A 249,176-nucleotide genomic window follows, 5' to 3' on the forward strand; every position below is an offset into this window, starting at 1 on the left:
ATGGTGTGCACCAAAGGTGCTGTGACAATTTGAAAAAAAAACATGTACTGCACTCCAAAAATAATTTTTATTTGAATTTTACGACCGGTACTTGCATTACCTAAGTCGATTTTCAGCTTCATTAAAATATGTACTGATGGTTATACTGCACTTTGAATATAAATCTATTAAAGAGATGGTATCTTACTTTTATCCGGAGACTGCAGCAGGCTACAGACCAGAACCAACCTTCTCTAAAAAGCATGTTGCATTGTCTTCAGTGGCAAACATCACCCCCCCCACTCCCCATTTTCTTTCTATACCTTTATTGTTAAACAATACAATTGATAAACAATGTATGATGACACCCACAACCAGCAATCCAATAACAGCAATAGATTAAAGTAAATCCTTCTGACAACATCTGTATGCAGGTGTCATAAAGGGCATCGTGGTCACAAGATAGCTTTAACTTAATCTGACTTGTAAATTTGATTTCATCAAATTACCTGAATTCATTGAAAATCTGCATTCCCTTTTAGCCTTACTGCATTACAGTTGTGACAGCTGGTGCTAAGAAAGTGAAATACTAAACTGCAATGAGGTCAAGGTCTCATAAACCAGAGGTTAAAGAGCATAAAATAAACAACAGAAAGTTAGTGAAGTTCCAGTTCATCCAGATTTCAGTTTTCTCACCCTATTCTCAGCAGCGCACTTTTACTGATCCAGTAGTTACTATTGTCCAATGACAAAAAATTAATGGAAGCGGTGAGGCTCTGCAAGCATCAAGACAGATGTTAGGAAAATATTCCATTGGTGCAGTTTCTATATATTAAATGATGCATGTCTGTAGTGGCACAAATCTGAACTGCTCTTGCACTAAGATATGGTGCAAAAGACTACTGAAACTAGGCAATTTCTTTCTGCCAAAAATATACCAAAGATCTAACGTACACAACATTTAGGTTGAAGTCGAAAGAATTACAATTTCTAAATATTATTTGTAACGTCAAGCATATCCTAAATTGAGCATTAATAACAAATAAAACTCTTCACTGCAATTGAGGGCCCTGGTCGTCTGGTCTAGTTTTGATATGATTTTTGAGTTTCTCACCCCAAAGCAATATCTTACCACCCCCTGTTAAATCAGAAATTGACCCAGAAACAAGTTACAAGTTATTGAGAACCACATCAAGCAAATGAGACAAATAGCTGATTCAGCACATGTTCAATGTTTATAAAAAGCATTCAGCACCAAGAGGGGTGGAAATTTCCAAACAGGGCAGAAGTTATTCAGACTTTGCTCAGTTTAAAAATCAAACTTCTGTCCCCCCCCCCCCCTAGTATCCCATTACCCAATTAAAACTTTCTTAATTAGATTCAATCGCAAACATCTTTTTGATGCATACTTCTTTAAATTTGCGTCACAGTTACTTCATTAACAAGCTATTTCAAATGGGTTGCAGATGTAAGAAATCAATAATTGTAACAAGGAACAATCCAATTGAAGAAAAACTTTATCCAACTTTCAAATTATCCTCACCATCTAGAAAGTCAGACACATCAGCTTGGCTCATTTGGTAAAACTCTTGTCCAAGTCAGAAGGTTATGGGTTCAAACCCAACTCCAGGTCTAGGCCAATACTTAGTACAGTGCTGGTTTATTGGAAATATCGTCTTTCCAATGAGACATTTTGTCTGCTCCGATGGTTCCGACGAATGTTAACAAACTAATGCCACTATTCAAAGGGAGTTCTCCAAGTATCCTAGTCAACCCTCAAGCACCAACTCAAATAAATTAATTTATCATACTGCTATTTGTAGGATCTTGTGGCACGTGAACAGGAGCCAAATTTGCCTACATAACAACAGTCATTGCATTTCCAACTAATTCATCTCATGTGAATCACTTGAGATATTTCTGAGAAAATGCACTATGTAAATTCAAATCTTCCTTTTTGTCAAAATGAACAATGGCAGTGCCAGGAAATGGAGTACTTCCCATATTTGGCACCCAGGTCAGCATCAAGCGCTCGCAAGTACAACGGAATCAAGCTTCCATTGGCTACACCATCACAATATACATTAACCATTAGAAGGCCACCTAACTGCCGTACCAATGTAATCTTTCCATTATTTGCTCTAACCACTCAGCCTCTTGGAGGAAGAATGCAGTGCCAATTAGTGCTAAGTATTGGACAGTTTTATATGATATCACTAAGAATGGGGCCAAGACTCCCAAAAGTCATTAAGACCCTTAAAGTCAAGAGGAGGCAGCTTTTACCTCATCAGTCTCAAATAGATTCAAGCCCAAGTCCCTGAAGTGAGACAGCAGTGTTATAACTCACTGTGCGACCATTCACCATTACTATTTAAACTCAATTATCTTTTTGTAAAACCCAATGAATCTCATTTTCAATACTGCCTTTGGAGCAGACGGAAAAAAAATTATTAAAATTATTTTGGCATTTTCAAAAGATATCACATCATAGAACCATAGAAAATTTACAGCACAGAAGGAGGCCGTTCAGCCCATGTGGCCGCACCGGCCTAATCCCACTTTCCAGCACTTCATCCGTAGCCATGTAGGTTACGGCACTTCAGGTGGACGTCCAGGTACTTTTTTTTAAATGAGTTGAGGGTTTCTGCCTCTACCACCCTTTCAGGCAATGAGTTCCAGACTCCCACCACCCTCTGGGTGAAAAATGTTTTCGTCATCTCCCGTCTAATCTTTCTTCCAATCACTTTAAATCTATGCCCCCTGGTTATTGACCTCTCTGCTAAGGGAAATAGGTCCTTCGAATCCACTGTATCTGGGCCCCTCATATTTTGTACATCTCAATTAACTCACTCCTCAGCCTCCTCTGTTCCAAGGAAAGCAACCCCAGCCTATCCAATCTTTTCTCATAGCTAATAGTCTCCAGTCCTGGCAACATCCTCGTAAATCTCCTCTGTACCCTCTCTCGTGCAATTACATCCTTCCTGTAATGTGGTGACCAGAACTGTACACAGTACTCAAGCTGTGACCTAACCAATGTTTTATACAGTTCCAGCGTAACCTCCCTCTTATATTCTATGCCTCAGCTAATAAAGGAAAGTATTCCATATGCCTTTTTAACCACTTTATCGACCTGTCCTGCTACCTTCAGGGATCTGTGGACATGCACTCCAAAAGGTCCCTCACTTCCTCTGCACATCTCAGTATCCTCCCATTTATTGTGTATTCCCTTGCCTTGTTTGCCCTCCCCAAATGCATAACCTCACATTTCTCTAGATTGAATTCTATTTGCCACTTTTCTGCCCAACTGACTAGTCCATTGATATCTTCCTGCAGTCTACAGCTTTCCTCCTCACTATCAGCCACACGGCCAATTTTTGTATCATCTGCAAACCTCATCATGCCCACCCACATTCAAGTCCAAATCATTAATACATAACCACAAAAAGCAAGGGACCTAGTACTGAGCACTGCGGAATCCCACTGGAAACATTCTTCCAGTCACAAAAATACCCGTTGACCATTACCCTTTGCTTCTTGCCAATGAGCCAATTTTGGATACAACTTGCCATTTTCCCTTGGATCCCATGGGCTTGTACTTTTTTGACCAGTCTGCCATGTGGGTCCTTGCCAAAAGCCTTGCTAAAATCCATGTCGACTACATCAAATGCACTACCCTCATCTACCCTCCTTGTTACCGCCTCAAAAAATTCAATCAAGTTAGTCAGATATGATCTTCCCTTACCAAATCCATGCTCACTGTCCGATCACTTCGTGCCTTTCTAAGTGACGATTTATCCTATCCCTCAGAATTGATTCCAATAATTTGCCCACCACTGACTGGCCTGTAATTACTCGGTCTATCCCTCGTTCCCTTTTTAAACAATGGTACAACATTAGCAGTTCTCCATTCCTCTGGCACCGCGCCTGTAGCCAGGGAGGATTGGAAAATGATGCTGTTGTGGGAAAAAATCACCACTCGGAGTCAGACTTAAAGATTCAACATGCAGTTTATTGGACAAAGCTTTGGGAGAAGGCTGGGCATTATATCAGTTCGTTATGAAATGTCCATTGTATTCTCAGACTGCAAGCCAGTTCTGGAATGTACAAACTCAACACTTTTAACTGTCTTTCCCACAGTCATAGAATCCATTTTATTTAATAGTGTCCCTTTGTTAATAGAATCCATTTTGTTTTAATAGTGTCCATTTTATTAGTAGTCAAGCGTTATATTTAAGCCTTTAATTAAGGTTAGTCTAATCTACACAAAGCGCATTTCAATGTGGTTTTAGGGTAAATACCACTGTCATGTACCCCTTAGTCACTTCATCGTTGCCTTTAATTCAACAGTCCAAAATCCACGCTAACAATGCTCAGAGCTTCAGCTATTTCCTCCCTTGCTTCTTTCAACAGCCTGGGATACATTTCATCCGGCCCTGGTGATCTATCTACTATCAAAGATGCTAAATCCCATAATACTTCCTCTCTCACTAATTTTATCCCATCCAATATTTCACACTCCTCCTCTTTAACTACAATGTCTGCGTAGTCCCTCTCTTTTGTGAAGACAGACGCAAAGTATTCATTAAGAACCATACCAACATCTGCCGCCTCCACATATTGGTTACCTTTTTGGTCTCCAATAGGCCATAGAAACAGAAAGGCAGAGTTTTATTAAAATGGTGATAGATAGGGAAATGTTGATGTACGAAGGGACCTGGGTGTCCTTGTACACCAGTCATTGAAAGCAAACATGCAGGTGCAACAAGCAGTTAGGAAGGCATATGGTATGTTGGCCTTCATTACAAGAGGATTTGAGTACAGGAGCAAGGATGTCTTACTGCAGTTATACAGGGCCTTGGTGAAACCACACCTGGAGTATTGTATAGAATCATAGAAGTTTACAACATGGAAACAGGCCCTTCGGCCCAACATGTCCATGTCGCCCAGTTGATACCACTAAGCTAGTCCCAATTGCCTGCACTTGGCCCATATCCCTCTATGCCCATCTTACCCATGTAACTGTCCAAATGCTTTTTAAAAGACAAAATTGTAGCCGCCTCTACTACTGCCTCTGGCAGCTCATTCCGGACACTCACCACCCTTTGAGTGAAAAAATTGCCCCTCTGGACCCTTTTGTATCTCTCTCCTCTCACCTTAAATCTATGCCCCCTCGTTATAGACTCCCCTACCTTTGGGAAAAGATTTTGACTATCTACCTTATCTATGCCCCTCATTATTTTATAGACTTCTATAAGATCACCCCTAAACCTCCTACTCTCCAGGGAAAAAAGTCTCAGTCTATCCAACCTCTCCCTATAAGTCAAACCATCAAGTCCCGGTAGCATCCTAGTAAATCTTTTCTGCACTCTTTCTAGTTTAATAATATCCTTTCTATAATAGGGTGACCAGAACTGTACACAGTATTCCAAGTGTGGCCTTACTAATGTCCTGTACAACTTCAACAAGACATCCCAACTCCTGTATTCAATGTTCTGACCAATGAAACCAAGCATGCTGAATGCCTTCTTCACCACCCTATCCACCTGTGACTCCACTTTCAAGGAGCTATGAACCTGTACTCCTAGATCTCTTTGTTCTATAACTCTCCCCAACGCCCTACCATTAACGGAGTAGGTCCTGGCCCGATTCAATCTACCAAAATGCATCACCTCTATTGTGTGCAATTTTGGTCTCCTTACCCAAGAAAGGATATACTTGCCATAGAGGGAGCGCAGCAAAGGTTCACCAGACTGTTTCCTGGGATGGCCGGACTGTCGTATGAGGAGAGATTGGGTCAACTCGGCCGTAGAAACATAGAAAATAGGAGCAGGAATAGGCCATTCAGCCCTTCGAGCCTGCTCCGCCATTCAATATGATCATGGCTGATCCTCTATCTCAATACCATATTCCCGCTCTATCCCCATAGCCCTTGATGCCTTTTGTGTCTAGAAATCTATCTAGCTCCTTCTTAAATATATTCAGTGACTTGGCCTCCACAGCCTTCTGTGGTAGAGAATTCCACAGGTTCGCCACCCTCTGAGTGAAGAAATTTCTCCTCATCTCAGTCCTAAATGTCCTACCCTGTATACTGAGACTGTGACCTCTCGTTCTGGTCCCCCATCCAGGGGAAACATCCTCCCTGCATCCAGTCTGACTCGCCCTGTCAGAATTTTATATGTTTCAATGAGATCCCCTCTCATTCTTCCAAACTCGAGTGAATACAGGCGGAGTCGACCCAATCTCTCCTCATAAGACAGTCCTGCCATCCCAGAATCAGTCTGGTGAACCTTTGCTGCACTCCCTCTATGGCAAGTATATCCTTTCTTAGGTAAGGAGACCAAAATTGCACACAATACTTCAGGTGTGGTTTCACCAAGGCCCTGTATAACTGCAGTAAGACATCCTTGCTCCTGTACTCAAATCCTCTTGCAATGAAGGCCAACATACCATATGCCTTCCTAACTGCTTGTTGAACCTGCATGTTTGCTTTCAATGACTGGTGTACAAGGACACCCAAGTCCCTTTGTACATCAACATTTCCCTATCTATCACCATTTTAATAATACTCTGCCTTTCTGTTTTTCCTTCCGAAGAGGGTAACTTCACATTTATCCATGTTATACTACATCTGCCATGTATTTACCCACACACTCAATCTATCTAAATCGCCTTGAAGCCTCTTTGCATCCCGCTCACAACTCATGCTCCCACCTAGTTTTGTTGTCAGCAAACTTGGAAATGTTACATTTGGTCCCTCATCCAAATCGTTGATATATATTGTGACTAGCTGGGGCCCCAAGCACTGATCCCTGCTGTACCCCACTAGTCACTGACTGTCACCCCAAAAAAAGACCCATTTATTCCTACTCTCCATTTCCTGTCTTAACAAATTTTCAATCCATACCAGTATATTACCCCCAATCCCATGTGCTTTAATTTCACACATTAACCTCTTAAGTGAGACTTTATCAAAGGCCTTCTGAAAATCCAAATAAACCACATCCACTGGTTCTCCCTTATCTATTCTACCAGTTACATCCTCAAAAAACTCCAGTAGGTTTGTCAAACAGGATTTCCCTTTCATAGATCCATGTTGACTTTGTCTAATCCCGTTGCTATTTTCTAAGTGTCCTGTTATCACATCCTTTATAATAGACTCTAGCATTTTCCCTGCTACTGATGTTAGGCTAACTGGTCTGTAGTTCCCTGTTTTCTCTCTCCCTCCTTTTTTAAATAGTGGGGTTACATTTGTCACCCTCCAATCTGCAAGAACTGTTCCATAATCTATAGAATTTTGGAAGATGACAACTAATGCATCCACTATTTCCATGGCTACCTCTTTAATACTCCGGGATGCAGATTATCAGGCCCTGGGGATTTATCGGCTTTTAGTCCCATTAATTTCTCCAGCCCTATTTCTTTACTAATGCTAATTCCCTTTAATTCCTCCTTCTCACTGATCCCTTGGTTCCCTAGCATTTCTGGAAGTTATTAGTGTCCTCTTCCATGAAGACAGAACCGAAGTATTTGTTTAATTGCTCTGCCATTTCCTTGTACCCCATTATAAATTCTCCTGTTTCTGACTAAGGGACCTACATTTGTCTTCACTAATCTTATTCTTTTTACACACTTGTAGAAGCTTTTACAGTCCACTTTAATGTTCCTTGCAAGCTTACTCTCATACTCTATTTTTCACCTCTTAATCAATCTCTTGGTCCTTTTTTGTTGAATTCTAAACTGCTCCCAATCCTCAGGTTTGCTACTTTTTCTGGCAATTTTATATGACTCCTCCTTGGATCTAATATTATCCTTAATTTCTTTTGTTAGCCATGATTGGTCTGCTTTTCCTTTAGCGTTTTTGCACCAGAAAGGAATGTATAATTGTTGCAATTCATGCATTTGTTTCTTAAATGTTAGCCATTGCCTATACACCATCATGCCTTTTAATGAAGCTTCCCAATCTATCATAGCCAACGCACTCCTCATATCTTCGTAGTTTCCTTTGTTTAGATTTAGGACCCTAGTTTCGGATTGGACTACTTCACTTTCCATCTTAATGAAGAATCCTATCATGTTATGGTCACTCTTCTCTAAAAGGACCCCACACAACAAGATTATTAATTAACCCCTTCTCATTGCATAATACCCAATCTAGGATAGCCTGTTCCATGGTTGGCTTCTCAGCATACTGGTCTAAAAAACTATCTCATACACACTCCAGGAATTCATCCTCCACAGTATTATTGCTAATTTGGTTTGGCCAGTCTATATGTAGATTAAAGTCACCCATGATTACTGTAGTACCCTTGTTACATGCATCTCTAATTTCCTGTTTGATGTCATCCCCTACATTACCACTAATGTTTGGAGGCCTATAGACAACTCCCTTCAATGTTTTCTGCCCCTTGATGGCCATCCTTAATTATCCTCTTGCTCTTCATGTATTTATAACACATCTTTGGGTTTTCCTTGATTTTACTTGTGAATATTTTTTCATGCATGCTCTTTGCTTTCCTAATTTCCTTTTTAATTTCACCCCTACACTTTCTATACTCCAAGGCTTTCTGCAGTACTGAGTTCTCAATGTCTGACATAAGCTTTCATTTTTTGCCTTATCCTACCCTGTATGCTCCTTGACATCCAGGGGGCTCTAGAATTGGTAGTGCTACCCTTTTTCTATGTGGGAACATGTTTACTCTGAACCCCATGAATCTCCCCCTTGAAAACCTCCCACTGCTCTGACACTGATTTACCTTCAAGTAGCTGTTTCCAATTCATTTTTGCTAAAATCACTTCTCAGCCTAGTAAAACTGGCCTTTCCCCAATTGAGAACTTTAACTCCTGTTCTATCTTTGTCCCTTTCCATAACTATGCTAGAACTGTAAACAATTTTACAACACCAAGTTATAGTCCAGCAATTTTATTTTAAATTCACAAGCTCCGAAAGCTTGTGAATTTAAAATAAAATTGCTGGACTATAACTTGGTGTTGTAAAATTGTTTACAATTGTCAACCCCAGTCCATCACCGGCATCTCCACATTATGCTAGAACTAACTGAATTATGACTACTGCCACCAAAATGCTCTCCCGCTGATACTCATTCCACCTGCCCAGCTTCATTTCCTAAAACTAAATCCAGAACTGCCCCCTCTCTTGTTGGGCTTGCTACATACTGGCTAAAAAAAAAGTTCTCCTGAATGCAATTTAAGAATTTTGTGCCCTCTACACCTTTCACACTGTTTGTATCCCAGTTAATATTAGGGTAGTTGAAATTCCCTATTACTGCCCTATTGTTCTTGCACTTCTCACAAATTTGCCTACATATTTGCTCTTCTATCACCCTCTGACTGTTTGGAGGGGGGCGGGGCGGTCTATAACTCACTCCCAGCAATGTTTCTGCCCCTTTTTTGTTCTTTAGCTCAACCCATATGGCCTCATTTGATGATCCTTCTAACATATCATCCCTCCTCACAGCTGTAATTGTTTCTTTAACCTAAATTGCCACCCCCCTCCTTTTTTACCCTCCTCTCTATCTCGTCTGAAAACCCTGTAACCAGGAATGTTGAGCTACCATTCCTGCCCCTCTAAGCCATGTTTCTGTAGTAGCTAAGAGATCATACTGCCACATGTCTATCTGTGCCCTCAGCTCATCTGCCTTATTCACTATACTCCTTGCATTGAGGTATATACCTTTAAGCACCGCCAAACTCCCCTGCTGTTTATTTTCTTACCTTTGTTTCCTCTGCTTTCCAAACTCACTTACTAATTTTCTGCCTTCCATCTCCAGTTGTGATTCTGTCCCATCTGGATCTACACTCAGGTTTTCATCCCCCTGCCAAACTAGCAAACCTCCCCGCAAGAATATTGGTCCCAGCCCTGTTGAGGTGCAACCCGTCCAGCTTGTATAGGTCCCACCTCCCCCAGAAGCAGTCCCATTGCCCCAGGAATCTAAAGCCCTCCCTCCTGCAACATCTATCCAGCCACGCATTCATCGGCCCTATCCTCCTATTTCTATACTCACTAGCCATGATGTGGAGATGCCGGTGATGGACTGGGGTGGACAAATGTAAGGACTTGCACAACACCAGATTATAGTCCAACAGTTTTATTTTAAATCACAAGCTTTCGGAGCTTACCTCACTCACCTGACGAAGGAGGTAAGCTCCGAAAGCTTGTGATTTAAAATTAAACTGTTGGACTATAACCTGGTGTTGTGCAAGTCCTTACATTTATACTCACTGGCGCATAGCACTGGGAGTAAACTGGAGATTACTACCTTTGAGGTCCTGCTTGTTAATCTCTTTAGTAACTCCTTAAAATCTGCCTGCAGATTCAAAATTTATTGATGAATTTGCCTTCCAGATGCACCTGGAGCAAGTCCACTGCAGCAATCAGATTATACAGAATGACATGATTACTTAAAACAATTATTGTCTATCAGAATCAGTCCCATCAGTTTCGCAATACCGTAACTATTCCAGCTTCTACAGATATTTTTGCTCATATATAGCACACAGGTACAATTCCATGGCTCCTATGAACTGAAATATGACTATATGCAAAAATTTGGGGGGTAGCACACCTAGAGAAAATAAACCTCATGCCGCTGATAAGCTGAGTGAATCTAGCGAGAGCCGTCTTGCTCTATCTGGATCACTTCAATAAATGGATAAACAAAATGGCAGACCCGTATATCTCCGACTATAAGCTATGAATTGGGATTAAATAAAATTTGCAGAAACAAGGGCAAACACAGCAGATTTCACAAGTTTGAATTCACAGTTTGCATCAAAACATTTTTTTTTAAATTTAAAAACTCAAAGTCCTTGAGGTTCTTCATAATGACACTAAGCTTGGACTAATTTTATGATGCAAAGTTTAAATGCAAAATCACATTCATGGACGATCACAAGAGCACCTGTCAATGGCCTTATATAGAAATCCACCAGAGCATCAATAAAGGCAACATTTAGTCCTACTTTGATTTGGAATTTGAATGGAGGCAAAGACATATCAAAAGTGTTTTTCACAGTTGAATACAGCTGTCAGTCACAATAGGGTTCATAAAAATCAGACTGTTTTCTCAGAAACCTGTCTTCAGCCTCCGCTCCTTGCAAGGATGAGGCCAAAGCCAAGTCAAGCTGTGAGAGCCTCACTTGCAGGACCATTAAAAGAACAATCACAACTGATTACCCAGCAGAGAGGAGATAGCTAAACAATATCAAATATTTCAGTCACTTATGTGGACTTGGCAATTGACTCTCGTTAAGTCATATCAAGACAGAGATGATTTATCCCTCCCTAGGAAGTGACATTAACTCATGCAGTAAAGTGTGTTCAGTTTTCATCCAGTCAGTTCCCAGCTAGCATTATACAAATTAGAGTGGGCACCATAATTACACAGAATTACATGGACTGTACAGCACAGAAACAGTCTATTTGGCCCAACAGCTCCATACTAGTGTTTATGCTCCATATGGGCCTCCTCCCTCCCTACTTCATCTAACCCTATCAGCATATCCTTCTATTCCTTTCTCCCTCGTGTTTATCTAGCTTCCCCTTAAATGCATCTGCGCTAGTCACTTCAACTACTCCTTGCGGTAGCAAATTCCACATTCTAACCACTCTCTGGGTAAAGAAATTTCTCCTGAATTCCCTATTGGATTTATTATTCACTCTTATATTTATGGCCCCAGTTCTGGTCTCCCCCGCAAATGGAAACATTTACTCCACATCTACCCTATCAAATGCTTTAATAATCTTAAAGATCTCTATCAGGTCACCCCTCAGTCTTCTCTTTTCTAGAGAAAAGAACCCCAGGCACTTCAATCTTTCCTGATGGTATATCTCTCAGTTCTGGTATTATCCCTAGTAAATCTTTTTTGCACTTTCTCCAGTGCCTCTATATCCTTTATAATATGGACACCAGAACGGTGCACACTACTCCAAGTGTGGCCTAACCAAGGTTCTACACAAGTTCAACATAACTTTTCTGCTTTTCAATTCTATCCCTCTAGAAATGATCCCCACTGCTTGGTTTGCTTTTTTAAAAATGGCCTCATTAACCTGCATCACTACTTTTAGTGATTTGTGTATTTGTGCCCCCAGATCCCTCTGTTCCTCTACCCCATTTAGACGCTTATTATCCAAGCAGTATGTGACCCCCTTGGTGAGGTATTATATTTTGGTATTCTTCCTACCAAAATATAATACCTCACACTTGTCTATACTGAAATTCATTTACCAATTACACACCCATTCTGCAAGTTTATTAATATCTTCCTGTATTTTGTCACCGTCCTCCTCGGTATTAACTATACCCCCCAATTTGATGTCGTCTGCAAATTTTGAGATTGTACCTCAGATTCCGGAGTCCAAATCGTTGATGTAAATGGTGAAAAATGGTCTGAGCACCAATCCTTGTGGATCACCACTTCCCACCTTTTGCCAGTCTGAGTAACTACCCTTGACCCCTACCCTGTTTTCTGTTTTGTAGCCAGTTTGCTATTCATTCTGCTACTTGTCCCTTGAATCTACATGCTCTAGGTTAGGTCAATGGGCAAAACTGTGGCAAATGGAATTCAATGTAGACAAATCCACTTTGGATCAAAAAAGGATAGAACAGGGTACTTTCTAAATGGTAAAAAGTTAAAAACAGTGGATGTCCAAAGGGACTATGGGGTTCAGGTACATAGATCATTGAAGTGTCATGAACAGGTGCAGAAAATAATCAATAAGGCTAATGGAATGCTGGCCTTTATATCTAGAGGACTGGAGTACAAGGGAGCAGAGGTTATGCTGCAGCTATACAAAGCCCTGGTTAGACTGCACCTGAAGTACTGAGAGCAGCTCTGGGCACTGCACCTTCGGAAGGACATATTGGCCTTGGAGGGAACGCAGCGTAGGTTTACTAGAATGATGCTTGGACTTCAAGGGTTAAGTTACGAGAAGAGTTTACACAAATTGGGTTGTGTTCTCTGGAGCTTAGAAGGCTAAGGGGTGATCTGATTGAAGTTTATAAGATATTAAGGGGAACAGATAGGGTGGATAGAGAGAAACTATTTCTGCTGGTTGGGGATTTTAGGAGTAGGGGGCACAGTCTAAAAATTAGAGCCAGACCTTTCAGGAGCGAGATTAGAAAACATTTCTACACACAAAGGGTGGTAGAAGTTTGGAACTCTCTTCTGCAAACGGCAATTGATGCTAGCTCAATTGTTAATTTTAAATCTGAGATAGATAGCTTTTTGGCAATCGAAGGTATTAAGGGATATGGGCCAAAGGCAGATATATGGAGTTAGATCACAGATCAGCCATGATCTTATCAAATGGCAGAGCGGGCTCGAGGGGCTGAATGGCCTACTCCTGTTCCTATGTTCTGACCTTAGTCATGAGTCTACTATGCAGTACCTTATCAAAGGCCTTTTGAAAATTCAAATATATTAAATATACTACATTATGCTTGTCTACCCTTTCTGTTACTTCTTCAAAGAATTCAATAAGGTTGGTCAAGCTCGACATAGGAACAAGAGTAGGCCATTTTGCCCTACGAGCCTGTTCTACCATTCAATGAGATCATGGTTGATCTGTGACCTAACTCCATATGCCTTAATACCTATGGTTAACAAAATTCTATCAATCTCAGATTTAAAATTAATTGAACTAGCATCAACTGCCGTTTGCAAAAGAGTTCCAAATTTCCCTTTTAAAATCCATGCTGACTATTCTCTATGATTACAGGCAAGACAGTTCTCTGATCGATCACAGATATATTAAAAATTCTTCTCTTTCAAACTTGTGTTTCAAACTCCAGCTAATGTTAACAGAATAGCAATGGATTATCAAGATTGGTTAGTTGCTCAGTAACAAGAACAGATTTTATTTCAAATGAATTACAAGTAGCTGACAAAGTCAAACTTCAATACATGAATGGCAAACACTAATAAAACCTCATTAGTTTCCAACCCATAGAACCTATTAAGGTTCCAGTTTTTGTTGCATCAGAAACAGGTTTTTTTTTATTCTTCAGGCAAACTATACTAGCTCCACAATTTTTTTAAATTTACGGGTGCATATGTGAATCATTCCAGGATGCATCACTTAAAAGGAATCCTGCAGAATCCAGCCTAGATAATTGTACTGCACTTATAGAATAGCATTTCGGACCAATTTCATTCATATGGGACCCAAAGATAGAATTTAATTGGATTTACACGTCAGCCTCAGGATGTCCCTACCTCTGCTTTTTTTCCCTCCTCTTTGGACTCATGCCGAACACAGTTCCATGGGTGCTTGCAGGCAACCTGTGTGTTGCACCCTTACCACCTTCTTTGCTGAGTTAGCTTGTTTTGCCAAAGACCAGGAATCAAATGTGGGACTTTCCTGGTCTGCATTTATCCACTGAGACAGGGGGAACTGCTTTTTAAAAAAAAGCTTTACAAAATAATCCCAAATAAGCCTTATTCCAACTGGAGTGGCAGTTCAAGGAGACCTTCTTGGCTGTAGGCTGCTTATCACTGAAGTTAAGATGATTGAATCAAGAGAATATACTTGGCCTAATTCATGCTGTTGCATCTGTTCCACTCAAATATAAATTACAAAAAAAAAGGAGAAATCCTTCAATAAGATTTCTAAATTGATTTAAAATCTCACTCCTGGCCATAATCTCAGCCCTTGCTGGCAAGTGCATGTGCGGACACCAAAGACAGGATCAACTACATTGCCTTCCAAGGATGAACAGTCCACTAATGCACACCATCTAACCTCATACAAGAGGAATAGCCATTTGTGTGAATTACAAAAGGGCTGTTGGCGCCCATGAAATCCTACACCTAGAGGATCACTGTTTTTGTGAGATGAGAAGGGAAGAAAAAAAAAGCACTAAACTGCGACACTCATCTAGGGAAAGGAATTCCCCCTACATTAAGAGCGCATCTAAACACCATTATTAACCAAATGCACTGGTATTTTTCATAAGAATAATATTATGAAAGGCAATTTATTATTCATGATATATCCAATTACACCAGAAAGGAAGCAATTACTCTTAATACCTTTCGGACTGGGTTAAACTAGTTAATCACATTTTGACAGCAAAAATTGCACTAACTAAATGAAGGACAAATCAATGACTGGGAACCCATGTATTTTAGCATTTAAAAAAGGTTAGAACCCACAAAGATTATTCGCAGCGAAAGTCAAACAATCATAGATGTCATTTAACAGTAAGTTCCAGCACCATCTTCAACATCAATTAAAGTGATTACGTGAACCCATTAATTGCAGATTGAATTTCCAGCACTTACAAAGATAATTAGTCTCAAGCTATTATCAGGGGCCAAATTCTGAAAAGCAGGTGCAAGCACCTCATTAATTTGGATGAAAGCGATTTCATTTGACCCTGTTGATGATATAATTCCACGTGCATTTCATCAAACAGTACCTCAAATTGTAAAAGATGGTGAAAGAAATATTAAAACTGCAGACAGAGTATGGAACTAGTCTATAGGATTGGTCATTACATGGATAGGCATAAAGAACCAAGAATCCATGAAGCACAATAGTGCCTGTGCTGCTGGAGCAAAGACATTTCGTGAAAGGCTGGAAGCCAGGGTTGAATAGTGGAGATGTGGGGGTTGCTAAATGTTCCGGAATTTTGCTCAATTGTAAATACTTCCTGATCCCCAATGGCAAAGAACTTTCCCTCAGGAGCTTAAATGTATGGGGTGGAATTCGTGAAAGGGTAGTCTGTAAGTTATGGAAGGAGCAAACCTGATTGGCAGAACGGCCTTTTTTTGTTCATGCCTTATGTTCATACCAAAAAGAATTCACATTAATTATCAACTTAAGTAGCTTGTTAGTTGCAATAATGACAAGAGTACAAGCTGCTGGATATTAAAAACTACTAAATTTATAATCAGTAGAATAATGTAAAGTCACATGAAGATATTTACTTATCTTCCTTTTTTGGTGAATGAAATATTAAAAACCCATCAATGGTTTATTATGGTTTTGTTTCAAATGATTTGTGACTTACACTGCCCCAACTTAGGTAGCACTGGGAACAGGTGCTGTGCAGGAATAAAACTGTTGGCTATTTGCTTAATGACATTAGACATTGATTTGTCAGAGTATGCAAGAATGTGTAACTACTATATTTCTTCAACTAATAAGCAGAATCTGAATGGCTTTCACTTGTACCTATAGTAAAGTACAGGAGCATTAACATTTCTGACAGCTCAATAAGTTTATCCAGTGAGCAGTTGAGACATACTGACCTGCAAATAACAGGGTCGATCTCCAGTCTGTGCTGAGACAGCTGATCTCAGCCAGGGCAGTGGTTGAAAAGCTTACAATGGGTCTCAGTGTTCCTGGGTTAGGAAGGAGGTAAAAGTCAGCCCTAGTTACTGCTCCTGATTGTTTTCCAACAATCTCTACTGAAAGTGAATATGTGGACATTAGCTGGGAATAAGACAGTGCTTGGCTGTGATGCCCCTTGCAGTTGAATACTTTGTCAAAGCTCACATGAAAAATTGCCATTTCAGGTAAGTACCAGAGAGTGACTGGTGCCCATGGAACCATAACCAGCAAGAGGTAAATGCCTTCAGAAGGGAGGAAATTGGCAGAAAAAGTTGATTAGAAAAATCACAAACCACAGGGAGGAAATTAACCAACTGGGAAAATCAGCTTGATATTGGACTTAATTTTAAAAAGTATTGTACAAATAAATTTGCATGAATAATGACAGCCAAGACAAACGTACAAACAAAAGTTCAAAATTAATTCCTAAATATTTACTAAATAATCTGGATACTGTGATTGAGACAATGGGATTTTTATTATGTAAGCAGCCAGAAGGTATACCAGGCTTTTCAGATTCTTGCAAGTGAAAATGACTTTTATGCAGTCCTCTTCTAACCAACAAATGTATGGAGAAACAAAACAGGATGAAGATCTTTTAACTGCAAAGATGTTATCTCCTATTTCCAGACAACATAAATAAGTATTTCATTTTGATTTGTACTAACTGAATCGAAGCTACATTTATCACTAACAAAGAAACGTGCTAAATCACTGAAGCCCTTCTTCATTGGCTGTAAAGCATTTTGGGATGTCCGGAGGTTGTGAAAGGTGCCACATAAATGCAAGTCTTTCTTTCTTTTCATGTGTTTGTCATCTCCAAATTCAATCATTTAAATGCTCTCCTTGCTAGCCTTCTATCCTTTGTAAACTCCAACTTGTCCAAAACGTAACTACCAAGATCCTGTCCTGCACTAAGTCCTTCTTACCCATTACCACATCGTCGCTGGCCTACTACCTCAGCCCTTCTCTCTGGACCTCCTTCCTGAAAACCCTCCACCTTACGACTTCTCACTCCATCTTCGAAAATCTCACAACCCAGATTTTTGACCAAGGTCACTCATCCTAATTTCTCCGTCTGGTATTTTCCTTACTTTTCTATTTTTGTACCATCTCCCTTGTGTTTCATGTGGACTTTTTCAAACACAGAAGATCTGATCTACTTGGGACAATAAAGTGGTTTTTCAGGAGTTATTCAGCTCAGTCTGCACAAATGGCTCAACAGTGGAAGTCAAGGGGGATCTTCTGCCAAATTATTCAACAAGCGTTTGCTGGTATGATTCAATCAGTGCGAACCACAAGAATTAGAGAATGAAGAACTGGTGGTTGAAATGATAGAACCAGATACAGAAAGACTGGGAAACAATATCTAATAAATAGCCAGCTGAGTGAAAAGCAGAAGCTTTTAGAAAATGCTAAAAAAAAGCCTATGTAACAAGAATATATTAACACAATCTTAAATGTAATAACTTAACTCAAAAGTATGTGTTCAACTGTATATGTAATATTTGTAGCAGAAAGCAGATAACAGCAGCAACTTTTAAAGTACTCAATTTGCCTAACTTTATCCAAAGCAGGAACAATGTGACGTAGGGAAAGTAGAATTTCCACTAAAATTTTTTGCATTTCAAGAAAATCGATCTGTATCTTTTGCATTTATCACAGCGCACAGGTATGATCACTATCTTAATAGCAATTTTACATGAAAATAACATGACTAGAACACAACACATGGAATATTGAAATTGCTAAAAGACATTCCTAGAATTTGCATATAGATTATAAATAAGTTATCTTTAAAATGCAACATCCCTTTTTGTGTGGATGTAAAAGTCTTTGGCAGTTGAGTATTCTAAATGCTGAGTTCAATCTAGATAATGAAACAGGTTTTAACTTTCCAATACAATCAATGATTATACATAATCAAGAAGAAAATGTTATCATGCTATTTTAATGAATTAATAGCCTATTATATCCATTAAATTAACATGCAATTAAAAGAGCCTCCCGTACAAAGTTGAAAAATCTCATTACAGCAACGCTTGCACTGGTATGTTCCATCTTTCCCCAGGTTACCTATGGAATGCATACATGTACACCAAATTCTACCAGAAAGTGAGCTTTAAATTGAAATTATTTTTAAATCATTAATATTACAAGCTAGTGTATGCAATACAAAAAAGAGCTCCCTTTCTACAACAAGCCTCATTAGTTTGCAGATTTAAAACAAAAAGGTGCGAGAATTGCGATATTACTCAAATCTTATTTGAAATTTATTTTTGGAACTCCTGATACCAAGCCATACAGACCAGAAGGTCTCAGGTTTGATTCCTAGTCTTTGCTGAATTAGTTGATCTCAGCCAACAGAACAATGCGACACCACAGCTAGTCTCACTCCTCTAGAAGGGGGTAAACAGTCAAGATTCTGCTCCTAATTGTTACCCAGTGATGGCTACTGGAAAGGTGTGTGCATATCAGATGAGATCAGGATCAAGCTTGGCTCCAGTACTCTCCATAGTCGAATCGCCTACTAAGATCTACTATCCGGTTGCAGACATTAAGAATGGCTACTTGCTCTACAAGCTGTTCCCGGGGACGCACACAGAGACGGACATCAACTGCTGCTGGAAGACCATCAACTCGATGAAAGACTCCCTTTGGTCTGCCCGAAACTTGCTGGTCTTCCAGTGCAAGGAGCTGTCCCCGACCGAGTGTTGCAGACTGGCACATTCCAAGGTCCAGGACTATGTGCTCAGGGACGCACTGAAGCTGGATGCGGCCGCCGCAAAGGCTCTGTGGGGAAAGGCAACCATTTAGAGCCTTCCCGCCATTGTATACAGAGGGGCTGCAATCAGGAAAAAACCCCCTCGGGCAGAATGTAAAATTCAAATTGATGTATTGATATAATGTACCTGTAATGAATCTGTAATCAATAATCTGTATTGACTGTGATGCAATGAGGCACCCTAGAGTGCCATGAACTGTAATTATGTACAATGTGTTTGTTGACCTTCACTTGATGTAACCTGCAAATTGTATAATCTGTATTGTGTACATTTGGAATGTGATATGACAACTGTATTGTATGTATTGCTTCAAATTTTATGAATAAAGTATATTTTTTGAAAAAAATGGCTACTTGGGTAAACTACTGGAGGGCTGCTGACACCCATGGAACTGTGCCCCAGCATCAGTGATTGCCTTCAGGAAGAGACAGAAGGGGGAAAAAGGGAAGAAAATTGAAAAAAAAGTTTGTATTTAGTTTTTAAACCCAATGAATTGTTCTATTTCTCAACTCCGTTAAGGACAAAATAAACCCAGTAAATCAACTCTTACAGCAATTTAAATGTAGCTACAGCTTTGACAGATTTATAGAAAGCCTATATGGTAGATACTCTCATGAAAACAAAGCTAAATACCAACCAGGAACATAAAAATCATCCTGAGGATGGTGGCTGTGGTTGGAAATCTGGCTGAAATACACACATCAAGTTAGCTTTCCAAACTACACCTTGGAAAAGTACATTTCGTGACTATGTTGAACCCTGAAAATAAATCTTTTAAGAAAGGAATTTTAAAATAAAAAGATAGCACAAGTATGCATATAAATATTTCATGCTTAGATTTTTCAGGAGCTACAAAATTAAATATAACCAAGATAGGTGATAATGCAGTTTTAACAGGTCACAGCAATTTTTTTTTTAAAAATCAAATGCCTGATCTCAATTTTTCAAGAAGCATCACTGCACTGTCAAAGTGCCAGGGGGGAAAAAAAGTATTTGATACAGATTCTCATTTTTTAGGACTCTTATTTTGGTTGGAAACAAGTGAGAAATAACCTAAATGCTTTTCAGATTTTCAATACTAACGACAAAGATTTAGTCTGTGGGTTTTCTGTACCTTAGCCCCTCTCCTGATTTCCCACCCTCTGACCTCCATCACACCAGTGTACACTGTGGCAGTAATTCCCCCTTTTCACCTGCTTTCTCTCGTTCTCCAGCAAAATATGACGAGAGGGATTATGCCAACATACATAATAATGGCAAAAACCTTCACTGAAATTATATGGCCTGCAGCTAAATGGGCTGTGGGAGCGATAAAGGGGAAGCAAAATTAAACAAGAGAGAAAAAGATGCAATAAGGAAAGGAATTGCAAAGAAAAATACAAAAAGGGAAAGAGAAAAAAAGATCAAAAGGCGATTAAAACCAACAGAGAAGGGCAAAACAGAAAAAATACATCTTAATGCCATATTTATGTTGCACTGGAAAATACAGTATTAGCTTTACTTTTACAGTGTCACAAGTGGGAGCCCATGTTTTCAATGTCTGCTCACATCACTGTAAGGCTTGGAGGGCAGGGCTCTATATGTAGTATTCAAATCAGGGTGATCACAAGTAAGTGGAACAAAGCTAGTGTCCCTGGCGACCATGTGTGCAGGAAGTGTGTCCAGCTGCAGCTACTGGCTAACCGTCTTTCGGAGCTGGAGCTGCGGGTGGATTCACTGTGGAGCATCCGCGATGCTGAGACTATCGTGGATAGCACGTTCAGTGAAGTGGTCAAACCGCAGGTAAAGATTACGCAGGCAGAAAGGAAATGGGTGACCGCCAGGCAGAGTAAAAGGACTAGGCAGGTAGAGCAGGAGTCCCCTGGGGCCATCTCCCTCTCAAACAGATATTCTGCTTTAGATACTGTTGGGGGGAGATGGCTTATCAGGGGAAAGCAGCAAGAGCCAGGTTTCGGGGCACCACGGGTGGCTCTGATGCACAGGAGGGGAGGAAGAAGAATGGCAGGGCTATAGTGATAGGGGATTCAATTGTAAGGGGAACAGATAGGCGTTCCTGCGGCCGCAAACGTGACTCCAGGATGATATGTTGCCTCCCTGGTGCTAGGGTCAATGATGTCACGGAGCGGCTGCAGGGCATTCTGGAGGGGGAGGATGAATAGCCAGTAGTCGTAGTCCATATTGGTATCAAAGACATCGGTAAAAAAAGGGATGAGGTCCTGCAAGGTGAATTTAAGGAGTTAGGAGATAAATTACAAAGCAGGACTTCAAAGGTAGTGATCTCAGGATTACTACCGGTGCCACGTGCTAGTGAGTATAGGAACAGGAGAATAGACAGGATGAATGCGTGGCTGCAGGGATGGTGTAGGAGGGAGGGATTTAGATTCCTGGGACATTGGGATTCTGGGGAAGGTGGGACCTGTACAAGCAGGACGGGTTACACCCGAGCAGGACCGGGACCAATATCCTCGCAGGGGTGTTTGCTAGTGCTGTTGAGGAAGGTTTAAACTAGAGTGGCAGGGGAATGGGAACCTGAGCGGGGAGTCAGAAGGGAGTAAAGTTGAGAGCAGCAAGAGAGGGGAAGACCCAGGGGAAATCTACAATACAAATAGTACAAACAGTTGTTCAAGAACAAGTGAAAGGGAAAAGCGTAGAGCAGCGGAAAGAAAGTGTACTTTAGGCACGACAGATAAAATAAAAACTAGAAGGCGTAAGGTGGTTAACCCAGCATCAAAGCTGTGGCAGGGGGTTGGGAACCTGAGCAGGGAGACAGAGGAAAGCGGGTCAGGAAGGGACAGAAGGTATGGAGTAAAAGGTAAAGTGTTAAAAAAGGAAAAAGCAGGAACTAAGTGTCACAAAACATATTTGAAAGTTCTTTATCTGAACGCACGTAGCATTCGTAACAAAATGGACGAGTTAACGGCACAAATAACTACGTATGGGTATGATCTTGTGGCCATGACAGAAACATGGCTGCAGGGTGACAACGACTGTTAAATACCCTGGCATATTTAATTCCCAATCAGGAAGGACAGGCAGGAAGGAAGGGGAGGTGGGGTGGCTATGTTAATAAAGGAAGGAATCACTAATAGAGAAATGATATTGGGACAAAGGATCAGGATAATGAAACAGTTTGGGTAGAGATAAGGAATAATAAGGGGAAAAAAACACTAGTGGGCATAGTATATAGGCCTCCTAATAGTTGCAACTCTGCTGGAAGAAGTATTAATCAGGAAATAGTCGGGGCATGTAATAAGGGAACAGCTATAATTATGGGGGATTTTAACTATCATATTAACTGGACAAATCAAATTGGACAGGGCAGCTTTGAGGAAGAGTTCATTGAGTGTATTAGGGATGGATTTCTTGAGCAGTATGTAACTGATCCTACAAGGGGGCAAGCAACCTTGGACCTGGTCCTGTGTAATGAGCCAGGATTAATTAATAATGTCCTAGTTAAGGATCCCCTTGGAATGAGTGACCATAACATGGTTACATTCCATATCCAATTAGAGGGTGAGAAGGTTGGTTCTGAAAAAAGCGTACTGAGCTTGAATAAAGGAGACTATGATGGTATGAGAGCGGAATTGATTAAAGTGGACTGGGAAAATAGATTAAAGGGTAAGACGGTACATGAGCATGGTGTTCATTCAAGGAGTTATTTTACAACGTTCAAAAAAATATATTCCACTGAGGAAAAAAGGGTGTAAAAGAAATGACAGCCATCCGTGGCTAAGTAAAGAAATTAAGGACAGTATCCGACTAAAAACAAGGACATATAAGGTAGCCAAACTTAGTGGGAGGATAGAAGATTGGGAAGTCTTCAAAAGACAGCAAAAAGTAACTAAAGGATTGATTAAGAAAGGGAAGATAGATTATGAAAATAAATTAGCAAAAAATATAAAAAAAGACAGCAAGAGTTTCTATAGTTATATAAAAAGAAAAAGGGTGGCTAAGGCAAACGTAGGTCCCTTAGGGGATGAGGCTGGGAAATTAATGGTGGGAAACCTGGAGATGGCAAAAATGCTGAACAAATATTTTGTTTCAGTCTTTATGGTAGAGGACACTAAGAATATCCCAACACTGGACAAACAGGGGGGGGGGGGGGGGGGGGAAAGAGGAGCTAAATACGATTAAAATCACTAAGGAATTGGTACTCAGTAAATTAATGGGACTCAAGGCGGATAAATCCCCTGGACCTGATGGCTTACATCCTAGGGTCTTGAGGGAAGTGGCAGTAGGGATTGTGGACGCTTTGGTAATAATTTTCCAAAATTCTCTGGACTCGGCAAAGGTCCCGGCAGATTGGAAAACTGCTAATGTAACACCCTTATTTAAAAAGGGTAGTAGGCAGAAGGCTGGAAATTATAGACCAGTTAGCCTAACATCTGTGGTGGGTAAAATTTGGGAGTCTATTATTAAGGAGACAGTAGCGGAACATTTGGATAAACATAATTTAATAGGACAAAGTCAGAATGGCTTTACGAAGGGGAAGTCATGTCTGACAAATTTGCTTGAGTTCTTTGAGGACATAACATACAGGGTGGATAAAGGGGATCCAGTGGACGTAGTTTATTTAGACTTCCAGAAGGCATTCGACAAGGTGCCACATAAAAGATTATTGCTCAAGATAAAGAATCACTGGATTGGGGGTAATATTCTGGCATGGGTGGAGGATTGGTTATCTAACAGGAAGCAGAGAGTTGGGATAAATGGTTCATTCTCGGGCTGGCAACCAGTGGCCAGTGGTGTTCCGCAGGGGTCGGTGCTGGGTCCCCAACTCTTTACAATCTTGTTTAACGATTTGGAGGAGGGGATTGAGTGTAACATATCAAAGTTTGCAGATGATACAAAGATGGGAGGGAAAGTGGAGAGTGAGGAGGACATAAAAAACCTACAAGGGGATATAGACAGGCTGGGTGAGTGGGCGGAGATTTGGCAGATGCAATACAATATTGGAAAATGTGAGGTTATGCACTTTGGCAGGAAAAAAAATCAGAGAGCAAGTTATTATCTTAATGGCGAGAAACTGGAAAGTACTGCAGTACAAAGGGATCTGGGGGTCCTCGTGCAAGAAAATCAAAAGGTTAGTATGCAGGTGCAGCAGGTGATCAAGAAGGCCAACGGAATGTTGGCTTTTATTGCTAGGGGGATAGAATATAAAAACAGGGAGGTATTGCTGCAGTTATATAGGTATTGGTGAGACTGCACCTGGAATACTGCATACAGTTTTAGTCTCCATACTTAAGAAAAGACATACTTGCTCTCGAGGCAGTACAAAGAAAGTTCACTTGGTTAATCCCGGGGATGAGGGGACGGACATATGAGGAGAGGTTGAGTAGATTGGGACTCTACTCATTGGAGTTCAGAAGAATGAGAGGCGATCTTATTGAAACATAAGATTGTGAAGGGGCTTGATCGGGTGGATGCGGTAAGGATGTTCCCAAAGATGGGTGAAACTAGAACTAGGGGGCATAATCTTAGAATAAGGGGCTGCTCTTTCAAAACTGAGATGAGGAGAAACTTCTTCACTCAGAGGGTAGTAGGTCTGTGGAATTTGACGCCCCAGGAAGCTGTGGAAGCTACATCATTAAATAAATTTAAAACAGAAATAGACCGTTTCCTAGAAGTAAAGGGAATTAGGGGTTACGGGGAGCGGGCAGGAAACGGGACATGAATTTAGATTTGAGGTTAGGATCAGATCAGCCATGATCTTATTGAATGGCGGAGCAGGCTCGAGAGGCCGATTGGCCTACTCCTGCTCCTATTTCTTATGTTCTTATGTTCACCACTTTCCAAGTATATTGTGAGCAAGCAAAACTGCACTGAATAGAAAGTCTAATAACATATATATATAAAAAAGTATTCTAAGCATGTTTCAGAACAGTACTTCTATACCACTAACTGCAACAGAAACTCAAATTGCTGGTGCTGATGAATACTTCAAGGAATGCTGATTTTATATTATTTTTGACATTGAATCACCACAAATGTATTAAACCAGTGAACTATACAACTTATGATAAATTCAACAAACCAAAGTACATCAGACTAAAGAGAGCCAGGCAGAAATATTAAATTTAACCACATCAAAAAAAATTTGAAGAAACATTTGCAATATCTCATGTAACTTCATCCACATTGCATTGCCAATTGAAAGGTACATTTTTAGATATTTAATGTCTGCACTGGTACTTAACAAAGACAGTTTCCACTTTACTGAAAAAATTCTTTCCACTTTATTGAACACACGTCTCATATCTATGAGATTCTCGAGAACCCGATGATCATACGGCTACCTCAGTCTCTGGACCAATCGGACGTGTTGTTACATTGTTGCAATAACATATCTGTAAATATGCAACATATTGTCTGAAGTTAAATATTTTGGAAGATTTCTTAAGTATTCAAAATAGTAGTTGGTTTTCTTCGCAACAAGAATAGCACAAATATTATAATCTAACATTGCTAACTATTGCATACTGTTCAAAAAAACAAATATCACAATTATACAATGAATACAAGATTTTTAGCAGAGTAAAAGTAAGAACGGCACCTGGAATTATTAGTTGACATAAGTTATTTTATGCTTACCTTGATTGTGGTAGCCCCTTTTTATAAAGATCTGCTCGGACACGCTCTCCTACATGTTTGTATATTGCTACTAAACTATTTATTGCTGCATCTCGGACCTGATGAGTAAAAAACAATTAAAATAAAAAAAAGTTAGAAAAGTACTAAGATCCTATTCCCTCTTTTTGTATAATCCCAGATTTGACAACCATTAAAAATTTTGATTTATCTCAACACAAATGTTAAGAACACGCATTAGAAAAATGTGTTCAAAAGCTTGATACAAAGTTCTGCTACAGCACTTGCCACCACAAGAGGGCAGTGTGTATATATAAAAACGTAAATTTCTGCATGATTAGTTATAATCAAGTTTTCCATGTCTTTAATTGGGTAGCAATTTTGAGGAAAATCATTCTAGGGTCATGTAGTAGTCTGGCATTTGCTACAACTGTTGCACTCATGGTTCAAACAAAAAAGTCAAGAGTCTGACTGTTCTGGAAATCAGATTTTACTGAATTTCAAATATATTCATCTCGTTAATCAATGCACACAATATCAGAAGAATTAGCAACTTTAATTACATTCAATGTTCATAGATAGCTGGCCTTGTTAAAATGATTGAACTTGTTCAACATTTTCTGGATTAGTTAAATGGATCAAATCTATGAAGACTATAAAATATTATTTATACTAGGACAATAGATGGACAGCAGTGAATTACGATGCTGTGGTTTGAACACAGTATCTGATGAGGAAATAAACTGACAAACAGCAGTATATTAACTCAAGCATTAAACTGTACTTTAAACAGGTGGGAGAAAAAGGCACTTATTATAATTAAAAGAAAGAAAATGAGGCAGTGGTGCAATTGATGAGCAATGGTAACCAGAGGACTGCATCTGTAGCTGCAGAGAAGACACCATGCAGAAACATGCAGCTTCCCAGAAAAGGGTTTAAAAAAAAGCGTGGACAAGTCACCTCCATGTCCACCTCTCGGTCGACAGACACAGAAAACTAGCAATATTGACGAGATTCTGAGCAAGTAATTTGTCCACCCTTTTTTGGTAAGGAATACTCCATGGTATTGGGAAGGGGCCTCAAGGAGACCCAAAAAAGGCTCTCAGTTATTACAGGACTTGTGCACTGAATAGAAAGGTGATTTAAGGTGTCAGTAAATAAAGTTGACAAGACACATAAAAAGGTACTATAATATTTAAAATTAAGTTGCAACAGTAAACAAATCTGAAATAAAACAGAAAATGCTGGAAAAGCCCAGCAAATGAGGCAGCATCTATGGAGAAAGAAACAAGAGTTAACATTTCAGGTTTAAGACCTTTCGTCAGAACTGAAAGATGTTAAAAAGTTAAAGTTTTTAAGCAAGTACAGAGCCAGGGGAAAGGTGGCAGGGGGAGGGAGGAAAGAACAAAAGGGAAGGTCTGTGATAGGATACCAGGCAAGAGTGATTAAATGACAAAAGGGATGATGGTGCAAGGCAAGGAGGGTGGTAATGGAATAAGTAAAGAAACAGAAGATTGGTCTAAAGTAGCTGTAAATGGCAACGGCAGAACCATTATCAGCACCTGCTGTCCGAAAAAAATGAGAGCAGCGATTATGAAATCAATGTAGAGTCCAGAAGGTTGTAAAGTGCCTAAACAAAAGATGAGGTGCAGTTCCTTGAGCTGATGTTGAGCTTCATTAGAACAGTGTAAGAGGCCGAGGGCAGAGGTGGGAGTGGGACGGGGAATTAAAATAGCAAGCGGCCAGGTCAGGGTCACGCTTGTGGACAGAGCAGAGGTGTTCAGCAAAGCAGTCACCCAACCTGCGTTTGGTCTCCGCAATGTAGAGGAGACCGCATTGTGAGCACTGAATAGAGAATACTAAATTGAAAGAAGTACAAGTAAACCGCTGTTTCACCTGGAAGGAGTGTTTGGGGCCATGGACGGTGGGGAAAAAAAGACATGGTTGCAAGGTGACCAAGGTTGGGAGTTAAATATTCAAGGTTATTTAACATTTCAGAAGGATAGGAAAAAAGGTTAAGGTAGTGGGGTTGCTATGTTAATAAAGGATGAAATTGGTATAATAGTGAGAAATGATCTTGGCTCAGAAGATCAAGATGTCGAATCAATTTGGGTGGAGGTAAGAAATAACAAGGAAAAGAAATCACTGGTGGGAGTTGTCTACAGGCCCCTTAACAGTACCTACACTGTAGGGCAAAATATAAATCAGGAAATAAGGAGGGCTTGTAAAAAAGGTGATGTAATAATCATGAGCAATTTTAACTTTCACATTGATTGGACAAATCAAATTGGCAAAAATAGCCCTGAGGAGGAGTTCATAGAGTGTATTAGGGACTGTTTTTTAGACCAATACGTCGGGGAACCAACCAGGGAACAGCCCATTTTGGATCTAGTAATGGGTAACGAAACATGAATTTGTTAATGATCTCAAAGTAAAGGATCCCGTGGGAAGCAGTGATCATAACATGATGAATTTCACATCCAATTTGACAGCGAGGATCTTGGGTCTGAAACTACTGTATTAAACTTAAATAAGGGCAACTATAAAGGAATAAGGGCAGAATTGGCTAAACTGGACAGGGTAAACAGATTAGATGGTATGATGATGGATAAGCAGTGGCAAACATTTAAAAATATATTTTACAACTCGCAACAAAAATATATCCCTGTGAGGAGGAAAGACTCCACAAAAAGGGTGAACCAACCATGGCTAACTAAGGAAGTAAAGGATGGTATCAGGTTAAAAGAAAAAGCATACAACATGGCAAAGATTACTGGTAAGCCCGAAGATTGGGAAAACTTTAAAAAACAGCAAAGGATGACTAAAAGAATAATAAAGAGGGAGAAAATAAATTATGAGAGTAAACTAGCAAGAAATAAAAAAACTAACAGTAAAAGCTTCCATAAGTATATAAAAATGAAGAGGGTAGCTAAAGTAAACAATGGTCCCTTAGAGGATGAGACTGGGGGAATAATAATGGAAAACAAGGAAATGGCAGAGGAATTGAACAGATATTTTGTATCTGTCTTCACAGTAGAAGACACTAATAACATAGCAATAATAGTAGAAAATCAAGGGGCAAAGGGGAGGGAGGAACTAAAAACAATCACTATCACTAGAGAAAAAGTACGAGGTAAACTAATGGGTCGAAAGGCTGACAAGTCCCCTGGACCTGATGGCTTGCATCCAAGGGTCCTAAAGGAAGTGGCTGCAGAGATAGTGGATGCATTGGTTGTAATCTTCCAGAATTCACTGGATTCTGGAAAGGTCCCAGTAACACCCCTATTCAAGAAGGGAGTGAGACAGAAAGCAGGTAACTATAGACCAGTTAGCCTAACATCTGTCATTGGGAAAATGCTAGAATCCATTATTAAGGAAGTAGTAGCAGGACATTTGGAGACTCATAATACAATCAAGGAGAGTCAACATGGTTTTATGAAGGGGAAATCATGTCTGACAAATTTATTAGAGTTCTTTGAGGAAGTAACAGGCAGGGCGGATAAAGGGGAACCAATGGATGCAGTATATTTGGATTTCCAAAAGGCATTCGATAAGGTGCCACATAAAAGATTACTGCACAAGATAAGAGCTCATGGTGTTGGAGGTAATATACTGACATGGATAGAGGATTGGCTAACTAACAGAAAAAAAAGTCGGGGTAAAAGGGTCATTTTCAAAATGGCAATCTGTCGCTAGTGGGGTGCCGGAGGGATCAGTGCTGGGGCCTCTACTATTTACAATATATATCAATGACTTGGATGAAGGAACAGAATGTCTTGTGGCCAAATTTGCTGATGATACAAAAATAGGTGGAAAAGCAAGTTGCGATGAGGACACAGTGTCTGCAAAGGGATATTGACACGTTAAGCGAATGGGTAAAAATTTGGCAGATGGAATATAGTGTGGGAAAATGTGAAGTCATCCACTTTGGGAGGAAAAATAAAAAAGCAAAATATGTGAATGGAGAAATACTACAAAACGCTGCGGTACGGAGGGATCTGGGTGCCCTCGTACATGAAACACAAAAAGTCAACATACAGGTGCAGCAGGTAATCCAGAAGGCAAACGGAATATTGGCCTTTATTTCTAGGGGGATGGAATATGAAAGCAGGGAAGTCATGCTACAACTGTACAGGGGGCTGGTGAGACCACACCTAGAGTACTGCATACAATTCTGGTGCCCTTATTTAAGGAAGGACATATTTGCATTGGAGGCAGTTCAGACAAGGTTCACTAGGTCACTAGGTTGATTCCGGGTATGGAAGGGTTGTCTTATGAGGAAAGATTGAACAGGTTGTGTCTGTACTCATTGGAGTTTAGAAGAATGAGAGGAGATCTTATTGAAACATACAAGATTCTGAGGGGACTCGATAGGGTAGATGCTGAGAGGATGCTCCCCCTCATGGGGGAATCTAAAACTAGGGGGCATAGTCTCAGAATAAGGGGTCGCCCGTTTAAGATGGAAACTAGGAGGAATTTCTTCCCCCAGAGGGTCGTGAATCTTTCGAATTCTTTACCCCAAAAAGCTGTGGAGGCTGAGTCATTGAATACATTCAAGGCTGAGTTAGACATATTTTGATTAGCAAGGGAGTCAAAAGGATATGGGGAAAGGGCAGGAAAGTGGAGTTGAGGTAAAAATCAGATCAGCCATGATCTCATTAAATGGCAGAGCAGGCTCGAGGGGCCGAATGGCCTACTCCTATCTCTTACGGTCTTATGGAAATCAAGGTTCTGCAGCACATAACAAAAGCTAATCTATCGGATTTAAATGTTTTGCTTATATAGGATTTTTTGTCACCAACTGAAATAGTTTACCAACCAAGGAAAATAGAAATGTAATGTTTTGCAGTTTGTTAATCGGGCAGTAGATTTGCCAAAAATGACAGTACACCACAGTAACTACAGCAAGATCCAAAGAGCATTGCAAATGTGTAATTATTCTATCATCCTACAGATGGCACCATGCTATACTTGCAGTATTGCGATTAACCAACAGATGGCTCTATCAAAACAAGCAGTTTAAAATCACAGAAATAAAATAGGCCCTTGAACAAAATCAGCACAGAAGAAAGCAAAAATGACTCAGCATACAATTTGTGAAGAATCTCAATACTGAATTGCTACTGTATCTGTCCAATAACATGCTCAAAGCATAAAGATGGATTACGAAGATTTTTTTCAAAATGCCCAGCAACTATACATGGTCAAAAATGGACAAAACATGTAGAACAGGAACCTAGCTATCTCCCTACATAATGAACCAACATCTAAAATCAAGTAACTAAGATTTATTTTTTTACTGATCAGCATTGACTTAAGTGCAATTCACACCATAGAATCATAGAATGATACAGCACACAAGGCAGCTACTCGGCCCGTTGGGCCTGTGCTGGCTCTTTGAAAGAGCTATCCAATTAGTCCCACTCTCCTGGCTCTTTCCCAATAGCCTTACAAATTTTTCCCCTTCAAGTATTTATTCAATTCCCTTTTGAAAGTTATTATTGAATCTGCTTCCACCACTCTTTCAAGCAGTGCATTCCAGATCATAACTTGCTGCATTAAAAAAAAAATCTAATCTCACCTCTGGTTCTTTTACCAATTCCCTTAAATCGGTGTTCTCTGTTTACCAACCCTTCTGCCACTGGAAACAATTTCTCCTTATTTCCTCTATCAAAACCCTTCATGATTTTGAACACCTCTATTAAATCTCCCCATAAATGCCCATGCTATTTTATTTTGCCTGACCTAATATTCAACCATTCAAAAATATAACACATATATTCATTAACAGCTGGTTTTTGTAATTCACGGAACTGTAACCACACACCAGATACTTAAGTCGGACACATATGAGGCAAAGATAGCACTGTGGAGAATCATTTTGTATTTTTTTTTGAAGAAGTTGACTGCTTACCTGACTGTTTGGATCTCCTAATAAATTACAGATATGGGGTACAATTTTGCTTAGAGTTAAACAGTGAGCTCCGTAACTGGAAGAAAAAAAAAACAAGAATTTAAAATTTTGTATGTACATTATACTAAACTGTAAAACAAAAAAATTTAGGAAAAGCTCGACAACCAGTTTTTTTTTAAACTTACGTATTTAATGTGCTAATAAGGCAAAGGCAAATCCCTTCTCTGGTTCGAAAATTCTTGTGTTTAAATCCTCCCAGCATTCGTTCCCAGACATACTGCAGAAAATGGATAATAATTTTCAATTTTTAGAGAAACAATTCTTTACAACATCTGTACATTCAACATCTGTTTTTTGCTAAGATAAACAATTATGGATGTTATAAAATTAACTTTATTCTACTCAAATTAAGATTAATATCTACTTTAGAAATTGGATCAAGTTTTGAAAAAAATAGGGAGCTAGTCATCTAAATTGACATTGATTTAACATGTTAAAGGGAGATAGCTAGACAAATGGAGATAGTCTAGAACACCTGCAGAAGCCCAAAACACAAACACCCAAAATGTGTTGTATCCATTTTAAGCACAATAATGGTTTTATATTTACCCACCCCAGCCACTAGGACTGTTTTCTTCAATGCATCTCTGTTCAAAGAAATCTATGCCATACAATTAATGCTTTATCCAATTAGAATCATTTAATTCCCTTAATTTTAAACTACAAGTACATCAACAACTTGCATTTATATAGCTCCTTTAACGTACTTCACAGGCGCATTATCAGACAAAATTTGACACCGGGCCACGTAAGAGATATTAGGACAGATGACCAAAAGCTGTGTCGAAGAGGTAGCTTTTAAGGAGCGAATTAAAAGGAGGAGGAGGAGAGAGAGGTAGAGGGGTAGAGATGTTTAGGGAGGGAAATCCAGAGCTTAGGGCCTAGGCAGCTGAAGGCACGGCCGCCAATGGCGGTGCAAAGGAAATCGGGAACGCACAAGAGGTCAGAATTGGAAGAATGCAGAGATGTCAGAGGGTTGTAGGAGGTTACAGAGATAGGGAATGGCGAGGCCATGGAGGGACTTCAACATAAGGGTGAGAATTTTAAAAGCGAGGTGTTCCCGGACTGGGAGCCAATGTAGATCAGCAAGTATAGGAGTGATGGGTGAACAGGACTTGGTGTGAGTTAGGATACCGGCAGCAGAGTTTTGGATGAGCTCAAGTTTACGGAGGGTGGTAGGTGGGAGGGAGGCCGGCCAGGAGAGCATCGAGTCTGGAGTTAACAAAAGGCACGGATGAGGGTTTCGGCAACAGATGGGCCGAGGCAGGGGCGGAGGCAGGCAACGTTACGGTGGAAGTAGGCAGTCTTGGTGAAGAAGAGGATATGGGGGCGGAAGCTCAGCTCAGGGTCAAATAGGATGCCAAGGTTGCGAACAGTCTGATTCAACCTCAGACAGTGGCCAGGGAGGGAGATGGAGTCGGTTTGTGGTGGGAACCGAAGATAATGGCTTCAATATGAAATAGATTCAATATTGGTAGGTTCTATTAGCTATTAACAGTTTTTTTTTAAATGTTCTATCACAAATATGGTAGCATCAATGTATTACAGCGGGGAAAAAAACAGATTTCCTGTTCTTAACTGTGTACCTGTGGAGTAGCAGATTGCTCCATGATCTTTAGCAGGAGGCTCTGATCTTGTTCTCGCACTTGATCCTTAGCATCCCCAAGTCTGTCTATTAGACTGGGTAAGACTGCAGAAAATTATAAACAAATAATTTGAAGGATTAAAATAATCAACACCAATATATATTAAGTAGATTACAAAAATTCAAACACAGGTCAGATGGAGGTGTTTATTTTATGCTGAAGTTACAGCAAAGTGTTTCTGCCTCCTAGTTCTGTGAGAAACAATTGTACAGCTCTACACACTATAATTAAAAGTATTTTCGCTGTTTGCTGAACATCTTACCAATAAACATCACAATCCACTTTCACCATACTACAAAGTGCATTCATATTAAGAAACACGTACAAATTATCTCATACTGCAAAGAAGGAACTTACATTAATATAGCATCTTTCACCACCTCAGGACATACCAAAGCGCTTTACAGCCAATTAAGTACTTTTTTGAAGTGTAATCATTATTGCAATATAGAGGAAACACGGCAGCCAATTTGCACACAGCAAGGTCCCACAAACGGCAATGACAGCATGACCAAATAATCTGTCTTAGCAATGTTAGCTGGATGGATAAATATATTGGCCAGGACACCAGGGAGAAATGCCTTACTCGGCTGGACGTAAAAGATCCCATGGCACTATTCGAAGAGCAGCGTGTACATGGGGCCTCAGTTTAACATCTCATCCGAAAGATGGTACCTCTGATAGTGCAGCACTTAAATGGCTCACAAAATAGTACACAACAAACATTTCCCATTCCAGCTTTAATATTCAATGGAATCAGAAGGTATAATGAAATAATTCAGGACAACACAGGTTTGCGTTGCTTGGTACTTTAGCTGAATAGAAAAGTACAATAGCATAGATTTCAATTATTTTTTGTTAGTCAGCTTCATAGTTGAAACGGATAAAACTGGAAGCCTTACAGATGACCTCAGTGTAACCAACACCTCAGCAGGATTATGACACCATAGCAATCGCATTAAAATTAATTACAAGTACAATTTTTAATCCCATGACCAGGTCATTTCAGGCCTTCTGTTAATAAATGTGTACCATGGTCAGTGAGCTGTGCTGTAGTAGTGCTAGACCTGAACCGCAACTTTGGCACTTCAGCATAATCACAGTTTGAAAGATCAAAAAACTCCCTGCTAAGAAGTTTGCTTAATGGCACTAGTCAAGTCATGAGGGTCCAAGGACTAACTCCAGTCAGAAGTAGTAGGGATAACTGAAACATGGTTACATAAAGAACAGGACTGGCAGTTAAATATTGCAGGATATAACATTTAGAAAGGCTAGGAAAGGAAAGGTTGGGGGTGGGGGGGGGGGGTAAGAGTAGCTGTACTAATTAGTGACAACATAATAGCAATAGAAAAAAGTGACATAACTAATATTAAGATAGAAGCAGAATCCATATGGATTGAGACAAAGGACAAGAAGGGATCAATCACATTAATAGTCATATTCTACAGAGCACCTAATGGTGGAAGGGACGCGGAAGAAATGTGGGCAAATCTATGAAATGAGTAAAAAAAAAATCAAATAATCATAGGAGATTTCAACTACCCCCAAATAAACTGGAAAAAAGAGGTAGAGGAGGGGAAAGGAGAATGGAGCTTTTAAAAACAGTGCGCACATGACTCCTTTCTTCCTGAGCACGAGAAACCAGAGAGAGGAATCACTGCTGGATCTAGCAATGGGAAATGAACCTGAGCAGGTAAGAGAAGGAAGCGTAGGGTAGCATAAGGTTTAAAATAATGACTGAAAAATAATTAAGTAAAACAAAGACCAAAGTATCAGATTGGAAAAAAGCAAATTTTGAAGGGATGAGAATGGAACTGGCAAAGGTAAACGGGGAAATTTTTTTTGACAGAGATAGAACAGCAGTAGGAAATATTTTTTAAAAAGTGATAGAGTTCAGGAGAAATATATTCCTCTAAAAAACAAGAACAACCTAGCCAATAATGAAACACCATGGATGGAGAGAGATAACAGTAAAATTGAAACTGAAAAAGGCATACACTGAGTATATAGGCAATGAAAAGAATGAAAAACAGGAATATGAAGAGGTTAGGAAGGATGTCAAAAAACAAAAAGAAAAGCAAAGAGGAACTAAAAAATTAAATTATCAAGGAATATAAAAATAAAATATTCGACAGACACAAATAACAGAAGAAAAATCAGGACAGGGATAGGGCCACTAAGGAATGCACAAGATAAACTCACAGGTAATGACAGCAAAATGGCAGAAATGTTGACTAGTTAGTTACTTTGCCTCAGTATTTAACAGGGAGACTAAGAAAGTGGGTATGACATTAGAAGAGGGGATCAAAAAAGGTATGAAGACATTTAAGATAGGAAGGGGGGAGATAATTGATAAACTAATCAAACTAAGGATAAAACCCCTGGTCCAAGATGGATTCCATCAACGCATATTAAAAAAGTTAAGGAGGAAACAGCAGAGGCACTATTACATACATATAGAAACTCATTAGAAAAAGGAATAGTGCCAGAGGAGTGGCGGACAGCTAATGTTGTTCTATCTCTCTTTTTAAATATAGGAATAAGTCCAGGGAACTATAGACCAGATAGCTTAATGTCAGTGGTAGGAAAGACAATAGAATCTTTATTCAAACATGTAATAGAAAAACATCTAGAAAACAAAGAAAAAAAAAATAGTCAGCATGGATTTCAGAAGGGAAAGTCATGCATGATCAACCTTATTGAATTATTTGAAGAAGTAACAAAATAGTAGACAAGGGCAATGCAGTAGATGTAATATATTTGGATTTTCAAATGGCCTTTGATAAGGTACTGCATAGTAGACTCAATTAAGGTCAGAGCATGTGGAGTCAGGGGGCAGGTAGCAGAATGGATAGCAAGCTGGCTACAAAACAGAAAACAGGGTGTAGGGGTTAAGGGTAGCTACTCAGACTGGCAGAAGGTGGGAAATGGTTTCCACAGGGATCGGTGCTGGGACCACTGTTGTTCACAATTTACATCAATGATTTGGACTTAGGAATCGGAAGTACAATTTCAAAATTTGAGGATGACACAAAATTGGGGGGGTTGTAGTTAATATAAAAAGGAAGAATGTGTTAAAATGCAAGACATTAGTAAACTTGCAGGGTATACGTGTAATTGGCAAATTAATTTCAATATAGATAAGTGTGAGGTGCATTTTGGTAGGGAGAATAAAGGGGCCACATATTGCTTGGATAATAAAAGAGTCTAAATGGGATAGAGGAGCAAAGGGATCTCAGGGCACAGATACACAAATCACTAAAAAGTAGCCGACAGGTTAATAAGGCCAAAAAAAGGCAAACCAAGCACTGGGGTTCATTTCTGGAGGAAAAGAACTGAAAAGCAGAGAAGTTATGTTAAATTTGTATAGGACTTTGGTTAGACAACACTTGGAGTATTGTGAACAGTTCTGGTCTCCAGGTTATAAAAAGGATATATAGGAGGCATTGGAGAAGAGGTAAAGAAAAAAAGATTCACAAGGATAATACTAGAACTGAGGACATACTTATCAGTAAAGACTAAACAGGCTGGGGCTCTTTTCTCTAGAAAAGAGAAGCTATGGGGTGACTGACAGAGGTCTTTAAGATAACGAAAGGGTTTGATAGGGTAGACGTAGACAAATGTTTCCACTTGTAGGGGAGTCCAAAACTAGAGGTCATCAATACAAAATAGTGACTAATAAATCCAATCGGGAATTCAGGAGAAACTTCTTTACCCAGAGTGGTAAGAATGTGGAATGCGCTACCACAAGGAATAGTTGAGGCAAATAGCATAGATGCATTTAAGGGGAAGCTAGATAAGCACAAGAGGGAGAAAGGAATAGAAAGATATGCTGATCGGGTTAGATGAAGGGAGGGAAGAGGCTCATGTGGAGAATAAACGCCGGCATAGATCAGTTGGGCTGAATGGCCTGTTTCTGTGCTGTAGACTCAATGTAACAATGTAAGTGATGTAGACATTGGCATGTTCTAAGTTATAAAGCTTCAAGTATGACATGACCTAAATAATTAGTAACATTTTCAAATAGAGGGAAATAAGCTGTTATTGCAATCTACAAATATTAATGTTTTAAAGTACAGATCAATGATACTGTAATTTGAACTTTTTTTTTAAAAAGTTGTTAATGCACAACCTTGTATGGAACTAAAGAAATAAAAAACTTTCATTTATTTGGCACCTTTCATGACCTCCGGATGTCCCAAAGCGCTTTACGGCCAATGAAGTACTTTTGAAATGTAGTCAGTGTTGTAATGTAGGAAATGCGGCAGCCAATTTGCACACCGCAAGGTCCCACAAACAGCAATAAGATAATGACCGGATAATCTGTTTATCAGTGGTTGAGGGATAAATATTGGCCAGGATATTGGGGAGAAGGCCCTTGCTCCTCTTTGTAAAAAAAAGTGTCATGGGATCTTTTACATCCACCTGAGAGGGCAGGTTTAACATCTCATCTGAAAGACGTCACCTTCGACAGAAATACAGCTGAAAACTAAATAATTTTGATAAGCAGTGACCATGCTGTAACCTTTCATCAATTCACAAACAACTGAAATTAACCAAAAATAAAAGTAACATACCTGTACCAATATACGTTTTAAAGTGATCCTGAAGACGTGAAATGAGGGTTGATAGAATTTCTATACCAAATAAAGCAACCTGTAAAAACAAATTATGAAATTAATGTACAGTTAAAGCTTCTAAACATAAACAGAATAATAAGCAGCAGAAATGAAAGGATATCAATATTTAGTGTCTTTAATAAGGACCGTCACAAGGCACTTCAAAATAGGGGTAATGAAAACAGGCACTGAACCAGGATGGATAAGATGGCGTGACCAAAGGCTTGGTCAAAGACTACACATGCCTAAAAGTATCCAAGTGTGAATTCACGTATAATGGAAGGGGATGGGGAAATAGGGAAAATAGAACAAAATAAAGTTACGGCACCAACGCATTTCACCAGAAAAAGTAATTACAGGACTATCATGTTTTTTTGTTTGAAAAAAAAACAAAAAAACGTGCCATACTGAAATGATGGCACAATACACTGATGTTGCACTGTGTACTGAGAAGCAGGTTTGTGGCCACAATTCACAGCAAATTCAAATATTTCCTGCATTGGCACAGGTAGGGACACAAGAAAATGTTATGGGTGAGAGACAGTCATATAATCCAAATCAAAGTTCATCCCTCTGGTACCCTAACTCCCCATCGGCACTATCTGGCATATCATTCTGAACATTAAGCTTTCAGATAAGAAAGCTCCTCCTGACAACGGTTTTAAATTTACCCTTCACTGGTTCAAATTTTACATCCTTTGGTCCTACTTTACTGGCTTACTTGGTAGTACAGTAATATAAGTTGAACATATTCAACTGATTTCGTCTTGGACGGTAGAGCTATAATTTTTTTTTCATAACTCACTCCCTTACACAAGAATCTTCAAACTCTTCTCTGTACCATCTTCAATACTTGGGTTGAGAAATGATATATGAAGCTGGAAAGGAGTAGGGCGTAAGAGAAGGGGGAGAGAGAGAGAGATTTAAGTATTATTGGAAAGGGACACAGGAGAAGTGCCAAGGCAGATGCAAATGTTTTGAATTGTTTTTCCTCAATGTTCTAATTGATCCATGGCATATTGTTAGGATGGACGAAGACACGATTAACCTGCTACCTATGGGGCATCACAAGCCAAGTAGAAATAATAGGGTCATTACAATCATTCATATTAGAGACAAGAACAAGATTTTTTAATATATAGATGCATTGCGATGCAATAATTAGCAACCTCAAAAATATTGTAATTCCTATACATTGCAGCTGGTGGCAGTGCAGAGGATTGTGGGTAATTACAATTACTACCTTAACAATCATTAATATACCTTCACCGAGAGGTAATCAGCATAAAACTGCTTATATTGTAATTAACAAATATGGTTACAACTCTAAAGACAGTTCATGCAAAAGATAGAAAAATGCTCACCATAAGTTACAAGTGTTACTGTTTAGCCTACACTCCCTTTACAACAAATTATCAGTAACTATCCTTATCTTGGGGTTGCGTGGCTGTTCAATGAACGTTTGGTGAGAACAGCACTGCTAACACCATTACAACACCTTCGCATCACCTGGGCATATGTTCAGGATATGGTGCAATTTTTGGAATCCTGTCATTATTTGGGACTAATTTTTAGAAATTTGTGACTTATCATTGCATATTGAAGTTTAATGATTGTCTCTAAACAGAAGTATATTTGATGTGTACACAAAAACTGTCTCCCCAAATTCAACTATTTTTAAAAAATATATAATCTTAAAATGTGTCACAATCCTAACTTTTGATCCCACTCCAATGCTCTCACACAAATTACTCAACCCCATTCTCCTAAATATACCAGTTTAAATTCAGAACTACAGTCCAACTGATTGTTGATGCCAGAGCAGCGCCAGTTTGATTCAGATAAAGTTTATCTCTCCTGTACAGCCACTTCCTATTCCAAAATGTGTACCACCTTTATCCTCCACCCCCCACACTACTCTTTCAACAACGCATTCAGCTGCATAATCTTTCTCTGCCTATCTAGCTTAGTTATAAACAATTTTACAACACCAAGTTATAGTCCAGCAATTTTATTTTAAATTCACAAGCTTTCGGAGGCTACCTCCTTCCTCAGGTGAACGATGTGGAACGATATCTAGCTTAGCACATGGCACCACTGTTAGTATTCCTGAGAATAGTAGCCTTGAGGTCTTCCTTTTTAGCTTTCATGCTAGCTTCATATTCTTTATGCAGGACTCTTTCAGTTCTACCAACATTGTTTTTTGTCACAAGGACTGCTATTACTGGCTGCTCTCCCAACCCTCCCAGTACATCTGCATGTTCCATGGTGTTTAACATGGGATCAAAGAGGTAACAGTTCTGGACACAGTCATGCTCACTGACATAGCCATCTGTTGTACTATTTGTATCAGTGATGGGAAGATTGCAGGTTTCTTTTCCCCTCACTGAGGAACAAACTCCCAGAGAAGATCTGGGGTCAATTGACACCTTCTAACAAAGATGGATTGAGATCAGTCAAGAAAAGGGATTGAGGGTCGTAGAGATATTAGTTAGATTGCTTCTTTTTTCAGGGGTGATTGGGAAAGAATTTAATTTTCACTGAGTTTAAGTGATTAACAGATATTGGTAGGGTAAGGCCATGGGCAGAGCCCATGATACAAAAGAATCATAAATGAACTTTTCTTATTCAGAAACCAAGGTTGAAAGACAAGATAAACTGGGAAGTAAAGATTGGGTGGACCAAAGTTTGGATCGTAAATGGCTATAGATTGAAAGAGGAAGGGAAGATTGAGGGAAGCAGCACCACAGTTTTGAGTTATAGGAAAGAATGAGCCTTCATTTCAACACAATGAAGAGAGTTGCTGATAAGGAAGCATGTAGACAGTGTTTAAATGTTAGTCGGAACAAGTCAGGAATGTTCGGAGGACTAGTGATTGGTTTGCTTTATCAAAACTCTATCATGAGGTGTCATTAATTCAAAATTATTACTAAGAGAGCAGAGGGAGGTTATGAGAATTTTCTTTACTCCAAGTTGCTGGAGTACAGAATGCTTTGCCACAGAAGCAGCTTAAATAGAGACCACTGCATCTTTTCAAGGAAAGGTGGATAAGTATTTGAAACAGTGAAAAATATAGAGCTGTAGGGAGAGAGCCGGAAGATGCAGGGCGATGGGGAGAGTGGGGGGCAGTGGGATAGTTTTGGACTAAGAGCCAGCATAGACACAATGGGCTGAATGGCTTCCTTCTGTGTGGCAAACTTCTATACCCTTCATCATGGAGTCCCCTACTAACATGTCTCCTTTGCTCACTGGCCCCACAGTCAGCACCATGCTCCATGGGGCTTCGGTCCAGTGTTCACCAACCCTTGTTTCTTTCAGATACAGCCTCTTCACATTGATCCTCAACCAACATTTCACATTCTAGACAGAAGAGATTGGCTAATTTTAGGCCTAGTGGGCTCCCAACCCAACTGCTGTGCCTCCTGATTGTACCTGGCTCATCGCCCTTAGGCAAATGAGCAATTAAGCAACCTGCTCCCAGACCACTAGCAATGCTGTACTGAAAAAAGCAGTTAGAAGATGTGGGGAACTGGCACTAGATGACTACCTCCAAGTTTCCTTCTTGAGCGAAGCACCTAACCGCAGTTAGATGATTAGTAACTTAAGCTATAACATAAGAAATAGGAGTAGGCCATACAGAACAATCAGATCATGGCTGATCTTCGACCTCAACTCCACTTTCCCACCCGATCCCCATATTCCTTGATTCCCCTAGAGACGGAAAATCTATCTATCTCAGCCTTGAATATAGTCAATGATTCAGCATCCATCCACAGCCCTCTGGGGTAGAGAATTCCAAAGATTCGCAACCATTTGCGTGAAGAAATTCCTCCTCATCTCAGTCTTGAATGGCTGACCCCTTATCCTGCAACTATGCCCCCTGGTTCTAGACTCTCTAGCCAGGGGAAACAATCTCTCAACATCCACCCTGTCAAGCCTCCTAATAATCTTATATATTTCAGTGAGATCACCACTCATTCTTCTAAATTCCAGAGAGCATAGGCCTATGCTACTCAACCTCTCCTCACGGGACAACCCTCTCATCCCAGGAACTAAATCGAGTAATCTTTCGTTGTACTGCCTCCAAGGCAAGTGCATCCTTCCTTAGATAAGGAGACCAGAACTGTACGCCGTACTCTAGGTGAAGTCTCACTAAAGCCCTGTACAACTGTAGTAAGACTTCCTTACTCTTGTACTCCGACCCGCTTGCAATAAAGGCCAACATGCCATTTTCTTTTCTAATTGCCTTCTGTACCTGCATACTAACTTTTTGTGTTTCTTGTACAAGGACACCCAGTCACCATTTAAAAAGTATTCTGTTTTGCTATTCTTCCTACCAAAGTGAATAACCTCACATTTCCCCACATTATATTCCATCTGCCACCTTCTTGCCCACTCACTTAACCTGTCTATATCCCTTTGCAGACTATGTGTCCTCCTCACAGCTTACTTTCCCACCTAACTTTGTATCATCAGCAAACTTGGATAACTTACACTCAGTCTCTTCATCTAAGTCATTAATATAGATTATAAATAACTGAGGCCCAAGTACCGATCCTTGAGGAACCCTACTAGTTACAGCCTGCCAACCTGAGAATGACCCATTTATCCCTACTCTGTTTTCTGTCCTTTACCCAATCCTCTATCCATGCTAATATATTACCCCCTTGAGCCCTTACCTTGTGTAACAACCTTTTATGTGGCACTTTATCAAATGCCTTTTGAAAATCCAAATATATTACATCCACTGGTTCCCCTTTATCTACCCTGCTAGTTACAGCCTCAAAAAACTCTAATAACTTTGTCAAACTCAATTATCCCTTTCATAAAACCATGTTGACTCTGCCTAATCATATTATGATTTTCTAAGTGCCCTGTTACCACTTCCTTAATAATGGATTCCAGCATCTTCCCAACGACCGATGTCAGGCTAACTGGCCTGTAGTTTCCTGTTTTCTCTCTCCCTCCCTTCTTGAATAGCTTCCAGGCCACTGCGACCATTCCAGAATCTAGAGAATTTTGGAAGATCATAACCAATGCATCCACTATCTCTGCAGCCACCTATTTTAGAACCCTAGGTTGTAGGCCATCAGGTCCAGGGGATTTGTCAGCTTTTAGTGCCATTAGTTTGTCCAGTACTTTTTCCTCTAGTGATATTAATTGTTTTAAGTTCCTCACTCATTTACCCCTTGGTTCCCCACTATTTTTGGTATGCTTTTTGTGTCTTCCAATGTGAAGACATACAAAATATTTGTTTAACGCATCTGCCATTTCCTGATTCTCCATTATAATTTCTCCTGTCTCAGCTTCTAAGGGAACCAATGTTTACTTTTGCTATTCTCTTCCTTTTTACATACTTGTAGAAGCTCTTACAATCGGTTTTTATATTTCTTGCTAGTTTACTTTCATATTCTATTTTCTCCCTTATCAATTTTTTGATCGTCCTTTGCTGGTTTCTAAAACTCTCCCAATCCTCAGGCTTATTAACCTTCATGGCAACATTATAGGCCTCTTCTTTCAATCTAATACTCTCCTTAACTTCTTTAGTCAGTCACGGGTGGATCACTTTTCCCGTGGAGTCTTTATTTCTCAATGGAATGTATACATTTAAAAAAATTTCAATATTCTCAATGTTTGCCATTACTTTTCAACTGTCAAACCCTTTAATTTAATTTCCCAAGCTACCTTTGACAACTTGCCCCTCTAGCTTTACTTAAGCTTAAGACTCCAGTTTCTGACTTAACTACGTTACTTTCAAAGTGAATGTGAAATTCTATCATATTATGATCACTCTTCCCCAGAGGTTCTTTTACTGCAAGATTACTAATTAACCCTATCTCGTTACATAATACAAGATCTAAAATAGTTTGTTCCCTGGTTGGTTCCATGACGTATTGCTCTAGGAAACCATCTCGAATACATTCCATGAACTCATCTTCCAAACTACCTTTGCCAATTTGATTTGCCCAGTCTATGTGCAGATTAAAGTCCCCCTTTTGTTACAAGTTCCCATTATTTCATGATTAATATTCTGTCCAACGGTATTGCTACTATTATGGGGCCTATAAATTACTCCCATCAGTGTTTTCTGGCCCTGGTTATTTCTAATTTCCACCCATATCGATTCTACTTCCTGATCTTCCGAGCCACGATCCTTTCTCACCACTGTCCCCTTATGTCATCCTTTATTATTAGAGCTACACCCCTCCCTTTCCATTCTGCCTGTCTTTTCTAAATGTCATATACCCTGGAATATTTAGTTCCCAACCTTGGACATTTTGCAACCATCTCTCTGTAATGGCTATTAGGTCAAACCCATTTATTTCTATTTGTGCAAATAATTCATCTATCTTGTTACGAATGCTCCGTGCATTCAGATAAAGAGCCTTTAATTTTGACTTTTTAAACCATTTTTTCCTGCTTTGACCTTACTTGTTGTTGCACTATTATTGGTAAACTCTCTGTCCCTTCCTGCCACGCTCTGCTTATCTTTACCCAAATCACTACACTGTTCTATTATCTTAACTTTTCTCATTAGATTTCTAAATATCCCCTCACCTGACCCCCTCCCCCCCCCCCACCTTTAGTTTAAAGCCCTATCTACAGCCCTAGTTATTCGATTCGCCAGGACGCTGGTCCCAGCCCGGTTGAAGTGGAGCCAGTCCTGTTGGAACAACTCCCTCTTTCCCCAGTACTGGTGCCAGTGCCCCATGAGTCGAAGGAGTCATGGGGCACTCGCTCATGAAGGTTGAAAAGTCTAGGCTGGATATGAATCCAGGTCCTAGAAAATTGCTAATCTGCAGTGCTGCCCAGCACCAACCTCAGTCTATAGCACAGTAACAGAATTAAATAAACTAGTTATAATCTGATATTTCATGGTGAAAGGTTCCAACCATTCAATAATTCATAGAAAATTAGTATCAAGGTTACTACATAGCCCTTGTTAGCTACGATGAGCTACTATTGTAGTTGAGTTAAAAATTTAAGTCAAAAAGATGTATTCTTTAATGGTAACATTTGCCAGTTTGCTGAAATATACAGAAAATGCTTACAAGAATCAAAAGATAGTTAAGTTATCCATTTTTTGTTTCACTGTTGCTAAGTCAGCGCATAAGTCAAACATCTGCATGACGGTAGTCCAGGTTGCTGATGTCGAACATCTTTTAGAAACAGGGAGTAATCAGTCAGCCCCTCGTGCCTGATCTGCCACTCAATTCGATCATGGCTGATCTGTACCTCAACTCCAGTTGCCCGCCTTTGATCAATTTCCCTTAATACCCTTATCTAATAAAAATCTGTCAACCGGAGTCTTGAAAATTTCAATTGTCCTAGCATGTTCAGCCTTTTGGGGCGGGGGAAAGTGTCACATTTCCACTACCCTTTGTATGAAAAAGTGCTTTCTGATTTTACTCCTAAATGAGTTAGCTCTAAGATGCTGTCCCCTTATTCTGGATTCCATCACCAGTGGAAATAGCTTCTCTGTACCTTCCCTATGAATCTTTTTATCATTTTAAACACTTCAAAAAGATCACCCCTTAAATTCAAGAGAGTACAAGCCTTCCAAGGCCAATATATCCTTCCTCAGGTGCGATGCCCAAAACTGACTGCAGTACTCCAGAAGGATTCTGACCAAGGTTTTGTACAACTGAAGCTCCACTGTCTTCCTCCACTTTGTCTTCCAGTCCCCTTGAGATAAGGACCAACATTTCATTAACATTTTTGATTACATTCATTTTTTAAAAAAAGGTATAAAAGTAATGAACCTGGACAACCAAATCCCTTTGCTCCTCCACAGTTCCTAGTCTCTCGCCATTAAGAAAATATTCCGATTTGTCTTTCTTGGTTCCAAAGTTGATGACCAGACTTCCCCCACACCGAATGCCATCTGCGACAGTTTTGCCCATTCGCTTCAATTCCATGCACTCTCATTTTCCCTTTGCAAATTTTTGTAAAATTTTCTCAAATAATAATTCTTCAAAAGCAGTAAGTTACAAACAAGAGAATACATTACCTTATTCAACTGTACTATATACAGTATACATTGGTGCACAGAACCAATGTGACACCGGAACAGGAGTAGGTCATTCAGCCCCTCAAACCATTCAATTAGACCATGGCTAATTTGTACCCTTACCAACAAACATCTATCAATCTCAGTCTTACAAATACAAGTACTTTTGGCAGGCTTTACACAAATGCATATTAAAAGCAAACACTTTCTAGCATCTGGTCATCTGCGAAATTACAATCTACTTATGAACCACTTCAAGAAGCCATTCTGCAGAAGTTCCAGATACTGTAGAAATTGCCCTATTAATATACAGGGCTGCTTCTACAGCAACTAAGGAAAGCTCACAGTACAGCAAGCTCAAGGTTGCTTCACTGGTCTGACAAATGGGCTAAACAACTTAGCCTAAGAGCAACAAAACAGGCTGACTCCATATCCAATCATGCAGTTGGTGGCTCCCTCTTCTGGTGGTTTTCAAGCCTTTCAGCGGCATCATATTTACCTTCAATCTGCTGTCATAGAATTCTAGAAGTTTACAACATGGAAACAGGCCCTTCGGCCCAACATGTCCATGTCGCCCAGTTTATGCCACTAAGCTAGTCCCAATTGCCTGCACTTGGCCCATATCCCTCTATACCCATCTTACCCATGTAACTGTCCAAATGCTTTTTAAAAGACAAAATTGTACCTGCCTCTACTACTACCTCTGGCAGCTCGTTCCAGACACTCACCACGCTTTGAGTGAAAAAATTGCCCCTCTGGACCCTTTTGTATCTCTCCCCTCTCACCTTAAATCTATGCCCCCTCGTTATAGACTCCCCTACCTTTGGGAAAATATTTTGACTATCTACCTTATCTATGCCCCTCATTATTTTATAGACTTCTATAAGATCACCCCTTAATCTCCTACTCTCCAGGGAAAAAAGTCTCAGTCTGTCCAACCTCTCCCTATAAGTCAAACCATCAAGTCCCGGTAGCATCCTAGTAAATCTTTTCTGCACTCTTTCTAGTTTAATAATATCCTTTCTATAATAGGGTGACCAGAACTGTACACAGTATTCCAAGTGGCCTTACTAATGTCTTGTACAACTTCAACAAGACATCCCAACTCCTGTATTCAATGTTCTGACCAATGAAACCAAGCATGCTGAATGCCTTCTTCACCACCCTATCTGCTGTCAGTAGCACTTCAATATAGCAAACGTGCTTAAAATAAAAGTGCTTTTGAAGTTTTATCTATTTTCAACATAAAAGACACATAACAATAGGATATTGTAATGAATGGCTTGGAGATGTCAACATATTCCTTCCATTATCTACAACAACAAGAGTCTGTCAAAATTGTTTTGATTATAGAAATTGCTATCAGTTATTTTAATTTGTATCAAATAATAAAAAGTCAGGCTATGTGGAGGAAGAAAACAGTAGAGTCTGCCTAAAGTTATACAGACAAAATTATAACATTATACATACTACAACAATAGGTTTACTTTCCTTTTAAACTCTTGCAAGCACTTCCAGGCTGCATTGAAGGTATTTACATTTTCAAGGACAAGAAAAAAGGGTTTTTTTTTAAATCATTTATTTTGGACTGTTTTATCTTCGAAATTGAATCTTGAGTGATTAATTTTAGCCAGACTAGCCAGATTTTTGAATGGCACAAATTGCTAGATGAGCAATGCATATAATAACAAATGTCAAAGAGCACCGAGACAGGGTGAGAGAGTCGGAGAATCAGGAGCAACATTACCATCTCTGAAATTCTCACTAATTTCATTATTTAATTCAAGCTTAGGGTTGGTTCAAAGCTTCGATGGAGATTCGAGTGATCAAACAAAGTCATCAACTGCGATATAGTCAGACTGAAGAACATCAGCAGGGATGAGTACTGATTGCTGAAGTTGCTCCCTTATGCTCTGCAGCTCAGGGTCAGCTTCAATTTCTTCAAGGTCCACCAAATTTTCCTTCTCTTTACTGACTGTACCTGCATGCAAAAGCTGTTTGCAATAATCCTTCTGGGTCACAAGATCCCAATTTCTAACAAGGTTCATAGAATCCAGGAAAGTGATTGAGAATTCAGTGTTGGCTTCGTAAGCAGTCAGCCTTTTTCTAGCAAGAACTTCCAATAGTGACCTTTGAAAAGTAACTCCAGTGTCCCTAAGCTGATGTTTAGAAGTGGTATTCTTTTGAAGACAGACAAGTTCCACATTCATTTGGCCAGAAATATCACAATGCACAAGGCAGTGATCAAAATGATTTACATGCTTCTACCCTGAGCTCCAAATATTCTGTCCAGAGAACGAATATACTCCTCACAAATCATAGAAGTCATCCAAGATTGCCAAATGAAATGGTAAATGATGCCTCCAGGAAAGCTTCAAACAGTTTTGAAACATCTTGGCTGCTTCTACCGTCTCAGGTCCATCCATATCGGTGCCAAGAGTCACAGGCTCCTTGCTCGGTTTCCCACCAATGCTCTTCCTGTTGTAAAATGTGCAAGATTCTATGGCAGAAGCTTAAGGAAATGCCGTGCTTCATCAAAGTTGATCACATCACAATGCTGGCCCTTTTGAAGTAATCAGGTAACCTTGATATAAGCCATTCTTTTGTCGTTTCAGAAGTCACTTAATTAGCTTCTCCAACCATTTTCTTATGAGTTATGGCATGAATGTTTTTTTCATCTCTTGATCCATCCCAAGTTGACTTTGAGAGATCACTAAGCAGAGTTTCTTCTACAATTTTGACTGCTTTGTCCAATAAAATTTGTTCTGCCGTTCCGGGGAGATTATTGCATGCTACCTTGACCATTCATGTAGTTGTTCTCCAACGGCATCAATTTTAGAAATGCACATGTCACTTCTTACCCATTTCAGGAGAAAATCCTGATGTTCTGTGTTAATTTTGCTGATGGTTGCCCGAGTGACATCATAGTCTTTTGCTAATTCAGTGTGACTTTGACTGTGTCCAGATTAGTGCTAATTTCACACTTCTGGCACAAACTGCAGATCAGTGCGCTTTCTTTGCTATTTGATTCCACTTTCACGAAATAACAGCCACTGTGGGTGCTAAAACACTCTACTGTAACAGGCTCTCCTAACTCAGAGACAGAGACAAGCATTTGATGTCAGGATGTTAAAATTATATTTATCTTTTTTAATTTACTTTAACTGGGTAAATGGGAAAAACATTTCAAAAACCCAAATCAGCTGTGTCTGGTACGATTAAAAGAAACAGTGGCCACTAAATTTTAAAATGCTATTTGCCATCTACAAGGCTACTCTGTTATGCTTACTTCAAAACAGAACTACAGCTTCGTTTCTTTCTTGAGTCTTAGCCAAGGCTTGACATGGTTCCAAGCAGACCACAGCCATTTCAGTTATTCTGTCATCGGCACTATCCAACCAGTTGAGACGATAGAGTGAATCTACCTCATTATTTATTTTCTGCATGCTCCATCAATTTCATCCAACAGCTGGGTGCTGGCACAGGGTTCCACTGAAAGCACTACCAGTTCATAGCAGATTCTTCCCACCAAAGATTAACTAACACAGATGCAAATGTATATTTTTCCATTATTTCAAGCTTATTAAATACAACACAAGAGAATGGATTATTAATTTAAATTGCTGAAATATGCTCAATTTTTTGACAAAGGGTAGGTTAACGCAGGATGCTATCAACAGTTGTCATTATGATGGGCAAAACCTTATACATGCATACTATAAAAGTATAAAGTGTGGCAATTCTAGTACAACTATAGTGCAAATCCCAGCAGGCTTCAGGGTAAGCAACTCAAGTCAGCTCAAAGTCTTCCACTTCAGAACACTGCCTGTGTATAGCATTTGTTCAGATTCAAAATACTGTAATTTTCTTAGAATACAAATTTTACAATCCTCCCTGGCTACAGGCGTGGTGCTAGAGGATTGGAGGACTGCTATCGTTGTACAGTTGTTTAAAAAAGAAGAGAGATAGACCGAGTAATTATAGGCCAATCAGTCTAACTTCGGTGGTGAGCAAATTATTGGAATCAATTGAGGGACAGCATAAGTCGCATATAGAAAGGCACAGGTTAATCAAGGACAGTCAGCATGGATTTGTTAAGGGAAAGTTGTGTCTGACTAACTTGATTGAATTTTTTGAGGAAGTAACAAGGAGGGTCGATGAGGATAGTGCATTTGATGTAGTCGACGTGGATTTCAGCAAGGCTTTTGACAAGGTCCCACATGGCAGACTGGTCAAAAAAGTAAAAGCACATGGGATCCAAGGGAAAGTGGCTAGTTGGATCCAAAATCGGCTCAGTGGCAGGAAGCAAAGGGTAACGGTTGACTGATGTTTTTGTGACTGGAAGGCTGTTTCCAATGGGGTCCCGCAAGGCTCAGTACTAGGTCCTTTGCTTTTTGTGGTATATATTAATGATTTGGACTCGAACGTGGGGGGTTTGATCAAGAAATGTGCAGATGATACTAAAATTGGCTATGTGGTTGATAGTGAGGAGGAAAGCTGTATACTGCAGGAAGGTATCAATGGACTGGTCAGGTGGGAAGAAAAGTGGCAAATGGAATTCAATCCAGAGATGTGTGAGGTAATGTATCTGGGGAGGGCAAACAAGGCAAGGGAGTACACAATAAATGGGAGGATACTGAGAGGTGTAGAGGAATAAATGGACCTTGGAGTGCATGTCCACAGATCCCTGAAGGTAGCGGGACAGGTAGATAAGTTGGTTAAAAAGGCATATGGGATACTTTCCTATATTCTTTGCCTCAGCTAATAAAAGAGCAGGCAGGTTATGCTAGAACTGTATAAAACATTGGTTAGGCCACAGCTCGAGTACTGCATACAATTCTGGTCACCACATTATAGGAAAGATATGATTGCACTAGAGAGGGTACAGGAGGAGACTTACAAGGATGTTGCCAGGACTGGAGAATTGTAGCTATGAGAAAAGATTGGATAGGCTGGGGTTGTTTTCCTTGGAACAAAGGAAGCTGAGAGGAGATTTAATTGAGGTATATAAAATTATGACGGGACTAGATAGGGAGGACCTATTTCCCTTAGCAGAGAGGTCAATAACCAGGGAGCATAGGTTTAAAGTAATTGGTAGAAGGATTAGAGGGGAGCTGAGAAGAATTTTTTTTCACCGAGAGGGTGCTGGGGGTCTGGAACTCACTGCCTGAAATGGGTGGTAGAGCAGACACCCTCAACTCATTTAAAAAGTACTTGGATGCGCACATGAAGTGCCGTAACCTACAGGGATACGGACCAAGTGCTGGAAAGTGGGATTAAGCTAGATAGCTCTTTTTCGGCCAGCATGGACACAATGGGCCAAACGGCCTCCTTCTGTGCCGTAACTTTCTATGATTCTATGATACCTGATTACCGCTCTTATCAGACAATGAGTACTTAAGTACATATTATACAAAATACATGAACTACTATAATAAAACCCTAATATAAGGGAATAGTTATTGAGTTTCATTTTGTTCTACCAGAGTCAGTACACTAAACCCACTTGGGTACAAGTCCAATTTACCAAACAAGAACTGCGTACAACAAAAAGGGACCTCTAATCCTTTCCCCAGGCCAGCTGGCTGCCAACAAGGCCATAACCATCATGGAGATAAACCAAGCAGTCGCTTTGGCAACTTTTTTCTATTGAAAGTTGTAGGGAGGATTGTACACAAATACTGTAAATGTGCAAAAAGTTGAATATAAAACAAAATTAAAGACAACTATAAAAGCAACTTGCTTAAAATACACAAGATATTACAGTCCAATAACACTGCGAGAGGCCAAAATTTAGATTCTACCTGGGGTCCCAATTACTGGTGCAGGGATTTGCGACTGCTCTTTCTCCCCCTCATTCGCCAACAAGAGGAAGAGAAAATGCCTCCGAGTATTTTGGGATTGTAGTGCAATAGTTCTCCCCCCCCAGACTGCCAACACTGCTCAACAAATTTCACAGTACAACTCTAGATACAAAAATTTCTTCTGACCACAGGCAAATGCTGTCATCCAAATAACAGATAAAATGCTCTAACTATACATTTGTCCTGTAGTCAGCTGAAAATAAAACAGCAAATGGACATTGGAAGGCTTTTATTTTATACAAAGTGTGACTTCGTTATATAGCCACCTACATTTTTCTACCATTTCAAGCTTTATTAAACACTGCACGAGAATAGATTACTAATTAAAATAGCGGGAATCACATGGAACCCAGAATATGCTCATAGGGTGTCATTATGACAGGCAAAATTTCTCACACACTTGCTACGAAATGCAAAATGTACCAGGATTGCTGCCCATCACCTTCCATTCCCATGATGCTTTTTACCAATAGTTTAAAAGCACATGACAAGAGGACAATTATACGCATTGAGATATTCCCTTTACAACATTAAGATTAACACTTTCTTTAGGGGGAAAACACAACTATGCTGAAACGATATTTAGAACCATTCAGAAAGCAGCAATTGGGGTGGGGGGGGGGCAACTGTTCTTTAAAAAAAATCCGTGCTTCTAGAATTTCTCAAAATCAAGTCTCACGTGCATCAATAGTTGGCACAAACTAGAAACAGATTCCAATGTACAGAAGGATTCTCCTGTCTTCAGTCACTCGTGTACCTGCTGCACAATAAATGAATGTGAACAAGGCTATGAGAAGCCTCTAAGTGAAGGCTTTTAGATGAAGAAAAAAAAACCACAACAATGTTCTGGTTAAGTACTTATCCACAGAGTAATACTCGACCCTGAAACTCACATTAAAAGGAGAAAAATAATTTTTTTTTTAAATCAGGGAATTTTTTTTTTAAATCCAGGAAGGAAAAGTTAGACAATGTTTTCATTAATACTATCCAGTCCCATGGCAACTCAATTTTCCCAGCTGTACTTTGTATGGTAATTATCTAATCCCTATAAACACAAAACTCACTACCGGAAATAGCACTTCCCCACTTCAGTTTATACAGACATTTTGAATAGGACCTTATTATTCAGAAACCAACTTGAAGCATCAAGGCCCCTAGTATAGGGCACCATGATAATTGAAAATAAAGCTTGGGTATTAAAAACTGGAAGATTTGTAAAAGGAAGTTTAAAAAAAAGCTAAGGAGTACCAAGTCTGAGGTCCTGGGAAACAATTATAAAATAGGAGACTGTGCACCAAGTCTCAATTTGAATACAGTGGGGATGTGGAAAGGAGGAAGAACATGTAGGATGGTGTTCCTGAAGCTTTCAAACAGGAGAAAATTCAGAATTACTCATCATACCATATTACTAGCGATAAAAGAAGTTAGAAGCTAGAAGTGCCGGGGGGGGGGGGGGGGGGTGAAGAATGACAAGCTCATAGGAAGAAACAGCGTATTGTCCTAATCAGGAGTGTGATGGAGGCACCAAGTAAGGCTCACAAATATGGGAGCGGCACTCAAATCTTAAACAGACTTCATATAGAGAGTGATCAGTTTATAAGGGGAAAATAAATGTTTGATATGAAAGGGGTAACTGAGCTTTCTGAAGGTAGCTTTAACAAATGCAGCAAATGTGGGAATTCCACTTGAAGTCAGAAGCAATAGAGCCACCAAAAATGAATTATGGGGAAGAACAACTAAAAAAGGTGCAGCTAAAAAGATAACAGGTAGTAATCGCTAAGGATCAGGCTTAAAAAGTGACACAAAGAATTGAAGAGAGTTTCACAGCACCATTAAAGAGCATGGGAGAGATCAAGATGCAATGATCAAGAACTGCACTTTGAAAGGCCTCAGTGTGATGTGAAGGAAGTTGATGAATGTTAAGTGGAACTATCAGCAAAAGATTACAATAGTGTAAGAGGACAGAATATGGAGACCCCAAATTAAATGTAAAAAAATATTGGGCCCGCCAACTAGATTTAAGGGGAAACTAGCTAGTCATGAATGTAACTTTGGTGGGAGGCTGCACAAGGGTAATACTGTACAGTCAAAGGTACATAGGATCAGGCCCGGTCAAAGATTTGGGAGATGTCTGGGACAATGACAGACGATTTACCTAGTGTTCAAAAGGAGTTCCAAACAGATGCAACACAGGCAACAATAGTAATGGAAAAGCTGCCAACAAGCATACAGACAATAATGCGATTAGGTCGGGACTTTTAATGATCATCATCAACAGCAGCAGCTTCCATAACTTGAAAGTACTAATAATAAGCACAAAAGGGCAGTGGATAAAAGGGTACAGGAGGGGGACATCAGTGTTTTTAGGGATAGGATGAAAAAGATCAAATTTACAAGGAAAGGGGAAAAAAGTAGACTAGGAATAAGAGATTACAGGGTATGTGGTAAATTCAGAGGTACCCATCTCAAGGAGGATGGAAGGAATGGATACATTCAGGATCTTATCAGAAGCCAGAACAGAGGATCTAACAAACCTGGGGGAATAAAACTTAATGCCGACCAAAATAGTTCAACAGAATGGAGCAACTGAAGGAAGTTCTTAACCAGGACAGGAGGAATAAAATATCAGCCTTCTCTGCTAGCAGCTAGCTGTAACACCAGGATGGAATAGGCAAAGGAAGGAAGGTTCACAGTTACAAGACGACAACTTTGGCAAGACACATGAAGAAGCAGCTGCCTAAGACACAGGAATGATGTGGAGATGCCGGTGATGGACTGGGGTGGACAAATGTAAGGAATCTTACAACACCAGGATATAGTCCAACAATTTTATTTTAAAATAAAATTGTTGGACTATAACCTGGTGTTGTAAGATTCCTTACATTAAGACACAGGAAGACATCAGTTGATACCTTTTTTCAATCAACTCAAATTTAGTAACTTTTAGTGAATTTGCCAAAGTTACAAACAGATAACATTGACTCAGTGCTTCAGATCCACCGAGTTTCCTGTTGCAATAAGCTGAATTTTTAATCAGGTGAATGGAAGGCATTGTGCAACCAAGCTGTACTACTAGATATGATTGAAAAGGAGCAGATATACCAGACTACTTGTACCAACCAGAATATCAATTACTTGACTGGCACAGATAAAAAGGTCACAAAAGCAGCAACTGGATTTAAGAAAGGCAACACAGAATCCTCAAATGCCACCCCTTTTGGCTGACATAATGCCAAACAAGACTGGCTGTCTTTTTTAACCGTGGAGGTTGTTGCACAGCATCCTGCAGTAAGATACATGAGCCAGTAATCAGAATAACCTCTACCTTGAAGACAGTTATATATTTGAAATTGTTATAGAGTTACATTTCTACCTGGCCCAACTAGTGAGCCAAAATGTGATTCAATTATTTTGCTGTCATTTTATTATAAAATCAATTTCACACATGTACATTTCTACTGAAATGTAGTTTAGACAGGATTTTCAACTTTGAAGTTCTAATTTTGGATTCAAACAGCTGATGGGATAAATATTAATTAGAACCAAGAGCACAGTACGAGTCAGGGGAAGCTGAAATGGGCATGGTTCTGAAGTACAAAGTCCAGAAGGGTCCACTATTTAATTTGGCTTTGATGCTGCTACATCTAGTTTGTGACCTGCCCCTGCTTTAGTTCTTTCTATCCCTCCATATCTGAATAAATAAGCAAAAGTTTTGGTGTCTTGTGTTCAATGGTTCTGAACTCTCCCAAAATTGGGTGCATGATCAATAGACTTTAATATCTTCAAATCTCAGCATGCAGAAAAGCTCCAAAATTTTGATCCAGTCTATTATACATTGCAATATCTTTTTAGATGCAATGATTTAATGGATTTTTTTTAAAAGTTTCTGAAATACTCAAAAGACTGAAGGATTTTTAAAAATTCGTTCATGGGATGTGGGCGTTGCTGGCGAGGCCGGCATTTATTGCCCATCCCTAATTACCTTTGAGAAGGTGATGGTGAGCCGCCTTCTTGAACCGCTGCAGTCCGTCTGGTGAAGGTTCTCCCACAGTGCTATTAGGAAGGGAGTTCCAGGATTTTGACCCAGCGACGATATATTTCCAAGGCGGGATGGTGTGTGACTTGGAGGGGAACGTGCAGGTGGTGTTGTTCCCACGTACCTGCTGCTCTTATCCTTCTAGGTGGTAGAGGTCGTGGGTTTGGGAGGTGCTGTCGAAGAAGCCTTCGCAAGTTGCTGAAGTGCATGCTGTGGATGGTACACACTGCAGCCACGGTGCGCCGGTGATGAAGGGAGTGAATGTTTAGGGTGGTGGATGGGGTGCCAATCAAGCGGGCTGCTTTGTCCTGGATGGTGTTGAGCTTCTTGAGTGTTGTTGGAGCTGCACTCATCCAGGCAAGTGGAGAGTATTCTATCACACGCCTGACTTGCGCCTTGTAGATGGTGGAAAGGCTTTGGGGAGACAGGAGGTGAGTCACTCGCCGCAGAATACCCAGCCTCTGAACTGTTCTTGCACCCACAGTATTTATGTGGCTGGTCCAGTTAAGTTTCTGGTCAATGGTGACCCCCAGGATGTTGATGGTGGGGGATTTGGCGATGGTAATGCCATTGAATGTCAAGGGGAGGTGGTTAGACTCTCTCTTGTTGGAGATGGTCATTGCCTGGCACTTGTCTGGAGTGAATGTTACTTGCCACTTATCAGCCCAAGCCTGGATGTTGTCCAGGTCTTGCTGCATGCGGGCTCAGACTGCTTCATTATTTGAGGGGTTGCGAATGAAACTGAACACTGTGCAATCATCAGCGAACATCCCCATTTCTGACCTTATGATGGAGGGAAGGTCATTGATGAAGCAGCTGAAGATGGTTGGGTCTAGGACACTGCCCTGAGGAACTCCTGCAGCAATGTCCTGGGGCTGAGGTGATTGGCCACCAACAACCACTACCATCTTCCTTTGTGCTAGGTATGACTCCAGCCACTGCCGAGTTTGCCCCCTGATTCCCATTGACTTCAATTTTACTAGGGCTCCTTGGTGCCACACTCGGTCAAATGCTGCCTTGATATCAAGGGCAGTCACTCTCACCTCACCTCTGGAATTCAGCTCTTTTGTCCATGTTTGGACCAAGGCTGTAACGAGGTCCGAAGCCGAGTGGTTCAGGCGGAACCCAAACTGAGCATCGGTAAGCAGGTTATTGGTGAGTAAGTGTTGCTTGATAGCACTGTCAACGACACCTTCCATCACTTTGCTGATGATTGAGAGCAGACTGACGGGGCGGTAATTGGCCGGATTGGATTTGTCCTGCTTTTTGAGGACAGGACATACCTGGGCAATTTTCCACATTGTCGGGTAGATGCCAGTGTTGTAGCTGTACTGGAACAGCTTAGCTAGAGGTGCAGCTAGTTCTGGAGCACGAGTCTTCAGCACTACAGCCGGGACGTTATCGGGGCCCCATAGCCTTTGCTGTATCCAGTGCACTCAGCCGTTTCTTGATATCACATGGAGTGAATCAAATTGGCTGAAGACTGGCTTCTGTGATGGTGGGGATATCGGGAGGAGGCCGAGATAGATCATCCACTCGGCACTTCCGGCTGAAGATGGTTGCAAACGCTTCAGCCTTGTCTTTTGCACTCACGTGCTGGACTCCGCCATCATTGAGGATGAGGATGTTTGCAAAGCCTCCTCCTCCCGTTAGTTGTTTAATTGTCCACCACCATTCATGACTGGATGTGGCAGGACAGCAGAGCTTTGATCTGATCCGTTGGTTGTGGAATCGCTTAGCTCTGTCTATAGCATGTTGCTTCCGCTGTTTAGCATGCATGTAGTCCTGAGTTGTAGCTTCACCAGGTTGGCATCTCATTTTTAGGTACGCCTGGTGCTTCTCCTGGCATGCTCTTCTACACTCCTTATTGAACCAGGGATGATCCCCTGGCTTGTTGGTAATGGTAGAGTGGGGAATATGCCGGGCCATGAGGTTACAGATTGTGCTGGAACACAGTTCTGCTGCTGCTGCCCCAAATCACCTCATGGATGCTCAGTTTTGAACTGCTAGGTCTGTTCTGAATCTATCCCATTTAGCACGGTGGTAGTGCCACACAACACGTTGGATGGTGTCCTCAGTGCGAAGACGGGACTTTATCTCCACAAGGACTGTGCAGTGGTCACTCCTACCAATACTGTCATGGACAGATGCATCTGCGATAGGTAGATTGGTGAGGACGAGGTCAAGTAAGTTTTTCCCCTCGTGTTGGTTCGCTCACCACCTGCCGCAGGCCCAGTCTGGCAGCTATATCCTTCAGGACTCAGCCAGCTCGGTCAGTAGTGGTGCTACTGAGCCACTCTTGGTGATAGACATTGAAGTCCCCCACCCAGAGTACATTCTGTGCCCTTGCTACCCTCAGTGCTTCCTCCAAGTGGTGTTCAACATGGAGGAGGCCTGATTCATCAGCTGAGGGAGGGCGGTAGGTGGTAATCAGTAGGAGGTTTGTTGCCCATGTTTGACCTGATGCCATGAGATTGCATGGGGTCCAGAGTCAATGTTGAGGATTCCCAGGGCCACTCCCTCCTGACTGTGTATCACTGTACCGCCACCTCTGGTCGGTCTGTCCTGACGGTGGGACAGGACATACCCAGGGATGGTGATGGAAGAGTCTGGGACGTTGGCTGAAAGGTACGATTCTGTGAGTATGGATATGTCAAGCTGTTGCTTGACCGTCTGTGGGATAGCTCTCCCAATTTTGGCACAAGTCCCCAGATGTTAGTGAGGAGGACTTTGCAGGGTCAACTGGGCTTGGTTTGCCTTTGTCGTGTCTGGTGCCTAGTGGTCCGATGTCAGGTGGTCTTTCCGGTTTTATTCTTATTGTGACTTTTTTTTAAAAGTGAGATTTTACAACTGAGTGGCTTGCTGGGCCATTTCAGAGGGCAATTAAGAATCAACCACATTGCTGTGGGTCTGGAGTCACATTTCGGCCAGACCGGGTAAGGACGGCAGGTTTCCTTTCCCTAAAAGACATTAGTGAACCAGATGGGTTTTTACGACAATCCGGTAGTTTCATGGCCACCATTACGGATACTAGCATTTTAATTCCAGATTTATTTAATTAATTTAATTTAAATTCCCCAGCTGCCGTGTCGGGATTTGAACTCACGACTCCGGATTATTAGTCCAGGCCTCTGGATTACTAGTCCAGTAACATAACCACTATGCTACTGTACCCCTATATGACCTAATAGGAGGTTTTCTGATTACGATGGGTTATGTTATGGTAAATAAGTAGTGATAGAATGTTTTTAACGGCTAACCGGGCAGTAACAAGGCAGCACAAACTTAAGACACTCAAAAAGAATTAAACAGAAAGTTAAGAGAAAATGTCTTCACCCAAAAGGTGGAGTTCTCTGCTATAAATCAGTGTTGAAACTAAGTCCTTAAATCCTTTTTTAAAAAGGGAATTAGATGCTTGAAAATATTTTTTAAAAAGGGTCTAGCAAACATTAAAAGGATATGGGAAGTGAAGAGAAAGTAGGTGCCTCTTATGAGGAAAAAAATACTTAATTGTTCAAATGTTTTTCTGCTGTGTTGTAATTTTCATAGAATCATTGGATGGTTACAGCACAGGAGGCGGCCATTTGGCCCATTCAAGCCCGTGCCAGACCCGATATAATATTGCATTATACAGTGATATAAGCCAAGTTTTAGTCTTGAAGTTTGAAGCGAAGTGTCAAATTCAGGAATAACCTAGTGAGATACACAGACAATATCAGAAAAAAATCTCTTTACCAACTCTGGCAGCTAGAAACTAAACCCAAATGTATGAATTAAAGTCAGCACTTGAAAAATAACATTCACAGAACAAGTGCATTAAATTAGAAGCATCCAAACCTTCAACATTATAGACTGACTACTATAATTCCAAATCAGTTTCTGCAGGTTTCATGAGATTAGTATATAAAGTTACATTTCATTATTCCAGGAGAAAACAAAAAAGTGACGGCAGATGGAGTTCAATGTGGAAAAGTGTGAGGTCATCCACTTTGGACCCAAGAAAGATAGGTCAGAGTATTTTCTAAATGGCAAGAAGCTAGGAACTATGGATGAACAGAGAGATTTAGGGGTCCAAGTATAGAAATCACTAAAAGCTAATGGACAGGTACAAAAAAATTTTTTTAAAGGCTAATAGAATGTTGGCTTTTGTCTCAAGAGGGCTGGAAGTTATGTTACAGCTGTACAGAGCTCTGGTTAGACCCCAATGGGAGTACTGCATTCAGTTCTGGGCACCACACCTCAGGAAGGATATACTGAACTTGGTGCGGGTGCAGCTCAGATTCACCAGAACGATACCGAGGCTAAAGTGCTAAATTCTGAGGACAAGTTGCAAAATCTTAGCTTCTATTCCCTTGAATATAGAAGATTGAGGTGTTTAAGATGATCAAAGGAGTGATAAGTAGATAAGAGAGAAACTATTTCCTTTGGTGGGGAGTCCAGAACAAGAGGGCATAACCTTAAAATTAGAGCTAGGCCATTCAGGGGTGGTGTCAGAAAGCACTTCACACAAAGGGTAGTGGAAATTTAGAAATGTTTTCTCTTCTCCTCCCCTCCCAAAAAGCTGTTAAGGCCAGGGGTCAATTGAAAATTTCAAAACAGATTGATAGATTTTTGTTAGGCAAGGGTATTAAGGGTTACGGAACTAAGGCAGGTAGATAGAGTTAAGATACAGATCAGCCATGATCTAACTGAATGGCGGAACAGGCTCAAGGGGCTGAATGGCCTACTCCTGTTCCTATGTTCCAATAACTTTATTTTCAATAAAAATAAAAAGTGAGTTTGTTGGTGAGCACCTATGAATTAGGCCTTATGGAGTCTGCCTTACAAGGCACTTTTGGAAAATGATATAACCCCTTTAGTAAGAGACAGCTACTACTATTAAATTGCCGTCCGTCAGCTCAGCAGCGACGATGGGGCCTAATGAGTTCACTCCACTGTTGTCAGCTCTGGACTTGCCTGGCCACTTCAGTCATTTATATCCCTTTCTGTGCTGTTTCCATAGAATTTACTTCAGAATCTTTATTTCCAGAATTTTAACCCATTATTTATTTTTCACTAAGATACAGCACTGCTCACTATCATACAGATGTTACTTTCATTATGTCTTAATAACATTTATCCAGTCTTTCAAAAATAATTGAAGTGCACAGTAGTTTGTTTGTGATGTAAATAAAGCTTCCTACACACAAGCAAAACATTTGCCTTCCACACATTTTACTTCTCCCAAATAGCTGTTTGAACACGTCAAGGAGATTAAAATATTTTCAAAGAAATAAATTGTGGGGCACGTCAGAATTGAGTTATTGTCTCCCCCTTCCTTGATTCATCAGGAAGGAGACAAAACAAATGAAAAAAAAATCAAAGAGTTGCAACACAAAATTCAATTCTACTGCTGCAAAACAACAGGTTAGAGGGTGCAAAACATGAAAAATATTCAAAGTGAGCAATTGGTCTTGCATACATTTAACCAAGATAATAAAGATGAACCCCGAGTACTGAAGGTAATTTGCAGCTTCTGGAACTTGTCCTGTTTTTGGTCATACCATCTGCCAAAAAAATAATTCCTGCAAATACAATGCCATTGTCAAAACTCACTGCTAGGATGTGTGCCAGAGCAGCCCTGAATAAGTTGCCAGGTGATTTTCACTCCCTCCATGGGAGCCTCTAATTGTAAGCTCGCTTTGTAGGGAATCACAAATGTAAACAAATATCTTAGTACTACACTAAGTCATTGCCCTGATTTATACATTACTGCAGGTTGGTAATTTTAGGTTTTTTTTGCAACACAGATAAGTGAAAACACATTTAGTAGAAAGATAGAGCTAAAAGTGGTTCTGTACTTTGCAAATGACACTCAAAATAGGAATGTGAAAGTCAGCTAAAATTTTAAACATTTCAGACTTAAGTATATCAACATGGAATGAAAACATGCCAGTACCTAGTCCAGTGACTGGTTAGGTCATATTCTGGTACAAGTTCTTCTCACACCACCTTGGAATTCAGTTAAAAATGCTTTGATGATGGGTGCAAAAACAGACTGCGATAAAAAAGCGTTGCAGCCAGGATAAGACAAATCTAAGCTACAAGTTATAAAATTTGCTACAGCCCAATTCTAACACTAATAGAAATTAGTTTATCTTAACTTCAAAGTTGAAGGTAAATCTAAGGGGACAATGAAATGAGTACTTTGGATATGTCAGAGAAAAAAATATATATTTATCAAAATCTAGTGTGACAATTTCCATAGATCCATATGCAAGATTCAGACCTGGTAAAAATGGCATCCCATTAGCAGCTATTTGTCATAAGCATCTATTTTATTTTAGGGTAACAGCTTACAAGTATAAAACTCAACAAGTTTACTGATCATTTTCAAAATTGTAAAAAAGTGAGCTTAACCAAAGAATCCATTTTGCCAGCCCCACCTCAGATCAACCTTCCTGCTCACACCATACCTCCAGGCTCCTGTTTCTACTGGCTCTGCATTTCCAAGTTGTTTGTGCAGATCTATACACTGGATCATAATTTGCTATGATCATCTATAATGTTGCAATACTTCTAATACAGTCAATTAAAAAACCAAAATGTTGTATTGGTGATTCTGCAGAACATGTGCAAAAAATTAAAAACTTGGTATCGTAAAATTACTTCTTCTAATAAGTGTTAGTTTCAATATGAAATAGATACAATGCAACTAAGGCTTTGTTATAACCAAACAGTGGCCAAACCTTGGAGACCAGTGGAGTAATCAGTTCAAAAAGAAAACAGCAAGAAGGTGGCACTGCACATGGGTGCATCATGCAGCACCTTAGCACTGGAGACAGGTTCAATTCCTCACTGTAACAAGTTCACAATGTCAACGACGCCAGCATCTCAGTGGGGCAGGGGCTGGAAAGACAGGGAAGAAGTGCACAAAATGCTATAGTTTAGCAAATGTGCACAGTAATGAAAGATGCAGGAATGAATTAGGACTTCACTAAGTGGAAACCATAGGAAAGTCACCTGCTTACAGTAAAACAAAATGGCAGATTTTAAGTTGTTCTGAGAACATATGAAATAATGCACCATTTTAACCAGGTAGGCCTTGAACAGTGCTCTAATATTAGATCAAGCAATTGTACGTTTCACCTGCTGCGCTATGGTTGAGCAAAATGTGCAATTGCAATGCAACTGAATACTAAAACATTTAGATTTCTTGCTAAATGTTCAAGCCTACAATATAAAACACTTACACATCCAAAGTTTAACCACTGTATTAGGGTGTAACAAACCTCTGTTTATTCCATAGCTGAAAATACAACTTTAAAAATTCCAATTTAACCTATTTACAATTTTCAGTTTATACTGAGTTCCCCAAATCATAATTTTATACATCCAGCTATCACCCTACCTCATTTGCCATTAGCATTACATAAAGACCTTTGAAGCATTGCTTGTATCCAATTAAGTCTCTACGACCTCAAAATACCAGCTCTGTTACAACTCTAGTTTACATATTTAATAAAAAAACAGGAGTACCATTAACTTAAGTACAAGGATTTTGGGAACTGCTCAACAAGTTTTACTTCTGTTTCTACCCACATTAATAACAAGTGGACAATATGATTTGTTACTTTCTCCCTGTGCTTTTTAAAGTTGTGGGCTGTTCCAGCACCATCTAAAGTTGGAATACATGTACCTAGGTGGCATTATCAGTTTACAGTACTTCCTCCCCCACAGATTTACTGGGAGCATTAAAGCATGTGGAAGTCTGAACAAATGAGGGATCAACTGAAGAAGCAACCATAAACAGTTACAGATTTTTAAAATCTAAAGTTTTTAAATCCCCTTTATGTTCACCCTCTTCAGCACCAATCCCCCAGCATGGAAGAAGACAAGTGATCTCCTTGCCTATTCCAAGACTCAAGACAGCTCAAGTTGGTTAATGAGACTTCTGGATGAATTTCTCTCCCTCTCTGAAGGGAAACATATAGCTCACACATAATAGCTCCTAAATGCCTACCTAGTTTCTGTACACCAAAAAGCCACTTTGGGAAGATTTCTAAGCTTTGTGGAGAAAAGAAAAAGAAAAAAAAAAATCAGCCCAACACCACTAAAGCAGATTAAGTTAACATTTCTTGTTTTTTGTGTGATCTGCTGTATGCAAATTGACTGCTGCACTTGTTATGCAGCAGCACTTCAAAAAAGTCATTCACTGGCTGTGAAGAGGACCAAGGGCATGAAAAGCACAAAATAAATGCTAATTCTCACTTTCTTTCCTTCTTTTTTTGCCCAGCGCATTGTCAAATTATCCACCACCATAGCACAAAAAAACTACTGTAAGAAAAGCAAAATACTGCAGATGCTGGAAATCTGAAATAAAAACAGAAAATGCTGGAAATACTCAGCAAGTCAGGCAGCATCTGTGGAGAAACAGAGCTACTGTCTCAGGTCAATGATCTTTCATAGAAAGAACTACTGTAATCCCAGCTCTAGAAAATAGGCACAATAGGCAAAATGTTGTTGTTAAAACACTATCCCTCCAAAACATTTCAATGACTTCAAATGGGTAATAAAGCAACTGATGTAACTAGCCAAATACACATTGCAAAATGACAAGATGAGGACAGGCAGGGGATTCAGAAAGGTTTGTAAAACAGACTTCACTAAGCCTAAAATCTACATGCAACAAAAAACAACTAAGACAAGTATAAAGCAAACTTGACCTATCTAAGACTAATTGGCTAAGTTGTCACACTTTAGCACTTGCTCACCTGGGATACATGATTCAGACATTCTTTAATGGCAAGTATGTTTGTAGAAGTTAACAGATATCTTTATGCAGCAGTGTCACTTTTTGGCAACAAGCATTTTATGCATCAAACATTCTCATCAGTGAACATGAGAGGTCTGCTGCATTTTCCTTGGTTTTTGAAGTGTTTGACAGAGATTGGCGTTAACACTTTTACATATAACATACAGCACAGAAACAGGCCATCTGGCCCAACAGGTCCATGCTGGTGTTAATTCTCCACATGAGCACAAACTGAGGAGATTTATTATGTTTTGATGACCTTAGTGAATTAACAACAGCACAAAGAGGGCACACATTCTGTGCAGAATGGAAAGAACGAACAAATTTATATAGAATCTGTCACAACCTCAGGACATCTCAAAGCGCCTCACAATCAATTAAGTACTTTTGAAATGCAGTCACTGTTATAATGAATGGAAATGTAAAATTTCAATCTTATGCCTCTTTATGCTCTTTGCCTTGCCCACTATGACTTTTTGAAATGGACATTTAGAGGCCACGTGGTTAGTCGATGGTTGTTGTCTTATGACCGTAACAGAACACTGTTTACTCCTGAGTTTGTCGACAGGCTGTAAACAGAGGAATATATTATTCATGTCTTAATAAGAACATTGTTTTTATTGATATTTGTTAATGAGGATTGCTGGCCAGTGGCAGCAGATTGGTTCCCAGGAAAACACAGACTGGCCATGAGAAAGACAGTGACTTTAAACTATTCTAACCCACTCTTAAGGAGAAACCGAAGGCTTTTCCAAATTCTTCGACAGGTGTGACAAAGAGAAGTTAAACACAACCTTTTTAAGCTCGGGAAAAACAAATTGGCACAATGGCACAGCGTCTTGGGCTTTATGCTAGACTATGTTAAACACATAGGTCATGACTATATTTGTGTGTGCACTAAACACATGACTTCCCCAGAATTAACAAGCTAGGCTTTACTACTGTGATGTATGGAGAATGCTTAAATAAAAGATGAACAACAAGTACCACTCACATTTTAAATGTACCGCAACTCTGAAACTAGAGGATTAGTATCTGAAAAGTCTTTAAGCTCACAATATACAACAGTGGTCCACCAGTGCCCCAGAAATTAAATGTTGCTATTACACTGCACCAGTTTGTGGAAGCATAATATATACTCAATTATATTGCTGGGTTTGTTATACCATTCCTATAGGCATTGTACTAAAATTTCACATGCCCATTATACTTCACTGAAATCGAAGGGAAGTAAATAACTATACTGTAACCATGTGAAAAAGTCAAATATCCAAAACATTTTACTGCAATTCCACTAATGTGGAGTTTCAAATGTCTATCAGAGTCGCCACACCTCAAAATAACAGCTGCTAAACTAACTGGCTTAGTATAGCAGACAGTTTTAATATCAAGCTCTAACCAAGATGTACCACCCAATTAGAAAGATGTACATTGGCCCCCAGTGCCACACCACCTCAAATATAAAATTTTCACACAGGTGTTTAAATTCCTCCATGGTCTCAACCTTTTCTGTAACCCCCTCCGGTACTACAACTCTCTGTTCTACTGCCTCCTTCTTATGCATCTCCCCTCCCACTGGTGGCTATGCCTTCAGTTACCTAGGTCCCACACTCTGAAATGCCCTCCCTTTTGTTTCACTACCTCCCTCTCCTCCCTTAAGACGCTCCTTAAAACCCACCTCTTTGACCAAGCCCCACCTAATATGCCCTTCATTGGCTTGGTGTCTAATCTTTTTTGCTTTATATCTCTACATTAAAAGTCACTATACAAATGAAATGAAAGTTGTTGTAGTACTAGCACAAAACATACAAACTCAACAATATCAGCTGGGGCAGCACAGGTGTTGAGGATATCTGGAGCAATCAAACTTCAAAATATAAAACTGACCTTTATAATTGCAAATGTAACTCAATTACAGATAACTTTTTTTAATAGTGATAAATATTGGAAGTGTAATGAACAGTGAGGAGGATGGTGATAGACTTCAAGAGGACATAGACAGGCTGGTGAAGTGGGCGGACACGTGCTCAACTCCACAACATTAACTTTCTATATTCTTAATAAATCGCACAATACTTACTATCACTGACATTGCGAAATACAATAAAAGATCTTTGTTGGCAGACCAGTAGAATTTTAGTGTACAACAATTCAAAGAAGAGACAGCGCGCTGATCTTAACAGAATACATCTGAACGACGTCAAAAATAACTGATTTTGATATTTATGAAAAGCTATTGGTTAGATACACTCAATGTATTTTTTTTAAATCTATGCAAGGCAGTTTTATTACATGATCTACAAAATTAATTCTTGCTCTTCCATATTCTTCCCCCAATGCCATGAATTAGGAAATTAATACTATCCTTTAATTTAATACATATCTGCCCTTCATGACTAAGAAATATTTTTCTGGAGTTTTTAAAATCAAAATCAGCCACAGTAGCATTGATATTAAAAAGACAATGGCATTCTCTTGCCTCTCAATAACCAGCAAGAAAGTAGTGCAGGCAGAAGACTATGAATGCATCATATACCTGCATGCTTGACCAGGAAACGGTACTTGGCTGAGTGAAGTCAGTTGAACAAATTATACTCTGGTAAAAAGTCAAAAGTAAAAAAAGTGTAAAAAAGTGAAACAATTAGAAGCTCAAGAAAATATGAATTACATGGAGAAAAATGATCAATAAAGCCATGCATCCCGAAGCCATGGCATTTTGGTGACAAGGCTATATTACTGTACATTTCAGAAACCAGTTGAAACAGCAGACAGTGTAATGTTCTGCTTTAGTCAATGACCTCATTTTACACCAACCTCAGTCAGCCACTATTCCATGTCATCACCTAGCAAGATAAATTTCACACACAGCAACTAACCTTAGTAGAAGATTAGAATTACCAGTGTTATAATGAAATGTTATTAGCTTGAAACAGAAACTCATTTGATTACAGTAATTATCCAACTCCCTAAACAGAATTTCAACAGAGACACAAGCACATTTTTCAACCAACATTGAGCTTTTGGGATGTATTGCGGGTAGCAATAGTACACATCATTATGCTCAACTCACATAATTCTGACTTCTTTAACCTCAAATAGTGTTGAGTTTGCCTGCATGAACAATTAGCTTCTTTTGAAGGGAGGGGTGACAAAAGAAATATTTTCTGCATTTTTGTGCTCTTAATGAATTGTCAAAAGTCTCTCTCTACCCTCTGTGATATAATTCCAGCTCAAGCTATTTTCCTTCCTATGTTAATAATGTGTCTGAATCCAATACCAGCTCAGCCTCAATGCTAATTCAATAACCTGTCTGTCTGGTGCTGATGTAACAATTAAGAGGCTGAAAGAAATGTATATATATCCATCATCCCAGTGCTTGCTGACCTACATATCAATGACATCTTCCACTCACTATCTTCACATGCTTTACTAATTTCTTCACATTACACACACTCAATATTCAAAAGCTCTATTCCTCTAGCCAAATTACTACACTTTCCTCCAAACCCTTGAATAAGGAAAGAGACTTGTAAGAGGCATTAAAATAAAACTTTCTTTGAAGAATTGAAACAAGTCTAACGAACAAATATCAATATCTTTCATAGCTCCATCCTTAGTCGTTCAGCTAGCGACATTATTGACCGCACCATCTCTTCCGACCTCAAATGGAGCAAAACTACCACCAAGGTCAGTTCCCTCTTTTGTGACACACACACTTCCCCTCAACAAGTCTTACTCTCCATAAAGACTTGAATACTGCTCCCATATGTAGTGCGAGTACTGTTCTAAATCTGGGAAAACTCAAACATCTCACACATTCCTGGTCAGTAGATGTGTAAAAAAAAAAATCACTATTTGAAGAAGCATCTCTCTTTGACCTCTCGCCTCTGTATTTTATCTTTACAACTGTGGTAAGTGATCCTCTGAAATTTCTTCTATCGTTCCATCTTAGCTCTGAATATGCTATTCTGCATGCTTCCCATCCGTGCTGCATTGAACATCAAGCTCATAACTCGATGAACTGTTATTCCTGCTACCCGGAGAGGGAGAGAATGGGGAGGAGAAGGAGGAGGAGGAGGAGCAAGAAGAGAATGGGGAGGAGGAGGAGGAGGAGCAAGAAGAGAATGGGGAGGAGGAGGAGAAGAGGGAGAGAAGAGGGGAGGGGAGGAAGAGGACGGAAGAAAGAGATATAACAATGTCAATTTAAATTTCCTTTTTATGCCTAATTTTTTTTTATTCATTCACGGGATGTGGGCGTCGCTGGCAAGGCCGGCATTTATTGCCCATCCCTAATTGCCCTTGAGAAGGTGGTGGTGAGCCGCCTTCTTGAACCGCTGCAGTCCGTGTGGTGACGGTTCTCCCACAGTGCTGTTAGGAAGGGAGTTCCAGGATTTTGACCCAGCGACAATGAAGGAACGGCGATATATTTCCAAGTCGGGATGGTGTGTGACTTGGAGGGGAACGTGCAGGTGGTGTTGTTCCCATGCGCCTGCTGCCCTTGTCCTTCTAGGTGGTAGAGGTCGCGGGTTTGTGAGGTGCTGTCGAAGAAGCCTTGGCGAGTTGCTGCAGTGCATCCTGTGGATGGTGCACACTGCAGCCACAGTGCGCCGGTGGTGAAGGGAGTGAATGTTTAGGGTGGTGGATGGGGTGCCAATCAAGCGGGCTGCTTTATCTTGGATGGTGTCGAGCTTCTTGAGTGTTGTTGGAGCTGCACTCATCCAGGCAAGTGGAGAGTATTCCATCACACTCCTGACTTGTGCCTTGTAGATGGTGGAAAGGCTTTGGGGAGTCAGGAGGTGAGTCACTCGCCGCAGAATACCCAGCCTCTGACCTGCTCTCGTAGCCACAGTATTTATATGGCTGGTCCAGTTAAGTTTCTGGTCAATGGTGACCCCCAGGATGTTGATGGTGGGGGATTCGGCGATGGTAATGCCGTTGAATGTCAAGGGGAGGTGGTTAGACTCTCTCTTGTTGGAGATGGTCATTGCCTGGCACTTATCTGGTGCGAATGTTACTTGCCACTTATCAGCCCAAGCCTGGATGTTGTCCAGGTCTTGCTGCATGCGGGCTCGGACTGCCTCATTATCTGAGGGGTTGCGAATGGAACTGAACACTGTGCAGTCATCAGCGAACATCCCCACTTCTGACCTTATGATGGAGGGAAGGTCATTGATGAAGCAGCTGAAGATGGTTGGGCCTAGGACACTGCCCTGAGGAACTCCTGCAGCAATGCCCTGGGGCTGAGATGCTTGGCCTCCAACAACCACTACCATCTTCCTTTGTGCTAGGTATGACACCAGCCACTGGAGAGTTTTCCCCCTGATTCCCATTGACTTCAATTTTACTAGGGCTCCTTGGTGCCACACTCGGTCAAATGCTGCCTTGATGTCAAGGGCAGTCACTCTCACCTCACCTCTGGAATTCAGCTCTTTTGTCCATGTTTGGACCAAGGCTGTAATGCTCATCTCTTTAAAGCATGTACGCAATGTTTTACCCTTGTCAAGTATTTTAAAACAGGTTATACTGGTACCAAGCAATACAAAAAGATGTAACATCTGTGACCTCAAACATTGGAGGGAGACCTAAGCCATGCAAATTATGCTTTTGTTCTTGCACAGTGCTGTGGCAAATAGGTAATTCAGGTTGCATAGTTTTGTTTGTTTTATGATGATTGACATCATAACTATGTCAATGCACGAGATAGTTACAGTGATCACCATCCTCCCTTACTGATTCACATGAAGCGTGCTGTTGCAGTACAGAACCCGGAGTCTTCACTAAAAACACATCTAACTTCTTGGCAACTACCATACTTGCTGCTTCAACTGGAAAGGCACTAATGTTAGCCTGTGAGCTCCATTAAACCCTTAACAATGTTGATCGAATCCATCGCCAAACAAAAATCACATCCTGGCCAATTTCTGAGACTGAAAATGAGATTTTACATGTACCAAAGCAAGTGTGTATATTTGTATGGGAAGCTTACTCAGGATATTTGTACAAACTAATGTGTAAAAAAAAAAATTCTCAGGGAAGATCATTTGCTGAAAAGTGCCAGCTTGGCTCAGTTGTTAGCACTCTCACCTCCAGGTCAGAAGTCATGAGTTTGAACCCCAGTCCAGGACTTGGGTTCATAATCTATAGTAGCACTCAATGCAACACCGAAAGACTGCTGTATTATCAAAAATGCATTACTGTACTTTGGATGAGAGATTAAACAGAGGTCCTATCTACAATAGGAAGATGGCAAGTTTGGTATTCCGGAACAATGAGATTAAGAGAAGTAAAGAGCCTTCTTGACCTAAATTGATCGACATTATCTAATCATTGTACTGTTTATGGATGCTGAAACTCTCATCCAAGCCCTTGTTACCTCCAAACTCGACTATTCTGATAAATGGGTCTTTTTCAGGGTGGCAGGCAGTGATTAGTGCTGGGCCCCAGCTATTCACAATATATATCAATGATTTGGATGAGGGAACCAAATGTAATATTTCCAAGTTTGCTGACGACACAAAACTAAGATTATGCTCCCCAAGTCTAGTTTCACCCATCCTTGGATCGTGAGTTGTGAGGAGGATGCAAAAAGGCTTGAACGCGATTTAGACAAGTTGAGTGAGTGGACAAATACATGGCAGATGCAGTATAACGTGGATAAATGTGAAGTTATCCACTTCAAAAGGAAAAACAGAAAGGCAGAGTATTATTTAAATAGATTGGGGAATGTTGATGTACAAAGGGACCTGGGTGTCCTTGTACACCAGTCACTGAAAGCAAACATGCAGGTGCAACAAGCAGTTTGGAAGACAAATGGTATGTTGGCTTCATTGCAAGAGGATTGGAGTATAGGAGCAAGGATGTCTTACTGCAATTATACAGGGCCTGGGTGAGACCACACCTGGAGTATTGTGTACAGTTTTGGTCTCCTTACCTAAGAAAGGATTATACTTGCCATAGAGGGAGTGCAGCGAAGGTTCAACAGACAGATTCCTGGGATGGCAGGACTGTCAAATGAGGAGAGATTGGGTCGACTCGGCCTGTATTCATTCGAGTTTAGAAGAATGAGAGGGGATCTCATCGCAACAAAATTCTGACAGGGCTAAACAGACTGGATGCAGGGAGGATGTTTCCCCTGGCTGGGGGGGGGGGGGGGTCCAGAACAAGGGGTTAGAGTCTCAGGATACAGGATAGAACATTTAGGACTGAGATGAGGAGAAATTTCTTCACTCAGAGGGTGGTAAACCTATGGAACTCTCTACCACAGAAAGCTGTGGAGGCCAATCACTGAGTATATTTAAGGAGATAGATAGATTTCTAGACAAAAGGCATCAAGGAGTATGGGGAGAGTGCAGGAATATGGTATTGAGATAGAGGATCAGCCATGATCATATTGAATGGCAGAGCTTGCTCGAAGGGCCAAATGAGTAGATTGGGACTCTACTCATTGGAGTTCAGAAGAATGAGAGGCGATCTTATTGAAACATATAAGATTGTGAAGGGTCTTGATCGGGTGGATGCGGTAAGGATGTTCCCAAGGATGGGTGAAACTAGAACTAGGGGGCACAATCTTAGAATAAGGGGCTGCTCTTTCAAAACTGAGATGAGGAGAAACTTCTTCACTCAGAGGGTAGTAGGTCAGTGGAATTTGCTGCCCCAGGAAGCTGTGGAAGCTACATCATTAAATAAATTTAAAACAGAAATAGACCGTTGCCTAGAAGTAAAGGGAATTAGGGGTTACGGGGAGCGGGCAGGAAATTGGACATGAATTTAGATTTGAGGTTAGGATCAGATCAGCCATGATCTCATTGAATGGCGGAGCAGGCTCGAGGGGCCGATTGGCCTACTCCTGCTCCTATTTCTTATGTTCTTATGTTCCTGCTCCTACTTTTTTTTCTATGTATCCAAACTCGTACCAAGTCCCGCTCATCCATCGCCCCTGTGCTTGCTGACCTACATTGGCTCCCGCCTGGCAACGTAGGAACAGGAGTAGGCCATTCAGCCCCTCGTGCCTGCTCCGCCATTTGATAAGATCTGTGATCTAACTCCATATACCTGCCTTTGGCCCATATCCCTTAATACCTTTGGTTGCCAAAAAGCTATCTATCTCAGATTTAAATTTTGCAATTGAGCTAGTATCAATTGCCACTTGCGGAAGAGAGTTCCAAACTTCACCACCCTTTGTGTGTAGAAATGTTTTCTAATCTCGCTCCTGAAAGGTCTGCCTCTAATTTATAGACTGTGCCCCCTACTCCAGAATCCCCAACCAGCAGAAATAGTTTCTCTCTATCCACCCCACCCATTCCCCTTAAATTTAAAATTCTCATCCTTATGTTCAAATCCCTCTATGGCCTCGCCCCTCCCTATCTCTGTAACCTCCTCCAGCCCTACAACCCTCCAAGATCTCTGCACTCCTCCAATTCTGGCCTCGTACACATCCTCAATTTCCTTCGCTCCACCAATGGCAGCCATGCCTTCAGCCATCTAGGACCCAAGCTCTGGAATTCCCCTCCCTAGACCTATCAGCTTCTCCAGCCCCTCCTTTAAGTCGCTCCTTAAAACCTACCTCTTTGACCAAGCTTTTGGTCATCTGTCCTAATGTCTGTGTGGCTCGGTATCAAATTTTGTCTGATAACACTCCTGAAGTGCCTTGGGATGTTTTACATTAAAAGCACTATACAAATGCAAGTTGTTGTTGTTGTTGACTCTTCCTGGCTTTATCATAATGTTTAAAGTATACTAAACAAAACTAGGTAAAACAGAGAATAGTAGAGTACCAAATCAAATTTCTTTTTAAATTGTGTCTGCCCACAGTAAATGGATAGGAGTTTTTCCATAATATATACTTGAATCTCTTAGAAGGCACGATGAGTACATTTGAACTGCAGGAAAAGTTAATGCTACTTAATAGCAATTTTAAAAACAATCAAAAAATTTTAATGTTCCTTCTGTTGGTTTGCAAAAGCAACATATTCTTCAACTAAAGTTACTTAGATAATTACTATACTATGTGCCAAAGTGAGAAAACGCTGGTTCACACCCACCAGTTCCAATCTTGGATTTGCTATCAGGAAAGATAGAAAGTGTAGACTAAACATTTCCCCACATATAGGAAAACAGCAGATGAATCACCAAGGCATTTTTGCACCAGCTGCTTTGAGGTGTGCAAAAGCAACTTTGGGAAGATTTTTACTTTTAAAAAAAAACAGGCAAATATTACAATTCTACTGCATAGATGGTGAAGGGATTGTAAAATTATCTGCCACTGTCAAAGTTACAGGTATGTCCTTCTAGGAAATGAATCAATAAAAGCTGGAGCTTTGCAGCACAAATAGGTATCTCAAAATGTTAACATGCAACTTCCAAGCAAAGTCTAGGTGCAAATTTTTGAACACTTTCTGCAATCAGGTTATCTTTTGACAATGAGCAATGTAGCAGCTTTAGAAAGTAGTTTGGAAAGAATATGTACCTCAGACTCAATTAAAAACTTCCAATTAAAATATTACATGGTAGGAGTAGTGCAGTAACAAAGCAGGAATGGTGGGGTGTGAGCTGAAGCACAAGCACTTTCCCCACAGAGATATAAAAATAAAGGGAGTGTCGCACCAAGCCATTCATGCACTTCCTGGCAACCTATCTGTATTGGAGGAGCACTGGGAGCAGCAGACCTGTCCTTTAAGCTGAAGAACAGAGAAAGGGGAAAATATAACCAGAAAAAAGTGAAATTGTTCTCTTGATCCTTAAGTGAGTTCATTCAGTCAGTAGCTAAGCCATACTGATTAGAATGGTTCAGGTTGGAGTCAGCTGATCACAGCCACGAAGACAGCAGGGTTCTACAATTGTCCTCAGTTTCCCTAGGTTTGGGGGGAGTGGAGACAGAAGAGAAACATGGTCAAGCATTCCCGCTCTTATTTGCTATCCAACGACAGTTGCTGGAAGCTAATATCTGTATTGACATCAGGTGATGACAGGAGCAGGCTGGATACTCTGTGTAAACAGCCTGCCAACAATCACCGTCAAGGCTCCCACTTGACTAATGGTTACTTGGGTAAGGCACCGAAAGGTAACTGTCCCCTCACAAAACTAATACAGCAACGCTTCAGGAAAGGGAGAGAGAGAAGAAAAAGTAGCAATATTTTTTTTAAATTAAAGCAAGAGTCTTACCCTCAAAAAAGATAGCTGCAGTCTTGTTGTTACTTAAAAAAGTCCCAAAAGAAATCTAATTTAATTTTAGTTCAAAAGATTATTTGCATGTCTCTAGGTAGATGAACAATTTAGAAGCTGGCTTCCCACTTAGTCATTTCTATCATGGTCATGTTTTAACTCAAGATATTTAAAAATAAAGAAAAACATGCTGTTGGACTGCAAACGTGAAAAAGCCGCTAATGCTCAGAGTCATTGGGTGGGTATGAATCTAGGTTCAATTGCCACATCTCAATTTGCAATCTGAGCTAAGTCAAGTGGGGAGAAAGTTCCCCCAAGGGTCCGGGTCGCTACTGTCAACCGTTTATGATCAGACCATCATCCTGCATATTTGGCAGCAGGGATGCAAGGTTGGGTGGCCTGCTGAGAAGGGATACTATACAAGATTAGAAAAAAAATTATAAACATGACCAAAAGAAACTCAAAAACGATCTGCATGTAGCATACAAAATTTTAAATATTCCACTTCAAGCTGTAGGCAACCCCCACAAGCTTCTCAGTACTAGCTTCTAGTACTAAGGCAACTGCCCCCTTTTAAAGATATTTTTACCTACTCTTAAAATATCACAAATGTAAATCATAAGGCTACACAACAAGACTACCCTAGAGCAACAGAGAATCCCATCTTGGGGATTAAAACTGACAAATCTCTCTTGCCCTACAAAGAAATTTCTTCACAAGCATCAACACTTATGTTATAAAGACATTTTACAGATAGCAAGAAGCACTACCATCAGGAACAAAGGAGTAACTGTACAGCTTGCTCTATTAAAACAATTCCTTGATTTTTAAAATCAATTTTCTCAACTTTTCTCCGGATAGTGCAGACTCATGATGGGGAATGGTTCCATAAACATCAAACGCTCCGCCCAAGTAACCATTCTTCATACCGGAGCCTAGACAGCGAATATTGAAAGGCTATTTACCAGAGAGCATCACAGCCAAGCTCAATCTTGTCTTCACTCAACATTTAAATGTCCTCTCTTTGCAGCAGTAGTCAATGAATTGCACTCAGAAGCAGAAACCATTCCTAATTTTCCCCTTCCTAACCCAAGAGCACCAGGGCCATCTGTAGTGCCCCTAATGATGCTCCAACTAAGATACACTAACTCAGCAAGCAGTCAAATCTGAAATCTTCTTTATCTGTATGACTCAGCATCATACTTGGCATAACACTTATCAAATGAACCATTAGAAAAGTGAACTTCTTGAAATTTACAAGCATCGTGATCAACAACTTGCATTTATATGGCATCTTTAACGTAGAAAAATGTCCCAAAGTGCTTCACAGAAGCATAAAACAAGCAAAAAAAAATGAACACTAAACCAAAGGAGGAGATATCAGGAGATGTGACCAAAAGCTTGGTCAAAGAGGGGTTTTATAGAGTTTATGGATGGTGGGGATGGGAGGCCGGTCAGGACAGCAATAAAATAATCCTGTCTGGAAGCGACAAAAGCACAGATGAGGGTTTCCATAGCAGATAGGCTGAGGCGGAGGTGAAGATGGCTGATGTTAGAGAGGTGGAAGCAGGCAGTCTTTGTGATGGAATGGATATGGAGACAGAAGCTCAGCTCAAGGTCAAATAGGACACCACGGTGCAAACAGTCTAGTTCGATCTAACAACGGCCAAGGAGAGGGATAGTATCGGGGGTGGCAAGGGTACAGTGTGTGTAGCGGGGGCTGAAGACAACGGCTTCAGTCTTCCCAATGTTATCGGTAGGAAAATGCGGCTCATCCAAGACTGGATCTTTGGGGGCGGGGGCAGAGGGCAGAGGAAGAGAAGGTATGTTAATCTAGAAGCAGAATTTCACAAGGGATTGTAGGGAAAAATTGAATTGTACACACATCAAATGATGGGGATAGCATTTTGTGTAAAAACATGTATCTAACTGCAAGCTAGAGGGGATAACGCATTAGCAAACAACCCAGGAAGAGAAAAACGTGGCCATTAAAATTGCACACACCCACATTAGACTCCTTGAATAGTTCTGAGGGAATGTCACTTATACCAAGCCATTGTGCTGAGATAAACAATTTCAGTCAAAGCAGAAGTGGAGCGCCATAAGTTGCCTCAGTGATCCTAGGGTAAGAAGGAATAAAAAACTTAGCCAGACTTCCCAATGCTGTTCACTATCCTTTAATCCCTCTGGGAAAGTGCACAGATGAACAGCAGGTGAAAACAGGGACTTGTCTGTGATGCCACTATGCTCAAATAGCCTGCTGTCTGTTGCTGTCCTCATCACATCTAAAGTGATGTGGAGATGCCGGTGATGGACTGGGGTTGACAATTGTAAACAATTTTACAACACCAAGTTATAGTCCAGCAATTTTATTTTAAATTCACAAGCTTTCGGAGGCTTCCTCCTTCCTCAGGTAAATGTACCTCATTTACCTGAGGAAGGAGGAAGCCTCCGAAAGCTTGTGAATTTAAAATAAAATTGCTGGACTATAACTTGGTGTTGTAAAATTGTTTACATCTAAAGTGGCCAGTTTGGCAAGGTAACAGACTGCTAGTAATGTCTGGGAAACTGTAACTCAGCAAGTGTCCTTCAGGAAAGGAGAACTGGAAGAACAAAACAAGACATGATAGGGAGATGGTTTGTGGAAACCCACAACTTGCTATGTATTGCAATTTTTTTTAAAATGTGTAATCAGCATATTTCAGATAAACGACAAATCTTCAGGACAAATACTTGTTAGCGTCCCTAACAAGATACCACGTGTGTGAAACATTCACAGGATTGAGCCCTGTTTTCTCTGATACTAACACTCTCACAATAGGTTCCGATCTAATGAGAGGTAATTCTGCGATATCATACTCTCTGCGAGCACTGCTCCCCATTGGTGTCACAGAATTGCTGCTAAATTCGTGCTTAAGGGGCCAACAAATTATTTTATGTTTCCTGACAAATTAGAAAGAAAGGAAGTTATTTCTACTGAACACTAAAGCTTTTTTTCTTTCACATGAATGGTAACTTAATAATGGGAATGCTTTACCAAAATATTAATCCATATTCGACAGGGGAAATTGGCAATGCTAGTCAAACTTCAAATGGGAAAAACTGTAGGGGTGGAGAAGGTTACAGAGGTAGGGAAGTGCAAGGCCATGAAGGGATTTAAACACATGGATGAGAATTTTAAATTGGAGGTGTTGGAGATCTGGGAACTAATTTAGGTCATAAAGTACAGGGGTGATGGGTGAGTGGGACTAGATATGGGCAGTAGAGTTTGGATGAGCTGAAATTTATAATTGTAAACAATTTTACAACACCAAGTTATAGTCCAGCAATTTTATTTTAAATTCACAAGCTTTCGGAGACTTCCTCCTTCCTCAGGTAAATGTTTCAGGAGCTCCTTGAAGCCTACGCATTTATACATATAGAACAATACATGGTGTTTACAGACTGCCCCTGCAACTGCCCGTTGCCAAGGCAATCACCGTGTTCAGACAGAGAGGTGTCACCTGCAGAACCCCCGAATACACATTCAACAAAAAAACAAACAAACAGAGAAAAAAAACAGAGAGGCAGAAACATCCGGAGAAGGCAGAGAGAGCCAGCAAATGACCCATTATATTAAAAACAGATAACATTTGTTCGCTGGTGGGGTAACGTGTAGCGTGACATGAACCCAAGATCCCGGTTGAGGCCGTCCTCATGGGTGCGGAACTTGGCTATCAATTTCTGCTCGACGATTTTGCGTTGTCGTGTGTCTCGAAGGCCGCCTTGGAGTACGCTTACCCGAAGGTCGGTGGATGAATGTCCATGACTGCTGAAGTGTTCCCCGACTGGGAGGGAACCCTCCTGTTTGGCGATTGTTGCGCGGACAATCGCCAAACAGGAGGGTTCCCTCCCAGTCGGGGAACACTTCAGCAGTCATGGACATTCATCCACCGACCTTCGGGTAAGCGTACTCCAAGGCGGCCTTCGAGACACACGACAACGCAAAATCGTCGAGCAGAAATTGATAGCCAAGTTCCGCACCCATGAGGACGGCCTCAACCGGGATCTTGGGTTCATGTCACGCTACACGTTACCCCACCAGCGAACAAATGTTATCTGTTTTTAATATAATGGGTCATTTGCTGGCTCTCTCTGCCTTCCGGATGTTTCTGCCTCTCTCTGTTTTTTTTCTCTGTTTGTTTTTTTGTTGAATGTGTATTCGGGGGTTCTGCAGGTGACACCTCTCTGTCTGAACACGGTGATTGCCTTGGCAACGGGCAGTTGCAGGGGCAGTCTGTAAACACCATGTATTGTTCTATATGTATAAATGCGTAGGCTTCAAGGAGCTCCTGAAACATTTACCTGAGGAAGGAGGAAGTCTCCGAAAGCTTGTGAATTTAAAATAAAATTGCTGGACTATAACTTGGTGTTGTAAAATTGTTTACAATTGTCAACCCCAGTCCATCACCGGCATCTCCACATCATGACTGAAATTTATAGATGGTGGAGATGAAAAGCCAGGACAGCATTGGAATAGTTGAATCTGGAGATGACACAGTGTTGGAGGACCAAAAACCAATATAAAATAATAGTCACTGGCAACTATGGATGATTGCGGATAAATATTGTACAAGTTGCTAAAGCAAGACATTCAAAGTTATCTATTGGTAAATACATCCTTCGCAGTAAATATGAGGCACAAATTTCTTACTGATTAGTAAAACTCTAAAACATCATAATTCATTGTCCTGCTAGATTGTATTTTTTAAATAAATGAAACTGGTTGGCCCCATGCCTCAGTGGGCAAATGCACCACTTGGTGTGTTACTGAGCCATATTGACTAAGATGGTTCCACATTCCAGGATTTTATTTTGAGAACGCCAATTTCAGGATGCTGCAACTGTGGGCTAGGCAGATACAAATTACATATGCACCAAGTTCCCAGTCAAGATCTCTATACAGTGACTCCTGCTGGAAAGTACACATGGACGTTGGTCAGGAATATGATGGGATTGGGATGAGCAGCCTATTTATGGTCCAGATTCATGAAGAACAGCCACTTGAGGTCCAGAGTGCTGCCTTCACAGCCTTCAGGCTAAGAGGGGAGAAAATAAATGATAAAAACTGGACTGAATTCTGTTCAAAAAACAGTCCCAGTTTCATCATAGGTTTGGAACAGTGTCAGACATAATGGCAGCCTGTGGATAAGAGCATGAAAGGATGGTAGGCAGATATGTAAAAGCTTTTCCAAGTCATTTCCTGTATTCTAATTTTATCTTTTAGTCCTCATATCAGGAGTTGTAGTTTTTGCTGGAGTATGTTGTTTGGTGTCATGCACGTTTAAATCTTTTCTACCATGTGTGTGGGAGTTAATATAGGAACTGCCTGGCTCAATGTTAAAAATTAACTCAGTATATTTTGTGCAAAGTCATGGTACTTTACAAAAGTTTAAATAAAGATGCATGTGGAATAAAGTCTATTGTACTTTCCCAAATTCAGTGTGTTAAAAGTCATGACATTTAATACGAAATGTTCACACACAAGTATCCAGAATAGCAGAAATCAATTAATGAAATCTGCATGATGGAGAGCGAGCCAGTTTTTATTATTGAAACTCATTCTCCCTTTATGGAAGTTTCTTGTTTGTTAACTTTTCCTTCTGCCCCTTTTATTGGCACTTGCCAAAGCTGGAAAGTAACTCATCTCAGGCAGATTGGTAAATGGAATTTTCTAATCCCAGAGTCCATACATAGTATTAATTTATTCAGTTATGATTAAAGCTGTAACTTTATCACAGATGCTGAGATTTTCATGCACCTCTCATTCCATCATACTTTCCTTGGACAGATCTGAAACAAAATCCTTCTGTTGCACACTAAGCATGTACTACCTCTGACACGGATTTGGATTTAATTTGAAGAGAATTACTTGGGGCGCATTTACAATTGGACCTGCACAGAATTTTAAACTTAATCCACATAGTTTTCTAATTTACAAAGCCCCAGATAATCTAAAAGCTCCACCAGCAGATTCACCCAGGATTTTTTTTTTGTGAGCTGAATGCTTCCCATTTGTAGCGTTCAGTTGGCTTTGCAATTCATAATGAAGTAGTACCATGCACATTAATTGATTGCAGAAATTTGACATTCCCCCAAAAATACAGTAGTATTTCCAGTAATCTTGCCCACAAGGCCTCAACAGCCAGGGATTGACAGAAAGAAGCAAAACCTACTGTCCCAAAGTGAAACAACCATGGCACAACCAGCTGAGGAAATGGCCTCACAAAACACATCTGTCAAAGGTGGAAATCAAATTGGTCTCATTGATACACTGTAGAACATTAGTATTATGCCCAGTTTTGGTACCCATATACAGCAGTGATTTCAAGCCCTTGGAGGAACAGGAAACAAAGTTATACCTAGCTTTAGAGCTCTTAGCTATCACGATAGGTCCCAGGAGTTGCATAGTATGAGAAACAAAGGCTTAGCAGATATAATTGAGATTTTTTAAAAATGATGGGAATAGTTTCTAGATTCTTTCCAGTTGGACAGGTTATTTGAGATAGACAGGGTTGGGAAAACTTGGGATTATGATTATAAAATACATAAGCAAAGAATCAAATGAGATGCTAGTATTTATTTTCAGAAAGTTATCACCCTCAGATTACCAAAGCATGCAATGAGTATGGATTCCTTGCGGAACTTCAAGAGAGAGCAGGACAAGTTCCTGAGACAGAACATTCCAATTTTATTTTTTGTAATAGGCTACAGATGTATAATATCCAGAGTCATTCACTTTTCCTAACAAAAATGTTGTAACAAATATTTATCTTTGCAATGAAAATTGGAATCATTAATAATGGATTATTGAATCAGAACAACACAAAGATGAATATGTGTTAAAACCTTTCATTAGCAAAAGTTAGTTAAGTCAAGATATTAAAGCTGTTAAACAAACATACCTTAAAGTTACTGGAGTTTACCCAACCAGCACCAAGGCCATCAACCATTCGATCAAGCATTGACTGGTCCTGTTCTAGATCATGGGACTTCTGACGATCTGTTATGTACTCCATCAGATCTTGAGCAATTTGCAGCCGACGTCCCATGTCTTTCTGCAGCACTTGTGCTAAGAAATACTCCATGCAGGGCTCCATGTTTGCAATGCAGCCGCAGCAGAAACAAGGGCAGTAGGTCTAGAAAACAAACTACTTTATATTTATCCTAGAGGTCGTTGATCCGCTTGCTGAAGGTTACTGAGCAGCTCTGGTGAACAGATACGATCTGGGGAACGACAACAATGCACCATGTGTGTTTTCAGGAGCAGCTGGATGAGGGGGGCGGGGGGAGCGTTTAATATCCTAACAAGATAGCAGCAAACCAGGAACACTGGAGAGTGCAACAAAGGCACTTCATAATTCAATATTCAGGGCAATCCTAAAAAACAAACAAAATAAATAAAAGCTTTAAATATTTGGTATTGCAAGTATTAAAATTAGCAAGCAAAACAAACATTTTTTGTTGTGTTATTCATTGATTGTCTGCCTCTACAAGGCCCATTTGACTACAATCCTGACAGGTTTAGCTCAGTATTTCTTTCAAACATTGCAATACGTTCTACCTCCGGTGGTGTGATCTGCAATTGAGGCTTAAAAACAGCAAACACTCAGGCAGTAAATTGGGCAAGATTGCCATTAAAGGTGTTTTTTTTTGTCGTTACAAGGTTTTAAAGCAGCTTCGTCCACCTCGGATCCTCTCCTATATTTTTTGCAGGATATGGATAATTTCTTGCACATGCGCAACACTTCCCCCTCCCCCTCTTAAACTTCCTGCCAAATTCAGATCCTACCGACAGGAATTAAGATTTTTTTTCCCCCCCTCTCAACGTGAGAATTGTAGGAAAAGCCAACCCTTCCTCCCCCTCCTCCCCAGGAATGGTGCAGAACAACAGACTGCTAAAGAAAACGAGCCTAAGGACACTATGCTGTCTGCAAATGAAGGCTCGGCCTAAAATAAAAACTTACAATCAGGCATTGTTTATTAAAAGAGCATTGTTTTAAAAAAAGATCAAAATGAGAACGATTAGATTAATTAAAAATAATGGCCGCGAATAATAAATACCCAACAAATTAATCCAACTGAGATTGGCTACAAAGGAACACAATGATCTGGGCTCACGATCCTCGCTAACTTGTTAACGAAATTGTTATTTTATTTGCAATTTTTTTTGCTCGGAGTGATTGAGTTGTAGTATTTAGTGGCGAATCCTCTCCCCGTCTCTCCCGCACAGCCATTATTCCAGGACTGTATTTGGCAGCACTGTAATAACAGCCGGCGACACACAATCACCCACCCAAAAACACACCTAATTAAAGGGGAGGGGTTAGAGACAACGCCCCCCCCCCCTAAAAAAAAGTACAAAATAAACCAGTTAACCCCATCACCCCCCCCCCCCTCTTAACGCTAGCCCACAACCAACCGCACTCCCAACGGCCGGCGCTAAGCCTCCGCCAACAGGCCTCAAACCGGCCCATTTACCCTCGGCTCGCCTGCCTCCATTTGTCTTCAATTCCCCCTCTCCCTTCCTCCTGCTCCCCCGATTGCAAACGCAACCCCTCGGGCCCGGCACTGCCCATTTGCTAATCACCAAATACCGTTTGCTTTATTTCCATTGGCACCAAACGGTGCAACCCCCCCCCTTCTCACCAGACAGACTCAACTCTCGAGCACCCCCCCGCCGCCGCCGCTCTCCAACCGCTCGCCGCCTCCTTAAAGGGAACAAACCGCCATAGCAGCGAGCCGGCCGCGACGTCACACGCACGCACGTACGCACGCGCGAGAGCGCAGTGGGGGTGGGGAAAGGGACCTCACACTGCGACTCCGGTGCAAGGACAAGCGATGCAAATCCACGCACATGCACACCTTCCATACCACCACCACCATCCCTTCCTCCCATGCAGTATGCTCTAGTGTTTGCATTGTTTTTATTGCAATTCTTTTTAAATGGGCAGAGCTGGGGGGAAAAAAAAATAATGCATAAGATTTTTTTTTAAAAATTGAGATGGATTTGCCAAGTGTCACAAGTCATGGGTGGGTTTCAATCACTCATTTTGTTTTACGGAAAAAGCGATCTATTTCTATTTATGCACATCACTCCCAAGGAAAGAAAAAACTTGCATTTGTACAGCCACCTTTCATATCATCAGGACATCCGAAAGCGTTTGATAACCAATGGATTAGGAACATCAGAACAGGAGTAGGCCATTCAGCCCTTCGAGCCTGTTTCGCCATGCAATTAGATCGTCGCTTATCTACATCTTAACCCCATCTGCCCACCTTGGTTCCGTAACCCTTACTACCCTTGCGTAACAAAAATCTATCGATCTCAGTTTTGAAATTTTCAACTGACTTAGCCTCGACAGCTCTTTTGGGGGAGAGAGTTCCAGATTTCCACTACCCTTTGAAGTGCAATTACTATTGTTATGTAAGAAAATACATTGACCAATTTGCACACAGCAACATCCCACAAACAGCAAATGAATGACCAGACAATATGTTTGGTAGTGCTAGTTGATTAAAAAAGAGAATTCCCTGCTCTTCTACAAATAGTGCATGAGATAGTTTACATCCATCCAATAAAGAATTCAGGAGAAACTTCTTTACTCAGAGAGTGGTTAGAATGTGGAACTTGCTACCACGTGGAAGTAGTTGATGTGAATAACATAGATGCATTTAAGGGGAAGCTAGATAAGTGCATGAGGGAGAAAAGAATAGAAGGATATGCTGATAGGGTTAAATGAAGTAGGGTGGGAAGAGGCTCGTGCGGGGCATAAACACCAGCATAGACCATTTAGGCCGAATGGCCTGTTTCTGTGCTGTAAATTCCATGCAATCTGAGCAGGCATATGGAGCCTTAGTTTAAAGTCTCATTGGAAAAAAGAGCACTTCTGACAATGCAGCATTCCCTCAATATTGCACTATTGTGTCAGCCTAGTAGGGGGAGTGTTTGCCAGTGCTGTTGGGGAGGGTTTAAACTAATGTGGCAGGGGGATGGGAACCGATGCAGGAAGTCAGTGGGAAATAAAGTGGTGACAGAAACAAAAGGCAGTAAGGGAGAGTGTACAGAACATGACCAGACAGATGGTCTGAGAAAGCAGGGCAAAGACCAAGGGAAGTCTAGATTAAACTGCATTTATTTCAATGCAAGAAGTCTGATGGGCAAGGCAGATGAACTCAGGGCATGGATGGGTACATGGGACTGGGATGTTATAGCTATTACTGAAACATGGCTAAGGGAGGGGCAGGACTGGCAGCTCAATGTTCCAGGGTACAGATGCTATAGGAAAGATAGAGCAGGAGGTAAGAGAGGAGGGGGAGTTGCGTTCTTGATTAGGGAGAACATCACGGCAGTAGTGAGAGGGGATATATCCGAGGGTTCGCCCACTGAATCCATATGGGTAGAACTGAAAAATAAGAAGGGAGAGATCACTTTGATAGGATTGTACTACAGACCCCCAAATAGTCAACGGGAAATTGAGGAGCAAATATGTAAGGAGATTACAGACAGCTGCAAGAAAAATAGGGTGGTAATAGTAGGGGACTTTAACTTTCCCAACATTGACTGGGACAGCCATAGCATTAGGGGCTTGGATGGAGAGAAATTTGTTGAGTGTATTCAGGAGGAATTTCTCATTCAGTATGTGGATGGCCCGACTAGAGAGGGGGCAAAACTTGACCTCCTCTTGGGAAATAAGGAAGGGCAGGTGACAGAAGTGTTAGTGAGGGATCACTTTGGGACCAGTGATCATAATTCCATTAGTTTTAAGATAGCTATGGAGAAGGATAGGTCTGGCCCAAAAGTTAAAATTCTAAATTGGGGAAAGGCCAATTTTGATGGTATTAGACAGGAACTTTCAGAAGTTGATTGGGAGAGTCTGTTGGCAGGCAAAGGGACGTCTGGTAAGTGGGAGGCTTTCAAAAGTGTGTTAACCAGGGTTCAGGGTAAGCACATTCCTTATAAAGTGAAGGGCAAGGCTGGTAGAAGTAGGGAACCTTGGATGACTCGGGAGATTGAGGCACTAGCCAAAAAGAAGAAGGAGGCATATGACATGCATAGGCAGCTGGGATCAAGTGGATCCCTTGAAGAGTATAGAGATTGCCAGAGTAGAGTTAAGAGAGAAATCAGGAGGGCAAAAAGGGGATATGAGATTGCTTTGGCAGATCAGGCAAAGGTGAATCCAAAGAGCTTCTACAAATACATAAAGGGCAAAAGGGTAACTAGGGAGAGAGTAGGGCCTCTTAAGGATCAACAAGGTCATCTAAGTGCGGAACCACAAGAGATGGGTGAGATCCTGAATGAATATTTCACATCGGTATTTACGTTTGAGAAAGGCATGGATGTTAGGGAACTTGGGGAAATAAATAGTGATGTCTTGAGGAGTGTACATATTACAGAGAGGGAGGTGCTGGAAGTCTTAACGCGCATCAAGGTAGATAAATCTCCGGGACCTGATGAAATGTATCCCAGGACGTTATGGGAGGTTAGGGAGGAAATTGCGGGTCCCCTAGCAGAGATATTTGAATCATCCACCGCTACAGGTGAGGTGCCTGAAGATTGGAGGGTAGCAAATGTTGTGCCTTTGTTTAAGAAGGGCGGCAGGGAAAAGCCTGGGAACTACAGACCAGTGAGCCTGACATCTGTAGTGGGTAAGTTGTTAGAGGGTATTCTGAGGGACAGGATCTACAGGCATTTGGAGAGGCAGGGACTAATTAGGAACAGTCAGCATGGTTTTGTGAGAGGAAAATCATGTCTCACGAATTTGATTGAGTTTTTTGAAGGGGTAACCAAGAAGATAGATGAGGGCTGTGCAGTAGACGTGGTCTACATGGACTTCAGCAAAGCATTTGACAAGGTACCGCATGGTAGGTTGTTACATAAGGTTAAATCTCATGGGATCCAAGGTGAGGTAGCCAATTGGATACAAAATTGGCTTGACGACAGAAGACAGAGGGTGGTTGTAGAGGGTTGTTTTTCAAACTGGATGCCTGTGTCCAGCGGTGTGCCTCAGGGATCGGTGCTGGGTCCGCTGTTATTTGTTATTTATATTAATGATTTGGATGAGAATTTAGGAGGCATGGTTAGTAAGTTTGCAGATGACACCAAGATTGGTGGCATTGTGGACAGTGAAGAAGGTTATCTGGGATTGCAACGGGATCTTGATCAATTGGGCCAGTGGGCCGATGAATGGCAGATGGAGTTTAATTTAGATAAATGTGAGGTGATGCATTTTGGTAGATCGAATCGGGCCAGGACCTACTCCGTTAATGGTAGGGCGTTGGGGAGAGTTATAGAACAAAGAGATCTGGGAGTACAGATTCATAGCTCCTTGAAAGTGGAGTCACAGGTGGATAGGGTGGTGAAGAAGGCATTCGGCATGCTTGGTTTCATTGGTCAGAACATTGAATGCAGGAGTTGGGATGTCTTGTTGAAGTTGTACAGGGCATTGGTGAGGCCACACTTGGAGTACTGTGTACAGTTCTGGTCACCCTATTATAGAAAGGATATTATTAAACTAGAAAGAGTGCAGAAAAGATTTACTAGGATGCTACCGGGACTTGATGGTTTGACTTACAGGGAGAGGTTAGACAGACTGGGACTTTATTCCCTGGAGAGTAGGAGGTTAAGGGGTGATCTTATAGAAGTCTATAAAATAATGAGGGGCATAGATAAGGTCGATAGTCAAAATCTTTTCCCAAAGGTAGGGGAGTCTATAACGAGGGGGCACAGATTTAAGGTGAGAGGGGAGAGATACAAAAGGATCCAGAGGGGCAATTTTTTCACTCAAAGGGTGGTGAGTGTCTGGAACGAGCTGCCAGAGGCAGTAGTAGAGGCGGGTACAATTTTGTCTTTTAAAAAGCATTTGGACAGTTACATGGGGAAGATGGGTATCGAGGGATATGGGCCAAGTGCAGGCAATTGGGACTAGCTTAGTGGTATAAACTGGGCGACATGGACATGTTGGGCCGAAGGGCCTGTTTCCATGTTGTAACTTCTATGATTCTATGATTACAGGCCCAAGTTGGTACAGGGACTTGAACCATAACCTTCCAACTGAGTCAAAGTGACACTTAGCAGGTGGAATTGTGGGGAAGGGGAGGGGGAAATTAAGTACAGTTGGCAAAATCCAGAATGTTCGATGGAGAAAGGGAGACAGAAGCCAAAGTATTGTGCAGTTGCTAACTTGTATCATGGTTCTTCACTGTTATGAAATATGCTGTGTTCTATATACATAACCATTTTGGAGTTTTACCTAGAAGAATTTGGAGCCCCTGTTATCTGGTAATTATGTGGGTCTCTTAAAAATTAACACAGCAACGTATGTCTTGTATTAGCTGATCTCAGCCAGAGCACCACAATTGGCCTCAGCTTCCTCAGGGCTCCTGCTCCTGATCACTATCCCATCGTCCCTGCTGAACACTGTGTGTGGCATCAAATGAGGACAGAATTATTGCAATGCCCTACACAGTCAATACTCCACCTAGGTTTACACATGAAGAATGACTATTTGGATGAATTATCAGAAGGTGCTGAGTCAGTGCCTTCAGCCAGAGACAGGGCAAAAATTAAGGAAAAGGTTAACATTTCTCAATATGTTTTTTCAAGTTTTCTCACCTACTTTTTGAAAAGCACTAACTCATGCTGGGGTAGAATTATGCAGGCACCAGGTACCCTTTGATACCTCACCCAAGTGATTATTTTTCATGCATAAGACTGCACAGTGCATGTTGCCAGGCTATTCAACAGGGAATCGTAGCTGAGTCCAAGGCTATCTTCAATTGACAGCCACATGCATGTAATTTTCAGCACTGAAAAGCAATCAGGATCAGGAACTGATTGATTTTTCTCCTCCCTAACCTAACATATTCCAATATCCTAAGTTTCCAAAGTTTCATGGATCCCAGCACGTGTGACAATTGAAAAGTTGCATTTGAAATTTTGCAATGATTATTTTATAATATGTTCAGAGTGATGGGGTGCTGAATCTCTTTCACTCATGTATACCCATCTATATCTGAGAGAGAACACAAACACAAGGACAGCAGAGACGGTTTATTTAAAGGAGGAAAATCCTGGAAGGGTTGTAGAACCATAGAATCTTACAGTACAGAAGGAGGCCATTTGGCCCATCGTGCCTGTGCCAGCTCTTTGAAAGAGTTCTCCAATTAGTCCCGCTCCCCCGCTCTTTCCCCATTGCCTTGCAACTTTTTACTTTTCAAGTATATATCCAATTCCCTTTTGAAAGTTACTATTGAATCTGCTTCCACCGCCCTTTCCTGCAGTGCATTCCAGACCATAACAACTCACTGCATTAAAAAAAATCTCTTGATCTCCCCTCTGGTTCTTTTGCCAATTATCTTAAATCTGAGCCAGTGGAAATAGTTTTTCCTTATTTACCCTATCAAAATCTCTCATAATTTTGAATTCCTCTATTAAATCGCCCCTTAACCTTTTCTGCTCTAAGGAAAACAATCTCTGCTTCTCTAGTTTTTCCACATAATTAAAGTCCCTCATCTCTGGTATCATTCTAGTAAATCTCCTCTGCACTCTCTCCAAGACCTTGCCATCCTTCCTAAAGTGTGGTGCACAGAATTGGACACCAGCTGAGGTCCAACCAATGATTTATCATCATTTAAATAAGGAGGGGAGGTCTGCATTAAAGGTCATGTATTTAGAAATGGTGCATTTAGAGTAGCTGTTTAGTACCAATTAGCCCTGTTGTAAATGTTGGTGAAAAAGGAAAGCTGCCAGTTGGTTTTATATTTTCTTGAGTTTTGGGTATTGATTTTCAGTACATAAATCCACCATGTAGCCTGATGAATTAGTCTGATTGTTCAATTTGTGTCCTGTAATCAACATGATGAAATCACTTCAGTACCAAATAAAAGTTATCATTAACTATAGATATCTGTGTCTATTTGAAAGATACAGTGAGACACTGTAATGGAAGGGAAAGTAACAAATGCTGAAACACAGTGCAAAGTATCCATGAGAACTGGTAGATTCATCCCATCAAAATGTCTAATTACCCTTATGACATATGCAGCTATGATATATATACACACACAGTATATTCAAGGCTGAGACAGATAGACTCTTGCACTCATGGGGAATCAAGAGATATGGGGATCAGGCAGGAAAGTGGAGTTGAGCTTGAAGATCAGCCATGATCTGATTGAATGGCGGAGCAGGCTCGGGGGGCCGTATGGCCTACTCCTGCTCCTATTTCTTATGTTCTTATGTTCACAGAGCAAGAGGGATCTACAGTACTATTACAGGAAAAGAATGAGAATATAAACAGTTAAAAAAATACAATTCCCCTCCAGCAGTAAAATCGAAGTAAACATGTGATCATTCCCAGTCCCCACCATGAATCTCTATGTTCTAATCAGAGTTCCTATCCATCTACTTTTAAATTCCTTTTTTAACTGTCAAACATACCTGCTCCAACATTTTGGGGAGAACATTTCTATTTTATATTACACAGCTTATTCTGTGGTGACAAAGTTTGCATTGGAAAAATTCAGTGAATGCATGAACTCATTAAAGTTTCTGTGCAGTGTGAGTGCAGGAGCCTGCTTTCAGTAAATGGCCTAGTTAACCAGCATTACACAATTAATTTTGTCAGTGTAAGGAAAAACATTTGCACATATGCCGAGAGGTACAAAGTGTATAACAAAACACAAACTGAATGGAAAAGGGAATTTGTGTTTCTATTTTTAATTTCTAGGCAATCAAATTCACTGGACGATTACAAAGCTCATTAGGCCAGTATTGTGAACTGAGACAGTTCATCTAAAGCCTAACTCTACTAGTCACATCAGCATGTGATTACTGCCCTAGCAATCCTTTGCAAGTTTATCCCTATGTCATCCCATTTAATTATCATATCTTCTTATAGTGGCACACATACCATGACTGGATTATTCCATTAGCTTCTTTCTCCAGTAAATGTTTTGAACCTTCAACTTTTTAATTCACCTACAACAGCAAATGTGTCAAGCTTAGCACATGAATACAACACAAAAACTGTTAGTATGGTGCAAAACTATGAACAATTATCTTTCAAAAGAAAGTACCAGCAAAATTAATTACTAATATGTAGCTGGCCTCTAGAAAAATGAAAATTATGGATTGGCAACGTTTCGTGTACTCCAAAAATAAATTGGGTGGAATCAAATCCTAAGTTGTTTGTATGTTTATATGTTGCAAACCAATGTTTTTATTAACACAATTAGCATTTAAATAGATGATTAGGAAATTTTGTACACAGGCAAATATTTGCATTATATAATATATTTTAACATATTCACTTATTCTTTGGCGATAACAGGGGAGCATACAACATATTATGTACATGAACAAGCACAGCAAATTAATTAATGTTACATTATTAGATTATATTAAATTAAACTTGAAGACAGGACTGTTTAATATCAATCACTCTGAAGGACAGATGGCTAATGCTAAACCACAAATTTCATGACATTCATGGAGATGTCCATGACTGGACTGTTCCACCCTTCCAATGGAAATAGGGCAAGAAATTGAAAAAAAGGGAGGAGGAAAATTGCTGCAACTTTAAATATCTTATTTTATAGACCACACATATTTTACAAAAAATGTAACCACTGATCTCTGCAAGTGTGGGTGACAGGTTTAAGCTCAACTGTGATACCCTACCTTCTGTAACTGGATAGTCCAGTAAACTGTAAACTGGCCCCAATCTTGGGGCCAGTTTACATTTTAGAAGTTTGCAGGCACTTTAGTCAGCAATCCCAGCTGAATAGTGCACTGTTTTGGTGAAGAGTGAGCTCCAGTGGAACCATATTTCGGCAAGGAGGGGTTGGGTAACAAAAATGGCAGAAAAGCAAGTCAAACGTAGTCCTGATATGACACAATACAAAGCAACTCCGTCTGACTTCTGTATCACCGTTAGCAATAGTTTCAGATGACCTACTTATTAAGTGAATAATTGTCTTCAAACTATGCCTTATTGGAGCCAATGCACAGTTTAATATATTGCTGTTGATTTTACTGAGACATTTTTAACAAAATTAAAACTAATACATAATAAAATTTGAGATTGAAGTAAAATACAGCAACAATAGAATGTAAAAAAAAAGTCTGCAGCGATAAAGACCACATATAATTATTCCATCATAGATTTCCTTCCAACACCTATTGATCTCCTGTTTAAAGGAGCACCAAGTTCCTTCCCCTAAAAAAAATCACATGGCACCATAAATATCTCTATTATCCTCACTTCAATAGCGGGAGCAGCAGCTGATATGGCTCCAGTAATGAATATATTTCTGAATATATTTAGAGAAAGATAGAGCCTGCGGATCATGGGGACAGAGTTGGGAGATAAAGAAGAGCAGAAACAGGGAGATCCCAGGTTTGGTCTCTGCCTTACGCTGAATTCATTGATCTGAGCAGGAGCTGGGGGGAGAGATTTGGTATCAGCACTATAATTGTCCTTAGATCCCTGAGTTAGAGAGGGGATAATCAGCCATAGTTCCCACTGCTGGTGATAGCTACCCAATTACTTCAGCTGGAAGTGTGTGTTTGTGGTTGACAAGTGAGGACAGACTGAGCTCAGCAATTGAATAGGTTCTGAATGCCTACACATGAGCAGTGTAGTGGAGGGAGCCTGATATTCATGAAACCATACCACAACAAGAAGTCAATGTGTTCAGGAAAGGAAGGGGGACAAGAAAATTAGTGAGAGAAAAAAAAGGACAGTGTTTGGAGATTATGGGCACAGAACTGTGTGATGTTAATGCCAGCTTACCTCAGTTGGCAGCACTCTCACATCAAAGTCAGAAGGTTGTGGACTGAAGTCCCACTCCAGGACTTAGGCAGCACTTTAGTGTATTGTCAGAAGTGCTGCCTTTCAGACGAGGCAATCAAACCAGGGCCCCATTGGCCAGTTCAGGTGAAAGATCCCATAGCACTGTGAAAAAGAGTAGGGAGTTCTCCTGGTGTCTTGGCCAATATTCTTCCCTAAACCAACAACACCAAAACAGATTAACTGGTCACTCATCTCATTTAATGTTTTTGAGATTCTGTTATGTGTAAATTGACTGCCTACTTAGCAATAACTAGAGTGGATATCACAGAAAGAGGTCACTCGGCCCATCGTTTCCATGCTGGTCAAAAAAGAGCTATCCAGCTTAATCCCACTTTCTAGCACTTGGTCCGTAGCCCTGTAGGTCACAGCACTTCAAGTGCACATCCAAATACTTTCAGGCAGTGAGTTCCAGACCCCCACCACCCTCTGGGTGAAAAGAATTCTCCTCAGCTCTCCTCTAATCCTTCTCCCAATTACTTTAAATCTATGCCTCTTGTCACTGACCACTCTGCTAAGAGGAATAGGTCCTCCCTATCCACTCTATCTGGTCCCATCATAATTTTATATACCTCAATTAAATCTCCCTCAGCCTCCTTTGTTCCAAAGAAAACAACTCCAGCCTATCCAATCTTTTCTCATAGCTACAATTCTCCAGCCGTGGGAACATTCTCGTAAATTTCCTCTGTACCTTCTCTAGTGTAATCACATCTTTCCTGTAATGTGGTGACCAGAACTGTGCGCAGTACTCAAGCTGTGGCCGAACCAATGTTTTATACAGTTCTAGCATACCCTCCCTGCTCTTATATTCTATGCCTCGGCTAATAAAGGAAAATATCCCGTATACCTTTTTAACCACTTTATCTATCTGTCCTACTACCTTCAGGGATCGGTGGACATGCAAGGTCCCTTTGTTCCTCTACACCTCTCAGTATCCGCCCATTCCTTTGCCTTGTTTGCCCTCCCCAAATGCATCATCTCACACTTCTCTGGAATGAATTCCATTTGCCACTTTTCTGTCCACCTGACCAGTCCATTGATATCTTCCTGCAGACTAAGCTTTCCTCCTCACTATCAACCACATGGCCAATTTTTGTATCATCTGCAAACTTCTTGATCAAGCTCCCCACATTCAAGTCCAAATCATTAATGTATACCACAAAAAAGCAAGGGATCTAGTACTGAGCCTTGCGGAACCCCACTGGAAACAGCCTTCCATTCGCAAAGACACCCATCAACCATTACCCTTTGCTCCCTGCCACTGAGCCAATTTTGGATCCAACTAGCCACTTTCCCTTGGATCCCATGGGCTTGTACCTTTTTGACCAGTCTGCCATGTGGGACCTTGTCAAAAGCCTTGCTAAAATCCATGTAGATGACATAAATCATATTACCCTCATCAACCCTCCATGTTACCTCCTCAAAAAATTCAATCAAGTTAGTCAGACACGACCTTCCCTTAACAAATCCATGCTGACTGTCCTTGATTAACCTGTGCCTTTCTAAATGACGATTTATGCTGTCCCTCAGAATCAATTCCAATAATTTGCCCACCACCGAGGTTAGGCTGACTGGCCTATAATTGTTCGGTCTATCTCTCTCCCTTTTTAAACAATGGTACAATGATAGCAGTCCTCCAATCCTTCAGCACCTAGTCTGTAGCCAGGGAGGATTGGAAAACGATGGTCAGAGCCTCCGTTATTTCCTCCCTTGCTTCTTTTAACAGCCTGGGATACATTTCATCCGGGCCTGGCGATTTATCTACTTTCAAAGATGCTAAACCCCTTAATACTTCCTCTCTCACTATGTTTATCCCATCCAATATTTCACACTCCTCCTCCTGAACTACAATCTCTGCATCGTCCCCCTCTTTTGTGAAGACAGACGCAAAGTATTCATTAAGAACCATGCTCACGTCTTCCACCTTCACACATAGGTTACCTTTTCAGTCTATAATAGGCCCTACTCTTTCCTTGGTTATCCTCTTGCTCTTTATGTATTTATAAAACATTCATGGGCTTTCCTTAATTTTACTTGCCAGTACTTTTTTATGCCCTCTCTTTGCTTTTCTAATTTCCTTTTTAATTTCACCCTTGCACTTTCTATACTCCTCTAGGCTTTTTGCAGTATTGAGCTCTCGGTATCTGACATAAGCTTCCCTTTTTTGCCTTATCTTACCCTGTATGCTCCTTGTCATCCAGATATGAAGTGCTTTGGGACATCCTGAGGATGTGATAAATGCAGTTCTTTCTTAATGGAGAAAGGTGTAGCCTGCAAATCACGAGTTGGCTGACAAAGAAGGACAGAATAAAAATGAGGAAATAACAAAAGAAAGACAGATAAATAATCATAGGCATGCAGAAGAGAATAGAAAGTAAGAAATACTCAGGAAAAATTGATGCATTAAAACTTATTTTCTTGCTCCCCAATGGTATAATGGATAAATAGAGTGTGGTGTGTTGTGGTTCTAAGCCATATTGACCAGGTCCCAGGTTTGATAGCGAAGCTGTGCTGATTGGAGTCAGCAGTTGGGATACTATGATTTGTCAGTGCCCCATGTTAGGCAATGTTTACATTGCTCCTGAACATTTACCTGAGGAAGGAGGAAGTCTCCGAAAGCTTGTGAATTTAAAATAAAATTGCTGGACTATAACTTGGTGTTGTAAAATTGTTTACAAATGTAAAAATTAGTGAGGATTTCGGCTCCTGATTGCTGACCTCCTGCTGGGGATGTGACTGTGCATGTGACTGGACAAAGAAGTGAGCATAGGATCAGATTTAGCTTCAAATGTATGTAGACCCATATCCCAGCATGAATTAGTGCCATCAGAAGAGGAGGGGAAAAAAATAAAAATAGGAAAAAAATTAAATTATTGAATACAGAAAATGAGAGATAGTATTCAAACACAGTCCTTGTAGCTTCTCCAGAGGTGTCAGCAGATATAGGTGTAGCTGAGCCATGCAAACCAAGAAGGTCCCAGGTTTAATACCATTAATAGCATTGGGTGACGCCAGTGTTGGATGTGGCTCTAATTTTCCCGACCAGATGGGTTGCTGACTGACAACTCAGGCAAAAATGGTTGCTTGGACAAGGTATTGGAGGATACCTGGTACCAACATGACCATACATCTTTAGGAGGAGGTAGGTATGGGAGAAAATTGGCAAAAAAAGGAGGAAATAAAAACATATTCATTGTCTATTATTAATATAATTTTTTTTGAGCCTTAGTACTTTTTTAAAAAATAGACCTTAAATTTCTTTCAGTTATTAAACAAGAAATGTTTTTGAGATGGATGGATTAGATTATGGGAGTAGTCACTCTCTGCTTTGTGTATGCTTTCCTCACTCCCAACACAATAATTCACTAAGCCATCTCCACACTGGTAGCAGAACCATCTTGGAACTGTTATATCTGCTGAGGCATATTATCAAAAAGAGATAGAGGGAAGCCTTGCATGGCGATTTTATCACGCAATGATTGGATTCATGATGCAAATGGATACTATTAACCTCGGACATTTAGATGGACACGCAGTAAAATTACTTTATTGCAAACGGCTGAGAGTCTAATTGAAACTTTCACAAAGTCTCAGGTTGGGTCCCCTTATGATCATCCTTTTATTTCATTTTTACTTTCTCTTTGGGGAATACTTAAATAATCTGTTATGAAACAGATGAGTGCTGGTAGGGTCTCAGTTAGCTAAGCTCAGACAGAAAAACAGTTGGGGCGTTATAATTGACCTCAGCACTCCTGGGCTACAGAGAAGAAAATTCAGCTTGGGTCTCTGCTCCTGATTGCTGTCCAGAGACCTCTGCTGGAAAGTGCATGTGTTGGCATCAGGTAAGGACAGGATTGGGCTCTGCTGTGATGCCCACCAAGGTTCACACTTTAGCCTCACCTCTGAGGAAAATCAGCTTGGGTGAAGTAGCAGATGGATGCCAGCATCTGTGAAACAGTTTTCCAGCAAACGTTTGCTCCTTCAGTAGAGGGTATTGGAGACAAGCAGAGAGCTTATGCATAGTATAGATAATGCATTTTTTCTTTTAAACACCAAAAATATACTCAGGATTCTCTCGTTTGGAAACCCTTATAAAAATGATAGACTAATGTTCTTCGAAGAACAGCAAAGCTGGTAATAGCAACGATGATTAAATGGGACATCCACCATGATTCAACAACAACTTGTATTTACATAGCGCCTTTAATGTAGAAAAAACCCGAAGGCGCTTTAGAGAGGTATGATCAGACAAAAATGGATGCTGAGACAAAGAAGAAGCTATTAGGAGTCATGACCAAAAGCTTGGTCAAATGGATGGATTTTAAGGAGGGTATTATTCATGCATTAAATATTATTCTGAATGGATTAAAAAATATGGCCTTCTTATAAACATGCTCATCATAAGTGATCCATTGCCACGACAGAGGCGTGCCAATAGTGTTACAGAGCAGTATGAAGTTAACTCATGATTATGATTCCCCCACATATTAGGTTCCAAACCTCACCATGATTGGATTCAGAATACAATAGATACTATTAACTTTGGTCCAGCTGGAAAGAGTTGCTTTTCAAAGAGAGAGAATTTCAATGGGCAAGTAACACAAAGATCCTCTTATGCATCTCCTAATACTCATTAGTCGAGACCTGTTAACAGGTCACTTCTCCCACTCTCATCCATGGTATAATATATGAAAATCTCAAGAGGGAAGAAAATACTAAAAGAAAGAACATTTAAAAAGGACACACAAGCTGATTCTTAGACTTGCAGTGTATATCAGTTTTAGAATACTTCATACATGTTATATAAACAAACATTGCTGGCATACATTATGCCTAAGAAATAGTAGCGTGTGTATATACTTGAAATGTGTCTGAATTTATGGCAGTTGGTTCTGATGGTTGATGTTTAATTTATATTATCTTCCCTCCATCCCAAACCAGTCTTTGGTGGGAAGGGTGGAAATGCAACCTTCTTTTTGGGTTTTATCTATGGCTTTGAGAAACTAAATGAATGACCCAGGGTGCCTCTCTTGTCAACCATTTGCACCATGTGGTATTATCATGAAATTTGACTCATGTAAGCTTCCAGAAGTAGCCATTAGCAATGTCAACAGTCCCTTCTTAAGTGATCCTCAAGTTTTTCACATACTGTATAAAAAGATAAGCAAATTTACAACCTGATACTCACGATAGTGCTCCCCCTCCCAACAAAAGGAGAAAAATGCAGTTTTAGAATGAAATAAAAAGTCAAGTAGCTGCTTTTACATTTCAGGCAGGCACAGAAAACAGAATGAGCATGCAATGTAAGTTATGTTCTGTGAAAGTCCAAACCACTGCAGGACTGTAGCATTTTTACATAGTTAAAAAAATTGTAAGTACAGTACTTATAGGCAATTTTAAAACACATTCATTTTCCACTGGGAATTGGTTTGCTGGGAAAGGTGTGTAATTAGTAATGCCAGTGACTAAGCACACACTGATGAAGACCCCTAACAACTAAGTGAACCAATCTGCCTTTTAGAAAATGTGAAGTGTCATTTCTAATCTGGCAGTGGGCGATTTAAAGCAGACCCGGCCCACGTCCAGTATTGCTGTGTTTAATACTGGTCACGGTAATGGATTCCATTTATGCTTATCAAGCAGTTTTAAAAAATAATTCATAGTTTGGGATTTTTGGGGTAGTCTCATTAAAGGAACTGTAATCCTAAATAATAGTTTCTTATTAAACTCATTCATTTCACATCTGCTTTCAATTTTGTACAGTTTATCCTATTGAAATAAATGGAAACAAAAATTAACAATGGTAACCTAGTGGATTGTTCCATTTTAAATTCTCATACTAACAAATATTATTTAACAGCAACCCCCACTCAGCTTCATTATCTATCCACTTCGTAAGGTATTAGATTAATGCCGGGTAGTTTCATGGGCCTGGGCAGCCCTCTGGTACCTCACCTAAGAGGCTATTTTTCACGTATGAACCTAGATAGTAAGTATTGGACGGCTTTCATCCATGAAGATATTACAGCTCTGCACAACCCTGTCCTCACCTGATAGCCACACACACACACACATTTTCCAGCACAGGTCATTGGATAACAATTAGGAGAGTGACTCCTGGCTGATTCTCCCCCACCCACCCACCCACCCACCCCTCTCAACTCAGGAATGCTGCCGCCAGTTGCAGCATCTTTACTGCTATTCTGCTGAGAGCAACTAACTCAGGAGAGACTGGGGTTTAAACCTGGAACCTATGCAAATAATCTCTGTTTGGTGTGACTATGAAGTACTTGAATGGGTTTTTATGTCAAATTACATGAGCTGAACCTAAGGTGGCATTAGTTTGAATCTGAAGTTGGATCTTCATGCAGGTTTGTGCAATTGAATGTTCATTACTCTAATTCTCAGCACAACTCCAGCTACCATGCAAATAAGATTAATAGTTCATAACATGATTTGCCTCATGGTTCAAAGTAACATTGGTAGAATTTGTAATCATTTATTTATTGATGGTTCTACTTTTCCCCCTTTTGTCACTATTTTCACCTTTTATTTGACCCTCTTGATAAAGTGTTTGGATCTTCAGCCACCAGTATATTCAAGAATGAGATCAATAGATCTTTGGACTCTAAGGGAATCAAGGGATATGGGGATCGGACGGGAAAATGGAGTTGAGGTCAAAGATGAGCCATGATTTTATTGAATGGCGGAACAGGCTCGAGGGACCGGATGGCCTTCTCCTGTTTCTAGTTCTTATGAAAGAAGATAAAAATCCAGTGCTACAATTGTTCCACTCTGGACTTTCCTCTACTACCACCTTTTAATCTATCTTAGGAAACAATTAATGTCCTGCCCTGACTTCCCTGAAAAGAAACCAGTATGGTTTGCTTGGGCTTATGATTTTCCATCTCTGCCATTGGAAACACCTTAACCTGACCTCATCTCAAACAGACAGTTCACCTGAGGGTAGGAGAAAATTGCTGCAGAAGCACATCTTGCCACTCCATGTTACAGCAGGGTGGACGCCACTGAAGAAGCTCTATGCATAAACCTAAGAGATAATAGCTCAGTTTGTTAGTGAAATTATATGGTCAATTAGCATCCATTCTTCGTTGCTTAGCGGTCCATCACAAACAATGACTGCCAGAGTTACTTCTCTATGCTGCTGCATGTGGTTACAGCAGCCAATTCTTGAATTACATTGTCGCAATATGAGCAGGTGGTCTGTGCCTGACTCGGCCGTCACTGTTTTTGTTCCATCTGCTGTGTATCACTTGGTGTTCCCCTTGATCTTGAAGTTGTCAAAGCCGGCTGTGACTGGGCTCTGCCCTCTCAGGCAACCTATGCTGCTTCTACTTAACTGGCATTTTATTGAGTTTCAGAAAATCTTGGACACTTTTGTTCAGTGTCATGATTATCTACACAATCCCTGTGGAAAACATACTTTAACAAAAATAAAATTATGAAAGAACATTATGCAGTAGTGAAATGCATTTTCAAACAGGTAAAATCCACTAAAATAATGTGGATTTTTCTTTCTGAAAGTTGCATGGTATTTAACATACGATAGCCAAACTAAATGACATTGTACCTTCTAGGGGAAAGAATGCAAATGCCATTCAAGAATGCAATCCACATCTATTCCCACTCTTCAACTATTAAAAAAGTGACTGAACCTCCGATAGTCCATGTTTTCCCTGCAAGGAAGCATCTTTCTTTTGCTCAACACTTTTTCCTCTGATGGCCTGTTTGAGATAAGCCCCATCCTTCCATAGCAGCCTGAGAATCCTCAGATAGAAATAACTGTTCTGCAGTACACAAGGTCTAGTAAAGTAAAAGTGTGTGAAGGAGATAGTTTCAGTGGAGTGGAACAAAATCTTACAACTTATGGGCTTTATTTTCACAAAGAACTACTGCAACTGGCCTCCAATAAATCATCTTTTAGTATATAGGGTAGCACAAGATACAGCAGCCTGCACTGGCTGACAGAGTGACTGTTTATGCATCGAACAAGGAGCACAGTGAGTCTTTTCATAACAGGATCTGCCAACAGCAACTACCCATCGTGCTTTGCATATTATCACTGAACTAATAGGATGCTAAAATGCTGCCATCTAGTGTGGACATTTGCATTCTTCGTATTTTCCATTGCTACTTATATTTAATTCATACCCCTTGAACGGATATAAATTACATCTTTTTGGAAAACTATTGCTTTACACAAGCTAAGTGCAAACTGTACAATACTCAAATAACAAAAGTTGTAAGACCGTGATGTGTGAAGTACATTAAAAAAATCGTCACACCAAATGAAAGGCAGACCCTTAATTAAAACAGCAAACAAAAGCTAAAATACAACGGGGAAAGAGGGCAAAACAGTAACTAGAGGTAAGAAACTACTTGCTGTTAGCAATTTAGGCAACATATGCAGTATAATTTTTTTTTAAATTTCAAAATATACTTTATTTCATAAAATTTAAGGATACACAGTTCAATGTAGATGTCACAATTACAATTCATAAACAATACAGATGATACACAATAGGATTCCATTATTACAATTTAAAACACAGTACATCTAATACATGCTGTACAATACAAAGTGAAATGGCCTTACACGGCGGCCTTTCCCATTAGAGCCTTTGCATAGACCACACTTTGCTTCAGTGCGTTCCGCAGCACATACTCCTGGACCTTGGAGTGTGCCAGTTGGCAGCACTTGATCGTGGACAGCTCATCAGCTGGAAGACCAGCAGGTTTCAGGCAGACCAAGGTGACTCCTTCACTGAATTGATGGTCTTCCAGCAGCCTGTAGAGCAGTGTCCTGTGTTATCGAGCTGTTGGGGGATGAACCGGAACAGATACCAATGCATCGCTTGCCACACCTTCTGCACGAAGGGGCAGTCCACCAGGAGGTAGATGACGGTCTCGTCCTCGCTGCAGCCTTGAGGGTGGCTCCCAGTGGCGCTGAGATGCAGTGTGTGTAGGAAAAACCACACTGGGAGGCCCCTTCTCACCACCATCCGAGCTACATCCTGGTGCCTGTCGGTCAGTTCCAGCAACGAGACGTTCTGCCAATGGCTTCGACTGTCTGGTTGGGGAACTGCCCAATCAGATCCACCTTCTCCCTTCCCTGCAGGACAAATGACAGAAGACTTGTTGGGAAAAAAATATATACTAGTTAAACCAGAGTGGGTAGTGTTGCTTCTCCCTTCCATATTGGGATTCCCCTCCTAACTTTGTCTCTGCTCAGCGTTCTCTCCTCTGATGAATTAGCTGGAGCTTGTCATAATTTCCCTACTGTCAACAGACTGGAAAGAAATCTAAAAGAACAAAGATTCAGATATTAATGTGCTAAAAGCGTCACAGCAAAGCAGAGAAAGAGATTTTTTTCATGTCCCGTAACTGAGAGTAAATAAGGTTTTGAGGAGGGAGATAAAGATTTTAGGTGTTATAAAAATAATTGCTCGCTCAGCTGGAACACAAGATGACTTAGGCAGACAAACCCGAAAGACCCGAATCAGCGCAATCATTTATTTTGTAGGCAAAACAGTTGTACAGTATCAAGCTGAACCCAGCTAATTGTGTTCTATTGCAAAATAAAAATCAAGTTTATTCATGTGCTTACCGGATTGTCGTAAAAACCCATCTCGTTCACTAATGTCCTTTAGGGAAGGAAACCCGTCGTCCTTACCCGGTCTGGCCTATATGTGACTCCAGACCCACAGCAATGTGGTTGATTCTTAATTGCCCTCAGTTGTTCAAGAAGGCGGCTCACCACCACCACCTTCTCAAGGGCAATTAGGGATGAGCAATAAATGCTGGCCCTGCCAGTGAAGCCCACATCCCATGAACGAATAAAAGAATGGTTTGGATTCTGTTGATTTAGGCTAAGTGTCAGTCATCTTTTGAAACTACTAGAGCCATGGAAAGGGTTCAAACATTTACTAGAATATCAGGAAGGAGAAGTTAGATTTCTGAAGAAAAGCCAAATAACAGACCTTTTCCACTGGAAAAGAAAAAGATAACTAGGATGCAAGAGGTTTTCCAAGCTTCTGAGTGGATAACATTATTTCCACTGGTTGATCAATAACAAATGGGCTCAATGTCACTAGAACGAAGGGGCACGTTATAAGAATTTTTTCACACAGCTGGTTATTTGAACATGGAATGCTTCACCACAAGTGGCTATTGAGGAAAATATATAAATTAAAATGAATTGGATAAGAATATAAAAGAATATGGGGAAAGAGCAGGAAATGGGGATTAATGCAGATAACACCAGTTGAAGTACTAGCACTGACACAGTGGGCCAAAAGGCCTTCATCTATGCTGTAATTTCTATGAATGTAATCACTGGTACTGAACTTTTAAGATGATAATAAGATGTAGTTAAAAAGGACATCAAGTTTTGTGTGAACACTCTGATGTCTTCCAAGTGTGTCAGGAATTAACAGTAAATCTGGGCAGCATAAAATTATACGTGTTACTCATGGACAAATAGCTTCTTTCATTGAGTTAGTTCATACACAACACATTTTCCACATCACTGTAAACACTCCCAAGATCTAAGCATTAAACCCCTAGCCAAATCTACTAAGTTATTAAAGTCAATTGCAACAAAATAAACCTTTTTAAGTCAATATTCTTTTTAAATGGAAAGTGCAGTTCTGGTGGAGGCATGTAGTCACTGCTCATGAAGTAAGATGTGGGATTAGTCCTTGCAAAGATTGCACAATAGATTACAAGATCAGGCCATTAATTGCCTGATTTTGTAATCTATTATGTAATCCACAATTCAGTGGATCCATGTTATTTTAGGTGTTCATTAGAATATGGAGACAACACAAAAGGAAACCACATTAGTACAATACTTCAGAAAGTTAAGAGCTATACCACATACATGCAGACTATCTACCATGTATGTTTTAAGTTTAACATTGGTGTACATCTTGTAAATAATTTCATATCTAATCACAAGATTAGTCTCAACCAAAACATTCACCCAATTCTTCAGTGTCACAGCTGCAACTGTCAATTGTACAGCTGATTTAAAATAAATCCATCCTTGGGATCTGGGCGTCACTAGCAAGGCCAGCATTTATTGCCCATCGGCAGCTGCCCTTGAGAAGGTGATTGTGAGCCGCCTTCTTGAACTGCTGCAATCCCTGTGAAGGAACATAGGAACAGGAGTGGGCCATTCAGCCCCTCGTGTCTACTCCGCCATTTGATAAGATCATGGCTGATCTGTGATCTAACTCCATATACCTGCCTTTGGCCCATATCCCTTAATACCTTTGATTGCCAAAAAGCTATCTATCTCAGATTTAAATTTAGCAATTGAGCTAGTATCAATTGCCGTTTGCGGAAGAAAGTTCCAAACTTCTACCACCCTTTGTGTGTAGAAATGTTTTCTAATCTCGCTCCTGAAAGGTCTGGCTCTAATTTTTAAGACTGTGCCCCCTACTCCTAAAATCCCCAACCAGCAGAAATAGTTTCTCTCTATCCACCCTATCTGTTCCCCTTAATATCTTATAAACTTCGATCAGATCACCCCTTAACCTTCGAAACTGCAGAGAATACAACCCCAATTTGTGTAATCTCTCCTCGTAACTTAACCCTTAAAGTCCGGGTATCATTCTAGTAAACCTACGCTGCACTCCCTCCAAGGCCAATATGTCCTTCCGAAGGTGCGGTGCCCAGAACTGCTCACAGTACTCCAGGTGCGGTCTAACCAGGGTTTTGTATAGCTGCAGCATAACTTCTGCCCCCTTGTACTCTCGTCCTCTAGATATAAAGGCCAGCACTCCATTAGCCTTATTGATTATTTTCTGCACCGAATCATGACACTTCAATGATCTCTGTACCTGAACCTCTAAGTCCCTTTGGACATCCACTGTTTTAACTTTTTACCATTTAGAAAGTACCCTGTTCTATCCTTTTTTGATCCAAAGTGGATGACCACACATTTGCCACAGTTTTGCCCATTCACCTAATCTAACAATATCCTTTCATAATTTTATGTTTTCATCTACACTGCTTACAATGCCACCAATCTTTGTGTCATCAGCAAACTTAGATATGAGACTTTCTATGCCTTCACCCAAGTCGTTAATAAATAGTGAATAATTGAGGCCCCAAGACAAATAGGTCCCTGCGGGACTCTACTAGTCATATCCTGCCAATGTGAGTACCTACCCATTATCCCTATTCTCTGTTGCCTTTTGCTCAGCCAACTTCCTAACCAAGTCCGTACTTTTCCCTCGATTCCATGGGCCTCTATCTTGGCTAACAGTCTCTTATGTGGGACCTTATCAAATGCCTTCTGGAAGTCCATATAAATAACATCCATTGACATTCCCCTGTCCACTACTTTAGTCATCTCTTCAAAAAATTCAATCAGGTTTGTCAGGCACGACGTACCTTTCACAAATCCATGCTGGCTCTCTGATTAACTGAAAATTCTTGGTGTTCAGTCGCCCTATCCTTAATTATAGACTCGCACAGTGCTGTTGTTAGGTAGGGAGTTCCAGAAATTTTGACCCAGTGACGACGAAGGGACAGTTGGGATGATGTGTGACTTGGAGGCGATGGTATTCACATGCACCTGCGACCTTTGTCCTTTTAGGTGGTGGAGGTCGCGGGTTCAGAAGAGTTGGCGAGTTGCTGCAGTGCATCCCGTAGATAGTACACACTACAGCCATGGTGTGTCTGTGGTGGAGGGATTGTATGTTTACGGTGAGCATATATTACATTCATTTAAAAAGAAACAAGAAAATTTATCGGCACTTGGTTCTATAGCTGAAAATCTAAGTACAACCAGAATAATGAAAGGAAATAAAATGGACCCACTATAAAGTCTCCCAGCTGGGGATTGTCAAAATGAAGCTTTTAGAGCTCAGTTAAACATATGGAATCGTGCTGGCCCAGTTGGGTTGCCTTCTACAGTCTTATTTACAAGGCTTCTTGCTCCACTGCTTCTATACTAGTGTGCAAAGTTTAAACTGAAAACAGAAGTGGTAAACAATGTCACCTTCAGATAGAAGCACCATTTTAATTATCAGTTCCATTAACAATATCTCCCTGCACACAATCTGTCCAAGAAGCACTAATAGGAGAGGGTTAATAACAGACGGGGGCACATTTATGACATCTGGCTTCCTTTCAACAGTATAAAACAAGATACCAGGCATACAGTAGTCATAGGTGCAAATGACGACAGAACAGGCATTTAAGAAAGAAAGATCTTGCATTTATAACACCTTTCACTTCCTCAGGATATGCCAAAGTGCTTCACAGCCAATGAATTACTCTTGAAATGTAATGATTGTTACATAGGCAAACACGACAGCTAATTTGTGCCAAAGCAAGATCCTACAAACAGCAATGAGATAAATGAGCAGTTAATCTGCTTTTGGTGGTGTTAACAGAGATAAATGCTGTCCAGGACACTGACAACTCCCCTGCTCTTCAAAGTATTACATTCACCTGAACAGGGAGTTCTGTTTAATAGCTCATCCAAGACAGCTCTGAATTGTCAGCCTACATTATGTGGTCAAGTCCTTGAGCGGGGCTTGAATCCATGACCTTCTGACCCAGAGGCAAGAGTGCTACCACTAAGTTAAGTTGTCAGCACTTGGCGGCACCAAGCTTGGGGTTTAAAAGCTTATATGGAAGAAAAATGAGAGGCAAGGAGTTCCACAGTTGAGGGGTCCTGGGAAAGAATACGCTAAGGGAATAGATGGTGCAACGCAGTGAGGATGCAGGAAGAAGAGCGAGTAGGATGGGATAATTAGATTTTAGGGAGGAAAAAGTTCAGAGAAGGGGAGACTGAAGGAGGTAGAGAGATCCAGAGTTTTGAATTCCTAAAAAAGTAGATAACATCCTTAAGAATTGCAAAGGGTGGTGTGACGTAAATAGAGGTTGAGCTTGCATACGGCATGCACTGCAGTTATTACCAAAGCACTGTGATGCCAGGTTGCCGCAGTATAGCATGCTGCCACTTCTGTGTCATATAAAGCAGTTAATGAATAACACTAAAAAACAGAGTCACCCACAAAGGCTCAACAAGTACTGCGCAATGCAGTATTGAGCCACACGGACCAGAAGGTCAATTTATTGTGCCGAGTTAATTGATCTCAACTGGAATGCCAGTCGGGGCACTGCACTTGGCCTTATGCCACTGTACTGGAGAGTGGAAAATTCATGTCTGTAGCATCAGTTTTACTTCCATATTGGAGTGACTGAAGGATGGTTGGAGTTTGGAAACTGCTAAAAAAACTGAAAAATTATGGAAGTGCCTTAAAAAGAACTTTCTTGGATTCTTTGCCCTCATTTGCTTTCTTCCATTTAGCACCAGTCATTTTTTGAATAGAAGTGAAAACTTAAGCTTCTGAAGTCTGCTTTTTGTGCCATGGCAAATTTAGTCAGTCTGCAAAATTGCAGTTTAGTGAAACATACATACATTGTGACTGGTTAAACGCTTCCAGTATCTCATGCACTGAATAAAGATAGAAACTAGCATAAAACTAGTACAAAGTGTCAGGTAAGTCCATCAGAGTAGCTTTACGTTTCACGTCCATAGACAACATCTCAAATCCTCCATTTAAAAAAATATATTATTAGGTACAGTACATAGAAGGACATTCCTAAAAGCAGACATGCTCCGAACAATTGCTTTTCATGTGTCTGTAATGCACAATTATAACTAGTTCTACAAACTCACTACATGGGCTGACTGGAACAACCAGAATGGAATGTCTGACCTCCTGTCTGCACGGAACCAGGAATTTCTGGGCAATCTAACAGCATTAGGTCAGAACCATCATGAAAGCCCCAAATTAAGGCAAGGTTGTCAGAAATTTAATGTGACTACTCCAATTTAAAAGGCTTAAAAATCTAGTTGCATATTCTAATTAGTTTGAAAAATGCAGGGAGATTGAAGCCAGCTGGCAGACAACAGTGTGTGAAATCAAAAGGAAATTAATCTAAAAAGCAACATCAGCTCATTAAATACTAATTGGTGCTTAAGCAGCTTTTCTACCCTTTCCCTTCCTCCAGCAGACAATGCATTTTATCCAGCAAGTACAAGAAAACAGGTTTAGATATGCACAATCAATACTACATATGCACGTATCTCTATATCTATCTACATCATAAGTCTCTTGCATTCAGCACACATTTCCTTGGTGTTGCGTACTTCATGTCATACTTTCTTGGTTGTTTCAAAGTAGAAAAGCAGCAAATCAGAACCAAAGAGGTAGGGAACATACAAATCAAAAGCAAAGAAAGTGCCTAAAAATGGTGCCAATACAAAACTACTGAAGACTCAAAAACAAACAAGCTACCAATAAAAAGGTGAACCAATTGAATCACTCAAAATGCTTTTTTGAAAAACACTTGTTTGCTTTTTTTCCCCCTCTTAGTAACTGTAATTTCTGATAAAGTTATCGACAAGATCAAAATAAAGGTTTAAGAAAATGTTTTTGAAAAATACATAGTTCACAGGAGCAATTAAACTTATCCATTGACTTTGTCCTTTGCGTCCAAACAATAGAGGCTTGCCTAGAGTGCTCGTAAACAACCATTTCAAATGCAAAATGAGCAGCGTCTATTTTAAATTATGATTACCAAAGTTTAGTGCTGGGAAAAGCCTGTTCTACACTTCTGGGCATTGAAGGGAATTAATTCTTCTTTGTACCCAACACCATCTTTTGCCTCCTCCCTACTGCCTTGTACTGCTTGTGGCCATCCCCCAGCCCTGTTCACCCGTAGCTTTCCTTCTCCTGTCCTTCCCCATGCCTAGCACATGTGTTATCTCAACTTCCCACTGCCACCCATCCTTGAGAAAACCACCATCACTGTGTTTTGGTCAGCGGCACCCTGTAACTCCCTCCCCCCTCCCTCCCTAAACTCTGTCACCACCGTTGTTGTGCTGCTACAATCCAGGACACCCCCCAAAACACCTCACCCTTTTCTACCAGATTCTGGAACCCTCTTCTAGTGCTGCCAATCAGGACCATCCTTCCCAATGCTCCCACATCCTGAATCCCTCTTCCTGGTTCCCCTCTACCCTTGTACCCTCTCCAAAAATTCCCACACTCCATTAACTCTTCTTTCAGAACCACCTTCCCAAAACTACCAACCCACAAAGCTCTCCCACTCCCCAGTAATGCTATACATGGTTCCAGCAACCTATCGCCCATCTAAATGTAACCTGGAACATCTTCTTTCTCATTTTCTACATATCCTGTGGCTTTAAAAAAAAAGCGAGATAACATTAACTACAGTCAAACATTTAATAATCAAGGCCATTTAGTTTCCAAAGAAAAATGCACATTATTTGGGAATTTGCACCAGAAAATATCACTCACACCCGTTACAATTCTCTGCAATAAAAACCCAATTGACTTATTCAACCAATAAATCAGTAGCCCTGGTAATAGTACATGCCACAGGAGATTGATATATTAACATACACACATACACAAAACCAGATGATTCTTGAACACCTATATGTTGCTTTCATCACTGGACGAGTATATTGCTATAATGTACCATTTGAATACTTTATCACCCATTTTATCTTTGGATTGATAGTGCTATACTGAGTTTTTCTATAATCTTGCAATTTGCAAACATTTAACAAATGAAATTCCAATATTTTGATTCAATCCAAAAGAAACAGAAAAAAAACTTCACACCATATCTCCTGCCTATAATGCTGAATCTTACATGCATACAAATTCGATTCTATAATCTGTGTACATATCAACTGCGTTGTTATAAAAATACTTTTTCTGCTTTAGAAACAATGCAAAGGAGGTGGCAGATTGAAGGCAAATTCCACTAAAAACACTGAGTGAGCAGGCCAGAAGCAATGTCAAAGGCTGACAGGCATGTTTTACTCCCTTCTGAACCCAACCTCATTGTATAGTATTTAATGACTCTTAATAAAGCTCAGCATAAGAGGTATAATTTGCTCCAGGTCAGCTGGATTTTTTTTCCCCCCAGTCTTTGTCACTTGCATGCACTACAGTACCTGAAATTCGTTTTTCAAGTACATTAAACCCCAAAGGTAATCAGGCCATTTCTATAACAAAATATGAAGTTTTGTGTGTTAAACGTGGGCAATTACAAAAATCGTGCAGGAAATCAGAACATAGGTGACACGCTTAGTGCTGGAAAATCTGACTAATGCATTAGGTCACAGGGGTGTAACCAGAGTGCTGATTTTGAGCAGGCAGTCAGAATTTCAGAAGATCTAAAATAGAAAGATGGTGCCCAATGGCTTAAGCTGCTGCACATGCCAATTATTCCATTGATATATTTGCAATATCAAAATTTCAGTATATACCAAGTTTTCTTCTGATATTCAAGCTGACAAAGGAAAGCACAAATAGATCGCTTTCCCCATCTTTCCACAAATCTATTTTAATCACAGAATTGGCTTGTTGCCTTTTCCTGTATTCGGATAAAGGGCTACACCTGAAATGTTAGCCTATTTTTTAAAATTCATATGTTGATTGACCTGTGGCATACTTCCTGTATCTTTGTATTTTATGCCCGTTACTGACATCTGGCCAAGTCTTTCGTTATTTATAACCTAAGTCTGTAATTAAAAAAAAAATACCTTTCAAATATCTGTTTTAGGCAATACATTTTTATTAAATGATTGAAATTAACTTGATTAAAATAATTTTGACAGGTTAGAATACCAAATGTTTTGAATTTATTACTGTACGAAAGTATTTAAGCTGTCTGAATTTTTTTTGGGGCGGGGGGGCTTACAAGATTAAATAACATAACTACCTGTTGAACTTTTCAGTTCACCTTAAGGATATTTCTTTATAATTCACTTAAAAATTTGCCCCAACAGATCAATACAAACTGTACATTTCAATACCACTCGCCACAAAAGAGGGTATCAATGACTTGGCAGTTCCCAATACCCTGCAATGGCAACTAAATTGTCTTTTTGGATTCCTCATTTACCAATTCTTCAAGTTTCATTTGGCTGGAATTTTTCTTTTAGTCTTCTTCAATTTATTTGCTTTTTGCATTTTTTCACCTAAAGAAGCAGTCGACTTGGTTTTCTTTTTGACAGTCTTTTTAGAGGGCTGTATCTTGAATGTGATTTCATCATCTACATCATCGATGATCTTTAAAGACTTGCGTCGTTTTAGAACGCTAGGTGTGCATACAGGAGTTACATCCTAAGGAAAATTGTTACAGTTACAACTGGAATATATATTTCAGCATCAGATTAAAAAATACTTTGCATCCAACATATCACGCTGAGGCATTCAAACGCCAACATAATTCAGTTATAAACTTAGAAAGATACTACTAGGAGAGACTAGAGAAGATGGGATTGTTCTCCTTCCAGCAGAGAAGGTTTAAGGAGAGATTTAATAGAAGTGTTCAAAATTATGAAGGGTGAATAAGGAGAAACTGTTTGCACTGGCATGACAGGTTGGTAACCAGTGAACACAGGTTTAAGATAATTGACAAAAGAACCAGGAGAGATGAGGAGAATTCCCCCCCCACCTCGCCTGCAGCCAGTTACTATGATCTGGAATGCACTACTGGAAAGGGTGGTGGAAGCAGATTCAATAGTAACTTTCAAAAAGGAATTGAATACATACTTGATAAGGAAAAAAATTGCAGGGCTATGGGAAAAAAAGTGAGGGAGCGGGACTAATTGGATAGTTCTTTCAAAGAGCCAGCACAGGCACGATGGGCTGAAAGATCCCTTCTGTGCTGTAAGATTCTATATTTTGCTCACCTGATGGCCAGAGTAGCTGAACCACACAGGACAGAAGGAACTAGGTACCCAAGACGGTGGTGGAGGCATTACAATTGATCTCAGTGCCCCTGAGTTAGGAAGGGGAGAAAAGAAAATCAGCCATGGTTCCTATTCCTGATAGCTGTTCAGTGATGCCCATTTGCAGCTTGTGCAAGACCATGATTAGGCCCTGCTGTGTCACTCCCCACAACTGAGTAGCCGAACACTCAGTGTCACGGCTCACACGTGAATAAATGGACACGGAGAAGATACTGCTGAACAGTGGCACCCATGGAAAACAAAAAAGTTAAGATTCTGGACATTAAAAATAATTTGGCAGTAACGTGAATCTACATATACTTAGAACTATGGATGACATACTGCAAAATTAGGCATGAGAAATCAACCACTTCTTAGCCAGATGGTAGGAGAAAAACAACAATCTAGCTAATATATTCACCAATGGGTTCAACTTCAACTAAAGGTCTGAAGGACACCATATCTATAATTACATTCAAAACATTTACATTCTAACTATAGAAACAATATTAAAAGATTTTGACTATTAGGGTTTTAACTTTTAAGATACATTTTGGGGAAAAAAAATCAGAGTACAAATAGAAATCAGTTAAAAATCATGAGAAATCACACATTGTGTAACTAAACTACCTCTATTTTGTTATTTTTATACAATTAGTAGCAATTTGTTGCACTGCAGGCAGCATGTCCTATATCCTTCTGGGGTTCTGTCAGGCCTCAACTGTTGCATCTGGATTTTGGCAGTTGGGGTTGCGGGGGATACTGTTGTGTTTTTGGGGTGTGGAGGGGAAAGCAAGAGGAAAAGGAGCAGAGTTGGTGGTTTGCAAGAGAAATGGGATGCTCTTTGGTTTCAATTCAGCACCCCTGGGTGAACCTTAAACGCTGCTCGTGAGGGATCCTGTTCCAGAGACCAAGCTCAGCAATTTTATTGGTGTTCCAGCTGGGTCCTGCTTGCTGTCTGTCTGTTTCTTTCCTAATGGCACAGGAACGGAACATTCCAGTTGGACTTTGAGAGCTGACGCTTCCTGTTTGAAACAGTCAGATGGGATTGTGTTGAGTGTGGAAAGAATTGGTCAATGGAGAGCATGGACCCCAGATTTGTCAACTGGGTTGATAGAGGTGGGATCCCTAGAGTTTATATATTCACCATATTGTCTTGCAGGCCTTAAAGGAAGGCTGGAGAAGGAAGATCCATGCAACCTAGTGGGCATCAGGTACTGGGATCCTTCTGTGACTTTTTCCTAACACACACACACACAAAATTTCCTAACTCACTGCACCTGTGACTCCCATGACAATGGCAGTCATTAAATATGATGTATGCAACTAACCCCACCCTTTTTAAAGAAACAACTTCTAAATTCAAAGTTACATCAGTGCACTATAGAATGATACAGACACCAAGTAAATTCCAGTAACCAGATACAGTTTTTGGATGCACATTTCAGCTTACCTGACTATTTACGGTATCATTCATTTTTGTAGACACTTGTTTTTTCTTTTGAGGCAGCACTGCAGCCTGAAGGATAAGAAATAATAAAACCTTTCACACTCAGTCTTCAATCTTCTAAACTAAATATTCCTCAGTAGATCAACAAGTGTTGCAGTTTGAAGCTGCAATGCTGCAGGCTATTTCAAAAAAAATCTTTCTCCATTGATAAAGATCTTGGAAATCTTCATTTACATATGCTATATATGAGATTATCAAAACTGCAAAAAATGTGCTGAGATTATATTATCAAAGTCTGTGCAAAAAACATCTTCCTCATTTTCTGAACCCCCCCCCCTCCAAATGCATTCAATCTTTTCCAGGACACACCATCATAGCCATACCAACAAAATGAAAAGAAACCACTGAAAACAACCCTGTCTACAATAGGTTTAGAACTGATACATATCAATGAGAAGTTGCCAGACCAGGGAATTGTTCACTCCCAAATCGATCAAATTTAATGGATAAGTGAATAACAAAACACAAAAGATAGTAATGCGTTGCGATGAAGGAAATTACCAGTTTTCGCCTACCAAAATTGAAGGATTTGAGTAGAATGAAAAAAATACAACTGACAAACCTGGCAGCCAGCCATCTGATTTTGCAATAATCCAATAATGAAAGATTTAATAAATCACATGGATGATCAACTGCATTAAGTAAACTTACGAAACCAGGAAAGTCATAGTCAATTCCTTTTGCAGCAAGCCTTTTTCGTAACCGCCCTTCCTTCTCGAGAAGTCTCTTGGACATTATACTCTGTTCTTTCAGAGTTCGCTTCTTGTTGTAACGAGAAACAGCCGGGTGGGTAGGCTTCTTAAAAGTTGTGTCACTACCTTTAAAAAGTTGTGCATGTACTTTTTCTGGTGGAAGAATCTGACCTAAGTGGAAAAGAAAAATAGTATCTAAATGTATTCACTATATCCTTGGGTATGCAAATCTTAACAACTTGCATTTATGTAGCATTTTTAATATTGCAAAATGTACCAAAGTACTTCACAGAGACTTAATCAGAAATAAAATAACCCTTTTTCAAGTTTCTACACACTACTGCCCAGCTGTAAGGAAAGGCATAAGATCTGTTTCAGAGACTCTTGCCAATGTGTATGAAAGATACACAAATGTAACTGTAGAAACTCACCCCTCAGTTTTGCTTTCTTTGCCTGGTTTGTGGGGCGGGAGGGGGCGTGGTGCAGGGTTGAAGAGCGAAAGACACCACTTTCCACCACAGACCACCTCCTCCCCAAGACCACAAATTCATTGTATGAGGATATGGCCAGTACAGGCTTGCATCCTTCCCTTCAACAGCAAAATAATGCAGCTTTGATACTTAAACTTTGATGTGTCAAATATTTCAATATATCTAATTTTTGGCATGGGGCTAGTTCACGTAGCCAAAACTTTTGCCCATTCGATAATACATGTTGTACAGTTGTCAAATTCTCCACAAGCAAAGGTAGCATTGAATTAAGTAACAGTAAAAGTCTGTGCCACTGAAGTGAGCATGATTTTTCAGTCACCAGCAGTAGCACAAGTGCTTTCAAATAGGATGATTCGAAGTTCTTGAGGTGACTGATGGACCAACTCTCCAGAACCCAGTAAATTTGAATCACCCGATTTCAATATGTGCATGCTGCTGCTAACTCATCTTCCAGTCTGCCCGCCTCCACCATCTTTCCTCGGGAAACTGCTTTCAGTAGCTTGTCACCAGGGAGCAAATCAGCATCAGCTGGATCGTTAGCAGGTCCTTCCCAAATGTGCAGATCAACTCCAATGGAAAACAGCAGCTTCAACCTGATCTGAGTTTGCAGGCATAGCAAAGGTAGGAATGGGATCAATGCTGCAATTAATTTAGAAGTTGGATTACATTATATTACTGTCCAACATATTGTCATGGCGAGTTTTGCATTTTAACAGGCTCAGTGGCTACCTTTACAGATTTCACCAAATGGGAATTCGTTCAATCTTGTTTTATAAAAACCTTGATCTAATTTAAGTCAAAGTAGTCCCTTTAACTTCAACATATCAGCACTCCACTAATTCATCCCTTCTATAAAATTCAGCATTGAAACTTTAAAGATTTGGTACTGAGTCATACAATCCAAGTGGTTCCAAAGAGAGGAGCTATGTCTGGCCTCAGTGATCCAGGCTAAATCAGGGGTTTGGAGGGGTGGGGGGAAAGAGAAAGAGGGAAGGGGAAGGAGAAGGAGATGAAGTAACCAGAGTTCTTACTGCCAATTTAATGGCCCCACTAGAAAGCATACAAGTCACATATACTGCGTACATGGAGCGAGGACAGAATAAAATTCAACTGTTACCCCCCCCACCCCGCCCCAACCCTGCCGCGAATCATCATCCAGGCTTGCACATGAAGAATGACCACCTAGGTGAGGTACTGGAGAGTAGCTGATGCTTTTAGGATTGTACCCAAGTTGAATCAGTGCCTTTAAAAGGAACAGCAAATTTCTCATTATAGCCAGTGTTGCTATTTAGTCAAACTGATTTATTTCTGACAGTGAATACCCTCTCAATAACTCACCTCCACCAGTTTGCAGGATGTGTACATTAAAGCGCACTTTGAATTCTTTAGTGGCAAATACTCACATTTTAAGAGCCTTTCACCAAATAAGTAGTTGTTCATAGTTTCTGCAACAATTTTGGCAACTTCATCACACTCAAACTCCACAAAAGCATATCCTTTGCTGTTTCCAGTCTATACGTTTAAAATAAAATATATCAGATTCAATGGTAGCATAACCACAGCTTAAACACAAGCATATCATCTATGGTAAGAATTAGAAACTGTATCAGATGTTAGTTGCTTAGTTACTGTAAAATGATCTGATAGCATGTTAACAATAAGGTTATGCATTAATAGTTTATTCCAAGAATACATTTCAAACTCTCTTACACATTCAGAAAATTCCTAACCTAGAAAATTAGTCGTCTTTCTTGAAAAGGAAATCCCTTATAAACCCTACCCTCACCCTTCACAAACAGCATGCTTTAAAACCCAACTGAACTGATAAATGATCTGTTCCCAGATCTCTCCCACTGTCATTCCTTAAATGGAAGGTGCAACCCGAAACAACTTTTTTTTTTGAGAGGATCTTATGCGAGTAATCGAGACAAGGCTGTGTAATAACTAAAAAATGCACTTTAGGGAATTTGACTCTAAAGCCTGAAAAATTATAGTAGTGATGTAAACAAAAAGAAATTTGAGCACAAAAACAATTATCACTTTCTCCTGAAACCATGTGTTGGTATCAACAATTGTACAGTATTTTGGTTTAGATTTCCCAAACTAAATCACTGGCATAAACAACTCATTTCTAGATTTGCCCATTCAAAAAGCTTGAATCCTACAAGATAGAATAAAGTGCATTTACATGGATACAAAATGCTGCCACCTACTGTTTTATTCAAACTTCTGCATGTACCTTGTATAAATTTACCTGTCATTAGCTAATCAGAAAACATGGGAACCAAAATCCAGCTTTCCAACTGGATCTGTTTATTTTGTGAATGGATAACAAAGGTTTTGGAATTGGATGACAAATCGGCTTGGTTAATATTAAGACTGTCAAAAAGGTATCAATAGGAGAAGCAGCTAATTTTTTTGTAATTCATTCTCGGGATATGGACATTGTCGGCAAAGACAGCATTTACTTCCCATCCCTACTTGTCCTTGAGAAGATGGTGGTGGGCTTTTTTTTTGAACTGCTGTAGTCAGTGTGAAGATACTCCCAAAATGCGGTTAGGTAGGGTGCTTCAAGATTTTGACCCAGTGACGATGAAGGAACGGTGATATAATGTCCAAGTCACGATGGTGTGTAACTTGGAGGTGATGGCATTCCGATGCATCTGCTGCCCTTGTCTTTCTAAGCGGTGGAGGTCGTGGGTTTGGGAGGTGATGCCAAAGAAGCCTTGATGAGTTGCTGCAGTGCATTCTCTAGATAGTACACACTGCAGCCACGGTACGCCAGTGGTGGAGGGGGTGCCAATCAAACGGACTGCTTTGTCCTAGTTGGTGTTGAGCTTCTTGTGTGTTGCAGCTGCACCCATCCAGGCAAGTGGAGAGTATTCCATCACACTCCTGATTTGTGCCTCGTAGGAGGTAGAGGGGCTTTGAGAATTCAGGAGGTAGAATACCCAACTTCTGACGTGCTCATCGCATTTATAATTAAGGGTTGACCAGAGACACATATGCAGTTCCTTTTCAGGTTTGCACTTCAATATTTGCTGGAGGCTTTCACTCAAATCAATTCAGGAACATAAAGATAAATCTCTAATTCGTCTGCTCCAATTATCTCTTACTCTGCTTTTAAATTTATAGTCAAGATTTTGTACACTACTGCTCAGAACTGAATTAATTTATTGCTGCACCGTTTCTCATTTAAATACTACCAAATATCAGGATGCAATAGCCACTGTTTTGCTAATATTTAAACATGTTGTGTTAACAAATCTGATTGAATTCTTTGAGGAAGCGACAAGGAGGATTGATGAGGGTAGTGCAGTGGATGTTGTCTACATGGATTTTAGTAAGGCATTTGACAAGGTCACACGTGGCAGACTGGTCAGAAAGGTAAAAGCCCATGGGACACAGGGAAATGTGGCAAATTGGATCCAAAATTGGCTCAGTAACAGGAAACAAAGGGTAAAAGTCGATGGATGTCTTTGCGAATGGAAATCAGTTTCCAGTAGTGTGCCACAGGGCTCAGCGTTGGGTCCCTTGCTGTTTGAGGTATATATTAATGATTTGGACTTGAATGGAGGGGGCATGATTGGCAAATTTGCAAACACAAAAACTGGCCGTGTGGTTGATAGTAAAGAGGATAGCAGATATCCAAGAAGATATCAATGGGTTGGTGGAGTGAGCGGAAAAGTGGCAAATGGAGTTCAACCTAGAGAAGTGTGAGGTAATGCACTTAGGGAGGGCAAACAGTAAAAGGGGATATGCAGTAAACGGGAATATATTGAGAGGACTGGAGGAAGTGAGACCTTGGAGTGCATGTGCACAGGTCCCTGAAGGTGGCAGTACAGGTAGATAAGGTTGTGAAGAAGGCATACGGAATGCTCTCCGTTATTAGCCGAGGTGTACAATACAAAAGCAAGGATGTAATGATGGAACTCTATAAAACGCTGGTAAGGCCACAGCTGGAGTATTGTGCTCAGTTCTGGTCACCACATTACAGGAAGGGCGTAATTGCTCTGGAGAGAGGGCAGAGAAGATTTACAAGAACGTTGCCAGGGCTTGAAAATTGCAGCTGCAAGGAGAGATTAGATAGGCTGGGTTGTTTTCCTTGGAGCAGAGGCGGCTGAGGGGAGACTTGATTGAGGTGTACAAAATTATGAGGGTCCTAGATAGAGTAGACAGAAAGTACCTGTTTCCCCTAGCGGAGAGTTCAAGAACTAGAGGACATAGATTTAAGCTGATTGGCGGAAGGATTAGAGGGGACATGAGGAAAAACTTTTTTACCCAGAGGGTGGTGGGTGTATGGAATTCACTGCCCGAATTGGTGGTAGCGGCAGGGACCCTCAACTCTTAAAAAACTACCTGGACCTGCACCTAAAGCTGCCGGGCTACGGACCGGGAGCTGGAAGGTAGGATTGGAATGGGCACCTGGTTGTTCTTCGAGCCGGCACGGACACGATGGGCCGAATGGCCCCCTTCTGTATCTTTTCTATCGTTCTAACAATATTCAGCTATTAGCATCCAAATAGACACTTTAGTGAAGTATCTGGTTAAAATAACATTTGTACAGCACTAACTCCATACTAGACAAATTTATTTTTTCAAAATATTAATTTTTGGGTGCCCACATCCTGCCTCTCCTGAGATACAATCCCATGGATGACATCATTCGCTTGGTACTTTGCCAAAGTGGCCATTCTTCTCGTGTGAGCCTAGACATCGAATGCCAGCAAGCTGTTGGACTGTGGAGATATTGCAACGGTCAATCCTGCCCCACTTGACATCCACACATGCAATTTCCTGCACTCACTGGATAGTTTTTTTTTACGAGCAGGAACATTGGCTGATTTTTGGTTTCCCTCAACCAAGCACAAAGACAACTGTAGTGATCTGCCTCCAATGCTACCCCAACTGAGATTAGCTAACTCAGAATTAAACAGAGATTGAAGGTGGACCCTCCTTTTTGTTAAATATGGGTCTGTCTTTTACCAGATCAGTGGATTTTTGCAAGGGCATACCAGTGTATGGAAAATGGAATGCTTCCCCCCCTGCCCCCCTCCCCAATTTGGACATCAGGTGTCAGCATCAAGTACTGCCAAGTCAAGATAAAGCACAATGAAAGACAGAATAGTGCCTCTCTACCCCATCAGAATATCAAAAACTAACTTGATGCACTGCTAAGTAATCAAAATAAGAATTCTTGCTGCCAAGTTCAGGTCAGGTTTTAGGTGTCCCCAGCTATTAAAAAACCTCCCTCTATACTTTCCATCCATTTTTAAGTATTGTGCCTCACAAGAAAATGTCCATTTTGAACCAGAAATGTTGAACTTGGCTATATTTCCGAAGATATGAATTCTGATCAATGAAAACCCAATTTTCTCCACCTTATTCTTGGATCAGGATTTCTAGATATTTCAGATAATATCCTTGATACCATTAAAAAAAATTCACATCAATGTGAACAAAAGTAGAAACGTGATTAGACGAACATCCCACCTCTTGGTGACACTGGCCAGTAGATGTTCTAAAGAGCATTAGTTTAGAAATATTTTATGCTTCATCCAGGATTCTGCATAAATAGGGCTGAATGAAGTGTGACTTTGAATATTAAGAGTTTTATGCTATGAGATGTGTCCTACTGTACCTACTTATTACCTTTTTGCTGCGTGCAAGTCGAACTCTTAAAACGGTTCCAAATTGGGAGAAGTATTTCTTGATCTGAGGTTCAAAGAATCCATTGGGGATATGGCCCAAGTAAATTACACCTGAAGTCAACTTTCCAAACAGAGAGATATAAAGTTAGATTAGCATTCACATTTATTTTAATGGCATGTGATCAAATGTAAAACATAGAATAAACCCATACATGGTATTAAAAAGCAGCAAAATAATTTTCCATTAAATTCATTTTCAACTGCACTGCAAAAATGCCATACATCACAGGTGAAGTGCAGTAGATAACCACATGGGAATGGAAACATTTCAATCTGGTGCACTGGCCGCATACAGAATGACAGTAGTAGTGTTCACATGAAATAACGAGAGCAGCTTCAGCATCTCCTCGCCAGCAGGAAAATTTACATTTTTGAAAGAGTCAAATAAATTTAAGATAAACTTATTTTCCTCTATTAAAAGGGAATTTAAAAACCTCCCTCTATACTTTCCATCCATTTTTAAGTACTGTATTTATAGCCGTAGTTAGTGCTTCATTTATCCTAGCCACCACACACTTCCAAGGATTGCAAATGCCAAAGGAAATCTAAATGAAAATCAGGTAATAAAAATATTCTCTCAGATTTGACAATCTCACCATACCTCACACTTTGACATTGGGTGCAGCTTGCACCCAGTGTCATCACACCATTTCAGACGCAGGTTGATTACTGTGTTTGCAATTCTAAAGTGCTGACCTTAATGAAGGGGAGGAACTATGTAAGATTACCAGCATGGGTCTGAGTTCATAGTTTATGTTGACAATCCGGTGCCATACAGAGGATGTGCTGTATTGTTGGTAGTGCCATTCTCTGGATGAGACATTACACAGAGACCACATCTGTCAATTCTGGATGTTAAAGACTCAACAACACTACTTGAAGAGCAAAGAGCTCTCCTAGTGTTGTGGTCAAAATTCCTCCCTCAGCCAATATGAGCAGAAACAGATTAACTGGTCATTCATTTTATTGCTATTTGTGGGATCTTGCTGAGTGCAAAATAAAATAATGATACTTCAAAAGTAATTCACTGAATGTAAAGCCCTTTGAAATATTTCAGAGGCACGATAAAGATTTGTATATTGCCTTATCTAAAAGATAAAATCCCATATTCTACTCATCAAGACCACTTATTTCCAGCTTCATAAAATTGCCCACCTGCACCCCCACATCAGCTGCTCTGCTGCTAACACCCTTATAGATGCCTTTGTCAACAGATTCTAACACTTTCTTTACCGGCCTCCCAGCCTCCATAAACTGAAACTTGTCCAAAACACTACCGCATGTAGGGCACAAAGTCCTGTCCTCCAACACAACCAATTTAAAACCCTAGTATTTATCTATAAATCCCTTGTGTCCTTATCCTGCAGTAATTCTGCAATCCCCTTTAGCCCTATCCAAACATTGTGATTTTCTTACTCTGGCTTACTATAAATCCTCTCCCTTCCTTTGCCTCAGAGTCTTCAGCCACTGGGGCCTTCTCTGGAATTCCCTGCCTAAACCTCTCCACCTTCAAAACCTTTCCCTTTGACCAAGCATTCTGTCACTCTCCTAATCGCTCCCTTGCTGGCTCAGTGTCTATTTCCCTTATGTTTATTTTTGAAGGGCCTTGGGATGTTTCTTTACATTAAAAGCACTACAGAAAGCAAGTTGTTGTGTTTTGGCTATTTCGAAAAGAAAATATAAAACAGGATGCTACAGATGCACCACTTGCAATGCTACTGCTGGATATTAAGAAAATACAACAATTTACTAAAACAAAAACCTCACCATAACTAATGAGTTTGTTGCAGCAAGGCTGCAGCCTACACATTTGAGGGCCTTAATGCAATTGTCATACATCTCCGCCAGTCCAGATAGATAAAAAGAATATCAGTCCCTGGCATTAAGAAATAAAATATGGACTATTTGAATTGTATGGCAAATTAATAACATCCTACTTAAAACAGACAACTGGAATCAAACACAGATTGCAATTACAACACGCAAGTAAATAAAGGTACGTAAAGAGGTAACCATTGGGGAGAGCAAAAGTTTTTCTTTAAAAAGCTGCCTTTCAGTCGAATCCTAAAACTAACGTTGTTAAGGCAAGAAATCTGATTATAACGTTAGACAGATCAACCCATGGAGCCGATGATCCCAAGAGGGCAACTGTCAGGCGACTCTGATCAAAGGAGGATGGACAGACTGAAACAGGGCTCGGGCTCGGACCCCCGGCATCTCCCGGAAAGGGAATGTGCTGATCTGGGCCGAGGGCTGGGTCCTACCGGCAGCCCCATTGCTCGCAAATGACTATACGGGCCGCGCACACGAGGAGTGTGAATTAAGAATGATCCAGACGGTTAACCCCTAATGGAGCAGCGGGGCAGGGCCCGGGGGGTGGTCCGAGCGCGGCAGGGCCCCGGGGAGGAGGGGGTGGGTAGTCCGAGCGCAGCAGAGCCCGGGGGGGGGGGGGGGGGGTCCGAGAGCGGCAGGGCCCCAGGGAGGAGGGGGTCCGAGAGCGGCAGGGCCCCAGGGAGGAGGGGGTCCGAGAGCGGCAGGGCCCCGGGGAGGAGGAGGGGGTCCGAGAGCGGCAGGGCCCCGGGGAGGAGGAGGGGGTCCGAGAGCGGCAGGGCCCCGGGGAGGAGGAGGGGGGGGGTCCGAGCGCGGCAGGGCCCGGGGGGGGGGGTCCGAGCGCGGCTCAGCGCTCTCTCTCCCGCACGCTGCCCCAGGCCGTGTGTCGCAGAGCCCAAGCTCCCCATCCCCTCACCTTCGGCTGGTTCTTCATCCTTTGCATCTTTTGCTGAAAATCCTTCTGCAGTTTGGGGTCGAGCGACATCGACTGCGTGGCCCGGCCAGCAGGCCTGCTCCTCGCCTCAGCCATGCTCGCTCCCTCGTTACTCAGTCGGAAAATTCTGGAGCGACCAAACTCCAGCTGCTCGCGGTAACCACGCTGAAAGAGACGAGGATATTCCAAACCGGGGCAAGAGTGTCCAACCGTCCGCACTACGCCCCCTACAGGCCCGGAGGAACTCGGTTAGCGCATTCATTAAAAAGAAAGACTTGCATTTATGTCGCACTTTCCACGACCTCAGGACGTCCCAAAGCGCTTCACAGCACGCTTGAGGCTTTCCGCGACCGGTGGGCACCGCAGGGGCTGGAGTGCATCCTGGACAAGAATAATAAAATTATGATTTGAACTTGTTTTGGTTTTTCTTTTGGATTTTCACACATAAACACATCCCCCTTCTTATAAAAGGGGGGCCTAAAAACACAAAACAAAAGCGCTTCACAGCCAATGAAATACTTTTGAAGTGTAGTCACTGTTGTAATGTAGCGATTGTGATGCTACTGCCATGTAGCGCACACTAATCAAGTGTCGTCCAATGGATATCACCAACTAGGCACAAGCGTGGCCACAGCGACAACGTTTTAGCCACCTACTAATTTTAGTAGAAAACACCTTACATACACTCATACAATACAGGTAAATCAACTTCACATATTTACTTAACAAACATCTAGCATTGTTCAGTAACCAAGGAAGTAAAGCACTCACAACCATCAAAAACATTTGCACACTCTGCTTTTTATCATTTTAGCAACAAATACATAAAAAAGATAAAGTACACACCCATAGGCAGTGTGAATATGATCACATGACCAACGATCATTTTACTCATATTATTCATTTTTATTTACTAATCAGAAATGCAATTTGCTACATCAGGATTCCCAAATCACAACATGTGGCTAGTGGCTAATGTATTGAACAATGATGCTGTAATATATGCGTTATCCTATGCTGTTTTTCATGTTGACTGTTAAAAGATTTTATATTTGTGCTAGTCAATGCCATGAATCAATGAATGCTTATCAATCAACTAGACTTGTAGATGTTATACAATAGGACATCCTGTGTGCACGTGACAACATTACTTGAAATTTGTGGTGCACAGGGACAACCCTCCCCCACTCCTGGTCCAGGTCAGCATTCTCTTGGCAAATATGCATATTCCAAGTTGGGAGTAATGACCATAAAAACTTGCAGTACTGAGGGAGTGCTGCACTGACGGAAGTGCTGTCATTTGGATGAGCTGAGATGAGGTGCTATATAAATGCCAGTTGTTGTTGTTGAGATGTTAAACCAAAGTCCCGTCTGCCCTCTCAAGTGGATGTAAATGATCCCATGGCACTATTCAAAGAAGAGCAGGGGAATTCTCCTGATATCCATCAACCAATATCACCAAAACAGTTTGATTTCAGATGACATTAGAATCATAGAATGGTTACAGAACAGAAGGAGGCCATTCGGCCTGCCCAGCCTGTGCCAGTTCTCTGCAAAAGCAATCCAGCTAGTCCCACTCCTCCTTCCTGTCCCCATATCCCTGCAAATTTTTTCCCTTCAGTACTTATCCAATTCCCTTTTGAAAGCCACGATTGAATCTGCCTCCACCACCCTTTCAGGCAGTGCATTCCAGATCATAACCACTCGCTGTGTAAAAAAGGTTTTCCTCAGGTCGCCTTTGGTTCTTTTGCCAATCACCTTAAATCTGTGTCCTCTGGCTCTCGACCCTTCTGCCAATGAGAACAGTTTCTCTTTATCTACCCTGTCTAGACCCCTCATGATTTTGAACACCTCTATCAAATCTCTATTGCTTCCATAGACAGTGAAAAAGAGGAAGAGAACCACTATGTCAGAACATTACTTTAGCACAACAGTTGTAAACCATTTGTCATGAAGTGGTAGCTAAGGTCAACAACTATTACAAAAATACATACTGTGTTACTGCTACAATTCACTTGTTACATTACTATTTAATGATTTAGGCAGTTAAAGTTAGAATCAAAGTCTATTGTCATGTTCTCTGTTCAATTCCTGGGTATACTATAAACTTATCCAGATATCTGGGCAAGTGAAAACACTCTATGGAACATAGAGAGCTAAGGCTTTTCTATGAGAGTAGCTTGAAACCTGGAGGTTAAAAGGGTAAAGAATTTCAAAAACGTAAAAAAGGAGTTCCAGAGCGTAGGACCTAGATGGTTGAAAGCTTTGCTACCAAGTGAGAAATGCTAATGGGGGGAGTTGGGATGCACAAGAAGCTAGAGATAGAGGACTGGAACATATGGCAGGAAGAAGTTGTAGAGGTAAGATGGAGTGAGGTCATGGAGGGATTTCTACATTGGGATAAGGATTTTGACCTCAGCACATTAGGAGCCAGTGGAGGGTCAGGAGGACAGTAATGATGGGCGAATGGGGCTTAATGTAGAACTGGATGGGAATGGTGGAAATTTGGATGAGTTGGCACTTGTATTGTGAGGAGCTTGGGGGACTGGCAAAGCAACCAGTTTTACTAATGTCTATTTGAATTTCTTGTGAAATGTGACAGTTACTTTGAGGAAAGCTGCAGACTTTTGTCAGGCAAATTCATTGGCACAAAACTAGAACATTTGGGAAAAAAGGGGAATAAGCCAATTTCTCTATGCTCTCAATACTATGCATCAAACAACTCGTTCAAGGTTTTTTAAACGTTCCCCAATCGATGTCCAATGAACGAATGACTGAATTCTGGGGTATTGAGGGCGTAAGTGCAAGTCCCGTCACAATTCTCCACGCAGGTCTGCAAAGTCTCAGTGAGACAGGAAAGTCAGATGTTGTGGCGGTAGTTGACAAAATGAGCGGAATGTAATCAGTGCAAAATATAAACATGCACAACCTTAATCATTTCAATATGTTGACAATGTGTTTCACAGTTTTCTTTCATAAAGTTAAACTTTTGAAAGAAAGATCTAATAGACGGCAGTATGTGGATGACTTTTATCAAATGCATTACAAGATGTAAAACCAGTTGGGAACAATGTACTCAGTTTGCCTCCTGCAGGCGTGCCACACATTTCGTTCATTACCGTTCTTTGCGAAGCTAAAACCTTCAGGAAAACCACTAATTAATACACTAGGTGACGCTGTGCAAACAAATAGTTGTGGCGGGAAATCACAGTACAATATCAACAAAGTAAAGCAGCCTCTCATCTACTGGACATAGATTGAGTAAATAGGCATTTTTTTCGCTCACAATTAAAATAATGAGTGGTGCTGTGAACAGAAAGAACTGATCTTGCTTAGCTACCATTTGAGTTACTTAATTTCATACCTTTGTTCAATAATATTTCTTCCTTGAACTGCGGCTTCAAATAACGTTATGCGCGATACATTTTCCGATATAAGCCGACGCTTTTACTGCACAAGGCAAATTGCCTCAACAAATTGTTAAAATGTATCCTCGCTAATGTTTTGAGTGCATCGTGTCGATTATGTCGCCACATTAGACTGGTTTGCTTCCTGCAGCCTAGTTTATATTTTATGTATGTTGTGTATTTTGTTTTACATCTAGTATCACTAAATTATAGATATTTTAATCGGATTTTTTTTAAAAAAACGAACTACTTTTATTTGCCATGAGGATATAGAAAGATAAATAAAGCTTACTACATTGATTTGATGGATGGATGTGGGAAGAAGAGAGTGCATACTGTGCTAGATGTTACAAAGGCTGGAACAATGCTTTAGAGTATATTGAATATTACTGTGGGAGGTGTCGCTGGATATTACTAGGAATTCAACAGTGTTTAGTATGTGGTAGATATTACTTTCCTGGGAGAGTATATGGCGTGACTTAGATGTTACTGTGGTCAGGACTTTGGCCCAGATTTTCCTGTCAAAATAGTGGTGAGGCTAATGCCGCTCGCCGTTATTTATGCGCAAATGGTACGGCAACTTCAGATGAGGGGCCGATGCACGGTTAAACTCAAATATCGAAAAGTTGCTGTCCGAGTTGCGCTGCTCATCCGTTAGTTTTGCGAAAAACGGAATCTCACTGTCTGCCTCGGTAGATACGAACTAAACTCGTAACTACTTAAGACTTAACTGAACAGAAAATGTTCATTCCAGTCTAAGTACCCTTTTAACGATAAGTGTTAATTACTGCCATTCAACCTCTCTGGCACTGAAATTTACTATTACAAGTGTGGAGTCTTATTCCTTCAGATTTTAATTGCTCTTGGAGATTTTAAAAATTTAAAATTTAAAATTAAATTTTTTTTTTACTTTTCCTTTCTGCCTCTTTTTTCTCTCTCACTTAATCCAATCTTTCTTTCCCTCTAGTTCTTTCTCTGTACCTGATTTGACATTGAATTCACCCACTCTAATTTACACTCCCTTCTCGATCCTTGCGCTGTTTTTTTTCAAAAAATATACTTAATTCATAAAATTTGCAACAATGCATTCAATACAGTTGTCATATCTCATTCCAAACGTACACAATACAGATTTTGCAATTTGCAGGTTACATCAAGTACAGTTCAATGAACACATTGGACATAATTACAGTTCATGACACTCTAGGGTGTCTCATTGCATCACAATCAATTCAGGTGATTCATTACAGATTCATTACAGGTACATTACATTTCATTACATCAATTTGAATTTTACATTCTGCCCGAGGGGTTTTTCCCTGATTTCAGCCCCTCGGTATACAATGGCGGGAAGGCTCTAAATGGTTGCCTTTCCCCACAGAGCCTTTGCGGCAGCCGCACCCATCCTCAGTGCGTCCCTCAGCACGTAGTCCTGGACCTTGGAATGTGCCAGTCTGCAACACTTGGTCGAGGACAGCTCCTTGTACTGGAAGACCAGCAAGTTTCGGGCAGACCAAAGGGCATCTTTCACCGAGTTGGTGGTCTTCCAGCAGCAGTTGATGTCCGTCTCGGTGTGTGTCCCCGGGAACAGCCCGTAGAGCACAGAATCCTGTGTTACGGAACTGCTTGGGACGAACCTGGACAGATACCACTGCATTTCTCTCCAAACCTTCTTTGCAAAGGCACCTTGCGCTGTTAATTTCATAATTCTTCAATCTGATTGGTTAAAGAGATAAACAGCTGCTTGCCCTGTTTACTCAGGTCCCAGATGCCCTGGTTCCCTCACTGCGACATTATCAGCTTGCACTTTCAGCAACTTGCCATGCAAAAAATTTAAAAACCTGAATGTACAAGGGCAAGTCTAACTAATGGCAGACACCATTAGATGCCCTGCTACAGCAAATTAGGGCCCAGTGTGTTTTCTGTGTTACTACGGCAGGCAATATGAATGTGTATGTTAGGTATTACAATAGCTAGCTGAGTATATGGTGCTACTATGACTGGGACAATGTTGGGTATGGCTGGGGAGTGAGTGTATGGTGTGTGAGGAATGTAACTATGGCTCACATAGTGTTTAGTATTTGTTGGATATTATTACGAGTGGGGGATTGAATGGAGTGTACTAGATGTCACTATTGTTGGGGAGTTCTTGCTGTCTTTGGGATGTTGCAATAATTGGGGGAGCACATGGTCTCTTGCTTGATGTTACTATGACCGGGGCACTGCATGTTTCTGCAGCTGGAAAAGTGCTTGTATGTGTGGAACACTAGTATCCACATGAGAGAGTATAATATCTATTGGATGTTAGTGTGTATGGTGCAACAGATGGTGAATGTTGGAATTATATGAAAGTGTTATACAATTAACATTATGGTTCTTGGGAAGCTGTCTATTGGATGTTACTGTGTTTGGGACAGTACTTGGTCCCTGGTGAATGTTACTGTCAATAGGTGAATACTTATTGTGTGCTAGTTGTTACCAACACTATTTGATGAGTGCTGGTTATTACTATGATTAGGAAAGTATATGGTGTATGTACTGGATGTTACTATCATTAGGAACCTATATGGTGTGTACTGGATGTTACTATGATTAGGAAAGTATATGGTGTGTGTACTGGATGTTATTATGATTAGGAAAGTATATGGTGTGTGTACCGGATGTTACTATGGTTAGCAAAGTATATAGAATCATAGAATCATAGAAGTTACAACATGGAAACAGGCCCTTCGGCCCAACATGTCCATGTCGCCCAGTTTATACCACTAAGCTAGTCCCAATTGCCTGCACTTGGCCCATATCCCTCTATACCCATCTTACCCATGTAACTGTCCAAATGCTTTTTAAAAGACAAAATTGTACCCGCCTCTACTACTGCCTCTGGCAGCTCGTTCCAGACACTCACCACCCTTTGAGTGAAAAAATTGCCCCTCTGGACCCTTTTGTATCTCTCCCCTCTCACCTTAAATCTATGCCCCCTCGTTATAGACTCCCCTACCTTTGGGAAAAGATTTTGACTGTCGACCTTATCTATGCCCCTCATTATTTTATAGACTTCTATAAGATCACCCCTTAACCTCCTACTCTCCAGGGAAAAAAGTCCCAGTCTGTCTAACCTCTCCCTGTAAGTCAAACCATCAAGTCCCGGTAGCATCCTAGTAAATCTTTTCTGCACTCTTTCTAGTTTAATAATATCCTTTCTATAATAGGGTGACCAGAACTGTACACAGTACTCCAAGTGTGGCCTCACCAATGCCCTGTACAACTTCAACAAGACATCCCAACTCCTGCATTCAATGTTCTGACCAATGAAACCAAGCATGCCGAATGCCTTCTTCACCACCCTATCCACCTGTGACTCCACTTTCAAGGAGCTATGAATCTGTACTCCCAGATCTCTTTGTTCTATAACTCTCCCCAACGCCCTACCATTAACGGAGTAGGTCCTGGCCCGATTCGATCTACCAAAATGCATCACCTCACATTTATCTAAATTAAACTCCATCTGCCATTCATCGGCCCACTGGCCCAATTGATCAAGATCCCGTTGCAATCCCAGATAACCTTCTTCACTGTCCACAATGCCACCAATCTTGGTGTCATCTGCAAACTTACTAACCATGCCTCCTAAATTCTCATCCAAATCATTAATATAAATAACAAATAACAGCGGACCCAGCACCGATCCCTGAGGCACACCGCTGGACACAGGCATCCAGTTTGAAAAACAACCCTCTACAACCACCCTCTGTCTTCTGTCGTCAAGCCAATTTTGTATCCAATTGGCTACCTCACCTTGGATCCCATGAGATTTAACCTTATGTAACAACCTACCATGCGGTACCTTGTCAAATGCTTTGCTGAAGTCCATGTAGACCACGTCTACTGCACAGCCCTCATCTATCTTCTTGGTTACCCCTTCAAAAAACTCAATCAAATTCGTGAGACATGATTTTCCTCTCACAAAACCATGCTGACTGTTCCTAATTAGTCCCTGCCTCTCCAAATGCCTGTAGATCCTGTCCCTCAGAATACCCTCTAACAACTTACCCACTACAGATGTCAGGCTCACTGGTCTGTAGTTCCCAGGCTTTTCCCTGCCGCCCTTCTTAAACAAAGGCACAACATTTGCTACCCTCCAATCTTCAGGCACCTCACCTGTAGCGGTGGATGATTCAAATATCTCTGCTAGGGGACCCGCAATTTCCTCCCTAACCTCCCATAACGTCCTGGGATACATTTCATCAGGTCCCGGAGATTTATCTACCTTGATGCGCGTTAAGACTTCCAGCACCTCCCTCTCTGTAATATGTACACTCCTCAAGACATCACTATTTATTTCCCCAAGTTCCCTAACATCCATGCCTTTCTCAACCGTAAATACCGATGTGAAATATTCATTCAGGATCTCACCCATTTCTTGTGGTTCCGCACATAGATGACCTTGTTGATCCTTAAGAGGCCCTACTCTCTCCCTAGTTACCCTTTTGCCCTTTATGTATTTGTAGAAGCTCTTTGGATTCACCTTTGCCTGATCTGCCAAAGCAATCTCATATCCCCTTTTTGCCCTCCTGATTTCTCTCTTAACTCTACTCCGGCAATCTCTATACTCTTCAAGGGATCCACTTGATCCCAGCTGCCTATGCATGTCATATGCCTCCTTCTTCTTTTTGGCTAGTGCCTCAATCTCCCGAGTCATCCAAGGTTCCCTACTTCTACCAGCCTTGCCCTTCACTTTATAAGGAATGTGCTTACCCTGAACCCTGGTTAACACACTTTTGAAAGCCTCCCACTTACCAGACGTCCCTTTGCCTGCCAACAGACTCTCCCAATCAACTTCTGAAAGTTCCTGTCTAATACCATCAAAATTGGCCTTTCCCCAATTTAGAATTTTAACTTTTGGGCCAGACCTATCCTTCTCCATAGCTATCTTAAAACTAATGGAATTATGATCACTGGTCCCAAAGTGATCCCTCACTAACACTTCTGTCACCTGCCCTTCCTTATTTCCCAAGAGGAGGTCAAGTTTTGCCCCCTCTCTAGTCGGGCCATCCACATACTGAATGAGAAATTCCTCCTGAATACACTCAACAAATTTCTCTCCATCCAAGCCCCTAATGCTATGGCTGTCCCAGTCAATGTTGGGAAAGTTAAAGTCCCCTACTATTACCACCCTATTTTTCTTGCAGCTGTCTGTAATCTCCTTACATATTTGCTCCTCAATTTCCCGTTGACTATTTGGGGGTCTGTAGTACAATCCTATCAAAGTGATCTCTCCCTTCTTATTTTTCAGTTCTACCCATATGGATTCAGTGGGCGAACCCTCGGATATATCCCCTCTCACTACTGCCGTGATGTTCTCCCTAATCAAGAACGCAACTCCCCCTCCTCTCTTACTGCCTGCTCTATCTTTCCTATAGCATCTGTACCCTGGAACATTGAGCTGCCAGTCCTGCCCCTCCCTTAGCCATGTTTCAGTAATAGCTATAACATCCCAGTCCCATGTACCCATCCATGCCCTGAGTTCATCTGCCTTGCCCATCAGACTTCTTGCATTGAAATAAATGCAGTTTAATCTAGCCTTCCCTTGGTCTTTGCCCTGCTTTCTCAGACCATCTGTCCGGTCATGTTCTGTACACTCTCCCTTACTGCCTTTTGTTTCTGTCACCACTTTATTTCCCACTGACTTCCTGCATCGGTTCCCATCCCCCTGCCACATTAGTTTAAACCCTCCCCAACAGCACTGGCAAACACTCCCCCTAGGACATTGGTTCCAGTCCTGCCCAGATGCAGACCGTCCAATTTGTACTGGTCCCACCTCCCCCAGAACCGGTTCCAATGGCCCAGGAATTTGAATCCCTCCCTCTTGCACCATCTCTCAAGCCACGTATTCATCTTAGCTATCCTGTCATTCCTACTCTGACTAGCCCGTGGCACTGGTAGCAATCCTGAGATTACTACCTTTGAGGTCCTACTCTTTAGTTTAACTCCTAACTCCCTAAATTCAGCTTGTAGGACCTCATCCTGTTTTTTACCTATATCATTGGTGCCTACATGCACCACGACAACTGGCTGTTCACCCTCCCCCTCCAGAATGTCCTGCAGCCGCTCCGAGACATCCTTGACCCTTGCACCAGGGAGGCAACATACCATCCTGGAGTCTCGGTTGCGTCCGCAGAAACGCCTGTCTATTCCCCTTACAATCGAGTCCCCTATCACTATAGCTCTGCCACTCTTTTTCCTGCCCTCCTGTGCAGCAGAGCCAGCCACGGTGCCATGAACCTGGCCACTGCCACCTTCCCCTGGTGAGCCATCTCCCCCAACAGTATCCAAAACGGTATACCTGTTTTGGAGGAAGATGACCGCAGGGGACCCCTGCACTGCCTTCCTACTCTTCCTCTGTCTGTTGGTCACCCATTCACTATCTCCCTCAGTAATTTTTATCTGCGGTGTGACCAACTCATTGAACGTGCTGTCCACGACTTTCTCAGCATCGCGGATGCTCCAAAGTGAGTCCATCCGCAGCTCCAGAGCCGTCAAGCAGTCAAACAATAGCTGCAGCTGGACACACTTCCCGCAGGTGAAGGAATCAGGGATACAGGAAGGAGCCCTGAATTCCCACATCTCACAAGAGGAACATGACACGGCTCTGGGATCTCCTGCCATGACTTAACCCTTAAGTTAGCTTAACAACAACTGCAATGTCAAGAGAAAAAAAAAGAAAAACTACTTACCACTCCCTTTAAGGAGTTTACTCCTTTAAATTGTTCTCAATTTAGAGAATGTTAACTACACTAGGTGTGTATACTGGATGTTACTATGATTGGGAAAATATATGCTGACAGGTACTATGGCTAGGACAGTGTTTGCTGTGTGTTGTATATTACCATGGCTGGGGGGGCAGGGGGGGGAGGGGCGCGGTTGTTCGTTAGATTTTTACTGTAGATGTTTGTGTAGATATTTGGGTGTCCAGTATGTGTTCTGTACGTTGGATGTAAATGACTTGATATTTGGTATTAATGCTTGGATGTTTGGCATCTCTAGTGAGTTTTCGCATGCAGTTATATTTCCACTTCTCAGTCACTCTGAAGCAGTCTCCATTTTGCAGTAACACTGTGGTTGAACTGTATTGCATGAGTGGCTGGGCTTATATGTACTGGATTGGGTGTATATATATGAGTGGCTGGATTTGTGTGTGTTAAATGTATTGTGTGATTAGCTAGGTTTGTGTGTGTTTTTTAAAATTCATTCATGGGATATGGGCGTCGCTGGTGAGGCCAGCATTTATTGCGCATCCCTAATTGCCCTTGAGAAGGTGGTGGTGAGCCGCCTTCTTGAACCGCTGCAGTCCGTGTGGTGAAGGTTCTCCCACAGTACTGTTAGGAAGGGAGTTCCAGGATTTTGACCCAGCGACGATGAAGGAACACGGATATATTTCCAATTCGGTTGGTGTGTGACTTGGAGGGGAACGTGCAGGTGGTGTTTTTCCCATGTGCCTGCTGCTCTTGTCCTTCTAGGTGGTAGAGGTCGCGGGTTTGGTAGGTGCTGTCGAAGAAGCCTTGGTGATTTGCTGCAGTGCATCCTGTGGATGGTACACACTGCAGCCACAGTGCTCCAGTGGTGAAGAGAGTGAATGTTTATGGTGGTGGATGGGGTGCCAATCAAGCGGGCTGCTTTGTCCTGGATGGTGTTGAGCTTCTTGAGTGTTGTTGGAGCTGCACTCATCCAGGCAAGTGGAGAGTATTCCATCACACTCCTGACTTGTGCCTTGTAGATGGTGGAAAGGTTTTGGGGAGTCTGGAGGTGAGTCACTCGCCACAGAATACCCAGCCTCTGACCTGCTCTTGTAGCAACAGTATTTATATGGCTGGTCCAGTTAAGTTTCTGGTCAATGTATTGGGTGTATATGAGTGGCTGTGTTTTGCCTATTTCCAACCTCCCTTTCCTCTCTAAAGTCCTTGAATGTGTTGTCTCCTCCAAAATCTGTGCCCATCTTTCCTGCTAGTCCATGAATGAACCCCTCCAATCAGATTTCTGACCCGTCACAGCACTGAAATGGGCCTTATCAAAGTCACAAATGACATCATATGTGACTGTGTCCGCGGTAAACTATTCCTCCTTGTCCTTCTTGATCTGTGTGCAGCCTTTGACATGGTTGACCACACTATCCTCATCCAATGCCACGCCCCATCATCCAGCTGGGTGAGTCTGCCCTCACCTGGTTCCATTCCTATCTATCTACTTGTAGCCAGAGAATCACCTGCAATGGCTTCTCCTCCCACTCCTGCACCGTTAACTCTGGAGTCCCCCAAGGATCTATCCTTGGCCCCCTTCTATTTATCATCTTTATGCTGCCCCTCGTTGACATAATCCAAAAACATGTCAGGTTCCACATGTAAGCTGACATCAACCAGCTCTATCTCACCATCACCTCTCTCAACAGCCCCCCCACCGCCTCTGATTTGTCACGCTGCTTGTCCGACAGCCAGTACTGGATGAACAGAAATTTCCTCCAACTAAATATTGGGAAGATTGGAGCCCTTGTGTTCGGTCCCCGCCACAAACTCCATTCCCTAGCCACCGACTCTATCCCTCTCCCTGGCCATTATCTGAGGCTGAACCAGACCGTTCGCAACCTTGCCATCCTATTTGACCCAGAGATGAGCTTTTGACCCCATATTCATTCTACCTCCATAACATCGCCTGTCTCTGCCCCTGCCTCAGCTCATCTGCTGCTGGTACCCTCATCCATACCATTGCTACCTCTAGACTCGACTATTGCAATGCTCTCCTGGCCGGCCTCCCACCTTGCACCCTCCGTAAACTTGAGCTCATCCAAAACTCTGCTGCCTGTATCCTAACTTGCACCAAGTCCCGTTCTCCCATCATCCCTATGCTTGTTGACCTACATTGGCTCCCGGTCTGGCAAAGCCTCAATTTTAAATTTCTCATCCTTGTTTTCAAATCCCTCCATGGCCTCGGCCCTCCCTATCTCTGTCACCTCCTCCAGCCTACTATCCTCCGAGATCTCTGCTTCTCCTCCAATTCTGGCCTCTTACGCATCCCCGATTTTAATCGCTCCACCATTGGCGGCAGTGTCTTCAGCTGCCTAGGCCCCAAACTCTGGAATTCCCTCCCTCAATCTCTCAGCCTCTCTACCCCTCTGCTCCTTTGAGAAGTTCCTTAAAACCTACCTCTTTGTCCAAGCTTTTGGTCACCTGTCCTAATATCTCCTTATGTGGCTTAGTGTCAATTTTTTTTGATAATTGCTCCTGTGAAGCGCCTTGGGACGTGTTACTACATTAAAGGCGCTATATAAATGCAAATTGTTGTTCTTATTCTGTGTTATTGTGTAAGTGGCTAGGTTTGTGCGTGTTAAATGTATTGTGTGAGTAGTTGGGTTTGTATGTGCAGGATTGAGTGTATATGAGTGGCTGGGTCTGTGCGTGTTAGACATGTTGTGTGAGTGCCTGGGTGTTTCGTGTGCTGGGGTTGTTTTCTGTTCTCTCTGTATCACATGCTCCGCACTCTTTGTTTAAATCCCAGTACTGTAGGTGAATGTGTTGCTTGTGTTGGTGACACTCATCTGACTGTCTGGCTACCGAGCGCACGCCTCATTCCGTCATCTCCCCGCATTTGCCGATAGACTCACGTTTCCAGCCAGCGGCGAGCAATCTGCTGCATATTATCATAACGTTTGATTTGAGATTCTTTCCCCGTCTCAGACTGACAATGGCTACAACGAAAATCATTTATTTTGTTGTGGGCGGCAGACCCGAACAAGCGGAATTCCCCGGCGATTGCCCAGCCCAAGATGTGAAAGGTAGGAGAAGTTTAACTTGGGTGAAACCTGATGAATTCGGTTCTTGCGCGGTGTGGGAAAGTTGGTGTCAGCGACCAAATTCCCTAACAGGACGTGGTTGTGGTTCGTGTTTTATCAGGAAGCAGAGGAATCAGCTGATCTATGAAATAGACGTTACCACATTCTGGTAAAGTTATGCTGGTCAGATCAGTATCAGGCACAAACTTCAGCAAGTCCTATAACAGACCCTCCCGTATTAATGCAGCAATCTGTGTGAATTGCAGGCAATGATTTAAAAAGCAGATCGTTTTTTTAACTTCTCGTCATTTCCTTCACGGATACAAATTGCAACGGTTTATTTTTTTAATGTAATTTTTGAATCGTTTTCAATGTGATCAGCAATTTTATTGGCACACCGATGGTTATTTTACCAGTGCTGTCAACAGTTTACACATGTACAACCAGACATGACTGAATTAAAGGAGCAGCGTCATCATAAAAAAGTGTTTGACAACCTTTTATTTACAATCACACGATCCAAAGACAGAAGTCACATTGAAGTGCAGGCCATCATCCCAATGAAGATGTTGTACGATTCCTGTATATCTTCACCCTCCCTACAATAAAGGTTTGTCCAACACGCTTTCATGAAGACATCGACCCTTTATTGCCAATTGTCACGTCAGTCAAAGATTCCGATGTTTAGAGATCTTTGCATACTAAGAAGTTTAAGGCGAGTATTTTATAAAGTACATTCCTCATGCTAATCGATTCGTTTTCACTCTATTGAAAATAGCTTTATTTTTTTTAAAGGAACAGGATTGGGAAGGTAAAATGTGATGTAGAATATGTTGGGAGGAATCCCTTTTTTGTCCCATGTGCAGCAAAATCAGACGGACTTTCTTTCCAAAGTGGTTTACAATTTTACGACACGGTGCACAGAAGAAATCGTCGCCCGTTATTTTTTACAAATACAATCACACACAGTGAGGTCGTTGGGCCTTCCACAATAAATTATCTTAATATTAAGACAAACCCAGATTAAACCAACACACTTAATAGTTTGTTCTATAATGTCTATTGCCAAGCCTAAAACAAAACATTAAACAAATAACTATTTCATGAGGAAACAAGGTAGTACAACAAATTCATTCATGTTGACTTCAAGAAAGCTAGAACAAACAAATTACATAGGAATTGCTAGACCAAGAAAGATCAAGGCCCATCTAGTTCACCTTCTCTCATCCTGGCAGTCCCGTGATACAATGATAATACAGTTGTTGACTAACCATAGCAATCAATCTCTATCAATTAGTCTACAACAGACCTAGAAATGACACGAGGAAAACACCAGTGGTGGAAAGTTTTGGGAACCAGAGTTCCAACCTCACTTGTTCCCCCAAGTATGCTATGTCTCAAATTACTCAAATTGGTATGTATATGTATAAATTGGTTTGTAAACAGATGTATGCTTGAGATTCTTAAAAAAAATTGAAACCACAAGGATGCTGGTTCTCATCTGCAAGCTACCAAATGGTGAGTTTCAAATCTACTCAGGATGTTGACGGAAAATGCTGAATAGCGATGAAGGAAGAGAAATCACAGGATAAATTAATTTATTGTTCCACCTTTCAGTGAGATCAACGACAACAGTGACATCGACCCATCCTTTGGTTGTGTAAAGAGGTGCAAGAAACTTTATAAATCAGATGGGAAAATGAAATAAAAACGTAAAAATGGTTTCGAACTGCCAATTTGTATTAATAAATTAGTACACTTAAACTGTATAATTATAAAATATTATGGCTAAAATAGGCAACCTGTAAAATAGTGTATTAATACTTTCACAGATGAATTTGTGGAGAACATCCAAACTTTAAAGCTGTTTGACAAAAACATGAAGGTTCACCATGAAGGAAAATATTTTGCAGTTAGCTGGTTGCTTGACGTACAGGTATTAAGTCCTGCAGAATCACCCGTAACCCAATCCTCATCGACAGTAATGGTAATCGTACAATTGCAGTACTACTGGTGAGGTACTGAGCAATGAGGCATAGTTCAAAAAACAAGTTTAACATTTTGAACTGTAACTCAAATGCCCTTTTTATACTACAATATGGAAAATAAATCATTGCATGTTTTTCATTTTTTTTCTTTCATACCAAAGATGTAGGCAGCACATTTAGAATTGTACACTGTCCTTACACATCCGGCCACCACTGATCCTACACGCACTGGAACACACATTCCAGATGGGAAGGGACATGGTCTCCACAGTGTTAAATTTTATATAGTTCTTTTTGTTTAGTTTTAGAATTAAAAAAAATAATTAATAGATTTTTAATCTTTAAAAAAACTTATCGGAAAGTAGTGAACATTGGAGTTTATCCCTATGGGTTGATGGGCCGAATGGCCTCCTTTCGTGCCGTAACCATTCTATGATTCATCAGATCAACTCGCTCATCGCTTTCCGAAAAAACTACCTGAACAGTCATCGACTGGGACTGAGAAAGTTACTTATTGATGATTAATCAAAAAGTTAACTCCTGTCCCTTATTACTGGCAAGCTTTCAGAGCTTCATTTTTTTTAATTCAACGTTTTCCTTTACTCTCGCCTTCTCCACCAGCACTACCTGCCATTACTTCACTTCTCCTTCAGCTCAGAGGGCAAGAGGATTGTGCAGAGCTCCACCTTATGACCAACATCAGTGCTGATCCATGATCATCTGGCAGAGGGAGTAATTTTGCAAGCTTTCTCCTCGCCCCCCCCCCCCACCGACAGAGTGCGCTGTTGCTATAAAGTGAACCATCTGAAATAGGAAATATTAGAAATACACAGCATGTCCATCAGAATTTGAGAAGATACAAAATGGGTTAATATTTAAGGTGCAAACCTTTCATCAGATTTGTCCGTTTTTTCATTTGCTTCTCATTTTACAAATGCGGTGTACTTCCAGAATTTTCTGTTTTTCTTTCAGATTCTTAGCAGTTGCAGTTTTTTTAATCACATCCATATGAATGATTTGCCAACAGTTGGTAAATCTCGTCTAAAGAAGATAGCTCGGACCACTAGGCACCGGACACGACAACGGCAAAACACCAAGCCCAGTCGACCCTGCAAGGTCCTCCTTACGAACATCTGGGGACTTGTGCCAAAATTGGGAGAGCTGTCCCACAGACTAGTCAAGCAACAGCCTGACATAGCCATACTCACAGAATCATATCTTTCAGCCAACGTCCCAGACTCTTCCATCACCATCCCTGGGTATGTCCTGTCCCACCGGCAGGACAGACCCACCAGAGGTGGTGGTACAGTGATATACAGTCAGGAGGGAGTGGCCCTGGGAGTCCTCAACATTGACTCTGGACCCCATGAAATCTCATGGCATCAGGTCAAACATGGGCAAGGAAACCTCCTGCTGATTACCACCTACCGTCCTCCCTCAGCTGATGAATCAGTCCTCCTCCATGTTGAACACCACTTGGAGGAAGCACTGAGGGTAGCAAGGGCACAAAATGTACTCTGGGTGGGGGACTTCAATGTCCATCACCAAGAATGGCTCGGTAGCACCACTACTGACCGAGCTGGCCGAGTCCTGAAGGACATAGCTGCAAGACTGGGCCTGCGGCAGGTGGTGAGCGAACCAACACGAGGGAAAAACTTACTTGACCTCGTCCTCACCAATCTACCTGTCGTAAATGCATCTGTCCATGACAGTATTGGTAGGAGTGACTACCGCACAGTCCTCGTGGAGATGAAATCCCGTCTTCGCACTGAGGACACCATCCAACGTGTTGTGTGGCACCACCACCGTGCTAAATGGGATAGATTCAGAACAGATCTAGCAGCTCAAAACTGGGCATCCATGAGGTGATGTGGGCCATCAGCAGCAGCAGAATTGTATTCCAGCACAATCTGTAACCTCATGGCCCGGCATATTCCTCACTCTACCATTACCAACAAGCCAGGGGATCAACCCTGGTTCAATGAGGAGTGTAGAAGAGCATGCCAGGAGCAGCACCAGGCGTACCTAAAAATGAGGTGCCAACCTGGTGAAGCTACAAATCAGGACTACATGCATGCTAAACAGCGGAAGCAACATGCTATAGACAGAGCTAAGCGATTCCACAACCAACGGATCAGATCAAAGCTCTGCAGTCCTGCCACATCCAGTCGTGAATGGTGGTGGACAATTAAACAACTAACGGGAGGAGGAGGCTCTGCAAACATCCCCATTCTCAATGATGGCGGAGTCCAGCACGTGAGTGCAAAAGAAAAGGCTGAAGCGTTTGCAACCATCTTCAGCCAGAAGTGCCGAGTGGATAATCCATCTCAGCCTCCTCCCGATATCCCCACCATCACGGAAGCCAGTCTTCGGCCAATTCGATTCACTCCACGTGATATCAAGAAACGGCTGAGTGCACTGGATACAGCAAAGGCTATGGGCCCCGACAACATCCCAGCTGTAGTGCTGAAGACTTGTGCTCCAGAACTAGCTGCGCCTCTAGCCAAGCTGTTCCAGTACAGCTACAACACTGGCATCCACCCGACAATGTGGAAAATTGCCCAGGTATGTCCTGTCCACAAAAAGCAGGACAAATCCAATCCGGCCAATTACCGCCCCATCAGTCTACTCTCAATCATCAGCAAAGTGATGGAAGGTGTCGTCGACAGTGCTATCAAGCGGCATTTACTCACCAATAACCTGCTCACCGATGCTCAGTTTGGGTTCCGCCAGGACCACTCGGCTCCAGACCTCATTACAGCCTTGGTCCAAACATGGACAAAAGAGCTGAATTCCAGAGGTGAGGTGAGAGTGACTGCCCTTGACATCAAGGCAGCATTTGACCGAGTGTGGCACCAAGGAGCCCTCGTAAAATTGAAGTCAATGGGAATCAGGGGGAAAACTCTCCAGTGGCTGGAGTCATACCTAGCACAAAGGAAGATGGTAGTGGTTGTTGGAGGCCAATCATCTCACCACCGAGATTAGGCTGACTGGCCTGTAATTACTCGGTCTTTCCCTTTCTCCCTTTTTAAACAACGGTACAACATTAGCAGTCCTCCAATCCTCTGGCACCACGCCTGTAGCCAGAGAGGATTGGAAAATGATGGTCAGAGCCTCCGTTATTTCCTCCCTTGCTTCACTTAACATCCTAGGATACATTTCATCCAGGCCTCGTGAATTATCTACTTTCAAAGATGCTAAACCCTTTAGAACATAAGAACATAAGAACATAAGAAATTGGAGCAGGAGTAGGCCAATCGGCCCCTCGAGCCTGCTCCGCCATTCAATAAGATCATGGCTGATCTGATCCCAACCACAAATCTAAAGAACACAAGAAGTCAGAGCAGGACCCGGCCACATAGCCCCTGGGCCCTCTCCGCCACCCACAGGGCATTGACCGATCCGAACTCAGCTTCATGTCCAATTTCCTGCCCGCTCCCCATAACCCCTAATTCCCTTTACTTCTAGGAAACTGTCTATTTCTGTTTTAAATTTATCTAATGATGTAGCTTCCACAGCTTCCTGGGGCAGCAAATTCCACAGACCTACCACCCTCTGAGTGAAGAAGTTTCTCCTCATCTCAGTTTTGAAAGAGCAGCCCCTTATTCTAAGATTATGCCCCCTAGTTCTAGTTTCACCCATCTTTGGGAACATCCTTACTGCATCCACCCGATCAAGACCCTTCACAATCTTATATGTTTCAATAAGATCGCCTCTCATTCTTCTGAACTCCAATGAGTAGAGTCCCAATCTACTCAACCTCTCCTCATATGTCCGCCCCCTCATCCCCGGGATTAACCGAGTGAACCTTCTTTGTACTGCCTCGAGAGCAAGTATGTCTTTTCTTAAGTATGGAGACCAAAACTGTATGCAGTATTCCAGGTGCGGTCTCACCAATACCTTATATAACTGCAGCAATACCTCCTTGTTTTTATATTCTATCCCCCTAGCAATAAAAGCCAACATTCCGTTGGCTTTCTTGATCACCTGCTGCACCTGCATACCAACTTTTTGATTTTCTTGCACTAGGACCCCCAGATCCCTTTGTACTGCAGTACTTTCCAGTCTCTCGCCATTAAGAAAATAACTTGCTCTCTGATTTTTCCTGCCAAAGTGCATAACCTCACATTTTCCAATATTATATTGCATCTGCCAAATCTCCGCCCACTCACCCAGCCTGTCTATATCCCCTTGCAGGTTTTTTATGTCCTCCTCACTCTCTACTTTCCCTCCCATCTTTGTATCATCTGCAAATTTTGATATGTTGCACTCGGTCCCCTCCTCCAAATCGTTAATATAGATTGTAAAGAGTTGGGGACCCAGCACCGACCCCTGTGGAACACCACTGGTTACTGGTTGCCAGTCCGAAAATGAACCATTTATCCCAACTCTCTGCTTCCTGTTTGATAACCAATCCTCCACCCATGCCAGAATATTACCCCCAATCCCGTGATTTTTTATCTTAAGTAATAATGTTTTATGTGGCACCTTGTCGAATGCCTTCTGGAAGTCTAAATACACTACGTCCACTGGTTCCCCTTTATCCACCCTATACGTTATATCCTCGAAGAACTCAAGCAAATTTGTCAGACATGACTTCCCCTTCATAAAGCCATGCAAGAAGGATGTTTGGTGATGAGGAAAAAATAGCAAGCACTTTATACCATCCAATATTTCACACTCCTCCTCCTTAACTACAATGTCTGCATTGTCCTCCTCCTTTGTGAAGATAGATGCAAAGTATTCATTAAGAACCATACCCACATCTTCCGCCTCCACATATAGGTTACCTAATAGGCCCTACTCTTTCCTTAGTTATCCTCTTGCTCTTTATGTATTTATTAAACATCTTTGGGTTTTCCTTAATTTTACTTGCCAGTATTTTTTCATGCCCTCTCTTTGCTTTCCTAATTTCCTTTTTAATTTCACGCCTGTATTTTGTATACTTCTCTAGACTTTCTGCCGTATTGAGCTCTTGGTATCTGACATAAGCTTCCCTTGTTTGCCTGTATGCTCCTTGACATCCAGGGGGCTCTAGATTTAGGAGTCCTACCATTTTTCTTTGTGGAAACATATTTGCTCTGAATCCTCATATCTCCCCCTTGAATGCCTCTGACACTGATTTACCTCAAGTAGCTGTTTCCAGTCCACTTTTCCTAAATCACACCTCAGCTTAGTAAAATTGGCCTTTCCCTACTTGAGAACTTTTATTCTTGATCTTTCTTTGTCCTTTTCCATAACTATGCTAAATCTAACTGAATTATGATCACTACCAGCAAAATGCCCTTCCAGTGATACACCTTCCATCAGCCCAGCTTGATTCCCTAAAACTTATTCAAGAACTGCCTCCTCGCTTGTTGGGCTTGTTATGTACTGGCTAAAAAAGTTCTCCCGAATACATTTTAAGAATTCTGCAGCCTCTATACCTTTTACATTGATTTTATCTGAGTTAATATTAGGGTAGTTGAAATCCCTTGCTATTATGCACTTCTCAGAAATTTACCTACATATTTGCAGTCTTATCTCCCTCTGAGTGTTCAGGGGTCTATAGTACATTCCCAGCAGTGTGATTGCCCCTTTTTTTGTTCTTCAGTTCAGCCCATATGGCCTCATTTGATGATCCTTCTGACATATCATCCCTCCTCACAGGTGTAATTGTTTCTTTAACGAATATTGCGACCCCCATTCCTTTTTTATCCCCCTCTCTATCTTGTCTGAACACGCTGTAACCAGGAATGTTGAGCTGCCATCCCTGCCCTTCTTTAAGCCATGTTTCTGTAATAGCTATGATATAAGACCATAAGACCATAAAAGATAGGAGCAGGAGTAGGCCATTCGGCCGCTCGAGCCTGCTTCGCCATTCAATGAGATCATGGCTGATCTGATTTTTACCTCAACTCCACTTTCCCGCCTTTTCCCCATATCCTTTGACACCATAAAAATCAAAAATTTGTCTAACTCAGCCTTGAATGTATTCAATGACTCAGCCTCCACAGCTTTTTGGGGTAAAGAATTCCAAAGATTCACGACCCTCTGGGAGAAGAAATTCCTCCTCACTTCCGTCTTAAACGGGCAACCCTTTATTCTGAGACTATGCCCCCTAGTTTTATGTTCCCCCGTGAGGGGTAACATCCTCTCAGCATCTACCCTATCGAGTCCCCTCAGAATCTTGTATGGTTCAATAGTCTCCTCTCATTCTTCTAAACTCCAATGAGTATAGACCCAACCTGTTCAATCTTTCCTCATAAGACAACCCTTCCATACCCGGAATCAACCAAGTGAACCTTCTCTGAACTGCCTCCAATGCAAGTATGTCCTTCCTTAAATAAGGGCACCAGAACTGTACGCAGTACTCCAGGTGTGGTCTCACCAGCACCCTGCACAGTTATAGCATGACTTCCCTGCTTTCATACTCCATCCCCCTAGAAATAAAGGCCAATATTCCGTTTGCCTTCCAGATTACCTGCTGCACCTGTATGTTGATTTTTTGTGTTTCATGTACGAGGACACCCAGATCCCTCTGTACCGCAGCATTTTGTAGTATTTCTCCATATCGTACTTCCATGTGTCTATGTGTCCTCAGCTCATCTGCCTTATTCACTAGATTCCTCGCATTGAAGTATATACCATTTAGTGCTGCCACACTCCTTTATTGTCTATTTCCTAGCCTTGTCCACATTAATCCAACAGAGATCTATGTACCAACACAAATGACAAGTTGGGCTCTTAATTCGGGTCCAAATGTTATATATTGGTACAGGTGCCTTATGAGGAGGATGCTGAACAACAGTGATCTGCACTCAGATTTCTGGTTTATAATTCAGTGCCAGCACTGAGTGTTGAAATTGTGCTACTGAAGATTGCTGTACAATAAAGAACACACGGATTGGTTGCAATGTCCAATCAGACATCAGATACCTTTCCTTCCTTCTTGGTAAAACGCATCTCAGGAATGATTAACACTAAATGCTTATTAATAACAAACCCACTGCAGTGCAGTGATCCAAAATGTAACTGATAAAACTATATAATCTTTGTATTACTTATTAATAAACTGTTATTAATTGGAAATTTGTGCCAAGAGGATACAGCACTTTATTGCCCAGTCAGGAATTGTAACCTTATTTACTGTGAATCATATTATATTTATAATTGTGTATATATATAACTGGAACTATACATATAAAAGCATTCCCAAATATCCACAAATTCAAATGGTAACTAATGCATTCCTCTAAAGCCAAACAAAACTACATATTTTGGGGCTTTGGTTACGGTATCAGGAGGAAATACTAATAGGTGTTCTAGTAAAAACTGGTTGGTTATTTGTTTCATTACAAAATGTTGTAGCACATTTTATCCCCAGGTTCTACTTTTTGTGATCAATTATGGAATTCCTGAATATAATTTCCCTTGGACCTTTTTTATGTAAATCATATGGGTATAATTTAACTGTAGGATGCATGCAATACTCATGTGATTACATTTGTGACTGAATACTGGAAAATTGCTCTCCCAGGCTTAAACTCCAGAGCCCAGTGACTCCTTAAACTGCTAATTAGCCTAAGATATACCGATATTTGCAGATCTTCTGAATCAAACCAAATGCACTAAGAAGCTTTTAACCTATACTGGATTTGAACTATATCATTTTATACCTGTCTAAAAGACAATACATACAAAAATACTACTTGTCTGTCGTGACCATCTTATTGCAGTCCCAGCATTATATTAATGTCTTGTACTTGAAGCTGCACAAGAAGTCAATTCCAAAAGTGGATATGGAGAGGTTTCATTCTAAATGCAGCCATGGTATTAGTCATACCCTTGGTGGCTGCTGTAGTAAATAATTTATCTCTCAGCTTTCCTTTCAGGGGTTCATAAATTGAGTAGGTTATGGGGTGATTTAATAGAGATATTGAAGATTATGAAGGGATAGAACAGAATCGATTGTAACAGACTGTTTCCAGTGATTGAGCAATTTAGAACGAGGGGATAGAAATATAACATTAAATGTAAGAGATTTAGGACAGAGAACAGGAGAAACTTTTTAATACAGGGAGTTATTAACCTGTTGAATACACTACCGGAAATAGTGATTTTAAAATCTTCACCCTTGTTTTCAAATCCCTCCATGGCCTGGCCCCTCCCGATCACTGTAACCTACTTCAGCCCTACAACGCTCCGAGATCTCCGCTCTTCCAATTCTGGCTTCTTGCGCATTCCCGATTTTAATCGCTCCACTGGTCCATTGGTGGCCATGTCTTCAGCTGCCTAGGCTCTAAGCTCTGGAATTCTCCCCCTAAACCTTTCCGCCTCTCTCTCCTCCTTTAAGACACTCCTTAAAACCTACCTCTTTGAACAAGTCACCTGTCCTAATATCTCCTTAGGTGGCTTGGTGTCAAGTCTTATTTGATAATGCTCCTCTGAAGTGCCTTGGGATGTTTTACTATGTTAAAGGTGCTATATAAATTCAAGTTGTTGAAGTAAAGACCATGGGAGTGAAATTCAACAATGGTGGGGTGCAAAATGGGCGGTAGCGGATTGACCGCTTGTTATACATCCTTCCTGATTTTCCTGTCCATTGATTTTGGCCGATCCGCTAATGCCCGATTTACGCCCCTGCCAAATCTGAATTTTACACCCCATGTCAACTTTTAAGAATAGGTTAGATAAGGTGGTTGGAAGATAAGGAAATAAAGGGATATGGGAACAAGCTCAGTACATTGGATTAGGACAACTGCTCATATGGAAGATAAACACCAACATGGACTTGGTTGGGTTGAGTTTCTATGATTTTTCAGGACCATGAATCCTTTAGTATATTTTTGCTTTAATAGTTCTATTACTCTCACAGTTTCAATTTGCAAAAAATATTGGTGCTTACTAAATTATAGCAACTCTGGATAAAACTGTTGTTTTAAAACTTTTATTGAGTTAAAATTTCAATGTCTGTAAATAAAGAAGCCTCCTTTCTGTTTGACATCCAGTCTTACAGGTCAAATATAAACAATCAGGGATCATGACTCACCATGTGTAATCATAATGCGTCATCATCATCAGTGATTGATAGTCAGGCTTTCTCCTATGTGTCTTCAGGATAAATAATACATGTACCAGAACTATAAAAGAATATACTATGAAAATATGCTCAAGGCATGTACTTGCGAGCTATCTTCAGCAAATCCATGACAAATCACCAACTGAAATTGCCCAATTTTGCTTCTGAAATCTTGTGCTGATTTTGATGAACTGAAGAAAGAAGAGTACTGTGGCAAAAATGAAGCATCTTTGACTAGTTTTGGTTTGGCAGCTGTTCCACAGAACATAAGCAATTTTTTAAAACTAAGTTCAGATTCTTGTGCCACCTTATTTTGATACAGTATTCAAGTCGATTACAATCTGCTTAGAGGGATAATTCAGACTTAAACAATGTTGTGTGATTGGTTCAGTTTGGGTTTGACTGACTGTTCCTTTTGAAATGTAACTGGTCAGATAGTCAAAATCCAGATGCCCCGGTAACACTTTTTTCCAGGATGTAAAAAGGCTGTTCCTTTCCTGGAGATCTCATAGCAAAGATAGTCACTCTTGAAAATGTTGGAAGCCGAGACTCACCCATGAGAGTGATTCAAGTTACAAGAGCTGAAATAATTTAGAGTAAGAAGGTTTGTAAAAGGCACAATAAGGTAATAAGCACCAATACAGTATTATGCCTTAGGACGTGTGAAACAGAACAGACCACATACTGGAAATTGAGCAGATAAGAGCGTGAAAAATAGAATAGAATACTATTTACGACACAGGAATGTTTCAGAACAGAAGTCAATGCGAGAAACTAAAATACAAGTTAAACAACCAGCAGAACAACTTCTCCAAAAGTAATGACACAGAGACATGGATGAACCCATCAACAAAATTAAAACCTGTTGAAGGACCAATTGTAAACACTGTTACTAAAGAAAACTTACATTACAAGTCCATTCAGGGACACAGCTAGTAGTGTTTCTGGGATGACTGGTTATGATGTGGGCATGTTAGAAGTGTGAAGGAGAAGGCCATGGCCAGCAATTAGATTGGGTCAAGTTATTCGAGTCAGACTCAATAGAGACTTAAACTGGGGAGCACAAGGAACTGTGAAAGGAAATGAGTTTGGATCAGATAGGGTAGAATAACTAAGAAACCTGTGGGAAGACTCAGTAAAAGAAACAGCATTGAAATGTGAAACCTGTAAACAGGCAAGACCAAGGTTTGTGATGGAAAATAAAGGGGGAGAAGTTTGACTTGTGCCCAAAATCAGTTACATTTGCTTTATAGTAAATATAAATGTGCATTGTTGCTGAGCTGTACAAACTAGGAATGTTGCAGATTCAAACCCTAGATTATGATGAATTAATTGACCTTGCTCAGGTTGGCAACAAGGGTGCTACAGTTGTGCTACAATTCAGTGCCCCGGGTTAAGAAGGAAAAAATTGGCCTTGGTTTCCTCTTCTCATTACCATTCAGCAACCTCTGATGCTTGAGGATAGAATCAGGCTCAGTTATGATTCCCCACGGTCAAATAGGTTGCTGACACTCACAACGAATGTTTACACATGAAGAATAGTGCAAGGGTGTGTTGTTACCATGGATCTGTACCTCAATTACACGGCAAAATCTTCAGAGAGATAGGGAGGGGAGAAAATTGTTTGGGGATGGGGGCAATCTTCAAAAAAAATAACTTTTCAGTGGCAAAAACACTTTTTCCCTCCTGTCAGTCTTAACTGCTCAATAATTATTTTGTCAAGTTGAATGGCATCTGTTGAATGAAATCTAATTAACAAAAGACTCAAGTCACACATTAGAAGGACTCACAAGTATTAGCTGTCTAATTCCAAAGTGAAAAGACTGTGGCCATGATTTTTTAAAAAAGTACTACTCAATCTCCTGTGACATTGCACATGGTGTGGCAGAGATCACATTCACTCACAGTTAGCGGATTTTCCCCATTAGTGTTGCAACTGTGGGTTGTTAATCCTTCAACAATAATTTCCGCTTGATTCTAGCCCGAGTGGTTATAAAATAGTAAGTTTAATAGATTGACTTGCAACAGAATTGCATGACAGCTGTCTTCAACATTACATTCAACAGTATTATAGTTATAATACAACTGTCTATAGATTACATTAAATGACAAGCAATCAATCCAACCTGATCTGTTCGAGAATCCAGCGTGATTAAACCTGACCTTCATGGGCTGCCAATGGACTTCCGACTGCCCCCTCTTGACAGCTCTAACTTTTGGGAGGGAGCATGCCTTATCTTTGTACTATTTGGCTGCGTTGTTCTATACATAAGCACCGCTGGTCTTATCTCATAGTCATAAGTCCTCCCACTGTGCTGACGGCACGTTAGCAACTCAAGATAAGCTGTTTTATGTAACGTAGCTAATGACCTCACCCTCCATCTCTGTTTACAAGCTGTTATGTTCCTCTGTGGAATGTGTAGGTCCTTCTTATCTGGGTACAGACCCGCTCATGGCCTTGCACGGCACTACCAATGTCTCGTTTCTTAGCAACCACATCCCTTGTTTTGGTATAAACCGCCTTCTGACATTATAGCATCTAGAAACAAGCTGTCTCTTGACCTTTGGGTGTTTATAGTTCTGAAGTTTCAGCATTCTCTGTCTTTGTTCACACACTGAGCCACGAATTTGCCCCCCTCCAATTAACATCGCCCTCTTGCTAAATGTTTGGGAGCTTTATGCAAGCTATGTGAAATGGGATAGTGACCATGCTTGGCTTTAAACCTTATTTTTACACTCACTTACCTGTCTCTGATGTCTTTGTCTTGCTTCTTTCTCTCTGTCTTTCCCTTTTCTGCTTCTGTTTTCTGCTGCTTTTCTCTCCTTTGATTCTTTTTTTCTTTTTGATTCTCACTCCTTTTCTGCTTCTCACCCTCTTTTTTTTTCCAGTGGGAGATGGACAGTGGTGTGGCAGGGAAAGGAGCCGCCAACAGCTGCAGGTTGGTTTTTGTGGCTGGTGGGTGGAAAACATGCCCCATAGCAGCTCCCTTTCCATCTCCTTCCCCAATCACTCTTGCATCCCCTCCATCCTTTCACCCCCATTGTGTCCCTTACCCTTTTATCTTCCCACAACCCATTCCACGTCCAACCACCACCTCATGCCCAAAAATCGCCCTACTCCTTCTTCTTTGAACAACCCACTCGACCCCTGTATCCTCCTCTCTCCCTTGCTTTGCTGTCACTCATCTCACCCGGTAACTTTCCATCCACTCCCACACTCCCTTTCGCTCCCCTACAGATGGATGATGTGCCAGAAGCCCACTCACCTTCAACCAGTTTCCCTCCTCCGCTCCTACCCTCCCTCTCTGTTTCCCTCAGAGGTTTTGTTTGCTTTCAAAATTCAGTTTGTTTTTCTTTAAAGAAATCACATTGGAATGAAGGAAAAAAATTGCTGGTCTACCTTTCTCTCTCTTTGTGTCTTTCTCTCCCTCTTCCACTGTCTTATAGGACTTACAAATTAGAATCTCTGTCCTCATAGATGTACACAATTAAAGTTGACTAGGTGTATATAACCATTAAAATAACTATTTTCAATGCCAAGAGTGGGGAGAGGGAGGGGTGGAGGTGGGGAGAGGGAGGGAAGGAGGGGTGGAGGTGGGGAGAGGGAGGAGTGAAGGTAGGGAGATGGTGTGGAGAGCGAGTGGGGGGAAGGGGATTGGGGAAGAGGGGACTAGGGAGGGGAAGGGAAAGAAAAGGAGGGAGAAGGCAGGGAGGGGGGAGGATGGAGGAAAAGGGAGAGGAGGAGGTGGGGAAAGGAGAAAAGCAGACAGCAGAGGAGAAGGGAAGAGGAACTATGTGATTGAAATCAGTTTCGATAGCCACTTGTGATAATACATTCCATTTTCTAATAACCCTTAGTATGACAAAAATGTTTTCTAACCTCCTACTTACACTTCTAGTACTAATCCTTAATTTATGAGCACTGGTTAAGGATTCAACCATGAAAGTAATCCCTCTGAAACCTTTCGTAATTTTGAATACTCCAATTACATAGAAACATAGAAAATAGGAGCAAGAGTAGGCCATTAGGCCCTGCTCCGCCATTCAAAATGATCATGGCTGATCGTCTAACTCAGTAACCTGTTCCCGCTTTTCCCCCATATCCCTTGATCCCTTTAGCATTAAGAAATATATCTATCTCCTTCTTGAATACATCTAATGACTTGGCCTCCACTGCCTTCTGTGGTAGAGAATTCCACAGGTTCACCACCCTCTGAGTGAAGAAGTTTCTCCTCATCTTGGTTCTAAATGACATACCCCGTATCCTGAGACTGTGACCCCTGGTTCTGGACTCCCCAGCCATCGGGAACATCCGCCCTGCATCTAGTCTGTCTAGTCCTGTTAGAATTTTATATGTTTCGATGAGATCACCTCTCATTCTTCTGAACTCTAGTGGATATAGTCCTAGTCGACCCAGTCTCTCCTCATACGTCAGTCCTGCCATCCCAGGAATCAGTCTGGTAAACCTTCGTTACACTCCCTCCATGGCAAGGACATCCTTCGTCAGATAAGGAGACCAAAACTGCACACAATACTCCAGATGTGGTCTTAACAAGGCCCAGTATAACTGCAGTAAGACATCCCTGCTCCTGTACTCAAATCCTCTTGCAATGAAGGCCAACATACCATTCGCCTTCCTAACTGCTTGCTGCACCTGAATGCTCGCTTTCAGCGACTGGTGTACAAGGACACCCAGGTCTCGTTGCACCTCCCCTTTTCCCAATCTATCACCATTCAGATAATAATCTGCCTTTCTGTTTTTACAACCAAAGTGGATAACCTCACATTTATGCACATAATACTGCCATGTTCTTGCCCACTCACTCAACTTGTCTAAATCACATTGGAGCCTCTTTGCATCCTCCTCACAGCTCACATTCCACCCCAGCTTTTTGTCCGTCTGCATGCTTGGAAATGTTACATTTAGTTCCCTCATCCAAATCATTGATATATATTGTGAATAGCTGGGGCCCAAGCACTGATCCCTGCGGTACCCCACTAGTCACTGCCTGCCACCCGGAAAAAGACCCGTTTATTCCTACTCTCTGTTTCCTGACTGTCAACCAATTCTCAATCCATGCCAGTATATTCCCCCCAATCCCATGTGCTTTAATTTTGCACACTAACCTCTTGTGTGGGACCTTATCAAAAGCCTTCTGAAAACCCAAACACACCACATCCACTGGTTCTCCTCTATCTATTCTACTAGTTACATCCTCAAAAAACTCTAGTAGATTTGTTAAGCATGATTTCCCTTTCATAAACCCATGCTGACTTTGTCCAATCCTGTTAATGCCTTCCAAGTGTTCTGTTATCACATCCTTTATAATAGACTCTAGCATTTTCCCCACTACTGATGTTAGGCTAACTGGTCTGTAATTCCCTGTTTTTTCTCTCCCTCCATTTTTAAATAGTGGGGTTACATTTGCCACCCTCCAATCTGTAGGAACTGTTCCAGAGTCTCTAGAATTTTGGAAGATGATCAGCAATGCATCCATTATTTCCAGGGCCACTTCCTTTAGTACTCTGGGATGTAGATTATCAGGCCCTGGGGATTTGTCAGCCTTTAGCCCCATTAATTTCCCTAGCACTATTTTTTTACTAATACTGGTTTCCTTCAGTTCCTCCCTCTCACTAGTCCCTTGGTCCCCTAACATTTCTGACAGGTTATTTATGTCCTCCTTTGTGAAGACAGAACCAAAGTATGTGTTTAATTGTTCTGCCATTTCTTTGTTCCCTATTATAATTTCCCCCATTTCTGACTGTTAGGGACCTGCATTTGTCTTCACTTGACATATTTATAGAAGCTTTTACAGTCAGTTTTTATGTTCCCTGCTAGTTTACTCTCTCTACTCCATTAAATACAGCCCTAGATTTTAAAGTCTTTCATCAGAACTATATCCTCTAATCCCTTGTACCATTCTTGTAAATCGGCATTGCATTTTTTCCATGGCTCCAGTCTCCTTTCTGTAATGGGGTGCCTAAAACTGTAAAAAGTACTCCCAAGTGTGGCCTAACCTTGTATAAGAACATAAGAAATAGGAGCAGGAGTAGGCCATACGGCCCCTTAATAAGGTCATGGCTGATCTTCAACCTCAACTCCACTTTCCCTCCTGATCCCCATATCCCTTGATTCCCTTAGAACCCAAAAATCTATCGAACTCAGTCTTGAATAGACTCAATGACTGAACATCCACAGCCCTCTGGGGTAGAGAATTCCAAAGATTCACCACCCTCTGAGTGAAGAAATTCCTCCTCGTCTCATTCCTAAATCACCTACTCCTCATCCTGAGACTATGCCCCCTAGTTCTAGACTCTCCAGCAAAGGGAAACAGTCTCTCAGCATCTACTCTGTCAAGCCCTCTAAGAATTTTATATGTTTCAATGAGATCACCTCTCATTCTTCTAAACTTCAGGGAATATATGCCCATTCTATTCAATCTCTCCTCATAGGACAATCCTCTAATCCCAGGAATCAATTTAGTGAACATTCGTCACAACGCCTCTAAGGCAAGTATATCCTTCCTTAGGTGAGGAGACCAAAACTCTACAGTACTCCAGGTGTAGTCTCACCAAAGCCGTGTACAATTGTAGCAAAACTTCTTTACTCTTGTACTCCAGCCCCCTTGCAATAAAGGCCAACATACCATTTGCCTTTCTGATTGCTTGCTGTACCTGCATGTTAACTTTCTGTGTTTCATGTACAAGGACATCCAAATCTCCCTGAACACCAACATTTAATAGTTTCTCACCATTTTAAAAAATATTCTGTTTTTCTATTCCTCCTACCAAAGTGAATAACCTCACATTTCCCCACATTATACTCCATCTGCCACCTTCTTGTCCACTCACTTAACCTGTCTATATCCCTTTGCAGACACTTTGGGCTCAATTTTAAACTTAAATTGCAGGTGCATTCGGAGCGGGGGTGTGGGGGGGACTGTGAAAATTGCAGAAATGCAGAGTGGGTTTGGAAGCCGGCTCCAACCCGCCAACTTCCGAGTTTCCTACAGACGCACCTGTGTGCAACCAGACGTCCCTCCGGCAATTAAAGCCAGCAGGATGATAATTAAAGAACCAAATGGGGTACTTAAGGCACTTTACTTGTGACATATTAGGTAGTTAGAACAATTTTTAACTTACCTGGGTGGCTTTCCTGTGGCTTCTGATTGAAGGGCCGGATCAGGCAAAAAGAAACAAAATAAATTAAATGACAAACCATTGCACAAAGTTAACACAAAATCAACCTACCTTTCCTCCCTGCTCCGATGTCCGATGTCTCCCTCTCCGATCTTCCCCTTTTTCCCCCCTCTCCGGTGTCCTCCGATCTTCCCCTCTTCTCCCCCCAATCTTCCCCTCTTCTCCCCTCCCCGATCTTCCCCCTTCTCCCCCCCGATTTTCCCCTCTTCTCCCCCTCCCGATCTTCCCCTCTTCTCCCTCCCCCCGATCTTCCCCTCTTCTCCCCACCCCCCTGATCTTCCGTTCCAGCGCCGGATGAAGTCTCGCTCTCTATCTTTCTCTCCCCACGTCCCCCCCCTCCCCCCCACCATCGACATTGCAGTTCCTGTCAGCAGCCAGCGAAACCCGGAAAGAACTTTAATCACCATCAATTACATTGTGATCGCGTCGGAAACAGTACGATTTTTATTCGGGTTTGCCACGCGCACCCTGCTGCCAACCCACCACCATTTCAAGATTGAGCCCTTTGTGTCTTCCTCACAGCTTACTTTCCCACCTACCTTTGTATCGTCAGCAAACTTGGATACATTATTCACTTGTTTTGTACAGTTACATCATCATTTCTTTGCTTTTGCATTCAATGCCTTGATATATAAAATCCAGAATCCCATTTGTTCTTTTTTATATCAACTAGTGACTATCCTTCCTGTGGGGAAGGCAAGCAAGATATTTGAGTTGAGATTGCTCTAAGGTGACAAAACAAGTGTGTAAGGTATCCAAGTTTGCTGACGATGCAAAGCTGGGTGGGAAAGTAAGCTGTGAGGAGGACACAAAGAGTCTGCAAAGGGATATGGACAGGTTACGTGAGTGGGTGAGAAGGTGGCAGATGGAGTATAATGTGGGGAATTGTGAGGTTAATCACTTTGGTAGGAAGAATAGAAAAACAGAATAAATTTTAAATGGTGAGAAACTATTAAATGTTGGTGTTCAGAGAGATTTGGGTGTCCTTGTACACGAAACACAGAAAGTACTTGAAGGTAGAAGATTGTAACAGAGTCAACTTTCGGTGCAGACTTGGTAATCTGATATCAGAGCCGAGCAGGTCTGCAGTACTCCAGTGCATTATTGATGATTGACCAACTAACTCAACAATGGGACCTGGAGGGATAGACTTGTCATTGGGACCTCGAACTCTTCCCACTTGGATCTAAATAAACCTTGTGTAATGAGTAGAGTGCTCCTAGCTGCACAAGTAATGGGAAGCTTACTAGTGCATTGAGTGAAAAGATTGTATGCTTTTAGCTGATTAAACTCCAGCATTAACCCTTTACACACTGATGGAGACCTTGGCTATGCCAATCTGCATCTAAGCTCTTTGGGCCTACATAAGTGGAGTGTGTCCTTGTAGGGAAAAATATGCAATCCATATTGGACAAACAGAAACTCTATCTGGTTTGGAGGCTCTTAAGAACAGTGATACCCAGCTGACCAAAAAAAAAGTGGCATTGCTAATAAGTATGACAGTTTGCATTTTGAGTGCTTATGAGGGGTGTTTTTTTAAAACCTAATGTTAGCGTGAGCTTTCGACCACATATCCGCTCCATCACCATTACCAAAACCTCCGTAACATCGCCCATCTCCACCTGTAGGGGGTGGTGGTGTGTGTCAGCTTCACCTCTGACTTCTGAGCGGTCCGAATCGCTCCCACTCCCTGGGTTCTAGACCTTGGACTTATTTGGGGGTTGTGACAAAAAAATGCAGCAGACAACTGGTTTTGGTGCAAGAAAAGAAACTGGGTTTATTGAAGTCACAAATGAACTTATAACATTAGGATAATACTGAGATACAAAGTACTCTTAGTTAAGAATGGGGAACACACGGCATAACGAGGGAAAATCACCCTACTAATCCCCTTACCCTTGTCCCACCCCCAAAACCTAACTAAATTGAACTAGGAGAGGTCAGGGATCATGCTCACCAAACCAGGGTTCCTTGACAGTTCGAAATCCAGCCAGGTAAGCCAGTTACGCTCTTTGTGTCCTCTGGGCCCTGCCGTCCCCACGTGGTCCTGGTCTGTGGAATCTGCGAAGGTTCTTCAGTTGGATAGAGTCTGTTGGTACGGTAAGGCACAGTTGTGGGTGGACGATCTTCGTGTAGGGCTAAGGTTGCCTTGTGCTGTTCCAAAACTGCTGTTTAAAACTGAACTGCCTAGAACCTGCTCCAAAACCAATCCCTGCTTTGTAACTGGTCCCCAGTTATACTGTTTTCGAATTTCTTATCTGATTCCCAAAACAAGGTTAGTTCTTTGACTGATTATGGTGGGCTTCTTCCGGTGATTGTTGGTTTCCTGTTCCCATAACTAGGCTTGAACTGAAAGCCATTGTATTGATGGGTTTGCATAATTGCATTGATTGATTTATGCAAGGTTTTGATGGGCTTTAGTTTCGTGTAAGCTGAAGTCTTTCTCTGGGTTGATTGTTTTAAAGGGCTACTCTCATTGTCTGGTTTTCAGGAACAATCCACACTGTCCCGACAAGCCCAGGCATGTCTGCAGGGATCCATTTTTAACCCAGCAGTTGGGTCCTCTGCCATAAAAGTCTAAAAAGTCATATCCTCGTTGATGATATGAAAAATGTGGGGATTTTGAGAACCCTTCACACCCCTGCCTCAGCTCATCGGCTGCTGAAACCCTCATCCGTGCTTTTGTTACATCTAGACTTGACTATTCCAATGCTCTCCTGGCTGGCCTCCCATCTTCCACCCTCCATAAACTTGAGCTCATCCAAAACTCTGCTGCCTGCGTCCTAACTTGCACGTTCTCCCATCACGCGCTGACCTACATTGGCTCCCGGTCCGGGAACACCTCGATTTTAAAATTCTCATCCTTGTTCCCAAATCCCTCCATGGCCTCGTCCCTCTCTATCTCTGTAACCTCCTCAAGCCCTACAACCCTCCGAGATCTCTGTGCTCCTCCGGTTCGTGCCTCTTGCGCATCCCCAATTTTAATTGCTCCACCATTGACAGCTGTGCCTTCAGCTGCCTAGGCCCTAAGCTCTGGAATTCCTTCCCTAAACCCCTCCGCCTCTCTACCTCTCTCCTCCTTTTAAGACGCTCCTTAAAACCTACCTCTTTGACCAAGCTTTTGGTCACCTGTCCTAATATCTTCTTATGTGGCTCAAAGTCAAATTTTGTTTGGTAACGCTCCTGTGACATTTTACTATGTTAAAGGCACTATATAAATGCAAGTTGTTGTTGTTATTGTTGTTGTTGTTATGCGGGCCCTATTCTGAGTGGGCTGTATTATATCCTGATTAACTACCTCACGTGGGCAGGCAAGCAACACAGTTGGCAATAATAAAACCATTATTAAGTAAGGCAAACCAAACAAATTGACTAAGGAAACAACCTAAACTATTGATAACTATCTAACAAACGAAACAATTTATGCAACCTACACACTGAATAAGATAACTTAAATATGCAAGATAAACTCAGACTTTTGTGCGCAGATACTCTGAGTGAAGGGCTATAGTACAGTACAACTTGTCCAAACTGGCTTTTACACAGCAGCCCTGCATAGGCTAGTACAGAGACCATTCATTAGGGACATTGTGGGCAGCTATTCTTCTCTGATATTGGGAAGGGATATTGCAAGCCTGTTACAAAATTCATAGCATAGTGTGGCGTGTTGTGATATAAGGCATGTTGAATGCGTAATTGTATTGATCTAGTGGCAATGTCAGTGCTGCATATAGACCTGAGCACTGTGTTATGGGGAAAAAACAGGATAGTGTTATATATATATATATTATATATATAGTAATATGTTTTTGGCTTTCAAACAGTCTTGTAATGCTCAGGCACTGGAATGCTTACTTGAGTGATTGCACTGCATTGCAACCATCTTGGTAATGTGCAACCTTTCATCTCCTCTTTTGAGACAATGCAGTGATCTTGAAGTGCTGTCTCAGATTTTGCACTTGATTGTTCCCATTTGAGAAACAAATGGTGCTTTGTATCAGTAGCGGCATAGATGTAACATGACGCAAATGGCAGGCTATGAATACTTCATTAGTGAGAGATGGGGCCAAACTGCTTTCAGTTTTATTAAAAGCTTCATGATACAAATTGGAACTTGTTGCAAAGTCAGTTTTCAATTTGGTTTAGGTGCCTGTGAGATTTTGATTAACTGATGCAAAATTCTATATTAATATTACAAAAAAAGTAACTATTTTACCTCCAGCAACCTACTTAAGACTGGCTAGTGTATTTGAGAAATCTTACATAAGAACATAAGAAATAGGAGAAGGAGTACGCCACACAGCCCCTCGAACCTACTCCGCCATTCAATAAGATCACAGCTGATCTTCGACCTCAACTATACTTTCCTGCCTGATCCTCATTTCCCTTGATTCCCCTGGAGTCCAAAAATCTATCGATCTCAGCCTTGAATATACTCAATGACAGAGCATCCACAGCCTTCTGGGGTAGAGAATTTCAAAGATTCACCACCCTCTGAGTGAAGAAATTCCTCCTCATCTTAGTCCTAAATCACCCACCCCTTATCCTGAGACTAAGCCCCCTAGTTCTAGACTCTCCAGCCAGGGGAAACAGCCTCTCAGCATCTACCCTGCAAAGCCCTCCATGAATTTTATAAGTTTCAATGAGATCACCTCTCATTCTTCTAAACTCCAGAAAGTAAAGGCCCATTCTACTCAATCTCTCCTCATAGGACAATCCTCTAATCCCAGGAATCAATCTAGTGAACCTTCATTGCACCACCTTTAAGGCGAGTATATCCTTCCTTAGGTAAGGAGACCAAAACTGTACACAGTACTCCAGGTGTGGTCTTGCCAAAGCCATGTACAATTGTAGCAAGACTTCCTTACTCTTGTACTCCAAACCCTTTGCAATAAAGGCCAACATACCATTTGCCTTCCTAATTGCTTGCTGTACCTGCATGTTAACTTTCTGTGTTTCTTGTACGACGACACCCAAGTCTCTCTGAACACCAACATTTAATAGTTTCTCACCATTTCAAAAAATATTCTGTTTCTCTATTCTTCCTACCAAAGTGAATAACCTCACATTTCCCCACATTACATTCTATCTGCCACCTTCTTGTCCACTCACTTAACCTGTCTATATCCCTTTGCAGACTCTTTGTGTCCTCCTCACAGCTTACTCTCCCACCTAGCATTGTATCATCATCAAACCTATGGGGTAAGAGCAGGAATAAGCACTACTTATAGATTAGATACATTAGAACAACAAAAACAATATACAGCACATTTTAATTGATTCCCCTGCAATGTACTCTGCAACATATCTGGTCCAACTTTTGCATATTTATTATTGGGCGTCTAATTTTAGTTGTTCAATATACACCAACGCTTCAGCACAATACAAATAAGTATATATAAGCAATAAAGCAGTAAATGGCTGTTACAGGCTTAATTTAACTCTGATTTTAATGTTATGCTCTTTCTTTAAATGTAGATTAGTTGGCTCTATGATGACTCGCTTGTTTTTAAACCAATGTATAACTGAGCCATACAGACCAGAGTTCCCAGATCTGATTTTTGGGGTTGTGCTGAGTTCACTAATCTCAGACAGGTGCCGTTAGGGGTACTACAACTGGCCTCAGTGCTCAGCGATTAAGGGAGAGGACCATCAGTCAGGATTCCTTCTCCTGATCCCTCTCCAGCGTCTCTTGCTGGAAAGTGCATGTCTGTGGTTGTCAGATGAAGACAGAATCAGGGTCCCTTCGTGGCCATATAACCTGCTGACATTGAAGGGTTGATCTTCATCTTGCTACCTCCCCATTTATCTCTGTAAAAGGTGTGGTAGTGAGATGACAATTGGAGAAAAAAATGCCAACTTACAGCTGAAAGCCTGCCTGTCCCAATTTTTGGGCAGACCTCGAATTAGGAGGCCAACCCTCCCACCACAATCAGGCATATATTCAAATAGGGTCAAATGATACAGTTAAGACCCCGATGCAATTTTTATGACAATCAGTGCCGCCACCGTAACCTCCTCAACCTGCCCACAAATCATGGGTGTTAGAGGTCAGGGGGTGGTCCCTTCCAGCGCTACTTAAAGGGATCCTCACTTGCTCTCATTTAAAACACTGCAAAAATGTGGGAGACATTTTGCTGATGGTGGTTTTTTGCAAGTTGTCTTGACAATGATGTCAATGGCAGTGTCCTCATTAGAGTCAAAGTTTGTAACATGGTGGGACCTCCTCTTGTTCTTGAGGTCTCCCGCTAATTGTCTGCCAGTTTCACCTGCAAGAATAGTGTGAATGGATTAGGGTGTGCCCTGTTGAAGGCTTCTGAAGAAGTATGAGGCAGATTAGCATAATCTACTTGTGGAGAGGAAGAAGCAGCAAGTGTAGGCAAAAGGGGAAGGTCATTTTGAGGGCAGTAGCAGGTGTTGAGTGTGTGAGTGCAAACAGAAGGAGGTGTAGGGGTGTCCTGATGTGACTGGAGAGAGGCTTGTGTACTGGGGGAGGGAAGAACTGCTACTGCTGGGCTAAAGTCTGGTGTTGCAGGGCTGTGTAAAGAGTAAGAAAGATGTGAAGAGGAGTCTTAACGTGGCAATCCTGACAAGGTCATTAAATTTCTTTCTGCACTGCAGGCAGCTCCTTGGAATTATGCTGTCGGCATTGACCTGCCCAGCCATCTCACGCTACTGCTGCTGGCTAATTTGCTGGGGCACATGTTGCCCTTCCTGTTGCTCACTTGTCTACGAGTACTGCAATGGCTGTACCTGAAAATTGGGGTGCCCTGTCAGGCCATGCCATTCTGCCTGCTGCCTCAGTAATGTGCTATCCACTCACCACCACTGAATACTCCATTTCCCCTTTAAGAGCTGCAGGTCCACCAGATTTCCTGCCCTTCCAAATGTCAAGCTGTTTATAAGCAGTGTGATTAGCCCTGGCAATTCACCTCCTGTATTAAAATGAAGCCCGACCAAGAAAATCGATCAGGTCTCTTGCTGACGTCATCAGGCAGGCGGAGCTGCCTGAGTGGGCTAAATTTGAAAATTGTGCTCTTACTATCTCGACTCTCAAGTGATGAATGACTACACAGAACAAGGCACTGGATTGCTTTCGGGGCTTTGGAACTGAGTCCCAGTTTGAGCCAATGCCTTTAGGAGAGGATAGGAGAAAATGAGGATTAGTGTTTTGTCCATTTTAGGAAATATGTATTTTCTCTGCACTTTTAGGTCCCTGATAACACGTGTTATTTGCTAGTTTCTCTTTAAATGTAAACATTATTTTCACACTATTTATTTAAACCAATCTGGGTCAATAAGAGGTTCTTTGTAATTTTTACTCAATAGATTTATGAACTGTTCATTAACTTGACTATCAATTTGTTTTGAATCAGTTTTATTTTTTAAGCGATTGGCATTGACTGACTTTGCTTTGTTTAATTACATTTTATTAGCCCTTTCCCGAGTAACAGGGTGTTACCATGACTGCAGTACTTTTGATTCTTTTCAACTGAAGTATTAGATACACGGAACAAATTGCTTCCAGGGAAGAATCATCAGAGAATCTAGATAAACAATGCGAATAATTAGGTTTTGAGAACGTCAGCAGCAGTGTGTGGTATTTTATGAACTGTGGACACATTATTGCTAATCAAGCAATGATCTGGATTTTGGTCTTGTTGGATATTAACAGCTTTTTGGGTCAACAACCAAAACTCATGTCACCATTTCCTGCTTTTTGCACTAAAAGTGACAACAGCAAGATTAACTGTCCAATTCAACACAAGCCGGGCTCACTAACCTGTAGAGACCAAAAAAGTCAAATTCTGTTTCGTGGGATTCTGGAATTTTTACTGGTGTTATAGGGATCAAATCCCATCCATTTGTTGATTAATACTACAGGAGAGACCAACTTGGAGCTGTTGTCTCTATTCCAGGAAATAAAGTTCTAGATGCAGAGTCTTTGCTCATTGATTTTTTTTTAGAGGAAATACTACTTACAACCAACATGCACAAGATACAAAGGCTGTGGGAGACCTTGCGTTAGAGTTGGGCAAAGTACCAGAAGGGAGTCCAGTGCTTATGAAATTGTGCCCAAGTGAAGGAGGGGAGAAGAAAATTGGCAGAGAAAAACAGAAAAAAAATTGGCAGGAAATAAGCACAGATCCAGTTTTATATTTTCTCAGGACATAAACACTGCAGGGCCAGTTTTCCTGTCTCCAGGCTGTTAGGCTGGCAGAGTGCACCTCCCGGAGTGCCTTCTGCCTGCAGTGACCTGAACCCACTTGTATTTCTGGATTCAGATCGACCTCCCCCTTAAGGGAAGCCCAGGGAATCCTGGGGCAACGTGAAAAAGATGAAGACCTGGCAACACATGTCTCGGCACTATTTCCCCTCCTTTGTGCCTGAAAAATGTGTTCCCCACAGAAACGTGTTCCCCAACGCATTGTACAGAAATACCAGCCTTGGTTTGTCCACAGCTAGCCCAGTAACATAACCACTATGCTACCGTACCGTACGGTAGCATAGTGGTTATGTTACTGGGCTAGTAATCCAGAGGCCTGGACTAAAATCCAGAGTCATGAGTTCAAATCCCGCCACGGCAGCTGGCGAATTTAAATTCAATTAATTAATTAAATTCAATTAATTAAATAAAAATCTGGAATTAAAATACTAGTATCAGTAATGATGGCCATGAAACTACCGGATTGTCGTAAAAACCCATCTGGTTCACTAATGTCCTTCAGGGAAGGAAGCCTGCCGCCCTTACCCGGTCTGGCCAAAATGTGACTCCAGACCCACAGCAATGTGGTTGATTCTTAATTGCCCTCTGAAATGGCCTAGCAAGCCACTCAGTTGTAAAATCTCGCTACGAAAAGTCATAATAAGAATAAAACCGGACGGACCACCCGGCATCGGACCACTAGGCACCGGACACGACAACGGCAAAAAAACACCAAGCCCAGTCGACCCTGCAAGGTCCTCCTGGGGACTTGTGCCAAAATTGGTGAGAGCTGTCCCACAGACTAGTCAAGCAACAGCCTGACATAGCCATACTCACAGAATCATATCTTTCAGCCAACGTCCCAGACTCTTCCATCACCATCCCTGGGTATGTCCTGTCCCACCGGCAGGACAGACCCACCAGAGGTGGCGGTACAGTGATATACAGTCAGGAGGGAGTGGCCCTGGGAGTCCTCAACATTGACTCTGGACCCCATGAAATCTCATGGCATCAGGTCAAACATGGGCAAGGAAACCTCCTGCTGATTACCACCTACCGTCCTCCCTCAGCTGATGAATCAGTCCTCCTCCATGTTGAACACCACTTGGAGGAAGCACTGAGGGTAGCAAGGGCACAAAATGTACTCTGGGTGGGGGACTTCAATGTCCATCACCAAGAGTGGCTCGGTAGCACCACTACTGACCGAGCTGGCCGAGTCCTGAAGGACATAGCTGCTAGACTGAGCCTGCGGCAGGTGGTGAGCGAACCAACACGAGGGAAAAACTTACTTGACCTCGTCCTCACCAATCTACCTGTCGCAAATGCATCTGTCCATGACAGTATTGGTAGAAGTGACCACCGTACAGTCTTCGTGGAGATGAAATCCCGTCTTCGCACTGAGGACACCATCCAACGTGTTGTGTGGCACTACCACCGTGCTAAATGGGATAGATTCAGAACAGATCTAGCAGCTCAAAACTGGGCATCCATGAGGCGCTGTGGGCCATCAGCAGCAGCAGAATTGTATTCCAGCACAATCTGTAACCTCATGGCCCGGCATATTCCTCACTCTACCATTACCAACAAGCCAGGGGATCAACCCTGGTTCAATGAGGAGTGTAGAAGAGCATGCCAGGAGCAGCACCAGGCGTACCTAAAAATGAGGTGCCAACCTGGTGAAGCTACAACTCAGGACTACATGCATGCTAAACAGCGGAAGCAACATGCTATAGACAGAGCTAAGCGATTCCACAACCAACGGATCAGATCAAAGCTCTGCAGTCCTGCCACATCCAGTCGTGAATGGTGGTGGACAATTAAACAACTAACGGGAGGAGGAGGCTCTGCAAACATCCCCATTCTCAATGATGGCGGAGTCCAGCACGTGAGTGCAAAAGACAAGGCTGAAGCGTTTGCAACCATCTTCAGCCAGAAGTGCCGAGTGGATAATCCATCTCAGCCTCCTCCCGATATCCCCACCATCACGGAAGCCAGTCTTCAGCCAATTCGATTCACTCCACGTGATATCAAGAAACGGCTGAGTGCACTGGATACAGCAAAGGCTATGGGCCCTGACAACATCCCAGCTGTAGTGCTGAAGACTTGTGCTCCAGAACTAGCTGCGCCTCTAGCCAAGCTGTTCCAGTACAGCTACAACACTGGCATCCACCCGACAATGTGGAAAATTGCCCAGGTATGTCCTGTCCACAAAAAGCAGGACAAATCCAATCCGGCCAATTACCGCCCCATCAGTCTACTCTCAATCATCAGCAAAGTGATGGAAGGTGTCGTTGACAGTGCTATCAAGCGGCACTTACTCACCAATAACCTGCTCACCGATGCTCAGTTTGGGTTACGCCAGGACCACTCGGCTCCAGACCTCATTACAGCCTTGGTCCAAACATGGACAAAAGAGCTGAATTCCAGAGGTGAGGTGAGAGTGACTGCCCTTGACATCAAGACAGCATTTGACCGAGTGTGGCACCAAGGAGCCCTAGTAAAATTGAAGTCAATGGGAATCAGGGGGAAAACTCTCCAGTGGCTGGAGTCATACTTAGCACAAAGGAAGATGGTAGTGGTTGTTGGAGGCCAATCATCTCAGCCCCAGGGCATTGCTGCAGGAGTTCCTCAGGGCAGTGTCCTAGGCCCAACCATCTCCAGCTGCTTCATCAATGACCTTCCCTCCATCATAAGGTCAGAAATGGGGATGTTCGCTGATGACTGCACAGTGTTCAGTTCCATTCGCAACCCCTCAGATAATGAAGCAGTCTGAGCCTGCATGCAGCAAGACCTGGACAACATCCAGTCTTGGGCTGATAAGTGGCAAGTAACATTCGCGCCAGATAAGTGCCAGGCAATGACCATCTCCAACAAGAGAGAGTCTAACCACCTCCCCTTGACATTCAATGGCATTACCATCGCCGAATCCCCCACCATCAACATCCTGGGGGTCACCATTGACCAGAAACTTAACTGGACCAGCCATATAAATACTGTGGCTACGAGAGCAGGTCAGAGGCTGGGTATTCTGCGGCGAGTGACTCACCTCCTGACTCCCCAAAGCCTTTCCACCATCTACAAGGCACAAGTCAGGAGTGTGATGGAATACTCTCCACTTGCCTGGATGAGTGCAGCTCCAACAACACTCAAGAAGCTCGACACCATCCAAGATAAAGCAGCCCGCTTGATTGGCACCCCATCCACCACCCTAAACATTCACTCCCTTCACCACCGGCGCACTGTGGCTGCAGTGTGCACCATCCACAGGATGCACTGCAGCAACTTGCCAAGGCTTCTTCGACAGCACCTCCCAAACCCGCGACCTCTACCACCTAGAAGGACAAGGGCAGCAGGCGCATGGGAACAACACCACCTGCACGTTCCCCTCCAAGTCACACACCATCCCGACTTGGAAATATATCGCCGTTCCTTCATTGTCGCTGGGTCAAAATCCTGGAACTCCCTTCCTAACAGCACTGTGGGAGAACCTTCACCACACGGACTGCAGCGGTTCAAGAAGGCGGCTCACCACCACCTTCTCGAGGGCAATTAGGGATGGGCAATAAATGCCGGCCTTGCCAGTGACGCCCACATCCCGTGAACGAATAAAAAAAAACTGTGGCTGTAACCAAGCACATAAGAGAAAAATAGCCCACAATGCTGATTTGGGCCAGAAATACCTGTGTGATCATGGAGAAAGAGGTTAGCAAAATATCGTTAGTTTTATTATCTTCAAATGGATTAGTACTTTTAATTTCCACTATTTAAAAACAAATTAACTGTATATTCAGCAAATAAATATTCTTAGTCTTATTTAAAAAAACCTTTTATTTGTCCCCTTTTGCCTGTTTGGATGTAAAAGATTCCCTGACATTATTTGAAGAAGAACATAAGAAATAGGAGTAGGCCATACGGCCCCTCGAGCCTGCTCCGCCATTTAATAAGATCATGGCGGATCTTCTACCTTAACTCCACTTTCGGCCCTATCTCCAGATCCCTTAATTCCCTTAGTGTTCAAATATCCATCGATCTCAGTCTTGAATATACTCAATGACTGAACACCCACAGCCCTCTTGGGTTGAGAATTCCAAAGATTCACAACCCTCTGAGTGAAGAAATTTTTCCTCATCTCGGTCCTAAATGGCCGACCCATTTTCCTGAGACTATGACTCCTAATTCTAGACTCTCCAGCCAGGGGAAACAGCCTCTCTGCATCTACCCTGTCAAGCCCTCTAAGAATTTTATATGTTTCAATGAGATCACCTCTCATTCTTCTCAGCTCCAGAGAATATAAGCCCATTCTACTCAATCTCTCCTCATAGGACAACCCTCTCATCCCAGGAACCAATCTAGCGAACCTTCGTTGCACCCACTCTAAGGCAAGTATATCCTTCCCTAGGTAAGGAGACCAAAACTGTACACAGTACTCCAGGTGAGGTCTCACCAGAGCCCTATATAATTGCAGCAAGACCTCCTTACTCTTATACTCCAACCCCCTTGCAATAAAGAATAACATACCATTTGCCTTCCTAATTGCTTGATGTACTTGCAAGTTAACTTTCTGTGATAAATGTACAAGGATGCCTGGATCTTTCTGACTATCAACATTTCTTACTCTCTCACCTTTTAAAAAATATGCTGCTTTTCTATTCTTCCTACCAAAGTGGATAATTTCACATTTCCCCGCATCAGACTCCATCTGCCACCTTCTCGCCCACTCACTTAACCTGTCTATATCCCTTTGCAGCCTCTTTGCGCCCTCGTCACAGCTTACTTTCCCACCTAGCTTTGTATCGTCAGCAAACTTGTATACATTACACTCGGTCCCCTCATCTAAGTCATTGATATAGATTATAAACAGCTGAGGCCCAAGCACTGATTCTTGTGGGACCCCACTAGTTACAACTTGCCATCCTGAAAATGACCTGTTTACTCCTACTCTCTGTTTTCTGTCTGTTAGCCAATCCTCAATCCACACTAATATATTACCCCCAATCCCATGAGCCCTAATCTTGTGTAACAACTGCTTGTGTGGCACCTTATCGAAAGCCTTTTGAAAATCCAAATATACAACATCCACTGGTTCCCCTTTATCTACCCTGCTAGTTACACCCTCAAAAAATTCTAATAGATTTGTCAAACACGATTTTCCTTTCATAAAACCGTGTTGACTCTGTCTAATCATATTATGATTTTCTAAGTGCCCTGTTACTAAGTCCTTAATAATAGATTCTAGCATTTTCCCTACTACTGATGTCAGGCTAACTGGCCTATAGTTCCCTGTTTTCTCTCTCCCTCCTTTCTTGAATAGTGGGATTACATTTGCTACCTTCTAATCCACAGGGACCGTTCTAGAATCTAGGGAATTCTGGAAGATCAGTACCAATGCATGCAGCCACTTCTTTTAAAACCCGAGGATGTAGGCCATCAGGTCCAGGGGATTTGTCGGCTTTTAGTCCCATTAATTTCTCCAGTACTTTTTCTTCACTAATCTTAATTGCTCTATGTTCCACACTCTCATTAGACCCTTGGTTCCCCACTATTTCTGGTATGTTTTTTGTGTCTTCTACCATGAAGACAGACACAAAATATCTTTTCAACATCCCTGCCATTTCTTTATTCCTCATTATAATTTCTCCTGTCTCTGCCTCTAAGGGACCCATCTTTACTTTTGCTACTCTTCCTTTTTACATACTTGTAGAAGCTCTTATAATTTGTTTTTATATTTCTTGCTAGTTTACTCTCATATTCAATTTTCTCCCTCTATCAATTACTTGGTCATCCTTTGCTGATTCTAAAATCCTTCCAATCATCAGACTCTTTGTGGCAACATTATAAGCCTCTTCTTTTAACCTAATACTATCCTTTACTTCTCTAGTTGGCCACGGTTGGATCATTTATCCCATGGAGTTTTTATTCCTCAAGGGACTATATATGCGTTGAGAATAATGAATTATTTCTTTAAATATTCACCATTGCTTATTGACAGTCATATCTTTTAATCTAATTTCCCAATCTACCTTATCCGACTCGCTCCTCATACCTACGTAATTGGCTTTGTTTAAATTTAAGACCCTAGTTTCGGACTTAACTACATCGCACTGAAATTCAATATGAAATTCTATCATATTATGGTCACTCATCCTCAGAAGATCCTTAACTATAAGATTACAAATTAACCCTGTCTCATTACACAATAGTAGATCTAAAATAGCCTGTTCTCTAGTTGGTTCCTCGACACATTGTTCTAGAAAACTGTCTCGAATGCATTCCATGAACTCGTCCTCCAAACTACTTTTGCCAATTTGGTTTGCCCAGTCTCTATAAAGATTAAAGTCCCCCAAAATTATTGCATTACCATTGTTACATGCCCTTCTAATTTCCTGATTTTATACTCTGTCCAATACTATAACTACTGTTAGGGAGACTATTAACTACTCCACCAGTGTTTTCTGCCTCGTGTTATTTCTTATCACCACCCACACTAATTCTACATCCTGATTTTCTGTGCTAAGATCCTTTCTCACTACTGCCTTTATATCATTCTTTATTATCAGGGCTACCCACCCCTAACTTTTCCATTTTGCCTATTTGAAGAACAGGGCAGTTCTCCTGGTGTCCTGGCCAACATTTATCTCTCAATCAACACCATCAAAAACAGATTGGTCATTCATCTCATTTGCTAATTGTGGGACCTTGCTGTCTGTTTTTGCCTACAAAACAACAGCAACTACACTTCCAAATTAATTAATTGGCTGTGAAGTGTTTAGGAATATCCTGAGGACATGAAAGGTGCCATTTAAATGTAAGTTCTTTTTATTTTATATTTCTTTATTTTAATTTAATAGAGCTTGAGTAACAACCCCAAAATACTTTGGGGCGATTAGTAAAAAACAGGAAATCTGAAATAAGAATAGAAAATGGTGGAAATACATTCTGAATAAGGTCTACACCCACAATGTTAACCTATCTTTTCTCCTTTCATACGCTGATAAACCTGCTGTGTATTTCCAAAACTTTCCGTTTTTATTACAAAGGCACTGGCATTGTGACCTTGGAAAGCAGGGGGGGTGGGGATAGGGGATAGGGGGGGGCGGAGGAGAGTTTCCACCGAGCACCTCCCGTTCTGCCGCTGTAACCTCAATGGATGTTTGGTGGAAACTCGGCTCACACACATAAAATGGGAGTTCCGCCAAAGTCACGGTGGCGGGGCAGGTGGACCTCTGAGGAAATTCATCCCTTTTGTTTTCCAAGGTCATTATTCTAAGGGTATACTTACACTGAGCTTCACTGAGTAAGTTTGAACAGCTGAGGCCATCATTCTTGAGTCCCCTTGACGGGAAATATCATCTGCCCAAACCGTAGACAGTTTCACAAAAGCATTTGCTGCAGGCAGTTACATTAGATTTCCTAATTGCAGGTTGCAGACATCATACAGAAGAAAATTACAACATGCTTCTGTTAGGAGTACCAGAATTTGTGACAGCAATTTGCATTCTCTGAAGACACCGAATGGAATAAATTAGGATAGATTACAAGAATGGTTGATGTTTTTTCAGAAATCTTTTTGCATTTGGAGAGATAGCTTAAAATTGTATTTTTATCAAACGCTGACACTGTTCAAACTAGGATTAAATTCATTGCTGAGCTCTTTTGCTTTTAAAAGAATGTGGGTTGAAATTCCTCTGTGTGCAGTGACTACTGTTACATCAAATTTCTAAGCATTATTTTAACAAAGTCACTAACAACTTTATTAAAATATTGTACACAGGGATTTGATGTGAATACGTTGACTGGTATGCTAAAAATAATGCACAGAAAACAGTTGCCAGGTGTTCCTCACAACCACAATAAACACCCCTTATTGTAGCTTGCTACAGCCTTAGTTATTGCTGTAACATTTAATTATTTTTCGTGCTTTCATTGTTCCGTGGCAAAGAAGTAAAAATAACATTAAGCTCTATTGTATTTTTAAGTCTCCAGGTGTTGGTGATGAGTTAATTGTTCAAGTTACTGGAGTATCCAGTGTCATATGTCTGATCTGATCATTTCAGTAATGCAACCAGGTCAAACGACAATGCCCCGAGCTCTAACTGGCTGGAAAGCCTTTGGAGCTGGGTTTTCAGTTAATCAGTGGCTAGGTTTTGACAATGTGGACTCCAACCTGGAATAAATTGAGGGACCCAAACAGCAGAGAGAAAGAGGAAAGTATTTAATTTGTGAACAAAAAAAAGAAAGGTGCAAGAATCTCAAACTATAGTAAATTATTTGGAAATAATGTGAAGTTAAAATAAAAATCCAAGAACAAGAAAATGGGACAAAGAGAAAATTGGAAAATAGAGAACAGAGAGAGAAGTAGTTTAGTAAAATAATACATTACGGAAGTGAATGTACTCCTGATGTCTGAATGGCATTATTATTATAACGTTATGAGGTACATTTTTGTCATTTAGCAGTCCCAGTGCACATTAAAATTTAAATGATACAGTTTAAAGATTAAAATTACTGGGTGGAAAATAAGAGCAGGCATGTACTCAGATTTCTGATGAGTGCTTCCAATGTGCAAGGCTTTGCACTGGAAGTGTTGAACTAGAAAAATTTCCCCATGGTTTGCTTTAGTATCTCAGTATGTGAGCCGAAATGATCAAAAACTGTCTGGTTCAGGAGGCCTGGAATTCCCCATCTGAAGCTATTGCTTTTATAATCATTCCCTGGATTAAAATGCCAATATACAATGAAAATCAGTGTACAATTAATCTACTATGATTGCTTACAGATGAAGTGGTTGATAATTATATGGAAGAACATTGTACAACATTAATGGCATGGGACAACACTTTCTCTAAAGTGACTCTGCTATTTTCATATTTTGGCTTCAAATTGATTTTTTTGAACCATTAAAGTAAATCTAATTTCAAAACGATGGGCTAAACTGTCATGCGAATAGCCACCCTTTAGTAGATATGTACAATATTCTTGTTTTTTATTGATCTCTGTGGAAGCAAAATAAAAGAACTGGAGGGCTTTGGCAATGTATAGGTTACTAATGACTTCTAAGCTACCTCAGTTGACTCTTTAATCCTTACTTTGGGCTGAATTCAATTTGCTGTATTGGTGACCATGCTGACACACTTTACATTTTATAGCTTGATTATAATAGCAATCAGGATAATATGGAAAGAAATTCAGTTGATTTGGATACCCTTTGGCATTGTAAACCATTTGGAACAAACTAATCCCACCTTTATAGTGGGATTCACTTATTCTGAATTTTGTAAAACAGCTCTCACTGCTACACACACTAGCAGACTCTTTGGCCCCGATATTACTAGGGAGGCGGGTTGGTAGCGGGTTGGTAGCGGGGGTGGGGGGGTGACTGGGCGCATGGGTAACCTGCCCAGTGAAATCCATCCGTTCCCCATGCAATCGCGGGTAAATTGAAGCCACTTAACGTGGCTTCCGGGTTTCCCGTCGGAAACCTGCGCATTGGGCGGACTACGCACACGCATCACAGGCTGTCAGCTGGAGGAGCCCTATTTAAAGGAGCACTCCTTCAATGACTGATCCTGCAGCAAAGAACCACACAGGAGCATGGAGCAGCGCAGGGAAAAGGCTGCCCCCAGGTTTAATGATGCCTCACTCCAGGTCTTACTGGATGGGGTGAGGAGGAGGAGGGATGTCTTTTACCTGGCGGACGGGAGGAAGTGGCCTGCCTCTGCCACCAAGAAGGCATGGCTCGAGGGGGCAGAGGAGGTCACTAGCAGCAGCAACGTCTCGCGCACGTGGATACAGTGCAGGAAGCACTCTAACTAGGTCAGCCAAAGTGAGTACACTTACTCATTCTCCTACACTCCGTCTTCCACATCAACGCCCCCACCCCACAACTCCTTCTGCCCTGCCAACACTACTCTATCACATCACTCCTCACACCCACTCAAAGCTTATCCTCAACTTACCTGTGCTTACTCACCTGCCCAGTACTCATCCCACCACTACCACTCAACCCAATCCTCATACAACGTCATGACTCTGTCTCATACTCACCCTCTGAAGCATCTCTTTCACGGTCAGCCTCATCCAAACCAATGCATTCAGCGGTTGGCCACATCACCATCCCTCACTCATGCCTCTCTACTTTCTCCCCTTACAGGAGAAGAGAGCCCAGAATGCATGGGAGAGGGTGAAGATCAGAGTTGGGGGGGGCCACAACATCTGGTCGTCCTCACAGTCGCGGAGCAGGAGGCTCTTGAATTGAGCCGTACCCTCGAGTGCCTGTCCGTCAGGGACGCCGAGACTGCCACCCAACAAATGGCTGGTGACAGAACTTTAACATTCAGCACTCACAATAGCAAATGATGTTAATATGCCTTGCCATCTTCAGCACCTCAACATCTGTCATCATGCTTAATATTGCCTTGTGTTCTCTTACAGGGCCTTCAGCGACCGCTGTGACGGCGGAGGGCGATTCCTCAGAGGACCTGTCGGCCTCTGAGGGGGCACTGCCACATCTGAGCGAGCCATCCACCAGCGCAGATACACACATCTTGGTGGGTCCCCGTCCTCAGTTAATTGGGGTCGCACATGGTGAGTCACCACACACATGTGAGGACGAGCAGATACTGGTGGCAGGGGCAGCTGTGGAGAGTCCACCTCGGTGGGAACATTCTTCTCCAGGCTCTGCTCAGCTGGACACAGATGCTGAACCCTGGGGGCCATCCTTTAAAAGGAGAATGATCGAGGGGCAGCAGCACATTTGCGAGGTGCTAGAACAGGTGCCACGCACACTCTCCACAATCATACAGAGGATGGAGGAGTCCAACTCCTGCATGAGTGGAATGGTGGCACAGGTACAGGAAGGGATCTCCGAGATATTGTCACAGAGACGTGAGGGCATCTCTGAGATAGTGTCACGAGTAAGTGCGCGAATGTCTGTGATGGAGGGAAGGCTAACCTCCATCGAGCTTCAAGCACGGCTCAACAATGAGTCCATTCAGGCCCTGACAACAGCCGTTCGGACTCAGGGTGAGCAACTTTCTGCCACCTTAAACAGGCAGGCAGATACACTAGCACTGGCCTTACAAGGCTTCACACATGTCCTCCAAACTGTCATCCAGCAGTGTGGAAGGAGTGATGTGGGCCTGGCCCAGGAGTGGGATGATGGTGAAAGGGGACATGGAAGTGGGGACGCAACTCAAAGCGCTCCCACGTCTCACCCGACGCCCCCCTCTCAACCAGTACCCGCAATGTTACCTCCTCTCCCGTTGGTCGAGTCTGCCGCTGCACAGGTGCAGGTTGGGCAGTCTTTGGAGGGGCTCTCACGGGCACAGAAACCCAGAGGGCGTTGGCCCAAAGCATCTAATCAGTCAGGGCATGAACAAGGGCAACCTGCCACTACCTCTACTGCAGCCACAGGGGAAGCACCACGTAGGAATAGTAGGAAACATAAGGCAAAGGTTTTGTGAGCACAAAGCGGATGCACAAGGGTGTTTGACACTTTGTCATGTTTTTTATTTATATTTCATTTTTGTTCAAATCACATTAAATATTATTATTGTCACCACTACTGCCAAGTCGTGGCCATTCTTGACTAGCTTGTGTAATAAGTCCCTTTCATGAGGTTCACCATGAACACCCACACTTGATGCCACCCATTGGGTCACCCTACAGTGGGTGTATGTGTAGTTGCACGACTATTTTGTGCAGATGCCTGTGGTGCAACACTGTGTTGTGGAGCTCCACGTGGTGGAGGTGGATGGCGTGCCTGGCGAGGCTGGTGATGCTGCTCATCCTCAGATGAAGTGATGGATGCAGCCATGGCACCCCCCATCCTGACGGTGTGAGTTTGAGGGAGTTCGCAAAGTAGGTAAATACATTTGCTCAGCAGAATTTAGGGTATTAAGTAATAATTTTGAGTGAAAAGGCAAAGGTGTTGCAACCAAAACTTTGTCTGAAGTGACAGAGTGCCCTGCTGCAATAAATGAGGCTTTCCCCCCAAACTGTCAAATAATCCTTTGCATCTCCCACTGGCTGCTGGCTGAAACATAGCTACTCCAACAGGGAGTGCTCCCCACAGCCCGGGAAACATGCTGAGGATCCTTCAAAATTGCACCCTGCCAAAATCTCCTGTCAATGAGGTCTGTCATGTGCCTCAAATAGCTGTATAAGTATCTAAATGATCACCCCGCCGGCTTTAATTGCCGGTGGGAGTCCTGCATGCGGGAGCTGCGCGCGCACCCAAATGGGTCATTGGGGAACCCGGACGGGTTGGAGGCGAGCTCCGAACCCGCTCCAGGATTCCAACATTTTAGGAGCCCCCCCACCCCCAATGCACCCGCTCGGCCATCCGAACATCGGGCCCTTTAAATTTGATGAAGAATTAACAGGTCTTCCCACTTTGCACCATTCATGCTGTCTCCCTTTGGTATAGATTAAATAAGGAGCTTAAAAAATAACGAAACAACATATGTACCAGGATACAACATGCACAAGTAGCTTACCTGCATGTGCACGTTTTTTTCCCCCATTCACTGCTCATTCGAACTATCCCTAAATGAGCAAAGGAAAGATTTTAACCCTGCCTGCCCAGCGGAAAGCATTTTGAGTGATTAGATGGATCATCAACAAACTGTGATAGCAAAATGTTTACATGGTATTGAGATAGAGGATCAGCCATGACCATATTGAATGGTGGAGCGGGCTCGAAGGGCCGAATGGCCTACTCCTGCTCCTATTTTCTATGTTTCTCTGCAGTGTTCCCAAGATAAAACATTTAAGTACAGAATCTCATCAGAAATGTTTACATACGAAGCTTCATGTTATAAATACTGGCATAGAAGTGTTACAGGAAGTAACATTTATGAACAGGAAGTGCGTGCCATATGGACATTTTTTAATGATGTACCAGTCAATCTCCTTTGCACATGGAGAGTCAAGACCAATGTAATTGTCAGGTGAGTTGGGGTTGGAGGGCTTGGGATAATTGGACCAAGGGCACATAGATGTAAACAGTTCCCATTTTAAAGTCATGCATTCTTTCCATATTGTCATATAATACATTGATTTTTTTTTGTTATTATTTATAGTAAAATAGCAAAACCTACAACAATTTAGGAAATCGAGTTGGTTGGAGCATTGAAGTTTATCTGCAATACAGTCTGGGGAGCTGGTAGATATAAAACTGAGACACTACAGTGCCACAACTGGCAGGAAGGCGTAATAACAGTGTGACAAGTTTACATAGGCAGTTTCAATTATAAATGTGGACATAGAAAATTATCATGGAAAAAGTTGAGACAAAAGCATGTCAAAAATGTGATTGTAGGAAAGAAGGTTTTGTAGACAAGATGTATGTGGAGATATAAAACCTTTTAATATATTAGATAGATATATGGGCGCTGTCTTTCCTCTGCCTTTCATGTATGTTCAGACATACTAACACAGAAAAGAATGCTGTTTGTATTGGAAGAGATGGCCCCTATAATCAGTCCTGCTGAGATTATCATATTGCCTTATCAAAGAAGGCTTTCTTATTAGGTCAGCAATAGCTAATTAAAATCTTTACTAATTAGCACAGGGAGACTAATGTAAAGGCTCACAGCTGATTTTCTGGCAAGCTGAACAGCAGATTTAACACTAGAAGTGGAAATCTACTGTATAAATGTCCCTGACTGACAAAGAAATGGGTGCAAATGAAGCCTGGCTAAACCATCTGGAAGGGGCTATTATAAGCTTTACAATAGGAGAAGTAGCCACTCAACCTTGTATTATTGCAAGAAAACAGACGAACCTGACAACTAAACATAGAAAGCCAATGGTCCACTTGCAGGTTCATTTTTAAAACTTCTTATCCACTTCAAGGTCGTATTGTCAGGCTGAATGATAACAGTAGCAGTAATGAGAAAAAAGGTTTAAAAAATTTATTTCCCTGCTTGAGGCTCAGAAGATTTTCATTGTGAATATTATATTAACCCTTTAATGAGTTTATTTGAATAAAGAGGACAATTTAAAAATGCTTAAATGGTCTCCTGTGCAGATGGAGAGTTGGAAATTTTGTGGTTGTTTCTGGACGTTCCCATTCTGTGAATGAGGGTGTGCATAAACCCTGGTTTCCTGGTGGTATCAGTTTTGGATGTAGTTGATTCATATCTTGTAATGGGTGACTCTGGACAATTTTCAAAGCTCTCAATCTGTCCTCGATTCTCTTTGGGATTAGATGTATGGAGTAATGTTGACTAGTTCTAGCTTGTTTTTAATGCAAGGACAATTCTTCTTTGTCCTTTTCCTGGTTAGTTGTCCCTTCTCTTTTCTGCAGTGTATGCATTCAGTCTCTTGGAGATTTCAGAATAAGTGTTGGAGACAATTAATGTTTTAGCTTTTGTATGGTAGTGCGAAATAATTTTCTCTAATTTGAAGGAATTCTGCGGCTTGGAATTCTAATTCTTTCTGATATAGGGGTATTGCTGCTGCATCAGGGAGTTTTCAGGTAGTCCGAGTTTTAAACTTGACTATGTTGTCTGCAAATGTAAGTTTGTACTGCAGCAGATTGAATAATTGTGTTAATGTTGATCTGACATGTGGTAAGTGTAGCATGCTTAGGAGGAAAAAGGTGACTTTGGACCTATGGTTCCCAAAGCTCTCCACCATTGGACTTGTCTTTTCTGGGTCAGTTGTAGACTAATTTACAGAGATTGATTGCTATGATTAGTCAACAACTCCATTATCATGTGACTACCAGGATGGTAGAAAGCAAACTAGATGGACCTCGGTCTTTTTTCGTCTAGCAATTCCTATGTTCCAATGATTTTGTATGCATTTTTTCATGATCTTGCTGTAAATCCCAAAGTTGTGGTGATGTCATCCTGGTTGTGATCACATTACTGTGTTGAGGTGTATGTGCATTCATTAATCATGCACGCTATGAAAATGAAGTGTTAATGAGATTTAGTAGGGCATAAGATGCCCTGAGAATATGAAACAGAAGTAAAATAGTCAAAAGACGCTCCAGTGGTACCTTCAAACCTTCTAGAAGGAGTAGCTGGATCTATGTTTTAAAAAAAAAATCCTGGGTCAAATAGGAATGAGTTTCGCCAATTAAGGGAGGATCAGCAGGGCCCAGATTAGAGCGGGAATTATGAAGGCATGGGGAAGAGAGAAGGATTAGTGAATGCTATGGGACTGGTTATTTCCAAGTCGGGATAGTGTGTGACTTGGAGGGGAACGTGCAGGTGGTGTTGTTCCCATGTGCCTGCTGCCCTTGTCCTTCTAGGTGGTAGAGGTCGCGGGTTTGGGAGGTGCTGTCGAAGAAGCCTTGGCGAGTTGCTGCAGTGCATCCTGTGGATGGTACACACTGCAGCCACTGTGCGCCGGTGGTGAAGGGAGTGAATGTTTAGGGTGGTGGATGGGGTGCCAATCAAGCGGGCTGCTTTGTCCTGGATGGTGTCGAGCTTCTTGAGTGTTGTTGGAGCTGCACTCATCCAGGCAAATGGAGAGTATTCCATCACATTCCTGACTTGTGCCTTGTAGATGGTGGAAAGGCTTTGAAGAGTCAGGAGGTGAGTCACTCGCCACAGAATACCCAGCCTCTGACCTGCTCTTGTAGCCACAGTATTTATGTGGCTGGTCCAGTTAAGTTTCTGGTCAATGGTGACCCCCAACTCCTGGTTGTTTTCAGTAATATGCCCATATCTACCTCAATAGGTGAAATACTTCAAGGTCCCAAAATAGATGCAGGTGAGGAAGGCCATTCATCCCATCTTGGTTCATCAGAAAGACCATATAGTGGTGGAGAGACTAGAGAAGCAGGGATTGTTCTCCTTAGAGCAGAGAAGGTTAAGGGGAGATTTAATAGAGGTGTTCAAAATTATGAGGGGTTTTGATAGAGTAAATAAGAAGAAACTGTTTCCAGTGGGTGGTGGGTGGGTCAGTCACCAGAGGGCACAGATTTAAGATAATTGGCAAAAGAACCAGAGGGGAGATGAGGATAATTTTTTTAACGCGAGTTGTTATGATCTGTAATGCACTGCCTGAAAGGGTGGTGAAATCAGATTCAATAGTATATTTCATAAGGGAATTGGACATATACTTGAAAAGGAAAAATTTGTAGGGCTATGGGGAAATAGCGGGGGAGTGGGACTAATTGGACAACTCTTTCAAAGAGCTGGCACAGACATGATGAGACAAATGGCCTCCTTCTGTGTTGTAAGATTCAATGATTCTAAGTGTGGTCTGATCTTGGTCTACATGTTTCTGATCAGGTATCCCAGACCACAGAAGGAAATTTATTGTATTGGCCAAAAAATTCACCAGAAAACATAAATTAAAAAAAAACAATCAAAAAACAATCATCCAAAGTACTTTTCTAGGATGACTCCTCAGTCATCTAATTGCTACTTTTGGATCTTATGAAGATTTAGAAATAGTGATTGCGCCGTATGTTGTATCTCACAGATATTGGGCCATAGCATAATTCATAATGACCCCATTCACATCATTAAAGGAGAGTTATGACCTACATTTGCTATTTTAATTTATAACTCAGTATTTTTCTCTGAAACAAATCCCATGGCAATTTCTGAACAATATGCTGAGGTGTTGCAGAGAAATGCAGCTTGTGGCAACATAATTCTTTCAGCATTGCTTCCAACCAATAAGGATGGTGAGCTGCAAGTGCAAATAACCACATGGGAATATGATGTAGTGGCAATAACGGAGATCTGGCTCAAAAAGGGCAGGATTGGATACTAAATATTCCTGAATACAAGGTGTTCAGGAAAGATAGGGAAGGAAAGAAAACTGCGGGGGGGGGGAGCAGTATTAAGGAGAATATTGCAGTGCTGGAGAGAGAGGATGTTCTTGAGGGGTCAAGGACAGAATCTATTTGGTTAGAGTTAAGAAACAATAGAGGTGCCATTACACTACTGGGTGTATTCTATAGGCCACCAACTAGTGGGAAGGATATAGAAGAGCAAATTTGCAGGGAAATTACAGAGAGGTGCAAGAACTATAGAGTAGTGATAATGGGGGACTTCAACTATCCTAATATAGGCTGGGATAGTAATAGTGTAAAGGGCAAAGAGGGGAAGGAATTTCTGAAGTGTGTTCAGGAGAACTTTCTTGATCAGTATGTTTCCGGCCCAATGGATCTGGTTCTGGGGAATGAGGTGGGTAAAGTGGAGGAAGTGTCAGTGAGGTAACATTTAGGGAACAGCGAAAAAGGACAAGGAGCAATCTAGAGTAAAAATACTTAATTGGAGGAGGGCCAATTTCAGTGGGTTGAGAATGGATCTGGCTTGGATATATTGGAATCAAAGATTGGCAGGCAAAACTGTAATCGAACAACGGACGGCCTTTAAAGAGGAGATGGTTCGAGTACAGTCTCGGTATATTCCCAGCAGCGGGAAAGGTAGAGCAACCAAAACCAGAGCTCCCTGGATGATGAAAGAGATAGAGAGTAAGAAGAAGCAGAAAAAGGTGGCGTATGACAGATGTCAGGTTGATAATACAAGTGAGAACCACGCTGAATAGTACAGAGGAGAAGTGAAAAAGGAAAAAGAGGGGCAAAGAGAGAGTTTGAGAATAGACTGGCGGGTAACATAAAAGGGAATCCAAAAGTCTTCTATATGCATATAAATAGTAAACGGGTAGTAAGAGGAGGGATGGGGTCGATTAGGGGCAAAAAAGCAGATCTACGCATGGAGGCAGAGGACATGGCTGAGGTACTAAATGAGTACTTTGCATCTGTCTTTACCAAGGAAGAGGATGTTGCCAAAGTCACAGTAAAAGAGGAGGTAGTTGAGATACTGGATGGGCTAAAAATCGATAGAGGAGGTCCTAGATAGCCTAGCTGTAATTAAAGTAGATAAGTCATCCGGTCGGATGGGCTGCGTCCTATGTTGCTGAGGGAAGTAAGGGTGGAAATTGCAGAGGTGCTGGCCATAATCTTCCAATCCTCTTTAGATATGGAAATGGTGCCAGAGGACTAGAGAATTAAAAATGTTATGCCTTTGTTCAAAAAAGGATGTAAGGTTAAATCTGGCAACGACAGGCCAGTCAGTCTAACCTCGGTGGTGGGGAAGCTTTTAGAAACGATAATCCAGGACAAAATTAATAGTCACTTGGATAAGTGTGGATTAATGAAGGAAAGCCAGCATGGATTTGTTACAGGCAAATCGCGTTTAACAAACTTGATAGAGTTTTTTGATGAGGTAACAGAGAGAGTTGATGAAGGCAATGCGGTTGATGTTGTGTATATGGACTTCCAAAAGGCGTTCAATAAAGTGCCACATAATAGGTTCGTCAGCAAAATTGAAGCCCATGGAATAAAAGGGGCAGTGGCAGCATGGATATGAAATTGGCTAAGTGACAGGAAACAGAAACAGGTGAACGGTTGTTTTTTGGACTGGAGGAAGGTACATATTGGTGTTCCCCAGGGGTTGGTACTAGGACCACTGCTTTTTTTGATATATATTAATGACTTGGACTTGGGTGTACGGGGCACAATTTCAAAATTTGCAGATGACACAAACCTTGGAAGTGTAATAAACAGTGAGGAGGATAGTAATAGACTTCAAGAGAACAAAGACAGGCTGGTGGAATGGGCAGACACATGGCAGATGAAATTTAATGCAAAGAAGTATGAAGTAATACATTTTGGCAGGAAGATCGAGGAGAGGCAATATAAACTAAATGGTACAATTCTAAAGAGGGTGTAGGAACAGAGAGACCTCAGGGTATATGTGCACAAATCTTTGAAGGTGGCAGGACAGGTTGAGAAAGTGATTTAAAAAGCATACGGAATCCTGGGCTTTATAAATAGAGGCATAGAGTACAAAAGCAAGGAAGTTATGTTAAACCTTTATGAAACACTAGTTCGGCCACAACTGGAATATTGTGTCCAATTCTGGGCACCGCACTTTTGGAAGGATGTGAAGGCCTTTAGAGAAGGTGCAGAAAAGATTTACTACAGTGGTTCCAGGGATGAGGGAGTTCAGTTATGTGGATAGACTGGAGAAGTTGGGGTTGTTCTCCTTTAGAGCAGAGGAGATTGAGAGGAGATTTGATAGAAGAGTTCAAAATCATGAAGGGTTTAGATAAAGTAAATAAAGAGAAACTATTCCCATTGGCAGAAGGGTCAAGAACCAGAGGGTACAGATTTAAAGTGATTGGCAAAAGAACCAAAGGCGACATGAGGAAAAACATTTTTATGCAGCGAGTAGTTATGATCTGGAATGTGCTGCCTGAAAGGGTGATGGAAGCAGATTCAATCGTGGCTTTCAAAAAGGAATTGGATAAATACTTGAAGGGAAAAAATTGCAGGGCTACGGGGAAAGAGCGGGGGAATGGGACTAACTGGATTGCTCTTACAAAGAGCCGGCACGGGCACGATGGGCTGAATGGCCTCCTTCTGTGCTGTAACTATTGTATGATTCTATGATTCATCCTGAAGTATATTCAGGGTGCCTGACATTATTGTAACTGGTTTGTGGTTTGCAAATGTGTTCATAAATAAACTTCAGACCTTTGGCTGAACACCTAACATTGTTTCAGCCAGTGGCCTCTGAAATTTATAGTACAGCAGTAGAAAACAAGGCTATAATTATGTCCGGCTTCTGAGAACACAATGTGCAAATGGAAAATAGTGCTATTTTCCCCCGTTCGTGAAAAGTCTGCAATAATCAACCAAGATAATTATGATGTGAAAGGCTCATCTTAATTAATCCACCTACATACGCTAACATCCTCCCACTATAGCATCCAGTTATTTCTTAAGTGATTCCAGGGTTTTTGTCTCCACCAGGCACATAGAGCTAAGAATCTTAGCATTGTATTATTACAGTGGATCATCTGAAAACAGAGGAACTCGGGTTATTGTAGTCTCTGTGGAGATTTCATTCCTCGTCAAACAATTTAACCTTTTCTAATGAAGCCAAAGACTGTAAATTTCAATAATTCTGAAATCTGTTAAAATAATTGTTCAGATCTGGTCATGAAAACACAAGTGAATCATCAAAACCCTGGTAGTGGTACAGAAATGGGCCAAAGGGCTGCTCTTTAATGTCAGAGGACTGAGTTATGAGAATAAACTTGAACATTTTAGTCCTGATAGGAGATAAACGAGATGGGATCTTATTGAAGAATATAAGACATTAAGTGGGATAAAAAAGTTAAATCTGGAGCACTATTTAAGTTAAATCTTGACTGCAGAACAAGTGATCACAGGTATAAAGTGATAACAGGCACATCGAGAACAAATGTCAGGAAGCGCTTCGTCACATAAAGAGTGATCAAATCTTACAAAGGCCTTCTGGGTAGGGTAGTGAAGGCAAAAGCCCTGAAATAAAGAAAGAACCTGCATTTATATAGCACCTTTCCCATCCTCAGGATGCCTCAAAGTGGATTACTTGTGAAGTGCCATCACCATTGCTATATAGGCAGACACAGTAGCAATTTGCACACAGAAGAGGTCCCACAAATAGAAAATAAATCATTGGCTAGATAATAAGTTTTCTTTGCGGGGTTGGTTGAGGGAGGAATGTTGGCCAGAACACCAGGAAAGCTCTCTGCTCTTCTTTGAGTAGTGCCACAGGATCTTTTACTTCCACCCACAGACTAGTCAAGCAACAGCCTGACATAGCCATACTCACAGAATCATATCTTTCAGCCAACGTCCCAGACTCTTCCATCACCATCCCTGGGTATGTCCTGTCCCACTGGCAGGCAGACCCACCAGAGGTGGCGGTACAGTGATATACAGTTAGGAGGCAGTGGCCCTGGGAGTCCACAACATTGACTCTGGACCCCATGAAATCTTATGGCATCAGGTCAAACATGGGCAAGGAAACCTCCTGCTGATTACCACCTACCGTCCTCCCTCAGCTGATGAATCAGTCCTCCTCCATGTTGAGCACCACTTGGAGGAAGCACTGAGGGTAGCAAGGGCACAGAATGTACTCTGGGTGGGGGACTTCAATGCTCATCACCAAGAGTGGCTCAGTAGCACCACTGCTGACCGAGCTGGCCGAGTCCTAAAGGACATAGCTGCAGACAGGGCCTGCGGCAGGTGGTGAGCGAACCAACACGAGGGAAAAACTTACTTGACCTCGTCCTCACCAATCTACCTGTCGCAAATGCATCTGTCCATGACAGTATTGGTAGGAGTGACCACCGCACAGTCCTCGTGGAGACGAAGTCCCGTCTTCGCACTGAGGGCACCATCCAATGTGTTGTGTGGCACTACCACCGTGCTAAATGGGATAGATTCAGAACAGATCTAGCTGCTCAAAACTGGGCATCCATGAGGCGCTGTGGGCCATCAGCAGCAGCAGAATTGTATTCCACCAGAATCTGTAACCTCATGGCCCGGCATATTCCTCACTCTACCATTACCAATAAGCCAGGGGATCAACCCTGGTTCAATGAGGAGTGTAGAAGAGCATGCCAGGAGCAGCACCAGGTGTACTTAAAAATGAGGTTCCAACCTGTGAAGCTACAACTCAGGACTACATGCATGCTAAACAGCGGAAGCAACATGCTATAGACAGAACTAAGCGATTCCACAACCAACGGATCAGATCAAAACTCTGCAGTCCTGCCACATCCAGTCGTGAATGGTGGTGGACAATGAAACAACTAATGGGAGGAGGAGGCTCTGCAAACATCCCCATCCTCAATGACGGCGGAGTCCAGCACGTGAGTGCAAAAGACAAGGCTGAAGCATTTGCAACCATCTTCAGCCAGAAGTGCCGAGTGGATGATCCATCTCGGTCTCCTCCCGATATCCCCACCATCACAGAAGCCAGTCTTCAGCCAATTTGATTCACTCCACGTGATATCAAGAAAAGGCTGAGTGCACTGGATACAGCAAAAGCTATGGGCCCCGACAACATCGCAGCTGTAGTGCTGAAGACTTGTGCTCCAGAACTAGCTGCCCCTCTAGCCAAGCTGTTCCAGTACAGCTACAACACTGGCATCTACCCGACAATGTGGAAAATTGCTCAGGTATGTCCTGTCCACAAAAAGCAGGACAAATCCAATCCGGCCAATTACCGCCCCATCAGCCTACTCTCAATCATCAGCAAAGTGATGGAAGGTGTCATCGACAGTGCTATCAAACAGCACTTATTCACCAATAACATGCTCATCGATGCTCAGTTTGGGTTCCGCCAGGACCACTCGGCTCCAGATCTCATTACAGCCTTGGTCCAAACATGAACAGAAGAGCTGAATTCCAGAGATGAGATGAAAGTCACTGCCCTTGACATCAAGGCAGCATTTGGCCGAGTGTAGCACCAAGGAGCCCTCGTAAAATTGAAGTCAATGGGAATCAGGGGGAAATCTCTGCATTGGCTGGAGTCATACCTAGCACAAAGGAAGATGGTAGTGGTTGTTGGAGGCCAAGCATCTCAGCCCCAGGGCATTGCTGCAGGAGTTCCTCAGTCCTAGGCCCAACCATCTTCAGCTGCTTCATCAATGACCTTCCCTCCATCATAAGGTCAGAAATGGGGATGTTCGCTGATGATTGTACAGTGTTCAGTACCATTCGCAACCCCTCAAATAATGAAGCAGTCCGAGCCCGCATGCAGCAAGACCTGGACAACATCCAGGCTTGGGCTGATAAGTGGCAAGTAACATTCGCGCCAGACAAGTGCCAGGCAATGACCATCTCCAACAAGAGAGAGTCTAATCACCTCCCCTTGACATTCAACGGCATTACCATCGCCGAATCCCCCACCATCAACATCCTGGGCGCCACCATTGACCAGAAACTTAACTGGACCAACCATATAAATACTGTGGCTACAAGAGCAGGTCAGAGGCTGGGTATTCTGTGGCGAGTGACTCACCTCCTGACTCCCCAAAGCCTTTCCACCATCGACAAGGCACAAGTCAGGAGTGTGATGGAATACTCTCCACTTGCCTGGATGAGTGCAGCTCCAACAACACTCAAGAAGCTCGACACCATCCAGGACAAAGCAGCCCACTTGATTGGCTCCCCATCCACCACCCTAAACATTCACTCCCTTCACCACCGGCGCACAGTGACTGCAATGTGTACCATCCACAGGATGCACTGCAGCAACTCGCCAAGGCTTCTTCGACAGCATCTCCCAAACCGCGACCTCTACCACCTAGAAGGACAAGAGCAGGAGGCACATGGGAACAACACCACCTGCACGTTCCCCTCCAAGTCACACACCATCCCGACTTGGAAATATATCGCTGTTCCTTCATTGTCGCTGGGTCAAAATTCTGGAACTCCCTTCCTAACAGCACTGTGGGAGAACCTTCACCACATGGACTGCAGCGGTTCAAGAAGGTGGCTCACCACCACCTTCTCAAGGGCAATTAGGGATGGGCAATAAATGCCGGCCTCGCCAGCGATGCTCACATCCCATGAACGAATAAAAAAAAACCTGAACAGGCAGATGTGATTTTGGTTTAATGTTTCATCTGATAGACAGTGCCTCTGATAAAATAGAGCACCCATATTACTGTACTGGAGTGTCAGCATGGAATATGTGCTCAAGTCTATCGTGGAGTTTGAACCGACAACCATTTGAGTTTGAAATCAGTCGAGAGTCAGTTACGTGTTTTGTTGGAGGGACTGTAGTTTCTAAAGGAGGATGAGCAAGATGGGCTCAATAGCCTCCAACATCGAAACTTATCTTTATGAATTGTACCAAAGTTTTTGTACTTATGTGCGTTCTTTTATTTTCTTCCAGAGGTTTTCCGAGCTGCTGCTGAGGCAGGTCCTCATGACATCCTGAAACTGTACAACACAAAAGGCAACATTATAAACATTTCACCAAAGCTGGAGTCTAATACTCTGCAAACACAGTACAAACTGGAAGTTGTTGCTGCTGATTGTAAGACCGAGTCCTTGGGTAAGAGATGTCACAACACAGTGCAAACATCACATGACAATCCAACATCGCAGACAGTGGAGGACAATTCAATATAGCACAGTATGGGCAGTGCCGAGTAACTCAACACAACACATTGGGCCAAATCTTGCTGGAGCAGGGCTTCTCACGGAGTACGCCGTTAGTTAGACTTTTTCCTGCACCCTTTAGTGCCATAACTTGCTGGAAGTGCGAGCTTATAATGGTGCGGTGAGGGCAACGGGGTATCTGGGCTCTTAGTGAACGGTGGGACCAACAGTCTATCTCTTTAACCAATGAGATTTAAGGATTGAGAAAGAAACAGAGGAACAATGGAGAAGAAGGGAGAATTAGAGTCAAATCAGGTACAGAAAGAGAAATAAATAGAGGGAACGAATGAGTGGATTAAGAAAGAGAGAAAAAAGACAGAAAAGGAAAGCAAGAATAAAAATTTGAAATTTAAAGAATCTCTAAGAAGATTTTACTACATGCAGGAATGAGACTGAATAGTTTAAATTATTCTCTTCCTTGGCCGGAGAGATTGATTGGCATTGCATTAACAATTATTACATCATTAAAAGGGTATTTATGCTATTAATTATGAGCCCTAACTTTCTGTGGCGAGTTTAATGGGCAATTAATGTGTAAATCCAGCAAGTTCTTAAAAATAATGGGTGAGATACCGTTTGTGTGAAGCAAATGGTGGAGCAGCGTAAATCAGCCAGCAAATTCTGGAGATTTTCAACTCATGGGGCACCCCTTCATCTCCTGAACTTGCTGGCTGGTTTGTGCGTTAGTAATGATGTGTGTCGTTAACATGCTGTTATTTTTTCAGAAAGATTTGGTCCTGTATGCAGTGCAGAGCAACTCAACAGAGCACAATGAAAAGACCAACCAACAAATAACAGCATAATATTGCAGAAAGAAGTACAGAAACTTTGTTTATTTTAAAGTGTTGCATCAGATACAAACTTTTACTGTCAAAGTCAAAGTTAACCCTGTCAAGGGGAAAGGGAGACCTCAATGATGTATGTAAATTGTTAATTGGTATAGCTGAGATAGACCACAGACTGCTATTTCAAAGTATGGCAACAAAATATGGTTATGGGATATAAATGGAAATTGGTAAAAAGTAAATTTAGAACATATGTCAGAAAAACTTCTTCACTGAAAAAGTGATAAACATTTGGAATAATCTAGGTAATAAGGACAAAACATTGGAGTTAATCAAAATGTAATTGGATACCATGATGGGAGACTTAATGTACGAGGAAGATCAGCTTTAATGGACCAAGTAACTTTTGACTGCAGCTGTACTTTGTCTCTTCACTGAGTACTGCAAAAGTTGGGAATGTTGATGGGGTTGCCACTGAGGCTGTCACACGAGGGGCAACACGAGCAGCAGCAGCAAGCATGGCAGCACAGACCTTCACAGGCACAGCCCAGTTTCCTGAAGATATGATGCCTTCATACTGTGTCGATACAATGAGAGGCACGCACAAACCACAGCTTGCAATGAATAAAGGTTCTAGTGCCTAGACCCACCTGGAGGAGTCCTGCACTACAGCCCTGAGTGAATCTCCAGATTTGTTGTGGTTTGCTGCATGCTACACACATGTGCAATTCAAAGGGGTCAAGCCTTACAGCCGCCAAAGGAAGAAGAAGTGGAGGAGCAATATGAAGAAGGGGATAAGGAAGAGGAGGATGATGAGGAAGACCAAGGTTAAGCAGTTCTTCCAACTGTAAGACAACATATTATTGAGAAGAGATTCTCGTAAGCAAACTCTTCCCCCAGCACACCAACAGTTCCATCTACTATCTGACCTACCCTTTCCACCCTCCTTCTGAATGCCCTCCAACACTACGACCTCATGGGTCTTCCTCATACATAACTAAGAATATGAAGACTAACATCAATGCAAAACCTCTTTACTTAACAGCATGCACATTGTGGATTTAACAGCTTTTCCTTCTCTTATTATTGAATTGTAATCACCCTAGTGCAATCCCTAAGTGTCTGGTTTCTACACTTATTTACCTATTCTAGTGCTCCTACGAGGTGGTTCCCCTGTTGCAGGAATCTGGGAGGTGAAAGGTTCCTGATCATCCACTGAGGGCACTTGAGATGGCTGTGGTGGGCGACCTCAATCAGCTCTGGCCCTTGAGTTTCCCGCTACAGACGGCTGTGTCGGGGCATCCATTTGTCACCTGCAGCCCATCAGCCGTATGGTAACGAAACCTGGACCTCAAAATGGATCAGGTTTCCCATCGCCACTATTGGGTGATGGTTGGCAACGTGATAGTTAAAATCTACCTCTATGATTCTACGGATGTTTGAAAGAACACTTTTAGTGTGTTGGCTCATATTTAACTATTGGTCATAATAATGTTATAAAACTACAAACGGTAACATTTTTCGCAGGGGTCTCTGGACCTCCAATCGTAACTTCAGTGAAGATACCAGATAAACACCGGAGAAGACTTTTTACACTGTTTCTCTGGGGTTTCCGCTGATTTTTACCCGAAGTCATGGTGGGAGATGGGGAGAACCCCCTCCCCACCATGAAAAGTTTCTGCCAGAATGTTTACGTGTTGGCAACAGGCCAGTAAATAAATCTTACTCTCTGGTTACAGGTTCTGAACTGGCAGCAGCATTGGGATTTGATCTGTCTGCCATGGAGAAAAGGTCTGTCCATCGCACCTTTCTTTTAATCATTCAGATTCTGTCTCTTTCTTTAATATGCTGCAGGCATTCCTTTTCTTCTGTTAAAATGCCGCAGTGATTTTGGTGAAATACATAGTTATGGAAAACAGGGACTGGCCATCAGTAGTGGAAAATTATAAAAAGAAAAAAAGCCATCATAGAATCATAGAATGATTACAGCACGGAAGGAGGCCATTTGGCCCGTCAAGTCCGTGCCGGCTCTCTGCAAGTGCAATCCAGCTAGTCCCACTCCCCCGCCCTATCCCCGTGGACCTGCAAATTTTTTCCCTTCAAGTACTTATCCAATTCCCTTTTGAAAGCCACAATTGAATCTGCCTCCATCACCCCCTCAGGCAGTGCATTCCAGATCACAACCACTCACTGTGTAAAAAAAAGTTTTTCCTCGTGTCATCTTTGGTTCTTTTGCCAATCACCATAGTCTATGTTCCCTATTTCTTGGCCCTTAAGCCAATGGGAACAGTTTCTCTCTACGCTGTTTAAACCCTTCATGATTTTGAACACCTCTATCAAATCTCCTCTCAATCTTCTCTGCTCTAAGGAGATCAACCCCCGCTTCTCCAGTCTATCCACGTAACTGAAGTCCCTAATCCCTGGAATCATGAGAGTAAATGGAGAATTAGATATATATTCTTTACCGTTGTAAAGAAAACTTAAAAACTTCCACTGCAAAGGCAACCCGCAGCTTGAGTCTCTTTCCTCCCCATATTACTGATGGGGAGGAGCTGCCTAATCAGTGGTGCATCTCCCTTCATTTGCTGGGGCTGTGATTTCAGACCAGCCTGAGAATCAATCTGAAGGAAATGACACCACGAGCAACATATGCAACAACATTTAAAGCTATACAAAATCCTTGTCCCTAGGTTACAGGAACTAGAGAAGAAAATTCTGGTTGAATCCGGGGAGATGCCATCCATCGTGTACGAGATGAGAAATCGGGTGGAGTCATTTCGGGAGAAACTTGAAGTAAGATAACTCAATTTTATTAATGTTTAGTGTCAAAACACCAAATCAGTACAATGCATTTCCTTTCCACACGTTGGGTATTTGTATATTTTTTATCGTATTATTTTATTGTGCATTTTCCATGAGTCTGTGTTATGGCAAATATCTTGATTGAATTATGCACAAAGGTTGAGCAAATAAATTTTAATGTATACTCTGATTTATTTTAGAAATTATGCTGTTTCTTACATAATTTGCAAACATTACAGGCTTCAAAACCAGTCCATTTTTTCCTACAGTTATTATTACAGTGCAAAACAGTTAAATGAATAATGGTTTTGCCAAGTAACCTGATTCGCTTAACCATTCTATTCTTTTGTCCACTTTAACTGTCGTATCAAGTTTGGCAGGAAGCTAACAATGATATGCAAACTGGATTGCAATTACAGTACTGTAAAGACGGTCACACTGTCGTTATGGAAAACTGACAGTATTAGGTCATTTGCTTCATGACAATATACACATTACAGTGCAGCACAACAAATCTTTTTTAAAAAAAAGTTTGTGTTACACCAAACTGTTTAGTGATTTCACTCTGGGAATCTCGGAAACTTTCAGCCCATTCAGCATCACAATCACTTTCACCTTATCAGCAAGAGAAATAACCTTCTTTAGAGGTGGCGTTTCCCGTATTCACAGAGACAGAGGGGGTCATTTTAACCTAACTCGCGGGCAGGAAACTGATGGGATCGGGTGGAGCGCTGGTTTTACACCCAACACAGTATTACTGTCTGTTAACTTCAATGGAGAGTAAAATTGGGTGAAGGATAAAACCAGCATTGCACCCGATCCTATCAGTTTCCAACGGGTGGTTTAGGTAAAATTGCCCCCAGAGTTTCTACCACAGTTTGTTGCCAAAGGATTTGTGCGTCACTGAAACATGGGTGAGTTATAAGTGTATTGATCCACTTTACTGAACATATGTGGATATGGCTGGATGTATATTGGGCAGAACAGTCACTCAAGTGAAGGTCGCATCAATTAGAACTTGATCTAAGGTTCTTCCAGAGTGCACCTGGAGGTCAATATGCCTGTCTTCTGGCTTGATCTCATTGTCCTCCAATACTTATTACTGGGCTTCCTTTTCCACATGCTCCATGGTAATGGTTCTTTGGATTGCAAAGGTGCGCAATAGACAACAGATTACAATGATCTTTGAGACCTTCATGAGGCTATATTGCAACACCATGGGATATGGAATTAGAGTAGACACCTCCAGTTGAATAGCTTCTACCAGCACAAGCACAAGGGGCCAAATAGCTTCATTCATGCTATAAAATCTATGATTCTGTACTACTTTGTCCAAATGTCTGAACTTAGGTTTCAACATTATGATGACCTGTTTAACCAGGATCCTGGTAGTCACATGTGCTTCATTATATTTCTCTTCAATTCTTATTTATGGCCGTCTCAAGGGAGTCAGGAGCCAGCACTTTGGGGATATCCTTAGCCCTCAAGAAGCAATCTGTCCAATTTTCCTGCCCCTCCAAATAATGGTAGCTCCATAGATTGTTGTAAAATGAAAGAGTCATAGATTTTGCCCATGGTCATAGACCAGTTGTGGAGTGGAATCCTTTTCTGTTCATGAAGACTATGGAATTGAGGGCGGGGACCAGTATGGTCATCAATAATGCCCTGGACTTTGGGGAAAGCTGTGATGTGACAAAGGTGCAGTATTCTCTCATGCTGTCGGCTGCTTTATATGGGAAAATTGGTAAAGGCACTAGCCCTGCCAAGCAAGGGAATCTGTCACTTGCTTATGGCATTGGTGCACTGCTGGTTGTGAAATTTGGCATATATTATTTCCCACTGTTGCTTGAAAGGATCCAGTTGCATCTAAGTTCAAGATTGTGATCACCATGATAGCTACTGACATCTGGCAGACCTGTCCCTGTCCTGGATCTTATTTGCAGGTCTGGTGGGAGAGATGGCATATTTCCCTGACTGACTCTCAAAAATGTTAATAGTTAACTCCTGAGTGGTAGACCATCAGAATCTTTAGGTTAATATGTTGAAGGGTCCACTCGATGTAGAGCTAACATATTCTGCCCATTCTTGGTCAATGGGATGAAAATCTGTTCTGTATATCTGAACTTGGATTGAAAGTTTCAAATCTGCAAGTGAAGAGGGCTTGAAAAACTGGCTTGAAATTGGAAAACTAAACATTTTTATATGAGGGATCAGCAAAAAAACCCCCAAAAATTTAGTTTTATTTTGAAACCAGTGTAGTTAACTTCACAACAATCATGATGAAACTGTTTCTAAAAACATGTTACTTGGTTCCATTCACATTGGCTGGCATGCTTTTGGGAACATCTGTCACTGAAAGGAACCTCTACAAGGCAGTAATCTGGATTCAGAGCCAATTTAAGCACAGAAGCGCAGGATGCTGGCCTCAACACCCCTCCAAAAAGGCCATCAGATGACATGAACTCTGAATAGCAATGTTCATAGAAACATAGAAAATAGGAGCAGGAGTAGGCATTCAGCCCTTCGAGCCTGCTCCACCATTCAATATGACCATGGCTGGTCCGCTATCGCAATACCATATTCCCGCTCTCTCCCCATAGCCCTTTATGCCTTCTGTGTCTAGAAATCTATCTAGCTCCTTCTTAAATATATTTAGTGACTTGGCCTCCACAGCCTTCTGTGGTAGAGAATTCCACAGGTTCACCACCCTCTGAGTGAAGAAATTTCTCCTCATCTTAGTCCTAAATGTCCTACCCCGTACCCCTCATTCTGAACCCCCCAGCCAGGGGAAACATCCTCCCTGCATCCAGCCTGCCGAGCCCTGTCAGAATTTTATATGTTTCAATGAGATCCCCTTTCATTCTTCTGAACTCAAGTGAATACAGGCCGAGTCGACCCAATCTCTCCTCATACGCCAGTCCTGCCATCCCAGGAGTCAATCTGGTGAACCTTTGCTGTACTCCCTCTATGGCAAGTATATCCTTTCTTAGGTAAGGAGACCAAAACTGCACACAATACTCCAGGTGTGGTCTCACCAAGCCCTGTATAACTGCAGTAAGACATCCTTGCTCCTGTACTCAAATCCTCTTGTAATGAAGGCTAACATGCAATTTGCCTTCCTAACTGCTTGCTGCACCTGCATGTTTGCTTTCAGTGACTGGTATACAAAGATACCCAGGTCCCTTTGTACATCAACATTTCCCAATATATCACCATTTAAATAATACTCTGCCTTTCTGTTTTTCCTTCTGAAGCAGATAACTTCACATTTATCCACATTATACTGCATCTGCCATGTATTTGTCCACTCACTCAACTTGTCTAAATCGCCTTGAAGCCTCTTTGCATCCTCCTCACATCTCATGATCCCACCTAGTTTTGTGTCATCAGCAAACTTGGAAATATTACATTTGGTTCCCTCATCCAAATCATTGATATATATCGTGAAAAGCTGGGGCCCAAGCACTGATCCCTGCGGTACCCCACTAGTTACCGCCTGCCACCCCGAAAAAGACCCATTTATTCCTACTCTCTGTTTCCTGTCTGTTAACTGATTTTCAATCCATGCCAGTATATTACCCCCAATCCCATGTGCTTTAATTTTGCACACTAACCTCTTATGTGGGATTTTATCAAAGGCCTTTTGAAAATCCAAATAAACCACATCTACTGATTCTCCCTTATCTATTCTACCAGTTACATCCTCAAAAAACTCCAGTAGGTTTGTCAAACATGATTTCCCTTTCATAAATCCAAGTTGATTTTGTCTAATCTCATTCATATTTTCTAAGTGTCCTGTTTATCACATCCTTTATAATAGACTCTAGCATTTTTCCTACTACTGATGTTAGGCTAACCGGTCTGTAGTTCCCTGTTTTCTCTCTCCCTCCTTTTTTAAATAGTGGGGTTACATTTGCCACCCTCCAATCTGCAGGAACTGTTCCATAATCTATAGAATTTTGGAAGATGACAACTAATGCATCCACTATTTTCATGGCTACCTCTTTTAGTACTCTGGGATGCAGATTATCAGGCCCTGGGGATTTATCAGCTTTCAGTCCCATTAATTTCTCCAGCACTACTTTTTTACTAATACTAATTTCCTTTAATTCCTCCTTCTCACTGGACCCTTGGTTCCCTAACATTTCTGGGAAGTTATTTGTGTCCTCTTCCTTGAAGACAGAACCAAAGTATTTCTTTAATTGCTCTGCCATTTCCTTGTTCCCCATTATAAATTCTCCTGTTTCTGACTGTACGGGACCTACATTTGTCTTCACTGATCTTTTTCTTTTTACATACTTGTAGAAGCTTTACAGTCCACTTTTATGTTCCTTGCAAGTTTACTCTCATACTCTATTTTTCCCCTCTGAATCAATCTCTTGGTCCTCTTTTGCTGAATTCTAAACTGATCCCAATCCTCAGGTTTGCTACTTTTTCTGGCAACTTTATATGATTCCTCTTTGGATCTAATACTATCCTTAATTTCTTTTGTTAGCCATGGTTGGGCTGCTTTTCATTTTGTGTTTTTGTGCCAGAAAGGAATGTATAATTGTTGCAAATCATGCATTCGTTCCTTAAATGTTAGCCATTGCCTATCCACCATCATGCCTTTTAATGAAGCTTCCCAATCTATCATAGCCAACTCATTCCTCATACTTCGTAGTTTCCTTTGTTTAGATTTAGGACCCTAGTTTTGGATTGGACTTCTTCATGTCCATGAGCTTCAGAGGGAAGGGTTGCTAGTTTCACAGGTTTGTTAGTGTAATCAACAGATTGGCTGCCTGTTCAATCTTCTTTCCCAGCTGTGCCTATCCCAGTTGCATAAAATTATGTAAGATGACCACGTAGCATGCAATTAGGGACCTCTAGCATGCACACTGGGATGGATGTTTTCAGTATCCTGAAAAAGTCTTTCTCTACCAAAATCCAGGATGCCGGGGAGAGTACCAAAGGGCCAACCATTACCTTACACTTCCAGTTTTGTTGCAGATCTACTGGCTTGTATTCCAGAGAAACTGTGGAGCTTGGTGCAAGGGTGGTATGTCTTTTGGTAGCTGTCATTGGTTTCTCCTTGCTTAAGGATTCAGCCTCTTTTTGTGCTTCATTACTATCCTCCTTGGAGATGGTAATTGTCTTTGTTTTGGATGATGATGACTCATGTGTAGAAATGAGAACTACATTGTTCTATTAATTCTATCCAAATTACCTGTCTTGTACATGCTTTCTAATTGGAGTGAATAAAAAGGATTAATACTTGATACTTTATGTTTGAAATTCCGTGTTAAGATCTGATGTGCATTTAAGTAAAATCAACTAACATTTAAAATATTTTTAAAAAATCTCCCCTGCTTTTTGGTCCCCTTGTGTCACACACCATTCATGGCTGAGAGAGCAGAAAGGTGACCTGATCCTACATATCTCTGTAACCAGGTACGAGGCGAAGGAAAGAAAATTTGTTTTTATATAATGCCTATCTCATCTCTCAGAAATGCCCCAAAGTGCTTCACGTCCAGTAAATTACTTTGAACTGCAGTCACTGTTATGTAGGAAAATGTAGCAGCCAATTTATGCACAGCAAGATCCCACAAATAAGAAAGTGATGATTGATCAGTTAATCTCTACTCGATGGTGTCAGTTGAGGGAAGACTGTTGACCAGGACACCATGAGATCTGCTTGCTCATCTTCAAATAGTGCCATGTGATCTTTAATATCCACCTGAACCACTGGAACAAGCAACTGGGGCATCCATTCAAGGTAATTGGCCTGGGCAACTCTCCATCTAATTTTTCCTCCCTACCTCGGCTTAGCGATTCTCCAGAGCAACATGGCTGAGATCTGGAATGCACCACATAGGGAATCACAGACCCGAAGCCAGTTGTCAGCTGTTAGCTGTCAGCTGTGGCTCAGTGGTAGCACTCTTGTCCCTGAGTCAGAAAGTTGTGGGTTCAAGTCCCACTCCAGAGATTTGAGCACAAAATCTACACTGACAATCCAGTGCATGCACTGTTGGAAGTGCCATCGTTTGGATGAGATATTAAATCGAGGCCCCGTTTTCTCTACCAGGTGGGCATAAAAGATCCCATGGCACTATTTTAAAGAAGAGTAGGGGAGTTCTCCCCAATGTCTTGGCCAATATTTATCCCTCAACCAATATCACTAAAGCAGATTATTGGCAGAAATTGGCTGCCGCGTTTCCTACTTTACAACAGTGACCAATCTTCAATTGTGATTCCGGATGATAACTGTCAGCAAGCTATTCCATCATAAGAGAGGGTAGGGGAAGTTTTATAGCTGAGCCTGACCCTGTCCGCAAGCACTATAATATCTCCATTGGACAGTAGTCATGAATGGGAAGTCAGACTGAAATTTCCAGGGTCATTAAGATCAATCATAGTTACTCCTACCGTCTTCCTGAATGAGATCACAGCATAAACCAGGGTTCATACCTGGGAACTTCCTAATCTGTACACCTCATTACCATACCATGTGGCACATTTAGCCACTGGGCTATGATTGGTGATCAAAAAGTGTACATTATTATTTTTTCATTCTTATTTAAACTCTTTCATATACACAGAGTGTCGAACACCTCAGCTGGCTAGGGCTATTTAAAGAGCTCTCGGAGGGGACGAACAAACCTTCACCCTTTTATCACAAACGTCCATTAAGAAAAACCAAAGAAGAGTGCCAGCAAGTGATGGAAAAATACCTGCAGATGAGGTATTGCACTTTCCAGAGGAACTCATTGTGGTGAAGCTATTTACCAGATAAACTCTCTTCTGCACAATTTTATTATACCATCATGAAAAGATGACCAAGACTAGCAGAAGAATGATTGTGCTGGAGAAAATAGTTTTCATTGTTAGCTGTTAAATGACATTAGCAGCTGATAAGAAAGATATTACAAATGACATATAAACTTGCACTTATATAGAGTCTTATCAAGACATCCCAAAGCACTTCACAAGCAATTCATTACTTTGAAGTGTAGTCACTGTGGTTATGTAGGCAAACATAGCAGCCAATTTGTGCACAGCAAGGCTCCACAAAGAGCAAATGAGATGGATGATACTCCTGGTTGAGGAAGAGATATTGGCCAGGATAACAGATAATTTCCTTCTCTTCCTTATATAGTGCCATGAGATTTTTTACATCCACCTGAAAAGGCAGATGGGTACCCAGTTTAATGTCTCATCAAAAAGACAACATCTCTGACATTGCAACTCTTCCTCAGTATTATACTGAAGTGCAGACTAATCACAGCCATGTCTAAACAGGCAAATTGTTTTCACTTTTTTTTAGTACTAGAAAATAACCAAAAGAAAAAGTAATTTCCATGGTATAAGTAAAATCATTCATTCTAGGTTATATAAGGTATTTTTGCTGCTGTAAATGTGACATAACATTACTTAAACCAGCTTGACTTAACTCAGATGGAGATTTCCTCAACATGGAGGAAAATAGGAGACTTGGCCAAACCTGTAGTCCTAGAGAGGAGCAAATGCTCTTATGCTTGTCTAAAAGGATTTCATTACCTCATCTCCTAAAACAGAAACTGAACATTAAATAGAAATAGGGGCTCGATTAGTACTGGGGAACAAGCTCAAAATTGCTTTGCTGAAAACTATAAAAATTGGTTCTTAATTACAGAGATATCATTGCTGTCAAGAGAAAAAGTGAAATTTTTGTTAAAATATTGCTCATTCCTTTTCAATGCAGCAGTCTGGAGGTCACAGAGGAAGTCAGGCAGTATCTGAAGACACCGGCCTTTGATAACTGGTATGCAAGCCCTTGGTTTTTACTAGAGCAAGCTTTTATCAGCATCACTTAATTGTATAACTCAACTGAATGCTAAATATGAGACCATTATTTTGCAAGTTAGAAGCTCATCTATATTTCTGAATTAATATTTGACAGGCTTGGAAAGTATGAATACGCTGTGATGCTATTGGAAGAATCTTCTCAGATTCTTTTTGTGAATTATGCATTAACCCTAAATGTTAATAAATTTTAAGTGATATACTGTGCTAGTTTCTATTAACTGTTGGTTGTCAGTTGATAAATTAGCAGCGATTTCATAAAGCATCAGTGTGCCATCGTCAATCCTTCAGTGTGGACTCCATCATACATTGACATCATGGAGTATGCCGGTTGTCAGTGTCCATTGTGACACCTCATTGATGACAAAAAAAATCCCCAAATCAGAATAAAAGTACCTTTCCAAACTCAACATATGTGTGTATCTTGAAACTTAAAAAAAATTTTCAAGTTCTCAATCGACAGGGGCATGTCCTAATGCTTCACTAGTTACCAGCAAACTATGATGTAGAATATCAGTTCCAATAACAAGTGGGATGGTTGAAGCTAACCTTGGAGGAGTCAACATTTTGGATTGGAAAAGCATGGGGAAGAGAACTGTGGGATGCTTGAGGGTTTTGGAAGATTCCCTTGAGGGAGGACACAGGGAGCCACTATGTTATTTGAGAAGATAGTTCCATTTTCTTTTGGTGTCCTTGTGCTATGCACTATCCTCAGTGAGCAGTCCACCAATACAGCCAAGTTGACAGCCATGAGGTGGTGCATGAGAGCAGCTTAGTCCAACTTGCCCTCTGATTTTCCATTATTTCCTGTGGATGTGCTTGGGCTCTGCTTGGTACTTTGAGGGTGGCACAACTAAGTCTGGAATATCAATGACTGGGTGCTCCAATAGGCTGAATCCACAGCACCTCGACTGCAATCCACAAAGCAAATAGAAATTACATTTTGATTGACCTCAGGACCTATTTAAGCCACATCCCCACAGACAGTACCTGAGCAGTGGCCTTGAATGGACTGGCCAGGTTAACAGCTAAATATCACAAATGTACTCCAGACTTACCCATGGATAATGCCATAGGAGATCAGCTGGTGTTATTGAACAAGGGGATACATGGAAGTGTTTCAAGGTAGGAATCTCATTCCACATCCATATGATGATTATAAACTGTATCAGCTTCATTTCATTATCAGAACCACTTGGTGGAATTACTGCCTGTAAGTACCCGTTATTCTCAATTTAAATGTTTAGGTTCAGAGAAACAAAATAAAATTCAAATACTTAAGCATTTTTTAAATGAATGCAAACTGTACACTAATTTTAGGGTGGGCTACCCAAAAAATATCTTTATCAGTAACTTTAAAAATGCAAAACTGAAACTCAAAACATCTGTGAAGAATGGGGGGAACAAAATATTCAGCTTCAAACTTTGCCAACCTTTACTTTCCCCATTGTCTCATGGTTACCAGTGTTCCATCTAAAAGAAAGAGGGGAGGAAGAATCGTCAGGAAGACCAAGCTTATGTGTGGTAATTATCAGATGCTGTTGAGAGGCATTGATGCACAATGTGGAAAAGTCCAAAGTCATCTCATGTTCTTAGCTGGAAGAAGACAATTGGCTCAATTTTAACCCTGCCCACCCAGCAGGAATGGGGCAGGTAGGTGGTTAAAATGACGGCTGGGCAATTCCCATTGCGTTGCTAATGTGTTCCCGCATGCCGCTATTTTAACCCCACTGTTTTCAGTCACGGGGCCTCATTAAAATGTAAAAGCCGGGCTCTGATGCTATCATTTTGCACTCCAAAATCGTGAGAATCCGGTCCAGTGGCCAATCCGCTAGTAAAATCTGGCGGGATTGGTGTGTCAGAGCCACTGAAGCTCTATATAAATGGGCACTCAGCTGCTGTTGACTTTAAGAGCTGGATCGCCACTTTAAATGGGCCTCAGGAGCTTTGCCAGAAATTACGTGCAGCAGATGGGTGGACTGCCCAATTCCTGACGCGAGGGGGAGGGCAGCCCTTCAGTTAAATGGTATTGAGGCCTGTGAGTTAAAATTGCCCGGGCCCTCTGCCGCCGATATCAGGGGAGTTTGCCTTGCGCCTCGACTCCTGCCACTCCGAGAATCGGGGCTAATGTGTATAGACAGAACGGCAATGAAAGATTAAAGGAAGTAAATCGGTAATATATAATATATATATATATATAAAATGCTCAGATCTTCTTTACTTTCATCCCTCTGTGTAACCATTATGAATAAGAAAGAATCATTAAATTTTATACCAAAGAATACTGCTGCATTAAATTAAGGCCCTGTTCTAACAGTATGTACTTAAAAAAAATTCTGAGGGAAGATGTCTCTTTATTAAAATGCACTGTGCAAACATTCAAAATCCTGAATAAATGTCTTATGCTTTATTGACAGAATCATATTACTCCTCAATTTTCATTTAAACCATTCCTTTGATGATATAACGTGCTGAACAAACAATATAATGGTTATGGCTGAGATACGACTTGTGGTATCATCTGGTTCAATAATCTATTGAGATTACAGAGAGAAATGTAAATTTTATAGTAAAATTGAAGTTATATATTTAGTATCATAAATATCTGAAAGTTCTTAAAGAAACACTGCCGCTATGGAAATGTGTTTAGGAAACCTGTTTTCATTTGCAAATATGTGAGGTAATGAAGTAAAATTATATCAAAACATGACTACATCATGGACAGGTAGTTAAATACCTCAGTTAGATCACCCCTCAACCTTCTAAACTAAAGGGAATACAAGCCACGTTTATGCAAACTGTCCTCATAATTTAACCCTTTAAGCCCTAGTATTATTCTGGTGAATCTGCACTTACCCCTTCCAAAGCCAATACATCTTTCCTGAGGTTCGTTGCCCAAAACGAAATGCAGTAGTCCAGATGGGGTCTGCCCGAGGCTCTGTACAACTGAAGCATCACTTCATCACTTTTTTGAATTCCAATCGCCTTGAGATAAAGGCCAACATTCCATTAGTTTTTTTGATTACTTTTTGTACATGTGCGCTAGCTTTTAGTTATTTGAGTACATGGACACCTAAATCCCTTTGCTCTTTCACAATTTCCTGGTTTCTCGCCATTAAGAAAATATTCTGATTTATCTTTCTCAGATCCAAAGTGGATGACCTCACACTTCCCCACATTGAACTCCATCTGCCATAGTTTTGCCCACTCACTTTGTCTGCCTATGTCCCTTTCTAACTTCCTCTTCCCATTCACACAATTTACTATACCTCCTAACTTAGTGTCATCTGCAAACTTGGATATACAACTCTCTATTCCTTCATCCAGGTCATGGTGAACAGTTGAGCCCCCAGTACAGATCCTTGGGGAACACCACTTGTCACATCCTGCCAATCAGAGAACAAACCCTTTATCCCTACTCTCTGACTCCTACCTCACAACCAATTACCAACCCTTATCACCAGGTTACCTCCAATTCCATGTGCTCTCATTTTTTCTAATAATCTCTGGTGCAGGGCCTTATCAAATGTCTTCTGGAAGTCCATATAGACAATATCCATGGACACTCCTCTATCCACCACATCAGTGATTTTTTTAAAAGTTTGTTGCTGGCATTTCAGGTCAGCTGACTTAATTTAAAGGAAGGTGGTGCTCAAAAGTGTTTGGTTTACCCCTGAATATCACAAAATACAAAAAACTTCACTTATTTTCCATGCTTCCTCATAATGTTGTGGCCATGTTTTAGTCAGCACCTGAATTGAGTAAAAGGGATTAGTTAAGTGTACTCTGAGCACAAAGGGACAAGAGTACTTCCTATATTATCCCAATGATGCTGATTTTAATATCACAACTTCAAATGAGGCAGTGCTTGCACCTGCTGCTTTAATGTAAAAATTATGTAGCTGTTAGAAGTCCGGGAGATATTTGAAGTACGTATTCGAGTATGCCTGGTTAAATTATGCCTTTTTATTTTATGTGAATCCTGCTATTGATATGTAAATACTGCTAGCTTTATCATTAGTTGAAAGAGACTATTCCAAGGTTCCCAGGGAGAATGTGGCCTTCTTTAATGTGAAAAAGCACAGTAAATTGTAGGAGAGAACCAATTACTGGTAAGCAGTCGCTGCTCTGAAATCGGAAGAGTTCTCAGGAGAGCAACTTATGTATGTCGTCTCCAGTACTTGCCTCCTAAAATTGCAGCTAGTCTTCTTATAAACTGCATGCAAAGTGGGACCCAGGCTTTTGCTTATGCACAGACTGGCTGTGACGGCTTGTCTAGTGCGCGGATGCAAAATACGGGCATCATGACAAGTGACACCTTGATGTCACGACAACGAACCACCGCACTTGTATACGTGATGATGATATAATGTGTCATGATGACAACATGATGTGTATGATTGATGGCAGTGCATGAATGGCTACATGCTTACAATGATACTCTAAGCCTTGGAAAAGCCACCGGTTGGGTAAAATTTTAGCTTCCTCTGCTGTTGTTTCTTGATGCCGAAATTTATGAAGTTGGATTAGTGGTGATAAAGGGCTTCAGTTACTCCTAATGGAGTGATGCATGTCAAAACAGCTGATTCTTGAGATATCCCATGTGGATGCCAAAACGACCTTGTACATAAAGGACCTCGTTGTGGTGATCTTCACTGCTGCTGGTAGTGCAGTACAGATGATAGACTATCTGTATAGGTCCCCCTTGATCAGATGACACACATCAGTCACAACCACCCTGCTCACCCAAGACTACTCATGCACTGCTTCTCCAAAATCTTCAGATAGCTGACTCTGTTGCAGCAGTGTCGGCTGTGAGTCATGTCCATCCTATGCCCCCTATGCTCCTGAGCTGCCTTCTCCTCCTGCGGCTGTGACATACTTGGCAATGGCCAGAAAACTCCTTTGTGTAGTTCACTTCTGAAATTGCCATTGTCACATATCAAAATCTTAGCATTTGTTGAAATCATGAGCTCAAGATCTAACTTGGAGTTAAATACTCCCTTTTGACTATATCCCATCCTGTTTAATTCTGCATGAGTTTTTTATGGTCATCTTGAAACAAGGCCTTAATCAGTTAAATTGACCTTTTTTAATAACTTGTTGATTTGCATAATCACATTTTTGGACAGGAACATTCCTCAGAGCAGCACTGAATGTGGACAAATATAGACCATTAGTTTATTCTACCACTGTTCATATACATCTACTCTGTCACTAAAATGAGTAAACCGAGGAAAATATGGGTCTTTGAGAGGAGTGCAGAAAAATGGGCTACGGAAAAGAGCAGGGGAGTTGGACTAATTGGATAGCTCTTTCAAAGATCCGGCACAGGCATGATGGGCTGAATGGCTTCCTTCTGTGTTGTATTATGGTCTTAAATGGATGGGGAATAATTTACAAAGTAGGTGGAAAACATATTTTTGTAATTATGTCTGGTAAACACCATGGATGTACATAATTAATTCCTAGTGAGAGTGTAAATACATAAATCAGCTGGGTTGGCTGTTTATTCTCATGGTTCTATTTATTCATTGTAGTCAGAAGAATAATTATTTATACTACGGTTAATTAGGCCTGTTTTTCTCTCTTCAATGTATAGTTAAAAGTCATCAAATTGGATGAAAGCAGTTGTGTCTGTTTATAATTCACATCACTGCTCCCAAGCGATGGCTACAATGAGCACATAGTCTGAATTTTAAAAAAAATTCTAGGTCGCACTAGCTTTAGACATTGAACTATTGCAATTGCAAAGTGATCAAAGACTTGTGTAAGGGCCTCTTCCTTCATATTTATAAGGCCTACAGCATAGACAAAATAGGAAATCAGATGAAGCTGAGAGTAACTTCCATTTGGAGGGCTCTTAGCCAGCAGTGGCCTATTTGAACTGTATTACAATAAAAGCCCACGGTATCAACAATACCAGGCAATGCAAATTATCAAAGTGAATCCTAACACTGAAGTGCATTTGTGGATTTTGCTTCAAGCTTGTTCCCCTTTGCCTACCTCACCCCCTTTCATTGTGCTCCATGCAGATCAATGAACTTTTCTCCTGCACATTGAGAAGTGAGCAGTGCTATGATCGGCAATACAATGATACCTGTCTTCACATGGCGATCCTGCCCGACACCACAAATTTTAATAAAATTGAAACAATCTGTGCTGCGAGAGATACAAAAAGAGCTTGTCTAATATGTGATCCTTCTCTCATCTCACTTCCAATCTCTCTCTGCCCATCACAATCTTTCTTGTCTTCATTTTATCAATATTACTTAATCATTACTTCTTTGAGGTTCAATGGACCCCCTGGGCACTTCTTAACCCACAGAATCTTAATTTAAATGTTTAGAGAGGAGGGATTCTCCCCTTCCCACATTTTAACCATTTACATTCTTAATTGTTGGGAGAGAGCTCTGCCCACACATGCAGATATCCAGCCATGTGCATAGCTCTCTCCTAGGGAAAGGCTGTTACAGTTCTATCCATGAATGAGCCAGGCAATGTAAATATGGTTCTGCCTGGCTGGAACCTGAACTCGAGCTACAAGTCTCAGATTGGTAGCTGAGTGCGAATACACCCAAAATGTGTTTTTTTTATTGGTGCTAGTGGTTATTTGCAATAACTTCATTACTGCTTTCATACCAGGCAATGGGAAGATGCAGAGATCATGGTGCTACTTCAACTGATGTACACAGACCTGGATTTCATGAGCAAATTCAACATTGAAATGGAGGTCCTGCAACAGTTCCTCTTCGAGGTATATCGCCATTATAACAACATTCCCTTCCACAACTTCAAGCATTGCTTCTGCGTCACTCAGATGGTAAGACAATTACAAACAGCAAGTCTCAAAGGAATTTGAAATTAGCTTAACAAAAAGAGGTTGTTTTCTCCTAATGGTCTTTGTTACATTTCTGGTTTTCTAGAATATAATTTCAATTCTCCGGCACCCCCAGAATTTTCATCTCAACTGCTGAAGGTGCCTACCCATATTGGGGGTAAGGTTCAACAGGTGACAGCACCCCTTTGACACTTTGCCCACAAAACCATTTTGCATGAGTGAGGCTAGGCCAGCAAGCTATCCAACTATGGAGGACATCACAACCAAGTCTGATCCTGACCTAATCTGATGTTCACGTACTTGCACTTTCCAGCAGGGTTGACCCTGGCTGATTAATGCTCTCCCTGGTCCAGGGGCAGTGAAGCTAATTGTAATGCCTACACTATAAGGCTGAAATGAGATAACTCAGCAAAGCCTGGGACTTTTCAGTTCTGCATAGCTCAGTTCCACACCACACAATATGATTGCCAACTGACCCAGCAGGAGATGACTCAACAATTATAATTCTTTTAAAGAGCCCCAGTGTTCTCACTTTAATATGATATAAAATATAAACTGACTGCACTACTTCCCATTGATCAACTGAGGGTTATCACCTGATAAACATGCTGACATTATATTATAACTTTCAATTTACCACTGTGGATATCATCATGCATTAATCACATGGAGAATTTTAGCCACTGGTAGTGGGGGGAAAAAAAAGAAGCACAGAGATTCCCTCATATTAACATATATATTAGGAATTGTGGTTGTAGAGTTCTCCTTATTGTTCAGTGGGAAGATGCACTGCATTATGTGGTACTGAACCATACAACCTGGGAAGATCCCAGATTTATTTCCCATTCTGTCCTGAGTTAGCTGATTTAGTTGGGGTGGCAGTGGAATGCTATTATTGGCCTCAGCACCCCTTGGTATGGGAGAACAAAAACAGTCAGGGTTTCTACTCCTGATTGCCATCCAGTACCTGCTGCAGGAGAGTGTTCATACATGGACATCAGGTGAGGACAAGATTGAACTTAGCTAAATTGCTCTCCGTGGATAAATCACCCACTTGCACTCAAAGACTAGTCTTATACATGAAGAATGACTAGCCGGGTGTTGTATTGAGGGGCTGCTGAGACCTGTAGAACTGTAATACGGCCTGCCGGATGGGAGGGGAGAGAATTGCAGTTTGTGGGACCTTGTTTTGCTTAAATTGGGAAGGGAAAGAGATTAAGATTACTGCTGCAGAGGGGGAAATTTATTTGCAGCTAGTCATGTTATTTTGTTTGACAAAATTGTGGTAAATCCATTATTGCCCAATGCAATTATTATTACATTGTATAATTATTATTACAGGAGAAAAAAATGTTGGAAAGGAAACAGCTGACTGTCATTTATATCCAAAGAAAAGAAAGAACTTTCACATTCTCAGGACATCCCAAAGCACTTCACAAGCAATGCAGTCACTGTTTTTATGTAGGCAGATGTAGCAGGCAATTTGAGCAAAACAAGGTCCCACAAACTGCAATGAGATGGTGCTGTTGGTTGAGGGATAAGTGTTGGCCTGCTCTTCTTTGAATAGTATTATGAAAGCTTTTACATCCATCTGGACAAGGCCTCAGTTTAATGTCTCATCTGAAAGACGGCACTTCAGTACTACACTGAAATGTGAGCCTAGACTTACGTGCTAAAATCCCGGGAGTAGGTCTGGCCCGCTGACCCAGAGGCCACTCAGCCAAGCTGACAGATCTAGTATTATGGATGTGAGATTCAATGTCGAAGTTGTGCTTTGTGGATGAATGAAGCAATATTTTGCTCCTTGCCATAAATTTACTAGCAACAGATTCAATGACTATTGAATTTAAACTGAGCAGTTAGGTTAGGATAAAAACAAATGTCACATTCATTGAGAGCATCATTAAAAAATGAGATGAAAACTTGTCACTGCATGATGAACCTTAATAGGAAATTCAAATTTTAAAGATTAATAATACACGTGAATACCAAGTATTATCCAATTATCAGCACTGACTAATTTCAAGAGCAGTGAAAACAAAAGCCAGTGCAGGGCAGATGCAACGGCTCATTTTTAAAGTGTAGGCTCTCTGGACATAATTAATTCATTCATGTTTAAGAGTTTTTTAATCCTTAGTAATAAATAGTAGTCAAAGAACTTCCTGTAAACAACTACACATTATTTCTCAAGAATCTTCTGCAGCCCTGCTGATAGTTCAGTCAGTTTATCTAGTTCAGCCACGTAGACAAGGGGGGGTCCCAGCAAGTTTTATCCCCATTCTGTGCTGAATTAACTAATCTCAGCTGGAGTGGTGGTAGGGATGTCACAGTTGGCCTTGATGCTCCTGCGTTAGGTGGGGAAAACCAGCCAGGGTTCTTCTTCCTGATTACTATCCAATGAGCTCTGCTGGAGGTGCATGTGTGTGGATGTTACATGAGAACAGGATCAGCTCACCTGTGACGTCCTCTACCCCAGTTGAGTCACCTGCCAATATGCATTATCAAGGCTCACACTCGGATAATGTGTACTCGGGTGTGGTACTGGAGGGGGCCTACTGTATTGGAACAATGAAAGCAAGGAATAACGCCCTTAGGGGAGGGGAGGGGAGAGGGAAAATTGAAAAATAAAAAATTCACTAGAGCAGTATTGTGATCATTCAGCATAAATTCCACTGCATCAACAATACCAAGTCCACTGCCTGGTGGTGTCTGAAGCATTAGACACAATCAGCACTAAAAAACAACCCAAAACTAAAATAAAATTAATTACATGTACATGGTCTTGAGGGCATCCATCACACTCCAGATGTTACAATATATATAAAACACTAAAACACAACTGAACAATCTTAAAAAAAAAGGTAGACAGAAAGAAACCCAGGAGTTTCCTGTTCTTCCCTCTGATCTTGTGTGAATCTAAAGATGTTGTTGAGATTATGAGGAGAGGGGGCAATCTAACAAAACTTCCAACACAATAATTAACTTCTAATTGATCTCGAGATCTACTTAAATTATTTCCCACAGAAGTACCTGAGCAGTGGCTTTAAGAGGAAAGCCTAGGTTAGCAGCTAACCATTACAACTGTGTTCCACGCAACACAGTAGCAATGAGCAATGAAAAACCAAAAAGTAAAGAATTGTTTAAAAAGACCCAAGTTGCATAAGGAAGCTGCACATGGCAGCTTACAGCAGGACCTCAACAACATCCAGACTCGAGTTGACAAGTGTCAGTTAATATTCATACCACATAAATGCCAAGTAATGGGCATCTCCAACAAGAAAAGCCCTAACCACTTTCTCCTGATCTCCAATGATATCAGCATCGCCGAGACCCCCACCATCAACATCCTCGGGGGTCACCATTGACTAGAAGCTTTGGTATATTGCAGGGAACCACCAGACTTATGCAGGCACCTAAACCTTTGTTTCAAGAGCCCAATAGCGTGCTCAATGATCATCCAGCAGCCATCCTCGAAATTCCTGGAAAGATGGAATAGTGGAGGGATGGTTGACTCTCGCGGGATAAAGGCCTTTTGACAGCTGCCTGCAAACCTGGCACAGAGTTGCATGATCCTGTTGCAGTGATCACAGACCAGCTGCACATTTTAATGGAATGCAACCCCTTCCTATGGTCTTCAGGTACTTTTATGGCTACATGAGTGCAATCTATAACCCCCTACACATGAGGGAAGCTAGCACTGCTGCAAATCCAAGAGCTCTATCATTGTGACTGTTGGTGTCAAAGGGAAGGTGAGCTATTGGTTGGCCCTGGCAAATAGAGCATTTGTGACCTGCTTGATGCACTTGTGCACTGCAGACTGGGAGGAGCGGAAGATGTCCCCTGTAGCACCCTGGAACGAGCCTGAGGCAAAGACGTTAAGGGCGGTGGTGACTTTCAGAGCCACTGGCAAAGCATGGCCACCTGGCCTAGCAGGCAGCAGGTCCTGTTGCAGGAGGTTGTAGAGGTCTGTGACAGCCTGCCTGGAGAAGCGTAGCCTCTTGAGATACTGCTGTTCAGATAGGTCCAAGAGCGTGACTCTTGGCCTGTACATCCTGTATGCTGGGTATGGCCTCCTACGAGCAGCCCCTCCCTCACCTACTGTCTTCTGACAGGTCCACCTGTTGTTCCTCCTGGTTGTTCAGCCTTCTACTGCTGCTACTGATGTTGCTGTTGATGCTCCTCTTCCTCCATTCAAATCAAAGCAGCAAGAATGGCAAAAACTCTGAATGCTTATTAATCAGTAACAAGCAATCTCCAAGTTCAACTATCCCTTCAAAATCCAAAGAGAACAATACCACGTAGATCCCTATGATCTGCATGCCCCTTTAAATACCGCTTCGAGTGGCCCTCTGAAACTAATCCCGTTAGCTACTCAGTGGATTCAGTGCTGAGCAGGATTTCTGCTATTTTGGGTTAATATTGCATCAGAGTTATAATGACATCGATTTGCATGTGGTGTTTGCCTGCTTCTAAAAATGTAATAAGGCCTTTACACATTGTGCCATTAATAACTGGCATCAATCTCTCCCTATACTTTCAATAATTAATTGATGTTGTGGCAGATGTCAAACCCTTACCATATTTGCACAAGGCAGACTTGTACAAACTGACTATACTCTCTCTTTGATAAAAGCATTTTAATATTACAGAATTCGGCAAGGTGACATTTGCCACGCTTTTAACTTGCACATGTTTACAGCGCACTTGCAACAAACTGAAATTTTTTTCCAAGACTGTATCCTTTGTTATGTCCAAGAAGTGGAATTTTAACAGAAGGAGGGAATACATATAAGGATGTTTAAACATATGGTACAGGATTTCATTGACAGCATGTCTTACTTTGTTCTGTACAGATGTATGGGTTGATCTGGTTAACAGACCTTCAAAACAATATGGATGACATTGATATCCTGACCATGCTCACCTCAGCGATATGTCATGATCTGGACCATCCAGGTTATAACAATGCATATCAGGTAACAATATCTGTTTGACAAATGCTAACATAAAACCATTTCCTATTCATATTGTATATTTATGCTATTTATATAAGCAGTTACCGTTTGTCTGATTACATTCATAATGATAACAGGAGGAGGCCGGAGTTGTCATTTGGGCTGCTTTATTGCTTCAACAATACAGACTGTCTTCCTGCTTCCAAGCACACTCGCACACTTTACGTTGGCTTGGCCTCTACACAGTACACCAAACTATGCGACTCGCTTCTTATTCAGTGAACTGGATCCTACCAAAATAGTTGAACTGGAGTGGTGACTAAAGCAAAACAGCAGCCGTAACCTAATATATCGTTCTGTGTCGACAAAGCTCTCTTTGTACTCTGTGGCCTTCCCTTCTGTGTCCATGCCTAGGTGCTAAGTGGCTAGGCCTAGGTCCCCTGTGCCATGCCCCTGTTGACAGTTGGCCAATCTGAGATCCAAGCAGGCAAATAAACTCACTCTCTGCTTCCTAGTCTTTTTATATTTTTCTAGCTTCAAGCTCGGCACAGGATGATCAATTGTTCGTGGAAGGTCAGAAGGTCATGTACATGCTCTCCTGACCTCCATGACATCACTTCTGGATTCAAGTGGCCTGGCAGAGATCTGACTGGCCACCAGTCCAAGGGCAGCCAACCTTTTACTGTTTGATGGGCTGAAGGGCTTTCTAACTGTACAGAACTCTCACCAGGCCTGGAGTTTAGCTTTTCATGCAGTGAGGAGAAGGACCCACCAGATCTACATAATGTCTGGCGGGATAGAGAGATTGACAACAGCAGGCCAGCTATACCAACCATTCACAGTGGAAGTTCTCTACGTTTTCCACATGACATAGATGATCAGGTACCGACACAGATTGGAAGGAAGGCACATCTTCACAACAAGGGAGGAGAAAAGTCATCAGATGTGGCAATTTGGTCTTTTTGCTTGCATAATCAAGGGAATATCTCATAACAGTTTACATCAAGGTTACTGGTGCTCTAGGGGCAGTAACCATTTGAGTCCATTGAGGTAGTGGGTCTAATCCCTCTTAAATTCAGTAGATATCTAAATCTCTGACAGGCCTGGGGGAGTGTGCATCTACCTCCCTGGCAGTCTAGTGTAGATAGATATCAGAGTCACAGATAATTTGAGTCGCTAGCAGGTTAGAGACATCATGGCCTCGATATTAACACTCCCACAATGGGCGGGAGAGGGTCGGCGGAGAGGGAGGGGGTTAAAAATGTTAAAATGGGGAACGTGTTCCCAACCTCCGGGTACACGTCTGCCACCATTTTCATGGCGGTGGATTTCATGGCTTGAGTGTGCCTCGCGTGGAGAGGCGGGACACTTTATTAACATATTTAAATCAGGCTTCCACAGTGCAGTTGGGAGCCTGATTTAAATTTAACAGTTGCCGCGTGGGTTTGCCGGAGCTTGGGAAACCTGGCAGTAAAAGGGAGGCAGGAGCTGCCGGCTCAAGAAGGTAAGTGCCTTTTACATATGTTGTAGGGCAGGAGGGGCAGGAGTGCTCCCCCCAGCCCCTCAAGGAAGCCCTCGGCCTCCCGTCTGATGATAGCAACTTCTCTCTCCCTCCCCCCCCCACCGCAATCGTAGACCGCTCCCCTCAAGTACGATTGTCAGTTCCATGCTGCGATCACGACCTTACCCCCCACCCCTCCACCCCACCCCTACCTACCGATCTCCGGTTCTCCTGATTGCCTCTCTCGTCCCCTGCCCTACCACCATGCCCCGATCTCTGGCCTTCCCCCCTCCCGATTGCCAGGGACCGACTCCAATGGTCCTTGGCTGCAGCCCCATACCGCTGGTTTTCAATTTGGCCCGCTGCCAGGTGGGAAATGGAAGAAAACAAATATAATGAGGTCCTGCCATTAAGTTTGGCAGGAGCTCCGCGTCTCCAGCCTCGACGCTTTCCCCGGCTGCTTTTGCCCTCCCCTGCTCCCTCCCTGCCTCCCCGTAAATATATCGAGGCCTACGCCTCTCATGGTGCACTCAACTACAGATATAATGGCCCCGATATTTATGGGGAGGATGTGGGGGAGGCCAAAACCCCTGGTGGACGGTCCCTGGCAATTGGGAGGGGGAGAAGGTCAGCTTTCGGGGCTTGGTTGGGGGGGGGTGGGTCGGCCATGATTGCGGCATGGAGAGGTCAGCGATCGGGGTTTGTAGGAGGCAGGGAGCGATCAGCCGTCATTGGCTGGAGGGAGAGAGGCTATTGGGGCCAGAGATCGGGACTTGGTGGCGGGGGAGGGGAAGAGAGAGGCAATCAGGAGGGGGGAGAACCGGAGATCGATAGGTGGGGGGGGGGGGGGGGGGCGGGGGGAAGGTCATGATCGCGGCATGGAGCTGACAACGGAGGTTGGCGATCGGGAGGGGGGGAAGAGAGAGGCCGTGATCAGCAGAATGGAGGCTGAAGGCTTCCTAAGGGGCTCAGAGGGAGCACTCCTGCTCTTCCTGGCCCACAAGGAGTGCTGGAAAAGGCACTTAGCTTGTGCAGCTGGCAGCTCCCACCTCCCTTTCACTGCCCGGTTTCCCAAGCCCCGGGAAACCTGCCCAGCAGCAGTGAATTTAAATTGGGCTCCCAATTGTACTGTAGAAGCACGATTTAAATATGTTAATGAGGGGTCCCGCATCTCCAAGACGCGACACTCGCACACCACGAAACCTGGGGCTGTAAAAATGGGCGGGTTGGGGTTGTGTTCCCTGTTTTTTTCATTTTTATCCCCAGCCCCCCCCTCCAACCCTGTCCCGCCTGTCTTGGAATGTGGGGGGGGGCGGTGGTTAATGTTTGTGCAAAGTGGTTTTGGTTCACACCAATGCTAAACTTGTGGATTGTAATTGGATGCCAAGACCCGAATTGTCTTTGGAGCAAAGTGGAGTGAGTCTACCTCCTCCATTTAGTTATAACTGCATCAGAGCACATTCATGGTCTGAATGTACACTAGATTTTAATGGAGATATTCCTCACTCATTTATTGGCTTTTTAAAAATTTGAACCTTGAATTTGGATGATCCAAATTTTGGACCCTGTCCTCTATATCTTAAATCTAAATGTATCCAAATGCTTAACCCAATAGAGTCCTTTGCTACAGCAGAACCATAAGGTGTGGTTGATAATATCAAGTAACTGAGCAGTTGAAGTACAGTACTTATCAATACTTATTATTAAAGATAAGCCTAATATACTGAGACTGGTTCATATGGAACAAGAGCTGTAAAAATTTGAGTTTGTCATCTATTAATTATTGTATCAACACTTTAAAGCTCATTGGTGTTTTGGAGGATACACTTTGAAAAATAATTAAGGCATGTGACTCAGGAAATGGTGTAACTTAGTTAATATACATACAGAAAACTTTATAATTAAGGACATGCATAATGACTCAGATTTATATCAAAGTGCAGTGGCTTCAAGTATCAATGTTACTTTTTGGAACATTTAAGCTGGAGATCTGAAGTTGACACTGTGAGGTTGAAACTGGGATTGATGCTTCCTACTGATCAAGCTGCACTCTCTCCCTTTGAACCAAGTGTTGTTGACCCAGTAAGTTTTGTGGACTATCAAACATTTGCTTGTTTACTTTCCTTTAGATCAATGCTCGCACAGAACTGGCATTGAGGTACAATGACATCTCTCCACTGGAGAACCATCACTGTGCTGTGGCCTTTAAGATCCTAGAAAAGGTAATTTGGTAATAAAGACTGAGAAGACACTCTCTGATCATTGGATATTACTGATATCCAAAACTCATTGGTTAAAAGCAGCCAATTTAAGTTCATCATGCCCATTAGGCTAAATTTCTGTATTTATCTTAGGACATTTTTTCCCCCTTGCAGACGTGTATCTCTCAGTTTAAAGGAGAATATATTCCAGGGGTAATTACTGGTACAGGTTGGCTGCAGGTGACTTTCAGCAGATGGCAAAGCTCTGCAGCTGGCCTGTTGACCCAGAGCCTGCAGAAGTAGTTGTTGTTGGTCACTGACCAGTTAGGTATTTGAATACCTGAAGATTTGGTTAATGTCATAATGGCAGGTGCAGCCAGTATTGCTTAGGTGTCTGCTAATCTCCCTAACATGGTTTCTTTCACCTTGTTCCACTTCAACTATGAAATACAGTATTTGGGACGCATCCAAACCAACCCCCATCATTAAGTTTGCCTTTCCTTACCACTCACCACAGGACCCTGTAGCTTACACCAATATGCCTTGCATATTGCTTTGCCCTGAGTTCTGGTGAGAATTGGTGTGACTTTTTTTTCATTCCAGGACAGATGGGCATAACCTTAAAATTAGAGCTAGGCCATATAGGAGTGAAATCAGAAAACACTTTTTCACACAAATGGTAGTGGCAGATTTCCACTCACTTCCCCAAAATGCTGGGTCAATTGAATTTTTTAAGACAGATCAATAGATTTTTGTTGAGTAAAGGTATCAAGGTATATGGAACAAAGATGGGTAAATGGAGCTGAGGTACAGATCTGCCATGATCTAACTGAATTGCGGAATAGGCTCAAGGGGCTGAATGGCCTACTCCTGTTCTTATGTTTGATTCTATTCTGCTGAACTCTGTAAATGGCATATACTGGCATGGATTGAGAATTGGTTGACAGACAGGAAACAGAGAGTAGGAATAAACGGATCTTTTTCCGGGTGGCAGGCATTGACTAGTGGGGTACCGCAGGGATCAGTGCTTGGGCCCCAGCTATTCACAATATATATCAATGATTTGGATGAGGGAACTAAATGTAACATTTCCAAGTTTGCAGATGACACAAAGCTGGGGTGGAATGTGAGCTGTGAGGAGGATGCAAAGAGGCTCCAATGTGATTTAGACAAGTTGGATGAGTGGGCAAGAACATGGCAGATGCAGTATAACGTGGATAAATGTGAGGTTATACACTTTGGTTGTAAAAACAGAAAGGCAGATTATTATCTGAATGGTGATAGATTGGGAAAAGGGGAGGTGCAATGAGACTTGGGTGTCCTTGTACATCAGTCGCTGAAAGCGAGCATTCAGGTGCAACAAGCAGTTAGGAAGGCGAATGGTATGTTGGCCTTCATTGCAAGAGGATTTGAGTACAGGAGCAGGGATGTCTTACTGCAGTTACACAGGGCCTTGGTGAGACCACATCTGGAGTATTGTGTGCAGTTTTGGTCTCCTTATCTGAGGAAGGATGTCCTTGCCATGGAGGAAGTGCAATGAAGGTTTACCAGACTGATTCCTGGGATGGCAGGACTGACGTATGAGGAGAGACTGGGTCGACTAGGCCTATATTCACTAGAGTTTAGAAGAATGAGAGGTGATCTCATCGAAACATATAAAACTCTAACAGGACTAGACAGACTAGATGCAGGGAGGATGTTCCCGATGGCTGGAGAGTCCAGAACCAGGGGTCACAGTCTCAGGATACGGGGTATGCCATTTAGAACCGAGATGAGGAGAAATTTCTTCACTCAGAAGGTGGTGAACCTGTGGAATTCTCTACCACAGAAGGCAGTGGAGGCCAAGTCATTAGATGTATTCAAGAAGGAGATAGATATATTTCTTAATGCTAAAGGGATCAAGGGATATGGGGAAAAAGTGGGAACAGGGTACTGAGTTAGTCGATCAGCCATGATCATTTTGAATGGCGGAGCAGGCCCGAAGGGCCAAATAGCCTACTCTTGCTCCTATTTTCTATGTTTCTATAAGTTACAGTCCACTTTCTAGGGGCAATATTTGACTTTTTTTTCAGGATGTTGAAAACAAACTCACAATTGTTCTCCCAAAAAAAATTCTGAAAATACCTAGTAGTAAATAGTTCATAAATATTGAAAAACAATTTAATAAAAACAACACAGTAACAAAAAGGTACTGTAAACATTACACATTCCCCTTTAAGTTCTCTATCACACATGGATTTTCCCTTGCACCCATTTAAATGGGCTTTGGAGGTATTAATTTAAATATTTTTGCCTACATGAAACTATGGCATGAAATGCACACAAAATGTAACTGGCCAGAAAATGGCGGATAGAAAAAATGGGCACAAAGCATGGCTATGCTAGCTTGCCCAATTGCAACTGAGCACAAAATTTACCACATTAGGTATTTACTTCTAAATATGTTTCCTGTAATTTTGTATTTTTCTGGAAAAATATTCATATTTTAAAAAAATCTGTTTTGTGATTCCATGCATTTATAATTAGGTGCACTGGTCGATAGTGACTGAATAAGCCAAATTCAGTTTTAATACATGGGATTATGGGATTTTCCAGGATTTTTACTAGCATTTTGGAGATTGTACTCTTTTTGATTCTATCCATTTTATCATACTCTGTAATTCCATCTATTTTTACTAACATTTGGGGATCATATTCTGTGAATCCACCTATGCTTACTAGCATTTTGGGGATCTTATCCTGTGATTCCATCCATTTCTTCATGAAAACTATGAATCAGTGGCTTTGCCAGTTATCTATTACAGTGCCTCTATTACTGAGCTACTCTTCAGTTATAATTGATAACTGGCCCTCAGTAAAATTTTCATTTTTGCTGGCACCCACAGCCTGAAAACAACATATTCCGAAATTTGACAACCGAACAGTATAAACGGATTCGGGAAGGAATGATAAAGTGAGTATTGCCATTTGCCCTTAGAGATGCCTTTCTAATACTATTCTAATATTATTCATAATATAATCATTGGGTGGTTCTGGGGTTTCTGCTGTTACCAAGGATTACCATCCAGCACAGCAACATGGGGAATGTGTAGATTATTATTTTACAACCAAAGAACAAGCAGCTTGACAATAACTAGGTGCATTTATACCCTTTGCAAAGCTCTTATTGAGTTCTGCACAGGAAATGGCAGCCTGACATTTGAGCACTACTTCACACAGCAATACTTGATTTTCTGTTTGAATGCAATTACGCACGACTAAAATGCAAGGTTCCAATAAAAGCTCCCTTGCCAGACCTTACCCATATTCCAATGAATGCTGGTAGTGCTATTTAACAGTGCATACTCAAAGTCACGGATTGCAGAAACATTTGTTACACCGATTCGTTATTTTGGGAGGAAATGGTAAAAGATTCATAAGCTGTGAAACTTATATAAGGAGCTGTTATCTGAACTATGTTGTGGATGACCTTTGAAGAGGCTTGCTTGAACAATTCAGGACTCAGGTTTCAGACCCAGGATTACCATCGTACCCACTTCCACAGGGCAAGGAGCATGCCTTGGGCTTTCTGACGTAATGCAGCCCATGCAACCTAATTTTGACCCCTGAAATTGCTTGTTGGGAAATTGGGGGCACGGCATCTTGGGTGTGTGTGGCCATGTGCCCGATTTCTCAACCCTGCCCCTCCCCCCCAACCCATGCCCTGCAAGGCTCCGTGCTGCATGCCAATTCTCAGATAATTTATCTCCATCTTCAGCATTCTATTACATTTACATGTAATCACATCATCTGCACTTTGATGTGTCTACTATTATTCCCAGGTCCTTTTCAAAGTCTGTAATTCAATGCACACTTACACTCCATATTTTTCATCCTTTACTTTACTTTTGTTAGTTTAAATTTGATTTGCCGTGTCTTGGCCCAATTGCATAACTAATCTAGATATTTTGCTGCATCCTTTCTCTACTGCTTATTGTGCTGTCAACAAATTTGGTTTTATAATAGGTTCAAACAGAGTGAATATTGTTCACTGATGTCGGTAATCAGTAATTATACTCTGGGTAATTTTCTGGGTATATTCACTGGCAGTGGGGAACCTTGTCTATCCCCAGGACATTACAGTAAATCACAGGCAGCACACCTGGTGCTGGTAGTGCGCAAGGATCCTGACTGCATTCAGAAAGTTACCCCCATTGATGGGGAGGGAAACTGCTGCAGGTTCTTGAACTGATGCCATTTTCTTCTTTCTTTAGGTGTGTTCTTGCCACAGATATGGTTCGTCACAATGAGATTCTGAACCAGTTCAGATCCATTCTGCCAGTGTTTGATTTTAACAACAAAGACCACAAGGATGTTGTGAGTACCAGGATTTTTAGCCGCACTCTTAGTGTTGCTGCTTGCAGTCATTCAGTTGCTATATGTACCCTAAATTAAAGAGACATTGGAGTTGATAATCCGATGGCAGGTGCTCACTGCCTGGATTGTCAGGCGTGGAAGTCTGAGGTCTATCCTGTGCCTGCTGTCCTAGTGTGCTGCAATGTGGACAGCCAGCGACCGGAACACTGGCAGCCTGTGCACAGTGGGCGTGTACCGCTCATTAAGGTCCCACATTTAATTTAAATTAAGAGGCCTCCCTGTAATGCAAATGAATAGAAAAACAATCGTTAATCAAAGTAGTGGAGCCAAAAGAGTGATGTCGAACCTGTAAATATTTCTTGATACAAATTTCTCCATTGTAACCAGGCCTTCACAGATACATAAGAAATATAAATTCTAGTGCAGGAGTAGGCCATTTGACCTTTTTGCTGAATTTAGGCTCTAAGGGAGCTCATTTCAAACAATAGAATGTTCCTACTTTCAGCGCAAAAGGGGTAATGAGCCTGCACATGAGCTGTATGCAAAGCTCATTGGTTCCTGAAAAATATTTAAATTAAGGGCCTATTGCATAATGCAATTGGAACGCACACATTCCAGCCACACGGTTCCTATTTGGGATGGGCACTGAAGGGGAAGTCTCAATGACAAATACAAGTCATCCATGCCCAGTGCTCCATGCCCTTGGAACCACCTTTGGTCCCCTTGCCTGGTGCCTCCATGCCCCCATGTCCAGTGTTGCTCAACTACCCTGGAAAATTGTCCCTTTACTGGCTGCTGATGGCCTAAAATGTGATCCTGGAACTCCCAGCGTATTACAAGTGGCACTTAGAGTGCCAAAAATTATTCATACGAGCTGTTGATATGTTATCCAGCAAGGCCAGCATATTTGTGCACAGTCTGAACAGCACTGGCATTAGACTGTATTATCGTCCTCCACTTGAGGTAAAACATTCTACATTCCGACAATTCCTTGTATGAGAAAGTTTCTTCTAATCTCCCCCTTCAGGCATCCAGAGTTTATCTTGAAATTATGTTGAGAAAGAAAGCAAGTCCTTGGAGACCGACCTCAGAGCCAACACATGGATGTGATGTTGCTTAAGCTTCCTTATGTTCAGGGGAGTACCCATGAGCACCGTGTCCCTCGACTCTGAAACCATGGGCAGCCTTCTGTGTGGCTTCTGGTCTATCCTTACCCACTACCCCTTTCTCCAGCTCCCTCATGCTCAGTGAGTCATCTGGTACAACATCACTTACACTATCTACTCCTCCTCCCATGTGCAAATATCTAAGACGGTGAGGGATAAAGCAGGTGACAAGGGGGAGGCATCCAACGGATTGGGTTAGAGGAACATGGGGTTGTCGCTTGCTGCAGGGATTTTTGTATGGCTTGATCCTCATCATTTTCCTCCTCTTCGTTATCATCCTCATCATAATCACCATTTTCATAGTTCACCAGGAAGAAATTTCTTCTCTTCCCATCCTCCTCATAATCATTTTCTCTTCTTCCTCATCCTCTGTGCCTATTACTGTGATGCATCTGCAGCGAAGGAGGGATAAGCTAAGAATGAGTGGGATGAAGGAGGCAGTGAAGGGTGAGGAAGCTTCTGGCTGCCTGTTGTTTCACAGGGATGCCATAGCTATTGTCTTGGTCTGCAGCCTACACTCTCCCACTGATCTTCTCATCTCCCATGGCTAGAGCAGAGTACCTTCCCAGCAGCATTATGGCCTGCTCCTCATTAGGGGGGCCAGTATTATACTTGTGTGCCCCCTCTACCTCACTGACTTTCATGGACATTGTGCACAGTTTTTTCCTGTAACAAGACTGAGTGAATGAGGTTCAGTTTAGCATTTGAGGGATGTCTCCTAGTAAGCATGAGAGAGAATGATGAAATAGATCTGCTGGCAGCATTCTGTTGAAGTGGAGGAAGGGGTTTTAAGGTGCTGCACGCAAGTTAGTTGGGAGTTGACAACACATTTTGTTAGATACAGAGTTAGTGAACTCCTGAACCACAGTGCAGTCTGAAGGTTGACTTGTGCAGCTATTGATTTCAGAGGGTGAACAATGTGTTGATGTCCAAGAAAGAAACGGGACAGCGACTGGTCTGATATGCTGCCTGCCCTCATCTGGTACTGGTGCAGTTATGGAGGTGAGAGAGCTGGCACTCAGTGCCACTGTCACCTCCTTTTATATGGCATGTGAGACAGTTTTTTCAGGTTTCCTCCCATGGACATCCAACAGCTTTTCTCTCCTTCGCTGTATTTCACTGCCCTGAGTCAGTATTGGTTTTCCATCTACCTTATCCAACTCTCTCATCATTTTAAAGACCTGGATCATGCTTTTCTCTAAAAAAAATCAGTTAAGTTACAAAAGCCTCTCTTCAGAACTTACAGCCACAAATCTTGGAGTTATTCTAGTTGCTCCAATGCATCAATGTCCATTTGAAGGTAGGGCACTCAAGCATTCATGAACTACTCTAAATATAACTTCACAAATGAGCTTTACAAAGTCAAAATAATTAGTTTCAGTTCCTAATGAGGTACTTTCAAGATGTATCCTAAAAATTGATTCGCCTTCCTGGCAACACCTTCACATTTGCATTATCTTTAATTTATCAACTTTAAATCCATCAGCCATTCCCTAAGTAGCTGATGAGTTTTTACGTATTTACTGAATTAAATATTGTCAGGAAAACTAATGTGCTGCAAAAAAGGCTACTTAATATCTGTTTTCTTTTCACATACTTTCTCAACTTCTGTGTGAGAGATAGAAAAAGAGAGACAAACAGTGCTGGGGGGGAAAGAAATGCAAGACCGAGACTCACTTAGTTATACAGAGTAATTAAAAGAGAGAGAGCGAGAGAAGGTATAGAGATGTAGAGGAAGATATTACTTATTTTAGCCACCTGATTATTTCTAGTTATTCCACAGATAATTTACTTTATTTTTATATAGGGGGTGATTCCAAGGAGCTCAGGTTTAAGAATCAAAGTTACAATATTGTACCTGACTCACCTCTTTCTTTAATGTTCTTTTCCATCTCTTCAGTTCTGACATGCTACCTTTTTCTGCATAGGGTTTTGGGATGTGGATGTTGTTAACTCCTATATCAAGCTTGTTGTCTTTTCTGTTTAGTACAACCAATAAAGGCCAATTCAATATAAATTAATATAATATGAATACATTGAAACAGTTGCTCACATGCAAAATTAAAATGATAAATTCTTTGATGGTTTGAGTGTTTCAGATTATTAAGTCAACAGACCATGAATGACATACAGAATTATATATGTGTGTACGTGCTCATTTGCACACACATATACCTGGATATACTTGTAAAAATGTTTTTGTGCATGTATATATGGAGAATTCATTAAAGAGTTTCACAACTGTGACTGAATATCCTCAAAAATGCTACATGGACGTATTAGACAAAGTCAATTCAAACTTCTTCATTACTGTTTCTTTACAGCTTACAACGATTATAATAAAAGTCAGCGACATTTCCAATGAAGCACGGCCCATGGATGTAGCTGAGCCATGGCTGGATTGCTTACTGCAGGAGTTTTTCAACCAGGTACCTTGAAATATTAAACACAATGTAAACATTTTGGTAAGAGATGTTAATGCTTATATATTTCAACTTTTGAACCAACTTTTAGCATTAGATATATCAAGAACAGATGCAGAATAAAGCTCCCTCTACTTTACCTTAGCAATGTGCCTTGATCTCGACTTCAGAGGAGCAGACTAATTGATCCAGCCAATCCTTGTGCCATTTCTTTGTGAGACTGGCAATTAATTTAGTGTCAGTTTGGGTCAAATTCTGAGCAATTTGAGGCGAGGCCTTGTGCCCATTAGAAACTGAATTGAGAAAGTCCAAACTAATTTCACTTAGAGCCTGTTTCACCTCTCTGATTGTTAAATCACCAAGATGAAGTCAGAAGCCAAACAAGAAGATTTTGGACCTCAAATTCTGAGTCCTGCGATCTGCTGCCAGAAGTGTGGTGGGGCGGGACTTACATCCTAGCCACAAATTGCGGGGTCAGCTCATTTTAATATTGCTGGGCAGGGCAAAAACTTGATTCCAGCCAGCAATTATTGAGATGCGCCTGGGAGGCCCAGAAAATATATGTCCAGGGTGGGGGGGGTGCGGGGTTGGAGGAAGTACTTCTGAAATGCAGCAGCAATTAAAGCTGCACTGCTCTCAAAACAGCCCTTTAAGCAAAACCAGCATGCAGGAGGGTGAAGACATAGCTCCAACAGGAACAAGAGAGCAGCAACCTCTCAGAGAGTGGTATATCTATCTCTAACTGAAATTAGGCACAGGAGAGATGGAATGGTAAGAGTGGGTGGCAAGAGATCTGCCAACACTGTGGAAGGAAGTGACATAGGAAGTGAATGGCAACTCCTTAAGCCCCAGGATCCTCCCTCCAGTGCGGGAAGAAGTTTATTCATCTCACAAGGTCAGCAAAGTTAAATGTGATGGCAGCAAGCTGCCATTCATTTATATATTAAACTTTACAGACTACAAACTGATATTAACCATAAAAGTGCAGTAATAAACTTAAGGGTGTAAACCTGTGACTTAAATGAACTGTACTGACTTCTTCACCTGGAACAATTACATTCGATCACTGGAGAAGCACTCTTTGAAGAATCATTTTTTCTGTGGGAATTCCATAAGAGAAATGATACAAGTTCTCCCCAACAGTTGCCAAATAAACCACAAGCATTCTGTTCTCATGCAGGAAAAAATTGCACATAATTTTCAGAAACGACAATCTACAGGAGGAGGAACAGCAGACATTGGGACATTAATCCAGCAAGGGGAGGAGCCACTGGGATCCTACTCAGCTGAGGCGATAGGTGAAGAAGGCGTGAGAGGTCCTGCACCCACAGAACACGTGCTAATGTTCAAAGACCAAAAGAAAAAATCAGTTTTACGGCACTCATTCTCTTAGGAGACCCTCACAGCAGCAAAACAGCAAGGAAACAGTGGTTAGCAGGAAACTCATTGCATTTTACTGAATATTTTTCTCCACATGAGCTAGAAATAGGGAAGAAGAAGCAAATTGACCAATGGCAGGACCCTCACTGGAAGGGACAGCCAGCAGATATTCGCCCATATTCTCATTCACCCACCCTTTCACACTCACTAGCCCGGATAGAGTCAGTCAGGGGATAGAGGTACTTCAGATGATGAGTGGACATTGACTGCTGCATGACACACAAGAAAACCAGGAGAATAACCAGTGAAAGTGGAGAAGAATGTTCTTGAGCAGAATCTAAGGAAATGTTGGCTCTTGGCTGAAGAGCTTTTGGAAAATAATCTCATGGTTCCTGCTATGAAAAGAAGATTACTAGAAGAGCATTAAATTTATAGGAAGATGGTGCAGAGATTCTCCGAAAATGTGCAGCAGATGGCAGGGTTCGTTGCAAAGTCCTCCTTTGTGCCAACATCAGAGAGGGCTTCTGAACAATGCAGAACAGCATGGAGTGATTGGCAGCTACAAGAACTTCTGCTATATCTCACAGAACACAGACCTGGAGGAAAGCCATCACCTCCATTGTGCAATCTTAGGTGGCATTCAGCCTTGAGTGATGGAATGGATACTGAGATCTCCAGGACACCATTTTGGAAGGTTTGTAGGATATTCAGGATTCTCTTTCCCAGAGATGAATGGATATTAATAATTCCATAAGGTCTATTTTCCCACAGTTCAGTTGCAAGAAATATCCTGATTCCATACCTAGTGGGAGAGCAGAAGATGGCTGTGAGGATTCTGCCTTCCTCAGGGCAGCAGCAGCAGAGAGTTCTCTGCTCAGTCCCATCAGATACCTTCACAGGTGAAAGAAGGTCAGCCGACCGAGGCTGTGGAGGTTCCAAGCTTAGCGAAGCAGTCTATTCTGGGTCTATGCTAGGATGTGGGCCAACTCCATCCTAAGAGGCTGAGAGTCATATAGAGCAGCCGTCCATAGCTCAGACCCCAAGCCCTAGAGTTAACACTTAGAAAAACTGTTAGAATAGGACTGAGGAAAAAAATCACAAAGTCACGAGGGTAGTGCACACTGGTGAATCAATTGGCTTCTCAATTATTAAGTTCCAGAGCCTTTGTATAATTGTTGTCAGAAATATTGTCGGAAATTCCATGATGATGTTCATGATTTTTTTGTTGAAAACATAAAGTGGCTCTAGAACCGAAAAAAATGCTCGTGGACTTGGGACCCTCATGGGACTGCTACTTAATTAATATTGAATGGAGTGTTCTGTAGCCACAGTATTTATGTGGCTGGTCCAGTTAAGTTTCTGGTCAATGGTGATCCCCAGGATGTTGATGGTGGGGGATTCGGCGATGGTAATGCCATTGAATGTCAAGGGGAGATGGTTAGACTCTCTCTTGTTGGAGATGGTCATTGCCTGGCACTTGTCTGGCGCGAATGTTACTTGTCACTTATCAGCCCAAGCCTGGATGTTGTCCAGGTCTTGTTGCATGTGGGCACGGACTGCTTCATTATCTGAGGGTTTGCGAATGGAACTGAACACTGTGCAATCATCAGCAAATATCCCCATTTCTGACCTTATGATGGAGGGAAGGTGATTGATGAAGGAGCTGAAGATGTTTGGGCCTAGGACACTGCACTGAAGAACTCCTGCAGCAATGTCCTGGGGCTGAGATGATTGGCCTCCAACAACCACTACCATCTTCCTTTATGCTCCATATAACTCCAGCCACTGGAGAGTTTTCCCCCTGATTCCCATTGACTTCAATTTTACTAGGGCTCCTTGGTGCCAAACTCTGTCAAATGCTGCCTTGATATCAAGGGCAGTCACTCTCACCTCACCTCTGGAATTCAGTTCTTTTGTCCATGTTTGGACCAAGGCTGTAATGAGGTCTGGAGCTGAGTAGTCCTGGCGGAACCCAAACTGAGCATCGGTGAGCAGGTTATTGGTGAGTAAGTGCTGCTTGATAGCACTGTTGATGACACCTTCCATCACTTTGCTGATGATTGAGAGCAGACTGATGGGGCGGTAATTGGCCGGATTGGATTTGTCCTGCTTTTTGTGGACAGTACATACCTGGTAAATTTTCCACATTGTCGGGTAGATGCCAGTGTTGTAGCTGTACTGGAACAGCTTGGCTGGAGGTGCAGCTATATCTGGAGCACAAGTCTTCAGCACTACAGCCATTAATTCCAATGTAGTAATAAAAAAAAATCCAGTCTGGAAACTGATATCCAGCAATGGTGAAACAATCCTACAAATAGGCAAGTTGGGAGGTAACACTGGTTTGGGTAACTGGGCATTTTGGATAGGTAATATTCAGGTTAACAGTTTCCCACTGTACATCATATTATTCACATGCTCAGGAGAGCAGAATGACTTATGATTGGAGGACAGAAGTTTACTACTAAATTTAATGGATAAATATCTAGCCACTGACTAGCAATGAAATAAGAGCCCCAATTTGAGCCTAACCCAGCCTGGCAGGAATGGGGCGGGTTCGGGTTAGATGCACATTTTACACCTCATCTGATTTTACTCTCCATTGGAACGCATCCGACCCAACTCCGGCTCATTCCCGCCGGGTAGGTTAGGTTAAAATCGAGGTTAACGTCATTCTGTCTTTATGGTTAGCATGTGATTGCTGAGAAAATCAGAACTGGATAAAAGTTCTGTGAAAATATTGGTATTGGGCTTCTTTCAGAGAGATATAAACATAAAACAAGATATGATCATCAGGATGTTTCATGCTCACTGGCAATTCAGCATTCTAATAATATGCATATTATTCAAATTTTTGTTGTAGAGTGATATGGAGAAACTAGAAGGGCTACCAGTGTCTCCATTCATGGACAGGGACAAGGTCACCAAGCCATCATCACAAACAGGTTTCATCCGCTTTGTGCTGCTGCCCTTGTTTATTGAACTTGCAAACCTTTTCCCCAATTTGGAGGTGAGTCTTTAATCTTTCAAACTATTTCTTCGTGGCATGAATTGTAATGTCATATGACTTGTCCAGAGGTGCTTTCATTTAGTGAAAGGGAATTGCATGTTTGTACATATAGAGGAAAGTTCAACAGGAGTAATAACTAACATGTACAGTGGAAATCCAGTCTCTGATTTTAATATTGAGTTACCTGTAAAACCTCTAATGATAAATTGCAATATAATCATATATTTAGATGATTTGGTATCCAGTACTTGGAGTTTCCCTCTTGGAGACCAGGGGCTGGATTCTCCTCTGAATCACATCCAAAATGGGGTGGAATCATGATGAAGAATGATGGAAAATTTGAGTGATGTGGCCCACAGCTGCATCACCGCTTGACCTGCATTTCCTTTCCCAGCTTCCACTGGATCTATCAATGGCCACTCCTTCCACAACCACCAAACGCAAATGGTAGCAGGGGCACGGGGCCCAGGTCCATGGTGAATTTCCCTTCTGTCTGCCCGTGTTACCGCCACTTTTCTGAGCAGCTATGTTAAAGGTGGCAGTAGGCCCCAGCGAGCGGTGGTAACAGCCCTGAAGCCCTTGGTGGAGGGAGAGGGTCCTCTCTCCCTCCATTCTGGCTTCCAAAGACTTACCTGCTTTGGCCTTGGTCACTGCTGAGGCCTACAAGGCTGAAGCTCCTGCTGTCTTTGGGGTGCTTCTTCTCCTTTAAATTCATTCCCACTTCTTATGGCGCTGTAGCGGTGGTCCCACTGCAGCACCGCCTGTATTTCTGTTGGGGTTGATAGCAGGTTCTTCCTGGAAGCTCACCATGCATTAGAAATGACCCCCTGACCCAGGGAAATGGGATCGGGTTGGAGCAGAGTCGGGCTGGAAGCCCAACCTCACCATTACTCCGCCCTTTAATGGAAATTCCAGCTCCTAGTGTTACTAGGTTATACACAAACGACTATTCTCATTAGTTAGAGGATGCACAGTGTATAACCAGGTGCACCTGGGATACTGATCTTGTGTTTTCAATCGAGGAAGTTATCTGAGCGTAGATTTTCTAATTGGGCATAAGCCTGACCGGAGGTGGGACCATGTTCACCTGTGTGGCCTATAGTTTGCTGAATTTCTGGGGCTATCCAAATGTAAGTATTGTGGGTAAAATCCAGGCATGGAAAACACCTGTGATTAGGAGCTCGCCTATTGTTGGGTGGGAAACCGTGTATTGTTGCAGGATTATATGTAATAATACCTAAATGTCAGCATGCAGCCCATAGTGGGTGTGATGACATACATACCACATTCAACTGGGAGGATTTTTCTTGGAAGGAATCGTTTTAAGGATGTGAGCGAAGGACACTGCCAGGTGAAGGTTGCCAAGTAACAAGAGTCATCTTAATCCCAAGGAGCTTCTATGTGCACACATAGCAGCAGCCAGCCATTTCATGTACTTCTGCCATTCAGGTGCTATCTAGGTACACAAGGTAATGGTTAAGGGCATATTCATCACACACTGTCACCAAAGGGAAGCACCAGAGCAAATAATGGACATTCTCACAAATGATATAGTTTGGTTATAAAAGTCTGGTTGCACTGAAACTGAGTATGCAGATAATTTTCTTGCAAAGGTTTACAGGTATAATTCATCAGGTGATATTTGTGAAATGGCTGGAAGATTTAAGGCACTTTAGATGACAGCATATTTATGGACCACATAGGATGATGTAAACAGGACATTTGACCACACAAAAATCCTCTGCTGTATCCTTAGCTAAAGTAATAAGGTTAGATTTTCAGATTGGGACTGCCCATTTCACTGGGGTAAATTAGCTGGGCTGGATTAAAAAATGGACAGAGCTCCATTCCGCCAAAGCTCTACCCACTTTAACACCATCTTTTTCTGCCATTGTTTTCAGCAGTTGGAGGAAGCACCTACCTATATTTGGATGGGCATATGCAAATGTAATGTGATATTTATCACATTTTCTGCCATTTCTGCACCAGGGGAATATATCTTCCTCCTCTGCAGGAAGACTCATCATTTCAGGTCTTCCTCTCCATTAAGGAATTACTCAGCTAAAGTTAGCTACAGGATGCTCAGCAAAAGATTCCATAGGAAGTCCCACACACTATCAATCATGTTTGGACCTGCCAGCTAATCAAGAGGCCTCTACCCAGAAATATTTGGTATCAACTGGGCAATGCTAGATGTTGAATTTTGTCAGATTGGACATCTCTTGATGGGCATTCATCAAGAACGGATAATGATCTGTGGGGCTCCTATGTGGGTGACAATCAAATAGCTGTTATCATCTCCACTGAGAGGGCAGACCAGGAATAACAGATCTCCACAGAGAGAAGAAATACGATTTGAATGACAAGTACTTCCACTGTGATATAATACAGTATTACCCCCCCGGAGGAAAGTATTTTATATTGAAAGCACTTCTCTCATATTCTATTTCTTCTTTAGTAAAATAATGTTTTAAAAAAGTCCTGAGGCATTTCGACATGGATGGAAAGGCTCAGAATTGTTGGCTTTTCCAGTACAGTCCACTCCCGATAATTCAAAGTAATTTTTTTGTGCTATAAAATGTGAATTATCCAATACTTTGAATTAAGCAATGTAGGTAACACAGCAAAGTGTTAAAAATTATCAAATAACTTGAATTTAGTGAATTTAAATTAAGAGGAGTGGAGTGTACTGACCATATATTTTTTCCCGTCTTCTCCTCAAAGCGCTGACGAATGCTATATATTCAAACAGCAATTTTTAATTAACAATATTCAGCGACTTATTACTGTGCACAGAAATGCTACTGTAGCAATAAAGGATTTTTTTTGTTGACAATATAGAACATTTAAAAATTATCCTGGATGGTAAATTGATCTGAACCTAGTTAGAATTAACTTCTTATATTAAATATCAGCGATTTTAAAGGCGTTTTTGTTTTGTAGCAACACATCATTGCTCCTGTGCGAAAGGCTTTGGACTACTACACGGAGATGGAAAAAGCCTTGGAAAAGGAGAAACAGAACCGCACCGGAAGCTCGCTGAATGACAAGGTAGTGAAACCTCCGCAGAAGAAGGAAAGCCGAACGAGTGCAGATCAAAGTGAGCCAGAGAAAACCGCGAGCAGAACTCAGCTGAAAGTGAGCAGTGCCGGCACCTCAAAGAAAGCAAAAGCATTGAAGTCTTCGCAGAAAATTGAAAAGAAATAAGTTTAAAAAGTGGGGATTTGGGGTTGGCAACAGTCTCCAATAGCAAACAGCGGCGGGAGATCTTCATTCATTTCCTCTTAAATAATACATCACAGAGAGGAGTAAATATCAGAACAGCTCTCGATATCAGAAATCGCATCCATCTCCCTTTCCTTTGGCTGAATGTGAGAATAGGTCCCAATAACAACCCGGCTGGATACCAAGTGATCTCATGCACTGTGGTATAGGCCTGCACTCGAAGAATGTAAATAATCACAAACTTCACACCTCCTGTTCATGATAAAACATTTAGCTGCTATGTTTCATACTTTACTGAAATAATAAACAGGGTAATTACCGAGTGTAAAGACGCGTGGAAAGAACAAGACACAAAAAACTTGCATTGTAGCATCTAATAACTACAAGGGGTTGTATATATTTTTGTGAGATAGAAATATTCTGCTAGCCAAAAATATTAAATAGAAAGAAATTCACTCTGCTATTTTAAGAACCGAATGATCAATATTTGAATTTATTGTTGCACAGACTTTTAAAGAAATATATTTGAGTTAAAACACATCTTGCCCGTCTCAAAACACAGCCAGGCAGGTGTTGTAGCGAGGGTGGGTACTCAATATGGCTTCTCTGTTGGTGTGTTTTATTAGAGGTTGTGGAAATGAGAGATCATTGTAATGAGGCAATGCTGTATTTTTCATTTTTGTAGGTTGGCAACAGAGTTTGTCATATTTTATGTGATTCCATTTGCATTGATGAATGTAAGATCGGATCGGTTGCAGTATTTTTATTAATTTGGGTAAAATTTAATGATCAGTGCTCATAGTTCTTTCAGAATGATTCAAAATAGTTACAGCTACTGAAGAGTATATGCACTTTTATTGATGATTTTTAAAAATGTATAATTTTTCTGGTTTGCGAGCAAAGCTGTGTAGTTATTCAAGATTCCACATTTCACCACAGCAGGGAAGCAGGTGGGGCCCAGAACTCGGATTCTTTTTGAGGGAGGAGGGCAAAAGTGGCATCGTTCTGGTGTAGGGAAGTAGAATTTAAGACGCAAGTTTAATAAGCCCGAGTTACACCCGTTCTAAAATATACTATGGCCCGGATTTTCCTGAGTGGCGAACAAACGCTGCCTGCCACTCGTTAGACTTGCACTTGCCCATAAACTTTTCTTGTTTTTTTTCACGGCAAGTTCCTCTCATCTTGCGCTGAATCCAAAACGGCGCCCTCTACAGGGCATCTGGGAGCTGTGTGAACGGGGCACGCAACTGTCTATCCCCTTAACCAATCTGATTAAAGCATCCAATGAGCAGCGAAGAGTCAGAATTAGGAAGTGTAAGTTAAAATTGTGAAATCAATGTAAGATCAGGAAGCCAAATAGAGGGGGTAAGAAATATTGAATTAAGAGACAGAAAGGAAAAGTAAAAAAAAAATCATAAAAATTTTGTTTCAAATGTCCAACAAAATTGGAATCTGAAGGACTGAGACTCCACACTTGTAAAAGTTAATTTTCAGTGTCAGAGAGCTTGTTTGGAAGTAACTAGACTTACCACGCAGTTAAAAGGATACTTGGACTTAAATGATTTGACGTACCTTTTTTTGGCGAGATTAGTTCGTATCCATCAGGTCAGTGCAGGAACTTCATGCTATTCCATTCATCTGAACGGTGAGGCAGCCGGCAAGATGTCGTTCCTGCGAAGTTTATGGAGGAGCGGGGCATCGGGTACAGCATCTTCAAAATTTCCGCGTTTAACTGCACATGTGCGGTTGCCGGAAGTTACTCTACCATTTGCACTGAAATAACAGTGAGCCCTGTAAGGCTCACTGTTATTTACGCAGCAAAATCCGGCCCATTAAATGCCCATAGAGTTGGCTGCTGGCAGAAGATGCACTCGCCTTCCCTCCCCCTCCCCCTCCAAAGTGGTGCATGTCTGCAAATGACAGCATAATGAGGGCAAAAGCTGCTGTCCCAGAGATCCCTCCCTTTACACCAGAATTACACCTGACTTAACTTAAGCTTGTAGAAAAGAGGGGTCAGATACCTGCACAACTTGTCAAACCAGGAAGTGGCTGAATTCACAGACTTTGAGTGTCAACAAGTTTTGACTCAAAACATCGGCTTTGACTGGGGCAAATTAGAAAAACTTTTCTCAGCCGTGCAGCAAAGAAAGGATTCTGTAAGTTGCCTTTCAGCAGTTCCATGCAGGGAAATCTTTTTCTTTCCATCCCTCTGTGAAGACTCACAAGTGAAGAACGTGCATTGGAGATGGGTCGATAAATGTGGAACCGTTCCCAGCAGGTATCAGTGCCTTAGGGGCAGGAGGAGAGAAAACTGGGAGAAAGAAAGTTAAAGTTTTCTTTTTTAATTATTTCACTATTGTGTCAACAACAACTTTCATTTATATAGACCTTTAATGTAATAAAACGTCCCAAGGCACTTGGTTAAATCCTGTTGAATTGCTTTTTATTACAGAGCAGAAGTACTACTTCAGGCTGATTCCATGCTCCCAGCAGGGAGCTTATCGCAGGAAATTGCGAGTACACAATCCATGATGCACTTCCTGCAAACGCTGCTCCCTGCTGGGACCTCAGAATGGCCCTTTTCAAGTCTGCTTGAATCACATTTTAAAACTACACAACACTGCACTTGCAGAAAAAAATAGCAAACTGGGAAGGGCTTCAGAGAAGCAAATGAAACATTTTGAAGTTGTGAGGGAGGGAAAAAAAAATCAAACTAAAATGGCCACACCAGAGAAACACAGACAAATCCAAAAATGGAAATGAAAGGCAAAGGAATGCAGGAAGAAGATGGGATTTGATACTAATTCAATATCTTGCCAAATTACCATGGTAACAGACTGAATTGTTCCAGCTATGAGTGACTGATTAAGTAACCGCTTGTGGGCTGCAGTAGAACTCTGCATCAAAACTATGTCTACCTGACAGAGGACACTGCTGTCCTCTGGAGAGTCAGTGACGCAAATGGAGCAAAACCCATAAGACGAGCTGGTGGAGCAAGGCCAAAGCTGTGCTGATTGACGATGATTCAAATGACCTGATCCTGCAACAATGCACACAGTAAGCTCAGTGCGCTGTGGGTTAGCTTTGCCCTGACAGCTAGTTGTTCCTTGCACAAAATCAGAACTTTTATTTCAACTGCAATTTATTTCTTCTGCCACGTCTGCTAACTAACCTTGTTTGGGATTCCAAAGCTATCCCAAAAGGTTATAGCCACAATTTTAAACCAACCTGCCCAGCGGGAGCAGGGCGAGTGTGGGATCAAAATCAGGTTTGCGAACTTCCCGTGCCGTACCTTAACCATTTACAATGCATGTCATTTTAACTGATGATTTTCTGGCTTCGGATCAGCTGCCCACTCTAGACAAGCGGGGATCTAATTACAGAGGTCGTCCTCTGACGTTATTGAGATGCGCACGTGCTTTTATCTCTGAGTTGACATTTCCAGATCTGCCGGTGCAAGCTGTGGCAGGTTCCATGGCCAGAAGAAACTGAGGGAAGTCTTTTTTTATTATTTCTTTAAAGGTTCCTTGTGGGCCAGGAGGAGCAGAAGTGCTCCTCTTTCCCCACAAGGAGACCTTGAGCTTCCCCGCTCCTCTGATTTCCATCGTTCCCGGCCTCCTCGCTCACTTACCTTGCTGGGGACTGTTTCCTGGGGTCCTGGGCGGTGGCCTGCAACTGCGCGATTTCCTGCTCCCACCTGCCGCCCTCCATGTCATCCCCGCTGGCTTTGGACGAGAGTCTGTGAGGGAACAGTAAAACGAGGGCCAAGTTTTAAAATTGCCCAGGCTTCATGCCGAACAGATCCCGGTCTGTTTTAGCCCCCGATTCCTGCCTCGGGTTAAAATTGGGGCTCAAGGAGCAGCTTCGGTAGTTAAAATGGGCCTTTGTTGATCCACAAATGGAACAAATCAAATTCAAAGAATTTTCTAATCCTTAAAGTATAAGTTATCCCAATGAGCATTGACAGATGGCAATGCTCAGTGGTTTCTATTTCAGTGTTTGCTTCAGATCAGTCTTACTGCTGGGTTACCTCTGGAAATGGTCAGTTCTTTGCTCCACAGTCTGTTGCACATGAAGTGATCCAATCTTGTGCATCTCCTGCTGACTGGACTGTTCACCAGTATGAGGATCAGCAGGCATGAAGATATCCATCACTTGCTTGCCTTCTCCCTGCTGGAGGATTGGCATTTGATATCACCTGTACTGGAAGAAAAGGGAAAGAGAATTAATCCAGTTTGCCATCAGAACATGTAACATGAAGAAGATGATAGTGTTAAGTAACTAATATTTGGAAAAAGAAAATAAAAGAAATTGTGCAAACATTATGTCCTCATTGTTTGAAGGTTAAAGGTAAACCTATAATTTGATATAAATCTGGGTGAGTAATTTTAGTGCCAGAATCAAATTACATTTTCTCAGAGATAAAAAAAACTTATGGTGTTAATTGGAGAGTCAGTTCCCTTCCTTAATTTCCCTATTGGTCAACGGATACAATCCCTGCTCCCCCACTTCCCATAGACTATCCTCACTATGAACCAGCTCTAAATAACTGGCACAATCTGATGTAGTGCAACATTGTTATATATCACATCATGGTGGGACACAGATTCAAACTTGTGACTCTTCCACAGATCAAGTTGTCAATCTTTGAGGCTTTCCCACAGGTAGAAAAAAAATGCAGGGCAAATCACCTTGGCTAGGTCTGTCTTTATGCAACACCTAGTGGCCAGCTCAGGAACAACAGTGACAGGAGGCCACCAACGTATTGGGAAATAATCTTGACACAGGAACAGCATACAGCACAGAGAGACGTAAAGAGGAGCACATTCGTCAACTCTTTTCAGCCTTCACAAATCAAAGTGGCATTTGGAGGTTGTGAAACGTGCACCATGCATATGTTTGACTCTGCACTTGTGGAACTCGGTCATCACATATGTGTTTATAAAATCTGATATTAAATGATTTGTGATATTGAGTGATACCAACCTCATTTATGACTTTGAAGGAAAAACATTTGGCTACCATATGTAGCTTCAAACTAGGAACCCTTTATCTTTCAAACCTCTTGCTTTTATGTTCCACACAATCACTAATAATAATAGAATCACAGAAAATTTACGGCACAGAAGGAGGCCATTCGGCCCATCATGTCCGCGCCAGACGAAAATGAGCCACCCAGCCTAATCCCACTTTCCAGCACTTGGTCCATAGCCTTGTCGGTCACGGCACTTTAGGTGCACATCCAGGTACTTTTTAAACGAGTTGAGGGTTTCTGCCTCTAAGACCCTAGCGATCAGGACTTCAATTATCCCAATATAGACTGGGACAGTAACAGTGTAAAGGGCAAAGAGGGGGAGGAATTCGAGAAATGTGTACAAGAGAACCTTCTGGAACAGTATGTTTCCAGTCCAACCAGGAAGGAATCAGTGCTGGACCTAGTTCTGGGGAATGAAGTGGGGCAGGCGAAGCATGTTTCAGTTGGGGAGCATTTGGGGAACATTGATCATAATATCATTAGGTTTACAATAGTTATGGAAAAGGACAAGGAACAATCAAATGTAAAAACGATTAACTGGAGGAGGGCTAATTTCAATGAGTTAAAAAGGGATCGTGCCCAAGTGGATTGGAACCAAAAATTGGCAGGCAAAACAGCAATTGAACAATGGGAGGCCTTCAAGGAGTTGGTTCGAGTACAGAGTAGATATATTCCTACAAGGGGGAAAGGAAGGGCATCCAAAGCTAGAGATCCCTGGATGACTAAATAAATAGAGATTAAAATGAAACAAAAAAAGGAGGCTTATGACGAATGTAAGGTTCACAATACAATAGAGAGGCAAAGAGAGAGGATGAGAATAGATTAGCAGCCAGCATAAAAGGGAACCCAAAAGTCTTTTATCAATATATAAATAGTAAAAGGGTACTCAAAGGAAGGGTGGGACTGATTAGGGACAAAAATGGAGATTTTCTTGTGGAGGCAGAGGGTATGGCTGAGGCACTAAATGGATACTTCGCATCCGTCTTCACTAGAGAAGAGGATGCTGCCATTGTAGTAATAAAGGAGGAGGTAGTAGCCATATTGGATAGGATAAAAATAGATAAATGTTACTGAGGGAAGTAAGGTGGCATTGTGGAGGATCTGGCCACAATCTTCCAATCCTCCTTAGATATGGGGATGGTGCTGGAGGACTGGAGGATGCAAATGTCACATCCCTCTTCAAAAAAGAGTAGAGGGATAAATCCAGCAATTACAGGCCAGTCAGTATAACTTCGCTGATGGGAAAACTTTTAGAGACAACAATCTGGGACAAAATTAATTGGCACTCGGAAAAGTATGGGCTAACAAATGAAAGTCAGCACAGATTTGTTAAAGAAAAATTGTGTCTGACTAACTTGATTGAACATAAGAACATAAGAAATAGGAGCAGGAGTAGGCCATTCGGCCCCTCTAGCCTGCTCCGCCATTCAATAAGATCATGGCTGATCTTCGACCTCAGCTCCATTTTCCTGCCTGATCTCCATTTCCCTTGATTCCCCTAGTGTCCAAAAATCTATCTATCTCAGCCTTGAACATACTCAATGACTCAGCATTCACAGCCCTCTGGGGTAGATAATTCCAAAGATTCACAACCTCTGAGTAAAGAAATTCCTCCTCATCTCAGTCTTAAATGGCCAACCCCTTATCCCGAGACTATGCCCCCTAGTTCTAGACAGGGGAAACAATGTCTCAGAATCTGCCCTGTCAAGCCCCCTCAGAATCTTGTACATTTTAAAGAGATCATCTCTCATTCTTCTAAACTTCAGAGAGTATATGCCCATTCTACTCAATCTCTCCTCATAGGAAAACCTTCCCATCCCAGGAATCAATCGAGTGAACCTTTGTTGCACCGCCTCCAAGGCAGGTTTATCCTTCCTTGGATAAGGAGACCAAAACGGTACACAGTACTCCAGGTGAGGTCTCACCAAAGCCCTGTACAAATTTAGTAAGACATCCTTACTCTTGTACTCCAAGCCCCTTGCAATAAAGGCCAACATGCCATTTGCCTTCCTAATTGCTTGCTGTACCTGCATGCTAACTTTTTGTGTTTCTTGTACGAGGACACCCAAATCTCTCTGAACACCAACATTTAATAGTTTCCCACCATTTAAAAATGGATTGAATTCTTTGATATAGTACTGGAGAGGGTTGATGCTGTGTATGTGGACTTTCAAAAGGCCACATAATAGACTTGGTCGCAAAATTAAAGCCCATAGGATTAAAGAGACTGTGACAGTGTAGATGCAAAATTGGCTAAGGGACAGAAAGCAGAGAGGAGTGGTGAATGTGATTTTTCAGACAGGAGGGAAGTATACAGTGGTGTTCCCTAGGGGTCAGTATTAGGACCACTGCTCTTTTTGATATATATTAATGACCTGGACATGGGTATAGAGGGTATAATTTCAAAGTTTGCAGATGACACAAAACTCAGAAATGTAGTAAATAATGTGGAGGATAGTAACGGACTTCAGGAGAGAAATGGCCAGACACATGGCAGATGAAATTTAATGCAAAGAAGTGTGAAGTGATACATTTTGGTAGGAAGAATGAGGAGAGGTAATATAAACTAAATGGTACAATTTTAAAGGGGGTGCAGATACACAAATCATTGATGGTGGCAGGACAAGTTGAGAATGCTGTTAAAAAAGCATATGGAATCCTGGGCTTTATTGATAGAGGCATAGAGTACAAAAGCAGGGAAGTTACGCTAAACCTTTATAAAACACTAGTTAGGCCTCAGCTGAAGTATTGTGTTCAATTCTGGGCACCACACTTAAAGAAGGATGTCAAGGCCTTTGGGAGGGTGCAGAAGAGATTTACTAGAATGGTACTAGGGATGAGGGACTTCAGTTATGTGAGAGAATGGAGAAGCTGGGGTTGTTCTCCTTAGAATAGCAAGGTTAAGGTGAGATTTGATAGAGGTGTTCAAAATCATGAACTGTTTTGATAGAGAGAATAAGGAGAAACTGTTTCCAGTGGCAGAAGGGTCGGTAACCAAAGGACACAGATTTAAGGTGATTGGCAAAGGAGCCAGAGGCGACATGAGGAAACATTTTTTTACGCAGCAAGTTGTAACGATCTGGAATGTACTGCCTGAAAAGGTAGTGGAAGCAGATTCAATAGGAACTTTCAAAAGGGAATTGGATAAATACTTGAAGGGAAAAAAATTACAGGGCAATGGGGAAAGAGCAGGGGAATGGGACTAATTGGATAGCTCTTTCAAAGAGCCGGCACAGGCACGATGGGCCGAATGGCTTCCTGTGCTGTACCTACTATGATACTATGAATGTAGAGAATAATTAATACTGGGGAAATATGAAAGAATCCCTTCTTCCTTACACTTATTCCTTTGTGCCCTTTGTGGATCTGACATTTATATGGGAAAAAGATATAAGATAATGAAATGTTATATTCTATAAAAATAATTCCCTGCACTGCTCATATCGCATTATTCAGAGACTACACTGATTCAAGCAGTTTTCACACCTTCTATAGAATTGGAAGCACTTAACTTTTACATTCAGTTGTTTGTCTTCTGTGGGAGATTAAAATTAAGGACTGTAGCTGGTCTGTTGGAAAGGGCAACTTTAATGGGCTGAGTGGCTTTAACTCATTCCCCGCTCTCTTCTGTTCCTATGTTCTTAAAACCTACCTTTCACATGCTCATCTCTGGCAATGCTCACCTTTTTCATTTCTGCTTCCCCTACCACCATTTTCCCCCTGATGTTGCCTGTTCCTGGCTTAGACCAGGATTGACTATATGTGACTGACTGATCAAAGGCAGGGTATACAGTGGGGTGAATCGGCCCACATCAATTTCCTTGTCCTTGAGACCGCATACCTGAGATCAATGCGTTGCCCTGACCATCACAACCAATGCCTTTGAGTTGAAGTTGCAGGCCATCCAAGGCTTGAACTTACAGTATTTCGGTTGGGAGTCAACAGGGGGTTGATTACGTATTTTTCATTCTGGAATATTTATTTTCTGTTGCTCAAACACAGGCTTTCAGGTTATTGTTATAAGAGTAAGTATTTAAAATTAGCAAAAGAAAAATCAAATGGTGGGACTGCTGACTTAATTTGAATGATGCTACAGTAAAAATGTGCTGAGATACATTAACAGTCCTGTGGTTCCTACTGCTTGGACTATTGAGCATCACACCAACCCTTTAGCATTCATGGGCACTGTTATGTCATTGCATCATTGCCCTTGTGGCTGCAGCGGGGACAAGACCATCGTTCATCTTCTGGTGGACTGCCCCTTCGCACAGAAGGTGTGGAGAGAGATGTGTTGGTATCTGTCCCGGTTCATCCCCAACAGCTCAGTAATACAGGACTCTGTGCTCTACAGGCTGCTCCCCGGGACGCACACCGAGACAGATATCAACTGCTGCTGGAAAACCATCAACTCGGCGAAGGTGGCCCTTTGGTTTGCCCAAAACCTGCTGGGATTCCAGCTGAAAGAGCTGTCCATGACCGAGTGTTGCGGGCTGGCACACTCCAAGGTCCAGGAGTACGTGCTACGGGATGCTCTGAAGCAAGGTGCGGCCTACGCAAAGGCCCTATGGGGAAAGTTCACCGTGTAGGGCCATCCCACCTTGTATTGTACACCATGTATCATAAGAAATGTACTGCGTTTGAATTGTAATATCGGGATTGTATTGTGTACGATCTGTATTATATTGTTTTGAATTGTACTGGTTTGGAATTGTGATATTTACATTGAACTGTGTGTATCTTTAAATTCTATGAAATAAAGTATATTTTCAAATTTAATAAAATCAATAGGTGGACCTGCTGTATAACACAGCAACATGCCTTTTGGTTAAGTTTTCTGCTGAAATAAAAATCTACAAGGATCTCGCACCCCACAGTTGCAATACTGCAGTCTCACTGAAACAGAAACAAGTTTGAATACCCCTACAGATTGAAAATGATTTTAAAATTCAATGGAAATGCCACTCAAAATGCAGAAGAGGTAAAAGGACTTCTCCACAGGGTTAACTTCAAGCATTTGAAATGCTTGCACTGCATTACTGGTCCTAGAGGGTGTCTATCAAATGCTCTATGCACAGGTATTCTGCCTGCTTGCTTGCAAGCTGTTTATCAGGACTGGAAGTTGCATACACGATACCATCCTTGTAATCACTGCGTGTGGCATAACGGGAAAGCAAAATTCACCAGTTACACTCAAGTTGGTGGAATTCAGCTTGGAGAGGACATTTGTGCTACTGTACTAGAGGTAGCTGCACAATAAAAGGGAATGGGTACAGGGAAAAGCTATGTAATACTTTTCACTTAAGCTTCCTTTCAGGGATGATTTAGCCAGTCCTGTGAGGACTTCAGGGACAAGGAAAGGCAACTGGACAATAGGGAGAGAGTCAGAAGCTAATCCCTTTACTGCATCCCTCAGTGGTGCTTTAAATAAGCATTGATGACATTGATGGTGTCCATGGAGACCTGGATCTCAATTGTCCTACTCTGCTGACCAAGGCAAACAGTGTTCTTTAGGGGAAAGGGAGAGACTAGTTCATATAGTCTGAATAACAGCAACTAACAAGGATATGTAATTGGATTCTATTGTAAAAGGGTGAAATTGCATTCTTCAATATTAGTATTAATGCATTTGTATGAAATTCTTATTGCTATTTCAAAAAATGTTAACTCATTTAAAATAACCCATCGGCAAATCTATACTCTTAATACTGCACAACGCAGTTTGATTCCTCAAGAATCATTGTTCATCACTGGGAGTATTGCCCACGCCATCTGTTTGAATCTTTTCATCTGTCACCTTTAGGAACGTACCTATTCAAGTTGAATAATAAATTCATTAAATTGTTCAGGGTGCACATAATAGTACATCATTGCATATTGTAGAAAAACACAAGAGCGACTTGTTCAGAGACCTGATAAATTAAATTCTAATGTGCTGCAGATAATTTGTTTCCAAAATCATTCCTCATTAAATTTGCCCAGTTAATGATTTAAAGAGAAAGTAAAAATGGAAATGAAACAGGTTTGTCTAATAACGATGCCTTGCTATCTTGTCTTCTTTATGTTCTCATGGTTATTGTAATGTATTAATTATTTCTCAAATTAAAAAATGACATAAAGTGAGAAACAGTACCATTCATTCTCTTTGTTCCCAGCTCGCCTCAAACATGCTTTGCTTTTCAGGCCTGTGCTGATATATCAAAATTGTTGGCTGCCATCTAGTGACCCCTTCAAACATTACAGAGTAGTTGAGTTATTTTGATATAATATTAGGGAATGTATTTGTGCTGCCTTACTTAGTAAATTCATCACTGCTGGGTAAAGTATGGAGTAAGCTTGTGCAATAGCCATTTCTGTTATATACTGTTATGTGTTTAGAGGAGTCTCACTATAAGTCTGGAAGAATTAAAACCCTTTGTTTTCTATGTAATAAATTACACAAATTCTAGTCACTGACTAACAGTCTAGTTTCCTGAATGCTGAGGCAAGTTTTAAGCAACCTACTGGAGACAATAACATAAGGATTTTCATTTTTTAAAATCTCTTGTCTCCAGCACACAATAAAACAACTTAACTTGTCTAAAAACAAAGAAAGGAAAGAAATAAAAGGAAAGTATTAAAGAATTTAGTTAAACTAAAGGAGAACAAAGTGCTGGACCTAACAAGATACATCCAAGGATCCTGAGGAAAATGGGGGAAGAAATAATGGAGGCTCTAGAAATTATATTTCAGGGTTTGATTGAGAGTGAGTATGTGCCAGAGGGCTGGAGAGTGGCCAATGTAATACCCATTTTTTTAAAAATGGAGACCGAGCTAACCCAGATAGTTACAGAACAGTTAGTTTAAAATTGCAGTCGGCCAATTTGGGGCAGGAAATGAGTGAGTAAGTCCCCACAGCTCCTCAGCCCCCCCGCCCCCCCCCCCACCATCGTCCTGGTTTCTGCCAGGCAGGGAGAGTTAAAATTAGCTCCATAATAACTGTGACCTTTTGTCTTCATTGAATGCACATGGTAGATATAAAAAAGGTTGTAATTATTATGCTTTCTATATGTCTGTTCCTTTTACTATCTTGGACATTCCAACATCTATCATGAAAGATAAAGGTTACATGAAAGTGATTTCTCGGTTGTAATCTCCCTTCAGAAGATAGCTGAAAATTGTTCCAGTTTCTCTTTTGTGGTTTCTGACATTATCTGAACCCCTCGATGAAATGAATGCCTTATAAACAACTCTGGGCTATCTCTTATTCTCAATCCACATTTATGATTTGGAAGACTTCATAACACACGAAGCCCCCAAGACACATTTGAATTCTGTAAATAATTCTGATCAGTGAAAATCTCCAGCGTCTCAATCTGGTATTACCATCTACATTATTCAAATCTGATCAGTTGTATTCCACAGATGTGGCCAAAGGGGTTGAGTATTTGATCATACATGCCTATACTTAGCCTTAGAATGATTATTTGATTATCCATTGCTGTATGTATCCTTAGAGTGAGTAATTAAATATATGCTCATATATCTATGCTCATCCTCAGAATAAGTATTTGGTCGTACATATCTATACTTATTTTCAGAAGGATTATTTGATCATACATAGAATCATAGAAAGGTTACAGCATGGAAGGAGGCCGTTTGGCCCATCGAGTCCGCGCCGGCTCTGTGCAAGAGCAATCCAGCTAGTCCCACTCCCCTGCCCTTTCCCCGTAGCCCTGCAATTTTTTTCCTTTCAAGTACTTATCCAGTTCCCTTTTGAAGGCCATGATTGAATCTGCCTCCAGCACCCCATCGGGCAGTCCATTGCAGATCCTAACCACTCGCTGTGTAAAAGAGATTTTCCTCATGTCAACCTTTGGTTCTTTTGCCAATCGCCTTAAATCTATGTCCTCTGGTCCTTGACCCTTCTGCCAATGGGGACAGTTTCTCTCTATCTACTCTGTCTAGACTCTTCATGATTTTGAATACCTCTATCAAATCTCCTTACAACCATCTCTGTTCCAAGGAGAACAACCCCAGCCCCCAGCTTCTTCAGTCTATTCACGTAACTAATGTTCCTCATCCCTGGAATCATTCTAGTAAATCTCTTCTGCACCCTTTCTAAGGCCTTCACATCTTTCCTGAAGTGCGGTGCCCAGAACTGGACACAATACTCCAGTTGTGGCCGAACCAGCGTTTTATAAAGGTTCATCATGACTTCCATACTTTTGTACTCTATGCCTCTATTTATAAAGCCCAGGATCCCGTATGCTTTTTTAACCACTTTCTCAACCTGCCCTGCCACTTTCAACGATGTGTGCACATATACCCTCAGATCTCTCTGTTCCTGTACCCCTTTTAGAGTTGTGCCCTCTAATTTATATTGCTTCTTCTCGTTCTTCCTAACGAAATGTATCACTTCGCATTTTTCTGCATTAAATTTCGTCTGCCACGTGTCTGCCCATGCCACCAGCCTGTCTATATCCTCTTGAAGTCTATCACTATTTTCCTCACTACCCTTCCAAGTTTTATGTCCTCTGCAAATTTTGAAATTTTGCCCTGTACACCCAAGTCCAGGTCAATAATATATATCAAGAAAAGCAGTGGTCCCAGCACTGACCACTGGGGAACACCACTGTATACCTCTATCCAGTCCGAAAAACAACCGTTCACCACTACTCTCTGTCTACACATGTCTCTCCTTAACATTAGATTTTCAGTCAGATATTCATCCATGCTAATTGTATCCATGTGATTTATATCAATTAGTGTTAATTGTATTCAGGTGGTGCGTATCAATTGGGGACGCTCTTGTATCCATTTATAGGACGGAGCTTATCTAGGGGGTGCTGGGTGTGTAATGGGGATCTCTGAGGATAAAGACTTGGAATTAACTGAAGACTAGGCTCTAGTATTCTATCCTTCACCACCTGGCTATCCAATTTATTACAATCCAGTTCTTTTTAAAGAACTCAATTGATGTACCCTAACTGTTCAAATTAGGAGTCTATTCCATTTATGTATTATTCTGTGGCAAAAATACCTACCAATAATTCAGGCTTTGTGACTTACCAATTTTGTACTTGTGTCCTCCAGTTCAGTTTAAGTTAAATAATCTGCTTTCACCGTGATAAAAACCTTTCAGCATGAAAGATCTGGATCATGTCCTCTGCCAGTTTGTTTTCACCAATAAAAACAGGTCCAGTTCTGTGAGTCTTGCTTCATAACTTGACAGTTTTAAGTCCTTGCATTATCCTTGTTATTCTTCGCTAAACCGTCTCCAATGCATCAATATAATAATGAAGGTTGGATGTGCTCAAAATTGCACGTAATAGTCCAAATGCAGTCACATCAATGAGTGACATATGATTAAAATAGCTTATAATCAAATGCCCTTGCCCTCCATTCCAGTACATAAGAACGTAGGAACATAAGAAATAGGAGCAGGAGTAGGCCATATGTCCCCTCGAGCCTGGCTGATCTTCTACCTCAACTCCACTTTCCCACCTGATCCCCATATCCCTTGATTCCCCTAGAGTCCAAAAATCTATCGATCTCAGTCTTGAATATACTCAACATCTGAGCATCCACAGCCCTCTGGGATAAAGAATTCTAAAGATTCACCACCCTCCGAATGAAGAAACTCCTTCTCATCACAGTCCTAAATAACCCACCCCTTATGCTGACGCTATGCCCCCTAGTCCTAGACTCTCCAGCCAGGGAAACAGCCTCTCCACATCTACCCTGTTAAGCCCTCCAAGAATTTTATACATTTCAATGAGACCACCTCTCATTCTTCTAAACTCCAGAGAATATAAGTCCATTCTACACAATCTCTTCTCATAGGACAACCCTCTCATCCCAGGAATCAATCTATTGAACCTTTATTGCACCACCTCTAAAGCAAGTTTATCCTCCCTTAGGTAAAGAGACCAAAACTGTACACAGTACTCCAAATATGGTCTCACTAAAGCCCTGTACTCTTGTACTTCAACCCCCTTGCAATAAAGACCAACATACCATTTGCCTTCCTAATTGCTTGCTGTACCTGCACGTTAACTTTCTGTGTTTCGTGGACAAGGACACCCAAATCTCTCTGAACACCAACATTTAATAGTTTCACACCATTTAAAAAATATTCTGTTTTTCTATTCTTCCTACCAAAGTGAATAACCTCACATTTCCCCACATTATACTCCATCTGCCACCTTCTTGCCCACTCACTTAACCTGTCTATATCCCTTTGCAGACTCTTTGTGTCCTCCTCACAGCTTACTTTCCCACCTAACTTTGTATCGTCAGCAAACTTGGATACATTACACTCGGTTCCTTCATCTAAGTCATTAATAAAGATTGTAAATAGCTGAGGACCAAGCACTGATCCTTGTGGCACCCCACTAGTTACAAACTGCCAACCTGAAAATGACCTGTTTATTTCTACTCTCTGTTTTTTGACCGTTAACCAATCCTCTTTCCATGCTAATATATCACCCCCAACCCCATGAGCCCTTATCTTGTGTAACAACCTGTTGTGCGGCACCTTATCGAATGCCTTTTGAAAATCCAAATATACTACATCCACTGGCTCTCCTTTATCTACCCTGCTAGTTACATCCTCAAAAAACACTGATAGATTTGTCAAACTTGTTTAGCCTCATCAGTAACAACTTCACAAATAATTAGATGCTTCAAATGAATGGCTAATAATCACGCCCAGTTTTTCTCTCGAAGGTAGGCAATGGGCTGTTCAAGAATCAATGTTGGGACTCTGGTGTTTCTAATTTACACCAATGACCTGGATTCAGAAATTCAATACAAAGTAGTCAAATTTGCATATGATACCAAACTCATCCTTGTTTTCAAATTCCTCCATGGCCTTGCCCTTGCCTATCTCTGTAACTCCTCCAGCCCTACAACCCTTAGTGATCTCTGCGCTCTTCCAATTCTGGCCTCTTGCGCATCCCCGGTTTTCATCCCTCCATCATTGGCGGCTGTGCCTTCAACTGCCTAGGCCCTAAGCTCTGGAATTCCCTCCCTAAATCTCTCCGTCTCTCTACCTCGTTCTCTTCTTTTAAGACACTCCTTAAGACCTACCACTTTGACCAAGCTAATATCTCCTTTATGTGGTTCAGTGTTAATTTTGTCTGATAACATTCCTCTGAAGTGCCTTGGGAAGTTTTACTACGTTAAAGGCGCTATATAAATGCAAGTTGTTGTTGTTGAGATCCAGTTACACTGGACCTCAGCATAGTGTCAGATTGCCTTGTGGGGATGGATCCTCCGGCCCCCCTCTCCCCGCTTACAAGACCACTGATGGAAATGGGGGTGGGGACTCTAAATATCAGAGTTCCTGTGCCCTGGGCCTTTTTAGGGACTTGGCATACGGTCGGCGCTAGTGCACCTGGTGACACCAGGCATAGCACTGGTGGTTGTGGGGCCGACTAGGGGTTAAGGCTGACATTATGGCATGGACCTTGAAAGATTTGCCCAAGACATTTTTACTTTAAAGTTTGAAATACTTCATTTGTAAGTGAGCCACGAGGGCAACGTCAGTTTTTCTTGGTGGGCGGCGGGGCATGGGCTATCAGATTTTTTTGACATTTACATGACATCAAAAGTTTTGCAAGTGCTTAAGGAGGCCTGTGAGATAAAAAAGAAGCAAAAAATGCCTTTTCCACTAGACATCCCACTGTTTAAAATTTTTCGAACAGTTCCAAATGACTTCTGACTAAATGATTAAAGGACAGCAGCAACAACAACAACAATTATAATACAAACAATCATAAGAGAAATATAAATATCAATAAATAACACAATTCCAACAAGTGAACAAGAACACTACTTTTTAAAAACAGTTCATGCCCTGCCTTTTTGTAAAATGTTTAAAAAAGTTTCTTTACAATAAACTAACTTTCCACAGTGAAGGCCATTTCAAGGCACCGATCTTTTTACTCACCTCTCTGTAACACTTCTAACTGAATTGGTGGGTGTGTTTTCACTATTTAGTGCCATCTGGTTAGAATTTTTCTTGGTCAACTTCAGACGCGTTCAGATGCCCTGCAGGGGGCGCCAGGCCACGCCATTTCCATCTCGCACTTCCTGCAACTTGCAACGCAAAATGTCTTCACGATTAAACGGGCAAGGGCATGTCTAACTAACAGTGGACGCCGTTCTTAGACCGGCTACAGGAATTTCTGGCCCATTGGGCTGGATTTTGCTGCAAGTGGCGAATGAACTGCACCAGCCATTTGTTAGACTTGTACTTGCCCATAGACTCTCTAAGAGTAACTTGCCATGCAAAAGCTCAAAGTTATTGATCCATTCAGTGCAGCGCCCTCTACAGGGCATCTGGGATCTGTGCGAACAGGGCAAGCAGCTGTGACTCTCCTTAACCAATCCGATTGAAGAATCCTTAATGAGTAGCATAAGGACTGAACCAGAAAGTGTGAATTCAATAGTGAATTCAATGTCAAGTCAGGTGCAGAAAGCAAAATAAAGAGAGGGAAAGAACGATTGGTTTAAGAGACAGAAAGAAAAAGTGAGAAAAAAAATTAAAACTTTTTAAATCTCCAACAATAATTAAAATCTGAAGGAATGAGACTCCAGAAGTGTGAAAGTTAATTTTCAGTGCCGGAGAGATTCTTTGGCAGTAATTAAGACTTACCACACCGTTAAAAGGGTATTTACACTTGAATGGACAAGCCCGAACTTTTTTTGACGAGTTTAGTCCGTATCTATGAGGTAAGTACAGGAACTTCACGTCATTCAATACATTTGACTGGTGAGTCAGCCGGCGAAATGCCGTTTGCGTGCAGCTTTTGGAGGAGCATTGCATCTTGAACAGCAATTTCCTGATTTCCACGATTAACTGCTCATGTGCAGTCGCCAGAAGTTACTGTCCGATTTGCACATAAATAACGGTGAGCACTGTTAGCCTCACTGTTATTTTTACAGCAAAATCCAGCCCAATATTTCTATCTAATTTATCCTATAAAGGTCCTATCTGATCTTTTACATTCTGCCTACTTCAGTCACAGCAAAGAAAATGTATTTTGATCCCTCTTGCAATCAGCAGTCTGCCTCTCCATCATCCTTATACTCCTTTTAATATTCATTTTAGTTATTCTCAACTGACATTTGTATAATTCCCAGTCCTCACTCTTTTTTTGATAGCTTGTAACTTCTGAAATAAATTTTCTTAGCCTTTAGGTTATTTTTGACCTCCTTATTTAGCCACTGGGGTCTTGCTCTTGAATTTTTTTCCTGTATAGTACAGTAATCTTTGCAATCTGAATATGAAGCCTCTAGCTGGGGATGTAAACAGTAACAATCATAATCGTAGCCCCGTTGTTTTCAAACCTTTCTGAGTGGGTGATGCCCTGCAAATATCAACACATTTCCAGCTGTTACTATTCAGGTTGCTTTCTGTAGGAACATAGGAACAGAAATAGGCCATTCAGCCTCTTGAGCCTGTACCACCATTCAATTAGAACATGGCTGATCTATACCTCAACTCCATTTATCTGCTTTTGTTCCATATCCCTTGATACCCTTACCTAACACAAATCTATCGATGTCAGTCTTGAAAGTTTTAATTGACCCATCAACCACAGTCTTTTGGGGAGTTATAGATTTCCACTACCCTTCATGTGAAAAAATGCTTCCTCATTTCACTCCTTGACGGCCTAGCTCTAATTTTAAGATCATATCCTCTTGTTTTGGATTCTCCCAACCGAGGAAATATTTCATCTGCATCTACTCTATCAACTCCCTTTATTATTTTTAACGCCTTGATTAGATCTTCCCTCAACCTTCTAAACTCAAGGGAATACAAGCCAATATGCAACCTGGCTTCATAGTTTAACCCTCTAAGCCCTAGTATCATTCTGGTGAATCTGTGCTGTACCCCTTTCAAGGCCAATATATCTTTCCTGAGGTTCGTTGCCGAAAACTGAACACAATATTCCAGATGGGGTCTGACCAAGGCTCTGTACAACTGAAGTATCACTTCCATACTTTTGAATACCAACCCCCTTGAGATAAAGATCAAACATTCCATTAGCTTTTTAGATTACCTTTTATACCTGTGCACTAGCTTTTAGTGATTTGTGTAGATGGGCACCTAAATCCCTTTGCTCCTCCACTGTCTCTCACCATTAAGAAAATATTCTGATTTGTCTTCCTCAGATCCAAAGTGAATGACCTCACACTTCTCCATATTGAACTCCATTTGCCATTGATTTTCCCCCTCACTTAGTTTGTTTATGTCCCTTTGTAACTTCCTGCTCCCATCCACACAACTTACAATGCCTTCTAATTTAGTGTCATCTGCAAACTTGGATATACAACTCTCTATTCCTTCATCCAAGTCATTAATATATATTGTGAAAAGCTGAGGCCCCAGTACAGATCCCTGGGGAACACCACTTGTTACGTCCTACCAATCAGAGAATGAACCCTTTTTCTCTACTCTCTGTCTCCTACTTCTAAACCAATTACCAACCTGTATTACAAGGTTACCTCCAATTCTGCATGCTCTCATTTTTGCTAATCTCTTGTGCGGAACTTTATCAAATACCTTCTGGAAGTCCATATAGACAACATCCATAGACAACATCCCTATCCACCATGCTAGTGACCTCATCAAAACGTAGTCAGACATGACCTACTGTTCATAAATCCATGCTGGCTCTCTTTGATCAGCCGATACATGTTCAAGTGCTCAGTCATTCTGGGATAGAAATCCGTCTTGGATGGTAGCGTAAAAAGGGCGGTATCACCTGTTGTACTCCCCGCCCGGTATCACTTGGGCCACCTGTTATACTCCCCGCCCGGTATCACTTGGGCCACCTGTTATACTCCCCGTCCGGTATCACTTGGGCCACCTGTTATACTCCCCGCCCGGTACCACTTGGGCCACCTGTTATACTCCCCGCCCGGTACCACTTGGGCCACCTGTTATACTCCCCACCCGGTACCACTTGGGCCACCTGTTATACTCCCCGCCCGGTACCACTTGGGCCACCTGTTATACTCCCCACCCGGTATCACTTGGGCCATCTATTATACTCCCTGCCCAATATCACTTGGGCCATCTATTATACTCCCCGCCCGGTACCACTTGGGCCACCTGTTATACTCCCCACCCGGTACCACTTGGGCCATCTATTATACTCCCTGCCCAATATCACTTGGGCCATCTATTATACTCCCCGTCCGGTATCACTTGGGCCATCTATTATACTCCCCGTCCGGTATCACTTGGGCCATCTATTATACTCCCTGCCCAATATCACTTGGGCCACCTGTTATACTCCCCACCCGGTAT

At 41.7% G+C, this 249,176-nt stretch overlaps 3 protein-coding genes and 1 non-coding gene across 6 annotated transcripts in view; 2 read left to right on the top strand and 2 right to left on the bottom strand.

Moving 5' to 3' along the window:
• clasp1a (cytoplasmic linker associated protein 1a) overlaps positions 1-83,588 on the bottom strand; it is a 335,495-nt gene extending 251,907 nt beyond the window's left edge. The window contains exons 1-7 of the mRNA XM_067987125.1: positions 83,504-83,588; positions 81,760-82,234; positions 37,908-37,986; positions 33,271-33,374; positions 31,810-31,901; positions 31,625-31,700; positions 25,714-25,811 (exon numbers count right to left, since the gene is read on the bottom strand). Coding sequence (XP_067843226.1) covers positions 25,714-25,811; positions 31,625-31,700; positions 31,810-31,901; positions 33,271-33,374; positions 37,908-37,986; positions 81,760-81,954 — 644 coding nt within the window. The 5' untranslated portion in view covers positions 81,955-82,234; positions 83,504-83,588. The remainder of the gene's footprint in view (positions 1-25,713; positions 25,812-31,624; positions 31,701-31,809; positions 31,902-33,270; positions 33,375-37,907; positions 37,987-81,759; positions 82,235-83,503) is intronic.
• On the top strand, positions 39,371-39,497 carry LOC137324084 (U4atac minor spliceosomal RNA). The gene has a single exon (XR_010963490.1). It is a non-coding gene; the product is annotated as a U4atac minor spliceosomal RNA (small nuclear RNA).
• A 25,405-nt stretch (positions 83,589-108,993) lies between the features above and the next one.
• Positions 108,994-149,215, bottom strand: nifk (nucleolar protein interacting with the FHA domain of MKI67). The gene is made up of 7 exons (XM_067987129.1): positions 149,106-149,215; positions 122,686-123,084; positions 119,881-120,000; positions 115,632-115,740; positions 113,697-113,908; positions 112,989-113,054; positions 108,994-110,924 (listed from the first exon to the last, which is right to left on the bottom strand). The coding sequence occupies exons 2-7, from the start codon at positions 122,797-122,799 to the stop codon at positions 110,718-110,720; spliced, it is 828 nt and encodes a 275-aa protein (XP_067843230.1). The 5' UTR covers positions 122,800-123,084; positions 149,106-149,215; the 3' UTR covers positions 108,994-110,717.
• On the top strand, positions 135,668-231,263 carry si:dkey-219c10.4 (high affinity cGMP-specific 3',5'-cyclic phosphodiesterase 9A). Of its 3 annotated transcripts, none has more exons than XM_067987126.1 (14): positions 135,668-135,933; positions 186,106-186,267; positions 188,899-188,950; positions 189,850-189,952; positions 196,540-196,682; positions 197,682-197,741; positions 204,428-204,605; positions 209,477-209,599; positions 213,209-213,301; positions 216,166-216,233; positions 217,534-217,636; positions 221,127-221,231; positions 225,466-225,612; positions 228,556-231,263. In XM_067987126.1, exons 1-14 carry the CDS (start codon positions 135,843-135,845, stop codon positions 228,817-228,819), a joined length of 1,692 nt encoding a protein of 563 aa, XP_067843227.1. In that variant the 5' UTR covers positions 135,668-135,842; the 3' UTR covers positions 228,820-231,263. The 3 variants fall into 3 exon arrangements, with proteins under 3 accessions (XP_067843227.1, XP_067843228.1, XP_067843229.1); XM_067987127.1 differs by having other exon boundaries at positions 204,428-204,539; XM_067987128.1 differs by lacking the exons at positions 135,668-135,933; positions 186,106-186,267 and adding an exon at positions 186,279-188,038.
• The last annotated feature ends 17,913 nt before the right edge of the window (positions 231,264-249,176 follow it).

Source organism: Heptranchias perlo, chromosome 7 (assembly GCF_035084215.1).
Source record: "Heptranchias perlo isolate sHepPer1 chromosome 7, sHepPer1.hap1, whole genome shotgun sequence".
In the NCBI taxonomy this organism is placed as follows: domain Eukaryota; kingdom Metazoa; phylum Chordata; class Chondrichthyes; order Hexanchiformes; family Hexanchidae; genus Heptranchias; species Heptranchias perlo.

Excerpts from the sequence above, each read along its gene's own strand:
- nifk (XM_067987129.1), bottom strand. The coding sequence starts at position 122,799 with ATGGCTGAGGCGAGGAGCAGGCCTGCTGGCCGGGCCACGCAGTCGATG. Across the intron at positions 120,001-122,685 it reads GGATGAAGAACCAGCCGAAG|TTGACTTCAGGTGTAATTTA; the intron begins GTGAGGGGATGG and ends CTGTTTGGAAAG. Across the intron at positions 113,055-113,696 it reads ACTATGACTTTCCTGGTTTC|GCTGCAGTGCTGCCTCAAAA; the intron begins GTAAGTTTACTT and ends CTTATCCTTCAG.
- si:dkey-219c10.4 (XM_067987126.1), top strand. The coding sequence starts at position 135,843 with ATGGCTACAACGAAAATCATTTATTTTGTTGTGGGCGGCAGACCCGAA. Across the intron at positions 188,951-189,849 it reads CTGTCTGCCATGGAGAAAAG|GTTACAGGAACTAGAGAAGA; the intron begins GTCTGTCCATCG and ends CCTTGTCCCTAG. Across the intron at positions 216,234-217,533 it reads ATTCGGGAAGGAATGATAAA|GTGTGTTCTTGCCACAGATA; the intron begins GTGAGTATTGCC and ends TTCTTTCTTTAG.